Source organism: Anolis carolinensis, chromosome 2, assembly GCF_035594765.1.
Source record: "Anolis carolinensis isolate JA03-04 chromosome 2, rAnoCar3.1.pri, whole genome shotgun sequence".
Classification (NCBI taxonomy): Eukaryota; Metazoa; Chordata; class Lepidosauria; order Squamata; family Dactyloidae; genus Anolis; species Anolis carolinensis.
The window spans coordinates 198,048,689-198,297,682 of record NC_085842.1 but is presented as its reverse complement, the minus strand read 5'-3'; the positions used below and the strand labels follow the sequence as shown (position 1 = coordinate 198,297,682).

Genomic DNA, 248,994 nt, shown 5'->3' with positions numbered 1-248,994 from the left:
CCCCAGATTCAAACCATCAACCTTTCGGTCAGCAAGTTCAGCAGCTCATCAGTTTAACCCACTGCATCACCTGGGGCTGAATCTACACTGACAAATAATGCAGGTTGAACTGCATATTGCATAATATGGTCAGTACAGACCCCTATAATGCAGTTTGAACTGCATTGAGCTACATTATATGGATCTACACTGACCATATAAGGCAGTTCAGATTGCATTATATGACAGTGTAGATCCAACCTAACCTAAATTGCTTTTTTCTGTCAGGAGCGACTTGAGAAACTGCAAGTCACTTGTGGTGTGAGAGAATTGGCCGTCTGCCCCAGGGACTCCCGGATGTTTGATGTTTTATCATCCCAGTGGGACGCTTCTCTCATGTCCCTGCATGGGGAGCTGGAGCTAACAGAGGGAGCTCACCGGATTCAAACTGTTGACTGTTGGTCAGCAGTTCTGCTGGCACAAGGGTACAAATCTACATAATGAGGCTGGATCTCCGCTGCCTAATATTCCATAATCTGATCCCAGATTATCTGAGTCACCGCTGCCATATAATCCAGTTCAAAGTAGATAATCTGGATTTTATATGGCAGTGTAGAAGGACCCAGTGTTCACTCCCAATTTAAACCAGAATCAATCATTGAGCTTTGCTTGGACTGCCCTGCCACCTCGAGGTCAAGTTTGGGACTGCCACATGCAGTGATTTCTCAATTTATGGTTTCATCATCCGGAATTATTTGCTCAGAGAAACTCACTTGGCTGTTTGCTCCCTGTGTATTTACTTTCAGAGGCAAGTTGCCTTTTTATTGTTTGTTTTGGGCCTTTCATTTTATTTTCAGACTCCTGGTCTCCCACTCCTCCTCCCATTTCTGCAATTTAACCGTGGTGCAAAAAAATATGTTTTGCTGAAGATGAACAAAACTACAAGTCAAACTCCTGTCAATCACCTTCAAATCACCCAGAGATGAGCCAGTGGTTCTCTTGTCTACATTCTAGCCATTTTGATTTTGAGAAAGACATGTAGGAATGGGATTCTGTACAACTGACCTGTCTATATTGGGTGTGTTTCAGAGTTAAAATACATGTAATACATACCCATCAGTATTTCACAAATGAAAACCAGAGCACATGTGGTCAAAAAACATCAGAATATTGTTAATGAAGAAAAACATACAAGTTAGGAGTGACTGCAGCCGTTGACTTTTGCCAAATCCTACTGGGGTGGGATTTCTGTTCTCCCTCTGGCTTTTTTTTTTCATGTTAGGAGCGACTTGAGAAACTGCAAGTTCACCCTTATCCAGAGAACCCTGAACCCAGCCGACAATGGATCGGGACCAAACTTGGTACACAATCCTAACCTGGCCAATTGTGAATACTGCCAGTGTTTGGGGGTGATTGCCCTGGGAATCTCGAAGTTTTAGTTCCCCCGTATCCAGAGAGCTGTGAACTCAGCTAACGATGGATCTGGACCACACTTAAGTGATATTACGTAACATCCCAAAACAAAAAATGTCTTCTTCTAATAACCCGGGCACTGCTGGGTCCCCAAACCAGTATATATATAATATACAATAATATATAATAATATAATATATTGTACACACATATAAAATTGATAATAATATTATTATAATGTAATACAATATAATATCAATAATAATACAGTAGAGTCTCACTTATCCAACATAAACGGGCCGGCAGAATGTTGGATAAGCAAATATGTTGGATAATAAGGAGGGATTAAGGAAAAGCCTATTAAAAATCAAATTAGGTTATGATTTTACAAATTAAGCACCAAAACATCATGTTAGACAACAAATTTGACAGAAAAAGTAGTTCAATACGCAGTAATGCTATGTAGTAATTACTGTATTTACGAATTTAGCACCAAAATATCATGATGTATTGAAAACATTGTCTACAAAAATGCGTTGGATAATCCAGAACATTGGATAAGCGTTTGTTGGATAAGTGAGACTCTACTGTACAATACAATAATATTAATTATATATTATATATTACATGTGACTTGCAGTTTCCCTCTTGCTGAATTAATTGAATGCAATTTTTTTCACTTTCAGATCAGGCCCTTTCTACACTGCCATATAATCCAGATTATCAAAGCAGACAATCTAGATTATCTGCTTTGAACTGGATTAAATGAGTCTGCACTGCCATATAATCCAGTTCAAAGCAGATAATCTGGATTTTAAATGAGAGTGTAGCAGTGGCCTCAGTTTTCAGCAGTCACTAGTTAGTAGGCTTGGGCCCGAATCAATCTGAACGAAAATGATTTGTAATATTTGGTAGTGCTTTTCATATAATCTCCGAAAACAGAACAGGTAGGAGGGAACTGAAAAGCTCAGCAAAACAGATTAAGGGAGATGAATTTTATTGGCTACTGGAGAGAATAGAGTTAAATCTGCAATATACCTAAGGCAGGGGTCTGCTGTGGGGCTTCTGGAGAAGATGGGATTATTGCAGTGCCTTTTTCTCCCTCGCTGGCAGCAGCAGCAGCAGCATCCGTCTATTTCTTTTTCGAAAGTTTCCTAGCTTCCTCCGCCGGAGAGGGTTTATATTACATGCCAAAATTGATTCCACAGAATGTGAATCACTTTGTGGATAAGCACACTTGGGTGGCGGGTGTATAGATTTTTTAAAAAATAAAAATAAAATCCTGAGTCGGACATGATTGGACTTAACGTCAGGTGAAACCTTTACCTTTACCTTTATGGTTTATATTACAGCACACAGATGCACATTAAGAGCTTTATTTCAGAACTATTCCTTGATTTGAAGCCCTTAAAGCATGCTGCAGCTCATTTCTGCAGTGTGTGTTATATAGCTGCTACACTCTCAAGCTGCATTCAAACTACATTAAACTCTCAGTGTAGACACATCTTACAATATTTTAGAATAGGGGTTCTCAAACTTTTTCAGCTGCTGAGACCTTTTTGAAGCAATAGTTTCCCCCAAGGGCTCTATGGAGCACACTTTGAGAACCACTGTTTTAGTAGATGCTGAAAAGTGGGGTGATAGATTCACTGTGCCCCTGGTGGCACAGTGCGTTAAAGCGCTGAGCTGCTGAACTTGCAGACCAAAAGGTGCCAGGTTCAAATCCTGGGAGCGGAATGAGCGCCCGCTGTTAGCCCCAGCTCCTGCCAACCTAGCAGTTCGAAAACATGCAAATGTGAGTAGATCAATAGGTACCGCTCTGGCAGGAAGGTAACGGTGCTCCATGCAGTCATGCCGGCCACATGACCTTGGAGGTGTCTACGGACAATGCTGGCTCTTCGGCTTAGAAATGGAGATGAGCACCAACCTCCAGAGTCGGTCACGACTGGACTTAACGTCAGGGGAAAACCTTTACCTTTTAGATTCAGGACTGTCCTTGAGAAATCACACAGTTGGAAGGTATGGTAATACCTCTGGCAATGTCACTAACCACAGAACAAGTAGAAATCTCTCCCCTCCCTATGGCTGCATATGATTTGCAGCCATTTGTGTGTATAACTAGTACTTACCCTATTTAACAGTAGGAATAACAGTTGAATATTGAGTCACAGACTTGGTAAGAAATAGAGATGCTTCCGAAAGATAAGTACTGTATGTGTGTGGTCGGGAAGTATGCAGGCCCACCTAAAACATGTCCTAGGGCAGCAAAAAAGTTGTTCTGCAATTCTACTGATGCATACTTAGGAATGCATTCTATTGAACATAGAATCATAGAATCATAGAATTGTAGAGTTGGAAGAGACCTCATGGGCCATCCAGTCCAACCCCCTGCCAAGAAGCAGGAAATCGCATTCAAAGCACCCCCGACGGATGGCCATCCAGCCTCTATTTAAAAGCCTCCAAAGAAGGAGCCTCCACCACAGTCCGGGGCAGAGAGTTCCACTGCCGAACAGCTCTCACAGTGAGGAAATTCTTCCTAATGTTCAGGTGGAATCTCCTCTCCTGTAGTTTGAAGCCATTGCTCCTCGTCCTAGTCTGCAGGGCAGCAGAAAACAAGCTTGCTCCCTCCTCCCTATGACTTCCCCTCACATATTTGTACATGGCTATCATGTCTCATCTTAGCCTTCTCTTCTGCAGGCTAAACATGCCCAGTTCTTTAAGCCGCTCCTCATAGGGCTTGTTCTCCAAAACTTTGATCATTGCCCTCCTCTGTACGCATTCCAGCTTGTCAACATCTCCCTTCAACTGTGGTGCCCAGAATTGGACGCAGTATTCCAGGTGTGGTCTGACCAAGGCCGAATAGAGGGGGAGCATGACTTCCCTGGATCTAGACACTATACTCCTATTGATGCAGGCCAAAATCCCGTTGGCTTTTTAAGCAGCCGCATCACATTGCTGGCTCATGTTTAACTTGTTGTCCACGAGGACTCCAAGATCTTTTTCACATGTACTACTGTCTAGCCAGGTGTCCCCCATTCTGTATCTTTGCATTTCATTTTTTCTGCCAAAGTGAAGTATCTTGCATTTGTCCCTGTTGAACTTCATTTTGTTAGTTTCAGCCCATCTCTCTAGTCTGTTAAGATCGTTTTTAATTCTGCTCCTTTCTTCTGGAGTGTTGGCTATCCCTCCCAGTTTGGTGTCATCTGCAAACTTGATGATCATGCCTTCTAACCCTTCGTCTAAATCGTTAATAAAGATGTTAAACAGAACCGGGCCCAGGACAGAACCCTGCGGCACTCCACTCGTGACTTCTTTCCAAGATGAAGACGACACATTGGTGAGCACCCTTTGGGTTCGTTTGCTTAGCCAATTATAGATCCACCTAACTGTAGGTGGAGATCTTTCTCAATTAATGCATACAGAATTGCAGCATTCAAATCCAGTTCTCCTAAGGTGTATGCAAAGGTATGGGAAAGCAAAGAGGTCCAGGTAATGGATGTTCCTTAACATTTTATCTTTTTAAGGTGTGTGGAGAGAATTATAATGCAGTGCCATCCACCCACCCAGGGCAGGAAGAGGGGAAAGTTAATGTCATGTCTCAGGCCAATATCCAAACATTCCTCTGGGCTCTGGATTTTATATTGGGTTCCTTCTGGCAAACAGAGGTACCCTGAGCTTGGACACTACTGCTATAAATATTCAGGTGTTAACTATGTCTGAATTTCATGTGTATTGTGTAAGCAGGAACCTGGAGCAAGTTTTGCCAGTCTTATTCCCATATCTCAATGCTAACTAGCACATTGCTTCAGTAAAATGATGCAAGTAGAATCATGTGTTATCTAATAATGGATTGGAAAACAAACTGAAGCTGAATTCAAACAAACCAGAGGTGCTTACTGTCAAGGATCCAAAGTTGAACCGCAGGGGCGGTTCAACTGTTAGGCAAACTATGCAGTTTCTGAAGGCGCCATCCACTAGTGGGTGCAGTTGAGGCGCATCCAGATGCCCTAAATGAGCAGCTTCTTTTTTGTTTTGTTTTGTTTTGTTTTTTCCCCCCACCCTCCGGGCGCGCCTCACCTTCCCCCTCCCACGTGCATGCATGCATGCACGCATGCACGCACACACACACCCCAGCCTGGCCTGCCTCCGCGGCCATGGCCTGGCCTGCCTCATAGAGGGTCCAAGTTTGCCCGTGCTTGCTCTAACCTGGAAGTAGTTGTGGAAGTTGAAGTCCAAGAACCCCAGAGAGCCCAAGGTTGCTCATGCCTGCACTATGCCTATATTATGGCAGATTAAAATAGTGTTCTTTATATAGAAAAGCACAAACAGTTTGCAGCTTTGTGGGGTAGGATACTATTTTAAAGCTATGAATGGTGGAATCTGTGGTTGCAATTGAATAAAGCTTGAACATGAGTCAACAGTGTGGTGTTGTGGCTAAAAAAGCCTTTGTCTATACTAGATGATGGGATTTTCCTTCTTTTATAAAAACCAAAGACCAGGAGAAAGGGAAGTCAAAATATATTTGGTTAGGCCTTTGCAGGGAGCCCACGGTGGTGCAGTGGATTAAACCGCTGAGCTGGCGAACTTGCGGACTGAAAGGTCAGCAGTTCAAATCCGTGGAGCGGGGTGAGCTCTCGCTGTTAGCCCCAGCTTCTGCCAATCTAGCAGTTCAACAACATGTAAATGTGAGTAGATCAATAGGTACGGCTCCGGTGGGAAGGTAACAGCGCTCCTTGGAGGTGTCTATGGGCAACGTCGGCTCTTTGGCTTAGAAATGGAGATGATCACTAACTCCCAGAGTTAGACACGACTAGACTTAGTGTCAGAGGAAAAGCATTACTTTTATCCAGGCCTTTACAAGATGCCTCAGACCTCCTCAGCCTTGTTTAGTTGGTGAAATAATTCAGTGATAATCTATGGAACTGTACATTGCACCAAATAATTATTTTTTAGTGAATCAGTACCCCTTTCCACAAAATCCTGTATTCCTCAGAAAGCAGGAACTTCCCTTAACATGTAGAAGAAGTCAACCTGCTTCTGTGTCACATCTTCTATTTGGCAATAAAGGTTTCCTTTTGCATGGAGAATGGAGAAATCTGTCACAGCCTAGCATTGAGAAACAAAAAGAAAAGAGGTATGGCTTTTTAAAAAATGAGTAGCGGATGTTAACCACTAGAGGGTGCAGTTTTTCTAAATAGTGGCTGAGGATATCCATTGTTTGATCCATTTGACAGGAACTCTACGAAAAGTAGGTTGTCTTATAAACATAACATGGGCATCGAAACAAATAAAATGCGGAAAGAAAACGTAGGTTCACCATAGAAAAAAAAAGGATATCAAATTCTGAGAGTAAAAACAATTTCAGTTCAGGAAAAAGGGAATATAACAAATGGAAAAAACAAGAATAACATTAAATATGCATATACAATACTTTTAACACCCCATGGACCCAAAAAGATACAGATTACATAGTACCTTTTAAATCTGCATTTCTTTTACTTGTTTTCTTCTGTGACACATTCCTTGTTACTTTTTAATTAACTATATTATGTTATTAAATGTCATCGTATTTTGTATATTTCTTGCCACTTGTCATCCTTCTGAATATTAAGGTAAAGGTAAAGGTTTCCCCTGACGTTAAGTCCAGTCATGTCTGACTCTGGGGGTTGGTGCTCATCTCCATTTCTAAGCCGAAGAGCCGGTGTTGTCCGTAGATACCTCCAAGGTCATGTGGCCAGCATGACTGGCCTTCCGCTGGAGCAGTACCTATTGATCTACTCACATTGGCATGTTTTCGAACTGCTAGGTTGGCAGAAGCTGGAGCTAACATGCCGCTCCCGGGGTTTGAACCTGGGACCTTTTGGTCTGCAAGTTCAGCAGCTCAGTGCTTTAACACACTTCGCCACCGGGGCTGGTTATTGCTTTTTGTTAGTTATGAATTTTATGCCTTGACTTTTTCTAAAATGCTGCGATCCCGGAGAAAGCCAAAACAGGACTGCATGTTGTCTGCAGACTACACTATGGGTGCTTCCAAATAGGGGTAAAGCCCACACCGAAGTGGGTTTTGAAAACCTGTTTTGGTGTCGGTTTTTGTTCCCATAAGAGCTCCCAAACCTGGGCTTTCACAGGGAGGGTGATACCCAGAAGCTCCCCAAAATAAGCCCTTAAAATGTAACACAACTTACCCAGCCTACATTAGAGTACTCCTGGAGTCCTCCTGGCGCATAGAAAGGCGGGGGGGGGGGATCTCACCTCCCCCCCCCCATCTCCTGGCCAGGAAGACTCCAGGAGTATCTTAATGGCAGCCAGGTAAGTTGTATTTCTCAGTTTTCTGGGCTCCTGAATGGCTGTGTGAATTGGGCCCGGGGATTGCCTGACGTGGTCTTCGGGCCCAATCCACACAGGGCCCACACCTGGTAAATCCCAGATCTCACCTGAGTCTTATCGGGTATCTAAGGAAATCCTGCTTTGTTCCAAATTAATTTGCTTTTACCAGAGGCATCGTTTGGACACCTCCAGTAAAAATGTGGCAGGTGTCACATTTTTGGGCATGTCTGGAAGAGCCCTCTGTTTCCCCTGGTTTAATGTGTGTTATTAAACTGGGGAGCACAGAGGTTTGGGGAGACTTGTTGTCTATTTTTTCATCTACAGGACCATCCTATACACATTTGGAAATGTGTTGTTGTGTGCTTTAAAGTAATTTCTAACTTCTAGTGTCCCTATCACAGTTATCTGGAGCTGAGAGTCTAACCGCCCAAGGTCACGCAGGGTGTTTGAATGAGTAAGAAATCAAACCCTGATCTCCAGTTGTAGTCTAATTCTGAAAGCATTACACTGGCTCCTTGTAAAGTGGCCCCATAAAAGTGTGTGTGTGTGTATGTGTGTATTTATAGAGAGAGAATTAACATTTAATATATAGGGCTTGCCACCACCTCTGCTACTGCCACTCTGTACCATTTTAATAGGGACTTGCAAGCCTCATCTCATATTTGCAGTTTCTCAGCCTTGCAAGGCTTGCAGAGAGACTGCAAAAATAGTTCATAAGTCCCTATTAAAATGATGTAGTGGAGGTGGTGACAAGTAATCAGATCTTTGACACAGTTATCCAACCTTCACTTATCCAACATTCTGTATTATCCAACATAGTCTGCCTTTTAGTAGTCAGTCATGTGTTTCAATACACTGAGATGTTTTGGTGCTAAATTCGTAAATACAGTAGAGTCTCTCTTATCCAATATAAACGGGCCGGCAGAATGTTGGATAAGCGAATATGTTGGATAATAAGGAGGGATTAAGGAAAAGCCTATTAAACATCAAATTACGTCATGATTTTACAAATTAAGCACCAAAACATCATGTTATACAACAAATTTGACAGAAAAGTAGTTCAATACGCAGTAATGCTATGTAGTAATTACTGTATTTATGAATTTAGCACCAAAATATCATGATGTATTGAAAACATTCACTACAAAAATGCATTGGATAATCTAGAATGTTGGATAAGCGAGTGTTGGATAACTGAGACTCTACTGTACAGTAATTACTACATAACGTTACCGTGTCTTGAACTGCCTTTTCTGTTGATTTGTTGTAAAACATGATGTTTTGGTGCTTAATTTGTACAATCATAACATAATTTGGCATTTAATAGGCTTTTCTTTAATCCCTCCTTATTATCCAACATTTTCGCTTATCCAACGTTCTCTCAGCCCGTTTATATTGCATAAGTGAGACGCTACTGTAATTTAACTCATGAAAGTGGAGTGGCAAGTGTATATGTATACTTCATTCCTTTCCCTTCATTCCTTTGGTTTCTAGTTAAAGTATGTTGGTTTATAATCATTTGTTTAATGAAGTTGTGATTATCCACATTTATCTCATACATTTGATGCTTGGCCTTTCTGTCTTGGCGCAACAAATTATCTGTTCTGAAGATTTAAAAAAAAATCATATCCCAGGCAGAACACCTAAGTCTTCAGATTCTCCATCCGTACCAGCTTTCATATCAAGAACTGATATGAACAACAAGCTTCCTCATTCTTTTTCTATGTCAGAACACATAAGAATCCAGAGGAGATATTTCAGGTATTGGATGCTTTCCAAGAGAGTCAAACATTTCCTAATCCCATGAAGAATGAGACCTTTGTGTTCAGCTATTTGGCTGTATATAATACCACTTTTGTGAGAGAATGCTAACCAGATGATATAATTGTATTTCACCTATTGCTCAAGATGTATAGATTTTGTGCCAAGTTTGACCCAAATCCATCATAGTTTGAGTCCAAAGTGCTCTCTGGATGTAGGTGAACTACAACTCCAAAACTCAATGTCAATGCCCACCAAACCCAAACAGTATTTCCTGTTGGTCATGGGAGTTCTATGTGCCAAGTTTGGTTCAATTCCATCATTGGTGGAGTTCAGAATGCTCTATGATTGTAGGTTAACTATAAATCCCAGCAACTACAACTCCCAAATGACAAAATCAATCCCCCCACAATCCTACCAGCATTCAAATTTGAGCATATCAGGTATTTCCGCCAATTTTCGTCCAGTGAATATCTGATTATTTACATTACGATTTATAGCAAAAGTACAGTTGTGAAGTAGCAACAAAAATAAATTTATGGTTGGGGATCACCACAACATGAGGAACTGTATTAAGGGGTTGCAAATGCTTGCAAGGAAGTTTTTTTGGGACAGGAAAGGTGTGCTTCTTGCAAAACCTTAGAAGAGCGCCTTCCTTGCAAGCGTTTGCAAAACAAAAGAGCGATCCAGGGAGATCGTGGGGAAAGCTGAGTTCAGCACATGCGCAGCTGAGGAAAGGAAAGCTACCCTGGTTCAGGACGCAAGCCAGGCGGGAATGTTGGGGGGGGGGGAGGGCTTACCAAACACTTTTATCGATATGATAACTGCCTAGATTTCAATGGGGACTATGGTGAGAACTGGTATTTGGGTCTGGCTTTCAACTGAATATGGTAAATGTTTTCTCCTATACTTTGTTTATTTTTAATTCCAAAACGTAATGAACTTTCTGGATAGCCCTCGTATATAAGGTGCATCTGAAATATAAACAAATGTCATGTTTAGACTTGAGTCTCATCTTCATCAGCTCTCATTTTATTCATGTATACAAATACATGTTTTCCCAGATTCAAAATAATTCTGGTCCTAGGCATTTCAGATAAAGAGCACTTGACCTGTGTTATGTTACCACCTGAAAGTGGTATGTGGTAGAGGTGGTGTGTGAAATTCACTCTGTTTTCTTACTATCACCTGTTTAAAAAATTGTCCCTTCAGCAATCCTATAATTTCATTTTTAAAAAATCTGACTTGTCTTCATAGCAAACAGCTTATCTTGATGTTTATTCTTTTCTGAGCTGTCCTCTACATACGAACTTTTGTGTTGCAAGGAGGTCAACATTTACTTGTGTGCATGTTTTCTTTGATTTTCTGTCAACAAGATGGGGAGGGAATTGGATAGCGATCATTCAGTATACCCCATCCTGTTAATATTTTTCATGAGCAATCGTGGGGATGGAAATTATGAAAGTTTATTTATTTATTTTAAAATAAGCTCACAATGTGAATTGCAATAAGAAAAACAAAACTGAACACTAGAGGTGTCAGAGGGTAGTACTGGGAAAACATACTATAAGGAAATATTAACTAATTGTTATTTGTAGTACACACTTATTGTATCCTATGTCCAGTTTCAAGCTATGCTTCTATAGTTACAATTGGATCTCTAAATTGAATATAGTGAATCACACTACTCTCTAGATCAGTGGTTCTCAACCTGTGGGCCGTGGCCCAGCAGTGGACTGTGAGAACAAAAAACTTTTCTGTGAACCTCCTTCCTCTTTATTTATTATATTTTATTTATTTTATTATGCTCCTTTCTGCCAAGCTGATCATTGCATTGGATAGAGCACATCAGCTTTCTGTGGGAAAGCAGATGGCAACTACTGGATGGTTTATGTTCTGTATCGGAAACTAGAGCTGATGTGGTCTATTTTCTGAATCAGCACCCCAAATAATCAAATTGAATCTAAAGTTGACCAAAAACTGATTCGTAACCCTTTTGGTACTAATGTTGGAGAGTGGTTCCTGAACAAAGTGGTCCCCAGTCAAGTGGGCCCTGGTAAAAAAAAAAGGTTGGGAACCACTGCTCTAGATGGTTTTGGCCTACAAATCCCAGCACTCTTCAAGAGTCAGACCTGCTATGACTTGCAGCATAGGTTGAGTTTCCATTATCCAAAATCCTTGGATCATAATGTTTCTTTTTTTTCTGGATTTTGGAATATCTGTTGTTGCATCTACATAATGCAATGGTTCTCAACCTGTGGGTCCCCAGGTGTTTTGGCCTACAACTCCCAGAAATCCCAGTCAGTTTATCAGCTGTCAGGATTTCTGGGAGTTGATGGCTAAAACATCTGGGGACCCACAGGTTGAGAACCACTGACATAATGAATGAAGTTGGGGGACAGGGCTGGTCACAGCTCTTTTTCTCGAGGGCTGTCAGCATACTTTCCACATAGAAAAGTAGCTATAAATGAAAGGAATATTTCCACCTCCAAAGTATTTCAGATTTCCAAATAAATAAAGCACAAAAAACACCCAAGCTTCAATTTAAAATGACCTAAAATATTAAAAAGTTTATCCAACTAATCCTAAAAGTGCCAGATAGTGCACTTTAATGATAACTTTGAAGAGCTCTGTTATAATAACTTCATTCTTATATCCCACCCCATCTCCCCAAGCAGACTCAGGGCAGCTCACATGGGGACCAAGCCCAGCAATACACAATAAAATATAATCACATAAATACATTTAAAACATAAATATACAATCATAAAACATATCATACATTAAAACATACTCAAAACCAATAGCTATTAGTCGGGCACAGTGAACATATTTCACTGGGGCCAAGGAAAATGTTGTCTGTGTGCAATATCTTAAAAAGCTCTACTGAATGGACCAGAAGAAGTGCAGTAACTGGGTCTAAGTGGAGATAAGGGACAGTCATCAATTTATGCCAGTTTAATCAAATGCACATTTAAATGGTGATGTTTTCAGTTGTTCCTCCATATCCACAGATTCTGCCTCCATGAATTCAACTGGTCATTGCCTGCAAATGTTTATTTTTGAACTCCAAAAGGCAAACCTTGATTTTATTTTTATGTGCATAGGATGCCTATTTACTACAACAATGTATATAATAAGATTTTAGCATCTCCAGATGTTGGTATCCACAGAGGGTTCTGGTGGCTTAGCTGTTAATAAAGAAGTTTAACACATGCACATACTCAAAGCCTCTGTTTCTGCGGGCAGCAATCTCTCAGCTTCAAGTGAACCATGAAGCTAAACATACAGGTTTGGGTTTATCTAGGCTGACAAGGAAGTCACCCATCTCTGCATATCCACGAACAATGGATTGTGATGATTGACTGGGAAACAACCAAAAGGGTTGCCCAATATTCTTGTTTTCAGAAAATTCCTCAGCAGGGTTAAGAAGAGGTGACTGTCTCAGTGCTTATTTGGTTATATTTTGGTAAAGAATATATATACACAAACACACACACACAAACACTGTATGGGTGGCACTGGCATTTCATTTCTAAAGCATTTCTAAAGTATTGTTCATTAAAATTTTGTTACTATAACAAATGTAACAAATTTTGTTACTTTTTTGTTATAGTAATTGCACAAGTAGGGAAACTCCAGGGGCCCCTTTATCCTCATATTTACAACTACAGTATTAGGGTGAAACTTGCTACAACACATTTACCACTGTTAGCACACCAAATTTCAGAATGTTTCAGTTATTCACATATTTTGTGGTATTTTAAAAGTTTTTAATAAATATCATTGAAAAAACTACAAGAGCTATCTCAGTGATTTTTCTATACAATGACACACGATAACAGGGGATCACCTCCTCCCAGCTTTCAGAAATATTCATACTTATTGATATTAGGGATTTTTAAAAAAAGTTTTGACATTTTTTTAAAAAGCCACAACAGCTATCTCATTGAATGACTCTCATATTAACCAATAGAAACCAATATTAACCAATTCTACATTTTCATAGAATCATAGAGTTGGAGGGAACCCCAAAGGGCCATCTAGTCCAACCCCATTCATCCAGGCAGAAGGGCGCCATCAAAACTCTCCTGAGAGATGGCCACCCTGCCTCTAAACTAATTAATATGTTTCCCCTATTGAGTTGGAAGATAACCCCAGGGGACAGCCATTTAGGGATTTCTTCCCAGCCCAGCATAGAGATTTACTTACTAGAAGTATCAGTCAACCCTCCTCTTTGCAGATTCAATCATTTATTGGAACGCTGGCTGGCTGGCTACTACATCTCTCCCCGATCCTGGTTGGGACATTCCGATGCAAGCAGAATTCTGGGAAATGTAGTTTAGGGCAGGGCTTTTTGAATTCTCTGATATAGGGCTTCTTGTCTTCCCAAACTACATTTCCCAGGGTTCTGTGCTTTCTCAGTCTTTTCCCTAGCAAACCCTGCCCCCTGTTTTCCCTTTCCTAATGGTGAGAGGCCTTTAATTTAAAGAGGAATGGGAGCGTTTTTGGCTGCTTACCATGAAAATGAAACTGACTTTGAGAGGTTTCAGAGCATTACAAAATTAAAGTGGAAAAATATTGGGTAAGTTTTTATTCTTAAATTTTAGACACAGGCGACACCCACTTCGGAAGTACAGATTTAATTAATTTTAATACAACTTACAGAACTTCCAAAAATTTTGCACAAGTAATATATTATATATGAAATAGATACAGTATACAGAATTATATAGAAAGTCATGAAGAATAGATACAATTTATTTAAAAGTTAGATGGTTTAGGCCTTTAGGGGTTTATAGCTGCTGGTGGTTTGGTATGGGTCATCTGATGCTTTGAACTTGCACAAGTCCAGAAATGGTCTTTCAAAATGGGAAAAATCATATATTTATTTCTGAGCCCATGGTGAACTATACATTTGTGTGTGTGTGGTTGGGGAGGGGTTGTACCATGGCTTGATAACACTGGAACCAAACCCCAGTGGCTCAAAGTAGCTAGAAAACATGACTCATTACAATGAGAAGACAAGCTCTGTGCCATTTGAAAGTTTCTATCTCTAACATGTTATGGCGTTTTTATTTTGGTCCCCAAATATTGCTGTTTTGGAAGATTGTTTACTCATTATTTTTTATTTTGTAAAGAAACATAATACATTGAAAGTGGTGGAACAATATATTGATAGGAAACTGAGGGAGGTGAAAGGGTTCTGAAAGTATGTGAAGAGAGAAAAACGGAGGGGGGGGAAGAAAGAAAGAAAGAAAAGAATAGAAAGAAGAAAAAAAAAGAAAGAAAAAAAGAATTTTAAAAAATTGGTTGACTTCCCATCTTGACCTCGGAGTTTTCTCTTTCGTTGATTACATATTGGTATTTTCCCTTAGTCTCTTTTCGCTTAAACCGTTTTATATTGTAGATAAGTCTATCGTGAAGTCCATTCTTCTTTTTATCAAGAATTTTATGAAGTTTGTCCAGTCTGTTTTATTTTTACCCTCTCTTATTTTTTGTGTTAGCTTATCCATTTGTATCATGTCCAAGATTCTGATTAACCATTCCTCGGGAGTAGGAATTTTTTCGCTATTGTTAGTCTGGCCACTGTGCTTATGTAGAAAAATATTCTGTCCTCATTTTTTTAAAATTTTGAATTTGTAAAGCTTAGTAAATACATTTCAGGTTCTAATTTAAATTTGATTCCTATGATTTCCTGTGTTATTTGATCTATTGTCTTCCAAAATTATTTTAATTTCTCACAGGTCCACCACTGATGATAAAATGTCCCAATTTTTCCGCATGTCTTTTGCCCATTTTATCATACATTCTTTTATGTATTCCTCTTCTGTTGCCCTTTCTAGTAGTTGTTGGTATAATATTTTTATTAACTTTTGGTCTTTTTTCATTTTGGAAGATTGTGGATAGATTTTTTTTTAAATGTGATAAACTTCAGAAAAAACTAGTGAGCGAAAAATTATGCAAACAGGCTAACGGAATTCCAGGAACAGAGGAAAGTCCACCTTTTGTCCCAGAGTAAAATGCTGTGAGAGACTACGTGCCCTGCCAACTTTGAGCTGAGTCTAAAAAGAGCTTCAGAACACTGGTAATTTGAGAAGGAAGAAATTTAAGGTTAGCGCAGATTTGAAGATCAGCTCAGGGAAAATCCCAGCTGTTTACAACCTTTCCCATCCCCTCCCTCCATAGACTTTCTATGGGTCTACTGATTAGACCTTGTTTTCTGAAATATTTGAACCTTGGCTGTACAAATAAGCTCTTATATTGGTATCTGAGAAAATGGGCATGCAAATGACCAGACTTGTGTACAATGGAGGTTAGATTGTACACAAGTTTTGTCCTTTCCTTGTGAACAGCATAGTTGAGCACAAGGAAATGTTTATGCAAATTATTAACCTGTGCGGGGCATCAGCTCAGTAAAGTGGTGAATGTGTCAAGCATAGGCAATGACCAGTAAATAGTAATAACCTGGAGTGTTCCTGCCACTCCACATCTATTAGTTTTTTTCCCCTTAGTCTAATGTTCTTTTACTTTTATTTGTGGCAGGTATGTCACAAATTTCAAAAGCTTGCTGTATCAGAGTACAGATGAAGTGACTCACCAGAATGCCAGCAAATTTGGCCATGGAAAGTCCAAACAATATTTTCCCCGTCAATATCTGGAAAAGACAGAGAGGTTAATGCTCCCAGTTCATGATCTAGTTCCAGAAAAGCTGGAGAAAGGCTACCTAGTGCCAACTTGTGCAAGCTACTCAAACAAGGACAAAATCTGCCAAATTCTACAAAGCTTCAAGTGTATGTATGTACCACATCTATAGGGTGCTAATAAAGTAATCTATTTTTTATTTTTTTTTATTTTATCATAATTCAATACATTGGTTATAAATCGTTTGTTTAACAGCAGGCACATAATATTCAATACAATCTACCATTCATTAACTTTTGGCATCTACTGTTATTTTTATGCATATATATATATTTTCTATCCCCTCTGTGTTCCCTTCGCCCCGAGCCACTATTTTTATATATCATCTGTCCAATTTATTTTATTTATTTATTTACAGTATTTATATTCAGCCTTTCTTACCCCAAAGGGGACTCAGGGCGGATTACAATGAACATATTTATATGGCAAACATTCAATGCCATCAGATAAACAACATGCAGTATAGACACACAGAGGCATTTTAACATTTCCAGCTTCACGATTCCGGCCACAAGGGAAGCTGTTGCTTCACTGTCCACTAGTGACTGTACTGCCTCATTCCTTCCAGCATGTTGCTGGCAGTTTTATGGTGTTGTAAATTAGTTAAATTAGCCTCACGCATAAAGCGTACCTAAATTTCCTACTTGACAAATGCAACTGTCTTTCGGGCTGCATAGGTAAACAGCAAGCCGGGCTATTTAATGGTCGGGGACTTAACCCAACCCAGGCTTCGAACTCATGGTCAGTAGTGATTTATTGCAGCTGATTACTAGCCAGCTGCGCCACAGCCCGGTCCAAAATGTCATTTCCTCTTGTGCAGGTCTTAAAAAAATCCTTTTCAAAAAATTTTCTCCATACATCATCAAAATAACTTTGATTCCATATCCCTCTTTTAACTTTCAATTTACACCTCAGTTTATCATTTATTGTCAATTTCCATACTTCCTTATACCACTCCTCTGTTTGAATATCTATTTCTCTTTTCCAATTCCTTACCATAAGCAGCCTTGCTATTGTTAATAAGTTTGTTATCGCACTTCAAGTGCCTCTGGTTCCACTATGAGAAAATCCTCCATTGTGCCTGTGGCGGGGCTTAGACTGCATTGCAGTAAGTGGTCTGTTGCTTGCTCTTCTCCACATTTGCATGTTGTGGACTCTGATTTGTAGCCCCATTTTTTAAAGTTAGCTCTCTATATCGTGGTGCCAGAGTGCAGTCTTTTCAGCGTCTTCCAAGTTGCTCAGTCTTCTTTGTGCCCAGGAGGGAGTTTCTCATCTGGTATCAGCCACTGATTGAGGTTCTGGGTTTTAGCCTGCCACTTTTGGACTCTGACTTGCTGAGGTGTTACTGCACGTATCTCTGTCGATCTTAGGATTCTATTTCTTTATTTAAGGCATTGGCTTGCTGGCTGATATCTGAACAGAGGATGACCTGGATATGTCAGTGCCTTGGTCCTTTTGTTAAAGGCTGCTACTTCCCAACGGATGTCTGGTGGTGTGATACTGGTTAAACAGTATACTTTCTCCAGTGTGTAGGGCATAGGCATCCTATGATAATGCAACAAGTCTCATTAAGAGCCACAGTCAATGTTTTAACATGGTGAGATGTATTCCACACTGGGCATATGTATTCAGCAGCAGAGAAGCAAAGTGCGAGGGCGTAGAATCATAGAATCATAGAATACCGTGTTTCCCCGAAAATAAGACAGTGTCTTATATTAATTTTTGCTCCCAAAGATGCTCTAGGTCTTATTTTCAGGGGATGTCTTATTTTTCCATGAAGAAGAATTCACATTTATTGTTGAACAAAAAAACCAAACATTTATTATATACTGCACAGTAGTTGTCATCACAAACCAGCATAACCAGACAAACTGTGAATCCTATCAAGAAATTCTAGTTACTACCATTATTTCCATGTATATGGTACATACATTTACCAATCCTACATGCTCTGGTGTTTTGTTTGGCGGGCATGCTTCCAAACAAAAACTTTGCTAGGTCTTACTTTCGGGGGAGGCCTTATATTTAGCAATTCAGCAAAACCTCTACTAGGTCTTATTTTCTGGGGATGTCTTATTTTAGGGGAAACAGGGTAGTAGATTTGGAAGAGACCTCATGGGCCATCCAGTCCAACCCCCTGCCAAGAAGCAGGAAATCGCATTCAAAGCACCCCTGACAGATGGCCATCCAGCCTCTGCTTAAAAGTCTCCAAAGAAGGAGACTTCTTTGGAGACTTTCCAAAGGCAGATACCTTCGCTGTGTCTGATTGTGATCCCCAGGTTGTGCCAGTCAGCTTTCGTATGATACTATTTCTAGCACCCACATTTTGCTTGATATTCAAGCCGTGCTTCTTGTAAGTCGGAACACAGTCCAGAGTAACTCCCAGGTATTTTGGTGTGCTGCAATGCTCCAGTGGGATTCTTTCCCAGGTAATCCTCAAGGCTCGCGATGCTTGTCTGTTCTTAATATGAAAAGTACACGTCTACATTTTAGATGGATTAGGAATCAACTGGTTTTCCCTGTAATAGGCAGTAAAAGCACCTAAAGCTTCAGAGAGCTTCTGTTCAACCATTTCAAAGCTTCCTGCTTGGACGGTGATAGCACGATTGTCAGTATAGATGAAACTTTCTGTCCCTTCTGGCAGTGGCTGACATTGATGGAGCAAGCACACTCCCCTGAGTCAGGCCATTCTTCTGTTTTTGCCATCTGCTTCTCTGACCCCGAAACTCAACAAAAAAGCTCCTGTTTTGTAGCAGATTTTCTATGAAGCGGGTGACGTGGTAATCCTTTGTGATATTATACTTTTTTTTTCAAGAGGAGGCAATGATTTACAGTGTCATAAGCTGCAGAAGGTCTATGAAGACAGTTACTGTTATCTGCTCTCTTTCCAAACTATCTTCTATGTGCTAAGTCAGGTTCAGCCACGGTGGTGGGTTAGTGTGCTCCTTTTATTACTGGTGGGGGTGGGGAGAAGCAAACCTTTTGCAGCAGTCATCCAGGCAGCAGCAAAATCATGGAAGTGCAATGTGCCTTATTTTCATTCCCAGACAATTATTTCAGAGAGATACTGGAGCTGATGGAATCAGAAGCTGCTGAAAGATCCAGGAGAATTAGTAGAACTATTCCATAGCGGTCATAGATTTATTTATTTTTAGATTTTTGAAGCTCTTTTTGTCATCTTAGGCAGAAAGACTAAGAATGGGAATTGTGTGTCTCTACAGATATTGTTGATCTGTAGCACCCATCATCCCTAGACCACATAGCACTGAAAATTCAGGTAGGAGACACCATCATGTGAGCATAGGTTAAAGAATTGGCCTTTCTTAACCTTTCCAATTACAGAGTTTTTAACTCTGTGATAAAAACTAGGGAGTTATATTGCTCCACTAGAACAAAATTTGTGCAGGAGTTTACATTATGGGAAAGAATAGATATCTTTGTTTTAGCTCATATCTTGGGGAACAGTTTTAAAATTCTAAAGGTAACGGTTTTCGCCTGACATTAAGTCTAGTGGTGTCTGACTCTGGGGGTTGGTGCTCACCTCCATTTCTAAGCCAAAGAGCCGGCGTTGTCCATAAACATCTCCAAGATCATGTGGCTGGCATGACTGCATGGAGTGCCGTTACCTTCCCACTAGAGTGGTATCTATTGATCTACTCACATTTGCATGTTTCCGAACTGCTAGGTTGACAGAAGCTGGGGCTAACAGCAGGAACTCACCCCACTCCCCGAATTCGAACCTGCGACCTTTTGGTCAGCAAGTTCAACAGCTCAGCAGTTAAACCACTGCACCACTGGGGGTTCTTACCAAATTAATAAATCCAACCACATTAATAAATCAGTGAGTTCTAACTTCTAATAACACTATTATATTATTGTTCTTCAAAACACAAACAAGAAAATGCTGATGGCATGCTGATGGTGAACACCCCAAAGACTCAAAACTGAACCATAATCTTCCTAAAGGAGATATCTTCACTGAGTTTTTTCTAGCCTTCCTTTAATGTCCCAAATAACCTTTTAAATCTTGCCTCTCCCAAACCTGGTTGCCATGGATCACTTCTTGCTTCCAGATTTATGACATTGGCTCTGTTGAATCTTTCCCCAAGTAAATATGTAGACATGTTGCAATTGATTATCTTTCGAGATTGTTCAAGCTCCCTTTCTTTCCAAGTTTGTGCCAGGAAAACAAACTTGTTACTGGAAACCAGCTGATATCCAGAATTTCCTGATTAACTCTTTATTGATGTTCTATTTTGCATATATATCTGTGCCTTTTATTTGGTAAGAATAATCGTAATACACACTACAGTGGGCCCTTGGTATCAGGTGAGGTTTGGTTCCTGGGCATCCCCCCCCCCCCCAAACACACACTCTGCACTAATACCAGTATTTGTGGATGTTCAAGTACTAGTATATACAGTGACATAGTAAAATTGTGTTTCTTGTATTAAATGACAAGATCAAGCTCTTGGGAATTTATTTTTTTTAATTCCATTGATACAAAATCTGTAGATATGGAGGGCTTAATAAACGTACTATTCTTGGACCTGTCCAGACAGTACCTTTATCCCAGGAGCTCCTGCAACCATCAGGAGGGTGGCTAGATGCTGTTCCCTGTAAACCCAGAAGCCATCGCTACAAAAGGCAAAAAATGTGAGATTTCCAGGTGCAGGAATATCATGGTTTTTAGCCAAATATCCAGATCTTCGCATGTCTGCAATCGGAAATCACTAGATGTTTGTTCCTCATTGGTCAGTTCCGAAAAAAGGTGACACTTGAGTAGAAGGCAAAAACTTTGTCCTTACCTGTTTAATGAAATTTGTGGCAGAAAAATGAAGTTCCTGGGATGCAATAAGTACTTTCATAGTAAGTTGTACACAATGAAACAGGAACAGACACTTTCAAACCAGGAACAGAATGCCATCATTACTGTAATTAGTCAGACCTTGTTGTATGGCCATCTGAGCAGACAGGTTTCATGGTGTACTTGCGCCAGGCAACAACAGGATGATGTTGTTGGGTTATACATGTTGGTTCCTCATTGGGTGTATGCTGACAACATGGCTACAGTTTAGTAAATGGCAAAAACTTACTAATGGCTGTTGGGACATGGATGTGCTGGAGAGGAATGTAAATATGAGAGCCAAAGTCATGTAGGTGGCTAATAGGAAAAGCCATGTATAACCCAGGAACAGCACCCTGTTGTTTGATGTCACAAGTGGACAACCAAATCTGTCTGAACAGATGGCCATGCAGCCAGGCTCTAAAAAGTGTCAATAATGGCAAAGTTCTGTTCCCGGCTTGAAAGTGTGTGTTCCTATTATGTGTGTTCCTTGAAAGTGTGTGCTCCGGCTATTACCCCCAGCTTCTGCCAACCTAGTAATTCGAAAACATGCAAATGTGAGTAGATAGGTACCACTTCTGCTAGAAAGTGATGGCACTCCATGCAGTCATGCCAACCACATGATCTACGAAGAACGCCAGCTCTTCATCTTAGAAATGGAAAACAGCACCAACTCCCAGAGTTGGGCAGGACTGGACTTAATGCCAGGGGAAACCTTTACCTTTACTTACACTGCCATATAATTCAGATTATCAAAGCAGAACCTGGAAGCTTCTTGGAATTAAGACATGCTCACAATGAAGTTCATTGGAAACAAAGTCTTCATTTCCTTCTTGCCAGAATTCAAGAAAATAAATTCTAACTTTCCCAGGGTGGTTGTATGTTTTCCGGGCTGTATGGCCATGTTCTAGAAGTATTCTGTCCTGACGTTTCGCCCGCATCTATGGCAGGCATCCTCAGAGGTAAAAACTTTCCCCTCCCCTTCCTGGTATAAATCAAGAAATTAATCCCTCCCCCATCCCCAGTCAGAATGTGCTCTCACAGTTTCTACTTTCAATTCCCAAAACACAAGCTACACTTTTGATTCCCAAAAGGCTGCCAGATGCCCTTATCTATGTAACATTCCCCATCTTCTTCCCAAACTCCGCCTTTTGCCAACATGGGGCTCTTCCACACAACCCTTTATCCCAGAATATCAAGGCAGAAAATCCCACAATATCTGCTTTTAACTGGATTACCTAAGTACACACTTTTCTGCCTTGATATTCTGGGATAAAGGGCTGTGTGGAAGGGTTCATAGTCTTCGTGTCAGGATGAATCGAGCAGTCACTTCCTATGGCTGGTTTGGACATCCTGACGTCTACATTATCTGCTTTGAACTGAATTATGTGAGTCTATACTGTCAGATTATCTGCTTTGAACTGGATTATGTGGCAGTGTAGACTCATATAATTCAGTTCAAAGCAGATAATGTGGATTATCCACTTTGATAATCTGGATTGTATGGCAGTGTAGAAGGGGCCTAAGTCTCTTCTCTCTCTTTGAAGTCAGGGAAGTTGCATTTGTGCTGGAGATTGCAGTCTTTTTCCATCTGCTGGGCTTAAGCGTGATGGAGCTGGGCATACTCTTCTTCTCACTCTCCTTATCTAGTAATAAATGAGTAAGCTGGCAATGTGTGTACTCAGGTGATTGAGTAGGAAATAAAAACTATGCAATGTCTTCATTATTACTCTTGTTTCTCAAACACAGATAACAAGTTGCTCAGTTCCAGAAATGTGCCTACATACAATGAGTTATTACAGGTAGAGAAAACCAGAGTGAGATAAGGCCAGCTACCTTCAAACACACTTTTAAAGGATTGCTTAGAACAACTTGTGATAAATTTGCCTAAGGTTCATCATAAGTGGGAAATGACTCAAAGGTACAAAACAACAAAGAACTTTTACTTTCAAACTCTGACATCTCTGGCTGGTCAAAGTTGAAAACAAAATGTTGCAAAATATCATATGCATTTGGTGCATAAAATTCAACTTGGTGTAGTGGTTGTGTGTTTGGTTCCTCACTCAGCCATAGAAATCCACAAAATGACTTCGGACAAGTGATACTCTCTTGGCCTCAGAGGAGAGTAATGGCAACCCCGCTCTGAACAAATCTTGCCAAGAAAACCCTTGTAATAGGTTTGCTGTCTTGTTACAGAACTGCAATTTTGCACAACTGAACATGCTATGAATGACCATGCAATCAATGCATGATGACACACAATGTGCAAAAATGTATAACAAACTACATAAACAATTTTGGTTTTGCAAGCTTCAGCTGAATACCGACAGCCAAAACATTCAACTGTATATGGAAGTAAACTTTTGCAGGATTGGGATTTCTGGGAGTTGTAAATGAAGAAGTGAAATTGTCCAAGCTCTGCACAAAAGTTGCTGCTTCTGTCTTTGCGATTCCCCATATCAAACACAACATCAATCACAAAGCTTCCATGCATCAGGCGTTCAAGTGGGCAGTCTTATGTTTTCCTCATGCACAACCTCAGAGTCTGAGGTTCCAGATAGAACCATGCTTGTTGTTTTGCAAGTAAATGTGTTTTCCCAGCAGATTTCTGTTGGTCACTCTATAAAAAAAAAAAACCCTGACCATACTGACAGGAATTCATAGTACAAAAGTTGAGGATCATGGTTCAAAAAGAGGTTGTCTGTTTAAGGATGAGATGCCTCCTGAATGACCTATGAATCATGCCTCCTATAGAAAGGTTTTGAGAGTTTGAACTAGTCTAAGATGGTGTCATCTTGGGTGCATATTGTAAGGATTTGAAAAAAGACACCATGATGGAATGAGTTGACTGGAAAGGCATGTGGCAACAGCTGATTGGCTGAGCCAGCCAGGAGCCACAATTCCGATTGGCTGCTGTCTCTAGCTTGGTGCTGAGACAAATGGTTTTAACTTTGACAACACATTGCTTTTAACTGCCACATTCATCTTGGAGAGGGAGGAGAGCAGCTGACTGGAAATTGGTCAGGAAGGAAATGGCTGCCATACTCTCCGAAGCTTGATTATTTACAAGGCAATTGAGGCATGTTTAAAGACTGTTTAAAGGAACTGTTTACTCCCTATGTTCTCTGTGTGAATTCAGAAAAAAACTGTTGTATATATTGTTGCCCTGTTTGAACTTTTGAACTGAAGTAAAGATACTGTTACTTGTTACACAAGTCTGAGTGACATTTTATTATATTGCAGGGTTTATCGTGATTCAAAAACTGTGGTAAAGCTTCTATTTATTTATTTCTACAACCCCCAACACATGTGGCCTTCAATACCATAAACCACGGTATCCTTCTGAAATGCCTTGGGGGAATGAGGCTTGGAGGCGCTGTTTTGCAGTGGCTCCAGTCCTTCCTGAAAGGTCATTCTCACAAGGTGTTGTTGGGGGACTCCTGCACTACTCACAAAAATTGTCTTGCGGGGTCCCGCAGGGTTCAGTATTGTCCCCCATGTTGTTTAACATCTACATGAAGCTGCTGGGGGAGATCATCCAGAGTTTTGGAGTTCGATGCCATCTGTATGCCGATGATGTCCAACTCTATCACTCTTTTCCACTTGCTAATAAGGAGGCTGTTCAGGTGCTGAACCGGTGCTTGGCAGCTGTGACAGTCTGGATGATGGTGTACAAATTGAAATTGAATCCAGACAAGATGGAGGTACTCCTGGTCAGTCAAAAGGCTGAACAGGGTATAGAGTTGCAGCCTCTGCTGGACGGGGTTACACTTCCTCTGAGGACACAGGTTCACAGCTTGGGTGTTCTCCTGGATTCGTTTTTGAGCCTGGAATCACAGGTCTCAGCAGTGGTCAGGGGAGTATACGCACATTTAAAATTTGTGTGCCAGCTGTGCCCATACCTTGAGAAACCAGATTTGGCCATGGTGGTCCACGCTCTTGTCACATCTCGAATAAACTACTGCAATGTGCTCTACATGGGGTTGCCTTTGAAGACTGTTCGGAAGCTTCAAATTGTCCCAACAGGTGGCAGCCAGGTTGCTCACTGGAGCAATGTACAGGGAATACTGTGTCCAATTCTGGGCACCGCAGTTGAAGGGAGATGTTGACAAGCTGGAATGTGTCCAGAGGAGGGCGACTAAAATGATCAAGAGTCTGGAAGACAAGTCCTATGAGGAGCGGCTTAAAGAGCTGGGCATGTTTTGCCTGCAGAAGAGAAGGCTGAGAAGAGACATGATAACCATGTATAAATATGTGAGCGGAAGTCATACGAAGGAGGGAGCAAGCTGCCCTGGAGACTAGGACATGGAACAATGGCTTCAAACTACAGGAAAGGAGATTCCACCTGAACATCAGGAAGAACTTCCTCACTGTGAGAGCTGTTCGGCAGTGGAACTCTCTCCCCCAGACTGTGGTGGAGGCTCCTTCTTTGGAGGCTTTAAAGCAGAGGCTGGATGGCCATCTGTCAGGGATGCTTTGAATGCGATTTCCTGCTTCTTGGCAGGGGGTTGGACTGGATGACTCACAAAGTCTCTTTCAACTCTATTATTCTATGATTTTATGATTCTATGAATATGCAACCCCCCTGTTGTGTCAGTTCCACTGGCTGCCAGTCTTCTACCAAGCACAGTTTAAAGTGCTGGCTTTGGCCTATAATGCCCTAAACAGTTCTGGCCCAACTTATCTGTATGTATTTCCCCCTATGAACTGGGTTAAGTGTTAAGTGTTAAGATCTGCCAGGGAGGCCCTGCTCTTGATCCCTTCCCCTTTGCAGGTGGGGACAAGAGACAGGACCTTCTCAGTGGTGGCCCCTCATCTATTAAATTCCCTTCCCAATGATATTAGACTACCCCCTTCCTCTTCATATTCAAGAAAAAGCTGAAGACCTGCTGCGGCACCAGGTCTTTGGGAAATAGGGCTATATGGAATGTACCACTAATGACGACAATGGGTTGAGTCATTATGTTTTTAATCTATTTTAATCTAATCTATTTGAAGTGTTTTATATTTTGACCTGTTTTTATCATTTTATTGGAGCCCCTGATGGCACAGCAGATTAAACCGCTGAACTACTGAACTTGCTGACTGAAAGGTCAGCAGTTCGAATCCAGGGAGTGGGATGAGCTCCTGTTGTTAACCCCAGCTTCTGCCAAGCTAGCAGTTCGAAAACATGCAAGTGTGAGTAGATCAATAGGTACTGCCTCGGCGGGAAGGTAGCAACACTCCACGCAATCATGCTGGCCACATGACCTTGGAGGTGTCTGTGGACAATACCGGCTCTTCAGTTCAGAAATGGAAATGAGCACTAAACCCCAGAGAAGAACACAACTAGATTTAATGTCACGGGAAAACCTTTACCTTTAACCTTTATCATTTTATATGTCTAGTTGTTTATATTATAATGCGGCATTGAAATGCCATATTTGTAAGCTGCTCTGAGTCCCCTTTGGGGTGAGAAGAGCAGAGTCATATAGTAAATAAATGAATAAATAAATGTGTAATCAAGATGCTGACTTCTGTAGAAAGGATGAGATTCTGAGTTGATCCCCAAACAGATAATCTCTCATTGAACCAGAAATTGCCACTGTTTAGTGAGGTATCTGGCAACCATTGACAGAAAAGGCTAATTACCTTGTGAAACTACAACTTCCTTGATTCTATAGCATTGAACCTTGGCTGCTTTCCCTGTAATTTCTTAATAGCCCCACTGTTTAATCATGATGCTTGCTATGCATTTTCTGAATGTTATTTTACTGTTACTGTTTTAATTATATATGTTGTCATATTGTTTTATCTGTTGATCGGGCTTGGTCCCGATGTGAACTGCTCCAAGTCCCCTCTGGGAGATGGAAGCGTGTTATAAATAATAATAATAATAATAATAATAATAATAATAATAATAATAATTATTATTATTATTATTATTATTATTATTATTATTATTGGCAATTAGAGTGGTGTCAAACTGCATTAATTCTACAGTATAGATGCACCCATTGTATTACATTGGATTCCAAGATTCAGTCTAAAAAGGGCTGATTTCAATGGTGGCCTGCGGTTTGGCAATTGAGTGGCGGGAGAGGGCACAAAATGCCATGTTTTGTGATGGTTTTGGCCTTTTTCCATCCAGAAAAAAAAGGGGGGGGGGGAATCTAAAACTATTTCTTGATGGTCTAGGCAGCTTCAGGATTGGTGGATAGGTTTTTTTCTTTTTTTGTGTCAGGAGCGACTTGAGAAACTGCAAGTCGCTTCTGGTGTGAGAGAATTGGCCGTCTGCAAGGACGTTGCCCAGAGGATGCCCGGATGTTTTGATGTTTTTATCATCCTTGTGGGAGGCTTCTCTCATGTCCCCGCATGAAGCTGGAGCTGATAGAGGGAGCTCATCCGCGCTCTCTCCGGGTGGGATTTGAACCTGGGAGCTTTTAGATCAGCAGCCCAACCTTCAAGTCACAAGGCTTTAATCCACTACACCACTGGGGGCTCCGGTGGATGGGTTAAGGGAGCAGAAAATGGTGTGTTTTGGGGTGGGGGGCTATTTGCCAGCCTTCCACAATTCTTGTTTTATGCATTGCATGTGTGTATGAGAGAGACCGAGAACGAGAGCTTTCATTTTTCAGTCTGCATTTTATCAAGCTCATGGAATGTTTGCTGATTGCTCCATCTCTTTGTACACTTCTAAAGAATTGTAAAAAAAGGACAAAGTATTCTTTATGTGTTTTGACAGAGCTGATGTTTCCTTCTGAAATTCCCAAGTTGCTCAAACCCCTCCCCATATGCTGATTAAACATTAAGCTCTTGCAAAAGGGGTTGGTTCTGTAACAGACTTATAATAAATACTGGGGTTTGCAGTTGCCTCTGGTGCCTAACCCTTCAGTTCATGATGGAGGGGTCCGTTCTCTACCTGGTGACTGCCCTCCTGGTCTGTTTCCCGACTTCTTCTTACAGCCAACTGTAAGTAATTATAAGATTCAGTATGAAATAAAAGAATGTCGTTGCTCAAAACAGCTCTCGCCTCTGTTGCTCTCTCTAAGGTTGTACATTGTGGAGATTCATCAAGTTTAATAGTGGTTTGGGGCAGCTTCAAATGTTGTGGATTAAAATCCAAAACACATCCCTTCTCCCAGGGCTATTTCAGAATGGTGATTAAATTATAGGGGGAAAAGCTGAAATGATTTGAATGTAACATCTATGGGTCTTTTTATACTATCTGTCACTTGAAATTGGTCATTTCAGTGCTGAATAGTAGGCTCTGAATTTCTGATGGTGCATCTAGACCAGTGGTTCTCAACCTTCCTAATGTTTCGACCCCTTAATATAGCTCCTCATGTTGTGGTGACCCCCAACCATAAAATTATTTTCGTTGCTACTTCATAGCTGTCATGTTGTTACTGTTATATCCAATATCCAATACATCCAAATTTGAATACTAATCGGGTTGGGGGGTGGTTAGTTTTGTCATTTGGGAGTTGTAGTTGCTGGGATTTATAGTTTATCTACAACCAAAGATCATTCGGAAATCCACCAATGATGGAATTGAACCAAACTTGGCATGCAAAACTACCATGACCAATAGGAAATCCTGGAAAGTTTTGGTGGGCATTGACCTTGCGTTTTGGAGTTGTAGTCCACCTACATCCAGAGAACATTGTGGATTCTAACAATGATGGATCTGGACCAAATTTGGCAAGAATATTTTTTTTAAAGGTAAAGGTTTCCCCTGATGTTAAATCCAGTCATGTCTGACTCTGGGGGCTGGTGCTCATCTTCATTTCTAAGCCGAAGAGCCGGTGTTGTCCGTAGACACCTCCAAGGTCATGTGGCCGACATGACTGCATGGAGCGCCCTTATCTTCCCGCCGGAGCGGTACCTATTGATCTACTCACATGTTTTTGAACTGCTAGGTTGGCAGAAACTGGAGCTAACAGCGGTCGCTCACGCCGCTCACAGGGTTTGAATCTGGGACCTTTCAGTCTGCAAGTTCAGCAGCTCAGTGCTTTAACACACTGAGCCACCGGGGTTCCACGAATATTAAATATGCCCAAATTTAAACACTGGGGGAGTTTGGAGAAAATAAACCTTGAGATTTGGGAGTTGTAGTTGCTGGGATTTATAGTTCACCTACAATCAAAGAACCTCTTGAACCACACTGATAGAATTGGGCCAAACTTTCGACACAGAACACCCATGACCAATAGAAAATACTGGTCTTTGGTGACCACTCTAAACTTCCCTTGTGACCCCCAAGGGGTCCCAACCCCCAGATTGAGAAACACTGATCTATACTGTCAAATGAATGTTATTTGACACCACTGCCATGGTTTCATGCTATGAAATCTTGGGAAATGTCATTTTCAAGGTCTTTAGCCTTATCCTCCGAAACCTTTGTTGTCTCACCAAAGTAAAAATCCCAAGATTCCACAGCATTAAGCCATGGCAGCTACAGTGTCAAATGGCACCAACTCTACAGATATACTCTTGACACAGAGAATGTGATTTTTACATAACAAAAGCATGTGGAAACCATGGAAAAAATATATGAACTCATCCGTATTTGACTATAGCTCATGCTCCATCTAACCTTTTATCCTGTCTTCTGAGATTGGCCACTTTTTAGAGGGTTTTAGAAGGTCTAAAGGAAAGTCATGAAAGGATGCAATATCCCATGATGTTGGTCCCCAGCATGTGATTGCCTTTTAAAACGGGGTTCCTGCACAGCTAATGATACTGTCATTGTGAAAACTGGCAGATTTATTTTGGTATGTGTGCAAGTGCAGTCCGTTATTGTGATTTCCCCATATGTATATGTGCAACTAAATCTATCCGTGAGTGATCTAACATACAGTTAGATGGTTTAACTGTAATCCTTAAGGACCACCAAATGTTGGATCACATAGAAGAAGTGGAAATTAAATGCCAAGGCACGTTCTGACTGCCCCTGCATTTCATTTAGGAGTAACTGGGTCCTATTTCTATAAATGCAAATGGATAGTACTTGTTTCAAGCAATTTTTTTCTACAGGATAAATCAAATATACCTTCTCCAAAAATAGAACGTTACCATTAAGTAGAGTGGAAGTAAAACTGAGCTGTAATCCAAGGGCTGCTTTAGAGGAAGTATTAGAGGGAACTCAAACTGAATCCAAATTTAAAACCTTGTTGTTGTCTGCAACCAGAATAACTCTGGCTGATGGACTGCAGGAGAGAGAGAAGCAGGCAAAAAGTAGCACAGGGCAGTCTAGTTGCTGTTGTTAATTCTGTCGCTAAAGGGTGGTCCTATGTTGAAGTCAGATGAATTTCAATCTGTTATTGTGTGGATAGGTATGGGTTCTTGGAATTGAGTAGTAGATTCTTGGAGGGTAATCTGAAACTTGACAGTGAAAAAGAGATAGGCTTGAGGATGATCTATGTTTTGAGGGGAAAATAGCATTGCCAGAATTAAAACTGCAGACAGCTCCTGCACATTTAGAAGTAGATGTTGCTTGCAATGTAACAAGTAACAAGCACCATTTGCTGAAATTTGTCTTCTACACAAGTATTAAAGGAATGGGTGTTGGAAACAATACATTTCATGGATTAGGATTAAGATTTGATAATATTTCAGTCTTATATTAGTGTAACAGTTTTCATTTTTATTTAAAGTGCATTTTTTCAGTCACTTTTAGATTTTGAAGCTTACAAATTGATTTGTGTTTGCACTAAGTAGGAAAATCTGTTGCCTGTGCAGGGAGTATTATGAGGGAGTGATAAGGAGAAAATGTATAGAATGGGAGTCCGTCTATACTTCATCATACTAGGGAAAAAAATCCAGTTTCTGCCTCCTGCAGAATTCTGGGGTTTATAGTTTAGTGAGGTTGTTAAAGGCTCCTCCCTAAACCACAAACCCCAGAATTCTGCAGGAAGCAGAAACCGGATTTTAAGTGGATTTTTTCTCTAGTGTGATGAGGCCCCATTAGTTATCAGGAAGAAAATGCATGAAAGGAAGACATTATGTCAAAATATGTGTTTGACAAAAGTGTGTTTTTTGACCAGATTAAAACAATAAAACAAAAACTGTTATTCTGCCAGTTGGCACTAAATTCTAGTACAGTCAGTCCCCAAGTTATGAATAAGGTAATTTCTGTAGGCTTGTTCTTAAGCTGAATTTCTATGTAAGTTGAAACAGTACATTTTAGGGACCTCTTCACGTAGGTCATTTTTGTCCTGTTTTGCCGCTTTTAATCATGGCAAAAATGGTGCCTGCCGTGTGCCCCAGCTACATTCCTCCCAAAGTGGAGGAAAGTATAGCTTGGGTAGCTCCAATAGAGCTACCCACACTTTCCCTTCAATTTCCCCATGTGATGGCAGAAAGGGCGGCAGGATAACATGCACTGCCACGTGTTGCCACCCTTTCTGCCATCTGATGAGGGGAAGGAAAGGGTGCCAAAGCACCCTCTCCTGTCCTCTCCATGTAATGAGATGAGGAGGGAGGGTGCGTGGGGTGCCACAAGGACCCTGCATACCTTCCCTTTCACCAGCAATTGCCAGCACAATGGGCCATGTGAAAAGGTCGTAACTATATCTCCAGCTATATATAAGCTTTGGATAGCTTGGGGAAGGCTAACACCCCTGTGATGTTTGTTTAGCTATCTGTGCCCCCGTTCAGAAGATTTCACTTCACTTTCTGCCCCTGTGAAAATTGGATTTTGAAAAAATCGGCTTGTTATGGAAACAAGGATCGATGATAAAGCTTCAGTTGAGGCATTTTTTTGCCATAATAACTCTTTCAGGATTGAATTTCCCTTCCAAGGGCAGATTTCTCTCACTTCCTGTTGTCTTATCCCCGTTCTTAACTATGAGTCATTTATAAGTTGGATGTTTGTAACTTGGGGACTGCCTGTACTGGGTTCAACTGTGGAGTTAGAAGACCAATATTTTTGTTGTAGGTGTGTGAACCACAGAAAGAGCAAAAGCTGAGACAGAAGTGCATAATTGTTATCTATTTATTTGCTGATCATTGTGAATCAATTTAAACTTGGTTGCCATACATGAAGAAAGTGCAAAAGCTGGATTGCAGTTAAACGTCAAGAAAACCAAGATCATGGCAACTACACCTATTGATAATTGGCAAATAGAGGGAGAAAACGTGGAGGCAGTGACAGACTTTATATTTCTAGGCGCGAAGATTACTGTAGATGCAGACTGCAGCCAGGAAATCAGAAGACGTTTACTTCTTGGGAGGAGAGCAATGGCCAACCTTGACAAAACAGTGAAGAGCAGAGACATCACACTGGCAACGAAGGTCCACATAGTCAAAGCAATGCTATTCCCCATCGTAACCTATGGATGCGAGAGCTGAACCATAAGGAAGGCTGAGCGAAGGAAGATAGATGCTTTTGAACTCTGGTGCTGGAGGAAAATCCTGAGAGTGCCTTGGACCACAAGTAGATCCAACCAGTCCATCCTCCAGGAAATAATGCCCGGCTGCTCACTGGAGGGAAGGATATTAGAGGCAAAGCTGAAGTATTTTGGCCACATCATGAGGAGACAGGAAAGCTTGGGAAAGATCACGATGCTGGGGAAAATGGAAGGAAAAAGGAAGAGAGGCCGACCAAGGGCAAGATGGATGGACGGTATCCTTGAAGTGACTGGGTTGACCTTGAAGAAGCTGGGAGTGGTGACGGCCGACAGGGAGCTCTGGCGTGGACTGGTCCATGAGGTCACGAAGAGTCGGAGACGACTAAACGACTGAGCAGCAGCAGCAGCCATACATTTAGATCCTTTGAGGTTGAGAAAATCCTTGAGAAGCTTGTGAAAGCAACAATTCACTTCCTCTCTTTAGAAACCCTCACTTAAATAACTGGAGGAAGAGTAAACCTAAGTAACAATGTTCTCTTTTGTAAAATAAATATCCTTTCAGTGAATACATTGTAGTTAATACAATCACATCTCCCAGCTGTGTTCAGTCTGATGCCTCTGTGTGTCTTCATGTAATGTTACCTAGTGATTTATGGAGACCCCAGGAATTTCATAGAGTTTTCTTAGGTAAAGAACATTCAGAGTGGTCTTGCCAGTTCTTTCCTCTGAAATATACCTACATCATCTACAACCTTGTCACATGTGCTGCTGAAGGAGTCCTGAATCGTTTTGTCCCACTGGTGGTCCATAAGGAAAGATGGGTTGAGCTGCCAAAAAAGGGCTTCCCCTCATGTGATGAGGAAGCGGAGGAGCTGCAATCGAACGGAGCATGGGGAGGCGGGTCCGCATGTCCCTGTGCAACCACCAGTGGGACAAAAGGATTCAGGACTCCTTTGGCAGCACGTGTGACAAGGTTGTAGGTATTTCAGAGGAAAGAATTAGCAAGACCCCTCTGCAAAAAGGAAAAAGCCTATCTAAAGATCACTCCTGATCATGGAAGCTAAGTAGGCTCAATCCTGGTTAGTACTTGGATAAGAGATCACCAATGAACTCCTTATTTTGCCTTATTTTACATAGCTTTATGGCATTTTTGGACTTTGAAGACAAGTATCCACTATTACAGTAATACAGAAATCATTAAACCTAAAATTAGTTCAATACATCAATATGAAAACAGATGCAAAAGGCGTTGTTAAACAATCAAACAAAGGAATGTTACATTCACAGTAGAAACAATATTTTTCTCTTGAAGGATGAATTTACTCCTCTTCTCATAAACAATAAATGTTCTTTAGTTCTTTGATTGTTCCACATACACAAATTGAGTCCTCTTCTTACATATAATGATTGTTCTTGTTTCTTTATTATGGACTAGCTTTGCCCGGCCACACGTTGCTGTGGCTTATGGGAATCCTTTGTTGGCCAGGTGGAATAGCAGTGAATAGCCTTGCAGTCTCAAAGCCTGGCCGTTTTCTGGAGTAGCTGGAGCATTTTGTTGTATGAATGTAGAGGCATGGATGAGGGGTTGTGCCGCCAAGTTTAGTGTTGCTGGGATGTGTAGTTTTGTTGTTTTGCCCTAGACCGAAATTTCATTACCCTTTTATATAGAGAGAGAGTAGACTGCAAAACCACAACTGGTTTCAACTCAAAAGAGTCTTCATCAGGTGGATTGTAGTCCTTTTTTTAGTTGTTTTTTTGAATTTTTTAAATGTGGATCCTATAGGGAACATACATAGTGGCTACCAGTTATTTACAATACATATAGTTACATGAGACATACACGATACACAACAAAGATAATGTAAAAGTCATACTCACAGAAAGATCTAAGTTTTAAACATGCATATTCTGCAAACCGTTTGATTCCAATGCGAGTATGAAGCTGAGTAACTAATTTAACTCTTAAATGGCAAGCACAATGGTCAAGTGGTTGTAAAGTAATGTAATTGCTGTTACTCCAGAGTCACATTTAAAGGAAGACTATCAATCTTTACAAGAAACAATCATAAGAGTTGGTATTGTTTAACCCCTTCGGATGTTCCGTTTGGAGTGTGAAAATCCAAAAAGATTCATGTTGTAGGAGCTTCGTCTGGAAATCTATGCCTTTGGAGGGTGTGACAACTTTTAGAACCTGGACCTGAAGTGATTCAGGATTGCGATTTAGATATTCAAAATGTTTATAAAAAATCGAATCAGTAGAATGTTTCCTGATCTTACTTTTGTGTTCTATAATACGGACTTTGGCCACTGAGCTTGATGGCTCACATCACACTACAGCCAACTACTTCCAGGGCAGCTCCATGGCTGGAGTCCTGCTGTCACCAAAAAAAATATGGTGATGACGGACAACGGTAGGCTCCCCATCTTTCTATAAGGGAGCCCTTGCAAAAGTCCAACAATGCCATAAAGCCATGTAAAATAAGGTATAATGAGGAGTCCATTGGTGATCTCCTATCCAAGTACTAACCAGGATTGAGCCTACTTAGCTTCCATGATCAGGAGTGATTTTAAGATAGTTTTTTTTTTTACAATCTCATGCCTAGATGCAAAGTATCAGGCTACCAGAAAGCATTAAAAATAATGATGACAGTTAAAAGAAGTCAAGGTATATTAAACTCAGAGACACTGTTGAAAGGTTGCAAGACACATATTTATTATTATTATGAAGATAGATAGATATTTCCCCATATAAATGTCTTTAATTATCTAACTAGCTGTGCCCGGCCACGCATTGCTGTGGCGAAGTATGGTGATATGGGAAATAAAGTATTAAATTGGTGGTACTTAAGGTAAAGGTTTCCTCCTGACATTAAATCCAGTTGTGTCCGACTGCACAATGAAGTGAATTATATGGCAGTGTGGAGTCAAGATAATCCAGTTCAAAGCTGATAATATAAGATTATAAATGGGTTATATAGCTGTGTGGAAGGGCCTTGAGTCTACACTGCCATATAATCCAGTTCAAATCTGATAATCTGTATTTTATAGGCCTAAGTGAGGTCTAACTCTGCCTGTCCCCTGGACTGAGTGGGTTGCTAGGAGACCAAGTGGGCGGAGCTTCGCCTTTTAACTGGCATCAATTGGATAAAAACAATTATTCCTCTCACTGTAATTAGGACTTTATTTTTCTTTTTGTTGTGTGAACGTAGAGGCATGGATGAGGGGTTGTGCTGCCAAGTTTAGTGTTTTTGGGATGTGTAGTTTTATTGTTTTGTCCTAGGCCGAAATTTCATTACCCTTTTATATATATAGAAAGAATGAGATTCCTTATTTTTTTCTCAAACTGGGATTTTAGTGTGTAGATAGTGTCAAAATCATTGTTGTCCTTTGGCTTGGGCACATATCTCACAATTAGTCAATAAGATAGATAGCTTTCTTTCAGCAGCTATTTATTCATCATATTTACCATATACTCGAAGATAAGCTGAGTTTTTCAGCCCTTATTTATGAGCTGAAAAAGCCTCCCTCGGCTTATAATCGGGTCAAGGCCAGCAAGGAGCCTGCAGGCTATTGCTTGCAATATGTGATCTATTTCTCTCTTTTCCTCCCTTATTAGTGTGTTTACTTTTCCAAAGCATCTGGCTCTTAATCAAGGGAATGTTTTGAAAAGAGAAACACTCTTGCAAGTCAGGAAGAAGAAAAATATATATTAATTAATCTTATGAAAGCATTTCCCCCGAAATATTTGTTAAACTCTCCTACAGATATATAGGCATTAACCCCTTGCAAGCTTTTGCTATCTCTATGTACTTTTATATGTGTATCTATCTATATACATTAATTTTATATATGAATTTCCCCTCATATGTTTGCAAGTCTCTGCAAATATCTATATAAAGAGAGATGTCTGGATAGATATGAATATATTCTTACCTACCTATATTACAGGAGGGAACACACACAGAGGGGAGATTTGCAAATGTTACAGGGGGAAATGCATATGTGAAACTAGTATCTATAATTATAGATCTATATCTAGCTCTGCATTGTTTATATAAGCATTGAATGTTTGCCTGTTACTATGTTGGAAGCCGGCCTGAGTCCCCATGGGGAGATAGGGTGGAATCCAAATGAAGTTGTTGTTGTTGTTGTTAGGTTATTGTTGATACCATATTGTTTTTGTTGCCCCTACTTTTCCACTTATAGAGCTAGTTTATTGTTTTTCTTTGAAATACGGCAAATCTTCAAAAACATTTAACCTACTGATGCCTCGATTAATGAAATTTTATTGGTATCTATTTTTATTTTGAAATTTACCCATAGCTGCTGCATTTCCCACCCTTGGCTTATACTCGAGTCAATAAGTTATCCTGGTTTTTTGTGGTAAAATTAGGTGCCTCGGCTTATATTTGAGTCGGCTTATACTCGAGTATATACGGTATGTCATTTTTAATGGAATTGTCATTCCAATGAGTCTCCATCAAGACATTAAAATGTAAATACACCCCAAAATCAATAAAATATCACACAAATAATAAAAGCTCACAATGCTTCATGTAATAATCAAAATGATCCACATTCCTGCAAATATCAAAATCAGCTAATCATGATTGTCAAAGCCCTTCATATGACTTATATCAAAACAGTCTACAACAGAACTGAGATCTTAGTCGCTAAAGGCAAAACAGCACCTTCCATGAAAGGTGCATCTCTACGCTGTATCATTAATACAGTTTGATACCCCCTTTACTGCCATGGCTAAATGGAGTTGCAGTTTGAAGAGGCATCACTCCTCCTGGCAGAAAAGGCAAAAGGCTTTGCAAAACTGCAACTCCCAGGATTCCATAGCCTTGAGCTATGGAATGGTGTTGGACTTCATCAAGTCTACAATGTAGATGCACTTTAACTCAGTGTGTGTAAAAGCCACTTGAGTTATTTGGTACCTGACACATGGCTCTGCTTCTTAGACTAATGAACTTGGCAGAAATTTAAGAACGATGAATTTCCCTGTGGACTTACATTTCAGTCTGTATTGTTTCGTTGCCATTGCCATTCGTTGCCATTCGTATGCCATTGTAATCCCTTGAGGGCATAGCTCCCCAGTTGTTTTTCAGAGAAAACAATTGAAAGCTTCTCTTGATAATCTGAGTCTACAAACAGGAATGCAATCTATCCAGTTCTGGTGTATGTATAAGTATATACCAGGTCATGTTAGGATCATCAAACAGTAGGGCTGTGTCTACCCTGTTTCCCCTAAAATAAAACATCCCCAAAAAATAAGACCTAATAGAAGTTTTGCTGAATTGCTAAATATAAGGCCTCCCCCGAAAGTAAGACCTAGCAAAGTTTTTGTTTGGAAGTATGCCCGGTGCCCACCAAACAAAACACCATAGCATGCAGGATTGGTAAATGTACATACCAGTTGTATATGGAAATAATGGTAGTAACAAGAAATTCTTGACAGAAGTCACAGTATGTCTGGTTTGATTATATTGGTTTGTGATGACAACTACTGTACAGTATAGAATAAATGTTCATTTTTTTTTTTGTTCAACAATAAATGTGAATTCTTCTTCATGGAAAAATAAGACATCCCCTGAAAATAGGACCTAGTGCATCTTTGGGAGTAAAAAATAATATAAGACACTGTCTTATTTTCGGGGAAACACGGTAGAACCAAAAATCCAACCCACTCACCTTAGTTACAGCCTTCCACATGCAGAAATATATTCAACATCTAAAGATTCACAGAGGAAAACAGATGTGGACAATAGACATATCCAAAAATCGTTTTGAATCATATATCGGATTTATTTTGGATTGTTCTCGCTTTTTGATACGCATTCTGAGACATCGTCTCACAGCGCAACCAGCAATGTAATTCGAACCATTGTTGGCCCATTCTCTAATTGTCTCTTAATGCTTCATTAATTCCCCCCCCCCAATTTTTAAATATATTTTTTTAAATATTTTTTTTTTAAAAAAATTGTTTCTACAACCTACCTTGAATGGGAGCTTAGCGCAGCCTAACATGGCTGCCGCTCCCCGGCCAATCAGAAGCTTCCACGATGGATGCAAAGGTGGGGGCTAGGGTCCTCTGCGTCCATGTGGAAGATTGCCATAAAAGCCCATTGTGTAGCCTGGGTGAGCCATTCTGGGCTGGGCTTTGCATGGAGAGGGTGGTGGTCTGCAAATGGAAAGCAAGCAAGCCTCTTGAGGGAGAGAGAGGGTGAAGGGGCCCGGTCTGGCTGTTCCCACAGAGGGGTTTGGAGAAAAGGCTAGGGTTTTGTTGCTGGTTCTTTCTCTTAGCAAGGGAATTTCTAGTTTTCAAAGTATCTTTGCACTCCTTGCCAGGGCATTGCTTGGCGTGGTGGTCACTGGTCCATTTCTAATTGAAGGCATTGGGTCGAGGCCTGTGGGATTACATAGCCAGAGACACCATTGATTTCCAGTGTCCTTCTTGCTTACAAATATAGCAAGGGAATTTCTAGTTTTCAAAGTATCTTTGCACAACTTGCAAGGGCATTGCAAATTTGATGAGGATAGCTCAAGAAATGAGGGCGGGAGAGCCTTGTAAAAGTCCCCCCCCCCCCCCCGTCGGGTTCCTTTTCTTTGGCGATTGCGCATGCGCGTCCGCCATTTTAGAAACATTTAGAATCATTACGAATTTTCGGAAATATCCGAAATTTTTGGGTGAAAAATTCGGAAATACTTTCTATATCGAAGCGCCAGTGCCCCCTACTTTAGATATAAGAATTGAAACATTTTTTTCATCGATCGGACATGCCTAGTGGACAAGATAGCAAAATGTATTAATAGGAACAAACACACAAGCTAGGAAAGGCTGAAGTAGTTTGCTTTTGCCAAAGCCAACTGGGAAGGGTAAGATTCTGCGCCTCCTTTCCTCCCTTCCCCAATTTAAGTGCAAACTACTTTTGCAATCTGAACTCAATTTATAGGAAATTGCAATATGATGAGGAGGATGAGGGGAAGTGAGAGAAGGAGAGAGAAAAGGGGATATTTTAAAAGTTGCTGAAAATGCTGTGACAGAATTAATTGGTACTGTCCCTGCTAAATCAGGACAGCTGGAGAGTATGATTGATTTACATTATGGGGAACCATTAACTGTTCCTCTGACTAACAAGACAGCTGTCCTATGGCATATGCTGTTGTTCTTAATCTTAATAGACATGCACTGATCTGCAACCACTGTGTGCGCACACAGTTGATAGACCTATGGTCTTCAAACAGTGTTCCGCATAATGTGTGACGGGGGATAGTGGTCAGTTAGTGTGCTGAGGTTAAACATTTAGATAAGCCTTGTGGAAAGAGGTGTGTTAGTGTAGTGGATAAGCTAGGACAGAGGATAAGAGGATCCCTATCTGGCAAGTATATGCTAAAATAAATTGGCCAGGACAGAAAAAAACTCACCAGGCTGAAGACGAGCCATAGAGGTTTCATTCAATTTGGCCAAAAGGGATGTACAAGCAGATGCTTCAAAACATACAGGCATAAACATACAGAGAAAGCACAACATCTTAAACAGTTTGACAGTTATTCAAAAACCCCGCTCTCTCTTCTGATTGGTTAAAAAGAGACTAGGGTGTGTGTGTTATTGTGGCTCGGCAACATTTCAAAGGTGAAAGCTAGGAAAGCTGGCTTTGAGGTGGACACTAAAACCAAGACATAGTAGCCTTCTAGGTGTTCTGAGACTGTAGCTCATAGCATACTTCACATTGAATGAATTTTATTATTACATTCACAGACCAGGAGTGCAAAACTTCAAAACTGTAAAACATTAAAAACAGAGTTTTTTAAGCATTAAAATTAAGACCACAAATTCCCAATATCAAAAGCAGAATGTCCATAATTCGAAGTCGATCTACATGGCTTCATATATGACGCTTATAAAATATGTGTTGTTGAAGGCTTTCATGGCTGGGATCACAGGGTTGTTGTATGTCTTTCGGGCTGTGTGGCCATGTTCCAGAAGTATTCTCTCCTGACATTTCGCCCACATCTATGGCAGGCATCTTCAGAAGTTGTGAGTTATAAGGATGCCTGCCATAGATGTGGGCGAAACATCAGGAGATAATATTTCTGGAATATGGCCATACAGCCTAGAAAACATACAGTGTTACTTCACTACTTCGCGGTTCACTTTTTGCGGATTCGCTGTTTCGCGGTTTTTCAATAAACTCTAAAAGACTATTATAAATCATAAAATATTGCAATTTACAGCCTAAGGAAGGGAGGAAGGAGAAGCCAAAGGGAGAGAAAAGGAGCCCAAGTGGTAACGGGAGGAGACGGAGGCGATTTATCAACACATGATTGGTTGATAAAGACTTAAAATAGTGTATAACTACTAAAATAATTTATAAATATTAAAATAAATACAGCGTCCCTACTTCGCGGATTTTCACTTATTGCGGGTGGTCCTGGAACCTGACCCCAGCAATAAGTGAGGGAACACTGTACAACAATCCTGCTTATAAAATATGTAGGTATGGATTATAAGATGGGTATGTTAAAACTTTATCTGCTAAAATCATCCACATGCTGCTTCCTTATTTTTATAGCTGCCACACAAAACTTAGCCACTCTATAAATGATTCATGGTTGTACCACTTGGGGCTCTTGAAGGTTTTACTTCAACATTGGGAAACCTGCTTAGAAGAGAGAGAGACAGGAGACAAGGAAAGCAGCAGAATAACTAGGAATTTAAGGGAAGGCAGATGGAAGTGACAAGCAGTTCAGTTTGAATTTCTTTATGTAGATTTAAAACTACAGTAGAGTATCCAAGCCTTGCTTATCCAAGTTTCTGGATTATCCAAGCCATTTTTGTAGTCAATGTTTTCAATATATCGTGATATTTTGGTGATAAATTCGTAAATATAGTAATTACAACATAGCATTACTGCGTATTGAACTACTTTTCCTGTCAAATTTGTTGTATAACATGATGTTTTGGTGCTTAATTTGTAAAATCATAACCTAATTTGATGTTTATTAGGTTTTTCCTTAATCCCTCCTTATTATCCAAGATATTCGCTTATCCAAGCTTCTGCCAGCCCGTTTAGCTTGGATAAGTGAGACTCTACTGTATATTTGAATTATTTGTTCCATGACTTTTCTAACAGTGCAGCATTGAGATGTACTATCAATGAATTACTGCAATGTTTTCCTCCTTTGTAGCTGCTCCATGGTTGTCCCCAGTGTCCTGTGGGTCGAAAGTGAAGAGCAGATTGTGGTGGAGGCTCATGGGCTCAATGTTGCCACAGACGTGACCATTTCTGTCCATGATTTCCCACAGAAGAGGAACACCTTGTATCAGGTCAGAGCTGTCCTGAACCAAGACAATGGCATGATGGTGACGCCTCTCATAAAGGTAGGTATGCGGTGATGGTTATAGGCAGTGCCAATCTGTGCATGCAGAAAACCAGGCTGCACTCTAGTATATAGTACCCTTATCTGGGGGCAGATCTATATGGGCATTAAAAATCAACCTCATCCTGAGCTGGCTGCCTTCACAATATGAATATCACAAGTTATCCTGGCTTTGGGTACACTTATGCTGTGCAATGCATTTTGACAACATTTTAACTGCCAGGGCTTAATGCTGTGGGATCATGAGAGCGGTAATTTTACAAGGTCTCTGGCCTTTCCTGCCAAATGGTGCTGGTGCCTCTCCAGACTACAACTTCCAGGATTCCATAATATTGAGTCATGATAGTTAAGCAGTGTCAGGCTGCATTAATAATTATAGATGCTTTAAGCAAAGTCAGCGCATGCTCTGGAGTTTGCTTGAAGTTTTGAAGTATGCCAAAAGCATCTGTGATAGGCTGATCAGATGAAGTTTAAGACTTCATCACATGCAATAAAGTCAGCGTTTCTAGCCACTTAAAAATGGCAGCCCATAGAGCCCATCACATGATAGAATCATAGAATCATAGAATCGTAGAGTTGAAAGAGACCTCACGGGCCATTCAGTCCAACCCCCTGAAAGAAGCAGGAAAATCTCATTCAAAGCACCCCCGACAGATGGCCATCCAGCCTCTGCTTGAAAGCCTGTGGTGGAGAAGGAGACTCCACCACAGTCTGGGGCAGAGAGTTCCACTGCTGAACAGCTCTCACAGTGAGGAAATTCTTCCTTATGTTCAGGTGGAATCTCCTTTCCTGTAGTTTGAAGCCATTTTCTAGTCTGCAGGGCAGCAGAAAACAAGCTCGCTCCCTCCTCCCTATGACTTTCCCTCACATATTTGTATATGGCTATCATGTCTCCTCTTAGCCTTCTCTTCTGCAGGTTAAACATACCCAGCTCTTTAAGCCGCTCCTCATAGGGTTTGTTCTCCAGACCCTTGATCATTTTAGTCGCCCTCCTCTGGACGCTTTCCAGCTTGTCAACATCTCCCTTCAACTGCGGTGCCCAGAATTGGACACAGTATTCCAGGTGTGGCCTGACCAAGGCAGAATAGAGGGGGAGCATGACCTCCCTGGAGCTAGACACTAGACCTCTATTTATGCAGGCCAGAATCCCATTGGCTTTTTTCGCTGCCGCATCACATTGTAGGCTCATGTTTAATTTGTTGTCCACAAGGACTCCAAGATCTTTTTCACACGTACTGCTGTCGAGCCAGGAATCGTCCCCCATTCTGTATCTCTGCATTTCATTTTTTCTGCCGGAGTGAAGTATCTTGCATTTGTCCATGTTGTACTTCATTTTGTTAGTTTTGGACCATCTCTCTGATGATGCAAGCTTCAACTGTGAGTTCCAGGTATTTCACCATTACTAAAGTGTGGGGTTTTCCCCACAATTCCTGAGTCAATTGGCAATCAACTTCATTTTCAATTTGCCACGTAGACACATGTAAAAATGGCCAATTTAACATGTGATGGGAATCCCCCCTTGTCCATTTGTCAATAAAACGATGATATTGTCATGGAGGGAGGGGTTGAGATGGGCAGTATTGTTTCCTTTTTCTTGCCATTACCATTTTGGGACCGAGGAGGAAGGAACAGTAATAGATCTCTTTTCAAATATAAAATGGATTTTGCTTTTTAATTGAGAGATGTCTGTGCTTATATAGTAAATGAATATGTCTTATACTTCAGGGGATTATTATGTCATCTTCATCTGTCTCCCGTGTGGTAACAAATCAAACAGACAAATCTTAAAGAAAGCAAAGAAAAGGATTAGGTTTGATGGGGTAGGAAAAGCTCCTGTTTAATTTCAAAATGGGGCGTGGTGAAGTTTAAGGGTAAATCAACTATCTCAAATGTTTTCCTTATCCCATGGAATTAAGTCCTAAGACACAAGATACTTCCGCCAATGTTCTTTCCCATGTTCCTCTCACCACTGTCGCTGCTTCCAGTCAACCACAGAGCTCTGTGCAAGCTCCTGGCTGTTGAGGGCAGCCCATTCTGATATCAGCAGATGAGGCTGTGTGACGAGAAAAGTTCAGGGAAGGTATGGACCTCTGCTTACGTTCATGCAATGACCAGAAGTTTGTGCAGATTTTGTGTGTGATTGGGAGTGGCACCGGTGACACAGAAGATGAGGGGACAGTTATGGAGCCAATGAGGTCTCAGCCCAATTAGGCCATGTGGCTGCCACAGCGGGTGTGTGTGGCTACCTCCAGATCCAGTTTATTTGTTTATTTACTATATTTATACCAAGTCACCTTGTCTGTCTCCTGAGAAATCTGTATAAAGACCAAGTAGCCACAGTAAGAACAGACCAGGGAACAATAGACTGATTCAGGATTGAGAAAGAAGTACGGCAGGGCTCTACTACCTATTCAACTTGTATACAGAACACATCATGCGACGTGCGGGATTTGACGAATCCAAGGCTGGAGTTAAAATTGCCCAGAAGAAACATTAACACCTTAGATATGCAGATGATACCACTCTGATCGCTGAAAGTGAGGAGGAGCTGAGGAGCCTTATCACCAAGGTGAAAGAAGAAAGTGCAAAAGCCAGGCTGCAGTTAAACATCAAGAAAACCAAGATTATGGCAACCAGACTGATTGATAACTGGCAAATGGAGGGAGAAAATGTGGAGGCAGTGACAGACTTTATATTTCTAGGTGCAAAGATCACTGCAGATGCAGACTGCAGCCAGGAAATCAGAAGATGTTTACTTCTTGGGAGAAGAGCAATGGCCAACCTCGATAAAATAGTGAAGAGCAGAGACATCACACTGGCAACGAAGGTCCGCATAGTGAAAGCAATGGTATTCCCCATAATAACCTATGATTGCGAGAGCTGGACTATAAGAAAGGCTGAGCAAAAGAAGATAGACACTTTTGAACTTTGGTGCTGGCGGAACATCCTGAGAGTGCCTTGGACCGCAAGAAGATCCAACCAGTCCATCCTCCAAGAAATAATGCCCGGCTGCTCACTGGAGGGAAGGATATTAGAGGCAAAGCTGAAGTATTTTGGCCACATCATGAGAAGACAGGAAAGCTTGGAAAAGATCATGATGCTGGGGAAAATGGAAGGAAAAAGGAAGACAGACCAACCAAGGGCGATATGGATGGATGGCATCCTTGAAGTGACTGGCTTGACCTTGAAGAAGCTGGTGGTGGCAATGGCCGACAGGGAGCTCTGGTGTGAATTGGTCCATGAGGTCATGAAGAGTCAGAAACGACTGTGTGAATGAAGAAGAAGAAGATGTTTATATCCTGCCTTTCTCAACCCCAGAGTTGACTCAAGGCGGCTTACAAATGGCAGTACATAGTGCCTATGGCATAAAACATGAGAAAGTTACATTAAAATTAAAATAAGCATACATAAAAGCATATTTAAATACAATCCAATGTTACAACAGTGCATCCAAAAAGCAAGGTCTAAGGCCGATCCAGAGTCAACTGCATGATTTCAAGTAAACTTATTGTGCAACTACCTCTCAAAGGCTTGCTCCCAAAGCCAGGTTTTAACTCTCTTTCTGAAGGCCAGGAGGGAGGGGGCTGACCTGACACAGAGCCGACCCCAGGTATTTTTCAAGTGTAGTCAAACAGAATTTTGGCGCCCCCCCCCCAAACCCATCACTGAAAAATAAAAGCGTTGGATAAGCGAAAATGTTGGATAATAAGGAGGGATTAAGGAAAAGCCTATTAAGCCTCAAATTACATTAAGATTTTACAAATTAAGCACCAAAACATCATGTTTTACAACAAATCAACAGAAAAAGCCGTCTCGAATGTGCCCCCGTATGTTTTGTGCCCAAAGCGACCGCTTAATTCGCCTCATTGTTGGACCGGCTCTGCCCTGACATCACTTGGGAGGGAGTTCCACAACCAAGGGGCCACCACTGAGAACAACCATGCTTGTGAAGGAGGTGGGACCAAGAGCAGCGTCTCCCCAGACGATCTCAAGTGGGAGCATTTTGGGTTTGGACTGGGCACAGATTTACTGGACAGTGTGGATTCATTCTGAGAATCTATCTCTTCATTAAACTGTACAGTAGAACATGCATAGCACTATTTATTTGAGAATTATTGGGATATAGTTTGGTGAGGAAGGAAAGAGGAAACCACCTGCGCAGCCAAACTCAATGATAGAAAAGGAAAATATAATTACAGTGTGATCCACTCCTCTTTATCTATGGATTTGATATTTATGGTTTCATTTTTTATGCTCCATAAAGCATTCCTCCCTGGAAGTGTTATATTATATATAATATAATATTATTCATCTAGTTCGAAATGATCCTTCAAATTTTTGGTCAAATTTTTCTCCATACTGACACACAACAAGATTCCTGCTCTCCAAGAGCCTCAGGACTAGTATAACTGCCCTAGCTGTGTCACTTTCTATCAACTCTTTGCTGAATACCTCAAACTGAAACCATTTAATATGGGCTTTTATGGAAGTTGCCATACATAGTACATGTAGGTGTATTGCAATAAATTTGAATAAGGGACGAGAAGCTCAATAACTAGACATCTCATTATTCTTCTACAAATGTAACTCATGGCCGAAAGACTGGACTGCGTTTGGATTGAAACAGAGAAACAACAGTGGCCGGGGGAGATGCGGGGTGGAGTGAGGACACCACATCCTGCATTTTTGCCATTGAATTTTTGCCTATTTATTGTAAGCCGCCTTAAGTCCCCCCCGGGTGAGAAAGGCGGGGTAAAAGTGCTGTAAATAAAATAAATAAATAAATTGTCTAACTGTAGAGATAGGGTTAGTTGTAGAGTATGGTAGTTTTCACCATTCAAATGATGAGTACATAACTTATGTGGCAATGTTTATACTGATAAAAAAGCTAGAAAGAATTCGTATTCTATTTCCTATTTTTTCCAAACAGGTTCCTGCAAAAGACCTAAACAAGGACCCCAAGAAAAATACATTCGTCATTGTCCAGGCTACATTTCCTCAATTCACTCTTGAGAAGGTGGTTTTGGTCTCCTTCCAAAGTGGCTATATCTTCACCCAGACAGACAAAACCATCTACACACCTGGAGCCTCAGGTAAAATCTGCTGGTTCCATCTGAAAACTTAGGTGGGATGCCAGTGGGGATGTGGAAATGATAACTTCACTGGGACTTGCCCTTGCTTTAATATGAAGCTCTTGCTTCATATGGTCATTACAAGCCAATGGCCATATGAAGCCCCTGGATAAGAACATAAATTAAAAAAATCCAGAATAAGTGGAAATCAATTAATAGTTTAATGTTTGGACTGAGTTTGTGATTCATTTAAGCTCAAAACAATTAATTCTTGATATTGTTCCTCATTTTTTGGTTGTGTGGGACCCTGAGGTATGAGGGGCCAGTGTCTGCAACAGATGACCATACAGCTGGATAGGTCAAGCTTTTCCATTGGCACATGATGGTCGGGGAATTCTTGGAGTTGTATTTCAACAAAGTTAAATATCCAAGGAAACAGGAGATATTAATTTATTCTCTTGGATGTCAACATGTGGCTTGGTCACAAATAAATAATAACCCCTTCACCTCTTTTTTTGTTTTATAGTGCGCTATCGTGTTTTCTCTATGGGTCATGGCCTGGAACGTTTGGACAAAAATGTGATTGTTGAATTTGAGGTGAGAATCTTATGTACAAGTATGTGATATGGCCAATGGTTTTCCTTAGAAATTCACTTAAAATATCACAAGGATAAAAGGAACAGTTTAATTTTTATGAACTGGGAGTGAGGTGAAGTGGAAGGGAGTAGGAATGAATCCTCCAGCTTTCCAGGCTTCCTGGCATCACCAGATATAAGTTCCAGTTCTAAGAATCATCCAAAATACAGGAAGTTCTGCACAGTTTAGACCAGTGGTTCTCAACCTGATGTTTTTGGCCTACAACTCAGAGAAATCCCAACCAGCTTACCAACATCTGGGGACCCCAGGTTGAGAACAACTAGTCTAGACTTTCCCCCAGTCTTACTTTTCTTTCTGTTTATTTTTCATTTTGGTATCTGTACCAAACCTTCATAGAAAAGTGGAATCATAGAAATGCTGGCTGATCTCATTAGCAACTCAGAATTAAAAGTATCTCGTTAAAAATCTGAACAAAGAAAATCTATTTCTTAAATTTATATCATGCTCTTCCTTCATCGAGCCCAGAGTGGCATATCTTTTTTTAATCCTTAAGACAATTCAGCTTGTGTATTTAGCATAGGTCAATCCAGTGAGCTTTGTGGCTAACCTAGGATTTGAAAATAGCTGTTACTGGTTTGCAGTCAATGTTCTGACCTGCTATACCATTTTTGATCTCCATACCCTGATGGTGCACAGACTACATCCAACAGACAACTTTACGATATGAAATACAGTTTCTCTTATCTGAAATGCCTGGGACCAGAGGTTTTTCAGATTTTTTTATTGTTTCTGATTTTAAATTTCCTGTATTTGCATATAACTGGTGAATCAGGGATGGGGGGAAAGGGAGCTAGCTACACATCCAGCACCCTCTGAGTTTTGCTCATAGAGCTGCCGTTCCATCACTGTCTGAAATTTGACAAGAAGTGGAGTCTCCGATGGCCTGGGGGATAACAGCCTTGTGACTTGAAGGTTGGGTTGCTGACCTGAAGGCTGCCAGGTTCGAATCCCACCCGGTGAGGGCGCGGATGAGCTCCCTCTATCAGCTCCAGCTCCATGCGGGGACATGAAAGAAGCCTCTCACAAGGATGGTAAAACATCAAAACATCTGGGCTTCCCCTGGGCAACGTCCTTGCAGACAGCCAATTCTCCCACTCCAGAAGCAACTCAGGTTGCTCCTGACACGGAAAAAAAATTGACAAGAAAGTCGGAGAAAAGCTGTAGTTTGACTTACACAAATCCCCTATAAAAAGTAGTCATTACCAGATGGGAAAGTCCAAATGCATCTGGTTGCCATGGGCTTGGAAACTTTCAGATTTCTGGCTAACCCACATGCCTCATTTCTAGGTCACCATTCCACCATTGACCAAGCAAAAGGATAGCAAGACCTTCACATCTCTGACAGTGATGTGGAGTGGGAATTCTTTGAGTAAAAACTCAGCAAACACTGGATGTGTAGTTCACCCCCCTTTCCTCAAAGGCAGGAGTGGTGGTGGTAGCAAAAACATTTCAGTTGTTGGAATCTTTCAGAGCTCAGATTTCCGAACGAGAGAGAGAGACCCATCCTATATGCATATGCATATTTGTGTGTGTGTGTGTTCAGGGATTTTATATCCTATGAACATCCTCATAAACATGTTTTCTCCTCCTAGACACCAGAAGGCATTATTGTCAGCCAGAATACCTTCAATCCCTCATCACCGGGCACACAGTCCTTCAATCTACCTGAGACTGTCAGGTAATTGTCCTTGGCCGAGCATGCACAAAAACAGAGTTGGAAAATCAGTTAATGAAAAAAGCTTATTAGTATATAACTTTATTCCTGGGATACAGTTTTTTTTAAAATTTCAAATTGAATTATGAATTCTCTGAGCAATCTCCCAAGTACTTTATTGTGTATTTCACCATTGCATTGTGTTCATACTTTTCTCTAAAGAACTTAGGGTGCTACATAGGAAGTGTTATTTCATTTTGTCTTTTTCTTCTTCTTTTGTTTATTTATTATTATTTTATTTATTTCCATAACCATAGTTACTATACTTTTTCCTTTTCCATTCCCTTGTCCCTGCCCACACCCATCCCTCCCCTTCCCTGTTGAGAACTTAATTCTTTTTTCCCCCTCATTACATGAGCCTTTTTCCCATTCTATCTATTTTTCTTCTTCCAGCTTTCATCATCTGGTTTAACAGTCTGCAGCCATCTGCTAAATTAAGTCCATTTTTCTTTAGTTTTCTTCTGTTTGACCATGTTTTTTTTTTGCTTCTTATAATGTCCATACTATCCAGTTGTATTTGATCGCACATATATTCATACCATTTTTCAAGTGTCCATTTATTTTTATCTTTCCATCCCCAGGCTATTACTGTATGTGCTGCTCTAAACATCATCATCATCATTAATTCTTGGTCTTGGTCCTTAATTCTTCTATCACTATATATCCCTATTAACAAAATTTGCATATCTATATCAAATTTTGTTTTAGTATGTAATTCAACTTGGTTTAGGATTTGGTTCTAGAATTTTTGTATCTCTTCACATTCCCACCATAGATGTGAGTACCATGCCTCCTGATGCCCATACTGCCAACATTTGGGATTTAATCCCTGAACCATGTGTGCCAGCTGAATTGGTGTTCTATACCATTTCATAATATTTTCAGTTCTAATTCTTTATATTTTTCTATTTTTATTTTATTTAAATCATTGATGATCTTTTCTATCTTTTCTTTTCCTAGGCCCCCTTCTTTTTCCCACTTGTTTTCCATTATTCTATACATAAATTCCTTATTTCTATCATTCTTCCATATATTTTATTTACTCCTTTTTTTGCCAGCAAGTCTCTCTTTTAATATCGTGTTTATTATATTTTATCCCTTATTGATTCCTCCTTTTGTGAATTTGTTCCCAAATTCTTTTTAATGTTAACAATTTGTCTTTAACAAAAACTGTGAGGGAAGGTAAGTAAACAGTGAAATTGATGGAATTTCCACAAAACCACCCATGAGTACTACAAGCAAATGGGTAGGAGAGAGAAACTTTGAAGTCAGCCATTCTGTTTTAAAATTGAGTGTATTTTTCTTTTGCACATGAGGTCCAAAGATAATAAAATATGAGCATGTTCATTGTGACCCAATACATGCTAAGAAGGTGACACGTGTTTGCCATTTCACATTTGTTGTCATGGATTGATAAAGCGGAAGCAGTGACAAATTCTTCCATTTCCCTTCTCTAGTTTGGGAACCTGGAATGCTGTAACTAAATATCAAGATTCCCCTCAAGAGTCCTTCAGAACACCATTTGATGTCAAAGAATATGGTAGGAAAAACAACTTTCCTTATTCAGAGCCTTCCTGTCTGAGCCATGGCTTGATCTCTTCTTCAGTCCTCTGACTTATTCAAGACCCATTTTTGTTCTGTTTCATTACTATTGCTCTTTCAGCTTATTTAAAATGTTTAAAAGCCACAATCCCCTCAAGGTGGATTATGTAATAGTCCCATGTGCTCAAGGAGGCAAACTGGCATTGAAGCAGGACACCATATACATCCCATTGCTTGTCTGCTTCCTTTCTGTGATAAACCCATCTTCTGATATTGAAATTTAAAAACCATCTAAAGACCTGTCTCTTCCAGCAGGCCTACCCAGACAGTTTTTAAGCATGAATTTTAAATATGTGTCCTTTGTCTAATCTCGGTTTTGTTATTTTAATATGCATTTTATGAAAATACGATTTAATGTTTATTCCTGTGATATTTTCACAATGTTGTTGTCTTTTAATTATTCTGTAACCCACCTTGCACCACAAAGAGAGGTGGGTAAGAAATAAAATTATTATTATTAATAATAAATTATTATTTTATTATGACACAGCAAACAAGATAGGTATGCTGGATTTCGTATCACAAAATCACAAGTCGAACACTTCCCAAGTGTCTAGGACTGTGTGATGTATTATTATTATTATTATTATTATTATTATTATTATTGAAAGGAAAATAGCTGCTGAATATGCCACTTCCTCATCACCTGCCAGGTATAATGAAGCCATTCCACTTTTTTGTGGGCATCCTGGCAGCAGAGTGATGTCAAGGGGTGACATTTCCTCCTCTCCCTCTCTCCCCCATTTCTCTCACTATTCTTGAAGCAATACATTTTTGAATTTCACTTATATTCGATTTTTTTATTTTTTAAAAAATAATTTTTAGTTTAAGGGTAAGTGCTTGCAAAACATACAAAGTATTAAAAATGGGTTTACAGATATTCGATTTTTTTAATAGTGCCTACATTTGCAGAATTGCTTTATACATTATTTTTTAAATGATGGAGTTGCAGAAGTGTGGGAGAACAGGGTTATGAGGTTACACAGAAAAAGATGTACTGGGCAATGGATCAACGATTCAACTGAGTTAAGCTCATGCCATTATGCGGCTAGTATCAGTGATGGCGCTTCTGCTTTGTCCAATAAAGTCCAAAATCTTATATAGCAAAATCTCATTTCTTTTCATGACTGTTTGCCTTCTCTTAATCTCTCTGGATTTTTTTTTCAGTATTGCCAAGTTTTGAAGTAGACATTGAACCATCAGAAAAATTTTATTATGTTGATACCGACAGAAATTTCAACGTGGCCATCACTGCAAGGTAGGTGTATGTGCGGCTATAGGAATTATTATTATTATATTTATTAGGGTTGTGCACAGATTTCATCTTTTTCAGTACCTTCAGTACTTTAGGAGCCCATAATGATAAGGGCCCGCTTGACATAAAAATCCGCCCAACACGAAAGCAAGCGGGAGCCGATTTTAACTCCTCCTCTATTTGGCATCACAGTTTAATCTTTTTGATTTTCCTTGATTTTCCTGATTCTTTTTATTTACTGTCATTGACTGAGAGTTGGGGACCTGAGGGATAGTGGGTGGGGTGCGTGTGTGTGCATTTGGGGGCTTGGAAATTGAGAGTCACCCATTTACTTTATTTTTCTCCTTCCCTTCATCTCCATCAGAAAATACTTCTAAAAGATAATAATAATTATTAGTAATAGTCATCCCAGTGCACAAAAAGATAAGCCTACCTCTCCTCTAGAGTATAAGTAGAAAAAGCTTTAAGGAAGCAAAACCGGCAAGCAGAAAGGAGATTGCAGACACTGAAAACAGGGGATTTTTAAGGTAGTCCAAGGAGGATAGCTCTACTGAGCTACATAGCTCTTTCTTCCCTGGGTCTCCTTAAAATGACTCTTGGAAAGCTTGGTGTGCTGGTACTTTTGAGACTGAGAAAGCACACACGCCTGTCTCTCCTGCAGCCGAACACCTCTCTTCTAGAGTAAAAATACAGCTTTAAACAAGATGCCTCCTTAAAGTGTGCACCTGCCTATAGCTGAGCACCTGTCCTCTACAATAGAAACAGATAGGAAGCCTCCTTAAAGCACATGTGCCTGCCTGCAGCTGAGAGTCTCTCCTCTAGAGTAGAAACAAACAGCTTAAATGCTTAAAATGACAGGAAGGGGAGCCTGAAAAGCCCCCCCTCCCAATAATGGGCTGATAGAAAATGAATCTTTCGGTACCTCAGAGCTAAAATAGATATCTGCCTTCCCATATTTGTAAGGCTCCCAAAAAACAGATCAGAGCCCTCACTGAAAGCCGGGATATGAAATGGCTTGTGGTTTACCCGGCTTCAACAATTCCAAAATTTATTTATACCCACTTTATCTCCCATGAAGGGGACTCAAAACATCCTAACACAAAAGCATCAGAATAACCATGTAAAATATACAAATATACGGACATTAAAAAAGGATTAAATATAAATAGTATTTTTAAAATCCAAGTTAAAAATCATTAAAACAAATTCAAAGTTAAAAAACACAAGAGGAAAGTATATTTTCTCATAGGAAAGAATGAGAAAACTACTTTGACACCTGCTTATCTACAGAAAACACTTATTGCCTCATACTGTTCAGAAGAATATGATTTGCATCCTATTTAGTATTTTCAGGGTAAATTATCCTCATGTAATAGTCTCATCTCCTCACATAATTTTATCAGCAGATAGGTAGGTCAGGGAGAAAACCACATCCTCAATGTATATAGGGAGAACAATTGTAATAATTAATAGGTACTAATGAAGAAAATACTGGAATCAAATATGTTTTGTTTAATAATGTGTTTAATGTAATGCAGGTGTAGTGTGTGTGTACGTGTATGTATATATTGTTCAAAAATATTTAGTGTTTGTATGTACCTGTAAAGCCACAACAAAATGATCTTTAAAAGACATAACAATAAAAGTAAATTATAGATGATAAACTATAAACACATGAAAAATGTAACAATGAAGTAAAAGTATAAAGTTCAATATATTTTCCTGACAATAAAATATTGCACTTCATCTTATTCTGAATTACCTTGACCTAATGCATAACAAATCACTATAGTCCTGTAGTATTTGAATCTGCATTTTCTCAGTTGATTTTAGCTTGTATTATAACTCTGTGTATCTTGTTGTATGTCTTTTAATAGTGTTTTATTTCTTGTTTTAATTATGTTGTTTCCCACCTCGAGCTTCAGGGCGAGGTGGCTAATAAATTTATTATTATTATCATCATCATCATCATCATCATCATCATCATTACCATGTAGTGAAGTCCTATGACTAAGGGCAAAGCTTTTTTCTCCTTCTGCAAGATTTCAAGAAATATAAGGGTACAATTGATACAAGATATAATGCAGAATGTAACCCCAGTAATCTGAAGGAACATCTTTGGAAAGACAATATGACTGGAGTTATGTTTAGCTACACTCACCTCTGCAGCCTCAAATGATGTCAAATGCAAACTACGTGTTTCTACATTCCATGTCAAAGTAATAGATGTGAGCCAGCATGTCTTATTTCATTGTGTTCTTCCAGGTACCTTTATGGGAAGAAAGTAGAAGGTGTAGCCTTTGTCGTCTTTGGAGTGAAAATTGATAATGAGAAAAAGAGTATTCCAGACTCACTCAGGAGAATTCCAGTAAGATGACCCATATATTTGGGAGCGATGGGGAGAGAATGAGAGGGGTTTAAAAAGGATATACATCTTTGATTTCTTTTCTTTATCTTCTTTCTAGATTCAAGAAGGGGAGGGAGAAGCAGTGCTAACAAAAGCAATGATTCTGTCCCGATTTCGCAACCCGAATGAGCTTGTTGGGCACTCTCTCTACATCTCCGTAACAGTGATGACAGAATCGGGTGAGTTGTGTGACTTCCAAAGCCACATGGATTAGCAGGTGGCTCATAAAGTTAACCCTGGAATTTGGCATACTGGGCATTTCACATAGTGTTGTGTAAAAATAGTTCAACTTCTGATCTTATTTCTTTTGTCAAGTATAGTTAGCTCTCCAGAGCTGGGGATAGGGGTGCCACATCCCTATGAAGGTGGAAAAATCTGAATCAAAAAGCTTTGTTTACATTCTGAGAGAGCATTTCTCTAGGAATCTCTAAGGACCTCATCACGATGAGATCACTAAGCTGAATGATAGTGGGGGTATTTGCTATGGGTCATGATGAATTTGGCATGGGATGTATGGAACCCGTCGCCCTGCATCACCCTCATTGCCCCTTACCTCATCCCACAGGAGAAATGTTACCACCCAGCTTTCCTCAGTTGTTCTCTATGCAATACGGGGAGCATCCTGTGTTGTCGGCACTGCCTCTTCCATATATGTGTGTGTGTGTGTGTGTATGTGTGTGTGTGTTGTCGAAAGCTTTCATGGCCAGGATCACAGGGTTGTTGCATGTATTCCGGGCTGTGTGGCCATGTTCCAGAAGTATTCTCTCCTGACGTTTCGCCTACATCTATGGCAGGCATCCTCAGAGGTTGTGAGGCATGGAGCAACTAAGCAAGGAAGGTAAATATATATCTGTGGAGAGTCCAGGGTGTGAGAAGAGTTTTTTGTCAGTTGGAAGCCAGCGTGAATGTTGCAGTTAATCACCTTCATTGGCATTGGAAAGGTTCATCTCCTGCATGGGGGCATCCTTTGTTCAGAGTCATTAGCAAACTAGAATTTCAGAGTCATAGGCAAACTGATGAAGAAGCACAATCTACAAACCATCTACAGACCCACAAAGAAAATCCAACAAATGCTACAGTCAGCGAAAGACAAGAGGGATCCTCTCTCCTCTGCAGGAGTCTACTGTATCCCATGCAGCTGTGGACAAGTTTACATAGGGACCACCAAACGCAGCGCCCAAACACGAATCAAAGAACATGAAAGGCACTGCAGACTCACTCAACCAGAGAAATCAGCCATAGCAGAGCACTTGATGAACCAACCTGGACACAGTATTTTATTTGAGAATACAGAAATGCTTGACCACTCCAACAACTATCATGCCAGACTACAGAGAAGCCATTGAAATTCACAACTTCAACAGAAAGGAGGAAACCATGAAAATGAAAAATCAGAACAGTAAATAAGAAACAAAACTCTGAAAACAGAGGAGTTCCAGACAGGGGCAGCTAATGACTCTGTACAAAGGATGCCCCCAAGCAGGAGATGAACCTTTCCAATGCTAATTAAGGTGATTAATTGCAACATTCACGCTGGCTTCCAACTGACAAAGAGTTCTTCTCACACCCTGGACTCTCCACGGATATATAGTAACCTTCCTTACTTAGTTGCTCCATGCCTCACAACCTCCAAGGCCTGCCATAGATGTAGGCGAAACATCAGGAGAGAATACTTCTGGAACATGGCCATATAGCCCGGAATACATACAACAACCCTATATATATATAGGGGTGTTTTTTTGTTTTTTTGCTGTGAGTTTTTTTAATAATTATTTTTTATTTATATACATTAACAACTTTCAGTAAAACAAAACACAAAAGCAATGAACATTTTACAAACACATAACCCCCCCCCCCCACCAAGGCCCAAACAAGTATCATTTCCTTTACCATAAGATTTATAAGCCAACCATTAAACAAATGTCATATCCAAAATTCCTGTCCAACATGATTGTATTGTTTTCCTTTTTCACTTTCTAGAACATATTTAATAAAAACTGACCAGTATAAATCAAAATCAGATCTATTAGTTTCCCCCCTGAGCACCCTCATTTCCATTGATAATTTATCATTTAAGGCTACATTCCATACCTCCCCATGCCATGCTTCTAGTGTAAGATTGGTTACAATCTTCCAATTCCTTGCAATTATAAGTCTCACCACTGTGAGTAAGATAATCACCAATTCTTTCTTTTCCATTTCTAAATTCAACTTTGTGGCATCCATTAATAATGCTAACCTAGCATCCAGAGTGATGTTTGTTCCTATAATGTTACTGATTTCTATAAATATGTTGTTCCAAAATCTCTTCAACTGGGGGCATTCCCGCCATAGATGAAAATACGTCCCCTTGTGCATGCCACATCTTCAACAGAGGTTACTTTGCTTCCTATCCATCTGGTGTAGTTTAACCGGTGTGGTATACCATCTCCATATGACTTTATATACATTTTTCTTTAATCTTATTGACAAATTCTTAACCACTCTCCACTTTAAAACCCTTTTCCAATTGAAGTCCATCAGAGGCCCCAGGTCTCCTTCCCAGACCTTTTCTAACAGCTTCAACCCTATTTCTTCCCCTATTAATCAATTGTATACTTTCCCAATTAATCTTTCCCCTGATATTTCTTGCTTTTTAAGTTTACTTATCCATTCTTCATATTTATTTAGCTCTCCACGTCTGGGATTTTTACCTAACCAGTCCTTTTTCCAATTATATAGTTGTTGCTTCTCAAACCAATTCAGGGCACCTTCATGCTCTAGCTTGTTAAACTCACCCCTCGAATTTTGTATCCATTCCTTCCAAGAAAGAGCCGTTTCCACCTCCACTAATTTTTTATTCTTAAGTTTAATTCTCAGGTCTTCTGGGAAATTTTCCAGTAAGACTATTGGGGTTAGGGGAGAAACTCCTGGAAATATCTTGTTTTTTATCTTAGCCCATGTTTCCATAGCATCTTTAGCCAGATTATTTTTACACCCCATACATATTTTGCCAGTTTTTGATATGAAAAACATTTCCCTATAATCTCTTTGCCAACATTTTCCTTCCAATTCCCACCAGATTAATTTGGATTCTGAAAGCAGCCTAAACACTCCCTTTATTATATGTGTCTCATAATAGGTTTTTAGTTCTGGTATTCTTAATCCCCCTAATTTCTGTGGAATATACCATAAACCTCTGGGTAGCCTAGATCTTCTTCTTCCATTACAAAATTCATTCAGTAATTTCTGCAATTTTTTAAGATCAACATCTGTTAATTTAATAGGTAACATATTACAAAGGAAGTTAAATTTGGATAATATTTTCATTTTTAAAATGGCAATTCTGCCGAACCATGAGAGATTAAATTTTTTCATATTTGAGTAGTAGTTCTTGGATTTCCCTAAATAGTCTATTCAAAATTTAATGTTTTTAACTCTGAATAATTAGTGGGTATTGTTACTCCTAAATACTTAATTTTGCTTCTAATCTTAACCTTAAATTGATCCATTATTTTCTCTTTGACCTTTCCCTCCAGGTTTATTGTCATTACTTCCGTTTTCTTCCAATTAATTGTTAGACCTGTTATTTTTCCAAACTCTTTTAATTGTAGGGTTATCCGGTCTAGTGCCCTATCTGGATTCCTAACTGTGAAAAGTGTATCATCCGCAAATAAGCCAATTTTAATTTTGTTGTTCACTCCCATTCCCTCTATTTCCTTATTTTTCCTGATCGCAGAGGCTAGTAATTCCATAACTCTGTTTAACTCAGAGTGCTTGACAAAAACATTTTCAGCTCATAAAAACAGTTGCCAAATTTTCCAGTGTGCATCTATAAACTGCAGACATGATTAGAGATGTGACATTTCTGAAAAAAAATGATGCCACTTTAAGGGCTGTGTCTCAATACTATGGAATCATGGGAATTGTATTTTTACAAAATCTTTAGCCTTCTCTATCAAAGAGTTGGCACCTCACCAACAAGAAATCTGTATTTAAAGAAATGTCAAGCTGCATTAATTCTACAGTGTAGATGTACCCTAGGTTACTTGAAGTTTCAATTCTGCATTTTTAATAATAATAACATAACAACAACAACAACAACAACAACAACAACACTTTATTTATATTTCGCCCTTCTCCCCTTGGGGACTCAGAGCAGAATACAATGTAAACAGATACAGGCAAACATTCATTGCCTTGTCACAATACAATGAGACACACATACACAGATAAAGGCAAAGGCTTCTCTTTTCATTTCCGGCTTTGGAGGCAGTGTTCATCTCTGGCTCTGGGGGAAGTACTCTTCTTCATTTTCAAGCCGAGGAGACTGCGTTGTCACCTCCTAATCATTTGACCAGCATGACTGCTTGGAGCATTTTTATGCCTCTCCCATTGAAGCAGTACCTATCTATCTACTCACATTAGCATATTTTTGAACTGCTAGTTTGGTAGGAGCTAGGGCTAACAGTGGGAGTTTGCCCCGTCAGCAGTTTAGCAACACAAGGGTTTAACCCATTGCAGCACCGCAAAGTATGGCATTGTCTTTTCTGTCTATATTCCTTATTATTGTGATTTGATATGTCAATTCTCTCTGACCTTTTCTTGGTTGGTTTAATCCACAGGCCTTTTTTGATGGACTAGCACATGCAGAAATGTTCCCTGAGGACAGGTGGTTTGAAAATGGCATGCACTGTGGTTGTATATACTGCATGCACTCTCTCAACATTTCTCCCCCTTCTAACAACCTGGATTTTATTTTGTGCCCCCCCCCCCTTTCTCCAGGGAGCGACATGGTGGTGGCTGAGAGAAGCGGCATTAACATAGTGACATCTCCCTATCAGATCCTCTTCACTAAAACCCCAAAGTTTTACAAGCCAGGGATGCCTTATGAACTGATGGTAATTTTGTTTGAATTCCCCTTTCATCTCATGGCCCAGTTGCAAACATTTAGGTGGTGTCTTCAGATTGAGACATACAAGTAGAATTCTCCCAAAGTCTCTGGTGTTGGCAACATCCTGGGGACAGAGATTTAACATTGGGAGGAACACTGTGCTCCAAATTCAGTCATTTTTTTTGGAATTACTTCACAGGTGTTTGTCACCAGTCCTGATGGTTCCCCAGCTGCCCGTGTCCCTGTGGTATCAGATCCCATTCGGGCTGAAGCAACTACTCAGAACGATGGGACAGCCAAGCTGATCCTGAACACACCTATAGACAGACAAGAGCTAAGAATCACTGTAAGTCACTCTGAGATTATGTTACAAAGCACAGTGGATTTGGGGGTGGGGTGTCTTATCTTCTCAGCACAGAACCAAAACTGTTGGCACACTTTTAGAGTAAAGCCTATGTCTCAGAAGCAGAGTTCTAGGGCTGTATTTTCATGTGCCTTGATTTCATGCAGCCCTTGCTCTAACCCTCACGCCAAAACTGTCTGTGAAAAGGTCATTAATTTGGAAAAAAGTGTTATAGATGATAGGAGAGATAACACAAAGAGCGATCCTTTGAGAGGCCAAAAAGTCTGGTTTATTATATTCAGCTGAAGACTCTGGAAGTGGAATCTTTTCCAAAGGCAAACCAGAGCCCCGATCAAGGTGTTGACATTGCCTTTTATACATTTTCAGACAAAGAACATGCTTCTGCTTACATCTCGTCATTAGTACGTCACTTCACATGCTTACATACATGGGCAAAAATATACATGTATCAGCATTTTTCTATCTAAGCACTCTAAAAGCCTGTAGCAAGTTACAGACACCAAGAGAGATCCATCAAGAGGCCACTCTTGACCTGTCAAATGTCTGCTCTCTCTCTAATGGAATGTACATATAGATAACAGCCCCCCCCTTTCTCCCTGTCCTGCCAGCTTGTACATTTACACAGAATCTAACACAGAGAGAGTCTGATTTTTCTACATTTCACTGCTTCTAATGTGCATACAATATATGTCTAAAAATCTACATATTCCAGTTCCTCATCAAAAGGAAGATGATGCCTTTGTGAGAAGGAGATGGCAGAAAGGGTGGGGAGGAAGGAGGAAGGGATGATAAAAAGAGCAAGAGTATTATATTATAATGTAATATAATATAATACTACTAATAATACAATATAATAATATTAATTATATATTATATATTACATGTAATACTACTAATAATATTATAGTATGATGGTATAGTATAATAAAGTAATAAATAATGCTAATCTTGTGCTATTCTAATAATATAATATACTAGCTGTGCCTGGCCACGCGTTGCTGTGGCTCATGGGAATCATTTGTTGGTCAGGTGGAATAGCAGTGAATAGCCTTGCAGCCTTAAAGCCAGTCTGTTTTCTTCTTATGGGAATCCTTGTTTGGTGAGCTGGAATACAATCGAATAGGCTTGCTAAAAAACTCTTTGTATAGATGTGCTCAAAACATAGGCCAAGAGATACAAATGTCCCAAAGGGAAAAGACATGGAAGAGAAGAATGAAGTACACGGCATGTCAAAACCTAAAACAAAATGTCCACAAAATGCACCCATGATAGTATCTCTCTCCAAAGAGATTAGCGAAGATGTACAAGTGCACTGACAAATGTTGGAAGTATGGGAAAGAAAAAGGCACATTTTACCACATATGGTGGTCATGCAACAAATTAAACAACTACTGGAAACAGATTCATGTATATCTCGAAAAGATGTTAAACACAAATTTCAAAATGACACCACAAATGTAGCTTTTGAACATGCCCAATGAAGAACTAGAAAGGAAATTAGGAAAAAAATTGTTTTACATGACAGTTGCAGTTTGAATAGTATATGCCAGATATTGGAAAACCTCAGAGATACTTCCCTTAGAAGAATGGGAAAAATGCATTACAGATTTGCTGAGAATTGATAAAATAACTGTACTGTTAAGAGGAGAACCTTTAGAGAACTTTGTTAATGAATGGCAACCAATGATTCAACATCTCAATATAAAATCAATCTAAAAATGTACATAGGGGAACCTGTGAGACTGTAGGCAAGGAGAAAATGGATATTAATTTGGAGCCTATGATACCTTTATATGTACTATTTAAATAGAAGATTGTGACCCCTTAAAGAAAATACATTATCTGAGAAATGTGTTGTCGAAGGCTTTCATGGCTGGGATCACAGGGTTGTTGTATGTCTTTCGGGCTGTGTGGCCATGTTCCAGAAGTATTCCCTCCTGACGTTTTGTCCACATCTATGGCAGGCATCCTCAGAGGTTGTGAGGCAAGGAAGGTAAATATATATATCTGTGGAGAGTCCAGGGTGTGACAAGAGTCCTTTGTCAGTTGGAAGTCAGCATTAATGTTGCAGTTAATCACCCTAATTAGCATTGGAAAGGTTTGTCTCTTGCCTGGGGGGCATCTTTTGTTCAGAGGAGCCCCAGGGACGGCTAATGACTCTGAACAAAGGATACCCCCCAAGCAAGAGACAAAGCTTTCCAATGCTAATTAGGGTGATTAACTGCAACATTAATGCTGACTTCCAACTGACAAAGGACTCTCATCACACCCTGGACTCTCCACAGATATATATTTACCTTCCTTGTCTAGTCTCGCCATGCCTCACAACCTCTGAGGATGTCTGCCATAGATGTGGGCGAAACGTCAGGAGAGAATACTTCTGGAACATGGCTACACAGCCCGAAAGACATACAACAACCCTGAGAAATATTTATGGAAGATTAATAACTGGAAAGTATTGCACTGAATGCAGCAAACACTCACAAATGTATGTCTATTTGAATAAATTAAAAAATGAAGGGAAAAAAAAGAAAAAATATATTCCCAGCCCTGATGTAGAATATTCCAAATTCACTTCTTGGCATTTCCATTTACAAAGAGCTCTTCAGGTCTAGAAATTTTTCTTTATCCTCTGATGCTGTTGACTTATCTCTTGCATTTCCTGACAACTATCACATCCTACCAAAGTTGTATTTAACTGCTGTTCGCATAACAGAACACAGTTCTTTTATTTTGATGATGCAGTTTACCCCTTGGAGGTACTTTACAGATCTTAATATCCTTCCTAAGACATCATCCCCCTCCCCCAACTCATTTCCTTCTCACCTACTCTAGGTAAAAACCAATGACGCAAGACTCCCAAATGAACGCCAGGCAACCAAGACCATGGTGGCTGCAGCCTACCAAACCCAGGGTGGATCTGGAAACTTCCTTCATTTAGCAGTTTCAGCTGTAGAGCTCAAGGCTGGGGACAACTTACCTGTCAACTTCAACATTAGAAGCAAAAATCAAAATGTGCTGGATCAAGTCCGATATTTCACCGTCATAGTAAGTGATATAGACCTGGGCAGGATGGAAGGCAATGGTCCACATTCTTATTTGTTTATTGACTTTCATTTGTTTTTGAAGGAAGAAGGGAAAACTTCTCGTCATGTATCTGGTCCACATGGGAAAGCTGCAGTGGTGCAGTGGGTTAAACCAGGGGTCCCCAAACTAAGGCCCGGGGGCCGGATGCGGCCCATCGAAGCCATTTATCCGGCCCCCACGACACAAGGGCAGAAGGGGGTTGGGCTAAATGACCCAAGGGGTCACTTCTTCTCTTACAACCATTATTATTATTACTGTATTATTATTATTATTATTATTATTATTATTATTATTATTATTATTATTATTATTATTAACATTGAGGCTGGATGGCCATATGTCAGGGATGCTTTGCTTGTGCTTTTGGTGCACAGAGGCAGAGGGGGTTGGACTAAATGTCCCAAGGGGTCTCTTCCAACCCTCTTTATTATTATTTTATTATGACACAGCAAGCAAGATAGATATGCTGGATTTCATATCACAAAATCACAAGTCAAACACTTCCCAAGTGTCTAGGACTGTGTGATGTATTTTCGGATGATGCGCGCAAATCCCAGTAGGGTGGCCTTTTGCAGTGGGCAAATCGTAATTTTGTCAATGTCTATGGTTTCCAAATGCCGGCTGAGATCTTTTGGCACGGCACCCAGTGTGCCGATCACCACCGGGAACACCTGCACTGGTTTCTTCCAGAGTCTTTGAAGTTCAATCTTATTATTATTATTATTATTATTATTATTATTATTATTATTATTATTATTATTATTATTACTATGAACATTGAGGTTGGGTGGTCATCCATCAGGGGTGCTTTGCTTGTGCTTTCGGTGCACAAAGGCAGAAGGGGATTCGACTCAATGGCCCAAAGGGTCTTTTCCAACCCTCTTTTTATTATTATTGTTGTTATTATTATTATTATTATTATTATTATTATTATTATTATTATTATTTATTGCTCAGTGGCCAACTATAGTCCGGCCCTCCAATGGTCCGAAGGATCGTGAACTGGCCCCCTGTTTAAAAAGTTTGGGGACCCCTGGGTTAAACCCTTGGCCGGCTGGACCTGAAGGTTGGGTTGCTGACCCGAAGGTTGGTGGTTCAAATCCACAAGACTGAGTGAGCTCCCGTCTGTCAGTTTTAGTTTGTGGGGATATGAGAGAAGCCTCCTAGCAGGATGGTAACATCCGAGTGTCCCCTGGGCAACGTCTCTGAAGACAGCCAATTCTCTCACACGAGAAGCAACTTGCAGTATGTTATCAAGTCCATTCTGACATGATTAAAAAATGGGAAAGCTGGGTCCAAAAATCTTTCTTAGTCTTCTTTAAAAATCAGTTGAGATCAGCTTCTCAGTAGGAGCCCCCAGTGGCGCAATGGGTTAAACCCTTGTGCCAGCAGGACTACTGACAAACAGGTCGCCGGTTCAAATCCGGGGAGAGTGGGTGAACTCCCTCTGTCAGCTCCAGCTCCCAAGCCGGGACATGAGAAAAGCCTCCCACAAGGATGGTAAAATATCAAACATCCGGGCATCCCCTGGGCAACGTCCTTGCTGACGGCCAATTCTCTCACACCAGAAGTAACTTCCATTTTTTAAAGTCGCTCCTGACATGAAAGAAAAATGCTTCTCAGTCTGGCCCTTTTGAGGATCAAACAAAAATAATAAAATTCTTGAAGGTCACAATGCTTCATGAGAAAGTGAATAACATGTTTATTTCATTTAAGGTGTATGTGTGATGGCAATGTCTTTATCTTAGCTTTGTAAGGCTCTTAATCAATGCGTCTTTTTATCATCAGATCTCGAGTAAAGGGAGGATACTCAAGGTTTTGAGGCAACCCAGAGCTGCTGGGCAGAATCTAGTGACCATGTCTCTGCCCATCACCCCAAATTTCATCCCTTCCTTCCGAATTGTGGCTTACTACCAAGTGGCAAACAATGAGCTTGTGGCTGACTCTGTCTGGGTGGATGTAAAGGACACCTGCATGGGAACGGTAGGTCACCCTTTCTGCTGATATTATTTCTCAATGTGAACACAAGGCCTTCTTTTAGAGCAGTGGTTCACAACCTGTGGATCCCCAGTGTTTTAGCCTGCAAATACTAGAAATCTAAACCAATTTACCAGCCGTTAGGATTTCTGGAAGACCGAAATATCTGGAGACCCACAAGTTGAGAACCACTGTCTTAGAGGCACCCAAGCAAACGTGGGCAAACTCTGATCTTTCCTAGGAAAGTTCTTCTGCACCCCATTGTGGATTGTAAATTGATCTGTCTGTGCTATTTTGTTGCCTTGTATAACTTTGACAGAAGGAAGTGAGCAGGGGACTTCTAGACCATTTAGAAACTTATTGACAAGCTGATCACAGGAAAAGAGCACTTCTGTCAACAAAGCAATTTCCATGTTTTTGTTTCTTTTCCCAAACAGCTGGTTGTGAAAGGAGCAACTGCAGCTGACAATCGAATTCATCAGCCAGGAAGTGCAATGAAAATCAAAGTGGAAGGGGATGCGAATGCTCGGGTTGGCCTTGTGGCTGTGGACAAAGCTGTCTATGTTCTGAACAAAAAGCATAAAATAAGTCAGAGTAAGGTAAGGAAAATAATTCCATGGGGTTTGACACACAAGACGTTAAGGGTTTTTCTGATTTAAAATTTGCTGAGTCCTGTTTCATTGGGTTCTACTCCGTTCCAGATCTGGGATACAGTAGAAAAGAGTGACATTGGCTGTACCGCGGGCAGTGGTAGGAACAACGTAGGTGTGTTTGAAGATGCTGGGTTGGCTCTGGAGACCAGCAACAAGCTTTCCACAAAACAAAGATCAGGTAGGATTGGGACATGTCCAGAGCATGGAATGCTAGCTTTGAAAATCAATTTGACAATATTAAATGCTAGAAATTAGGAAAATTAATGCATTGCCACTAATAGTAATAACTCAAATCAGGCATCACCTGGAGTACTGGGTTCTGTTCTGAGTGCCTCATTTTTGAAAAGTATCTTATATAGGCAGTTAGAGCAGATTCAAAAAGGGGCAGCAAGAATGGTAAGAGATACAGAAAACGAAACATATAAGTTAAAACTGAAAGAGCCGGGCATGTTCAGCTTAATGAAGACAAAACTGAAGGGGTAATATGATCATTTTCTTTAAATACCTGTGTCACAGTAAGAAGTTAGGAAATCTGTTTTCGAAGGCTTTCATGATTCCCCCAGGCAGGAAGAAGCCAGGACATGAAGCTGGCAAGACCATTAATGCTAATCAAGGTGATTAATTGCAACATTCACACTGGCCTCCAACAGACAAGAGTTCTTTCTGCCACCCTGGACCTTCCACTGATATAAAAACCTTCCTTGCTTAGTTTTTCCAATATGCCTCACAACCTCTGAGGATGCCTGCCATAGATGTGGGCGAAATGTCAGGAGAGAATGCCTCTGGAACATAGCCATACAGCCTGGAAGACATACAAGAACCCGGTGGCATATCTGTTTCCTTCTTCTGCAGATGATGGTACCAGGTCTAATGGTATTAAAGTGAAGAAGAATAGATTTCAGTTGAACATTAGAAGGAACTTCTTGATAGGAAGAATAGGCAGCAAAGGAACCAACTGACATCTTTAGAAACACACTGTGCAGATTTGCTGGGGATGCTTTAGCTGGAGACACTGTATTGAACAGGGGATTGGAGTCAATAGCCCATGAGGCCCCTTCCAACTCCATCATTCTATAATTATTTAATGTTTTGGTTATTTAAATGGATGGACAACTGTGGTGGCTTCAGGCACCATTTTTTGTCCTGTGATCCTAAAAAAACATTATTATGGGACTACACACATCCCCACATTGGTTCCTTCACAAAGTAACTCATTTCCAAATTCTGAATGTGTGATATGGCAAAGATGTCTGGTTTGAGAAACAACACATTTTACCTATAGGCCATGGCTACATGGTCTATAACATTCAGGCTGAGCATCTTATGGTCTTATGAAAGGATTAGCATCTTATGAAAAACAAGTTCTAGAATGCCTGTCAGAAACTGTTAGAGTGCATGATCTTGGAGTTGGCAATTAGGTTAATTTATTTATTTGCAGCATTTATATTGCGCCCTTCTCACCCCAAAGGGGACTTTGGGCAAATCATAGTGCACATTTGCATAGCAAACATTCAATGCCATTAGACATATGACCTATCTAGGCAGACACAGAGGCAATTTAACATTTTCCAGCTTCTGGCTTCATGAGGGTATGCTCAATTCCGGCCACAGGGGGAGCTGTGCTTCACTGTTCACTTGTGACATTGAGTCCTTGATGGAGTACTTCCTCATTCTTCTGCATGCTGCTGGAAGGTTTTATGGTGTTGTAAATTAGTTAAATTAGACTCCCCGCATAAAGTGGTACTTAAATTTCCTACTTGGTAGATGCAACTGTCTTTTGGGCTTCGTAGGTCAACAGCAAGCTAGACTATAAATGGTTGGGAGCTTACTCCAACCCAGGCTGGCTTCAAACTCATGACCTCTCGGTCAGTAGTGATTTATTGTAGCTGGCTATTAACCAGCTGTGCCACAGCCCAGTTTCCCAGCATTTTCCAATGCATGACATACCAATAAGTCTTGCAAATCAGTCAAGGCTAAGAAAAAAATCAATTTCTAAAAGTTCATCTAGACTGTAGAATCAATGCAGTTGGACATAATTTTTAGTACTGTGGCCCAATAGCATGGTATTCTAGGAGTTGTAGTTTTATCATTGACTTGTGGTAGCTTTGAGGACCACTTTTTTGTCCTGGGACTCTCTGGACTGCTGAAAAAGAAAAATCAGCATTCTTTGGCAGCCTTCTCTGCTTCACCAACCTATGACTCCCGTGTTTCCATAGCATTGAGCCATGACAGTTAACGCAGAGTCAAATTGCATTAATTCTAACGTGTATATGCACCTTAAAAACTGGCTTTGGTTGTTTGGACCAGATGAATTTTGGGTTTACACTAGTTGCCAAGTCCCTGTCCCAAAGAAGATCCAGTGTGAATGTTTTCGGATTGAAATGGGGGCCATCAAGTGCTCATGAGGTAGATGGACATGTAAGAGAAAAAGCTTTAAGATTGCAATCCTTTTCTCTCAGGCATGAGAGTAAGCCCCGATCACCTCTTCAACAAGCCTGAATAGGATCAATAGAAATATGCATGAGAACATAGAATTCAACACCGTTTTCTTTTTCCATGTCAAGGCAACAATGTCTTCTTTTAACCTTCCCCAGATCTGAAGTGCCCTCAGGTTGCCAAACGGAGACGCCGTCGCTCCATACAGTTACTGGAGTCTAAAACTGGTAAAGGTATGTGTTAAGACCCCAGGGAACGAGAATATTTGAGCTTGAATGAATTTTGTTGAAAAATATGCACTAGACTGGAAGACTATTCAAGCCTATTCAAACCCTCTTTGGAGGGTTATTGCCCAACACTGTAGGTGATACTGCACTAGAGGGACCAGTTTTCGTCTTAGCATGTGAGAACATTGCTCAGCAAAACTCCTGGCGGTCTCGTAAAGATGTCAGTTTGCTGTGCTGATCAGATTGAGTGCCATAGACAAGTGGCCTAGATCCAGTCCCCAGAAGTATCTTAAGTTGCAAAGCTGGGAAAAATCTGTGTCTCAAGTCTTAGGAAGCACCTGCCAGCCAGAGAGGACAATACCAGGCGCAGATTATATATACACTGGCGTATAATGCAGATTGACGTTGCATTGTATGGTCTGTGTAGGCCCATATAATGCAGTTTAATGACATTGAACTACATTATAAGCATCTACCCAGGAGGGAGTCTCTCATCTGACGTCAGCCCCTGATTGAGATTCCTGGTTTTAGCCTGCCACTTTTGGACTCTCACTTGCTGAAGTGTTCCTGTGAGAATCTCTGTAGATCTTAAAAAACTATTTCTTAATTCAAGGCATTGGTGTGCTGGCTGATACTAGAACAGGGGGTGGATCAGAGATGTCAATACCTTGGTCCTTTCATTGCTGGCTGCTACTTTCCGGCGGATATCAGGTGGTGCAATGCTGGCTAAACAGTACTATATACTATAATATCTATACTGATCGATAAAATGATGGATTATCAAATGGATAACATGGACATCAGTCAGGGATGCAGCATCTGAAAGTTAAACAACTTGCAGTATATAATATTTAGTAAAATCATGTTCATATATTTCTGGAAGCTGGCTAGAAAAAGGATATTCAAACTTTGGTTGGATATCATTGATCTATATTTCTGCAATGTTTTCTCTCCTGTTTAGCAAGAGTAGTTTAGAGGAAACATTTTGGATGCTTCATAAACGTTATATATATTCCAGCGTCCCAGTATGCTGACAAGAAGATCAGAAAGTGTTGTGAAGATGGCATGTTTGAAAATCCCATGGGATACAGCTGTGAAAAGCGTGCAGAATACATTGATGATCAAAATGAGTGCAAGACTGTTTTCCTTGAATGCTGCAATTATATCAAAGGCATACGAGATCAGAATCAACGAGAGGAAGAACTGCAACTCGCAAGAAGCAAGTAGAACTTCCTTTTTTTCATTGCAAAGCTCTATGCAAGTCAATATCACATCTGTGTGTATGTATGTGTGCATGTGTGTGTATAAAATATGAATGAATTAAAAGGTGATTGTTTTTTTAAAAAATAATGAAATTGGGGATTTGTTTTCCATGATGTATATGGAGTCAGCCAAGGGATTGAAAGGTGAAGAATTTAAATTGAGCATGATCTTGATTAAGGTCTTGTCTAGACATGCAGAAGAATGATTTTGTAGACATTCTGAAGAGGGTAAAATGGGAAAATATTGATGTATACTGCGTGTACATTAATTCTCTAAGAACATTGTCTAAGGATGAGGCTGCCCTTGAGAAAAGGTGAGACCACTGTATTGGTTTCTCTGTGGTGGCAAGGTTTGTCCATTAGTCACACTCATCAGTGTAGAAATGCATTTTATGAACTTCAGTACTTCTGTTACAGTCTTTCCATATCAGACATATAATGGCAGAAAATATGGAAACCACAGAGACCATAAGCAGTAGCTAGCTACTGGTAATGTATATACAGTAGAGTCTCGCTTATCCAATGTAAACGGGCCGGCAGAACGTTGGATAAGCGAATATGCTGGATAATAAGGAGAGATTAAGGAAAAGCCTATTAAACATCAAATTAGGTTATGGTTTTACAAATTAAGCCCCAAAACATCATGTTATACAACAAATTTTGCAGAAAAAGTAGTTCAGTACACAGTAATGCTATGTAGTAATTACTGTATTTACGAATTTAGCACCAAAATATCATGATGTATTTAAAACATTGACTACAAAAATGCGTTGGATAATCCAGAACGTTGTATAAGTGAGTGTTGTATAAGTGAGACTCTACTGTACTTAAATAGGTGAAAGGAAAGAGGAAAGAGGTAATTGACGTGTTTCCAGTCGCCTTTGGAGGAGTCTTTCTTCGATTTGTCGTTTTCATTGTTTCCTCTCCTCTATTCATCCACCATCCCTCTTCTGCCTTTAGTTTTGTCTTTGTTCTATTGCTTTTTTTCTATTTGTCATATATTCCATTACTGCTGTCCAGTCCGTTTCTCTGATTGTTTTCCCTTGGTGTTTCTTTAGTAGATAGGTTAGTCTGTCCATATTTCTTATTTCCCATATCTTTAGTGCCTACTGGTCTGTTGTTGGAATCTCCTTTGTTCTCCAAATCTTTGCGAAGGCAATTCTTGCAGCAATTACCAGATAGTTTACTATAATTTCTTCATTCTTTTCTAAATTCACGTCTGTTATGCCTAGCAGGTAAAATTCTGGTTTCATTTAAAACTTTATTTTCATTATTTTCTGACACTTTTCGTGTTTTCCTTTCCAATATTTTTTAGTTCTGTTGCATACCCACCACATATGGTAGAATGATCCCTTGTGCTCTTGACATTTCCAGCATTTTGTTTGCATTGTCTTATTATAATGTTTCGGTGTTATGTACTATCTGTAAATCACCTTGTATTAGTTCTCTTTCGTCTGTGGCGTATGTACATTTTATCTTCCTGTTCCAGATTGTTTCCCATTCTTCATAATTAATTGATCTACCTATATTTCGGGCCCAATTAATCATACAATCTTTGATTTGTTCAGTCTCTGTGGTCCACTCTAGCAGTTTCTTATAAATCCCCCCCCCCCCGCTTCTAGTGTTTTTTCCCAATAAGAATCTTTTTCCATGAATCCTTTGTGTTTGTCCTTAATGTATTTCTCTTTTATTTGCCTATATTGAGGTTCTTAACTGTTTCATTAATTTCTTCCTAAGATTTTAAATTGTAGTCTTTTCCCTGTCTGTTTAATATTTCTTCATTTGTATGCCATTTCATATTCCCTATTGTCCTTCTCTGTAATGCTTCAAGTGGGGAGACCCACAATGGTGTTTTGGGGAACATTCGTACCTTATACTTCTCCCAAATCTTAATTAGAGAGGATCTAATAAAATGATTCTTGAAATTCTTTTCTGTTTAGATTTTTTCATATCATACGTACAAATGCCAACCCATTGTTAGGTCAAATCCCTCTAAGTTCAAGTTTTTTTCCTTGTTCAGAAGTACCCAGTCTGTTATCCAGGTTAAGGCACATGCTTCGTAATATAGTCAGAAATCAGGAAGATTCATTCCTACTCTGCTTCTGTTGTCTGTCAGATTTTAAAAGTTAATTCTCAATTTTTACCCTGCAAATAAATTTTGATATATCTTTTTGCCACTCTGTAAAAGGTTTCTGTGTATGTAAATTGGTAAATTTTGGAAAAGATAGAGTAGTTTAGGTAGGACATCCATTTTTAAGGACACAATTCTTCCTGAAAGTGATAACTTGAGGGTAGTCCAATTTGTTAGGTCCTTTTTGATCTCCTTCCAACTCTTTTCATAGTTATTTTTTTAATAAGTGGGAATTCATAGTTGAAATATAGATACCGAGGTACTTTATTTTTGTACAGTAGAGTCTCACATATCCAAGACTCGCTTATCCAAGGTTCTGGATTATCCAATGCATTTTTGTAGTCAATGATTTCAATATATCGTGATATTTTGGTGCTAAATTCATAAATACATAACATTACTGTGTATTGAACTGCTTTTTCTGTCAAATTTGTTGTATAACATGATGTTTTGGTGCTTAATTTGTAAAATCATAACCTAATTTGATGTTTAATAGGCTTTTTCTTAATCCCTCCTTATTATCCAAGATATTTGTTTATCCAAGCTTCTGCCAGCCCGTTTAGCTTGGATAAGTGAGACTTTACTGTACTTAATTTCAGTCTGCATTTGCTGTGAGACAGGCTTGCCTTTCCTTTGAAATGTTTTTCATTATGGCTTGTGTCTTTTCTAGATTGATCTTTAGATGTGTTTTTTCTTTTTTCTGTTTCTCTTAATTTTTTTCTTTTCTCTTTTTCTCTCTTTATCCATCTCATATCTCAAAGTCTCTTCCCCCTTTTTTTCTTCTCCTTTTCTTTCCTTCCTTCCCCTTTTCCCGATTTCCCCTTCTTTCCTGTTCTTGATTTTAATTTCACCCCAATTGTATGAAAATCAATACAGTATCAATAAAAATATTTAAATAGCTAGCTACTAGGGGTGTGCACGACTCAAAACAAAAATTACAAGACCCCGATTAGATTCTTAAGTGTTTTGAAAAAATGCAAGGGGTCCATGTCAGAATTATTATAGAGTTCTGAAAACGTTTTTCATTATGTTATTCACCCATTCACGCCAATGAGGATACTGATGGAGCTCCTCCCTCGGCTTTAGGACTATCACAATGAAACTTGCTACACATTTACTACTCTAAGACCCCCTGCCCCAAAGTTTCAGAACATTTCGCTCATCCACTGATTTTTAGGATATTTTTACAATTTTCTCTCTCTTTTACTAAGAGGAGGAGAGGAAACACAGCTTGCAAGAAGAAGAAAAACAGATGCAGCTGCTGTTCCCAATTAGAGCAGGGAATCCTGGGATTTGGAGTCCAAACTGTAATTGGCTGAGAAAGAGCATGTGATGCAGTTCCCTTGCCTTTCCCTTTTATCCCACTTAGTCTCAGTCTACTCTGAAAAAAATGAATGAAATATTAACGAAATTTAGGGATTTTTTTTCCTGGAATCCCAAGGGAACTGTTTTCTTTTGTTTCAATTCGGAGGGGCTCAATTTTAAATTGTAAGGACAGTTCGTTCGTTAGTATGAATTTATAAAAACTTATACGACTTACTAATTGCCCCCTGAAATTTTGCATACTCCTAGTAGCTATCAAAGTAAATCCTTACATTTCCTTAATATTTCATTAATTTTTTTAAAAGTAGACGGAGACTCAGTGGGATTTTTTTTTTCGTGTCAGAAGCAACCTGAGTTGCTTCTGGAGTGAGCGAATTGGCCGTCTGCAAGGACGTTGCCCAGGGGGCGCCCGGATGTTTTGATGTTTTACCATCCTTATGGGAGGCTTCTCTCATGTCCCCACATGGAGCTGGAGCTGATAGAGGGAGCTCATCCACGCTCTTCCCAGGTGGATTCAAACCTGGCAACCTTCAGGTCAGCAACCCAACCTTCAAGTCACAAGGCTTTTATCCCCTAGGCCACCGGAGGCTCCATACTCAGTGGGATAAAAGGGAAAGGCAAGGGTGCTGCATCACATGTTCATTATTCACCCCAGGCCATATCTTCATTCTTGCTTTGAACAAGGAAGTTTAAAAAACATTTGAATCTGTATCATCCCTTTTCAGCAGAAATCACAGTACCAAGATAATCACAATCTGTCTTCTGTTTTCCTAGGTGACAATGAGGAGTTTATTATAGAAGAGGATGATATTGTCTCCAGGACTGAATTTCCAGAGAGTTGGTTGTGGGAAACGAAAGTGCTGACTGATCCTCCAAATGATCAAGGGTAAGCATCTTCTGTGTTCTCTATACATCAGCCTACTGAATGCAAATAGATTTGTCCCATAGAATTAATCCATCCAAAATCAGTTTTGACATTAGATCAGTGAGTGTTGCTCCAGAATTCTCCAATCATTCTTATTATTATCACAACCTCTGAGGATGCCTGCCATAGATGTGGGTGAAACGTTAGGAGAGAATACTTCTGGAACATGGCCATACAGCCTGAAAAACACACAACCACCCTGTGGACACTTTCCTTCTTTGAGATTCCTGGGAAAGCTTTCCTATGTCCTAATCTGTTTCCTATTGCCACTCTATTTCACTGGTGGTCACCGGCAGGGACAAATGGAAAGTTGTCAAATAAAGAAATGGAGAAGTTGTCTAGATGTTAGTAAGAAGTACCGTGTTTCCCCGAAAATAAAACAGTGTCTTATATTAATTTTTGCTCCCAAAGATGTGCTAGGTCTTATTTTCAGGGGTTGTCTTATTTTTCTATGAAGAAGAATTCACATTTATTGTTGAACAAAAAATGAACATTTATCATATACTGTACAGTAGTTGTCATCACAAACCAACATAACCAGACAAACTCTGAATCCTATCAATAATTTCTTGTTACCACCATTATTTCTATGTTCAACTGGTATGTACACTTACCAATCCTGAATGCTCTGGTGTTCTGTTTGGCAGGCGCTAGGCATGCTTCCAAACAAAAACTTTGCTAGGTCTTACTTTCGGGGGAGGCCTTATATTTAGCAATTCAGCAAAACTTCTACTAGGTCTTATTTTTCGGGGATGTCTTATTTCGGGGAAACAGGGTATATGCCCCGTAATAGCCATATATACATTAGCATATCTATTTTCCACCTTAGCCTACATATTGTAATTCCTGCTTCCAGATATGACAAGGCACCTTTCTTCTTGTACTTAGGATCTCATCCAAGGTAGTGTCTTTTTACCTGAAGGACTCCATCACAACCTGGGAGGTGTTGGCTGTGAGTGTTTCAGAAACAAAAGGTAAAGCATCCTTGGTAGTCCGGAGCGGAAACTACCATGGAGATGATGCTAGGCTGCATCCAGCCTATCTTGTGAACCTTTATGAAAGAGATTTGAGACTTTATCAAACTGGCAAAAAAAAGTTGTGTGATATCTGTTGTTGGGAGCTGCTGATTGCCAAAATCTATCAGTAGTTCCAGATTGTGCCATAGTGCCACAACCTACCTGATGCAGTGATCCTGGACAATTCTGTGGCAGCATGCTGTTGACATAAGGGAGTGGGATTGTCCTCTTCTCTCATTGTTTAAAAATGATTTCCCCCCCATTTGTATCTACACTTTGTGTAATTACGAAGTACAGTAGAGTCTCACTTATCCAAGCCTCGCTTATCCAAGCTTCTGGATAATCCAAGCAATTTTTGTAGTCAATGTTTTCAATATATCCTGATATTTTGGGTCTAAATTTGTAAATACAGTAATTGCAACATAACATTACTGCGTATTGAACTACCTTTTCTGTAGTTATAACCTAATTTGATGTTTAATAGGCTTTTCCTTAATGCCTCCTTATTATCCAAGATATTCGCTTATCCAAGCTTCTGCCGGCCCGTTTAGCTTGGATAAGTGAGACTCTACTGTATCTTTTAAAAATTAAAAAAGTAGGGGAAGTGGTACAGAGAGAGGGTGGAATTACGGCACCCACCCAGAAGTGCAACCATGGGATTTTGCACTTACAAGATATCACATTGTACAATGTCAACTATGGTGCACTGAACAGGGTGACTATACTATGTTGCTATTGGTAAGTTGCCAGTATCTATGGTTGTGGGAATGCTGCAAGATAACAGCTTCAAGGGACAAATCCTTTGCGCATGACTCCTTTTGATTCTCAAACTACTTCTTTCTTTGTTTATCTTCCGTACAGGCATCTGTGTGGCTGATCCTTATGAAATAACTGTCATGAAAGACTTCTTTATGGACCTAAGGTGCCCTTACTCAGTAGTCAGGAATGAGCAGGTGGAGATTCGAGCTGTTCTCTACAACTATGCACCAGATCCAATCAAGGTATGTTTTGGGCTTTTAAAGGGCTTTGTAGCTTCTAACAGTGAGGAGCAAGCCATGGGGCGGTAGGTGAGCAGGGAGAAATAAAGAGATGATATAAACACTGTTGATAAGAAACGGCCTTTAACTTTATTGATTTATTGCAATATTTTGGCTTTGCATAGGGACTGGAACCCATGAATGGATTCATCTATTGCTCTGGCTCATGGCGGAGTACAAGATAGTTAACATATTTATTTATTTATTGAATTTCTATACCACTCTTCTCATCCCTGGGGGACTCAGATGAATACGTAGATGAAACAAAGTACCATTAAACGCATATATTAAAAACACATAACAAGGATTAAAACACCAATACTAATAAAATATAAATTTAAAATTCATAGTTCAGAATTGACTGGTTAGGCCTGCTGGAAGAGATGGATATTTCTTTAACTGTTTAGCCCATTTAGATCTCATCCAGCAAGTCATTCCCTAGTCATCACCTCTGCGGAAAAGATCTTGGCAACAGTTGCCAGTCGTCCTGGCTAGTTGAAGTAAATGCTTCCCAAAGGACCTAAGTGTCCTAAGTGACAGATTATGATAAAAAATAACTATAATAAAAGTTTTAAAATCATCTGTATTGGTATTTGTACTGTATTCCACATATAGTAATAATAATGATAATAAAAAACAAGAACAGATAAAAATAATGAAAAAGATAAAGAAGAAAAAAAAGAAAAAAAAGAAAAAATAATAGAAATATTTAAAATTTGACTTCCTGTCATCTTTCCAGAGGTTTTTTCCTTTCCTTCTTCTACTGCTTTCTATTTCAATCTCTCCCCGATGTCTTTTCCGGTCTATTTAACATTTTTCTAATCTTCTTCATATCTTTATCTTTTTATAATCTTGTTTGAGATATTCTGTAACTTGTCTCCAATGTGTCTCTTCTATTGGGTTCCCATTATTTTTAGTAATTAGGAAAGTAAGTCTATCCATGTTTCTCATTTCTAAATTTTTTTCTATCTATTTCTTTATTCTATAAAAATGAAGTTTATTTTTAACCCGCCCTATCTCTCCAGAGGGAATCAGTGCAGCTTCCTGACATAAAACATAAAAAATGGCAAACATTCAGTGCCATTTTAACAACATAATACATATTTATACATATAAAGTTATGTATACATATAAGTTAAAGTAGAGTAAAAATAATGGCTGATAATCTGTTAATCAGATATCATGGAACATACAGTCGAATAATGAAGTTGTATGAAATATAAAAATATATAATAGGAGAGAAGGCACTTCTGTAGGTAACCTGGTCCCAAATCCATGTAAGTCAAAACCTACTCTTTGTACCTTGCTCGAAAACTAATTGGCAATCAGTGGAGTGACTTTAGTATAAGGGAGATATGCTCACTCCTAGGTCTTCCTGTAACCAATGTGGCTGCCATGTTTGAACTAATTGGAGTTTCCAAACTTGGTACAGGAGTAGCCCAATGTAAAGCATATTGCAGAAGTCCAACGTTGAGTTTATGAGCATGTACACCACCAACTTTAGGCCCTTGGATTCTAGGAAGGTGTGCAGCTGGTGTACCAGTCAAAGCTGATAATAAGCACTCTATTATCAACTGGTTCAGCCTGACTCTTTCCAGGCCTCCTCAATTACCTTTCTGCTCTCTGGTTGGCACATCTGTTTTTTAAAAAATCTCATCCTGCCACTCATGCCACCATTATTTTACCTCATTTCTAAGTTACTTTTCCTTAGTTTCATCATAATTTTTTCATTTATCTTACTGGTTGGCTCTGACTTGATGGTCTGGATAGAAATAAAGCTAAATGTGGAGGCTGAAACATACCGTATATACTCAAGCATAAGCCGACCCGAATATAAGCCGAGGCACCTAATTTTATCACAAAATTGGGAAAACCTATTGACTTGAGTATAAGACGAGGGTGGGAAATGCAGCAGCTACTGGCAAATTTCAAAAATAAAAATAGATACAGTAGAGTCTCACTTATCCAACACTCTCTTATCCAACATTCTGGATTATCCAACGCATTTTTGTAATCAATGTTTTAAATACATCATGATATTTTGGTGCTAAATTCGTAAATACAGTAATTACTACATAGCATTACTGCGTATTGAACTACTTTTTCTGTCAAATTTGTTGTCTAACATGATGTTTTGGTGCTTAATTTGTAAAATCATAATCTAATTTGATGTTTAATAGGCTTTTCCTTAATCTCTCCTTATTATCCAACATATTCGCTTATCCAACGTTCTGCGGCCCGTTTACTTTGGATAAGCGAGACTCTACTGTACTAATAAAATTACATTATTTGAGGCATCAATAGGTTAAATGTTTTTGAATGTTTACATAAAATTGTAATTTATGATAATAATAATAAGACTTTAATAAGATAAGAATGTCTGATTACCTATATACTTGAGTATAAGCCGACCCGAACATAAGCCAGCCAAGATCCTCACTCGAGTATAAGCCGAGGGGAGCTTTTTCAGCCCTAAAAAAAGGGCTGAAAAACTAGGCTTATACTCGAGTATATACAGTAATAGATATTAGGTAGCTGCTCAAACGAAAGAGCCAATATACGAGGAAAGGAACTGTCTTCTCCCTTGGTCTGTTTTACTTAGTTGTTTGTTTGCACTGCTTTGAAAGACCCCTTCATTCTCTCTTTTGTCCCCAGGTGCGAGTGGAGCTGATTCACAACCCGGCCTTCTGCAGTGCTTCCACTGCCAAGCAGCGCTACAGGCATGATATCACTATCAGGGGTCAGTCCTCCACGGCAGTGCCATTTGTGTTGGTCCCTCTTGAGTTGGGATTTCATGACATTGAGGTTAAAGCGGCTGTCTGGAACGTCATGGTGTCCGACGGTGTGAAGAAGAAGCTCCGGGTTGTGGTAAGTATAATATCTGGCCCTCCTATGAAATCAGCAGAAAGAGGGACTGTGGCCAAGAACGGTCTTGTCACTCTGCTCATCTTCTCTGTCCCTGTTGTTGTTTTTTGTTGATTTTTGAAAGGGGCATATCAAGGATATAAAATGTTCATAGCTCTTTATATTTATTTACGTGTCGCTCTCCAAGGCAGAAATCCCTTTGACTATAAGCAACACACCGATAAAATAGCAAGCAGTTTATTGTAGATTATATAAAAGTAAGGCAGTTAAAAATAGTAAAAAATACAATCCAAAAAGTATTCAGTAAAAATGTCTTTAAAGTTTCGGTTTAAATCCAAACAATCAAACTGTAGAAATTCCACGGAGCAAGGCAGGTGAAAACAGGAAACATAGCAAAACAAAACCATAGGCAAAGCTTGGGTAAAGTAATTCAAAAAGCAAACATTAAATCCCAAAAGCCAACTGGAACTAGAAAATATCCTTGGAAACACGGAGCACTAGGAAACAGGAACCTTAGAGGTAAAGCAAAGTTGCCTCAACTGGAAAACAAAACTGCATCAATCAATAAAAATCTTCCCCAAAATCCCAGACTGTGAGAAAGGCATTCTTTTTTCCCTTCAAGGCAGCTGACTGATTATTATCTTTTTTTCTGTTGTAAACGAGCAGATCGTCTGAGTTTTTGAGAGACTTTCTTATCTTTGTTGTAAAACTGCCTTCGGTTCAAGGTTATCTTCTCACTGCCACCTGGAGAAACAGCCTCTAAGTCACTACCAGACTATAACTTTGCAGAATTTGGTGAAAGGTCTTCCCCCAACACTTCCCCTTGCTCAGGCCTCTCATCTGAACCTTGCTCATTTACACTTAATTCTGGTTGCTCAGGCCTCTTGTTAACTCTTAATTCCAGCCCAAGCCCCTCAATTGAAGTCTCATTCCCTTCCTGAACTTCAGACTCAAGCTGTACAGTGGGAACAGACACAGCTTGAACAGGCCGACACTGCCCTTTATGTTCTATCAAGAGGACTGAGATGAGAAAAATAAAAATATTATTCCAATACACAGTCAAATTAAACCAGCAGTGAAAGAAAAACAAAGAGATGGTGCCAGAGTTAGATAAAATTAACTTAAGTATCATAAGTCAGAAGTATGAAACCAGCCATTTAAAAAGAGAAGAAATAAAGCCCATTAATTTGCCCATTGCTGGGCAATGATCAAGGATTTTTAAAAGCTCTGATTTCAACTATGGTTTTTAAAGGTGTTTAGGCAAGTCCATGCAGAGCAAAATTGTGTTTTAACCAGTAACTATGCAATGCTTTTGACACAAAATAAATAAAACCAGTAACTAGGTGGGGGTAAGTGATTCCATGTTGCCATTGTAGTTCCTTTTTGCTGCTGTGATTGCCTAATTTTATTTTTGGTGAGATCTTCATCATGAACATTGTACTTTCTTCTTTGCCAGCCTGAAGGGATGCGAAGAACACTTGTGAATGTCATTGAATTGGAACCCTCTGCAAAAGGAAAAAGTGAGTGAAGCCATTCTTATAAGTGTTTCCTTTTAAAAACTCTTTCTTGAGTCCTGTGAAGAACTTTTTGTTACTTAAGCTTTTCACCCATCTTCTTTAAATGTTTTCCAACAAAGCAGATCTCAGTGGATAAATATAAAATGACAATTACAGATTGAGTCTTTGGCTGCTCCAGTTAAAATAATTGCATAGCAAGCAATGAGGGGAGACCTTTGCCTGACACTCTAGGCCAGTGGTTCTCAACCTTTGGGCCTGTGTTTTGGACTTCAGCTTCCACAGTTCCTAACAGCTGGTAAGCTGGCTGGGATTTCTGGGAGTTGCAGGCCAAAACACCTGGGGACCCACAGGTTAAGAACCACTGAAAATCCATGGAGAAGTCCTGTGTGTAAGGAGACTTTAGGACTTTACAAGCCCTATAGTAATGTGTTGGTTGGAAACTTTTAAACTTCCTTGCCCAGTGCAATGCTGTGGGAATGAAACTCCACTGATTCGCTACATATCCAAAACTCCTGGAGTTCCAAAAGTTGGGAACCACTGCTCTAGGCAAAGGTGTCCTGTGCCTCTAAGGACGATCGCATTTCAGGCTAAACTGGCATAAAAGTAGAAACCAAAGAATGTCAAAAGTTAAAAGGATAGTGCCATACTTCTATAAAATTAATTCAGTGGAATAGGGGAGAAATATGAAACCATCGCTAAAGGGAATTACAGTGGAGTCCTGCTTATCCAACCTTCGCTCATCCAGCGTTCTGTATTATCCAACACAGTCTGCCTCCCGCCCGGATCCACATCTGTTTGTCTAGGCAGCAATGCACAGTGGGCCAACACGCCCAACAACACAAGTGCAGCCACGCTCCCAAACAAGTGGCAGATGTTTTGTTACTTGATTTGTAAAATAATAACATACCAGTAATTTGATGTTTAATAGTCTTTTACTTAATCCCTCCTTATTATCCATCATTTTCACTTATCCAACGTTCTGCCTGTCCATTTATGTTGGATAAGTGAGACTCTACTGCAGTGCTGATTTCCATGACTCTTTTTAAGAGTAGATGTTTTTGTCCATGCAGAGAAAAGCTGAATTTTACCAGAAACTAGATTTCTGTTAGTGTTTCCATGCTGACATTTTGAGTCCCTCTTTGCTACTATGATTGACTTATTTTCTTTCTGGTGAGTCTTTCATGCTGTGTGCATCCTGTTGCCAGGCTGTCTCCTGCTGTGATTCTTCTGCCCTAGTTTTTAAAGGGTAAAACCCAACTATAGCCCCAATCCCTCAGTATTCCCATCTTTTACCTTGGTGCAATGGGTTCCTTCCACTTCTAATAATGGCATTGCAGCAGCAAAGTGACATTAGGGATCGCAATTCTCCTCCACTGTCCCCCACGCTATTTCCAAATAGGCTGTTTTGGTTCAATTTTATATTTTATGATTCATATTTGCACTTTTTGAAAAAATGCTGGCATGCACAAGTGCAACAAAATAAAATAAAATAAAGAAGAAATAGCAGTGTAAGAAGGCAAGATTACATGGGTATGCAGAAGTATAATTACGGAACCAAGGACTGATGAATCAGCAAGAAGAGCGGGGAGATAACCCACCTGTAGCGGTATAGCAGGTTTAGGCACTAAAGTTGCTAGTCCACTGAACTCTACACCAATGAAATAATAATGATAATAGTGATCATTATAATGATAATAATACTTTATTTATATTCCGCCTTTCTCTCTGGGGGTCTCAGAGCGGATTACAGCATATGAAGCAAACATTCAATGCCTTGTTACAATGAAATACAATGAAACACAAATACCCAGACAAAAGCAAAGGCTTCTTTTTTCATTTCCTGCAATGGAGACGGTGCTCATTTCCAGGTCAAGGAGGCTGCGTTGTCCTTATACACCTCCGGGTCATATAGCCGGCATGATTGCATGGGGCATCTTTTTGCCTTCCTGCTAAGGTGGTACCTATTGATCTACTCACATTTTCTTTTTTTCGAACTGCTTGTTTGGCAGGACCTAGGGCTAACAGCAGGAGCTCTCCCCATCCTGTAGATTACAACTGTCAACCTTCAGGTCAGCGGTTCAGCAGCACAAGGGATTAACCCATTGTGCCACTGCAGCCCCAATCACCAAATTTTAAACCTCAGGAAGCCATATTCTGTAGGACTTTTTTTTACTTTGTCCATTTTGTAATTGTGCTGCTTCTCCATGATTTCCCCTTTTGCTACAATGGAAAAGAAAATAGCATTAGTGCTTGCAAAGAAGTAAGAGCTCCAACAGTAAATATTGATGGCTGGTGCTGCCTGAGCATACACAAGCAAGCTCTAAAAGAGAGCTAGAATTGACAGTGATGTTCACTGGCCAATCATCATCCAAATTTCATAACACTATAGGCAAATGGCCAGTCATCCAATCTCTTTGGTGCATTTGCTCACCATTGGCTTTGGACACCTGAGTACTTCCATAAGCTGCTAGTTGGTAGTTCCTAGGTCAGTGGGATAGTAAATCCACTCCAACTCTAAGTCCAAATTTTAAAACACTGAACATAATTTGCAGACAAGCTTCATCGCCCTAGATTGTTTATTAAAGTTCAGACTAAAACCTGGAGTAGATTCAATGCTCCGCCAACAAGAGACCTACATGTATTTAAAACAGTCAAGATAAAAGGAGTAACTCTTCCTTTTTAGCAGTGGCAGGAATCCTATATGCTCAATGATGGAAAATGATAGACAGTGCAAACTATAGAAGATTGGACAGTGAAGATATAGAAACTAATAAAACTGGAAGGAAAGTCTGAAATTATAGAGAAACCAAAAGGGAAGCAGAAAATACTGAATAGGGCAGTGCAATGACAGATCTGGAAAATATGGAATTGACTATGGAAATGCCTGGACTATGACTATGGATGACATGATTTTTAATGTAATATAATGTTTTTAAGCCCCCGGTGGTGCAGCGAGTTAAACTGCTGAGCTGCTACACTGGCTGACTGAAAGGCTGGCAATTTGAATCCGGGGAGTGGGGTGAGCTCCCAATGTTAGCCCCAGCTTCTGCCAACCTAGCAGTTCAAAAACATGCAAATGTGAGTAGATCAATACGTACTGCTCTGGTGGGAATGTAATGGTGCTCCAAATAGTCATGCTGGCCACATGACCTTGGAGGTATCTATGGACAATGCCAGCTCTTCAGCTTAGAAATGGGGATGTGCACCAACCCCCAGAGTCAGACACGACTGGACTTAAAACTGGGGGAAACCTTTTACCTAATGTTTTAAATGTTTAATATGTCTGGTTTTAATCTATTTTAATTTTAATGTCTGTATTATCTGTTTTACGGCATTGAATAATTGCCTCTATGTAAGCCACCTTGAGTCCCCTTCAGGGTAGAGAAAGGCGGGGTAGAAATAGAGCGAATAAGTACATTAAATAATTTCTAAACTAATGTATATATGTTTCTATTTTAGATTTACATGTAATTAGAATAGGTTGATTGTTTGTGAGAGAAATTGTGTAGTTAGTCCTGTTGTTTAAGTATGTTTATGTATATATACACACTGTTCTTTTCTTTATTTGTTTTTTATGTTAAAATTAAAAATGGCGGTGAGAAAGAAAAAGCAAAACGTGTAAGTAACACACACATATATATTTCTTTGTAATTTTCCTCTTTTTCTTGCTCCCTCCCCCTTCCAAAGATGGAGTCCAAGAAGAGCTGGTGAAAGCTAAGCCCATAGAAGACATTGTTCCTGGCACTGAAACTGAGACCAAAATCACCGTCCAAGGCAAGAGCTTGATTTATACAGAATGATTGAAGTATAGAAATGAACAGGATTTACCCCACTTCCAACCCAACCTCTTCTGGAACACACCAGCACCAGGAATATACCCAGTGCACTTTTTCCCATATAGCAGGGCTTGATCTGCTGAGTGGTCAAAGCAATTCCCATCAACTTTCCAGGGCTGAGGGGTGATAATTCTGTTTGGAGTGATCCAAGGTACTAACTAAGCCTATTCTCAGTACTTAGATGGCTCATTTGAAGTTCAGACTGAAACCCAAAGCAGTTTCACTATCCTTCTCACACAGAAGTCACAGGTCCCCATTGATTTGTACAGAAATAATTGTTGTATCTTGTATAACATGGGAAATTACACTTGCGCTAGAGCTGAAAGCTGAAGTTATACCAACTTTTGATACCCAGTGAGTGATTTTGTTCTGGGACATTGGGGAAGCAGTCCTGCAAGATATAATCCACAGACAGTGGGGAAGCAGTCCTGCAAGATATAATCCAAGGGCTTTTCTGTGCTCGGGAATTAACATGAGGTTTATGTGCATGCTTAGGGGACCCAGTGGCTCAAATTGTTGAACAATCCATTGATGGAAGCAACCTGAAACATCTCATCATAACACCTTCTGGCTGTGGAGAGCAGAACATGATCACAATGACACCATCGGTTATTGCCACCCACTATCTTGACACCATGGAGCAATGGGAGAAGGTTGGGGTGAATCGCAGGGCTGAGGCCATCAAGCAGATTATGCAAGGTAAAACAAAGACGCATCTTTGTTCTTCTCCTTCTTCTCCTTCCACCAGCTAATGCAGTGGTCTTCTAGACCAGGGTTTCTTAAGCTTTTTGAACTTGCAACCTCTTTTTACCTGATGAATTTGTATGTGAAGAACCGAGGGAGGCGCAAGGAGAGAAAAACACATCTCCATTTGAGAGAGAAGGGAAGGCACAGAGAGATGTGTGTGCAGGTAAGAGAAGGAAAGGCAGAAATATGTGTGCAAGCAAGAGAGGAGAAGGCAGAGAGATATGCACACATTTGGGACCCCGGTCCATATTTTAAGAAGTTCTATTCTAGACTGATTCATCCAGAGCCTCACTGAATTTCAGACCATTTCAGATTTTTGGGCATGTGTGTGTAGCATGTTGTTCCTCTTCCATGGAGAGCGGAATAGAATTCATGGAAACAGCATTTTCTGTGCTGAAAGTTTTGTTTGTGTGATTATTTGTAAAGAGGCACCATGATATAATGAGTTGACTGGAAAGGTATGTGTCGACAGTTGATTGGCTGAACCAGCCAGGAGCCAGAATTCCAATTGGCTTGTCTCTAGCTTGGTGATAAGACAAACAGTTTTAACTGCCACTTTCACCTTGTAAAGTGAAGAGAGCACTGACTTGAAATGGTCAGGAAGGAAATGGCTGCCAACTCTCCAAAGCCTGATTATTTATAAGGGAAATGAGGCATATTTAAAGACTGTTTGAAGAGACTATTTATTCCTCTGTTCTCTGTGTGAATTCAGAGAGACTGCTGTATATATAGTTGCCCTGTTTGATCTTTTGAACTGAAGTAAATATACTGTTTCACTTATCCAACATAAATGGGCCGGCAGAATGTTGGATAAGCGAATATGTTGGATAATAAGGAGAGATTAAGAAAAAGCCTATTAAACATCAAAATAGGTTATGATTTTACAAATTAAACACCAAAACATCATGTTATACAACAAATTTGACAGAAAAAGTAGTTCATTACACATTAATGCTATGTAGTAATTACTGTATTTACGAATTTAGCACCAAAATATCACAATGCATTGAAAACATTGACTACAAAAATGTGTTGGATAATCCAGAATGTTGGATAAGTGAGTGTTGGATAAGTGAGACTCTACTGTACTTGTTACACAAGCCTGAGTGACACTTTATTATACTGCAAGGTTTATCTTGCTTGGCTCAGAAACCGTGGTAAAGCTTCTATTTATTTATATCTACAACCCTCAACACATTATATGAGAATTTTGAGCAAAATAACATCCAAATTGCAAAAATGGTTTTGAAAACAATGTAGTTTACTAAACCTTTTTTCACAACAAATAGAAAATTGCTAAAATTACATGGTGCTTTCCTTGAGAATGAAATTAATGAAGAATTGTATGCCTGATCTTTACTTTTTGAAGAACTGGATTCTAGAAAATATTGTGATATTAAGATGTAAACTGACAATTTTTTTAAAAAATGGAAAAAATAAAGAAATGGAAAAAACCAATAAGAGGCTAGAGAAGGGAGAATGCACCAGCTCCCTGGGGTGCCTTCTCTCCTCTCTAGCCTTTTCTTAATGAAATCTTCTGGATTGCCTAGTGATTATGTCAGCTTTGGACAGGAGTGCAAGTTGTATGACCGAGACAAAGGGGACATAAACAGAAGCCAAGTGAATGAGTAAAAGAAAATCAGCAGACATGAGGAAGTACAGCGTAAGAAAAGGGGGAAGCACGGGACTTTTTCAAGCTGGATTTGTGCCACTAATGACTCTGTCCAAATGCACATGCTGGACTAACACTCCACTTACCTCTCTTTTTAATTCTTTTCCTCTTGTATTTTCAGGTTACGCTCAGCAGATGGCATACAAGAAACCAGACCACTCCTATGCTGCGTGGATAAATCGTCCATCTAGCACTTGGTAGGAGCAATACAGTTGCAGGACTGCATTTAAATCTGTGATGGGCTTGCCAGCATCTTTTCTCTCCCATCACATTGACTTTTGAATGTTTTCATTCTCTTGCTATAACTTAAATAGCAGATTGGCTTTCTGTTCCATTTCTATGAGCTATTCTTTTTCTTGGGGTGTGAAATATGGTGTTGGAGAAGAGTTATACAAATGTCACAGATTGCTAAACAAACAAATGAGTACTTGAAGAAATCTAGCCTGAACTCTCCCTGGAAACAAAAATGACTAATGTGAAAGTGTCATACCTTGGGAATTTCAAGCAGAATTATATATTTGTGAAGTATGGAGGTGTGCCTGATATCCTGATATCTCTGGTTTTCTTTTGTAGCTGCTTTTTCATTGGCGGCGGGGTGTGTGTGTGTGTGTGTGTGTCCTTAGCTTATGCAGTCTCTATAAAATCCCAAAGCAGAAATGTTGCCCTTGAACAAGCTGCAATTGCTCTCCCCTTCCCTGGTCTTTGCTGGATTTCCCTTCAGGCTTCTATTATGTTAATGGCATTTTTTTCGTGTCAGGAGCAACCGGAGTTGCTTCTGGAGTGAGAGAATTGGCCGTCTGCAAGGACGTTGCCCAGGGGATGCCCGGATGTTTTGATGTTTTTATCATCCTTGTGGGAGGCTTCTCTCATGTCCCCGCATGGAGCTGGAGCTGATAGAGGGAGCTCATCCGCGCTCTCCCCGGGTGCGATTTGAACCTGGCAGCCTTCAGGTCAGCAATCCAACCTTCAAGTCACAAGACTTTTATCCCCTAGGCCACCAGAGGCTCCTGTTAATGGCAATGAATTTTCATTGCCTTTTTTTCATCATTGATGGCAATGAAAAAGCATCTGTGGATAGAGATTTATGTGATCAAATCTCTTCCTTGCATTACCCTTTCCAGTAAAGGCTCATTCCCCTTATGGATCCCAGTTTTTAGGAAACTAGCAAGCATTGCTGTATAGCTGTAATATATTCTAAGGCAATTTTCAGCCAACAGCAAAAACACAGTAATCCTGCTTGTAAAATATGAACTGAATATATTATTTGAGAAGCTCAACACATTTTAAACTGTACACAAATAGATTAGTTAAAACACACTGGGATTTTAAAATACTAGATCAAGCTACTGGTTGATTGCTCGATGATTGTTTTATGTTGTGTTATGCTGCTGTTGTTTTATATTGTTTTATAATGTTGGTTTATGAACTATATTGTGCTATTTTAAACTATATTGATTGGGCATGTTCCTATGTAAGCTGCCCCGAGTCCCTTCGGGGAGATGGAGGTGGGATACAAAAATAAAGTTATTATTATAATATTATAATAATAGATCATTCCCTCTAACAAGTATGCAGATATCATTCTCTATTCTCACTGAAGTGTGAAGTGGCTACCTTTGGGTTAGCCTCAACTGATGCATTCTGTTTTTCTTGCAGGCTAACAGCATATGTAGTGAAGGTCTTTGCCTTGGCTTCCAAAATTGTATCTACTATTAGCGACCAAATTGTCTGCGGAGGTGTGAAGTGGCTGATTCTGGAGAAACAAAAGCCAGATGGGATTTTCAATGAAGATGCCCCTGTGATTCATGGAGAGATGGTGGTATGCTTTCTTTCTGTTTTGTCTGCAGTCCAGATTTTTTTCATTTTACCCAGAAGACTATAAAACAGAAATGAAGTAACTGACTGTTTGAGCCCAATAGACATAATCGATGAACAAAAGACAGACAATCTGTGGGTTGCGGCCCAGAAGTGCACTGTGAGAATGAAAATTTTATCCGCGAACCTCTTTCGTCTTTATTTATTTATTTTATTTATTTTATTTCCTCTCCTTTCCACAGAGCTGACCATTGCATTGGCTAGACCACATCAGCTCGAGAATATTAAATATGGTTTTTTGTGGGCGACCAGATGGCGACTACTGGATGACATATGTTCTGTACCAGAAACTAGAGTTAATGTGGCCCATCCAATGCAGTTTTCTTAATCAGGACTCCAAATAACTAAAACAAATCTAAAGTTGACCAAAAAACTGATTTGCAACCATTTTGATACTAATGTTGGAGAGTGGTCTCTGGACAAGTGGGCCTAGGTCAAAGTGGTCCCCGGTCAAGTGGGCCTGTCAAAAAAAAGTTTGGGAACCACTGTTGCAAGGTCAAGATGGGGTAGATTTCAAAGGACTGAAAAAAGAAATTCCAATCACCAGAAAGTAGAAGGCTTCTTAAAGTAGAAAAGAGCAGAACTGAGAAGAAGCAGAGGAGAATTAAAACATAATCCTGTTCTAAGAGGAGAAGGAAGAGTATTCAAGAGTATTTAAGCATGCAGAGAGAGAGGAGATCGAGGGTAATCCAATTTGGGAGAAATTGGGAACTTTAGCAATAGGGCATAGGAATGCTAAGTTCCTTTAACCTGGTGCAAACCTTCATTCAAGAGGTTTTGCAGGTGAGCCAGACAAATTAACTTTCTGTGTTGTCGAAGGCTTTCATGGCCGGGATCACAGGGTTGTTGTATGTCTTTCGGGCTGTGTGGCCATGTTCCAGAAGTATTCTCTCCTGACGTTTTGCCCACATCTATGGCAGGCATCCTCAGAGGTTGTGAGGTACCTCACAACTTCTGAGGATGCCTGCCATAGATGTGGGCGAAACGTCAGGAGAGAATACTTCTGGAACATAAATTAACTTTCTGTTTGTAATCTTACTGTGTTTTGTACTGTTTCTTCCAAATTATTTATCTCATGGAAAATCTGTTACTGAAGCGATGGCTAAGTAACTGCACAATATCTTTTGAATGACAGTTCTAGAAGCATCTTGCTGGAGACGCCACAATTAATGCTTACTTGGGGGGGGGGAGGGAAGAATTGCAATAACCTCGAGTCATTTAAATTATACTGTTAAAATTTAAAGCATTTTTATTGTCTGATGTACCCAGGTTTTCTTGTTTCCAATGCCAATGATTGTGGATAGAGGCTGTTGGTGGCTTCTGTGTCAAGGAAATGTTCTGTTCTGGGTCTTAGGGCCCTTCCAGACAGGCCCTCTATCCCAGGATCTGATCCCATGTTTTCTGTTTATCCCAGATTATCTGGCAGTGGGGACTCACATAATCTACTTTAAAGCAGAAAACCTGGGATCAGATCCTGGGATATAGGGCCTGTCTGGAAGAACCCTAAGTCTCAACTCTAAAGAAACATTCAAGAGTAGTGAACCTATTTAGGGGACAAGATTCTGGACCTTGAACAGCTCCTTAAAAGTCAGACTCCTGCATTCAATTTTTTTCTTTTTTCTGTTTCCTTTTAGGGAGGCTATAAGGGTGCTGAACCAGATGTGTCATTAACAGCTTTTGTCCTGATTGCATTGCTGGAATCCAAAAGTCTCTGTGATAAACATGTCAATGTAAGTACATCTGTAGTAAGAAAGATTACAAGGGCCATGCAGTCCAACCCCATTCTGCCATGTAGGAACACACAATGAAAGCACTCCCCATGACAGATGACCTCCAGAGAAGGTGACTCCATTACACTCTGTAGTAAAGGTAAAGGTTTTCCTCTGATGTTAAGTCCAGTCGTGACTGACTCTGGGGGTTGGTGCTCATCTCCATTTCTAAGCTGAAGAGCCAGTGTTGTCCATAGACACCTCCAAGGTCATGACTGCATGGAGCACTGTTACCTTCCCGCCGGAGCGGTACCTATTCATCTACTCACATTTGCATGTTTTCGAACTGCTAGGTTGGCAGGAGCTGGGTTAACAGCGGGCGCTCATTACGCTCCCGGGATTTGAATCTGGGACCTTTCGCTCTGCAAGTTCAGCAGCTCAGTGCTTTGACATACTGCGCCACCACCAGGGGAAGTAGCATATCCCACTGATGAACAGCTCTTACTGTCAGGAACTTCTTCCTAACGTTTAAGTGGAATCTTTTTTTCTTACAATTTGAATCCATTGCTCTGTGTCCTAGTGTCCAGAGCAGCAGAAAACAAATTTTACTCCCTCCTCAATGTGACATCCTTTCAAATATTTAAACATAGCTGTCATGTCTCCCATCAACCTTTTTTTCTCCAAGCTAAACGTATGTAGTGAATCATGCAGCCCTCATGTAGTCCTCCAGATGTTGTTGAATAATAACTCCCAGCATTCTTCACCTTTGGCTATGCTAGCAAGAACTGCTGGGGTTGCAATCCAACCACACTTGAAAGGTCACATGTTTCCCTCTCCACAAGGAAGTGTATATTTATACCATTCTCCATGAATTATTTACCCTCAATCTGGGTTGGTCAAAAGAAGACAAGAGTGATGGCCAGAGTGGATTAGAGTTGAAAAAATATTATTGAGTTTTGTTGAAAAATATTTGAGAAGTCTTATGATTAGGCTGCTTTGTTTTCTGTTTTGATGATGGTGCTGATATTTTTCCCTCCCTTCCCTCTAAATACCCTGTATGTAGTCCTATATGAGACATTTAGAAGGGAAATTAAAAACCACTAGCTGGCAACCATAGGGAGAAATATAATGTGGCCAGGAGTAAACCCATTTTCTGTTGTTGTATGCCTTCAAGTCGTTTCCGAGTAATGACAACCCTAAGGCAAGCCTATCATGAGGTTTCCTAACTAAATTTGTTCAGAGGGAGTTTGCCTTTGTCTTCCTCTGAGGCCGAGAGAGCGTGAATTTCCCATGGTCACCCAGTGGGTTTCCATATCTGAGCACTGATTGAAACATTGGCTTCCAGAGTTATCCAAAGTTCAAACCACTGCATAGCAACATTTTTCACAGGTTCACCTTCATGCACTCAAAACAGCCAAGATACCCTTTTCCTATTTCAGTTTTGACAAATGTGTTTGCCAAATGGGGAAGCACATTTTAGCACATTTTAACTTGATATTTCTTTATTTCTTGGTGACTGACTTCTAAAGTAAAGGACTGACCTGCTATCTATTTCGTTTTACTGCACTTTATTCCTTAGCCGCCCATAGGTTCCCTTGTTTACGCCCTCCCTAGCACTTTAATGCAGACAATAGTTTAGGTATTGTCCTCCCCCCAATTGTATCTGACACTATTGACACTTTCTTTGGCCCAGTTCCTTTTAGGAGCAATCCCAGGATTTTATCAAGTATGTCTATTTTATGCGACTTTATTAGTTTTATGATTTATTTTATTGTTAATTGATTTGTTTTACTGTTGTGTTTTTACATTGTCTGTTTAGCCTGGGCTTGGCCCCATGTAAGCCGCCCCGAGTCCCTTTGGGGAGATGGGGCGGGGTATAAAAATAAAATTATTATTTACTATTATTATTTAGTGCATTAAATTGGTTTAGAGAAGTGGTTCTCAACCTGGGGTTCCCAGATGTTCTTGGCCTTCAACTCCCTGAAATCCTAACAGCTGGTAAACTGGCTGGGATTTCTGGGAGTTGTAGGCCAAAAACATCGGGGGACCCCCGGTTGAGAACCACTGGTTTAGAGCCATCTAACCCCTAGCCTTCTCTATAAATCTGTCCACTTTCTACCGATATAGAAAACCTTTTTACACTACACAGTTACAGTTCTAGGATTTCCCTTTGACTGTTCCATCCCATAAAATCCTGGAGTTTACAGTTCATGGAAAGGCACTGAGAAATTCTCAGCTAAAGAATGCCTCTCATCCCTCTGATCAAACTTTCAATCTCATGATTCTATTGCATCTTAATCTAACTATACTTTAAATCTCCAAGTTGTTCACATCCAACTTTCACATTCCAGTGAGCCCAGTAGAGCAGCCTCCAAACTTCCAGAAGTGAAGGCCTTACGATCCCATACTGGCTAAACATAACATTGGGCTACCATAGTTTTGTAGAATTGGTCAGAGAAGGAAGAACTCAGCATCCGGATAGTGCAGCAGATACTGTTGGCATCTAGTGATGACCCATGTGTATAAGAGAGAAAAAGAGAAGGAGAGGAAGAAGGAACTATACACAGGCATCCAAGAAGTGTCCCACGAGCACATGCTTTGGCCCCATGGTGCCCTGGTCTTTGCAAAATAGTGGAGAACATCTTGTGCCAGTAGGTCTACTCTCTTTCACTGTGTAAGTTAGATGAACACATAACTGCTCTTACAAGCAGGAGCCACATGGGGGTTTGACCCGAATATGATCCAGGTTCGTTGTTTGGCATCAAATGCTACCTGTTTGAAAACTGCTTCCCGAATGCTCCTAACACATGCATACTTTGTTTCTCTTCTCCACATCTCAACTTTCCAATGTAGGTTCTCGATAGCAGTATCAACAAAGCTGCTGACTACTTGCAGAAGAAATATGATACATTGCAAAGGCCTTATACCACAGCACTCACAGCCTACGCTTTGGCCCTGGCAGGGAGACTGAATGATGACAGGGTCCTCATGGCAGCATCAACAGGTACCTTTGAAGCAAGACACTGAACAGAATCAAAAAGATAAGCAGTTTCTGTTAGGATCTGAATAAAAGTCTAGCAACACTAGCATTAGCTATTGTGTGGTCACCCATCAAGCTAAAGGTTGCCCCATCTCAAGTGAGAAATTTGTACTTCAGAATTGTTTTGAGATAATGTGTACAGACTCTCTAAGGCATGTTCTTATTCATTTGGCCATCTGGCTAGCTTGGAAGCAAAAGTGGAGTTTATTTGTTTGCTTGAATTCTGCTCAGGGGATTAATAATAATAATAATAATAATAATAATAATAATAATAATAATAATAATAAAAAATATTTATTTATATCCCATGTTTATCTGTCACAGTACCCAAAATAAGCCTTAGTTAGTTACAGTTCATATTTGAACATCCCCTGAAAATAAGCCCTAACACATCTTTAGGAGCACAAATTAATATAAGACCCTATCTTATTTTCAGGGAAATGGGATATTCCAAATTGCATTGACACCTTTGACTCAGGGGATCTTTCTGTCTTGAATTTGTTATTCAAATGTATGTTATTCCTGCTATTAGGCAGATTGATTGAAAGTTAGGTGACATATATACATATGTCCAATTAATGCATGGTTTTCTTAGGCAGTGGCCAAGTTAGTAGTAGTAGAGAAGACAACAGTTAACTAAAGGATTTCTCTCCCTCCCCCCTTAATTACTATGAAATGTAATTTGCGGGCTCATTCAGGTATTATCAATTCTCTAATGGATGTGCATGCGTATTTATAATGTTGATATCTAACTACACTGGTATTATAGAAGGCTTTTCAGTGATTATGTAGACGGTGGGAGCGAAGCACTTTAAAAAGAAGAGAAAGATTATAGTATCTTTCTTATGAAGACTGATATTTTAAGAGAAATGGAAGTGTATTAGGAATTTAGGACAATGAAGTCATATGCCCTCAAGAGCTGTATAACCAAGATCTCTTTTTATTTAGACAGGAACCGTTGGGAAGAATATAATGCCCGTACCTACAACATTGAAGGTAGCTCCTATGCCTTGCTGGCCCTGCTGAAAATGAAGAAGTTTGAGGGCACTGGCCTTATTGTTAAATGGCTGACAGAACAGAGATATTATGGGGGAACATATGGACAAACCCAGGTAAGCATTTCACTTTTGTTGTTCTGAGTGCCTATTTTTTTATTTCAGGCTGCTTGAAAATGAACCGGCTCTGCCAGATCCTCTCACTTCATTCTGAAGGTGGAGCCTCCATACAGAATAATTTCCTGCCGATATTGAAGTAGTGTGTTATGGATGCAGGATTTATGACAGCTTTCTCCCTGACATGCTATATGTATGGACTTTTTTGTATAGAGGTGCATTTATACGCACATGAAATGCCTCCACCTGGCGTTACCAGTGGTACAGGGATTATTAAACCCAGCTGAAAGACAAACAAAGGGCTGTTTCAACCACCCACAGAATGAGTTTTCTTGCTCCAAGAAGGGAGTACTATACATGAAAAAGGATGGGAGAAAATTCTTCCTACCTGCTGACATAGAAATACTTGTATATTTAGACCTGCAACATGATTAAGTAGCAGGTTTCAAGAAGAAATGTGTTTGTCAAAAATAGGAATGGTTCAAGCCTTCCTTCAGTGCTAAAGTCTAGCAACCTTATCAGATGAGCCAAAATTCGGAGGCATCCTCTTAAGTTTTGCTACAGAGCCTGCCAGCTTCCATCCCACTATGCACAGCTACTTCTAGTGGGGCTCTGTAGCAAAACTAAAGAGGAATTGGCAACATGGGATGGGGTTAGGAGTAAGTCAGGCTATGAGGGGCATGGGGCAATGGGCACCACCAGATTTGCCATGATCCATGGTGATTCCGGCAGCAAATGTGATGGGGACCTAAATCTGAACCACGACCTGCTGTTAACATCTTCAGATATCTGATCCTGCAGACATAACTACATTAAAGAAAGATTGCCTTAAAGTGTGAGACTGCTCTGCTTATCCTCCAATCCCCTGGGAAGCTTTAGCACCAGATTTTGGCTGCCCATTCGCTTCAAGATGAACTGATTCCACTTTCCTTCTCCCATTTTAGGCAACTATCATGGTGTTCCAAGCTCTTGCCCAATATGAGATGGACATACCAACTCATAAGGACTTGAACCTGAATGTTGCCATCAAATTGCCAGAACGCCAAGATCCAATTCGTTACAGAATTGACTATGCGGGTGCCCTTTTGGCCAGGACAGCAGAGGTATGGTACTTCTTTGCGCACGTTTAATTTATTGTTTTACCTATTATTTATTTGAACATGTTTTACACATTAGTTCTACTCTGAAAAGAGTTGTTCATGTTTTGTTTAGATTGAAAGGGCTGAAGATAGCTAACTACATAAAGCTCAGTGAAACCGGGAATCAAAAGTACAAATGAATTCTTACAATTCTTTCGATAGTTTCATTTGCAAGTTACTTGCCTATCTCTACAAAACTGCAATTGGTTTAATGCTACTATTTAGAAATAAACCCCATGAAAAATGTAGTTCTTTCATTTCCAAGAAATATTCTTCTTTTGGTGAATTATCCTGAGGGAGTATAGAATAAAGCTGTAAATTGCCCTCAGTATTAGAGGGACATAGGGTTGTTGTGTGTTTTCCGGGCAGTATGGCCATGTTCCAGAAGTATTCTCTCCTGACGTTTCACCCACATCTATGGCAGGCATCCTCAGAGGTTGTGAGGATGCCTGCCATAGATGTGGGCAAAACATCAGGAGAGAATACTTCAGGAACATGGCCATACAGCCCAGAAAACATACAACAACCCTGTAGTCCCAGCCATGAAAGCCTTTGACAACACTTAGAGGGACATAGCTCAAATTTCTGTTTTCAGGACACATGGAAGGTAGCTTCAAGAAGGCAGTCTTGTAGCTAGTTCTTAGTTATTGGATGGTGTTTGGGAATGAGGATCAGCTAGATGCAGGATTGGTAGATGAGTGCATTTAAAAATGAATCTGCTACAATTGTGTATTGAGAGCAAGGCATGTGTGTGTTTGATGAAAAGGTGGGAGGATAGAGATGCAAGGCACATTTCCTCATCTTTGATGAACAAAAATGATATATTAGCAGGAGATGTACTTATTTAAATTATTCATTTCTACAAGGGAGAAAAATAATTAAACAAATTTTCTTCCTGCAGTGTGAATGTTTTTGAAATTTGTACTTCTGTGTATTTCAACAGTATTTGTACAGAGAAGAATGTATTTAATGCATCCTCAGAAAGAAGTGGAAAAGAAGATTGCTGTTGTCCCTTGCATGTTTTCATATGGATTCACTTACAACATATTGCTGGTTCACATTGCAAAAGCTAAAAAAAATTGTTTCATTGTCAAAAGCCTACTTTTGTTTCAAAGCAGATCACTAGAACAATATCATCTCAGTAATCATAACAGTATTGAATAGAATCAATCACATCAAGAGAATCCATTACCAAGGCATGCTAACTCTGGTTGCTTTTCAGACCAAACTCAATGAAGATTTCACTGTGCAAGCCTCAGGCCAAGGAAAAGCAATAATGACTGTTATGACAGTGTACAATGCACAGACCAAAGCAGATGCAACTCAGTGCAGGAAATTCAGCCTTGATGTTACAGTTAGAGCCCTCCAGCTGAGTAAGTCTGAGTGGTAACTCAGTTTTGATAGAAATTGTAAGTTCTGTCAGCTAGATTTTGTCCTCTCGTTTCACTGAAGTACAGTTCATACATATTAGCAACAGTGCTTTAACCATTTTGAACTGCAAGGCGTATCCATGTGCTGAACAAGATGTATATATATGCTTCACTTACCCATACTCCTGATTGCTTTCAATGTTAGAATTGTTCTTCGGGAACTTGTGATTCCTATATTTACAGAATTGCAGACTGGGATTGAAAAATCCACTTGACTGATGAAGGGGATTCCCATAATGAAGTGGTGTTGCTTATTGTCTATTTAATATAGCAATATGGGTGTAGTTGTCATTTAAAAAAATTCAGCTAGGAGAAGCAAGAGGGCAAAGGAGATGCATAAGGCAGAAAGTAAAAGACAGGGAAAGAGGAAAAGAGAAAGACAAAATTGTTAAAAAAATAAAGAGGTAACATAATAGCCACAAAGGGCAGAACAGGCCTTCATGCATGTATCCTCTTTTCCTGATATAGAACACAAATTGGGCTGTTAACAGATCTTGAGGTACCTTGTGACATTCTACCAATTTGGATAGAAGGGATCTGTTATTGGGTTCTCATAAATGGAGGGACTAAGTGACAAATGAATACAGTAGAGTCTCACTTATCTAAGCCTCGCTTATCCAAGGCTCTGGATAATCCAAGCAATTTTTGTCGTCAATGTTTTCAATATATTGTGATATTTTGGTGCTAAATTCGTAAATACAGTAATTACAACATAACATTACTGCGTATCGAACTACTTTTTCTGTCAAATTTGTTGTATAACATGAAGTTTTGGTGCTTAATTTGTAAAATCATAACCTAATTTGATGTTTAATAGGCTTTTCCTTAATCCCTCCTTATTATCCAAGATATTCGCTTATCCAAGCTTCTGCTGGCCCATTTAGCTTGGATAAGTGAGACTCTACTGTATTCATTCCATAGAGATTTCAGTGCTGCTTGGCAATCAAGGCTATTCCTAAAAATACGTAAATGGATTTGGAGTTTATATGAATAATAACTCTTTCCCTGTTTGTCTTCTCAATTTCTAGGTCAGAAGGAGCTAAAGGGATCCCTGCAGGTTGTCGAGATCAAAATATGTACCAGGTGAGAGTGCTAGTCTGCTCATAAACAGAGATTTATATTTCCAAAATGTTCCCTGTTTTAACAAGGTTGAGATATGTTGAGTCTTATTTGCAAAGCAATTGAATATATCCTTCTCTCAAGGATTGAAATGGAAGACCCCATAAACCAAAACGTGACACTTGGAGAGCTCAATTTTTTCCACTGAAGTTTTTTTTTCACTGAAGCCCTTGCCTTGTATGTGCATTATGCATAGGATTGCACCATTTTGCCTTGAATAGAGAAAAGATATCTATATATACCTCCGAGTGTTGACAGACTGTAGCCCCAATCATCTCCTATCATTTGGACTTTATGCTTAAGTTTAAGGCAAACTGCAGCCCACTCCAGCTAGAAGGGCATGGGCTCTTCAGCTTGGCCTAAAGCAGTGGTTCTCAACCTGTGGGTCCCCAGGTGTTTTGGCCTATTATTCCCAGAAATCCCAGACACCTTGCCTGCTGCTATGATTTCTAGGTGTTGAAGGCCAAAACATCTGGGGACCCACAAGTTGAGAACCACTGGCCTAAAGGATTCTAGTCTACCGTGTATAGAGAATATCAGCACATAGTGAATTTTAAGGTGCTGCAGGTTTTCAGTTTTAATGCGATTCACAATTTGTAATTGACATAAACGACATAAAAGCCAGCCAATGTTAAATCCCCTTCTTCTTCTCCTCCACTTGTGCATTTCAGCAAGTTGTTCAGCTTAGAATAATAATAACACACATGCACAGCTTTAGGCATTTTATAAGTTTTCACCAGAACTATTTTGGTAATCAAGGACAGATGTCATGGTGATTCCATAGACATTAGTCAATACACATGCTCACTTTTCACCTTTCAAAATGTGAAGATCTTATAGACCTGAAACCAAATCAATTTCTAAACTCTTTCTGGACCATTTTTCTCTGCTTTTGATTCTAGATATCTTGGTAATGTTGATGCCACAATGTCCATCATTGATGTCTCCATGCTCACGGGTTTTGCACCTGACATTAATGACCTTAAAAGGGTATGTAACAATTGTCATATGCAGGAAATGGCTGCTTAACTTATCTTTCGAATGTATTGGACTAGAAAATGAAAAAAAAATCCCTGCCATCAATAAAAGCTTTTGGCCATAGAATTTACTTCTTCAGAAAGAGATAGGGTTAGGATCCACGATTTCCCCAGGTTAGTTCTTTCAAGAGCTAATTCCTTGCAGTTTTATTGTACATTCTTTACTCTTTTATTCAGTCTACCTTGAATTTTGCTGTTTGTGAAGCAAAAAGTGTGTTCTGTTCTTGTGGGGTGGGATGTAAAATTTATCAATAACCTCTTTTGTACTTTTTCTAATGTTTAGCTGTCTGAAGGAGTTGACAGATTTATCGCCAAGTATGAACTGAACAAAGGCTACACTGAAAGAGGGAGTCTTGTCATTTACTTGGACAAGGTAAAGCTGAAATTGATAAATTATAAAAACAGCTAAGCAGACCCTGGTATGTGTTGCAGCAAAGGTTATGAATTAAGCCAATGGGATGAATCAGAGCTGAGAAAAGTTACTTTTTTTGTTTTGGACCGTAGCTCCCAGAGTCTGCCATAGAGCATGTCCACCATCCTTTCCAGCTGTGAGATTTTGGGAGTTGTTAACTTCAGATGGGATCAGATGGAATCTGGTACTACCATAACTAATTATTATTGGTTACCTGAACTAATATCTGAGGGCCCTTCCAGACAGGCCCTATATCCCAGGATCTAATCCCAGATTTTAAATTGGATTATATGAGTCCACACTGCCAGATAATCTGGGATAAACAGAAAACCTGTGATCAGATCCTGGGATATAGGGCCTTTCTAGAAGGAGCCTGGACCTTCCTTATCAGAGTGACTTTGTTGTTAAAGAATTTTTTTAAAGCGCTGCCAATCAAGCAATTGTGGGTAATCTAGTGCTTAGTAATTTTATTTATTTATTTATTTATTTATTTGAAGGTATATCCCTCTTTCCCTCAAAGTGAGATACAGCCCCTATGTTCATGATGAAGCCTGCTTGGAACTGGGAAAGTTTTCTGATACTTATCAAAAAAAACATTGGGTGGGACTTAATGTATGCCTAAAATGCCAGGCTCAGTGCTGCTCTCCATGATTGACAGATTCCAGGTTGTAAGGTCATTCTACTCTGCTAGTCTTTCTCACACATGGGCTATTCTTGTTATGTCCTTGAATCCCATAAACTTTGGATCCCATTTTTTAAAAAAGGGATCCTTGAATTGAGTTGTCAACCATGACCTCCTCCCCATACTTTGAACAAAATGTTGGATAGCTTAGGAAATCTTGGGGTGGGCAGGGGATTTTTTATTGGCAGGCTGATACCCAAATACTTGTTTTCTCTTTTCTTTCCCCCCTCAGGTTTCTCACTCAAAGGATGAATGTGTGCAGTTTAAAGCTCACCAGTTTTATGAAGTTGGTCTCATCCAACCAGCATCTGTGAAGGTGTACAGCTATTATAATCTAGGTAATGACTACCACACTTCTCCCAGTGAACTCAACAAAGGGAGATGGGCAGTCAAATGTCTTGGAGGCTAGTTATGACTTGGCAAACAGTTACTTGAGATTTTTCTCTTCTCCCATTCCCAGCTTTGATTTATGACCCCAGAAAGGACAGGTGATTATTGAAAGAGAACTGAGATCCACTCTAGTTAAGAATTCTGCTTACTCTTCAAACAGCTGTCTTAACAAGAGCCTTGTTGTCTTATCACAGCAGACATTATCCTCTATCCAAAGGCAGGAAATAAAACCATGGCAACCTGCCTTCAGAATTCCTATACTTTAGGAAAGGTTTTGCATACATGAGGAGGTCAGAAGAAAGCAGTTGAAGTGTAGTTGGAAGGTGGATTTTACCTTGGCTTTTGGAGGCAGGATGGGCAAGTCTAATTTATTTGCCCTGGCCCTCTGCTGTCTAATTCCCTTTGGCAAAATCATTTTGGGGCAGGAAGCGCCAGCCAGTGGGCTCCAGAGGTTTTAGTCTGGTCTTCAAAATCATTTAACCTGGCCCTATAAAGTTCAGACAAGGCATGATGAAAACCTTGCTACCTGTTTTCTTAATACAGTAGAGTCTCACTTACCCAACACTCGCTTATCCAACGTTCTGGATTATCCAACGCATTTTTGTAGTCAATGTTTTCAATACATCATGATATTTTGGTGCTAAATTCGTAAATACAGTAATTACAACATAACATTACTGCGTATTGAACTGCTTTTTCTGTCAAATTAGTTGTAAAACATGATGTTTTGGTGCTTCATTTGTAAAATCATAACCTAATTTGATGTGTAATAGGCTTTTCCTTAATCTCTCCTTATTATCCAACATATTCGCTTATCCAACGTTCTGCCGGCCCGTTTATGTTGGATAAGTGAGACTCTACTGTACTGAAACCCAAGCCCATAGCCAAGGAGGCGATTTAGGCGTTCAAACTACCCCTGAAATTTTCCAGGTTAAAAAAAAAACTCATGAATTTTAACTGGTTAACCAAATCCCCATGCCAAGCATATGAGAAGCAAAAATTAGAGTCCCTCCAGAATTGCAAGCACTATCTCAGCCAAATTTTGATTATTCGCACTATCATTACCTACCTTTCTACCAATTTACATTGCAACAGCAGCAGTAGTTGGCATAGTGGAGGCAACCAAGTTGTGCTACCTGCAGCCGACAGGCAAAGCCTAAGGGGAAGGGGGGGGGGGGTAGGGTTTTGACTTGGATTGCAAGTGAGACTGTGGAAATTGTGGTGTCTCCCACTAGTTCACCTAATCCAAGCCCTGCCAAAGAAACCATGGAACAGGAGCAAAGACAATAAACTGTGTCATTGTTAGATCTTGGACTTTATAGGAACAAGACTGTTTCTGATGACCAAGTGAAAACTCAATTAGTGCAAAATCCAGGCTCCATTGCCAGGATATGTATTTCCTGTGGATAAGAAGAGGTTTCTAATATTTCAACCCAAAATGGTTCAGCAGATTTCACTGGTTAGCCCACTCATTTCATCTACAAGGTGCTCATCAGAAGCTTGGTGCATTAGTTGCTAAACCATTTGTGCAATGTAAAAATGCAACAGAAGTCTTCAATAGACACCAAAAAACAAAGTACCATCAGAACAACTTGTGCTTGGCTGAAAACTTCTTGCTAAATCACAGTAGAAAACATCTTGATGTAACTCATCACCATGATAAAGAAGAAAACAGAAAGAAACTTTTGCCAGTTGTGGAAACTATTGTCCTTTGTGGCTGGCAAGAACTGGCTTAAAGAGGGAGCAATGATTCAGGACCTATTACCTGTGAAGAAACTTTGCATAATGATGTTAATTTCAGGGCCTTGTTGAGATCTTTTGCCTGATCAGGAGAAACTGACCTGAAAAGTCATCTTGAGAAAAAATATTACAACCCTTCCTGAATTTTCTTTCTGGCTACGGGCCTCCTGAAACCTAATGTCAGTGCACCCAGTGACATTGAGCCAACCAGTTGTCATTGCAAAATACACTTCCAGGCCCCAGACAACAATACGGAGAACAGAGAACAGAGGGTGGTACCTCCATTGAAGGAGGTACTGCCTGGGCTACTAATGTTAGCTTAAATAATCTTGTTCAACCTGCCTGATCTCTTATTGAATCATAGAGTTGGAAGAGACCACAAAGACCATCCACTCCAACTGCCATGTAGAAGCACACATTTCAGAAGTTGGATTCCCATTTCATAAATTCAGAATTATGTATTACCAATATTCCCATTGGGAGCAATAGATGTTAAGTTTCACATTGCCCTAAGGGCACTGGAATTTCAATGTGAAGTAAAGGGCATCTCTTCTCATTCTTCCTTTTCAGATGAGCAGTGCATCAAGTTCTACCATCTTCCCAAAGAAAGTGGCCTCCTTAGTAAAATTTGCCATGGTGATGTTTGCCGATGTGCAGAAGGTAAGATGAGGGGGAAGATCGTACTTCTGGTCATAGAGAAGCAAGTTTTATTTTTGAAGGGTGAATGAATGGAATTTGGAATATTATATACTGTATTTGTATTTTCTCATTTAAAGACTAGATTCAAGGTGTAACTATGGCAGCATTCCCCAAATTGAACCCATCTAGATATTTCAACTACATTACAATCATCCTGTACATTTGACTGTGATTAGTTGGTAAATGTGTAGAGGGGTTGAGGCTGGGGAAGGACATTCTCTTGCCAAGTACATAATGACAAAACTCAGCAAAATAATAATGATCCTGCTCCTTCCTCTCTGCGACAGCCCTTGAGGTATTTAAAGAGTTCATGTCACCTACCAGGATGAACAAGTCCAGCTCCTTCAACCTCTATAACTGTTATCATCCTTGTTGCCTTAATTTGAATTGACACAAACATGTCTATATTAGTGTTAAACTGAGTCACACAGAACTTAAAGCATATGAGGTTTGAGGAAGAACATTATTACAAGAAAACTACACACCTCTTTTCTACCATAGAGTCTATCATGCCTGAACTATTGTATACACTAAGGGAAAAGACAGAGAAGAGGAAGGGGAAAGTAAAGGAGGAGAAGAGAGGGAGAAAATACTTTGTGTGAGTGTGTTGCAAGTGTAAGCAGGAATTTGGATACATGCTTCTGTGTAAGAAGAGCAAAGAGTAAGAGCATGGTGAGGCAATTACTGTCTATAGCAGTGGTTCTCAACCTGTGAGTCCCCAGATGTTTTGGCCTTCAACTCCCAGAAATCCTAACAGCTGGTAAACTGGCTGGGATTTTTGGAAGTTGGAGGCCAAAACATCTGAGGACCCACAGGTTGAGAACCACTGGTCTATACTCATGTTTAGGTCATCTTTATGTACATATTGAAGGAAAGTTTGGTGCCAACATCATCAATTTTATTATGGCCTGTGGATAAGTAGGGTCATTCCATAGAGAAAAGAGAGCACCAATGATTACTCAAGGGGCCAGCTGCCCCTGACCATTACTGCCATTTCTCCAACCAGGCATTCAAAAAAGAGGAAAGCTGTTTCTTGATGGAGAGAGTAGAGGTGGCTGGTGTTTCTTTTAGATTCTCTTGGGATGGTCTAAGTCAGGGGTCCCCAAACTAAGGCCCATGGGCCAGATGCAGCCCTCCAAGGTCAATTACCTGGCCCCTGTCCTAAACTTTAGACTTAGGGTTGATCTAAGTCTGAAACAACTTGAAGGCAAACAACAACAACAAACCTAATTTTGGACTATTTCATCATAGTCCGGCCCCCCAACAGTCTGAGGGACCATGAACCGGCCCTCCACTTAAAAAGTTTGAGGACCCCTGAGTTCTCACCTTTTGCAACTCTACTCAGAAAAGGGGATGGTTCATCCTTTTTTTTTCATAAGAATTAAGATACAGTACTCAGTTGACCCATGTCAACCAAAGTCTTTTGGGTTGATTTTTTGACCAAAATACCTAGACATATAGAGTAGATTATAGAGGGTACTTGGTATCTGCTGGGTTTTGGTTCCAGGACCCCCCATGGATGTCTAAATCAATGGATTCTCAAATCTCATTATGTACAACAGTGCAGTAAAATGCATTTCCTTATATAAAATAATACAATCAAGGATTGGTTCTTAGAATTTGTGGGGTGGCTGCAGAATATTTTCAACCTATGGATAGTTGAAATGTGAATAAAGAATCAGATGACTAACTGCAATGGCTGGAAAGAGCTAGGATGGAGTATGTGAATGTAGGTTTGGATATAACAAAAGGAGAGAAGAAAGTATTATCCTTAAAACCAGAAAGCGCAAGAGGGTGAATGGCAGAGCTAGAGGACACCTTTCAGATAATTGCAGATGCCTTGCTTACTCCTCACCCTAAAAGTATTTTTGAAGCCATAACCTGCCTGATTTGGCACATGTGACTAGAGATATCTGCAAACACAAAGAGGGGCCTCCAAGGATCTTGTTCATGTGTTTTCTTTCTGTTTTCTTCATTACTTTGTGCTCTTCTCCCAAAGAAAGCTGCTCCTTGCTCAACAATATAAAGGAAGAGGTGGACGCACAGCTACGCATTCAACTAGCCTGCAAACCACGAGTGGATTATGGTGAGTGCATCTTGGATGGTTGAACTCTGTGAATAAGACTGTGGCTCAGCTAGAGCACAAATAGTCAACAAACACCAGTCCAAATTCTCCTTCTGCAGCAAGTGCTTCGCATTTCTTCGTGGAAAGTCTACATTGGTAATTTTTGGTATATTTTGGGCCTCCTGTGAATAGAAACAGAGCAAATCATGTAAATTTGAGAGTTAGATTCACGTGCAATGAGATTGTTCATCTTTATACAATAACATCACCAGAACCAAGAATTATGTCTCACCAATCGCTAAAGGAGTTATGGCCTTTGTGATGAAAAGCATTTAAATGTCTTAAATTTTGTCCTTTTTTAAGTGTACAAAGCCAAGCTGGTTCGAATAGAAGAGGAAAATGGCTATGACAACTACTTCATGGAAGTTCTGGAAAAGATTAAAGAAGGTAAAAAAAAAAAAGGCCACCTTGTAGGAAGTGGCATACTGGATATAAAAGCAGGAATGTTCTATGTAAACAGCTACTGTGTTGTAATCTTGTGAAGCCTTCCCGGAAGAGGGGGTGGGGTGAGAGCTCATGTACAAAAAACAAGTGCCACCGTGGCCTAGTCCTCCATGAGTTGCTTTATGTTGTTTAATTGGTTAGTTTGATAGATAGATACCACTTTTGATTGGCTAGCATTAAGGTCCAAGGCATTCTGAGAGTGCCTTGGACCGCAAAAAAACCCCGCAAAAAAGCAAGGGAGTGAAAAGTGAACCACGAATAGCAAGGGAACACTGTATGTTAGGTTCTCCAGATGATGTTTTGCTTTTTATTTATTTATTTATTTATTTATTTGCGACATTTATATACCGCCCTTCTCACCCCGAAGGGGACTCAGGGCGGTTTACAAGTATATATACATACAATATATTATATTATACAACTATATCGCAATATTATACAACTATATCGCAATATTATTAGTAATATTGCATGTAATATAAATATACAATTATAATATGGAGTTATTGTTTGTTGCTATGAGCTTCCAACATATTGTGGCCTATAGCAACTCTAAGGGGGGTTTCTTGGCAAGATTTGGCAAACATTTTCTTTGTCCTGTCTGATTCCTACAGGGAGTGATCAAAATGCAGAAAACAGTCCTCGCAGGTTTATCAGCCAGATGAAATGCAGGGAAACTCTGAATCTGAAGGAGAACAATGACTATCTGATCTGGGGTGTCAGCAATGACCTATGGCCTGCAAATAATGAGTATGCATTTCATTTCATTGATTTAGTAGATGTATAAATTGCTTTGTTTTTGTTTTATTCTTATTACTGTTATTCCACGATTGGTACTCAAAGCAATTGTGATGTGTATCCAAAACACTATAAAAAGTTTGAGCACCACACTCTTTGTAACCTTTGACATTTTCTTTGACCATAAAGTTGCAACTGCAGTGTCGAATCAATGCAGTTTGACACCACTACAACAGCCGTGGTTTGAGACTATGAAAATTGTAGTTTGGTAAGGTACCAGGCCACTTTGGAAGAAAAGGTTAAAGAGCATGTAAAACTGCAATTTCATAGCACTACACCATACAGGTAAAGTAGAGTCAAAGTGCATTAATTCTACAGTGTAGTTCAGGCATGAGCAAACTTCAGCCCTCCAAGTGTTTTGGACTTCAACTCACAGAAATCTAAGCCAGCTCACCAGCTGTTTGGAATTGTAGGAATTGTGAGAGTTGAAGTCCAAAACAACGAAAGGGTTGAAGTTTGCCCATGCCTGGTGTAGAAGCACTCATAGTTGGGATTGTAAAGTAGCCTTAGCTTTGATTCGTGGACTCCTCCATTCACAACAAGAATAGCATGAAGGCACAGTGCATATTTAAAAACTTCAGGTCACTTTGAAACCAGAAATGCAACCTACAGGCACTGGGTTGGATGGAAAATGGAGTGGATCCCAGGATTTAATCCCAGATTATCTGCTTTGAACTGAATTATATGAGTTTCCAGTGGGATAAGCAATAATCTGGGATAGGGCAGTGTAGAAAGTGACCAGGATAAAAACAGAGTTCTCAATTGCCTCATAAAATACAAAGTATTCTGGAACTCCAGGCACTGTTTTCTCTTTCCTGCAGCTGGATCTACACTGCCCTATATCCCAGGATCTGATCCCAGATTATCTGCTTTGAAGTGAATTATATCAGTCTCCACTGCCATATGATTTGAGATGAGTAGATAATCTGGAATCAGATCCTGGGATATAGCAAAGTGTAGAAGGGGCCTGAGATGCCCAAAATACAACCAAAACAAAACCTGGTCATTTCAAGGTGTGTAAAATGGCTAAGGAATGGAGCTTATTCATTTCAGTCCAGCCTTGGTAGATTCTTCCATGGCTCTCCCATTAACCAATTTCACTTTGTGCAAAGATTCAAACCTCTATTCTTTTGATCTTTTCCAGTGTCTATTACCTCATAACCAAAGATACCTGGATTGAGAGGTGGCCAAGTGAGGATGAATGCCAAGATGAAGAATGGCAAGACCTATGCAATCACATTGATCGGTTTTCCAATACATTGATGTTTACGGGGTGCGACATCTAACTGGAATTGCCCTCTGTGTATTATTCATAGAACACTGTTTTACTGTTTTTGAGGTAATGCTCAGAAGTCATATTCCCTCCTGTATTTTAAAATTTTATCTCCTTTTTTTTGCTTTCCTTTCCCTTGCTTCAATTGTTTATATAAAAAATAAAGGCCCAATTTCTCAATATGCTGTTGTGTTCATTGTTAGCAAGCAATCTCCCATTATAATACAGTTAATATTGCATTCAGTGTTTTTTGATTGATTGATTGATGGGGCATCATCAGAGTGTATAATGCTTTACAGAGAATACGGGACCCTGTGCCAAGGTGTGCACAATGTAAAACTGAGCACAGAAAGGGAAGTGGGAAAAACAAAAAAAGGGAGTGAAGAAAAGGCAGGCCTGTAGAGTGAAATAATTTGAAAGTACAGTAGAGTCTCACTTAACCAAGCTAAACGGGCTGGCAGAAGCTTGGATAAGCGAATATCTTGGATAATAAGGAGGGATTAAGGAAAAGCCTATTAAACATCAAATTAGGTTATGATTTTACAAATTAAGCACCAAAACATCATGTTATACAACAAATTTGACAGAAAAAGTAGTTCAATAAGCAGTAATGTTATGTTGTAATTGTTGTATTTACGAATTTAGCACCAAAATATCATGATGTATTGAAAACATTGACTACAAAAATGGCTTGGATAATCCAGAGGGTTGGATAAGCGAGGCTTGGATAAGTGAGACTCTACTGTATTTCAGTTTAGACTCAGTTTACTGAAAAACATTACATTGAAGCCTCAAAAAGCACGACACAGAAGTATGAGCTCTGTAAGAGACTGATCTTACTAAATACTGGTTAGGGATGGACAAGAAGATCACTGGATCTCATATTAATGCAGATTTATTAAATTCATATGGTCCCCTTTCCCCCTTACTGTTTATCATGACCTTGGAGATCCTACTGGAAGCGACAAGAAAAAATACAGACCTTAAAGGACTCAGGACTAAAAAATATAGCTACAAAGTCCACACGTTTGCGGATGATCTGGTGGGCATCATTGAAGATCCACTAAATCAATTTGACAAATGGTGGAAGGAAACTGAAAAAATCCAGAGAAGTAGCAGGATTAAAAATCAATAGAGAAAAAACAAAAATATTAAGTAAAACATGTCAAATAAGAAAAAGGAAGAACTACAAAAAAGAACTGGCATAGAAATAGTGAAAAAAATAAAATACCTAGGGATAGTAATTACGGCGAGTAATGCACAACTCCTCAAAAATAACTATGACAAAAATAGAGAGAAATCAAAGAAACAAATATTTATTTCATGTCAAAAGCATTGCATAATAAATAAGTTTAAAAGTGATGACATAAAGGAATCACTAGCAGCTAAATAATTTTAGACTGAAAGTGGCAAAAATGAAAAGATGGGAGACGCTTCACCTTTCATTATGGGGTAAAATTGCAGTAGTTAAAATGAATATTCTGCCAGAAGCACTTTTTTATTCCAGAACTTGCCAATATTAAGTTCCAAGGTAGCAATAGCAAATTGGCATAAAGACATAACGAGGTTTATATGGCAGAACAAAAAGGCAAGAATAAGTTTCAAATATTTGAAGGATGACATTAGAATAGGAGGTCTAGGACTCCCGGATTTGTTCCTTTTCTGATCCTTTCCTATCCGAGATAATTGTTCCCCCACTTTTAATGTAATCTCAAAATCATAATTTTTAAAAAAAAATCATATTGCTCCACTTTGCACACAGATTGGAATGCAATGTTGTAACCCAATCTGCGAATCCAGAAAGGCACATAAAGATATGCGTGTTGACATAAAATGCATTGTTTCAAAATACTGTATTTATTCAAAAATGTGTACGCTAGGCTTGGGTATGGATTCATTTTGGTTGGTCCCTTCAGCCAATCCGGCTTCTTCGGCTTGTTCAGCAAGGGCTAAGCCACCATATTTTTTCGCCTGAAATGGCTCTCATTGTTGTCGGGTGAAGCTTCTTCCCATCTATTAGGAAATATGTGGTGCATGCTTCCTCAAACCCAGGCCTTGCAGGCAAGAAAGAAAAGGGTCCCAGGAAGGCTGCTTTCTTAGCCCCGTTGCTCAAACCCAGACTCCCTTGAAAGGAAGAAAGGAATGGATCCCAGGAACAGAAAGGGAAGCCTAGTAAGTTCCCCATTATTGCCAATTGGATGAATCTTCCCGGATCTTCCTGAAAACAGATATTTCCATTAGCCGATTTTCGGGAAGCTCCCGAAAACAGATCTGGGTGCCCAACAAAATTTGGATACCAAAAAGAATACCTCCAACCGAATTGCTTCCTTAACCCCACTCCTTGAACCCAGGCTCCCCTGTTCCTCAAACCCAGACTCTCTTGAAGGCAAGAAAGGAATTACACAAGCCTAGTGTATGCAAATATGCTTAGAGTTAGGAACTGCAACATGAAGATACAAATGTCTTGAGAAAGACACACACAAAGCAAATACACTTTAATAATCACAGCTGTCCTAGAAATTCTAATAGTGAGATATTGGTACAGCTCATATCTATAGTCATATAAATGGATTTGTGCTCAAACAGTGGGACATCTTCCCACCCTTTCATGCCTCTCAGTGCATTCTCCAAAACCCCCAGAGAAGATCTGCAGGGGCTTCAAGGAGCAGTAGCCAGAGTCCATTCTGTCCAAAATGCCGTTCTGCTTCAGGAAGCAAATGAAGACACTTAAATGAAATCTTAGCTAGATCTCTAACACCATATTTTATGTACTGGGAAAGCTTTTAACTTAGTCATACTTGTGGGTTTATAGAAGAATCTTCCATATTGATGCGCCTTACCTTGACACTGAAAATGTTACACCAAAGCCTCAAAAACCACAAAGCAAAAGTACAAGATCTACAGAAGTCTGAGCTGAAACGATTCACCCTGGTTTTGTGTTTGTCCAAAAGTCTCTGTCAATATCAGATCTTTTTACAGTCCTTCTAGATGTCCATGTTGTTTCAAAGCTCTTCAGTACTACGTGCCTGTTCTGCTTTTTGTTTCTGCTTCATACAATTTGTCCTCGCCATGGTGGTTAGTGCCCACCAGGACCTCTGCTTATTACGAGCTTGTGATTTTTGCTTCCTTTTCCTCATGACGAGAGTTTTCAGATTGCTAACATCAAGTTAGTTTTTCTTCCTTGGGAGAGCAGTCTGTGTTTCTTACTCTCTGCTTTACATATCCAAGCTGAGTCCAACAATACGGGAATTATAACTGTGGCCACTCTGCCACCTTATCTTTTGAAACAACTCAGTTTTAGTTCAATAGTGGCATGCTGAAACTGAAGATTGGGAACTGGTCATCCTGCCAAGGTGGGTGTAAAGAAGGACCTCTGTATAGTTCAGTGGATATGTAGTGAATCTGTGGAGTTTTATTCCCACTGCGTTGCACTGGACAAGGAAATTTAAAGGTTTCCAACCAACACATCACAACAGAGGTTGTAAAATCTTACACACAGAAGTTCTCCATGGATTTTGAGTGGTTTTCAACCTGTGGGTCCCCAACTATTTTTGCCTACAACTTCCAGAAATTCCAGCCAGTTTACCAGCTGTTAGGGTTTTTGGGAGTTGTAGGCCAAAGGATCTGGGGACCCACAGGTTGAGAACCATTGTAATGATTAGATGAAAAAGGAGAACATGCAAGTGTGTTGATCTATGGGTGCATTAAACTGGGATGTAAGACAGTCAGAGAAAGAATTTTGGCTGAGATTCTGCAATTATAACTGGATATCTTCCCCTCTGCTTCAATATTCAGTTAACGTTTTGTTTTGACTGGGTGTCCCTGCCATGAACATTCAGTAGACAGAATAAGTGGCTTTCAGATAATCCATTGAACTGTTTCCTGCAACTGGTAGCATGCATAGGATGTCATCTTCTTGGAGTACACCAAAGTGATCTAAGAAGATGCAGGTGGCTGAAGAAAAGGAGCCAGATGACTGGTGCCCCTCATTCTTTCTCCATCATATGTTGGCCACTGAATAGTTCTGGGAAAGGTCATTCAGCCAGAAAACAAGTGGCTCAAAGGAAGATTTATAGTGGGTGTAGGTGCTAAATTCCTCTATCTTCTACAATAAAAATCCCCTGCAGATGTCATTAACAGGATGCCTGTAACAACATATGTTTTTGACAGTGAGAGGGGAGAGTGGATGTAAAAATTGTGGAAAACACATTATCAGTGGCTCTACCCATTGCTATCTAATCTATCTTTCTTCCTATCTATCCATCCATCCATCCATCCATCCATCCATCCATCCATCCATCCATCCATCCATCCATCATCTATATTCTAATAGCTCCTGTTGGCACTATTGATGATGGCCAGGTTTGGATGCTGTTTGGACTACAGCGGCAGCCTCAGCATTGCTGGCATCATTGTCATATCCATCCTCCTTTTTTTACATCTTCCTCTTCCTGGATCAGTGAGTCTAGAAGACTACAAAGGAACATTAGGGACTACTTTCATTCCTTTTTTTCAAAACTGTAGTGAAATAATCTGGAGCGATATAAAGGAAAATAGTGGTGAGGGTAGATAAGGGGGGGAAAAGCAAGACTCCTATATTGACTTGGAATTACAAATAATTTAATCACCAATTTTTGTCCAATATGGTTAACACTGACTGTGTGAAAAATTGTAATTATGTACAATTTAATATTAACAAAATAAGTGCCAAGTACTTGTCAGCCAAACCCTTTGCTTTCATTTGTTAGAATGGCCAAAAATGGAGAGTATGGGGTAGAATGCTGCCTGTGTATTTTTTTTCCTATGGAAAAAGGAGATAAGCTTCTTGTCTCCCTCCCCTTTATTTTCAGGAAAGTGGTCTGGAATATTCCCCTAAATGTCAGGTGCTGCCTCCCCCACGCATCACACACTTGGCCCCCCAATAATTCCACTTGAAGAAGCCTCCACATTGTGGTTCACATGTGTGAACCAAATCTAAGCATAGCATCCCTTGAGACTTCAGCTGACAGCTGTGGTTTGTTAACCAGAGGAAATATCTCAAAAATGCTAGGTATAAAATTTAAAAAATGTTCCAGCTAGGAAATTACAATTAATAACCCTAGCACACTTCAGAATGTAACTCCCTCTATTCACCACTTTTTCAAAATGCATGCATTGCATCTATCTTGTTCTTACTGTGCAATAGTACAGGTCAGCCTTCGGTAACCATGGATTTAGGCATCAACCATTTGAAAAAAAAATTAAATCCCCAAATCAAACCTTGATTGTGCTGCTTTATATAAGGGACGCCATTTTGCTGTTCCATAGTCTCTAGTGAGACTTGAGCATCCACAGATTTTGGTATCCACAGGGGGTCTGGGAACCGAATCCCAGGGGGTACCAATGGTCCACTTACATATTGGCTGGCATCCTGTTTGTAATAAATGAATGCACAAATCACTCTGCACGTGTGGTGCTATTTTTCTATCCTAGCCTAACAGATGTATCCTGCAGATAGCACCAGAAGCACCTTTTTGCGTAATTCAGCACTTGGCTTTGCAGTTGTGACCATGATTGTGCACTGTGCAGAAGCAACCAGTTATTGATATACTGTGCAATGTTGGTATTCTGCACAGGGATCACATAATAATGGAGCAGTATATTTCTACATTCAGATATTTATGCTATACTAAGAACATAATAATAATAATAATAATAATAATAATAATAATAATAATAATAATAATAATAATAAAAAACACAACACACCAGACATCACAGTTGTGGAAAAGAAAAAAGGTTTGGATCATTGATGTTGCCACCCCAGGTGACAGTCGCATTGACGAAAAACAACAGGAAAAACTCAGCCGCTATCAGGACCTCAAGATTGAACTTCAAAGACTCTGGCAGAAACCAGTGCAGGTGGTCCCGGTGGTGATCGGCACACTGGGTGCCGTGCCAAAAGATCTCAGCCGGCATTTGGAAACCATAGACATTGACAAAATTACGATCTGCCAACTGCAAAAGGCCACCCTGCTGGGATCTGCGCGCATCATCCAAAAATACATCACACAGTCCTAGACACTTGGGAAGTGTTCGACTTGTGATTTTGTGATATGAAATCCAGCATATGTTTGCTGTGTCATAATAAAATAATAATAATAATAATAATAATAATAATAATAATAATAATAATAATAATAATGAACTTTATTTTTATATCCTGCCCCATCTCCCTGAAGGGACTCAGGGTGGCTCACAACAGGGACAAGCCCGAAACAACAACACAACATATTTGACAAAAACTTAAAACATTCCAATGATGCACAAAATAAAATAAAGGACAATACATTAAAATCCAAGCAGATAAAATCAGAGTAATTAAAAGCAAACCAGCAGGGACAGGTTTCATAAAGTGCTGTATCATGGAAATAAGTAACAGTGATAAAGTGCCATACACTTTTAAAACAGAAATAAGTATTCTAATGACAGCTCTATTGGGCCTATTCATTCAAACGCGCTCTGGAACAACCATGTTTTCAATTCCAGGTAGAAAATGGGCGGGGAAGGAGCTAACCTGATCTCCTTAGATTGCAGCCCCTAAATCTTTGTGCAAGATCCATTCCTAAGGTTGGATCTACATTGCCACAGAATGATGTTTGAATGGGTCTACACTGGCCATATTATGCAATTCAAATTGCATTATATGGCAGTGTAAATCCAGCCTAAAGGTTAACAGTAACGAAGGACAGGAGACCAGGGGAGAAACCTGCAGACCATGTTTTGCCTGACTTTCAGTACCATTGATCATGGTGTCTTTGGACAACATATATCTGATTTGGGATTTTGCAAACACATTGGTATGTTTTCGAACTGCTAGGTTGGCAGAAGATGGAGCTAACAGCGGCCACTCATGCTGCTCCTGGGATTTGAACCTGGGACCTTTCAGTCTGCAAGTTCAGCAGCTCAGCGCTTTAACACACTTCACCACCGGGGGTCTTTAATAATAAATAATAAATAAGGGTCAATTTTATTTACTTGCAGTTTATTTTGCCATTTTTTCCAAATTAGCAACATTGATAAGCAGGAGCCAACCTTTAAGTTCTTTAAGGCTTCTTTGTCTATTCTCGCTCCTATAGGAGATGCGGGGTGTGGGATGATGGGTTCCCCCTGCTTCCCACCAGGCACTGCCAAATTCACCATTATCCATGTCGATTCCAGCAGCCAATGTGATAAGGTCATGACTAGTTTATAGGCATGTGTATTTAAGGAACAGAAATGTCAAATGTAGGGTCACAGTTCTGCTTTTGGTACATCAGTTATTCTTTGTAACCCATCGGTCTAAGCCTGGAGAAAGACACCGGGAAAGCCCTGACCTTTTTCATGAAACAAAGAGCAAATCCACTCACTCTTCTCTGGAGAACAAAAAAAAAAAGCAGAGTAGAAGGAATTTCCCTGACCACACTGGACCTTTCACCCTGGAAGAACCCACAAATCCCCCTGCCTTCCCTGATTTTTCCAGTTGCCAAGATTAGACATTTTTGAAGAAGTGGCAAACTGCTTATTGACAAGTAAATGCCATAGTAGGGTCACCGTAAGTCTGAATGAGTTGAAGGCACCCAATAACAAACTCTGCTTTTTTATTTACTTATCGTGTCAGAAGCAAATTGAGAATACAGTTATAATGTATAGAAGAACCACAAAGTTAAAAACTTGTCATTATACTAAATTTCCTTTGACCAGGAACTGGCCACTTGGAGTGCCTCTGGTGTCGCTGTGAGAAGGTCCTCCACTGTGCATGTGGCAGGGCTCTGATTGCATTGTAGTAAGTGATTTGTGGTTTGTTCTCCTCCATACTCGCATGTTGTGGACTCCACTTTGTAGCCCCATTTCTTAAGGTTAGCTCTGCACCTCATGGATTTGTAAGGCGAATGTTGTCTATTTTCTACATCACTTCTGTTCCCAAGAATGGTCGATACCTGGAAAAGGTTGTTTTTTCACAATAACATAAAGGTAAAGGTTTTCCCCTGACATTAAGTCTAGTCGTGTCCAACTCTGGGGGTTGGTGCTCATCTCCATTTCTAGGCCGAAGAGCTGACATTGTCCATAGACACCTCCAAAGTCACAATACAGCTCCTCAAATCCCTCAATCAGCATGAGCTACAGAATTTTGGAAATTATAATCTGAAAAAGTAGTATTTTCATTCTTTGCTGATAACACACAGATACACCTCTTCCATTTATCTGCTTCCAAAAATGCTTCTGTTTTCAACCATCATAGGTTCAGACCCCATTGTGAACAAACTGTGAAGACATCTAAGAAAATGGAGCACTAGAATGAAGAGTGAAGGCAGACTCTGGTGTCCCATTTCTCCCTCCCTACACACTTTTTTTTTTTTTTTGCTTCATGGCAATATGTGTGGGAGTACAAATAGAAAAAGATAAGCACCCACCCAGGAAAGGACCCAAGAGGAGTGGCTTCCCTGGAGGAAGTCTCAGCCCACCAAAGCAAGCACAGAGACTAGGCATGTCGAGGACAGTTGGGTAATGTTGTGGTTTCCTCCCAAGGGATGTGGGCGTTGCACTCTCTCGCCTACATAACTCAGATCTCAGACACAGAGCCAGCCTATTTGCTTCCCAGCACATGCCATTCAAGGCACTTGACTCAGACGCCGCAAGGATATGGAAACCGGAGTTGGATACCCATCTGTTTTTGTCGTGGATGCCCCTCAGAGGAATGTCCCCTTCGTGCCACCTGTACCAAAAGGCCGAAAGAAATGGCAGCATGCCCAGCTGCTCCTGTGGGTCTTCATGCTGCTGATGCTGATAGGCTTGATGGTTCAAGGCTATTTCCTGCTCTCCTTCCGAAAAGAATTGACCAAAGCTACAACACAGGTCAGGCACAGGGCAATGAGGACAAGGGCTTGGTGGAAGGAATGGGGCACGAGCTGAGAAGTTTTCTTTTGTATGGATATGAAATAGAAAGGGAGGATAACTAGAACCATGTCATGGGGTTGGAGTAGATGGTGAATGTGGTCTCTTCCAACTCTATGATTCCATGATTCTATGCAACAGGATGCAGGAATGAGAACTTCCCAGCTTTTCTGGAAATCTGTATGTTGAGACAAGGGGCCCCTGGTGGCTCAGTGTGTTAAAGCGCCGAGCTGCTGAACTTGCAGACCAAAAGGTCCCAGGTTCAAATCCGGGGAGTGGAATGAGCGCCCACTGTTAGCCCCAGCTCCTGCCAACCTAGCAGTTCGAAAACATGCAAATGTGAGTAGATCAATAGGTACCGCTCCGGCGGGATGGTAACGGCGCTCCATGTAGTCCACATGACCTTGGAGGTGTCTATGGACAACGGCGGCTCTTCGGCTTAGAAATGGAGATGAGCACCAACCCCCAGAGTGGGTCACAACTAGACTTAACGTCAGGGGAAATCTTTACCTTTACCTTTATGTTGAGATGGGCATTAATAGACAATTTTTTCCAGATATTCAGGGATATTTTTGAACAACAGTTCCCAGACTCCTGGGCCAACTAGCAATTCTGCAAACTGTTTATCTGAGAAGTACTTTAACCAACTTCTTGTATTGTGGCAGAACATGTGTGTGTGTGTGTGTGTGTGTGTGTGTGAATGCTCGGTTTCAATTTATTTCAGACTATGGAGCTAATCTTAAAAATGGAATTGGTTTTATTTCATTTAATGTGATATAGAGCTAACATCTTTTAAAAATAAACTCCTCTTACTTTTAGCCTGACATATATGTGTGTGTGCATTCACACACATAGGAGCCCTGGTGGTGAAGTGTGTTAAAGCACTGAGCTGCTGAACTTGCAGACCGAAAGGTCCCAGGTTCAAATCCCGGGAGCGGAGTGAGCGCCCGCTGTTAGCTCCAGCCTCTGCCAACCTAGCAGTTCGAAAACATGCAAATGTGAGTAGATCAATAGGTACCGCTCCAGCGAGAAGGTAACAGCGCTCCATGCAGTCATGCCGGCCACATGACCTTGGAGGTGTCTGCGGACAATGTGGGCTCTTCGGCTTAGAAATGGAGATAAGCACCAACCCCCAGAGTCAGACATGAATGGACTTAATGTCAGGGGAAACCTTTAGCTTTTACTTATTCACACACATACACTCACAAGAATTTCCAGGTGAATAATGCCTCACCTGCAAAAAAAACAACCTTCAGGATTTCTTAAAAGGTGGCTGTCTGACTCACCATGTGTTCAGGAACTCAAGGAAGGCACTGGAGTGGCTGGGCACACATACACCTTTGTTCTATCAATTTCTTCTGCAAGTAGCTGGAAAAAAGGAAAGATGGGATGTAAGTAAGTGGAATGAGCAAAGCATTCTCTCATGCTGTCTGCCATCCTGATGGGTGACCTACCCAGGAAGACTGGCAGGGTTGTTGAGGACATGTGTTTGTTTGCGCGAATCCCTGATATTTGTTGTTAGTTGTTCTGTGCCTTCAAGTGATTTCTAACTTATAGTGACTGTATAGCACAATTTTCTTGGCAAAATTTGTTCAAAGAGGGGTTCTTTTTATCTTTCTCTAAGGCTGAGAGAGTTTGATTTGCCCAAAGTCACCCAGTGAGCAGCCATGGCACCACACCACACTGGGTCTCATTAAAAGTATTTGCCTGGAAGTTGATAGGTGTGGGAGATGTTTATGGCTGACACAGAGCTCATGAATTTGGATCATGACTTTGAGATGGAAAGTACAGATGTTCAGAAGTTCAGATGTTGCTGAATTATGCTGGCAAGGGCCTATGGTTGTTGCAGTCCAGAAACATCTGGAGGGACAAATGACCCCACATTTGGGATGATTAATGAATTGAATCCCTGAAAGAAGACTGCATTGTTTTGTACAATTGCTGATTGGATGTGTCCCACTCTGCTGGATGCAGACATATGTTTCATAGTTGTCCTTTTAAAAGATCTTACTGCAATTGTTTTGAGGCAATAAATTCTTTTGGGGCAGAGCGACTGCAAATATCTATAGGGAACGGTCAGAAAAGATGATATAATAATAATAATAATAATAATAATAATAATAATAATAATAATCCCAGGTGACGGCAGGATTGAGGAGAAACCACTGGAAAAGTTGACACGATATGAGGATTTAAAGATCGAACTACAAAGACTCTGGCACAAGCCAGTCAAGGTAGTCCCAGTGGTGATCGGCACACTGGGTGCAGTGCCTAAAGGCCTTGGCCTGCACTTAAACACAATCGGCGCTGACAAAATTACCATCTGCCAGCTGCAGAAGGCCACCTTACTGGGATCTGCTCGCATTATTTGCCAATACATCACACAGTCCTAGACACTTGGGAAGTGTCCGACATGTGATCCAATTCAACAGCCAGCAGAGTGTCTGCTGTGGACTCATCTTGTTGTGTTTCAAATAATAATGATGGTGATGATGATGATAATAATAATAATAATAATAATAATAATAACTATAATAATAATAATAATAATAATAATAATAATAATAATAATAATAATAACAACTACTACTACTACTACTTTATTCTTATAACCCACCTCCATCTCCCCAAAGAGACTTGGGGCAGCTTACATGGGGTCAGAATAAACAGAGAATTCAAGGTACACAATTAAAATACATAGCAAAAACAATATAATTAAAACAAATAAAACCAAGGAAGTAACAGCAACAACATCACAAAACGGAAAAGTGGGCATAATCTGATTTGCGAGGGAAGCAAAACACAGGATAATAGGACCAGAGTTGGGAATAAAGTGATGGAGAACCGGAATAATAAATAAATTAAGGCTGGGAAGGGATGGTTGCAAGCTAAACTGTTATTCGAAGGAACATTGGAAAATCCAAAAAGATCTCTACTAGAAAGCATTCAATGGCCGAGGTCCTATACTGTGGATCATAGCATAAAGGTTCCACACGTTTCTCCTCTCAATTCTCTGGACTTATTTTTTAGTTGTTATATTCCACCTTGAAGGCCATTTAGTGGCTCATGGATAGTAGCAGGGCAGGATCTCAAGACCATTTGACTATACTCCTATAATCATCATCATCACTGAAAATCCCTTATGTCCAAATATAATTGTCTTCCAATTGTAGGGTCTTAGCGGTGGGAGACTGTAGAGACCATAGGAGACTGTAGAGACCTATTCTTGACCTGCATGTTATTTTGCAGTAAGGACATTGGTTTCCAGATGGAGGCAGTCCTGGTCAGCATTGGCTTGAATTGTTTCTCCCTTTCGCCCTCCATTTGTGCTTCTTCAAATTCCACAGCACTATTAGTAACAGCTGACCTCCAGTTAGAGTGCTCAAGGGCCAGGGCTTCCAAATCCTCTGTGTCTACGCTACAGTTTTTAAGGTTGATTCTAATCCCATTTTTAAATGAGACACAAACTGATGACTTCATCTACCCGGATCTGCTAGGGTTTTCCAGAGGTCTCGGTTGATGATGAAATTGTTCTGCTTTTGGTAACTAGATACTTCTTAGATCCCCTACTTTCTACTAGGCACTGAATAACCACAGAGGAGCACGCTACTCTATTGAAACAGTGAGTCATAAAAAGGCTTTTCATTGTGAAGGATGGAAGATAATACCAGTTTCTCCAATACTTAAAAAATGCATACACTGATATAATAGATTTGTGTTTGTCAAGGATGCTGGTCATTGTATGTATAAATACATGTATGCTGATCCAGTAGTGATAAGCCCTTTCATTCATAACCAGGCTACATATCTAAAGCACAGGCTGTATCCACACTGGAAAATTATGCATTTCAAGCCACATTGACTGTTTTGGCTCAACGCCATAGTATTTTTAGGCTTGTGAGATATTTACTCTCCTCTGCCAGAGAACTCTGGTGCCACAACAAACTACAAATTCCAGGATTCCATAGGATACAGTATTTAAAGTGATATCAAACTTCTATAACTCAACAGTCCAGATGGTCTCTCAGTCTCATAGGAGGATTGTTAAAATACAGTAGAGTCTCACTTATCCAACATAAACGGGCCGGCAGAATGTTGGATAAACGAATATGTTGGATAATAAGGAGGGATTAAGGAAAAGCCTATTGAACATCAAATTAGGTTATGATTTTATAAATTAAGCACCAAAACATCATGTTATACAAAAAAATTGACAAAAAAGTAGTTCAATACGCAATAATGCTATGTAGTAATTACTGTATTTACAAATTTAGCACCAAAATATCACGATGTATTGAAAACATTGACTACAAAAATGCATTGGATAATCCAGAACGTTGGATAAGCGAGTGTTGGATAAGTGAGACTCTACTGTATACTGAAATGAATGGAAATTGGTAGAGGCTATATACACACATATATCCCCTTCCCACCCCCATCCTTAATGTTAAATGGAGACAGAATCTCACATGTATTCTGCATATTATTTAGTGTCCACTAGACACTAGAGTAGTGGTTCTCTACCTGGGGTCCCCAGATGTTTTTGGCCTAGAAGTCCCCGAAATCTCAGCCAGTTTACCAGCTGTTAGGATTTCTGAGAGTTGAAGGCCAAAAACATCTGGGGACCCCAGGTTGAGAATCATGCACTATAGAAAATGATTGATCTGCTGTGATAGAATTGTGTTTGATTTTTATGAAATGCTGATTTTCTGGAAATCATTTCAGGAACAGAAGAAAATCCAAAATAATTGAGTTTCTAATTATCCTATTCTATTTGATTTGTCATCGATCCACTCCTTTGGGCTTCACTCAAACTTACAATTTGCCAAAATATACAATCCTGTGCTTTTCTTTTCCATTTCTGGCCAAATAGCTTAACCATTGGTTTGTCCTATCAAGTACAAGGTCTGCCCAAGGGCCGCTTTTGGGCTCTTGGTATCCAGTTTGTTAGTCGATATGTCCATCGGTTGATTTTTGATCATGCTATATGCCCTTCCCATTACTAGTAATAAATCAACTTTGGTTTCCCTCCTAAATCTGAAGGCCATCTAAATCATTCTGAATTTTTAACACACAAAATGTATACAAGAATGAAAGTCAAAGATAATTGCATCTTTCCATTATGTCTGTTCTGTTTCTGGAAAGCTTCAAATTGCATAGAAACTACGTGTCCATGAAACAAATTAAGTCTACAAATAACAGCCATTTTTCATATATTTTTCTGCCCAATAGCTTTCAGGGAAGGTTTTTACTGATACTCATATTGGTCCATAATGTATATTTTTTTTTATAGTTCCTTTTCTTGAAGCTACTTGATTTATCATCTATCTGAACAGCATCATATTCTCTGTTAATGAGGCAGAAGAAGACACTAGCTGCAGAAATGGAATTCAACTTGTGGTTCTCAACTGAGTGGTTGGCTACATCGATTTAGCATTTCTTCTAGTCTACATTGATGGAAATAGTGTGATTCTACAGAAGTCTCATAAAATAAATATTTCAGCTCATGTCTGTGGCAGGAATAAAATTGTTTGAATATGATTTGAGATGTTCTTTCTGGAAACTGACTTCTGGGTTTTCTTTACTTAGGGAGGAGCTGAAGCACCAACCTATGAGAAAATTGTTCAAGGTAAGCTGGCATTGATCTTTCTATTAACTATTATGAATGTTTTATACATTATAGACCCTCATAACTTCTGAGGTGTTTCCCACTCATTGTTTACCAATGGGGTCTTGGTAGACATTTGGATTTTGTTCCAGGATTCCCTCATAGATATCAAAATCTGTGGAAGCTCACACCCCATTATATACGATGGCAAAGTAAATGTTGCTTTTGGGGATTTGGGGTTGAAGCCAAGGATACAGAGTGCTGACTAAGAGAGTTCTCACACAGTATTTCTATTCTTACGTCATTCAGAATAACACTTTCCCATGGCAAACAAATAATAATAAATTTCATTGAGAAAAGTTCTTTCCAAGAATAATTATGAAATTCCAGCTTTGCTAGTTCAGCCCATTTTATTGCTGCCCTGTTCTGTAATGCTGGAGAATTTATGTTTAATTTCCCCTTAGATAGCACTGTCCCATCACATGTCTCTGTGTTTGTGCTTATGCAATGAATCTATGGGTGCATCTACACCAGTGGTTCTCAACCTGTGGGTCCCTAGGTGTTTTGGCCTACAATTCCCAGAAATCCCAGCTAGTTTACCAGCTGATAGGATTTCTGAGAGTTGAAGACCAAAACATCTGGGATCCACAGGTTAAGAACCACTGATCTACACTGTTGAATGTTTGCAGTCTGACACTACTTTAACTGCCATGGCTCAATGCTGTGAAATCCTGGAACTTGTAGTTTGGCAGATCAACCCTCTTTAGAAAAGTCTAAAGACCTTGAAGAACTGTATCTTCCATTATTCCATATCATTGAGCCATGGCAGTTAAAGTGGTGACAAACTGCATCTATTCTACAGTGTAGAAGGACCCTGCTCCAGATTTTTGTTTGAACTATAACATGGGTGTTATGTTCAAATTTTACTTTATCTCTAAAGCAATGGTTCTCAACCTGTGGGTCCCTAGGTGTTTTGGCCTACAATTCCCAGAAATCCCAGCTGGTTTACCAGCTTGTAGGATTTCTGGGAGTTGAAGGCCAAAAACATCTGGGGACCCCACGTTGAGAACCACTGCTCTAAAGGAGCCAACACAGGTGTTGTGTTTGAAGGACAGAGATTAACTACTTGAATATAGTTTGTTCAAAACTTAAAAGTAAATCTCAAATTAGATACATTGACAAAGAACCTACCAGTTGCTACTGCTTCTGACCAGGTGACCAAAGAGAGACCAAGTGGACATGTAGCCCACACAAACATGACATCTCAACACATACAACACTGCATTGCTATAGCCTGCAGGATTTCTTTTAGGTGGGTATCAAGGAAAACTCAGCCGGCAAAGCAGTGACCATATGTCAAGACGCCTATTTATACAACATGTTTCTAAAACTAAGATTGCCCTTCAGCTACTGTGGCTAAAACCTGTATATAATTGGTAGTTTGCAGAGCCGGCCCTAGGAATTTTTCAAGTGTAGGCGAACAGAATTTTGGCGCCCCCCCCCCCCAAACCAATCACTGAAAAATAAAAGTGTTGGATAAGCAAAAATGTTGGATTATAAGGAGGGATTAAGAAAAAGCCTATTAAACATCAAATTACATTAAGATTTTACAAATTAAGCACCAAAACATCATGTTTTACAAGAAATCAACAGAAAAAGCAGTCTCGACTGCACCCCGTATGTTTTGCGCCCAAAGCGACCGCTTAATTCCCCTCATTGTTGGACCGGCCCTGGTAGTTTGCGCAGAGACATCAGAGAAATTCCCTGGCTGAGAATCTTAAATGCCCTTCCTGAAACTGAAAAGCCCAAGATTCCACTGGAAAGAACCATGGCAGTCGCAGTAGAATAATAGTACTGTAATTCTGAAGTGTGAATCACCCAGTGAGATGTTGGAGGTAATCCTCTGCATTTGATGAACCTGGCCTTTTATTTATGTCAGAAGTGACTTGAGAAACTGCAAGTTGCTTCTGGTGTGAGAGAATTGGCTATGGCTATCTGCAAGGATGTTGCCCAGGGGATGCCCAGATGTTTTGATGTTTTTACCATCCTTATGGGAGGTTTCATGGGCATATGAAGCAATGAACAGGTCCAACTCCTCCTTTCCTTCCCCTTGTGACCCAAAGGGTAGTTGTTGCAGGATTGCAGTGGTGGTGCCCCATTCCCTTGGAACCATGGCAGATAGTGTGGGGCTGTATCTTTTATGCCCCATGTACAGTTTTTCTACTTTAATGAGGGGAGGGTGCACCTATAAACCTCACAAAAGTGGAGCGATGACTGTAACATCTTATGGAAGTCACCTATAAGAAAGCAATGTTAAGCAACAAGAAATGTAATTAATTAAATAAAATGTCATGATTCGAATACTGGCAAATAAAATAACACTTTGTAAAAGATAAAGAGAACAAGATAATGCAATATGAAAGGAAGACAATAACCAAAATTTACAAGAAATTACTGGATTGGGCCACAGAAATGAAAGGAGAGAAGGAATACGTGAATAGATGGAAAGAAAATATTGGAAGAACTATTAGGAAAGAGGAATGGGAGGAAATATGGACAAAATAGTTAAAATATACATACGCAAATGATTTAAAGGAAAATTGGATAAAAATGGCACACAGATGGTACATAACACCACATAAATTGGGAAGATGCTATAGAAATATCAACACAAAAGGTTGGAAGTGTGGTGAAAAAGAAGGAACTTATTTCCACATGTGGTGGTCGTGATAGGGAAGCCAAGACTTTTCCTGGATTTTTTTTTCAATATGTCTTGGCTCAGAAGATATTAGAAATAAAAATACCAATGAGACCAGAAATGTTCCTATTAGGAATACACGAACAAAAAATAGAGAAAAAGACAAGCTCCTATTCCTGCTAACCACAGCAGCAAGAATCTGCTATGCAAGAGTATGAAAAAAGAAAAAAATACCAGAAGACAACGACTGGCTGACAAAAATTTTGGAAATAAGAAATATGGACAGACTCATTTTCCTGATCTCAAAAAGCAAGGGGAACCTGATGAAAGAGACAGACTGGAACCAAATTACTGAATATTTAAAACAAAATAAAAAAGAAGCTATTGGTATGAAGAGAAACAAAACATCTACCCGAACAGAATATGAAAGAAGAGAGGGAGAAGAGTTTAAGAGGAAGATAGTAAGAAGGAAAAGGATGAAACCTCAATGAAGATACCCTGGAGCCAAAAAGACGCTATTTTATTTTTTCGGGTTTTTTCTTTTTTTCTTTCTTTTTGTTGTTCATCATTTCTTTTTCTTTTATTATTATCTTTCTTTTTCATTTATATTTTCTTTATGGATTTTAACGTATGATTTTTAATGAATAAAACTTAATAAAGGTTTTAAAAAATGTAGTGTTAAGAAGGAGCTCTGTTATAGACAGTTTCAGCATGGCAGGCTGGTCAGTCTTCTTTAAAAGCAAATTGCCAAGCTCTGCTGAATCATGAGAGATGCTGCTGCTCAGTCATGAGCACTGAAGTGACGTTCATGCACCAGAACATGTGATGTCCAGACATGGAATTACGGTGGTAGCATTACCGGGAATCCTGCTTTCTTATGCAACAAAAGGGTTTGTGCCGACATCTGCACAAATCTTTCCTAAGAGTGGAAAGGAAACAAAGGGAAACCTCTCTAATATGCAATGCCAACCCAGCTGCTGCAAACTAGACAGCTTCCAGATTGCTAAAATTGCCTCATCTCTCAGCCATGGGAACTTCGGTGCCTTCACTGTAAGAAAGAACCATCAGCAGAAACATGGCCTAGTTTAATGCCTCTTCAAGTACTGGTATGTGTGTTATTGCCTGTTTAGCAGTTGTAGAAGGAAAGAGTACAGACGTGATATTTTAAAATTAAAATGTCAACATATTCTGTAAACCCTTTTCTTTGTTAAATGTCTGCCAGATTATAAGGACTTTATTGCATGAAGCAGGTATTCTACTGCAACTACACTATGAAAGATCATGGGTAGTATGAAAACATTTACCAAATCTAGGCATTTACCATAGCGATGAATGTCAAATCCTTCTCCACTAAATCCTGCCGCTTATGACTTCAACCACTTGTTTCCAACAATGGGGGCGTGGCTGTAAATGCAGCGTTTTGGCGATGCTGCGCAGCTGTGGGAAAGGGAGACCGGCTGGTTGAGGATGCAAGCGGCAGAATTTAGTAGGGAAGGATTTGCAAAGCTAATTCATCGCTATGATAAGTGCCTAGATTTGAATGGCGACTATATGAGATATGGCATTTGGGTGTGGCATTCAACTGCATATGGTAAATGTTTTCTCCTATATTTTGTTCATTTTTAATTCCAAAATGTAATCTACTTTGTGGATAGCCCTTGTATATACTGGGATGAGTACCTTCAATATTACACCTCTCTTCAGACCTTATTGCATTAACTACTGGTTTCGCCATGGATCGTGGTGAATCCAACAGGGCTGAGGGAGGGGGGAACCCATCACCCCACGCCCCGCATTGTTTGCCTTGCCCCTCATCCCATCCCATGTGGGAAGCATATGCCAACTTGCTTCTCTCATTTGTTCCTTATGCAACACCGGAATCCTCCCAAGTTGCCCCCACTGGTGCCAATGCCGAATTCACTCCTCTTCAGTCACATAGCCCCGCTGGAAGTAAATCAACATTGTGGGATGGGAGCCGGTGGGCTCCATGCCTGAAGAGGGGTGAAAACAACATAGGACATGCAATTTTGCCTGTCTGATGAGGTCATTCATATGAGCAATTGTGTCAGTTTGACAGTCCGTGGTCCCGCAATTGTACTTCTGCATACTTTTGCAATCCCATCTTCCCAAATTTCCAATGTGGAGCCCCCAATGCCGTAGTGGGTTAAAGCCTTGTGACTTGAAGATTGGGTTGCTGACCTGAAGGCTGCCAGGTTCAAATCCAACCCAGGGAGAGTGTGGATGAGCTCCCTCTATCAGCTCCAGCTCCATGCGGGGACATGAGAGAAGCCTCCCACAAGGATGGTAAAAACATCAAAACATCCGGGCGTCCCCTGGGCAACGTCCTTGCAGACGGCCAATTCTCTCACTCCAGAAGCAACTTGCAGTTTCTCAAGTCGCTCCTGACACACAAAAAAATGTTCTGTAATTTTTGAGCAATTTTGCAGTTTCAACAATGAATAACAAAAAGGCAACTATAATAGCAATATTTAAAGTTAACCTAAAACTGATAGTTCAAGAACAGTGAAGAGAGCAATCAAAGTGGGATAAGAATAGAATCCCACCCCATGACATCACTTTTTCATTGGCGTACTGGCACAGAAGTGGAACAGACCCATCACACAAGATTGGTGAAAGGAACATTGCAAAATTGAGAGCTATTGATGAGTCTTTCCAGTCAATTGTAGGGGACAAGTTAGTTGCAGGGAGAAAGAAAACTGACAGTCCAGCTGTAATGCCAGTTCACCACCTCATGCAATAAAGTCCTTAGACACAAGGAATTAGCAAATATTTTAATTAACCATACTTGCAATGTGTGGTGTATTATCTATCTATTAGGCTTGATCGATCCATGAAAAATTTGATTCTAAACTCGTTTCAAAACTAGAGGGGGGCAGCTTTTCGTTTCTGATGGTATTTCCGAATTTGGCCCCCCAAAAAATTCGAAATTAACGAAAATTCGTTATTTTCTAAATTAATTCGTTAATGGCGGACGCGCATGCGCAATTCCCAAAAACAGCACAGAGGGAGAGGACTTTACAGGACTCTCCCACCCTCATTTTTTGAGTGATCTTCTTCCAACTTGGTACAGTGGTAGAACACATTTAACACTGATAGCTCACCAAAATTTGGAACGTTTCCCTTATCCTCTGATTTTTGGCGAATTTTCATAGCTTTTATAATAAACCATTTTTTAATAATTGCAGAAATCTGTTCCTGGTTTGAAAGTTTTATTTCCTGTTAAATTGGGTTGTCTTTACTGTGAAAGTCATTGTTCTACTTCAGAAACTTTGTTTTTGTGGCTGAAACTTTGTTAAATTGGTGTGTGTGTGATATATACTGTGTCTATAGTCCCTGCATAATGTGTGTGTGTGTGTCTGTGTGTGTGTGTGTATATAGGTAAAGGTAAAGGTATCCCTTGACGTTAAGTTCAGTCATGTCTGACTCTGGGGGTTGGTGCTCATCTCCATTTCTAAGCCCAAGAGCCAGTGTTGTCCATAGACACCTCCAAGGTCATGTGGCCGGCATGACTACATGGAGTGCCATTACCTTCCCGCCAGAGCGGTACCTATTGATCTACTCACATTGGCATGTTTTCAAGCTGCTAGGTTGGCAGAAGCTGGAGCTAACAGCGGGCACTCACTCTGCTCCCGGGATTTGAACCTGGGACCTTTCGGTCTGCAAGTTCAGCAGCTCAGTGCTTTAACACACTTCGCCATCGGGGCTCATGTATATATAATATACATACACATACACACAATGTGGAGAATATGTGGAAAGGTAGATAGATAGATAAGTTGGGAGCCACAGCGAAGGCACCTTCCTGGGAGCAAGGTCTAATAATAATAATAATAATAATAATAATAATAATAATAATAATAATAATAAAAAATCCCTTACAATATCCAAGATGGTTCACTGCTACAGAATCTTGGGAGGTTTAGTTTGATATGGTACCATTATTGGCAGAGAAAGCTAAGCTGTAGGAGTTGAAATCCAATCATTTATCCTCCCTATAGAATCAATTTTATATGCATTTTTAGCTACAGAAAAGCTAAAATCAGGACAGTAAAAGAACAACACCCAGAAAATGGGAATTCCAGACAGGAAACAATTAGGGCCAGCTAATACCTCCCAAAAAAGGATTCCCCCAGGTAGGAAGCAGCCAGGCTTTGAAGCTGCAAGGCTATTCAATGCTAATCAAGGTGACCAATTGCAACATTCACACTTGCCTCCCACAGACAAGAGTTCTTTCTCCCACCCTGGACCTTCCACAGATATATAAACCCCACTTGCCTAGCTTCGCACAGACGTCAAAACCTCACCGCCGGGCCCCTCTCTGTCTCTCTCGGTCTCTCCATTCCCGGCTCCATCCGCCGCCTTCCCGCCTCACAGAGAGACACCAGGTCTGAGCTGAGGCGAGGCGGCGGCGGCGGCCATTTCCCCCCTCCGTCTTCCTCCTCCTCCTCGGCCTCCTTCCCCCTCACCCCCTCCCATTGGCTGAGCCCGTGACGCCCCTTTTGCTGAGGGGCAAAAGGAAAGGGCCTGAATGGTGGGAGTTTGGGTGATTTGCAAAAGCTTTTTTTTCCTAACGAAAAAAACGACGACATAACGAAAAACGGCCTCTCGCGATTCGAAACCGCAATATCCAGACGTGTGGACAACCAATGCTTCAAAATTGCTTCAAAACAAACGAAAATAACGAATTAATAACGGTTAACGGGGAAAACGAATTATTTGAGCAAGCCTACTATCTATCTATCTACCATCTACCTATGTCAGTGACCATACTAATGACGCCTACACCCAACTCTTTCCACTCACCCTCTCAGTCTCCATTTCCTTTGGTTACATGCAACATCAATCCTTCCGCAGTGTAAAGGAACATTATATAGTCTGTTCATGGAACTAATCATGGAACTAATTTCAGTGGCCTATTGAGGGGATGATGTGCTAAGGTGTTCTTAAGCACAAGTCGCCATTGGTCAGGGGTATCTTCCTGCCAATTTTTTTAATTTATATTTTTTAAGGTGGACTTTGCTTATGTGGTGCAATTCTAAATTTGAAGCCATTCTGTTTCAAAGTGATTCCAGAAATAATGATAGAGCTAATAGTCAATGGGAGTGTGCCACAAAGCAGGCAGTGTAGGGCTACCAGGACTACCTTCTTTATGGTCCAAGAAAGGGCCCCCAGAACTTAACTAGCACATGGCCTCATTTGTCCTAAATCCGGCACTAGATGTGGCTTTGTCAGTTTCTGTAGGTTGTGTATATGTGTGCTATAGGTCTATACATCAAGATGCACATACAAGCAGAAGTCAAATAGAAACACAGACGCCAGGAAATGCCTATTACAACACAAAGCCACAATAGCTAATACTTGAAGCCACAATAGACAATTAACCCCAGCTACAGCATGGGCCTGTAAAATGATCCATTCTCTCAGGTTTTTCTTTGACACAATGCTAAGTGAGGTGGCCTCTCTGCAGAGTTTCTGTACATCTCCAGGTGCCGGAGATGTAAAAAGAGGGAAGCCTTGCCTCTGTTTATGTACTGTCTGTCTTTGTCAATTGTATAACGGCATTGAATGTTTGCCATATATGTACCTGTAATCTGCTCTGGGGAGATAGAGCGGAATATAAATAAAATATATTATATTATTAAAAGACAGGAGAATAGATTTGAATGAGAGGCAACACAAGGCATTGGGAAACTCTCTTGAGCAAATCTCAAAGAGTTGAAAATGAAGAAGGCAAAGCTGGGACGTTTTTGTTCAGTTCTTCTTTGCTTCAGCATTTTACCTATGTTAGTTGTCGAGAAGTGCAAGTGTCTTGGAATTTCCACCCAAACTGCTTAGATCAGTGGTTCATACACACTACATAATGATAGTGCTCTACTGGCACTTTAACAGATATTGTTCCATCCTATGGAACCCTGGGATTCAAAGTTTGTTGGGGAGGAACTTTTTAAACAAGCATCAATTACTGACACAGTAAAGCAGGTTTACTAACAGACCAGAGATTAAACCAAACCCTTATAAGATACCGAAATTTATATCTCATGAAAACCTTTCATTTATTTTTGTTAAAATATATGATTTGTAAGATAACATACATTTCAAAGATTTTTTTTTGTTAGTGAGTAACAAAATGTTACTAATACTAATATGAATAATGTTACTAATACTAACTGGCATCTTTGATGCATAAAAATGCATACAAGGTACTGTATTGCTTATTTCACATAGATTCATAGGATTTGCATTACATTTATGCAACACGCACACTGCAAGGAACACACTATTGTGGCATTGCACACAGTGTGGAAAGCAGCAGAAAGGTTGATTGTTTAATGCTTTGTACCAGGGGTCCCCAAACTACGGGCCATGGACCACATGTGGCCCATCAAACCCTTTTGCCTTTCCTGCCTTCTCTCTCACCCGCACGCACCTTTCCCGCCTCCTCCCTTGCTGGGTGCACACCTTCCAAAGCTTTGCTTATGTTTATAACGGTATTTTAATTATTATTTAATTAATAATTAATTTTTAAGGGGTGCTTTGCTAGTGCTTTTGGTGCACAAAGGGATAAGGGGGTTGGACTAAATGGCCCAAGGGGTCTCTTCCAACCCTCTTTATTTATTTATTTATTTATTTATTATTAACATTGAGGCTGGGTGACCATCTGTCAGGGGTGCTTTGCTTGTGCCTTTGGTGTACAAAGGCATAAGGGGGCTGGACTAAATGGCTCAAGGGGTCTCTTCCAACCCTAATTATTATTATTAGTATATTATTATTATTATTATTATTATTATTATTATTATTATTATTATTATTATTATGACACAGCAAACAAGATAGATATGTTGGATTTATTATTATTATTATTATTATTATTATTATTATTATTATTATTATTAAGACTGGGTGGCCATCTGTCAGGGGTGCTTTGCTTGTGCTTTTGGTGCACAAAGGCAGAAGGGGGTTGGAATAAATGGCCCAAGGGGTCTCTTCCAAACCTCTTTATTAATTTGATTTTGATTTTGATTATGATTATCATTGAGGCTGTATTTGTTCCCATTTTGTTTTTCTACTTCAAAATAAGATACCGTAAGTGCAATGTGCATAGGAATTTGTTTATAGGGTTTTTTTTAAAAAAAAAACTATAGTCCCTCCCTCCAACGGTCTAAGCCCCCGATAGTGCAATGGGTTAAACTGCTGAGCTGCTGAAGTTGCTCACCAAAGGTCGGTAGTTTGAATCTGGGGAGCGGAGTGAGCTCCCACTGTTAGCCCCAGCTTCTGCCAACCTAGCAGTTCAAAAACATGCAAATGTGAATAGATCAATGAGTACCGCTTCGGCAGGAAGGTAAATGCGCTGCATGCAGTCATGCCAGCCACATGACCTTGGAGGTGTCTATGGACAACGCTGGCTCGTTGGCTTAGAACCCCCAGAGTCGGACACAGCTAACTTAATGTCGGGGAAAACTTTTACCTTTATCTTACCATATGTTGTTTTAGCTATTCTGAGTTAAACTCACACTGCAAGCTGCTTTGGGTCCTATTTTGTGAGAAATGTAATAAGTGTAATAAATAAATAAGCAACAAACTAAAGCAAAGAATTCCAAGGGCCTTGCCAAATTACAGATTTCATGATTCCATAGGATGGAGCCATGACACTTAAAATGGAATCAAACTCAAATAAATAGGGAGTATGGAAGATACATTAGGCATTAGAATCAAATCAAGTGATAAATCATAAACCAGCAGTACTATCATGAGCTGGAATTCTTCAGAAAAACTTACCAAAGCAAAGTGAGGAAGATGAATCATAATGGGAGGCAAAAAGAGAAAAGAGAGATTCAGCCCAGACTTGAATTAACTAGTAGCATTTGTTGTGTAGTTAAGTCTGGACATGTTCTTTGTTTGGAGATGTTTCTAGAAATGCCATTTTAGTTCCAATTAACTGTTACCTGCTGCATCTGACTTGTGGGGATAAATTTTCAATGTTCTCATTTTCATTCTATGTATTTTATTCATACTGTCTAAACTAGGGATTCTCAAAGATTTTCAGCCATAGAGCGCTTTTGAAGCAAAAGTTTCTAATGGAGCCCCAAGAGATGTGTATATATTATATTATATATAATGTCTATATATCAGGCATGGCCAGTGGCAGATGGATGGAGAGCGTTCATGTGAACTAATTCACACAGTACAAAAAATACAATATTTAAAATGAAGAACATTTTTAACCAACATAAACATAAACTGAACAGTATTTCAGTGGAAAACCCTCGGCGCCATCTGGTCCAACCCCCTTCTGCCATGCAGGAAAAACACAATCAAAGCACCCCAACAGATGGCCATTCAGTCTTTGTAATAATAATAATAATAATAATAATAATAATAATAATAATAAAAGGGTCAGAAAAATTCTCAAAAGCAAGCTCGATGGAGGCAACACCATCAAGGCCATAAACACCTGGGCCATACCTGTCATAAGATATACTGCTGGCATCATAAATTGGACACAGATGGAACTGGACAATTTGAACAGAAAAACAAGAAAACTCATGACCATTCATCATGCACTGCATCCCCGCAGTGATGTTGACCGGATATATCTGCCTAGAAGATCAGGGGGCAGAGGACTCTTACAAGTAAAACAAGCAGTCAAAGAAGAAGAACATGCCCTGGCAGAATATGTAAAGCCAAGTAAAGAACCTGCTTTGGTTGAAGTCAAAAATCAGAAACTCCTCAAAGCACAGCAGACAAAGAATCAGTACAAGAAAACCGCACTACAAACTAAAGCTGACAGCTGGCACAACAAAACATTGCATGGAAAGTTCCTTGACAAAATTGAAGGAAAAGTTGATAAGGAGAAGACCTGGCTCTAGCTCACAAATGGGACCCTAAACAAGGAGACAGAAGGCCTGATCCTTGCAGCCCAGAAGCAAGCCATCAGAACAAATGCAATTAAGGCCAAGATCGAAAAATCAGCTGATGACCCAAAATGCAGACTGTGCAAGGAAACCGATGAAACCATTGATCATATCCTCAGCTGCTGTAAGAAAATCGCACAGACAGACTACAAACAGAGGGACAACTATGTGGCCCAAATGATTCATTGGAACTTATGCCTCAAGTACCACTTCCTAGCAATAAAGAATTGGTGGGATCACAAACCTGCAAAAGTATTGGAAAATGAGCACGCAAAGATACTGTGGGACTTCCAAATCCAGACTGACAAAGTTCTGGAACACAACAAACCAGACATCACAGTTGTGGAAAAGAAAATGTTTGGATTATTGATGTCACCATCCCAGGTGACAGTCACATCGACGAAAAACAACAGGAAAAACTCAGCCGCTATCAGGACTTCATGATTTAACTTCAAAGACTCTGGCAGAAACCAGTGCAGGTGGTCCCGGTGGTGATCGGCACATTGGGTGCTGTGCCAAAAGATCTCAGCCGGCATTTGGAAACAATAGACATTGACAAAATTACGATCTGCCAATTGCAAAAGGCCACCCTACTGGGATCTGCACGCATCATCCGAAAATACATCACACAGTCCTAGACACTTGGGAAGTGTTCGACTTGTGATTTTGTGATACGAAATCCAGCATATCTATCTTGTTTGCTGTGTCATAAATAATAATAATAATAATAATAATAATAATAATAATAATAATAATAATAATAATAATAATAATAATAATAATAGAAATCCCAGAGGAGGTGGAGCACACACGGAGCCCCTGAGCAGATCTCACAATGCCTCATGGGCTCTCGGAAACACAGTTTGAGAACCATTGATCTAAACTAATCTGCAGCACAACCATACTTAAACATTCACCATTTTCTAAATATCTTAAGGCTATTTTTCAGTCAAAAGGAATGTGCAAAAATAAGAGCCAAGTATTCACTGAATTACGTGATACAAAATGGATTCTATAAAGAGAGATGCTCCCTCTTCATTTGCCCTTATTTTTATTGATATTGTTTTAACTGGTTATTATTGTTTCTCATGTGATTTGTATGGCTGTTGAATGTGTTGTGGTCAAGAGAGTAACAATTTCTGTTGTGGAAGAACACAAAAGCTAGGATACAACAGCGGTTTGCTATCTTTTTTAAACATCTTCTTATTTGCTGTTACAGGTGAGAGACCTCCCAAAGAAAAGCCAGCTGCTCATCTGACATTAGGTAAGAAAACTTCTAACTGAGCCAAATTTTCTCCCTTTTCTCAAGCCTCTCTCATAGGCTAGGTGCAGTAGGACTGGAGTATAAATGCGTGGGAAGAAATGAGCACAGGGTCCTATGGTTTAGAGCAGGTATGGGCCCTTCAGTATTTTGGACTTCAACTTCCACAATTCTTAACAGACGGTAAGCTGGCTGGATTTCTAGGAATTGAAGTCCAAAACACCTAGAGGGATGAAGTTTTCCCGTGCCTGGTTTAGAGAAACAACTTCATATTCTCAACTCGGATTTTTCTGTAGTCTTACTTGGGTTTTTGACACATGCAAGAACTAAAAAATATGAATGTAAAGGGCTGAAATAAACAGCTATGGTCATAATTGGAGCCAGTGCCAGGGTGGAGGGACCCTGAGCATGGCATCACCAATGAGCCACCAGCATCAATTTGCCCCTCACCTCCACCTTGCAATGTCTTGGGTCTCTAGTTACTTACCTAGCAACAAGTAAGTATCTTCCTTCGACAAAAAGATAGCTACCTTATTTTTCCCAAAATGCAATGCCCAGGCATTGCTACTATAGGAAAATAAACTGGCAGTCAGTATGGATTTGAGTTGAGCTTAACTTCAGAAGCTTTGCCACTGAAAATGAAGATGGCTTAAAGGGGGAGCAGTCATTGCTTGGGTCTAGAGCAGCGTTTCTCAACCTGGGGGTCGGGACCCCTGTGGGATCACGAGGGAGTGTCAGAGGGGTCACCAAGGACCATCAGAAAACATATTAATTCACAGTGCTCTCCAGAGGTAGGTGAACTACATCTCCCCCAAATCACTGTCAATTCCTCCCAAATCCCTCCCGTATTGGTAATGGGGGTTCTGTGTGGGAAATTTGGCCCAATTCTGTCATTGGTGGGTTCAAGGGGCTCTTTGATTGTAGGTGACCTATAAATCCCAGCAACTACAACTCCCAAATGTCAAGGTCTATTTTCCCCAAACTCCACCAGTGTTCACATTTGGGCATATTGAGTATTCGTGCTAAGTTTGGTCCAGGTCCATCATTGTTTGAGTCCACACAGTGCTCTCTGGATGTAGGTGAACTACAACTCCAAACTCAAGGTCAATGCCCACCAAACCTTTCCAGTATTTTCTGCTGGTCACGGTTCAGTGTACAGATAACAAGTTCTCTGGAACAGTCCTCCTTACCAAAAATGCAAAATAGAAGGCATTTCAATGTGTTATTGAAGGCTTTCATGGCCAGAATCACAGGGTTATTGTATGTTTTCCAGGCTGTATGGCCATGTTCCAGAAGTATTCTCTCCTGACGTTTCACCCACATCTATGGCAGGCATCCTCAGATATACCTCACAACCTCTGAGGATGCCTGCCATAGATGTGGGCGAAACGTCAGGAGAGAGTACTTCTGAAACATGGCCATACAGCCTGGAAAGCACACAACAACCCAGAAGGCATTTCAATCACTTTGCACCCAATCACTTTATCCCCCTTACCTTCAGTGTGTAATTATTTTATTTGCTAGAACCTGTGAAATTGTTGACCTAAAGTTGCATTTTGTGGCACTTTTATGTCTCCCTTTGAGACTGCTGAAAGTAATAGCCATCTAAAGGGGACTCAGCCTACAGCAGAGTACCTCAAACTCTGCTTCTCCAGTTGTTTTGGACTTCAGCTTCCACAATTTCTAACAGCTAGTAAGCTGACTGGGATTTCTGGGAGCTGAAGTCCAAAACAACTGTTCGACAATACACCAAAACAACTGTACTTTATTAAATTTTCTTTACAATTTTAAACAAAAATAGATTCGAAGGGACAGAAAGGAGAGAGAAGGAAAATAACTAGGGGAGAGGAAAAGGGGGGGGTAAAGCAAAAGAGAAAAATAAACAAGTAAAAGAATATTTTATAGAAGAAAAAAATAGAAAAATATTATAAATTTTATTAGCTTTTTTTAAAAGAGAGAGAGAAAGAGAGGACAATAGGATATGAAATAAGGAGAAGAAAGTCAATGATAAAAAGTAGAGATTTTGGCCAAATCTTTTAAATACAATCCCATTTCCAATTCATTGGGGAGGGACATAATTATTTGTTCACCTTTCAATTCCTACAAGTAAAATTTGTGAAGACACAGGTTATCATATTTTTCAGGTGCCTTAATCAATACAGCTGAAAATGGAGCCCTGCTGTGGGAGGACAAGAAAGGACTTGCCTTTCTCCAGGACATGGGCTACAAGGATGGTGTCCTTATCTTTAACCAATCTGGACACTACTACATCTACTCAAAGCTCCTCCTGGGGGATTCAAGATGCCCAAGTGCTTCCCAAATGGTCATTCACGAGATTTGTAAGAGGACTTCTCGGTATCCGAGGGAGATAGTGCTGCTGACCAACAAAATACTGACTTGCAACTTGCAGAACACCCCAGGCTGGAGACACAACAGCTTCCTTGCTGGAATGGTTCATCTCGAGGAGAACGAGGAAGTATTTGTCAAGGTGTCTCATAAACAGATGGTACGGGTTGGGGATGACACAAGGTCATATTTTGGCACTTTCATGATCTGAAGGAGATCAGAACTGAGGGTGGACTGTGAATTCTGTGGAGCAACAAGAACTGCATCTTCCTTATACTGCTATGATGGCCCATAGCCTCAATCCTGTACTGTTAGATTGATCCTTTCCCAAATACAGTAAAGGAGAGGGGGTTTCTGCCTCCAGAACGAGAGTGCGGGACTTCTTTGCAGACGGGGGAGAAACCTGTTTACAAGAGCAGAGATACATTTGCATTTATTGTTGGATAGGGGTGTACTAACCAAAGTAAAGTATATATTTAAGATTATAAAAATGGCAAGGAACTGCTCTAGAGGCATGGGCAGGTAGCTTCAAAAGCTTTCTGAGACCATATGTGAATATATTTTCTTGATTTCACATGCTGTAAAATAGAAATAGAGATTCATTCACCATTGGCCCTGTGCAAAGAGGACCAAGCACCACCAAATCAATTGTAAGCTAATTTGTTGTAGAGTAGACTGAGACTACTCTTGTTGTTCTGTAGCTAGTTTTAGCTTTTCCACATTACCCTAAACAAGTACAGTGGGCTCTCTATTTCTGCTGGGGTTTAATTCCAGGACTCCCCATGGATATTAAAATCCATAGGTGCTCTTCCCACAATAGCATAGTGTCCCTTATGTAAAATTGCAATATCAAGGCAAATACAAATTTTTAATGTATGGAACAACCTCAGAGTCTCTGAGGAGCTGTCTTTAGTGTAGAGCATCAGAGATAATGTCAGAAAAGGAGGCTTCTGTCATTATCTCTAAATTGAGTACTAGTGGAAATATAATCTGAGGGCATCCTAAAGGCCAAAGTAGCCAAACTGAGGCTATCATACTTTGGACATATCATAACATGGCATGGCTGATTAGGAAAGACAATAATCATTGGTCAAGTAGAAGACAATAGGGAAAGAAGAAGGGCTACAGAAAAGTAGACTCAATCAAGGAAGCCAAAGCTTTTCAAAAGCCACGCATCACTTTTGATGGCAGGTTGTCCTGTCTGTCATTGCCATAAGTCAATGTCAACTTGATGTCAGTTAATAACTAAGTGATTTACCGTAAATGTTAGTTTTGAAGTCTATGAGATCAGGGTTTGAATCTCTACTTGGCCATAGAGTTGTGGACTCCACTGTGGTGGAGACCTTTGTCTATCATTGCCATCAAAAGTATGGGAGAAGCAAATGCTGTGCATTCTTCTCCTTGAGTTCTTCAGTCAACCCTATAAATCAATGTGTTATGGTCAAACATGAAGCCTCCAAACAATCCAACTTGTCAGTGTCTATACAGGCATGTCTACCATATGTCCTTATGCTTTATTTATTTTAAGAATAATCTCTAACACTTCAAGTATTCTACAAAGAACTGTGTACAGTATATTTAGTTAGCCATCATTTCAGAAGCCCACCGGCATGCACAAGTAGCTGCTTTTTCTATCCCTATCTTACAATACAAATATTACTGAAGAAGTTTTCTGTGTCACTGAGGTCAAGTGAGGGTGACTGAGAGTGAGAACAGTACTTCCTGAATCAGTTGCCTCAGGGATCCCAGCAAGTCAGTGATCACAAAGTGAGTAGAGCTTCCTCACAAATATAATACAATCTAGCCAGGGAAATATATAGTATAGCTTCCATATCTGGAAAGCATATATTCCTGAACTTACTGTGGAAACTGGAAACCATGGACCATAGCAAACCCTACTGAAATGAATGACTTGTACTGGACATTACCATAGAATCGCCATGGAGGCCTCGGAAAAGTCCTGGAGATTTATCTTTTCTATGAATTTGTCTTCCAATGTGACCCTATGATACCTTCCAACAGAGGCATGCCGTAGAATCACTTGGAGGGTCTAAGATGACATATTTTGTCAGGGTAGGTGAAATCACAGGTACCGGGGTCATACTGCAAATGAGATATAACACAAGATCATTAAAAAAAGAAACTTGTCTTGCGTCCTTGCTGTTAATGTATTGCCAAAAGCACAGTGCTGTAATAATAAAGTTATGGAATAAAGTATCTGTACTCCAAATTGTATGTATGCTACTTCAACACCCAACCTGGATGGGATATTACATTGAGCCTTCTGAAACTTGTGAGCAAAACCAGCAGAGGTGTGGGACAATTTAATAAGCATTTTAATGGCACTGGTTTGGATTATATATTTAAGGTAAGTCCCACTGTCTTCAGTGGAGCTTGGTCCAATGTAATGACACATCACACCATCAGCCACCTAATACTATGGCAATATGATCTACCAACAGGGATGAAAAAAAATGCTCTGAAATCTCAGGGTTTTTTTATTATTATGTCAGAAGCGACTTCATGTCACTTCTGGTGTGAGAGAATTGGTAGTCTACAGCAGTGATTCCCAACCTGTGGGTCTCCAGATGTTTTGGTCTTCAACTCCCAGAAAACAGCTGGTAAACTGGCTGGGTTTTCTGGGAGTTGTTGGCTAAAACACCTGGGGACCCACAGGCTGAGAAACACTGGTCTACAGAGACATTGTCCAAGGACTCCCAGATGTGTTACCATTCTGCTGGGAAACTTCTCTCATGTCCCTACATGAGAAGCTATGGCTGACAGACGGGAACTCACCCCAAGCTGCGGATTCAAGCCAGCAACCTTCAGGTCAGCAGTCCAGACAGCACAAGGGTTTAACCCATTGTGCCACCACAGCTCCATGAAAGTTCAGTTAATGCAAATGCAGTGACCAAGACTTTGGAAAGGACTAGTTTTATGATGTCCATAACACCACCATTGTGAGCTTCATGAGTTCCCCAATCATTTCTAAGTATCATTCAAGGGGCAGATAACTAGTTGAAAATGCAGGAAATTATCAGAATTATGCTCTGATTATATTGTGCAACTTTGTAGTAAATGACAATATTGCACACATAGATTTGCAACTGACCGTGCATTAATATGCACATCAGAAGTCATAGGCACAATGATAAAATGCAACTCAAATTCAGTGATCTTGAATACAATGTGGATTTTATAGAATTGCTTTCATGGTTTAACTTAAGACCCTTCTACAGTGCCATATAAAATCTAGATTATCTGCTTTGAACTGAATTATATGGCAGTGTAGTCTCATACAATCCAGTTCAAAGCAGATGATATGGATTATCTGTTTTGATAATCTGGATTATATGGCAGTGTAGAAGGGGCCTTACACATGCATAAGACATCAATCAACTCATTTGAAATGTAGCATTCTGCAGATACTACAGGCTGAAAACCCTCCCACAAATAAATGGGTCCTAGAACAAATTCCTAGAAGCCCAGAAGATTGAATTGAGATTTTGGTTGTATCATGAGAAGAGATGACTTACTAGACAAGACAATAATACTTACTCCCTCAACATGTGGGATGATAATAATAATAATAATAATAATAATAATAATAATAATAATAATAATAATAATAATAATAATTTTATTCTTGTATCCCGCCCCATCTCCCCATAGGGACTCGGGGCCGCTCACATGGGGCCTTGCCCAACATCACAATATAAAAACAAATCAAAACACATAAATTTACAACAATAAATCAACAATATCAGTAAAACCATCATAAAAACAATATTGCAGGAAAAAGCGTTAAAAACAGATATAAAACACAAGTCTAGGCCAAAGGGCGAATGTGTCAAATCGGGGGGAGGTAGTTACGTAATTGACATAGTCATTAAAGTACTAAAAATGACAATAATGACAATAAGAAGGCGAATCAGTGGGTCTATTATTATGTAGGCAGACAACTTGAACCAATAGAATTCATTCATCAAAGGCTTTCTGGAAAAGCCAGGTTTTCAGGTTCTTCCGGAAGGAGAGGAGGGTGGGGGCCAGCCTAATCTCCCTAGAGAGCAAGTTCCAAAGCTGGGGGGCCACGACAGAGAAGGCCCTCTCTCTCGTCCCCACCAACCGCGCCTGCGAGGGTGGTGGAAGCGAGAGAAGGGCCTCCCCCGACGAACGAAGAGATCGTGCGGGTTCGCAGGGGGAAATGCGGTCTCTAAGGTAGGCGGGTCCCAAACCGTTTAGGGCTTTGTAGGTAAGAACCTGCACCTTGAATTGTGCTCGGAAGGTAAATGGCAGCCAGTGGAGCTCCTTAAACAGAGGTGTTGAACGTGCCCTGTAATTTGCTCCAGTTAGAAACCTGGCTGCCGAGCGTTGTACTAGTTGCAATTTCCGAGCCGTCTTCAAAGTCAGCCCCACGTAGAGCGCATTGCAATAGTCCAGTCTAGAGGTAACTAAGGCACGATTTGCCTGTCGCATGCCCCTTACTCTCCACTTTCAGCATGGAGCCCATTAGACAATTCACAGGGATTTCCCTTGCTGCTGCTACCGCAGAAACACGGGAGCCTTCCCATGTTGCCTTACCAGCAATGGGGGGAAGCTGGGTGGCGACGCTTTCCTACCATGGGATGAGAGGTAAGGCAAGTTTCACGATGGAGGCTGTGGAGTGATGGCTTCTCCACACACACCCCGCTGGGAGCCCATTGATTCACCACAATGCGTGGCAAATCCACTGGACTTTGTGATGATGTCCTGAGTAAAGTGGAGAGCAGTAGGAAAAGAGGAAGGTCCCATTTGAAATGGAGAGACTTGATCAGGGAAGCCACAGCCCGGAGTCTGCTAGACCTGAGCAGAAATGTTGATTACAATGTGACTTGGGAGCCTTCCATTCATGGAGTCACACCATAAATCGAAGTGGACTTGAAGACAATTAACAACAAGAAAAGTCATCAACACATATGAGTCATGCCTATTTGTAGTGATTACTTTAGAACAGAGTTTCTCAACCTTGGGGGTCGGGACCCCTAGAGGGGTTGCGAGGGGGGTTCAGAGTGATCGCCAAAGACCAGTATTTTCTGTTGGTCATAGGGGTTCTGTGTGAGAAGTTTGGCTCAATTCTATCATTGGTGGGGTTCAAGGAGCTCTTTGATTGTAGATGAACTATAAATCCCAGCAACTACAATTCCCAAATGTCAAGGTCTGTTTTCCCCAAACTCCACCAGTGTTCACATTTGGGCATATTGAGTATTTGTGCCAAGTTTGGTCCAGATCCATCATTGTTTGGAGTCCACAGTGCTCTCTGGATGTAGGTGAACTACAACTTCAAAACCCAAGGTCAATGCCCACCAAGCCCTTCCAGTATTTCCTCTTGGTAATGGGATTTCTGTGTGCCAAGTTTGGTTCAATTCCATCATTGGTGGAGTTCAGAATGCTCTTTGATTGTAGGTGAACTATAAATCCTAGCAACTACAACTCCAAAATGATGATAATAATGTTATGGTTGGGGATCACCACAACATGAGGAGCTGTATTAAGGGGTCACAGCATTAGGAAGGTTGAGAACCACAGCTTTAGTAGATAATTCATAAAGTAACATTTCACAGAGGAAAACTAAGGAATTCTTAACATGGGGTACTTTTGCGCCGTTTTGCCACTTTTATGCGTGGCAACGATGGGGTCTGCTGTGCGCCATCACATGATGCACGCCAGGCCCAACTGACATTCCTCCCAAAGTGGAGGAGAAGTGTCGAAAGGTGTTTTCTCCTTCACTACAGAGAGGAAAGCATAGTTTGGGTAGCTCCAATGGAGCTACCAGCACTTTCCTTGCCTTTTTGCTATGTCATGGCAGAAAGAGCAGCAATGCCAAAGCACTCTCTCCCATCCCCTCCATGTGATGAGGAGAGGAGGAAGGGCGTGCAGGGTGCCATGAGCCGCCCCGCACGATTTCCCTTTCACTGGAGATTGCCGGCACAAAGGCACAGCCCGAAATGGCCATGTGAAGATGTTGTAGGATACATGTGATCAAGCAACATCAGATTGTGGTTGAGATGAAAAAAGTTCTAAATGAGGAAGAAAACAGAATCTAGGAAATGCTACATAAGCTTGCTTTTGCCTGAGCCAATTAAGGACAAAACCTCACTCCCTTTTGTTCCTTGAGTGCAACCTATTTTTGCACTTTAAACTCAGTTTACAGCAATCAGAGTAAACCAAGAACAAAGGGGAAACTAGGAGGAGAGAAACAGAGATATTTTAAAAGCAACTGAAAAGTAGGTTGCTGTGAGTTTTTCATGCTGTATGACCATATTCCAGTAGCATTCTCTCCTGACAATTCACCTGCATCTATGGCTGGCATACTCAGAGGTAGTGAGGTTTGCTGGAAATCACAACCTCTGAAGATGCCTGCCATAGATGCAGGTGAAATGTCAGGAGAGAATACTACTGGAACATGGCCTTACAGCCCGAAAACCTCACAGCAACCCATGAAAGTCTTTGACAACACAGCTGAAAAGTAGTCTGGACTGTTGGAGAATATGAGAGACTGCTATATGGGTGTTGTGTGATTTGGGGCTGTATGGCTGTGTTCTAGCAACAATTTCTCAAAAGGATGCCTTTTGACAGAAAACAATTCAAAGGGGAAAAGGCCAGTCTACTTCCATGCAGATACTCTACTGCTAACAGGTGGATTCCACTTAACACATACAAATCTAGCTTGTGAATCACACTCCTTTACACTTGAATAACAGACCATGATTCCTTCCATCCACCCTAGACATTCTACAGGTATATGTACTCCACTTGCTTGACTACCATCAGATCCACTGAAGATGCCAGTCACAGATGCAGGCAAAACAACAAGGAAAAAATGCTGCTAGAACACAGTTATACAACCTGGAAACCACACAACACCCCAGTGATTTCAGCCAGAGAAAGCCTTCGACAATAGACTACATTTTGTTTAAATACTAAATAAACCAAAATAAAAGGAAGCAAGGACACAACAATTAGTCACAATAACTGTTCTTAGTTGTTGTTTTCTGCCTTCCACATTACTTTCTCATCAAAATCTAGTCACATATTAGTTGCTCTAAGATGTCTAGATATCTATGGATGAAGTATAACCCGGTGCTGGGGTCCTTGGAAAGAAGCATGAAACTTGGGTGTAGTGAAAGCGATAAATGCCAGGAAAACCATTACGCTAACTCACCTCGCTTCTGCTGTGCCTCAAACACACTTCCTTTTAGTCAAACCGCATCAGAGGGGGTTTGCTAGCATGACAGAGAGCATTTCCTGTGGTCTGCAACACTTGGCTGATACACTCATTAAATGTAAGTATGTGTGTATGTGCATATGTATGTGTTGAGGAAGGGAGCACAAGCTGCTAGAAAGCTGCACTTGTTTTTGTAAATCAAGGTGAAGTGATCTAAACGGATGCATTCATCTCTGGGTTTTTTAATCAAAGCAGTGCTGTTTATAAGGCAAATTCCAAACCAAAGTGGCACAAAAATCCATCAAAGATCTCCAGGTCTTTGTAAGGCAGAGTATTACTAATCAGGGAAAGGTATAGGTTGGTTTTAAAATGCATGTCAAGGGTACTATGTTAAGATGAAATGGTGACAAAGTCATATGGAGATGGTATATCACACTGGTTAAATTACACCAGATGAATAGGAAGCAAAGTAACCTCTGCTGGAGATGTGGCATGCATAAAGGGACATATTTTCATTTATGGTGGGAATACCCCCAGCTGAAGAATTTCTGGAATAATATATTTATGGAAATAGATAACATTATGGGACTAAACATCACCCCAGATACTACCGTGTTTCCCCAAAAATAAGACAGTGGCTTATATTAATTTTTGCTCCCAAAGATGCACTAGGTCTTATTTTCAGGGGATGTCTTATTTTTCCATGAAGAAGAATTCACATTTATTGTTGAACCAAAAAATGAACATTTATTTTATACTGTACAGTAGTTGTCATCACAAACCAGCATGACCAGACAAACTGTGAATCCTATCTAGAATTTCTTGTTACTACCAATATTTCCATGTACAACACTTTATGGTGCGTACATTTACCGATCCTGCATGCTCTGGTGTTCTGTTTGGCGGGCATGCTTCCAAACAAAAACTTTGCTAGGTCTTATTTTCGGGGGAGGCCTTATATTTAGCAATTCAGCAAAACCTCTACTAGGTCTTATTTTCTGGGGATGTCTTATTTTAGGGGAAACAGGGTAGGTTAGTATTACTAATGGATGCCACTAAGTTGAATTTAGACATGGAAAAGAAAGAATTGGTGATTATTTTACTCACAGTGGGGAGACTTATAATTGCAAGGAATTGGAAAATAGTAAACAATCTCACACTGGAAGCATGGTATGGGGAGGTATGGAATGTCACCTTAAATGATAAACTATCAATGGAAATGAGAGTGTACAGGGGGGAAATTAATAGATCAGATTTTGATTCATATTGGTCGGTTTTTATTAAATATGTTTTAGAGAGTGAAAAGGTAAAACAATACAACTTTGTTGGTCAGGAATTTTGGATATGACATTTGTTTAATAGTTGACTTATACATTTTATGGTAAAGGAAATGATAGTTGTTCAGGCCTTGGTGGTGGGGTTATGTGTTCATTGTTTTGTGTTCTGTTTCACTGTAAGTTGTTAATGTATGTAAATAAAAATAAATTTTTAAAAAAGATGAAATGGTGACAAAGGATCCCTAGACTCTCAAACTGAGTTCATGAACTTGGATGCATCCTCTCCCCCTTTGACAACTTTCTGCCAATAGGGAAAGCAATACAAAGCAACACGCTTTGATTCTCAGTTTGGAAAGCAGAAGCAAGCCCCTCGAAAACTCAAAACTGTATTAGGCATGAAGTTCAGAGGTTCGGGTGAATCCCTGCCAATGAGTCAAGGCTGTAGGTGATTTTATGTGCTGGTTTAGGAAAAAGTAGTTGACCCAAGCGGAAATGGGTAGCTAGACAAGACGAAACATAAGAAAAATAAAATTCCCAGTTTCAAATGATACAAACGTTCCTGTCATCCAGTGTAGAGTCTCACTTCTAAATAACTACATTAGGTATTGTCCAAGCCAAACAAGGAACAGGGATTGCTAAATTGGCCACCAGACTACAAAGCTGGAAGTAATCACCATAGATTTGGGCTGAGAGACCTAGAAATTCCTAGAGAGATGATCTGTCTAAGAATCTCTAAGCTCTCCAGCACAGCTCTGTGGTCAACCTCCTATTGATGATGGAGGGAGTAGATGTTTATGCTCTTTTTATTTGGGCACTATGCAATATATAAAACTGTGTAATTTAAGATGAATTAAAGAAAAAGAGAAAGTAAAATATTTATTTATTTAAAACCTTTATATTCTGCCCTTCTCACGCTGAAGGGGACTCAGGGCGGAGCACAACATATATACAGCAAGCACTCCCTGCCAGGACATAAAATAATTATAAGTTTTGAAAACATCCCCATCAAAAGCATTTGGATTGTAGACAGCATTGGTACACATTTCACCTGGTCATCACAGGGCCCTTCTACACAGCAGAGGGGAAGTGGCTACATGACATGGTAAATCCGCACTGATTCACTACAACGCACAAAAACTCGAGTTCAAAAGGGCCCCTTTTATCCCAATTCTGGCTGGAAAAGGCACATATTTCCATCACTGTATATTCCTGCACTCAAGGAAAACATGTGATTTCCTTCCTACCCCCCTGTGGAAACTGCTCCAGCACATGTCCACTTTTTAAAAGTCTGAAACATCTGATTGGGCTATGAAATGGACACACAACTGTTTTTTAAAAAGCACAATCAAAAAGCAATTCAAAATCTCTGAAACTCTTTATTTTAAACTTTATAATATTAAACAGATCTTGAATAAATAAATGGGGGAAGAGATAAATCCAGCAGAAGATTTTTTTTTTAAAAAAAAAATCACGCTGCTGAACCTCATATGCAGACATGCACATCTGCTTGTACGAGGGTTATCCAGAAAGTTCATTACGTTTTGGAATTAAAAATAAACAAAGTATAGGAGAAAATATTTACCATATTCAGTTGAAAGCCAGACCCAAATACCAGTTCTCACCATAGTCCCCATTGAAATCTAGGCAGTTATCATAACGATAAAAGTGTTTGGAAAGCCCTCCCCCCCCCCCCAACATTCCCGCCTGGCTTGCGTCCTGAACCAGGCTGGCTTCCCTTCCCTCAGCTGCGCATGTGCTGCACTCAGCTTTCCCCATGATCTTCCTGGATTGCTTGCAAGGAAGGCACTCTTCTAAGGTTTTGCAAGAAGCACACCTTTCCTGTCCCAAAAAACCTTCCTTATTTATTACACTGTGTCTTTGTGCAATGGGCATCGTCCTATAGCACATTTTGCTTTGTTGAGTCTCCATCAATTTAACAAAGTTTCTGCCACAAAAACAAAGTTTCTGGAGTAGAACAACTACTTTCAAAGTAAAGACTACACAATTCAATAGGCAATAACACTTTCAAAGTAGGAGGAGATTTTCTTCATTATTAAAATGTTTTTTAAGTTTGAAAATTCACCAGAAATCCATGGATAAGTGAAACGTTCTGAAATTTGGTGGGTTAAACAGTGGTAAATGTGTTCTACCATTGTAGCAAGTTTCACCCCAATCACTTTAAAATGAGGGAGATAGGAGCCCCTTAAGTTTCCCCAATTATAGTGATTTAATTACAGAAGAGTCTCACTTATCCAAGCCTCGCTTATCCAAGTTTCTGGATTATCCAAGCCATTTTTGTAGTCAATGTTTGCAATATATCATGATATTTTGGTGCAGTAATTACAAGATAACATTACTGCGTATTGAACTGCTTTTTCTGTCAAATTTGTTGTAAAACATGATGTTTTGGTGCTTAATTTGTAAAATCATAACCTAATTTGATGTTTAATAGGCTTTTCCTTAATCCCTCCTTATTATCCAAGATATTCGCTTATCCAAGTTTCTGCCGGCCTGTTTAGCTTGGATAAGTGAGACTCTACTGTATGTGCAATTACTGTAACAACATGGGTAAAGGTTTTCTCCTGACATTAAGTCTAGTTGTGTCTGACTCTGTAGGATGGTGCTCATTTCCATTTCTAAGCCAAAGAGCTGGCATAGAGCATTGCTACCTTCCCACCGGAGCGATACCGAGTGATCTACTCATGTTTGCATGTTTTCAGACTGCTAGGTTAGCAGAAGCTGAAGCTAACAGCAGGCGCTCGTTCCGCTCTCCGGATTCGAACCACAGACCTTTCAGTCAGAAAGTTTAGCCACTCAGTGGTTTAACCTGCTGTGCCATAGTAACAAAATTTTGTTAATCTTGTTAAAGTAACAAAATGTTCACTAAGTATACTTTAGAAACATTTTAGAAACAAAGTGCCAGCAACCCTTGGTTCTGTAATGGCTTTTGAATCATTTTTTAATGGATTGCACATCCCTAGTAGCCATAGTCATGAAGGGCAAACACAAGTGAACTCAGGAGGCACTGTCCTCACTAGCCCTTTTAAGATAATAAATAGGGGGGAAACATGTAAAAGAGGTTATTTTCAATGCAGAATGAACATGCTGATTAAAATACCTCTTCTTTGAGTTTCCTAATTGTTTCGCCTAGGTAATTGCGGCATGAGGCTCATAACACTTTGTGGCTTGTCCCTGCTGTGTATGGTGCAGAGCATAGTTCATGCAAAAAACCATGACCTAAATCTGGGTTACCCAGCAGCAGGCTCAGCAATGGGCAATTTGAAAACTCCCTCTTCTTTGAAATACACAGGTTCCCGGACTTTAAGTAAAGGGTCCACATCTTGCATAAATGATTTTTTAAAAAACTTCATTTCTTTCCGGCAAAGGTAAGAGCGACAATGTCACTTTTTCTGTCACTTTGGTCATGGCATCTTTCATAGCATCTGCATCAAGGATGGGAAAGTGCAGCCACACAGGTTTCTAAGACCCATTTTTTCAGCTCCCAAAACCCTTCAGAACACCCCAAAATCCATGCCCCTTCAAAACATACCACAAATCATCCCAAATGGCATGAATCTCTGTGAAAATGCAGCAAGTTTGCTTACTTCCTCCCACCCTATCATTCTCAAAAGCTACTAAAGACCCCAAGGATAAAAACACACCCACACCGAAAATATGCTGAGCAAAAACTGTTGCTTATACTCTTTTTGATATGTCTCATATAAGACACATTCGCATGTCTAACAAATAGCCTTGGGCAAACAGAATTGCACGTCTTGGGCCAATCTTGCTGCTTTCTGAGGTCTCATCTATTTTATCTTCCACATAATCCAGTTTCTGAATCCAGATTATCTGCTTTGAACTGAATTATATAGCAGTGTAGATCCAGCCTGAGCCACATAGCAATTGCTATTACAGATTACTACAGATTATCATCTATAAGATCCCATATTACACCAATTCTGAAACAACTGCAATAGAACATCGGATCTCTTACAAGATACTGATCCTGATATTTAAAGCTCGAAATGTCGAAGGACCATTATATCTTAGGGACCGCCTCATTCCTTTTTTCCATCAGTGGTCACCTCGATCCTCCCAGGAAAATCTCCTATACGTACTGGGCCCTAGGGAGATACGCCTGGAAACTATAAGGCGTAGAGCCTTTTCGACCTATGCTCCAATTCTTTGGAACTCATTGCCTCCATATGTTAGAGCAATGTCAGAGTTGTAACCTTTTGTAAAAGCGCTGAAGACTTGGCTGTTTGGTTGTGCATTTAAGTAAATCAGATCAAATTTGCCAAATAGTCACTGTTGAATGTTTTTATGTTGAATGTTTTTATATTGTGGAATGATATTTTAAATTGTAAGTTGCTCGGAGCACTCTGGTGGAGAGCGACTAATTAAGAAAAAAAGTCAAGTGAAGTGAAGTGAAGATTACTACAGATTGAAGCCCCATCTACACTGCCATATAATGCAGTTTCAAAATGCAGATTAACTGCATTGAACCAGATTATATGGCAGTGTAGACTTATATAACCCAGGGCCCTTCCAGACAGGCCCCATATCCCAGGATCTGATCCCAGGTTTTCTGCTTTAAACTGAATTATATGATTCCAAAATGCCAGATAATCTGGGATAAACAGAAAACCTGGGATCAGATCTTGAGATACTGGGCCTGTCTGGAAGGGCCCCCAGTTCAATGCAGTTTAATCTGCATTATATGAGTCTGCCCTGACCATTATAATACAGTTCAAACTGCATTATATGGCAGCATAGATGGGACCTAAGTATCCCTGATCAAAATGCTTGGGATCAGAAGCTATAAAATTATGCTTCTCTCACACACAGTAGAGAACTCACTGATAAGTCACTGAAAATGAAAATGAATAGGTAAGCAGAATAATTTCTTCACATAGTACATTGCTACATAGAATTCACTGCTTTGGGATGTAATCAAAAAAGTCAACATTAGCAGCTTTAAAATGAGTTTAAATTAATTAATATCTATGTATCACCTCCAGAGGGAGTAGTACACCTCTGTGTATTAGTTGCAATGAGAATGCAAGACAAATTGTGCCTCTCTCCCAGAGATGAACAAAATATTGCAATGTGAGAAAAAAGTTCTTGTGTTCTTAAATTAGGGCAAAAGTTGAAGATTCCAAAATAAGTTGAAAACTAAAAAAAAAATAGTTTGGGGGGAAATCAAATTATAAAATCATTATAACATAGCTTTAATAAGAGTCCCCACTTTGTCTTGGGCTGGCTCTACATTATAGAATTAATGCAGTTTGATACCACTTTGACTTCATGGCTTACTGTTATAGAATCCTGGGAGTTGTAGTTTTACAAGGTCTTTACCCTTATCTCCCAAAGAGTGCTGGTGCCTCACCTACCTGCTTTAAAAACCCAAGGATTTCATAGTACTGAGCCATGATAGTTAAAGTAGCGCCAAATTGAATTCATCCTACAATGTAGTTGCACCCAAAGTGAAGAAGAGGAAAAGATGGGCTTCCCTTTCTTTTCAGAGAGAAGTTCTGTACATCTTAACTAAAAAAAAGAGAAAATTTATAAGTAAATTGGAAAAGGAAAGGAGGAAAAGGCACATTCGTCTTTGGGTTGCTTCTTACCCTGTTTCCCCTAAAATAAGACATCCCCAGAAAATAAGACCTAGTAGAGGTTTTGCTGAATTGCTAAATATAAGGCCTCCCCCAAAAATAAGACCTAGCAAAGTTTTTGTTTGGAAGCATGCCCGCCGAACAGAACACCAGAGCATGCAGGATTGGTAAATGTACGTACCATAGAGTGTTGTACATGGAAATATTGGTAGTACAGTAGAGTCTCACTAATCCAAGCCTCGCTTATCCAAGCTTCTGGATAATCCAAGCTATTTTTGTAGTCAATGTTTTCAATATATCGTGATATTTTGGTGCTAAATTTGTAAATACAGTAATTACAACATAACATTACTATGTATTGAACTACTTTTTCTGTCAAATTTGTTGTATAACATGATGTTTGGATGCTTAATGTGTAAAATCATAACCTAATTTGATGTTTAATAGGCTTTTCCTTAATCCCTCCTTATTATCCAAGATATTCGCTTATCCAAGCTTCTGCCGGCCCGTTTAGCTTGGATAAGTGAGACTCTACTGTAACAAGAAATTCTTGATAGGATTCACAGTTTGTCTGGTTATGCTGATTTATGATGACAACTACTGTACAGTATATAATAAATGCTCATTTTTTTGTTCAACAATAAATGTGAATTTATTCTCCATGGAAAAATAAGACATCCCCTGAAAATACGACCTAGAGCATCCTTGAGAGCAAAAATTAATATAAGACCCTGTCTTATTTTCGGGGAAACACGATAATATTAAACCTGTATGTCGTGCAAACTTTGCCTGCAGTCTCTTTTGTTTTCTATTACTGATGTTATGAAGCATTGACCTCAACCAAACAGCTCATGTGTTGATGACATTGCCATTGTGACTACAGAGCAAAATAGATATTTTTTATTTTATAGATTCTAAGAACTTGCACTTGACATATACAAGTACAGTAGAGTCTCACTTATCCAACGTTCTGGATTATCCAACGCGTTTTTGTAGTCAATGATTTCAATTCATTGTGATATTTTGGTGCTAAATTCGTTAATACAGTGATTACTACATAGCATTACTGCATATTGAACTACTTTTTCTGTCAAATTTGTTGTATAACATGATGTTTTGGTGCTTAATTTGTAAAATCATAACCTAATTTGATGTTTAATAGACTTTTCCTTAATCCCTCCTTATTATCCAACATATTCACTTATCCAACGTTCTGCCGGCCCATTTATGTTGGATAAGTGAGACTCTACTGTATATTATCTACACTGATAGCAAAACAACCAACACAAGGGTATTATCTCTTCCCTATGCTATCAATATGTGTGTGTGTGTGTGTGTGTGTGTGTGTGTGTGTGTGTGTATATATATATATATATATATATATATATATATATATATATATATATATGGCTGTGCAATTTTTGTTAGTTGTTATAACTTATATCAAATTTGTTAAATTTGTTCTTACAAAACAATATCCAATGCTTGCATGGCCTGCACCAAAAACTCAAAAATCAAAACTTACCCAATACTTTTTCATTTGAATTTTATAAATCTTAGAGGCCTCCCAAAGTCAGTTCAATGCAAGGAAGCAAAGCAAAGCCAAAAGACTGCCTTTTCTCTTTAAATTAATGGCCTCTTGCCATTAGAAGTGGGAAGCAGCAGAGAAAAAGCAGTGTTTGCTGGGAAAGAAAGCACAGAATCCTGGGAAATGTAGTTTGGGAAGGCAAGGAGCCTTATGCCAGAGAATTCAAAAAGCCCTGCCCTAAACTACATTTCTCAGAATTCTCCTCAGCATCAGAAATCCCAATTAGGATAGGGGAGAGATTTGTCCCTCTGTAGTGGCAGCCAGCCAAAGTTCCAATAAACAGTTGAATCAGCAAAGAGGAGGACTGACTGATACTTTTAGTAAGTAAATCTCTGTGCTGGGCTGGGAAGAAATCCCTAAATGGAAATTCGATTGATTAATATGAGAGACATTCAATGAAATAGCTGTTTTGAGATTTTTTTTAAAAAAATGTTTTTGTCAAAACTTTTTTTAAATCCCTAAAATCAGTAGATGTATTAATATTTCTGAAAGTTGGGGAAATGATCCCCTATTATCTTGTGTCATTGTGTAGACAATTCAAGAAGATGGGTCTTGTAAGTTTTTTTAAAAAATGTTGTTTATAAAACTTTGAAAAATCCGCAAAAATCTGTGGATAAGTGATTTTTTTTTCTGAAACATTTACAGTGGTAAATGTATTCTAACATTGAAGTAATTTTACTCTAATAGCTGTAGAAATGAAGGAGAAAGGAACCACTGGAGTTTCCCCACTTGTGCAATTACTAAAATGAAAAGGTAACGAAACTTCTCCAAACCGGGTGCTTGCCGAAGGGAAAAGTCTCGTCCCTCCGACATGCACGTCAGATAATACGGTAGGTTGGATAACCGGAAGTCAGATAACCAGAACTCTAGTGTATATATATCTTTCAATTTCTATGCAATTAAATGCCAAAATTAGCCCGGGGCTGTGGCGCAGACGGGAGAGCAAACCAGCTGCAATTAACTGCAATGAATCATTCTGACCAGGAGATCATGAGTTCGAGGCCCGCTCGGAGCTATGTTGTTTGTCTTTGTCCTATGTTAGAGGCATTGAATGTTTGCCTATATGTGTAATGTGATCCACCCTGAGTCCCCTTCGGGGTGAGAAGGGCGGAATATAAATGCTGTAAATAAATAAATAAATAAATAAATAAAATGGCCTTGCAATGGAATAAGTCATAAAAATTTTTCCCAGGGCTATCAATGTTGTTATTCCTTCCTCATCCCCCTTTATAGCCACCATAATCAGACTATTATTTGTTAATTTATTTATTATCCCGCTTTTCTCCCATGGGATTTAAAGCAGCATACAATGGTTAAAAAACAGAAATTAGGTAACATACAAATTCAAACAAAAACATCATAAACCAAATAAACAAATTTAGCCCCTCTGGCCCTTTCTACACTGCCATATAAAATCCAGATGATCTGCTCTGAACTAGATTATATGGCAGTGTAGAAGGTGCCTTTGTCTACACGAATGGAAGCTAAACTTTCCTTTGCGGTGCTTTCTTCCTCCTCCTGACTTGCTGAAGGCACGGTATCTGCAATGCAATAATACATAATAATTTTAACCACACTGCATGTTGAAAAATAAAAACCTTATTTTTTTTTCTTTTCCTGAATTTAGTGGGCGTTGCATTGGTAAGAGGAGATTTTTTGAAAGTCACTGGCCTCCCCACATCCTCTTGTTTGTCTTCACTTTTGGCCAGAGTCTAAAAATATAGCTTACTAGTGGAAACGAGAATATTAGAAATAAGGAGTCGAGTCCAGCTGGTGTTCAAGAAACCATTCAGATGAGCACAGTTGCAAGGTTGGGAAATTCTGTTCTGGATGCCGATACATCAGAGAATAGGATTAGCCTGACACTTTTTGCTGCCTGAGGCAAAACTTCATATTAAAAAAGTTTATGATCCTGCCTGCCACAGCCATAAATTAAATCATGACAATGGGATAGAATTTTCCATGGCTCTCATCCTCCAACACCTTGCTGCCATCTCCTTGCATCTACCATCGAGGTAGCTATCTCCCGCCGCCAAATATCTAAACTTTTGATTCCGAGTAGAAATTGGCTGGGCCCTCTATTGCCTTGCTTATACCCCAAAATGTACATGGCAGGAGTTAAAAGCTCAGTTGATACCCTTTCAGTATATCGGGCCTATGTAGGCTATGTTGCTGATCTTGCGTGCCTTCAAGTCATTTCCAACCTACGATGAATCTATTACAGTTTTCTTGGCAATTTTTTTTTCAGAAAAGGTTCATAGTCCAATGCTCAAATCACTACACCATACTGGCTGTTACATACAGCCTATATAAACCATGAGGCAAAAGTTCCCAAATATGTATTTCACACCAGTAATGAAAGGATCAAAGCATTGACATCTCCAGCCCATCCTCTGTTCAGATATCTGCCAGCAAGCCAACACTTTAAATCAAGAAATGGCTTCCTAAGATCTACAGAGATACTCATAGGAACACCTCAGCAAATGAGAGTCCAAAAGTGGCAGCTTAAAACCTGGAACTTCAACCAGTGGCTGATACCAGATGAGAAACTTCCCCCTGGGCACACAGAAGACTGGGGGACTTGGAAGGTGCTGAACAGACTGTGCTCTGGGACCACAAGATGCAGAGTCAATCTTCAGAAATGGGGCTGCAAAGTGTAGTCCACAACATGCAAGTGTGAAGAAGAGCAAATCACAGACCACTTACTACAATGCAGTCTGAGCCCTGCCACATGCACAATGGAGGACCTCCTTGCAGTAACATCAGAGGCACTTGAAGTGTCCAGCTTCTGGTCAAAGGAAATTTAGTATAATGCCAAGTTTTTTACTTTGTTTGTTTTTTTATACATTATAACTGTATTCTCAATTTGCTTCTGACATGATAAATAGAGCCTACATAATGATAGAACACTACATACTCAAAGTAAGGTTTAATTGATTAAATGTCTAAATTGTATTTGTCGTTGTGTTGTACCTTCAAGCCAATTCCAACCTGTGATAACCCTATAATGAGGTTTTCTTGGTAACCAGAGGGACAGATTTGCTCATATATACTGATATATATCAGAAATTGCTGATAGAAGATTGCGATCTTCACTGATACAAATAGTTTTTCAGCAGTTCTCCCTGTTTTTTTTTAAAGATGAGGTTTTGATAGGGAAAGCAATGAATCAGAAAAACGAATAGATCACACAGTTCAGCGAATCATCACATTATAATTTTTAAAGAGGATGCTGTCAAAGTGGCACACATTTTGTTTCTTAATTTTTTAAATTATTTGTAGAAATTCATCTTTAAATTTTCACTGAAACATTTTCTGGATTTTTAGTGATGTTTAAGTATTATTTCACTGTTCCATTAAATGTGGGGAAGTAAAAGGGAAAGGGAAAGGTTTTCCCCTGACATTCTAGTTGTATCCGACTCTGGTGGCTGGTGCTCATCTCCATTTCTAAGCTGAAGAGCTGGCGTTGTCCGTAGACACCTCCTAGATCATGTGGCCGGCATGACTGCATGAAGTGCTGTTACCTTCCCGCTGTACCTATTGATCTACTCACATTTGCAGTTTTTGAACTGCTAGGTTGGCAGAAGCTGGGGCTAACAGCGGGAGCTCACTCTGCTCCCCGGATTCAAACCGGTGACCTTTCAGTCAGCAAGTTCAGCAGCTCAGTGGTTTAACCCACTGTGCCATTGGGAGCTCCAAAAGGGGCCTTAGAGGACATGAATTTCACGGTGCTGAATGCATGGCTATGTTAGCAAAGGTTAAGGGCAAGACCCCAAGTCTCGTAAAAAGCTGTAATGTTTAAAATTATAATGACACTATTGAAAGGAAAATATAGCAAGGAAAAAAGGAGAATGGGGGTTAGGAGTTTAAAAAAAGGAAGCATGTCATCAAATTTATAACCTAATAATATTCAGTGACAAACAAGGGAGGTGGGGGGAGACAGCAAGGCCACCCTTGAATCATGAGATGCAAAATGTACAATGTAAAGATGCAAGCCCACCTTTTAGCTTCAGATTTTCATTTTAGCTGTCCTACCTAACCTCTGCTGTATAAAAGCAGAAACTTCCACCTTGGTTGGAAATCAAAGGGGAAACGAGACATTTTACTTTCCAAATAGACAAATGGATGGTTGTGGTGAAAGAACCAGATGAACGGGCTGAGCGAATGTGTTCCAGCTCATCACTTTCTGCAGCAACGTAGAGGAAAACATCACCGGTTTTCGAACATGGGAAAACTGCTGAATGATAGACAAGCTGTTTTCTCAAAATGCTCCTCGACGGGGATGTGGTTTTCTTAGTCTGAATGTGTTTCTCTTGCTGTTGTTTCTTAGTAGGGAGGTAGCAGTGATGCAAATAGAAACATCTGAAATGGAAGGATCGGTTAAGTAATTCCACTCCCTTCTCAACTGCCCAGCCTTGGGGTTACCCCTTGTTTCTCATCATGTCTGCCTGAAGCAGCATAGTTGTTTTTTAAAACAAGTTTTGATCACGCAAAACACAAAACAAAACACACAAACAGGCACTGTAGATATATAAAGCTACCAAAACTACACGACAACATACTGTACGCTATGACAAAGCTGCAACAAAATGAACAAAATTACAACCTTCCCACTCTCAATCTAATGGTTATGATACCTTATTAATCTATTCGGCAAAGGTTTCTGCTTAACATTACGTCTAGTCGAATCCGACTCTGGGAGGGTGGTGCTCATCTCTATTTCTAAGCCGAAGAGCCAGCATTGTCCATAGACGTCTCCTAGGTCATGTAGCTGGCATGACTGGATAGAGCGCCGTTACCTTCCCACCAAAGTGATACCTATTGATCTACTCACATTAATAATAATAATAATAATAATAATAATAATAATAATAATAATAACTTTATTTTTATACCCCGCCCCATCTCCCCGAAGGGACTCGGGGCGGCTTACATGGTGCCTTGCCCAATAAAACAATCAAATATCAAAACACAGCAATAAAACAGTTATCCAATAAAAACATCAATTACAGTAAAAACAATTGTTAAAATCAACATAAAACATACAATATTAACACTGGAGACTAATTCATAGAACCCAGGCAAAGTGCAACATGTGCTGAAATAGGCCGAAATGGGGAAGGTAATTTCACATTTGAAATGGACAAATTGCAATATAGCATTGGCAACACCTCGAGAATGGGGCTATTATAAAATAGGCAGATAGATCATTTGCATGTTTACGAACTTTTTTCTTTCATGTCAGGAGCAACCGGAGATGCTTCTGGAGTGAGAGAATTGGCCGTCTGCAAGGACGTTGCCCAGGGGATGCCCAGATATTTTGATGTTTTACCATCCTTGTGGGAGGCTTCTCTCATGTCCCCGCATGGAGCTGGAGCTGAAAGAGGGAGCTCATCCGTGCTCCCCCCGGGTGGGATTCGAACCTGGCAGCCTTCAGGTCAGCAACCCAACCTTCAAGTCACAAGGCTTTTATCCCCTAGGCCACAGGAGGCTCCAGTTTACGAACTGCTAGGTTGGCAGAAGCTGGAACTAACAACAGGAGCTCATCCTGTCCTGCAGATTCGAACCACCGATCTTCCAGTCAGCAAGTTTTGCAGCTTAGCGGTTTAACCAGCTGCGCCATCATGGCCCATTCCATTTAAATAATAATGGAATTACAGTTCTACTTTAGGCAACATCTGATTAATTCATGAATCAAACAGTCAATACATGCCTCCTCACTGTTGTGAAAAAGAAATTAATAGTTCTCAAAATTTATTAAAGTTAGGAGCAGATTTTCCCTTAACCAGCATAGTCGATTTGTCCATGGCTATGAGGAATTCCTTTTGCATTGGGATACCTGGTTCCTATCATCTCTGAGCATATATAATTATTGCCGCAGCTATCATATATAGTAATATTCTCCCAATTTTTCTGTCTAGATAACTATCCAGCATCCCTAACAAATAAAGCTCTTATTTCATCTGAAATGTACTTTACAATATTTTCCAGCTTTAAATGTATTGAGTCTGATATTTCTGGTCCATGACTCAGATTTCCAAAACTCTTTAGAGCTGCCTCTCTGCTATCAAATATGATCTGTACATCATCTTATAAAAAATCGTTCAGTTTCTAAAAGTGAATGGTTGCAGTGCCTGATCCATTTGCAGAGGCCACTGAGACCCCCATGAATGATGGGCTTGGATCAAACTTTGAACACAGACCCCTTCCCCCAATGACCAACTGAACATACTTGAGGGGATTGGGGGAAATTGACCTTGATTTCAGAGAGTTGTAGTTCACCCACATCCAGAGGAACTGTGATGCACACAATGACAATGGATTGGGACCAAACTTGGCACACAGACACAACATGGCTAATTTTGAATACTGGAGGGGTTTGTGGTGATTGATCCATGGTTTTGGGAATTGTAGTTCACCCACATCCTTATGAATTTTCTAATGGCAGCATTCATAAAAAAAACAAAGGAAAACTGTCTTTTTTCTAATAAATAGCATTACAAATTACTCAAGTGATATTACCTAATATCCAAAAATAAACAATGCCATTTTCAAATAACCCGGACATAACTAGGTACCATGGATGATGGGATTTGCAGTACCTTCACTCACGTCCTGAGACTACTGTGACTACTACCAAGAATGACACAATTGGACCAAACTTTGCACACATATCCCAAATAACACACTTTACATGCTGGACCACTTTGGGGGAGAATGGACCAAGGATTATGGGATTTGTAGTACTTTCAAACACTGTGTCTCTGACTGACCACTGTTACTCTAACTAATGACGGATCAGGACCAAACTTGGCACACATACCCCCCATGACCCAAATTACGTCCTGGTACAGTTTGAGGGAGGACATACCAAGGATTATGGGACTTGCAGTCCCTTCACTCACTTTCTGAGACCATTACAACTGCCACAAATGACTCATCAAGACCAAACTTGGAACACAGAGCACCCTTGACCCACTTTATACCCTGCAAAAGTTTGGAGTACGGTGGACCATGGACGATGGGAATTGCAATACCTTCACTCACTTCCTGAGAACATTGTGACCCCCACCAATGCCTGAACAATACCAAACTTGGCACATAGAGGCCCCATGTCCTACTCTACACCTGGGTGATGTTTGGACAGGGATGGACCATGGACGATGGGACTTGCAATACATTCACTGGCTTCCTGAGAGCACTGTGACTCTCACCAATGACAAATCAGTACCAAACTTGGTACACAGAGGCCCCATTACCCACTCTACATCCTGGTGTGGTTTGGAAGAATTTGGACCATGGAAGATGGGACTTGCAGTAGCTTCACTCACTTCCATAGACCACTGCAATTCCCACCAATGTCTGATCAAGACCAAACGTGACACATACAGTCCCCATGACCTACTATAAATCCTGGCGCTGTTTGGAGTAGGATGGACCATGGATGATGGGACTTGAATTGGGAGTTGTAGTTCACCTGCACCCACTGAACCCAGCTGACATTGGATCTAGACTAAACTTGGAACATAGACAAACAATGCCTTTCTCAAATGAGCTAGTATGTAATAAAAGTGAATGTTTGTATGTTTGCGCATTGCAGTGTGGTGGTGTTTCTCCCAGCTTTCCTATTGGCTCCCACTTCCACAGACCACTGCAACCCCCCATGAATGGCAGACCTGGACTAAACTTGGCAGACATACCCCCATGAGCCACTTTATGTCCTGGTGCGGTTTGGGGGAGGATGAACCATGGATGATAGGATTTACAGTACCTTCACCTGCTTGAGCTCCCTCTTCCACAAACCACTGTGACCCATGAATGACAGACAAACCCCCATGACCCACTTTACATTATGGTAAGGTTGGGGGGGGTGACCTTGAATTATTATTATTATTATTATTATTATTATTATTATTATTATTATTAAACTTTATTTGTACCCCGCTAGCATCTCCCGAAGGACTCGATGCGGCTTACAAAGGCCAAGGCCTCAACACACAATATAACAATACAAAACAAAAGGCAAATTAAAACAATTAAAACAGTATAAACAACAAGCAGTAAACAATACGCTAAAACACAATAAAACTGGGCTGGGCCAGAGTAATGGGTACAAGATTAAAAGTGCTGGGAGTTGTAGTTCACCCACATTCAGGGAGCATTTAACTCAGCCAACAATAAGCCGCCTCGAGTCCCTTTGGGGAGATGGAGGTGGGGTACAAAACGAAATTTTATTATTATTATTTCTGACTAACACAGCAATGTCTGATTGTGCACAATTGGAAAGACTGACTATTTTTTCTTGTTCTTTTACTTGAAAAGCACCATATACAAGCAGTCCCCAAGTAAACTAAAAACAAAATAGGTTTGTAGGTTTGTTCTTAAGTTGAATTTGTATGTAAGTCATAACAGGTACATTTTTAAATGTAACTCTAGCCATTTTCCTATCCATATCCATATCCATGTATATACAGTATTTATTTATTTATTTATTACAGTATTTATATTCCACCCTTCTCACCCCGAAGGGGACTCAGGGGAAATCACATTACACATATAAGGCAAACATTCAATGCCTTAACATAGAACAAAGACAGAAGACAAACGCAGGCTCCGAGCTGGCCTCGAACTCATAACCTCTTGGTCAGAGTGATTTGTTGCAGCCAGCTGCAGCTGGCTGCTCAACAGCCTGCGCCACAGCCCAGGCCAGTATGTATATATATGTATATACATGTGTGTGTGTGTGTGTGTGTGTGTGTGTGTGTGTGTGTATGTACAATGTTCCCTCACTACTTCACGGTTCACTTTTCACAAATTCGCTGTTTCATGGTTTTTCAATAAACTCTAAAAGACTATTATAAGTCATAAAAAATTACAATTTACAGCCTAAGGAAGGGAGGAAGGAGAAGCCAAAGTCAGAGAAAAGGAGCCCAAGCAGCAACGGGAGGAGAAGTAAGCAATTTATTAACATACAATTGTTTGATAAAGACTTAAAATTGTGTATAACTACTAAAATAATGTATAAATATTAAAATAAATATAGGGTCCCTACTTCACGGATTTTCACTTATTGCAGGTGATCCTGGAACCTGGAATGCTTTGGATTGCATAAGGAAGGATTAACACCCCTGTGGTGCTTGTTTTGCTGTCTGTGCCACTATTCAGAATATTTCACCTCACTTTTTGTGCCTGTGATAATTGGATTTTGAAACATTTGGCTTGTGGAAACAGAGATTTTGTGAGAAAGTTCAGTGGAAACAATTTTTTCCCATGATAATAACTCTTCCAGGAGTGGATGCCGCTTCCAAGGAATAGATTTCTCTCACCCACATTCTTAACTATGAGTCATTTGTAAGCTGGATGTTTGTAACTAGAGGACTGCCTATATCTTGGTGGTGGCCCCTCGACTCTGGAACTCTCTCCTCAGAGAGATCAGACTGGCACCTTCATTGCCCACCTTCCGTAAGGACCTAAAAACATGGATGTTCTGGTGCGCTTTTGAGTGAATAGTCCCACCAGATACTCAGCTTGTTTACAATTTCTTACTGCATTTTATCACTGCTCCTCATCTTCATAGGCTCTCAGTGTTTTAATGGGACCGTTCCTCCACCCTATGCCCGATTGCCCCTATACTATCCATGAACCCTACTCAGAGTTCTGCACAAGTTCACCCTCTGCACATACAGTACTTTATGTCCAGGTTTTTAAAGTATTTGTTGTATTTTATGTCGTTTTCTATTTATACTGTTATATTGTTTTAATTGTGTTTTTAACCTATGTTGATGCTGGGTTCGTCCCCATGTAAACCACCCCAAGTCCCTTCGGGGAGATGGACGTGGGGTATAAAAATAAAGTTGTTCTTGTTGTTGTTAACAGAAGATGTTGAGGGTAGTTTCAGACACAACAGTAGTCCACAGGAGCCTCCAAATGTCTTTTGTTGTGACTGTTGAACTGAAGGAGTGTTCCCAAGCATGTCTGGATACCTTTCACCACTGTTCTTGAACATCTCCATTCTTTTCATACCAACAGAAGAGTTGTTGAGTCCAATCCCTTTGGGGGCTCCTAGGTTTCATGTAACTGGAAGAGACCAAAAAAGCTACCACGTGGCTGAAGAGACCCTTTTTGTTTTGAGTTCACACGTATTGTTACATAAAGCTTGTCATTCTCTGCAAGTCGATGAAGTACAGCTTTGAAGTCAGGAAGCGTTTGGCTTGAATCGTAAACCCGATGTAAGGGCAGGTTTAGCAGAATGCAGGAGGAACTGGAACTGCTGTCTGTCTGATGATAGATGGTGAGATTCGCATTCAGTGTCTCTCTTTTGTCAAGATGATGGGTAAGATTAATCTGGGCATAGATACAGTAAAGACCACTAATCTTAACCACGAGCATCTGAGAGGTGATGTTGTATGCAAATGCCTTGCCAAGAAAGGCTCCTTTAACAGAATGGGTATGCCAGTCCAGCCTCCTCGGTACTATGGATGCTACAAAGAGAAAGAATAAAATAAGAACATCAATGGCTGTCTAAGATGACAGAAACAAATAATGGAACAACACAAGCAGGACTTCCTTTTTAGTGCTACTATCTGAACCCCTGCATTCCTGTAGTGTCACAAAAGCCTTTAGTCGTACACAAACTCTGTCATTACGATGCACACTATTGACAACAGCGATGGAAAGAATACATTCAAATGTTCAGAAAACGGTAAAAACTATTTTTGTTGAGTGTTAGGAAACTCTGATGAAGAAAATGAATCTTCGCAGTTCAGGACTGATTCTGCACAAAATTATCGTGTGGGTTTTTTGTACTTAAAACAGCATTTTCTATACAGAAAAAAAAACCTTCTGTGCAGGAAACAGCAGCAAATATATATGTAAATTTATGGAGAGTGCTGAACTGTGAATAATCTTGCCCACAGCAGGAGAAAAATGGTTAAAATTACCCACTGCTTTCTTCAAACAGAACATTAATGCAGCATAATGTAATCCAAATAGCGCTTCCATATGATGTCTACATGGCAAGTGGTCATTTCTTTCTGGTGTGGTTCACATAAGATTGGGGGCTGTCCAAGTGTTTTTGCCTCAAGTTTCTCCTTCCTTCTTTAAAAACTTAAACAGAGGCAGATGACACCAAACTGGGAGGGATAGCTCACACTCCGGAAGACAGGAGCAGAATTCAAAATGATCTTAACAGACTAGAGAGAGGGGCCGAAACTAACAAAATAAAGTTCAACAGGGACAAATGCAAGATACTTCACTTCGGCAGAAAAAAATGGAATGCAAAGATACAGAATGGGGGACGCCTGGCTCGACAGCAGTACGTGTGAAAAAGATCTTGGAGTCCTTGTGGACAACAAGTTAAACATGAGCCAGCAATGTGATGCGGCTGCTAAGAAAGCCAACGGGATTCTGGCCTGAATCAATAGGGGAATAGCGTCTAGATCCAGGGAAGTCATGCTCCCCCTCTATTCTGCCTTGGTCAGACCACACCTGGAATACTGTGTCCAATTCTGGGCACCGCAGTTGAAGGGAGATGTTGACAAGCTGGAAAGTGTCCAGAGGAGGGCAACTAAAATGATCAAAGGTCTGGAGAACAAGCCCTATGAGGAGCGGCTTACCTGTCTGAACATCCAAGCCTTCAATTCTCTCCGGAAGGAGAACAGGATGGGGGCCTGCCTAATCTCCCTGAGGATAGACTCCATCAAGGAAGTGACCCTGCGTTTATAAGATCTGAACAGGATTGCCATGAAAAGGTGGCTTGGAGGTCTCTCCTTGATAGGAAGCTTGAAGTCAAAGCCAACCTGATTGCAGCTAACTTCAACAAGGAAAGGGTTTTGTGAGTCATTGAGCCCAAACCTCTGCTCAACACAGTATTCCCAGCAGGGAGCTGTCCAGCCTCTTTTTGAAGCCATTAGGAGATGAAAATCCCCACCACCTTTCTATAGGGATGGTCATGATATTGGATCGCTGCTCGAGATTTGGCGTATTTGGCTTTGGCAGCCAAATCCCTGGAAATGAGGCAGCTGGGTGGGGGCAGCCAGAGAAATAATAAAAAAAACCTTTATTATTATTTTTCCTGTTTTTCTGGTTTGTGTGTGCTTGCAAAAGTGCTGCAGTGCATGCACACACTCACTTACACATTTTAAATATAGGAATATTATAGATATAAGAGGCTTTTAAAAAAGGCATTAAACTTTTAAAAATTCCTAAAAATCAGTGGATGACTCAAATGTTCTTAAACTTAGGGGACTAGAAATGGTAAATGTGTCCTCCAAGTATGGCCATTTTTGCCCCAACTAAACAAAAGAGGAGCCTTGCCCATTTCCCACATTGATACCTGTTAGGTTTTACAATGTACTGAGTCATGTACTGCTAATGGGCTTCTATGGGGAATCATTTGGGGAATGTGTTTGGGCCTACTCCAGGTGATTGTCAATAATGCAATCCTGAGTTTGGGTTGGGTCAATTAGTTGGTAACCAATCAATGATTACTATGTGTGATTGTATTGTATATAAGGAACCATGTTCAGTGTATTTTCCCTCTCCCTTTCCTTTTGATGTTGTGACGTCTATATGCAATTAAACCTGTCTACAAGGACAAGATCCTGTGAACTGTGGTAAGTCTGTAATATCATCTAGACTAGGGGAAAGACAGTAGTAAAAACTGACAATGGCCGGGCATGTGCTCAAGTGTCTACTATGACTGGAAGACTGAAAGTACTGAGCAGGTGTAAGCTACTGGAAGGCGCTGAGACTCTGCAAGTATAAAGTTAAGTCTTAACAATACCAATAGGCCGGATCTTCTCAAAATGAAAACAGAGCTTCTGGCCCTCAGATTCGAGAAACTGCATTTCCTCCCTTCCAATTTTGGGAACTTCCCAAAAAAACAGAATTAGAAAAACAGCCAAAAATGGGACGGGTTTTCCCCAAATTGCACACCCCTACTTTCTAGGCAACTGGTTCCATTGCCAAACTTTTCCTTCTGTCATTAATTTCTACAACTAAAAAACACAATGAAAGCTTCTTCAGGAAGCACCCGAAGTAGGAGAAAGATAAACAGGTACTGGAGTTAGCAACTGGTAGAGACAAAAGCAAGTAGAAGGATAAGGCAAAAGAAGAGTCAGAGGGGAAAATCGAAAGCTAGATACCTCAGAATATTACAGATTTTCCAAGGATGATAAGATAAGGCAGAAGCTGATAGGCAGGCAAGAACATAATTTAATATCAAAGGAGGGGGGACAAAGTTCTAATAAAGAGAAATCTGCAGAGGGAAATTTTAAGAATGCTCTCCTTGGTTCACCTCTGGTAATACCTTCTGTTTATACTTTCCATTGGGACATGAGAGAAGCCTCCCACAGTATGGTAAAATATCCAGGTGTCCCCTGGCCAATGTCCTTGCATTCTATTTAAATGAAATGTTTTGTCTTATTGTGCTCAAAGCCATTGATTTAGCGCCCCTTGAAATGCTGATGATTCTTCTCTCTGCCATAGGAATCACTACATGTTAGCCAAAATCCAACAGTCACAAGACAGAGATCCTCCTGGTCAGTCGTAAGGCCGAACAGGGAATAGGGCTACAGCCTGTGTTGGACAGGGTCGCACTCCCCCTGAAGACACAGGTTCACAGTCTGGGTGTTCTCCTGGACTCATAGCTGAGCCTGGAGCCCCAGGTCTTGGCGGTGGCCAGCGGAGCATTTGCACAACTAAGACTTGTGCGCCCGCTGTGCCCGTTCCTTGGGAGGTCTGACTTGGCCACGGTGGTCCACACTCTGGTTACATCCCGTTTGGACTACTGCAACATGCTCTATGTAGGGCTGCCTTTGAAGATGGCCTGGAAGCTCCAACTAGTACAACGGGCAGCAGCCCGGTTAATAACTGGGGTGGCTTACAGGGAGCGTACTACTCCCCTGTTAAGCCAGCTCCACTGGCTGCTGATATGCTACTGAGCCCAATTCAAAGTGCTGGTTTTGGCCTACAAAGCCCTAAACTTTTCTGGTCCAACTTACCAGTCTGAACGTATCTCCCCCTACAAGCCCACGAGAACTTTAAGATCATCTGGGGATGCCCTGTTCTCAATCCCACTCGCCTCACAGGCACGGCTGGTGGGGACGAGAGACAGGGCCTTCTCAGTGGTGGCTCCTCAGCTGTGGAACTCCCTCCCCAGTGACATCAGGCAGGCTCCATCCCTTCTGGGGTTCAGAAAGAAACTGAGGACCTGGCTATGCGCGCAAGCATTTAAAGAATAAGTCTTACTGGCTTCGACTTGGTCTGGAATATGGTTTTTGTACAAGGTCTGGTAGGAGCCCCGGTGTGTTAAAGCACTGAGCTGTTGAACTTGCAGACTGAAAGGTCCCAGGTTCAAATCCTGGGAGCGGCTTGAGCGCCCGCTGTTAGCTCCAGCTTCTGCCAACCTAGCAGTTCGAAAACATGCCAATGTGAGTAGATCAATAGGTACCGCTCAGGCGGGAAGGTAACGACGCTCCATGCAGTCATGCCGGCAACATGACCTTGGAGATGTCTATGGACAACGCCGGCTCTTCAGCTTAGAAATGGAGATGAGCACCAACCCCCAGAGTCTGTCACAACTGGACTTAACGTCAGGGGAAACCTTTACCTTTACCTACAAGGTCTGGTGAATGAATGGCATAAGCACTTTGCACTATTTAAAATTTTGTATATTGTATATTATAATTGTTTTAACTGTTTTAATGTTTATTTTATTGTACTATGGTGTATCGGCATAAATTGCCAGTCTGTAAGCTGCCCTGAGTCCCCTCGGGTGAGAAGGGCGGGGTAGAAATGATAGAAATAAATAAAAAATAAATAAACCTCTACCAATGCAGGTCATGTCCACCCACTGAAAAAATCTATATTAAAACATGGCACAAGGGACTGTTCGATAGCCCTCTGCGCCTCTCCAAATTCTCCCAGTCATCAGGCCCTAGAAGTGGCCCCTGATACTCTGTTGACTGTTTGAGAAAGTAGGAATGGGGATATAATTCAGAAGTTGAGCGATTCAGCTGAGAGGGTGAATCAAATAGGAGTGCTCTCAAGGCCAGAATGCACCCTCCTATCTTTTCTCATCAGAGCTGTGTCCACTGAACTGCTGTCCCATTACCTCCCTTCCCCATCAGTCATGGTGGTACTACAGATCTCAACGGCTGGAGGGGATTGCTTTGGACATTGTGCAAAGGGCTGCAGCACAAATAGCACCTTGTTCTCCATCCCAAGTCAAAGCCATATGGACGTAAGCAACAGGATTCTAACCATTTACTTTCTACTCTTCCCTAATAAACTACTTTTCATTTTTACACATATAGCAAGAAAATGGGTTGAGTAGGAAGTGGCGCAGTGGTGGTGGTGGTGCAGTGTGTTAAAGCGCTGAGCTGCTGAACTTTCAGACCGAAAGGTCCCAGGTTCAAATCCCGGGAGCGAAATGAGCTCCCACTGTTAGCCCCAGCTCCTGCCAACCTAGTAGTTCGAAAACATGCGGGAAGGTAACGGCGCTCCATGCAGTCATGCCGGCCACATGACTTTGGAGGTGTCTACGGACAAGGCTGGCTCTTCAGCTTAGAAATGGAGATGAGCACCAACCCCCAGAATCGGTTACAACTAGACTTAACGTCAGGGGAAAACCTTTACCTTTACCTAGGAAGTCTGGAGTGGTTAAGAAGAGCACCAAACAGCTATGAAGGCCTATAACTGTCTCCAAGACTGAACTTCACCCCAACTACTCTTTCTGGAAAGCATTCTGTGTGCAGATCTTGCCAAAGTTGCTTTTTTGAGGAGGGGGTGGATCCAGATAATCAAGCTATATAGGTTTATATTTGGAAGCTGACGTTGGTACAGTTCAACGAATAATGGCCCCATATATATAGTTACTTGAATTCAATTCAGCACTGACTTCAAACTCCAAAAGTCAGACAACAAACTCCCACAAAAGAAAGGAAAGAAAGCCCTTAACACACATCAATGCTCTGTGGTTTGTGTCATCACCATCCCGGCCTCAAGCTGGTGTCAGGATTTCTTATCTAATCATTGGCATAGAGAACCTGCTTTTCAATCCTGGTGCAGCATTGCATTTAGCAGTCAGAGTAGAGGTGCCCTATTCCAGATGTCTAAGTGTTTCAAAGAGGCCAAATATGTTTGGGAGAAAGGAGAGATACTTACAGTTCCTATGCAGCTTGAGGACCAGTTGTGCATAATTCTGGAAAAGAAGAAGGAGGTAGTGGAAGTTAGTCCAAGTGAACAGAGAGAGGGCTCTGAAAAAACATACACACACACACATACTGCATCTACACTGTTGATTTAATACAGTCTGACACTACTTTAACTCCCTGGGCAACGTCCTTGCAGACGGCCAATTCTCTTACTCCAGAAGCAACTCCGGTTGCTCCTGACACGAAAAAAAAAACTCATAGCAATGCTATGGAAAGGTGGGAGCAGTAGTATAACAAAGTATTAAGCCTTCTCTAGCAAAGGAGCCAAGCAATACCTCCCAGGGTCCCATAGCATGAAGCCATGGCAGTCAAAGTGGTGTCAAACTGCATTCATTCATAGAATAATATAGTTGGAAGAGACCTCAAGGGCCTTCCTGTCCAACACATTACAGCAAAGTCCTCCTAACAGATGGCCACCCATCTCTGCTGAAAAACCTCTAGAGAAAGAAACTCTACCTCCCTGCAATGGCACATATTCCGCCAATGAACAGCTCTTTCCAAAAGGAAGATGATGAGGAGGAGGATGATGTCATAGATTTAGCAATCTATGAGTTTATAATTATGTTTATTTTTCACCAATTTTGATTTATGTGTTTTTTTTGTCACCAAAGCATTGAATGTTTGCCTTTTGGTTTGGAAGCTGCCCTGAGTCCTCCTGGGGAGATAAGTAGGCCTATAAATAAAGTATATTATTAATTATTATTATTATTATTATTATTATTATTATTATTATTATTATTATTATACATTTATTACCCAACTCTCCTTGCAGCTCGAGGTGGGATACAACAGGGTTTAAAAAAGAGAAGACACAAGACTATTAAAAGACTTATATCAGGATACATACAGTTAAAATGCACCAATAAAATGCAAGTTTAAATTCACTAGTTAAAATTGATTGGGTAGGCTTGTTGGAAGAGATAGGTCTTCGGTTGTATTTTAAATTCCCACCTCTCATTCAACTGTTGGGGCTCTTCTGGCAGGTCATTCCACAGTCGTGGGGCAGCCAATGAATAATAATAATAATAATAATAATAATAATAATAATAATAATAATAATAGATTTATTACCCACCTCTCCCTGCGACTTGAGGCAGAATACAACCTCATGAAAACATGAGATAATACACTATTAAAACACACAGAGCAAGGTACACAGAATTTAAATACAAGTTAAAATTCACTGATGAAATGCAGATTGAAATTCACAAGTTAAAATTGACTGAGTGGGCCTGCCCAAAGAGATAGGTCTTCAATTCTGTTTTCAATTCTAACAGCTCATTTAGCTGTCAAATTTCTTCCAGCAGGTCACTCCATAGTCTTGGGATAGCAGGTGAAAAGGTCCTCTGGGTGACTGTCACCTGTTGGGTTCTGGCTATTTGGAGTAGTAAAACCAACACTTTTACACTTTGCTCGGAAGCAAATTAGCACCCAGTGGAGTGACTTCAATACAGGGTGATTTTTTTGTGTCAGGAGCTACTTGAGAAACTGCAAATCGCTTCTGGTGTGAGAGAATTGGCCATCTGCAAGGACATTACCCAGGGGACAGCCAGATGTTTGATGTTTTACCATCTTTGTAGGAGGCTTCTCTCATGTCCCTGCATGGGGAGCTGGTGCTGACAGAGGGAGCTCACCTGCTCTCCCCGGATTCTAACCGCCGACCTGTTGATCAGCAGTCCTGCCAGCACAAATGTCTAACCCATTGCGCCAACGGGGCCAGCACAGGGATAATATATTCCCTCCTGTTCTACTGCGTTTTGAACTAATTGGATTTAGTATTGAATCTAGTTTTTAATTCTAAATGAGTATGTTTGTTTTAATAGTAGTTATGTTGTGTTTTATTACGGTTGTGTTGTATGGTTTTGTGTTGACAATTTAATGCTTTACCTAAGTTGAAACCACCCTGAGTCCCTTTGGGGAGATAGAGCGATATACAAATAAAGTTCATTATTATTATTATTATTATTATTATTATTATTATTATTATTATTATTATTATTATCCTAACTTGATATAGAGGTACAGGGGTAACCCAATATACAGTGCATTCCAGAAGTCCAACTTGAGGTTACCAGTGCATGCACTATCATCTTTAGGTCTTCAAATTTTAAAAAGGGTGGATTGTAAGGATGGATTGCAAAATAGGTTCAGACTGGAGCAAGAAAGAGGCTTGGCTGCTTCCTGCCTGGGGGAATCCTTTGTTGGGAGGAGAGAAGCCACTGAAAACCACAAGGTAAAGGTAAAGGTTTCCCCTGACATTAAGTCCAGTGGTGTCTGACTCTAGGGGTTGGTGCTCATCTCCATTTCTAAGCCGAAGAGCCGGCATTGTCCGTAGACACCTCCAAGGTCATGTGGCCAGTATGACTGCATGGAACGCCAATACCTTCCCGCCGGAGCGGTACCTATTGATCTACTCACATTTTGCATGTTTTCGAACTGCTAGGTTGGCAGAAGCTGGAGCTAACAGCGGCCGCTCACTCTGCTCCCCGGATTTGAACCTGGGACCTTTTGGTCTGCAAGTTCAGCAGCTCAGCTTTAACACACTGAGCCACCGAAGGCTCCTGAAAACCACAAGCATGTGGATAATTTCTTAAATTTGTGTAATTTTAAATGATGCTTTTAAAACTGATGTTTTTAATTATCTCTTTTAACTGTAACTGTTTCATATCTGTGTTTGGCATCTAATGGTTGCTGGTTGCGAAACTACTCTGAGTCCTGTTCCCCTGTCCCCCGAGAGTGAGAAGGATGGGATATAAATGCATGAAATAATAAATAATATGCTCAACAGAAAGAAGGAAACCACGAAAATGAACAAAATCTGGCTACCAATATTTTTAAAACTCTAAAACCAGGACAGTAAATAAAGAACAACACTAAGAAAACAGGGGAATTCCAGACAAGAAACAATCAGGGCCAGTTAATCACCTCCCAACAAAGGATTCCCCCAGGCAGGAAGCGGCCAAGCTTTGAAGCTGCAAGCCTATTCGATAGTAATCAAGGCGATCAATTGCAACATTCACACTTGCCTCAAAGAGACAAGAGTTCTTTCTCCTACCCTGGACCTTCCACAGATACAGTAGAGTCTCACTTATCCAACATAAACGGACCGGCAGAACGTTGGATAAGCGAATATGTTGGATAATAAAGAGAGATTAAGAAAAAGCCTATTAAACATCAAAATAGGTTATGATTTTACAAATTAAGCACCAAAACATCATGTTATACAACAAATTTGAAAGAAAAAGTAGTTCATTACACATTATTGGAATATATTATATTTTACATGTAATATTACTAATAATATTACAATATATTGATACAGTACAATATACAGTAGTAATTTATTACCAGTATTGTACTATGCTAATATAATATTGTATGTAAATTTAATTTGTAAGCCGCTCTGAGTCCCCTTCGGGGTGAGAAGAGCGGCATATAAATGTAGCAAATAAATAAATAAATAAATAATGCTATGTAGTAATTACTGTATTTACGAATTTAGCACCAAAATACAGTAGAGGCTCACTTATCCAAGCTAAATGGGCCGGCAGAAGCTTGGATAAGCGAATATCTTGGATAATAAGGAGAGATTAAGGAAAAGCCTATTAAACATCAAATTAGGTTATGATTTTACAAATTAAGCACCAAAACTTCATGTTATACAACAAATTTGACAGAAAAAGTAGTTCAATAAGCAGTAATGTTATGTTGTAATTACTGTATTTATGAATTTATCACCAAAATATCAAGATATATTGAAAACATTGACAACAAAAATGGCTTGGGTTATCGAGAGGCTTGCATAAGCGAGGCTTGGATAAGTGAGACTCTACTGTATCTCAATGCATTGAAAACACTGACTACAAAAATGTGTTGGATAATCCAGAATGTTGGATAAGTGAGACTCTATTGTATGTGTTAAAATGAAAAGTACAGTAGAGTCTCACTTATCCAACATAAATGGGCCAGCAGAATGTTGGATAACCGAATATGTTGGATAATAAGGAGGCATTAAGGAAAAGCCTATTAAACATCAAATTAGGTTATGATTTTACAAATTAAGCACCAAAACATCATGTTATACAACAAATTGGACAGAAAAAGTAGTTCAATATACAGTAATGCTATGTAGTAATTACTGTATTTACGAATTTAGCACCAAAATATCACGATGTATTGAAAACATTGACTACAAAAATGTGTTGGATAATCCAGAACGTTGGATAAGCGAGTGTTGGATAAGTGAGACTCTACTGTATGTGTAAAAATGAAAAGCAGTTTATTAGGGAAGAGTAGAAAGAAAATGGTTAGAATCCTGTTGCTTGGATAAGGGAGACTCTACTGTATGTGTAAAAATGAAAAGAATTTATAAGGGAAGAGTAGAAAGAAAATGGTTAGAATCCTGTTGCTTGGATAAGGGAGACTCTACTGTATGTGTAAAAATGAAAAGCAGTTTATTAGGGAAGAGTAGAAAGAAAATGGTTAGAATCCTGTTGCTTGGATAAGGGAGACTCTACTGTATGTGTAAAAATGAAAAGCAGTTTATTAGGGAAGAGTAGAAAGAAAATGGTTAGAATCCTGTTGCTTGGATAAGTGAGACCCTACTGTATGTGTAAAAATGAAAAGCAGTTTATTAGGGAAGAGTAGAAAGAAAATGGTTAGAATCCTGTTGCTTGGATAAGTGAGACCCTACTGTATGTGTAAAAATGAAAAGCAGTTTATTAGGGAAGAGTAGAAAGAAAATGGTTAGAATCCTGTTGCTTGGATAAGTGAGACCCTACTGTATGTGTAAAAATGAAAAGCAGTTTATTAGGGAAGAGTAGAAAGAAAATGGTTAGAATCCTGTTGCTTGGATAAGTGAGACCCTACTGTATGTGTAAAAATGAATAGCAGTTTATTAGGGAAGAGTAGAAAGAAAATGGTTAGAATCCTGTTGCTTGGATAAGTGAGACCCTACTGTATGTGTAAAAATGAAAAGCAGTTTATTAGGGAAGAGTAGAAAGAAAATGGTTAGAATCCTGTTGCTTGGATAAGTGAGACTCTACTGTATGTGTAAAAATGAAAAGCAGTTTATTAGGGAAGAGTAGAAAGAAAATGGTTAGAATCCTGTTGCTTGGATAAGTGAGACCCTACTGTATGTGTAAAAATGAAAAGCAGTTTATTAGGGAAGAGTAGAAAGAAAATGGTTAGAATCCTGTTGCTTGGATAAGGGAGACTCTACTGTATGTGTAAAAATGAAAAGCAGTTTATTAGGGAAGAGTAGAAAGAAAATGGTTAGAATCCTGTTGCTTGGATAAGTGAGACCCTACTGTATGTGTAAAAATGAAAAGCAGTTTATTAGGGAAGAGTAGAAAGAAAATGGTTAGAATCCTGTTGCTTGGATAAGGGAGACCCTACTGTATGTGTAAAAATGAAAAGCAGTTTATTAGGGAAGAGTAGAAAGAAAATGGTTAGAATCCTGTTGCTTGGATAAGGGAGACTCTACTGTATGTGTAAAAATGAAAAGCAGTTTATTAGGGAAGAGTAGAAAGAAAATGGTTAGAATCCTGTTGCTTGGATAAGTGAGACTCTACTGTATGTGTAAAAATGAAAAGCAGTTTATTAGGGAAGAGTAGAAAGAAAATGGTTAGAATCCTGTTGCTTGGATAAGTGAGACTCTACTGTATGTGTAAAAATGAAAAGCAGTTTATTAGGGAAGAGTAGAAAGAAAATGGTTAGAATCCTGTTGCTTGGATAAGGGAGACTCTACTGTATGTGTAAAAATGAAAAGCAGTTTATTAGGGAAGAGTAGAAAGAAAATGGTTAGAATCCTGTTGCTTGGATAAGGGAGACTCTACTGTATGTGTAAAAATGAAAAGCAGTTTATTAGGGAAGAGTAGAAAGAAAATGGTTAGAATCCTGTTGCTTGGATAAGGGAGACTCTACTGTATGTGTAAAAATGAAAAGCAGTTTATTAGGGAAGAGTAGAAAGAAAATGGTTAGAATCCTGTTGCTTGGATAAGTGAGACTCTACTGTATGTGTAAAAATGAAAAGCAGTTTATTAGGGAAGAGTAGAAAGAAAATGGTTAGAATCCTGTTGCTTGGATAAGTGAGACTCTACTGTATGTGTAAAAATGAAAAGCAGTTTATTAGGGAAGAGTAGAAAGAAAATGGTTAGAATCCTGTTGCTTGGATAAGGGAGACTCTACTGTATGTGTAAAAATGAAAAGCAGTTTATTAGGGAAGAGTAGAAACAAAATGGTTAGAATCCTGTTGCTTGGATAAGGGAGACTCTACTGTATATAAATGCCACTTGCCTTGTTTCCAACACACCTCACAACCTCTGAGGATGCCTGACATAGACGTGGATGAACCATCAGGAGAGAATGTTTCTGGAACTTGGACCCAGAAAACTCACAGCAACCCAGTGACTCCGGCCATGAAAGCCTTCCACAACATATAGATCCAGATTCCTTTCCTGGAAGTCAGCCCCATCACTGTCGGTGTGATGCTCGACTATTGGCTTTAGGATTGTCTCCTGCCTTTGAATGGTCAGGCAGCATCAATCACTCCCCTGATCCAGGCCTCGCTGCTGCATTCGGAGTGGGACAATGAGAACAAAGTTTGAGTTACCTGCTGGCTGAGCGTCTCCAGCGCCGCCGGAAAGGATGGCACCTCTGTCGGAGGCTGCTGCTGCTGCGCCGGAGGCCGCTTGACCAAAGCTAGGGCTAGGGTTGTCAGCGCCACCGCTAAGGCGCAGAGGGCCATCACCAGGGCGCAACGAGCGACGGGGGAAGAGCGGAGGAGCTCCATGGGCGGCTGCGGCTCGGAATCTGAGCAAGCCGCCCTCCTCGGCACCTCCGTTTGAACCTGGAGCGCCCGCCTTCGCCCCGCCTCCCGGGGAGAGCCCGAGAGGCGGCTTCTGGGCTTCCCATTCCGCGTCATGGATGATGGGAAACCTTCCACCCCTCCCCACACCGAGAGCTTGGACGCAGATACAGTAGAGTTTCACTCATCCAACACTCGCTTATCCAACATTCTGGATTATCCAACGCATTTTTGGAGTCAATGTTTTCAATATATCGTGACATTTTGGTGCTGAATTCATAAATACAGTAATTACTACATAGCATTACTGCGTATAGAACTACTTTTTCTGCCAAATTTGTTGTCTAACATGATGTTTTGGTGCTTCATTTGTAAAACCATAACCTAATTTGATGTTTAATAGGCTTTTCCTTAATGCCTCCTTATTATCCAACATATTCGCTTATCCAACATTCTGCCGGCCCGTTTATGTTGGATAAGTGAGACTCTACTGTACCTGCTTGAGCTCTTCCAATCTTCCGTCTCTTTGCACCTAGTTCCTCTGCCTCCCTCTCTCTTGTGAGTTTTGCTGTGAGTTTTCCGGGCTGTATGGCCATGTTCCAGAAACATTCTTTCCTGACGTTTCGCCAACATCGATGACAAGTGGTTGTGAGCAGGCCTGTAGCGGGGGGGGGGGGGGGGGGTGTTAGGGGTTCAACTCCCCCTCCCGAAATTATTCAGGTTAAAAAAAACCTGGTTTACTCATGAATTTTAACTGGATAACCAAATCCCCATGCTAAGTCTATGAGACGCAAAAAATTAAGAGTCCCTCCAGGCAGGCCTGTAGCAAGGGGGTGGTTTTAGGGGTTCAACCCCCCCCCCCCCAAAAAAATTTTCAGGTTATAAAAAAAACCTGGTTTACTCATGAATTTTAACTGGTTAACCAAATCCCCATGCGAAGTCTATGAGACACAAAACATTAAGAGCCTCTCCAGGCACTATTTCAAGCAGATATTGACAGGTTTGTAGCGGGGAGGGGTGTGTGCTAGGGGTTAAACCCCCCCCCCACGAAATTTTCAAAAAAAACCCCCCCGAATTTTTTTTCTGACTACGGCCCTGCCTCCAGGCGCTATCTCAAGCAGAAATTGACAGGTCTGAACCCGGGGTGGGTGGGTGGATGGGTCAGGGGTTCAACCCCCCCCCCCCCCCAAATTTTCAAAACCCCTCCTAAAAAATTTTTCTGGCTACGGCCCTGGTTGTGAGGTCTGTTGGAAGCTAGGCAAGTGGGGTTTATATATCTGTGGAATGCCCAGGGCGGGAGAAAGAACCCTTGTCTGTTGGAGATAAGTGTAAATGTTGCAATTAATCACCTTAACATTGAAAAGCCTTGCAGCTTTCAAGCCTGGCTGATTCCTGACTAGGGGAATCCTTTCGTTGGGAGATAAACTGGGCAGCCAATATAGGGTGACCAATTAGGATGGAAGAATGGGAAAATATATGGAAATGAAAACTGAGGCAAATGTAAAAGGTAAAGGTAAAGGTTTCCCTGATGTTAAGTCCAGTCATATCTGACTCTGGGGGTTGGTGCTCATCTCCAGGCCTGTAGCCGGGGAGGGGGGGTAGGGGTTCAAACCTCTCCCCCCGACATTTTTCAGTTTGTTTTTTAAAAAAAAAAAACCTGGGTTACTCATGAATTTTAACTAGTTAACCAAATCCCCATGCTAAGTCTATGAGATGCAAAAAATTAAGAGTCCCCCCAGGCACCATCTCAAGCAGATATTAACAGGTCTGTAGCTTGGGGGGGGGGGTAGGAGGTCAACACCCCCCCCCCTGAAATTTTCAAAACCCTCCCCGAAATTTTTTTCTGGCTATAGCCCTGCTCATCTCCATTTCTAAGCTGAAGAGCCAGTGTTGTCCATAGACACCTCCAAGGTCATGTGGCCGGCATGACTGCATGGAGCGCCGTTACCTTCCCGCCGGAGTGGTACCTATTGATCTACTCACATTTGCATGTTTTCGAACTGCTAGGTTCGCAGGAGCTGGAGCTAACAGCGGGGAGCTCACTCCGCTCCCGGGGTTTGAACCTGGGACCTTTCGGTCTGCAAGTTCAGCAGCTCAGCGCTTTAACGCACTTCGCCACCGGGGCTCCTGCAGTTAAAGTAGAGGCAAATTGCATTAATTCACCAGTGTCAACAGCCCAGATGAGTTAACTATTTAATAGGCTTTTCAAAATAATAAATCAACTGCAGCCTTCGACAACACAATTCAACTACAGTTACTTTGAGGGGGAATTTTTAAATGATTTTTAATTTAAAAAATACTAAAATTAAAATTTAAAGCCTTCCCAAAATGAAGATGACAAAACACATCCATGATTTTGCTTCCCTTGTCCCTCATGTAACTGTTTTGAACTTTAGAGAGAAAGAACCCTTTGCCTTAATTTTTAAAAATCCAATTTCCTGTCTATCCCATCAAAAGTGTTTCTTGGTGGAGATTTCATTGACGGAAGAGTGGACTTTGAAACTGTTTGAACTGATGGAAAAGGACAAGTTAACAGCTTTAATAGAAGAAACATCCATATGGAAAATTTTAAGAGAGAAGCCTTTTTGCAATTTGTGCAAGGGACTGGTGTGGAGATTACATTTACAAGATTTGCAAATTAGGTTTTTTATAACTAGCATATGTCAGCTCACTCCAGCTGCCTCCGAATGAACACAAGAGACTCTCTCTGTTGTCACCGAAAGCTTTACTGAAGAATACCGTACACATATATAAAGCCAAGACTGCTGGTCAACCCCGGAAGATTCCTTTATATACCCTTCCCCCATATTCAAAGTAACAATTCCCGCCCAGAGAAAACCCCGCGCAATTCTTCCCGCTCGCACACGGCCGTTTTCCTTCAGAGCTGAGAGCTGCAGGTACCTTATCAGTATTATGATGTCAGCGTCCTTGATTACTGGCGCCAGAGTGCAGGCCCAGAAATTATGGTCCTGACAAGCATAGATATATACCAAGGCGGGATCACCGCCTGCCTACTTTCTCCCTTCTCCAGCTGTGAGAAGGCCCACCTCACAATGTCTACATGACAACACTCTGGCATCCATGGGTAGGCTCTCTTTGTGGTCTTTCTTCCTCCCACTCTTCCTCACATCCACATGTCATCTTTCCTTCCCAGTGACATCCTAGCAAGAGCCTTTATGGTACAGACAAACAAATATACATACCTTCATACTTTGACTTTTATATCTATAAATAGATAGATAAATACTAGGCTTGAGCGCGATCCATTTTTAGCAATTTCCTTTGGCCAATGCGGCTTCTTTGGTTTGTTCAGGTGCCCATAATGGCAAAGGCCCAGCCCTCACAGATTCCCATCTGAAACGGGACCACATGGCGGCCGATCTCAGCTCCACCTCTCCTATTCGGCATCATAGTTTAATCTTTTTGATTTTCCTTGATTTTCCTTTATTTTCTTGATTCTTTTTATTTAGTGGAATGACTGGGAGTTGGGGACATGCAGTGACGGGTTGGTAGGGGCTTAAGGAGAGTCACCCTTTTAGCTTTTTTTCTCCTTTTCTTCCTCTCCTTCAAATACTTCTAAAAGATAATAATAATAATAATAATAATAATAATAATAATAATAATAATAATAATAATAAATCCCAACAAACAAAAAGAAAATCCTCATTCTCTGAAAACTACTACCACCTAGTTTCCTCTCCTCTAGAGTAGAAAGTAGAAAAAGCTTTAAGGAAGCATTAAACCCGAAGCAGAGCAGGATGGAGATTTAAGCGTACACAATCCAGGCTGGGCCTGCAGAAGAGAAAAAAGAGGGTTTTTTAAAGGAAGCCCAAGGAGGATAGCACCCGATTATTTCTCTTCTTTCCCTGGGCCTCCTTAAAATGCTTTGGAAAGCTATGCGGCATGCTACAGGGAGAGAAAGCATGTGCCTGCCTGCAGCACCTCTCCTGTAGAGTAGAAAAAAGGAAAGGCTTCCAGGAAGGGTGCTTTCTTAACCCTGTTGCTGACATCCAGGCTCCCTAATAGGAAAAAAAAAAAAGGAAAGGCTCCCAGGAATGGAAGGGGGGGGCTTGTAAGTTCCCCATTGCCGTCAATGGGCCGGATCTAGCTGCTTTTTTCGGCTACAGACCGAAAACAGCTATCCGGCCACCCACCCAATTTTGGGAGGCATGTGAAAATGGATACAGGGGTCTACCGCTATCTGGCCAGTACAAACATATTGAGGTTCAGCCAAAATGCACATCCCTAATAAATACATATCCAGGTGAGTATATTAAATAACTATAGCTTTATAGTTTTATAGCTATACTTTCTCTGTGCTTGCCTTTTTCACACACACACATACATGAAATTTAGTCTGGACAAAAAGAAAAATGGCCAGAGAGATAAAGAAATACAGTAGAGTCTCACTCATCCAACCTTCGGTTATCCGCCGTTTTGTATTATCCAACGCAATCTGCCTTTTAGTAGTCAATGTTTTTGTAGTCAATGTTTTCAATACATTGCTATGTTTTGGTGCTAAATTCGTAAATACAGTAATTACTACATAATGTTACCGTGTATTGAACTGCTTTTTCTGTCAATCTGTTGTAAAACATGATGTTTTGGTGCTTAATTTGTAAAATCATAATGTAATTTGATGTTTAATAGTCTCTTCCTTAATCCTCCCTTAATATCCAACATTTTTCCTTATCCAACATTCTGCTGGCCCATTTATGTTGGATAAGTGAGACTCTACTGTATCAGCACCTGCTGCCTGAGATACTTGCCTTATTCTCTCCCATAGTAGGGGCGAGTCTCTTGGAGATTTCAAAAAAGCCGCCAATGCATCTATCAAGTGATCATTGTGTAGGTGGGGAAAAAATTAATAGTCCCCTGGTGTTTCCCTCCTTCTGTTCCCAAACTCCCACCCCATTCTATGTATTTTGTGCTTTTGGTTCTTTCTACCTGTTGAAGTTCCTTCCTTCTACTGAAAAGAAAGTTATCTTTTTGCTCCCTGTATCGGGGGGGGGGGGGGGGGAATGGTGGCACACCAGGTTAGACTGCTGAGCTGCTGAACTTGCTGGCTGAAAGGTCGGCGGTTCAAATCTGCAGAGCGGGCTGAGCTCCCATCGTAAGCCCCAGCTTCTGACAACCTAGCAGTTCAAAAACATGCAAATGTGAGTAGATCGATAGGTACCACTCCAGCGGGAATGTAACAGCAGTCCATGCAGTCATGCTAGCCACATAACCTATGGACAACGCGGGCTCTTCGGCTTAGAAATGGAGATGAGCACCAACTCCTAATTTCGAATGCAACTAGACTTAATGTCATGGGGAAAACTTTACCTGAACCTGTCAGAGAAGGAGACAGCCATGTGGACTCTCATCCTCATGAATGGTGGGATACGATGGGCATGAATTAATTAATATCTGTCCATCTATACTTTACACCACACACACACACACACACACACACACACACCTTTTTTTTAGTCTCAGTAAAGAACAGTGCTACCCAGTTTTCCAAATTGATAACCCTGTTGGGTTGGGAGAGCTTATGTAAACCCTGGCATCATCATCACCATTTGTATTTCACTTTTTCTCTACAAGGCCCCTTCCACACAGCTATATAAAATTCACATTGAACTGCATATTATATGGCATTTTGCACTCAGATAATCCAGTTCAAAGAAGATAAGGTAAAGGTAAAGGTTTCTCCTGACGTTAAGTCCAGTTATGTCTGATATTGTGGATTATCTGTCTTGATATTCTGGGTTATATAGCTGTGTGGAAGGGCCCTGAAAAAGAGACTCAAAGTGGTTCACAATAAAACCAACACAATATATTTTAAAACCTAAACGTAGACAAACATTAAAATGGAATTAAACATTAACGGTATTAAAAATAAACAAACCCCTTAGAACAAATTAAAAACCTATTCATATAGCTAAACCCAAGGCACTCTTGATCTTTAAAACTTCCTTCTTTGACTCATTGGGTAGAGAAAGTATAAGGAAAGTGCTGTTCTTGTCAGTTCATTTTGGAGCAAGAACTGGAAAAGGAAAGAACTATGCCTAAAAAAGGAAAAAAAATGAGTCATTGCCACCTTGTGTGAGGGCTTTGAGGTTACCTACAATAACTGCTGAGCAACAAGATTTGTGCAGCTTGACTGTATATTTCAGGTTTCGGTATGCACTATGCAATGTCACATGGTCCCCATGAAAGATATTGCTTTGTGTAGGAGGTTTCGTTGAAATGGCTAGTTTCAGTTTAGGATATTGTTGCGGTTAAATGCAATTGCTTATTTAAATATGCAAACTGTTGAAAATTTGGGATTGCAGTTGTCAGAGTATGCATGGGTGCCTTCAAGTTGCCTGTTGACTTATGGCAACTCTGCAGATTTAATACAATTTTCTTAGGTTCGGAATATTCTGGCTGAATCCACAACTCCAACATAGTTTTTCTGTCTAATTCCCAGTGTTGTTGAAAGACATTATGTTCTTCCAAGAGCAAAATGAATGCACATTTTTAGACAGTTACAATACTAGAATTAGATTAATCAAACTCTCTAAAGTATCACTTCTTTTACTTAAAGTAGTTAAAACCTATTCCTCTGCTCCTTTCTAACTGTTACTTCAATGGATCTCTGTGAGTTCAGCTGGGATCGGTTCCCAAAGTCTGAAACTTGGACTATCCAGTGACTTCAAACCACAGTCACCCCTGTGATATACTATCACAGATTGTCTGTGCCTTTCCAAGACACAGACTACATTAAATAAGTCACCAAATTTATTTGAAACCAACTCAAAATGAACAATTGAGTCTCCTTGATCCCATCAACCTAGAATCAATCTTCCCTGTGTCTCATCAGAGCACAGACTGAGATTGAACTTCCCTGATTTCCCTAAACCTGGAACCAGTCTATTTCCTGTGACTCTCCCGATCACAGACTGAACTCTCTTCAAAACATTCCTTCCTTTTTCATCCAGCTAGCTCCGCCCCTTTCTTGCTAGCTTCGAAATAGTTACATTTCTACAGAAGCAGCTACGTTTCTATGGCAACCTGCCTCAGAATGCTGAGCTGGCTACCATCCCCCAGGCACTGGTAACTCTAATACTTACCCATTCCAAACATATACATAGGTAATTAAACATAACATCTGTAAACCAAAATTCATACTTCATTACACCCCCTCCTTCTGGTCCCCTGTCCCCTCCAATTCCCCTTTCCCTTCCCTCCCTTCCCCCCTCCCCCTATCCACTTTTAATGTAAAATATACTTTGAAAACCTCAATAATATATCTATCTATATATATAAGCACATTTTATTCAATACTCTTGCTGAAAAAACAGCTTTTTAGACATGTGTCTTGTTCTCCAGATCAGGATTAGGGTTGGATTCGGGGATGGTGTAATTGGAGGATAGTACAGATTAATGAGTATTTAAGGCTACTTCCCTTGTTGGCTTCTACATCCAAAAAGTGTGATGTCACTAATTTTTTTAAAGGTGTATGTAAGTGTAATGTTTCTTCCCAAACCACTATTTAACCTTGCTATATGGCTTCACTTCATATAATGGCAGGCGTCTCTTTGAATCAAGGAAAAAGAGGGAGAAGTGTCTTGTAGGACATGGAAGAAACTGACAATCTAATGATCCTTTGGATGAAAAAAAGGTACAGGAGCAACTGGCGGAAAGCCATAGAAATGTCAATATATTTAACAATATTGCTTATGAGATGCAGAAAAAGACCATAAGAGGACTGTGGAAAAGCACTGGGCGATAAGCAAGGTCCTCTGCAAGTGCTACAACAGAATGTGTGTTCTCAGTTTGCAAAGTAGCAGTTGCACAGCCACTATGCCCTTCTATGAAGAGTTGAAGAACTTTCTCCATGGAGATACCATGATATACTCAAAGTGTGTATCTCACAGCACAACTATTATCCAGGTTCTGATACAACAGACTCCTTGAGTCCAGAAAGTATATGAACACTCTCCCCCCAGCAGAGGGCTCCAAGGGACTCTTCTCTAGCACTCTAGAGAATAATAATTGAAAATATGTTCCATTTTTATGTTTATTCGTTCAGTTGGATAAGCGAGTATGTTGGATAATAAGGAGGCATTAAGGAAAAGCCTATTAAACATCAAATTAGGTTATGATTTTACAGGTAATGGGACAGCAATTCAGTGGACACAGCTCTGATGAGAAAAGATAGGAGAGTGCATTCTGGCCTTGAGAGCACTCCTATTTGATTCACCCTCTCAGCTGAATCGCTCAACTTCTGAATTATATCCCCATTCCTACTTTCTCAAACAGTCAACAGAGTATCAGGGGCCACTCCTAGGGCCTGATGACTGGGAGAATTTGGAGAGGCGCAGAGGGCTATCGAACAGTCCCTTGTGCCATGTTTTAATATAGATTTTTTCAGTGGGTGGACATGACCTGCATTGGTAGAGGTTTATTTATTTTTTATTTATTTCTATCATTTCTACCCTGCCCTTCTCACCCGAGGGGACTCAGGGCAGCTTACAGACTGGCAATTTAGGCCGATACACCATAGTACAATTAAAAAAAACATTAAAACAGTTAAAACAATTATAATATACAATATACAAAATTTAAAATAGTGCAAAGTGCTTATGCCATTCGTCCACCAGACCTTGTAGGTAAAGGTAAAGGTTTCCCCTGACGTTAAGTCCAGTTATGTCTGACTCTGGGGGTTGGTGCTCATCTCCATTTCTAAGCCAAAGAGCCGGCGTTGTCCATAGACACCTCCAATGTCATGTGGCTGGCATGACTGCATGTAGCGCCGTTACCTTCCCGCCTGAGCGGTACCTATTGATCTACTCACATTGGCATGTTTTCGAACTGCTAGGTTGGCAGAAGCTGGAGCTAACAGCGGGCGCTCAAGCCGCTCCCAGGATTTGAACCTGGGACCTTTCAGTCTGCAAGTTCAACAGCTCAGTGCTTTAACACACCGGGGCTCCTACCAGACCTTGTACAAAAACCATATTCCAGACCAAGTCGAAGCCAGTAAGACTTATTCTTTAAATGCTTGTGTGCATAGCCAGGTCCTCAGTTTCTTTCTGAACCCCAGAAGGGATGGAGCCTGCCTGATGTCACTGGGGAGGGAGTTCCACAGCTGAGGAGCCACCACTGAGAAGGCCCTGTCTCTCGTCCCCACCAGCCGTGCCTGTGAGGCGAGTGGGATTGAGAACAGGGCATCCCCAGATGATCTTAAAGTTCTCGTGGGCTTGTAGGGGGAGATACGTTCAGACTGGTAAGTTGGACCAGAAAAGTTTAGGGCTTTGTAGGCCAAAACCAGCACTTTGAATTGGGCTCGGTAGCATATCAGCAGCCAGTGGAGCTGGCTTAACAGGGGAGTAGTACACTCCCTGTAAGCCACCCCAGTTATTAACCGGGCTGCTGCCCGTTGTACTAGTTGGAGCTTCCAGGCCATCTTCAAAGGCAGCCCCACATAGAGCGTGTTGCAGTAGTCCAAACGGGATGTAACCAGAGTGTGGACCTCCGTGGCCAAGTCAGACCTCCCAAGGAACGGGCACAGCGGGCGCACAAGTCTTAGTTGTGCAAATGCTCCGCTGGCCACCGCCAAGACCTGGGGCTCCAGGCTCAGCTATGAGTCCAGGAGAACACCCAGACTGTGAACCTGTGTCTTCAGGGGGAGTGCGACCCTGTCCAACACAGGCTGTAGCCCTATTCCCTGTTCGGCCTTACGACTGACCAGGAGGATCTCTGTCTTGTGACTGTTGGATTTTGGCTAACATGTAGTGATTCCTATGGCAGAGAGAAGAATCATCAGCATTTCAAGGGGCGCTAAATCAATGGCTTTGAGCACAATAAGCCAAAACATTTCATTTAAATAGAATGCAAGGACATTGGCCAGGGGACACCTGGATATTTTACCATACTGTGGGAGGCTTCTCTCATGTCCCAATGGAATGTATAAACAGAAGGTATTACCAGAGGTGAACCAAGGAGAGCATTCTTAAAATTTCCCTCTGCAGATTTCTCTTTATTAGAACTTTGTCCCCCCTCCTTTGATATTAAATTATGTTCTTGCCTGCCTATCAGCTTCTGCCTTATCTTATCATCCTTGGAAAATCTGTAATATTCTGAGGTATCTAGCTTTCGATTTTCCCCTCTGACTCTTCTTTTGCCTTATCCTTCTACTTGCTTTTGTCTCTACCAGTTGCTAACTCCAGTACCTGTTTATCTTTCTCCTACTTCGGGTGCTTCCTGAAGAAGCTTTCATTGTGTTTTTTAGTTACAGAAATTAATGACAGAAGGAAAAGTTTGGCAATGGAACCAGTTGCCTAGGAAGTAGGGGTGTGCAATTTGGGGAAAGCCCGTCCCATTTTTGGCTGTTTTTCTAATTCTGTTTTTTTGGGAAGTTCCCAAAATTGGAAGGGAGGAAATGCAGTTTCTCGAATCTGAGGGCCAGAAGCTCTGTTTTCATTTTGAGAAGATCCAGCCTATTGGTATTGTTAAGACTTAACTTTATACTTGCAGAGTCTCAGCGCCTTCCAGTAGCTTACACCTGCTCAGTACTTTCAGTCTTCCAGTCATAGTAGACACTTGAGCACATGCCCGGCCATTGTCAGTTTTTACTACTGTCTTTCCCCTAGTCTAGATGATATTACAGACTTACCACAGTTCGCAGGATCTTGTCCTTGTAGACAGGTTTAATTGCATATAGATGTCACAACATCAAAAGGAAAGGGAGAGGGAAAATACACTGAACATGGTTCCTTATATACAATACAATCACACATAGTAATCATTGATTGGTTACCAACTAATTGACCCAACCCAAACTCAGGATTGCATTATTGACAATCACCTGGAGTAGGCCCAAACACATTCCCCAAATGATTCCCCATAGAAGCCCATTAGCAGTGCATGACTCAGTACATTGTAAAACCTAACAGGTATCAATGTGGGAAATGGGCAAGGCTCCTCTTTTGTTTAGTTGGGGCAAAAATGGCCATACTTGGAGGACACATTTACCATTTCTAGTCCCCTAAGTTTAAGAACATTTGAGTCATCCACTGATTTTTAGGAATTTTTAAAAGTTTAATGCCTTTTTTAAAAGCCTCTTATATCTATAATATTCCTATATTTAAAATGTGTAAGTGAGTGTGTGCATGCACTGCAGCACTTTTGCAAGCACACACAAACCAGAAAAACAGGAAAAATAATAATAAAGGGTTTTTTTTATTATTTCTCTGGCTGCCCCCACCCAGCTGCCTCATTTCCAGGGATTTGGCTGCCAAAGCCAAATACGCCAAATCTCAAGCAGCGATCCAATATCATGACCATCCCTATAGAAAGGTGGTGGGGATTTTCATCTCCTAATGGCTTCAAAAAGAGGCTGGACAGCTCCCTGCTGGGAATACTGTGTTGAGCAGAGGTTTGGGCTCAATGACTCACAAAACCCTTTCCTTGTTGAAGTTAGCTGCAATCAGGTTGGCTTTGACTTCAAGCTTCCTATCAAGGAGAGACCTCCAAGCCACCTTTTCATGGCAATCCTGTTCAGATCTTATAAACGCAGGGTCACTTCCTTGATGGAGTCTATCCTCAGGGAGATTAGGCAGGCCCCCATCCTGTTCTCCTTCCGGAGAGAATTGAAGGCTTGGATGTTCAGACAGGTAAGCCGCTCCTCATAGGGCTTGTTCTCCAGACCTTTGATCATTTTAGTTGCCCTCCTCTGGACACTTTCCAGCTTGTCAACATCTCCCTTCAACTGCGGTGCCCAGAATTGGACACAGTATTCCAGGTGTGGTCTGACCAAGGCAGAATAGAGGGGGAGCAGGACTTCCCTGGATCTAGACGCTATTCCCCTATTGATGCAGGCCAGAATCCCATTGGCTTTCTTAGCAGCCGCATCACATTGCTGGCTCATGTTTAACTTGTTGTCCACGAGGACTCCAAGATCTTTTTCACACGTACTGCTGTCGAGCCAGGCGTCCCCCATTCTGTATCTTTGCATTCCATTTTTTCTGCCGAAGTGAAGTATCTTGCATTTGTCCCTGTTGAACTTTATTTTGTTAGTTTCGGCCCCTCTCTCTAGTCTGTTAAGATCATTTTGAATTCTGCTCCTGTCTTCCGGAGTGTGAGCTATCCCTCCCAGTTTGGTGTCATCTGCCTCTGTTTAAGTTTTTAAAGAAGGAAGGAGAAACTTGAGGCAAAAACACTTGGACAGCCCCCAATCTTATGTGAACCAATATCCATCTTTTAAAATGTATTTTAAAAAAAGTATAAATAGAAAGAAAGGAGGAAGAGAAAAAAGAGAGAAAAAGGGAAAAGGCAGGGAATACATAAAATCACAGAATTGGAAGAGACCATGAGGGCCATCCAGTCCAGTTCCTTTCCATGCAAGAGTACACAATCAAAGCCTAGGAATGTAGTCTAAGGCTATACACTCATCCCTCCATATTTGTGGGTTTGACTTCTGCAGAGGTGATTAAAATCACACCAGAAAGAAATGACCACTGGCCATGTAGACATCATATGGTAGCGCTATTTGGATTACATTATGCTGCATTAATGTTCTGTTTGAAGAAAGCAGTGGGTAATTTTAACCATTTTTCTCCTGCTGTGGGCAAGATTATTCACAGTTCAGCACTCTCCATAAATTTACATATATGTTTGCTGCTGTTTCCTGCACAGAAGGTTTTTTTTCTGTATAGAAAATGCTGTTTTAAGTACAAAAAAACCACACGATAATTTTGTGCAGAATCAGTCCTGAACTGCGAAGATTCATTTTCTTCATCAGAGTTTCCTAACACTCAACAAAAATAGTTTTTACCGTTTTCTGAACATTTGAATGTATTCTTTCCATCGCTGTTGTCAATAGTGTGCATCGTAATGACAGAGTTTGTGTACGACTAAAGGCTTTTGTGACACTACAGGAATGCAGGGGTTCAGATAGTGGTACAAAGTCTAGCACTAAAAAGGAAGTCCTGCTTGTGTTGTTCCATTATTTGTTTCTGTCATCTTAGACAGCCATTGATGTTCTTATTTTATTCTTTCTCTTTGTAGCATCCATAGTACCGAGGAGGCTGGACTGGCATACCCATTCTGTTAAAGGAGCCTTTCTTGGAAAGGCATTTGCATACAACATCACCTCTCAGATGCTCGTGGTTAGGATTAGTGGTCTTTACTGTATCTATGCCCAGATTAATCTTACCCATCATCTTGACAAAAGAGAGACACTGAATGCGAATCTCACCATCTATCATCAGACAGACAGCAGTTCCAGTTCCTCCCGCATTCTGCTAAACCTGCCCTTACATCGGGTTTACGATTCAAGCCAAACGCTTCCTGACTTCAAAGCTGTACTTCATCGACTTGCAGAGAATGACAAGCTTTATGTAACAATACGTGTGAACTCAAAACAAAAAGGGTCTCTTCAGCCACGTGGTAGCTTTTTTGGTCTCTTCCAGTTACATGAAACCTAGGAGCCCCCAAAGGGATTGGACTCAACAACTCTTCTGTTGGTATGAAAAGAATGGAGATGTTCAAGAACAGTGGTGAAAGGTATCCAGACATGCTTGGGAACACTCCTCCAGTTCAACAGTCACAACGAAAAACATTTGGAGGCTCCTGTGGACTACTGTTGTGTCTGAAACTACCTTCAACATCTTCTGTTAACAACAACAAGAACAACTTTATTTTTATACCCCACCTCCATCTCCCCGAAGTTCAATATGCAGTAATGCTATGTTGTAATTTCTGTATTTATGAATTTAGCACCAAAAATCACGATATATTGAAAACATTGACTACAAAAATGTGTTGGATAATCCAGAACGTTGGATAAGCGAGTGTTGGATAAGTGAGACTCTACTGTATTCATATACTGTGGCATATCACTGGTAAACTCCTTTTAATGCTAATGAAATATGTAGAAAATTGCATTTTTATGAACTATTGGAACCCCTATTGTATAAGACATTATCTTTGGTTCAAATACTTCTGTTTGCTTTGCTCCTAGATCCATCACACATATCCTTCATAGGAAATAGCAAAGCATCTTAGCCCTTTCATTCCCTAGCCTTCAGTTTTGGAGGGGAGGCCCACATATGTTTATGTTTGTGCATATCATCTGAAAATCCAGTCTCAAAAGTTGGAGACCCTGAAAATAGGGCTCAGCTGCATGATCTCCCCACTTGTCATGAGAAGTTAAAAAACAAAACAAAACACTAAGAAGCCTCATCTGGTTTTCTCCTTTACAAACACCACAAGGATCACAAGATGGGCACAGGAATCTCCTTATCAATCTACAAAAAAGGAGACTCCACCTGAACATCAGAAAGAACTTCCTCACTGTGAGAGCTGTTTAGCAGTGGGACTCTCTGCCCCAGATTGTGGTGGAGGCTCCTTCTTTGGAGGCTTTTAAACAGAGGCTGGATAGCCATCGGTCAAGGGTCCTTTGAATGCGATTTTCTAGTTTCTGGATTTTTTATGGCAGTGTAGAAGGGGCCTCGGTACTTGGTTTGGTCTCAAGATCTCACATGGATACAAAACTCAGTCGATGCTCAAATTCCATTATAAACCAATGGTGTACTAAAATTGTGTCTCTTACAAAAATGACAAAATCAAGGCTTGATTTTGAGATTGTTTAAAAAAAATAAGGCATGGATTATTAAATCCATGGAAACTGAACATGTACATACAAAGGGCAAAATTATATTATTATTATTATTATTATTATTATTATTATTATTATTATTATTATTATTATTACCCCACTTTATCTGTCCCGAAGGGGACTCAAAGTGGCTTAACATAAAAGCATTAGTACACAATTTAAAATATATTAAATTATAACAGAATTAAGTATAAACAGTATTAAAATTCACAGTTAAAAACTGTTCAACATATTCAATGCATATTCACGTTAAAACCACAGTACCTCCTGACTTGATCTTAAAAGCCACATCTTTAAACTTAGGCTCTATTATTGATATTTCTGCCTTCCGTTTCCCCAAAGGCATTTGTGCTACTGAGATGCAGAGTTTTGGAAAAGTTACTTTTTTAGACTCCAGCTCTTGAAATCCCTCAGATGGCATGGTTCTGAGAACTGCGGTAAAACATACTGCACCATCAAAATTAAATTTTCTGGAAGATATGAGGAGACATTGTGCAACGGGTGATGCAACACTGATGCAGCACTTGCACATCTTAATGCAAATCACTTCCGGTTGTCCTCTCATGCAAAAAGGAGAAAACAAGGAAACATGATCATTTGGCTCAACCTTAGCGACAGCACGAATTTTTTAAAAACACCACTCCGTGATAACGTATGAATGATTCAGTACACCAAATTCTAGAGAAGAAGGTGGGGACATCCCTTCAAGTAGCCCATGGAAAAGGGGAATTCAAGATCAGACCAGTGTCTGTGTTGCATCACTCACGCGTCCCTTATTGGCTGAAAAAATGTGCATATGTGTATATACAAGCTTGTCTAATAATTCCTGGAACCTGGACATCCATCTGGAGCTGTGACTGCATAGCTCTGCACTCCCTGGTACGCTACTTGGTAAGTCCCATTGGTACCCATGAGAATAGAAGAAACCCCCTTATTTCGAAGTTGCTAACACTTCTTATTGTCACATGAAAAAGAAAGAGCAGGTTTCTCATATGCACTGATTCCATTTAGAGATAATGGGATCAACTTTGTGAGAAGGTTTTAAAAGTGTCGCAAAGGTCACCCCATATGGCATTATTCATGACACAAGGGTTATGTTGATGTCTTTATATTTAAAGCTAGCCAACTTGGTTCTTGCTTACTTTGTATTGCCAGTCCGGAACTGTCTACTCTACATGTGTTTCTAAAAAGTCCGCGATGGAGGCCGCTCTGATTTCAGTGGGTTGGGAATCCCAATTGCTCTATGCCTCAGTTCAATTATAAAAGCGGTGTTCCAGTTGCTGAAGCTATTTATGGGGTAGGATTCAGAACAGTGGTCCATCAGGATTAAAATCTGGGTCCTTTAGTTTACACAGAGTGCTTGTAACATGCGTCCAAACCCCTTGATTTACCCCAAATGAATCACTGTCTGCCTCCATGGTGCACAGGCACAGCAGCTTCTGTTGATTATCACATTTTTCCAGTTTAAACTGATTTTCCCCAACTTCAGGAAAGTTTAAGAATATCTAGAGTTTCCTGAAAAATCTAAAAGGCAATCTGGACAGCTTGACTGAGTCCAATTCAGACAGATCCATTGTCCAGATAGTGTACCAGTGTCATTACTCTTTCCCTGCATTTATCAGCGCAAGGAAAGGGGATGGATTATGGCAATGTCACTACTGCTGCTCATGCCTAGTCACAGGACACCATCTGAGAAACAGGCCTTTTCAGGCACCTCTTCTGTTGTTGGATCATGGTGCTCACAAGATCAGTAAGAAAGAGGGAATGATCTTCCCTCCTTCTTACTGGTTATGCAGGCACCCATTCTGTCCTCAACAAGGCACTCACAACAGCCAGGAGCTCAGATAGAGCTCTGTAGCTGGCTCGGAAGGGAGGCAACACAGAGGAAGTGAAATAGGAGCACCTTAAGAAGAGTGTGTACAGTATGGGGCAATCTTGACAACAGCCCCAGATTCAGCACAAACTTGCCCAGACCCTTTAAAGTTTGGAGTAAAACACAAAGCAAATTCACTTCTTGTCTGACATGGAAGCCATCAGTTGCTATAGATGCTCTGATATGTGTAAATTTTATTTGACGATATTTGTATTTTTTTAAATTAATTTTATTGTAAGTTATCTTTTTATTTATTATATTTTATTATTTTATTGTATTAATTTTTAATGTTTTAAATGATTTTTAGTGTTTTTTATTATTTTTTATTGGGTTGCTAGGAGACCAAGTTGGAGGAGCTTAGCCTTCTTACTGGCAGCAATTGGATAAAAGCAATTATTCCTCTCTCTCTAATTAGGACTTTATTTTTCTTTTCTTTTTGTTGTATCAACCTAGAGGCGTGGATGATGGGTTGTGTTGTCAAATTTCGAGGTTGGGGGGCCTGTAGTTTTGTTGTTTTGTGGGTCGCCGTGATGCCATCACTCTTTTATATATATAGATTGTTATGGACAATATGCTGGGTTTGAAACACAATGGCAGAGTTGCCAGACCCGCTCGGTCGGGGCTCATTAAAACAATCACCAAGACAATAACCTACATGGGACCTTTTGGCCCTGTTTTGTTCGTCCTGGAGTTGGGACAATTTAATCCAATCATAAAACTATGTCTCTAAGTTCCATCCTGCCCCCTGTCAGCTATTGGAGAGCAGAAATATGCATAGGAAGCGGGGAATGCTCCTTTGTATTCCTACTTTCTATACAATCAAAATGTTCTCACTCTTTTGTTGTAAACTTATTTTCTTTTATAAGATTAAAAGTCCAATAAAATATATTTAAAAAAATAATAGAAAACAACACAATGTAGTACATATACACATCACATGGTATCAACTACTATTATTATACTACTACTTCAGTGGAATCCTTATATTAAAACTACATTTTTATTGGCCGGCCAGAATGCTAAAATAACATACAAAACAGTCCTTTTTCTATTTAAAGCAACTCAGCTGAGAACTGCATGCATATTTGGAGTCAATTGGTATAAATTGTAGGGGTGATGCAGATATTTGATCTGGATCAGAATCCTGACCCCTTGCTAACATCTTGTTTATTTTAACTTTGGTTGTAATTTGGGTTGTATACTGTATGTGTATGTGTTAAATGTGTTTGTCAAATGTTTTGATACAGCTGGCGGGCTAATCAATAAAACATATTGAATTACAGTAGAGTCTCACTTATCCAAGCCTCACTTATCCAAGGTTCTGGATTATCCGAGCCATTTTTGTAGTCAATGTTTTCAATATATCGTGATATTTTGGTGCTAAATTCGTAAATACAGTAATTACAACATAACATTTTTTCTGTCAAATTTGTTGTATAACATGATGTTTTGGTGCTTAATTTGTAAAAATCATAACCTAATTTGATGTTTAATAGGCTTTTCCTTAATCCCTCCTTATTATCCAAGATATTTGCTTATCCAAGCTTCTGCTGGCCCGTTTAGCTTGGATAAGTGAGACTCTACTGTATATTGTATACTACTACTAACTACTAAAGTCACCACAACTTGGGAAAACTTCCTGGAGAAATATTCATGTCCAGAGACAAAGCTGCATCCTTGCCCCTATCTTGTTTAACATATTCATTAATGATTTGGAAGAAACTATATTCAGACCTTAATAGACATTTGACTAAATTCGGAATAAGGAGAATTCCCTTATTCTTCTGTGGTGCTGCTGCCATCATCTTACATTCCAGGGCAGGATTCCTACTAAGGAAATTCCCGAATTATTGCTCACAGAACACCCTGAAAATAAATTACAGGAAATCTAAAGTTCTGGTTTTTATGGGTGGGAAATCATCACGCCGATTGCCCCCCGATGGGCATGACACTATTAATAAGAACTTGGAATCATTTGGATTTGCCACATATGCAGTAATCCATCTTGATCTGGATTTAGCAAAATAATTCCCTGGTTTCTATTGATGTATTAATAAATGAATAATTGTCAACAATTCTTTTTGTTTTGAAGGGTGTGGAATTTCTTGGTTATGAGAAACATATGGATTCCAGCAAGGATGACACCAGCAAAACATCTTTCTCGCAATACCCTGACAAGCCATGTCTATTTAGTAGGAATCAGGTTTCTGTAAAATAGAGGCCACGTTTTGGTATCAAAACCCAATAATGTACATGGAAATTTAACCATGCAGACGTTGACCATAAACATTTCTACAGTTACAACCTCAAGGAAATTTCATGAGCGGTACTGTGTTGATCTATATGGTCAAACCAGTTTGAACATCTTCCTTTAAGTGAAGTAGTTTGAGGACCCATCCAGAAAGGCCCATATCCCTGGACCTGTCTGGGTTTTTACTGGAGGTGTTATGTATTAATTTGGAATAACCTATGTTATTTCAGGAGCCTGCAATAGTACAGCGGGTTAAACCTCTGAACTGCTGAACTTGCTGACCAAAAGGTTCGAATCTGGGGAACGGCATGAGCTCCTGCTGTTAGCCCTAGCTTCTGCCAACCTAGCAATTCGAAAACATGCAAATGTGAGTAGATCACATTGGCGGGAAGGTAATGGCGCTCCATGCAATCATGCCAGCCACATGACCTTGGAGGTGTCTAAGGACATCACTGGCTCTTCGTCTAAGAAATGGAGATGAGCACCAACCCCAGAGTTGGAGACGACTGGACTTAATGTCAGGGGAAAACCATTACCTTTACCTATGTTATTTCAAATTAGTTAGATGTCCCATTAGATCCGGGTCTTCCTGAAAAACCCAAATCTAATGGGGGCTTGGTCTTGTGAGGACTCACTTCCAGGTAGAGCTGGGACTATCCAGGGGGTGTCACCAGTGCCATCTTGCACCTTTTGGGCACCTGGAGCCTAAAGGTGTGGGATGGTGCCCACTCTCTCCCCCCAAGTCCCAAAATTACTGCTAAAAATAAAGTTACATTTATCTCGCTGCCATAACTTTTCTCCTTGTATTCTCCTAGCATGAGGAAATTATGTGCCAGAAAGCGGGGGGTGCGGGAGGAAAGTCATGAAAGCCAGGTAAGTTTTACTTTATTTTTAGGGGTAAATTGGGATTGCTTGTGGACACCCCCTGGAAAAGCCTGTTTTTTAATGGGGGGGGGAATCTGTGACAAAGCTGGTTTTAAAATTTTGGTTTTTGGCATAGATTTTGGGGCTGTCTGGAAGCATCCTTAGTTAGACATATTGTAAGAAGTCACACTTCTTTAGACCAACCTGGAAGAGCCCATTGTATCGCTGTTTTTTTCCTGCTTTTTTTAATTCCTCCTTCCCAAGTCCATTGGCTCCATGGTGTTCTGCTCTGACTTTGCAAGATCTGCAAAATAGATTTCATCTAGACTTCCTTCCAAAAGCAAGACTTTGACCTAAAGAAATTAATGTTAGAATTGAGACTGGCTTAGTCACAAGTGTCAGTCATACAGTAAGTGTTTTGCTTTGACACACCAGGACATGAACAAGTTTATCATTCACAAACAAATTGGCCAAATTGGTTGCTGGGTGCAGTTTCTAATTTTCTTGTGGATTGCTTGCAAGGGTGGTTAGGAATAATAATAATAATAATAATAATAATAATAATAATAATAATAATAATAATAATAATAACAACTTTATTTTTATACCCCGCCCCATCTCCCCGAAGGGACTCGGGGCGGCTTACATGGGGCCTTGCCCGATAAAACAATCAAATATCAAAACACAGCAATAAAACAGTTATCCAATAAAAACATCAATTACAGTAAAAACAATCGTTAAAATCAACATAAAACATACAATATTAACACTGGAGACTAATTCATAGAACCCAGGCAACGTGCAACATGTGCCGAAATGGGCCAAAATGGGGAAGGTAATTTCACAGTTGAAATGGACAAAGTGCAATAGATACTAACTTTTTCTGACAGCATTGTGGAGTAGTCATTTGACTATTTTTTTTCTGTTGACACTATCACCACGTGTGACTAGCACACATTATGTAGTTTGCCATGTTATAGCTGTCATTACATAGTGCCATAACATCTGCTGACGCACATGTGTAGTTTGGCTCTCTGCAGCATCATTCTTTGTGCTCTCTGAAATTCTTTCACATTGTCACATTCAATATGAACAAATGATATATACCACGAGGTCACAACCAAGCACACATGTAAGCTTTTTTTTAAAGTAGTAAATGCTTAATCATCATGACCAGCAAAACACAAAGGTCACTAAGTGAATGCCAAACAACAGTTATCTCAAGAAATTACTCAGATACAGGTCAATGGATTCAATATGTATTTCTCATTTTGCCTGTCTTTTATTCTCCTGTTAACAGTAATTTTTCGGAATCATATAATAATAGAGTTGGAAGAGACCTCATGGGCCATCCAGTCCAACTCCCTGCCAAGAAGCAGGAAATCGCATTCAAAGCACCCCTGACAGATGGCCATCCAGCCTCTGCTTAAAAGTCTCCAGTGACGGAGCCTCCACCACAGTCTAGGGCAGAGAGTTCCACTGCCGAACAGCCCTCACAATGAGGAAGTTCTTCCTGATGTTCAGGTGGAATCTCCTTTCCTGTAGTTTGAAGCCATTGTTCCGTGTCCCAGTCTGCAGGGCAGCAGAAAACAAGTTCCCTCCCTCCTCCCTATGACTTCCCCTCACAAAAGATAACATTTGGTTATGGGTGGATCATCAGGAGTAGTCAGTCATTATGGAACTTCTTTTTTTTATTATTTAATGATCTTTATTGAAGTTTTACATATACAATAGCTAAAACAACTGTGGTGGGTATCAAGGGGGATTGGGGGGAGGGGTGAATTGTGGGAATAAGGGGAAGAAGGAAGGGGGGTGCTAGAAGTTGGAAGTGGGAGAGGGGGTAGGGAAAGGGACATGGGGTAAGGAGAGAAGGGGGTAGGGATATTGGTCTTCCTTTATCTTCCATATTGGATATTAAAGTCATCTATTTATCATTTTTCTTTCTGTCTTTATTGTGAACTATAGTTTCTAAGCTTTTCCCAGTTTGTTTGCTTGATTCCTTTTCCTCTGGACTCTTTTAATAAGAATGTTAGATTGTCCATTTCTTGTATTTCCATCAGTTTCTGAAGCCAAATTTCCTTCGGTGGAATTTCAGCCATTTTCCAATATTTGGCGAAAACTATTCTTGCAGCTGTGGAGCTATACATAAATAAAATGTCATCATTTTTATCGAGTTGTAAGTCTGTGTCTGTTATTCCCAATAGGTAATATTCTGGTTTGATTGGGAATTTTTTCTTTAAAATAATTTGTGTCTCTTCGTGGATCATCTTCCAATATCTTTTGGTCATCTCGCAAGACCACCAGATATGGTAGAATGAGCCTTCTTGTGTTTTACATTTCCAGCAGGTATTATTATAGGATTTATACATCTGTCCGAGTTTTTTGGGGGTCATGTACCATCGGTGGAAGATTTTGAGCCAATTCTCTTTTAGTTCCGTTGCGTAGGTGTATTTCAGTTTTTTATTCCATATCCGTTCCCAATCATCTAGCATGATTGGATGTCCGATATTCCTGGCCCAGTTAACCATACAACTTTTAATTGCTATCGTTTCTGTTGACCATTCTAGTAATATGTCGTAGATTTTGGAGATAGCCTTCTTTTTAGTTAGCATAATTCTGTCCCACACGGAGTTGGGGTCACTGAAGCCAATTTGAGCATCCTTAATGTATTGTTCCTTGATGACGGCATATTGGAACCAGGACATATTTTTGAATTTTTCCTTTAGCCTTTCTTGTGGTTTCAAGTCATAAGTCCCGTTGTTTTTCACCAATAATTCTTTATAGCGTGGCCAGACTGACCATTGCAAGATGTGACTTTGAGATGATTCAAGAGAAGAGATCCATAGAGGGGTTTTGTTATACAACCTCTTTTTGTATTTCTCCCACACTTTTATTAAAGCAGCTCTAATGAAATGGTTGCCGAAGTTATTTTCGACCTTTCTTTTGTCGTAGCCCACATACGCGTGCCATCCTCATCGGAGATCAAAACCTTCTAAAGTCAATATGTTGTTATCCTCTAAGGTTGTCCAATCTCTCACCCAATTTAGTACACAGGCCTCGTAGTAGAGTTTTATATTTGGTAAGCCGAAACCCCCTCTTTTTGTTGCATCAGTCATGATACTATATTTTATTCTCGGCCTTTTACCTTTCCACACAAACTTTGTAATGTCTTTATTCCATTCCTGAAATAATTTTTGTGTCCTTAAGATGGGTAAATTTTGGAATAGATACATTAGTTTCGGGAGCACATTCATTTTAATGACCGCTATTCTTCCTAAGAGGGAGATGTTTAAATTTTGCCAATTCTGTAAATCGGTTTTGATTTCCTTCCATTTGTTTTGATAGTTGTTTTTTAATAACTGGGCATTTTTTGCAGTGATCCAGATTCCGAGGTATTTAACTTTCGCAACCGTCTTGAATCCTGTGGAATCTTCCAGTTTCCATTGGTTTTCCCGTGTTATATTTTTGGTCAGAATTTTTGTTTTTTCCTTGTTTATGAGAAAACCCGCTACTTTGCCGAATTTTTCCATATTGTTAATCCATTTTGTTATTTGTCTGCGGGGGTCTTCAATAAAACAAACAATGTCATCAGCAAATGCGCGGATTTTGTATTCTTGGTTTCTAATTTTAGTGCCTTTTAATTGGTCATCCTTCCGTATGTTCCTAATCAAGATTTCTAAAGCAAATATAAAAATGAGGGGGGAGAGGGGGCAGCCCTGTCTTGTTCCTTTTTCAATTTGGATAGGTTTGGAGTGCTGTCCATTAATTAACAGTTTTGCTTCCTGGTTAGTATAAATCGCCTCAATTGCATTTATAAAGTAATAGCCCATATCTAATTCTCTTAGTAGCAATTTAAAAAATTCCCAATTTAAATTATCAAAGGCTTTTTCAGCGTCAATAGTTATTAAGGCCAGTTCTTTTTGATGAAATGTTTCATAATATTCAATGATATCCAGTACGCACCTGACATTATCTTTCATGTGTCTGTTTGGCAAGAAGCCTTTTTGTTCAATCCCTATCCAATTGTTCAGAAATACTTTGAATCTATTTGCAAGAATTGTTGAAAAATTTTTATAGTCCGTGTTCAGTAATGATATCGGTCTAAAATTTCTTACATTTGTGATATTTGTATTGCTTTTTGGTATTACTATAATGTCCGCTTGCCTCCAAGAGTTTGGGATTATTTTATCTTTTAGTGCCGTATTCATTATTTGATTTAAGTAAGGCATGATCTCATCTGCCAAAGTTTTATAAAAATTCAGTGTGAACCCATCTGGACCTGGCGCAGAACTGGGTCTCATCTGTTTTAGGGCCTTTTTAATTTCCTCATTAGATATAGCTTTATTTAGCTGCTCCCTTTGATTTTCTTTTATCTTTTGTAAACCTTGATTACTCAAGTATTGTGAAATTTCATCCGGGTCTTTTGATAGAGTTTTTTAAAGGACTCCTGGAATTCTAGCATTATATCCTCATCTGTTGTTAACGTCTTCCCTTCTTTTCTAATCACTGTTATCTGTTGTTTCTGCGATTTTTGCCTAATTTTCCGTGCTAACCAAGCACCTGGCTTGTTAGCATTTTCAAAGTGATGTTGCTTAATAAATTTTAGTTGCTTCGCTATTTGTTCCATTTCCAGATTCCTTTTGTTATTTTTCAGTCCCATCAGTTGCTTTGCAAGTGCTGTTTCTTGGGTTTTCTCTTTTAATTTTTTTTCTAATTGGGTTATTTCTCTATTTATTCCATCTATTTTTAAATTTTTTAATTTGTTTCTTATCGCCTTTTGCTGGATGAAATGGCCCCTTAAAACTGCCTTGAATGTGTCCCATACAATGTGATCTTTTGTTTCTGGTATCCAATTGAATTTGAAATATTCTTGTGTTAATTTTTTGCATTTGTCTATGTCCTCTTCCTTTTTAAGAAGGTTTTCGTCTAGTCTCCATTTATTCCCTGTTTTCCTTTGATTTAGATGCATTTCTAATGGGCAGTGATCCGATTTGTCTCTGGGTAGAATTTTGATGTGGTCTATCTTAGTACAGAGGGAATTTGATAACCAAATCATATCTAATCTTGACCACGACTTATGTCTGTGGGAATAAAAGGTGTAGTCTTTTGTTTCCGAATTGTGTAATCTCCAAATGTCCTGAAGTTGAAATTCTTCCTTTAGTTTTCTAAAGTTTTGTGGAACCAGTCTTGCATTGGCATATTTCTTATTTAGTATTTTTTTACTTGTATCTAATTTTGTATCCATTATACTGTTAAAGTCTCCTAATATGATCAGATGATCAAAGTCCGAATTATTTATTTGTTTTCTTAATTCTCTAATAAAGTGACCTTGGGGGCCATTAGGGGCGTATATATTGCAAATGAGAATTTTTTGCCTATCTAAATTTATAAGGACTGCCACGTATCTTCCTTCATTATCTTTGAACTGTAATGTGGCTGATAAATTTTCATTAACATAAAGTACGACTCCCCTTTTTTTTTTTATCTGATGAACAGAATTCTTTTCCAATTTTCCTGTTGATTAATAGGGCCTCATGTTTAGAAGTAATGTGTGTCTCTTGCAGGGCAACGAAATCATACTTTCCTTTAATTAATTGGTTAAATAGAATTCTCCTTTTATTTGATATGTTAATTCCGTTAATATTATTAGAGTAAAACTTCAGTTGACGTTTCAGGTTACATACATTCTTGGACATGTTCAACAATTGCTTCTTTCTTCTTGTTATTTTCCCTGGTGGTTATGTCTTCTTCCTCTGTTATTAGTTCTTCTTCTGTTATATTAGTTTCGTCTTCCTCATCTTCTCTGCCTACGTCCGATGTTTCTGAGGCCTGTGAAGGTTTACTTGGTTTACTTGGTTTGGAACCTAAGTCTTGTGGCGAGTGGTGTCTCGCTCTTTTTGGTTTTTTTCTCTTTGATGAAGGGGGAGTTGTATCTGCAGGGTGTTTTCCTTTACCTTGTATGTGTTTTCTGTAAAAGTCCTTTGCTTTGTCCTCACTTGTAAGCCAGTGACGTTCTCCTTTCAACGTGACCATAATGCCTTCATTCCTTTCCCACCGAAATCTGATCTTTTGTTTTTTGAGTTCCTCAGTTAGAAAGAAGTACTTTTTTCTTCTGGTTAGAGTTAGTTGTGGGAATTCTTTCAGTATTATGATCTTTTTCTCTTTATATGTTAGCGGGTTGTGATTGTTTTTCATCAATACCTCATCACGTATTTTCTTTCTCACAAAATGAACGATCACGTCCCTTGAGACCTTGTTTCTCCTTGAAAAGTTAGTTTGAATCCTATAGACTCTATCTAATTCATATTCTATAAATTCTTCAGATTGAGTTAGTAAATTGGCAAGTAGTTTGATGATGATTTGTCTGATGTCTTCATTGCTGTCCTCCAGGATGTTACGAAATCTCAACTGGAACTCTTTTTCGTGTTGTTCGGTTCTTTCCTGTAGTCTCTCCAATTTTTCATTTTTGGCTTCTAATCTTTCTATTTTACATTGTTGATTCTTTTGAATCTTAGCTAACTTCTGATTTTCCATTTTCAGGTCATTAATGTCTTTGTGGGATTTAATCATTTCCTCTTTCAAATACCCAATGTCCTCTTTAATTTCTTTTTTCATGTCCATCATTTCTTGATAAAATTCTTTTTGTTGAAGGCTATGTTGGTTGAATTTCATTTGTGATTGTTTCTGATGTTCTTCTTGTCGTTCCGCTAGTTTCTGTATCTCATGGAGAATGTCTTTTAGGTTGATCTCCTCCGACTGTGAGGGTCTTCTTCCCAGCCCCTTATTCTCCTTAAGATCTTTGTCGAACTTGGTCTTAGGAATTGCCATTGTGTCTCGCGCAGTGCAAGAAAAGGAAGAGAGAGCAGGAGAGAACATGAAGAAGGGGGGCAGAGAAAAAGAGAGGGAGAAATGAAAGATAACGAGAGAGAGGGGGGAGAGAGAGGAAGAGAGAAAGAAAAGGAAAAAGAGAGAGACAGGGAAAGTGGTAAAGAATTTCTTAGAGAAGGGATTAAGAGGTAGAGATGATTAAATTTTAGTCTTTGAGTCCTTTAGGTCCTTTGAGTGTCCATTACTCCGTTCCACTTGTAAATGTTCCTGATAAGTCAGCTTTTTGTTCGTTCTCCACCTTCCTTGTTGGTTTTAATTTTCCCTTGGTGCGGCTAAGAGTGCCACGGATCGAAGTTATTTCCTATGCTGGTTTGATTGTTCCTTGATTGTTCCTTCCCAGGGGCGAAGTATAGAATGCCCCTCCCCCATTTCTAATGAGGAGTCTTTCGCTCGCCGCTCGTCGCTCCTTCTTTCGGACACACACACCAGCTCTTTAATCTCTTATTGCCTGCCTGGTGTGGAGGGGGGGCGGTTAGTCATAACATCAACGGTGTCCAAGGTCATTGATTTATGGCGGCGCCTTGCTAAGTCCTCTGCTATCCTCCCGCCTGCTGTTCCAGGAGAAACAAACCTCAATGTCCTCCCAATCAGACCTGCTGTCTCGTGCGGGTTTGGTAAATTAATTGATTGCTTTATGAGCACTTAGGAATAAGACAAGTCCGGCAACTTGCTCCAAGCCTTTCCGTGCAAGTCGCACTCCGTACAGTGTTCTATCAGTCTAGTTAGGCATATCCAGTCCGATCTGCCATATTGGAGCGGGTCCACAGCGCACAAGATGGTAATTGCTACCCGGATCCGTTCACCCCGCGGCGCTCCAGAGTCAGCCCGACGGGGGTCGGCTCAACGGGATACTGGGATCTCGCGTACGGCCACGAAGGGTTTCACCGGATTTAGGTTAGTTCAGATGGTTCAGTTAGTTAGATTAGATTAAGTCCAGTTGTTGTGTTGGGAGGCTGTTTGTCATACGACTAAGCCGCTCAGCTATCCACTTCTCTCTGCTGGAAACTTCCTGCAGATTAAATGTCTTAATTGCCCCACTTTCTATGTGGAGAGATTTAAGATAGGTGTCTGATAGGAAGAAAATTTTTTGAACGCTTACGTTCCCTCGGCTTTCTGCCTCTTCGTCGTCTTCTTGTCTTCTTTGCAGATAAAAATGGGCTTGGCTGGCAGTTTGTGCGGGTTTTTACCCGCTGCCGTCGCCGCAGTTCGCGCTCCCCTGCAGAAGCCCGGATCTGCTCCCCCCGACACAATTCGGGGGTCGGCTCAACGGGGTGCAGGGGCCTTGCGTCCCTCCTCGTCTCAGTCCACAAGGAGAGGGGAGCAGAGGCTCTACCCAACCGCTGCAAACGTTGGTCCATTGAGAGCTCTCAAAGGACCCGTCCTGCCGCCATATCAGCCCACCGGAAGTCCCCATTATGGAACTTCTTCTGGTGGAACTTCTTCTGGTGGGTTTAAAATAGCTTAAGTAAATACAGTAGAGTCTCACTTATCCAACATAAACGGGCCGGCAGAACGTTGGATAAGCGAATATGTTGGATAATAAGGAGGGATTAAGGAAAAGCCTATTAAACATCAAATTAGGTTATGATTTTACAAATTAAGCACCAAAACATCATGTTATACAACAAATTTGTCAGAAAAAGTAGTTCAATGTGCAGGAATGCTATGTAGTAATTACTGTATTTATGAATTTAGCACCAAAATATCACGATGTATTGAAAACATTGACTACAAAAATGTGTTGCATAGTCCAGAACGTTGGATAAGCGAATGTTGGATAAGTGAGACTCTACTGTATATAGTGTTTCTGGGAAATGAATGGCACCAAAGCACACAATGGCAGAAGGGTCTTTAATGAGTTGTATTTTTCTTGTTTTGTATTTCTACATTTTATTATCACTATTTTACTCCATATTCTACATTTTAATATGCCAGTAGTTATTTATTTATTCATTTAAATGCTCCATTCCTTATCTGTAATTCCAAAATATACTGAAATCAATAATAATTGTCAGCTCACCACAGCCGCTCCTGAATGAACACACAAGACTCTCTGTGATATCACCAGAAACTTTTACTGTAGGAAACATGAACATCAGAAAAGCCAAGAATGGGAGGCTCCGGCCAACCCTCCTTTATATACCCTCCCCCTCATTTGAACAGTCTCTTCCCGCTCAGTAAAACCCCGCGCAAATTCCCCGCCAAGTCCATCAGCCGTTTCTCCTCCGAGTCCTGGGACGCAGGTGTCTTATCAATGTCAGTGACCCTGAAACTCAGAGCCACATCCAGGCTCTAGTAGCAGGGTTCTGACATGGCGTCCTCCTCCCCTTCGTCCTGGAAGGAAAAGATTAAACACAACTATTGTTCTCCGCTGTCCAGAGTTCCTTTATACTTTTTTAACAGGCTGCAATGGAATACCGGGTGTACCTTTCCTAGGTCCTTTGGTAGCCTCAGCTCATAGGTCACTTCGTTTATTCTTTTTGCTACCCTGAATGGCCCTATATAGCGTGGAGCCAATTTCTTGGATGGGAACCCCAATTTCAGGTTTTTTGTGCTCAGCCAAACCAGATCTCCTTCGCCCAATTTGTCCCCCTCTCGGCGCCTACGATCCGCAAAGAGCTTGTACTTCTTTTGTGTTTCCCGCAATGCCTCTACCACGGTTCGCCACCCTTGCTTGATTTTGGCCGGCCATTCCTCGTCGGTCTGGCCCTCCCCTTCCTTCCACTCGGGTAGCCTGGGGAAAGGTGCCACCTCCTGTCCGTATACTATTTCGAATGGGGCACGACCTGTGGCCGAATGTACGGCCCCGTTAAAAGCCATCTCAGCAAACGGAAGAAGGTCCGCCCAATCATCCTGTCTATAATTGGTGTACATCCTTAAGAATTGGCACAGTGTCTGTTGGGTACGTTCGACCCCCCCGTTGGTCGCGGGATGAAAGGCCGAGCTCAGGTTCCTTTCTGCTCCTAACAGCTGTAAGAATTTTCCCCAAAATTTTGCAGTAAATTGGACTCCCCGGTCACTAATTATCTTGTCGGGACACCCATGTAGGCGATATACGTGCTTCACATACAAATCAGCAAGTTTTTCAGCTGAAGGAAGTTTTGGCAGAGCCACAAAGTGTGCCTGTTTTGAGAATAAGTCCAATATTGTCCAAATGTATCTGTGGCCTCTGCTGGGGGGTAGTTCGCCTACAAAATCCATGGCTACGCATTCCCATGGCCTCATGGGCTCTACCACCTTCTGCAATAGCCCCTGGGGCTTCCCCGGTGGTGTTTTTCCCTCTGCGCATAATTCACACTGCGTGACGTACCCCCTGGCGTCTTTCCTCATTCCGGGCCACCAGCATTGTTTGGCCAATAGTTTAATAGTCCTGGTGGGGCCTAGATGACCCGCACCCTTGTTATCATGGTACTTCCTTAACATTTCTCGTCTTAAACATTCAGGAATATACAATTTCTTATTTACAAACACCAAATCCCCACACAATTCTCCCTTTTCTTTGTTTGTTTGTAACCATTTGTCCATTCCATACGCTCGCTTCAACTCTTCCTCCCATATTTCTCCTCCCCCCGTGGAAATGGCAGTACGTTTGTTTTCTTTGGCCGCTTGTGCTCGAGTTAGTACTGCCAGGCCCCATTGCTTATCAAGAAAAATACTCCCTTCAGATTCCTGAATTCCTCCCCCGTGCTGAGGCATCCGAGAGAGAGCGTCAGCGAGTATATTATGTTTCCCCTGGAAGAATCTGAGTCTGAAATCAAAACGGCTGAAATATTGGGCCCATCTAATTTGCTTCGCTGATAGTTTACGAGGGGATCTTAGATACTGTAAATTTCTATGGTCAGTCCACACCTCAAACGGTGTTCCACTTCCTTCCAGGAAGTGTCTCCAGCACTCTAGTGCTTTTAGAATCGCTAAGGCTTCTCTCTCCCAAATCGGCCAGTTTTTTTCGGTATCACTAAACTTTTTTGACAGATAGCCACATGGCTTCAGGTTCCCCCCCTCGTCTTTCTGTAGCAGAACTGCCCCATATGCCCGGTCTGACGCATCGCAATGTAATACAAAGGCTTTAGACATATCAGGGTGCTGTAGGACAGGCTCCTCCGTAAAACGCTTTTTAAGGGCTTCGAAAGCTTCCTGGCATTCTATTGTCCAGGTCAGTTTGGCCCCTGGGGCCTTCACTTTGGCTGTTTCTCCCCTACCTTTAGTCTTTAACAAATCCGTTAGTGGCAAAGTGAGGCGCGCAAAGTCCTTGATAAATGTTCTATAGAAGTTTGCGAACCCTAGGAAGGATTGCAGCTGCTTCCGTGTTTTGGGGGCTTCCCACCCCCTCACGTCTTCTACCTTCGCAGGGTCCATCGCCACTCCCTGGGAGGAAATCCTATACCCCAGAAAGTCTATCTGGTCTTTATTGAACTCGCACTTGGCAAGCTTCGCATACAGTTTTGCTTCTCTCAACTTTTGCAGGACTTCCCTGACTAGTTCTACGTGTTGCTCCTTAGTCCGAGATACTAACAATATGTCATCTAAAAAAACAAAGACTCCCTTGTACAACAATGGATGCAACACTTCGTTGATTAATTGCATGAACGCGGCGCCTCCGCCGCACAAACCGAAAGGGAGCACACGATAATTGAATAATCCGAATGCACAGGAGAAGGCCGTCTTCCACCTGTCCTCTGGTTTAATCTGCAATTTATGGTATGCTTCAATTAAGTCCAATTTAGTGAATATCTGTCCCTCCGATAATTGGGCGATCAAGTCCTTCACTAGAGGTAGGGGGTATTTATTTCCAGAACTGATTGCATTCAGGCCCCTGTAGTCAATGCAGAGCCTCAGCGTTTGGTCCTTTTTGCGCCTGAACAACACAGGCGCCCCTAGAGGGGAATTTGAAGGCTCTATGAAACCCCTCGCTAGGTTTTTATCAATGTATTTTCTCAGTTCCTCCTTTTCCCTAGCCGACATTGGGTATATTTTTGCCTTAGGAAGCTCTGCTCCTGGGACTAGCTCTATCTTCACTTCAACTCTCCGCTTCGGTGGGAAACTGTCTGCTTCCTTCTCATCAAATACGTCCACAAAATCCCGATACTCTGGGGGTAATTTATCTGCCAGTTCTGCTATCCTGATAGAGTCTTCCTCCCCCCTTTTCCCCGGCTCTCTCTCCACTTCCTGGCTCCCTTCTTCCAACTTCATCCTGAAGATCATGCTCTTATCCTCCCAGTTGATTTGCGGGTTGGCCTGCCCCAGCCATGGCATGCCTAGTATAACATTATAGCTGGCTATTTGTGATATCACAAATGACACCTTTCCTTCCCAGCTCCCTATCTTACACTTTACATCTTCGGCACTGTACTTAGCTAATGATCCCGATGCTGTGGATCCGTCCAACTGCGAAAACGCTATTGGGGATTCTAGGTTCGTTCTTTCGCATCCCAATCCCTCGGCTAATTCAGGGGAGATGATGTTCCTGGAACATCCACAATCCACAAATGCTTTGCAGGTTGCTTGTTTGCTGCCACTTTCCAGCTGAATGGGGACCACTATCATGGCTTTGTCCTGACTTACCAACCCCCCCGAGTGGTGCCTCATCGGTGGTTCTTCCTCGGCGCGTTTCCCTGCCACGGCTCTTGGTTTGGGCGGGCCTCCGCCTTCCCCTTTTCTCTGCCAGCACTCGGCAGCCCTGTGGCCCAAACGGCCGCACACGAAGCAGCCCCTCCTGCTGGTGCTCACGTTCCCTGGCGGCTCCGTTCTCCTCCCGGCTGGGGTTGATCCCTCCTTCCGGCTCCCCTCTTTCATCTGCGGCCGCTGCTGTAGCCCTCCTCGGTGCCTCCTCGCCTGGGCCAGCGATGTCTCGACGCGCCCCGCCAGCTGAATCCATCCGCGCAGTGTGTCAGGCTCATCACGATGCACCGCCCAGGAGAGGATCTCCCGCCTGAGCCCCTCTTTGAAGAGTTCTATCTTTGTCACTGCAGACCATTCCGGCACCTTTTCAGCGAGGCATTGGAACTCCTCCGCATACTCAGATACCGACCTCTGCCCCTGGGAGACGGTCTTCAACTCCTTCCTCGCCCGGATCTGCTCCAGTGGATCTCGGAAACGGGTCTCCAGGGCCCCCATAAAGCGTCGGAGTGACCCCAGACATGGGTCGCGCCGCGCGTGTAGTTGAACGTACCAGCTGGCCGCTCCCCTCTTCAACACTGCACCAATGGCCCGTACCCGGCTGGATTCCGTTCTGAAAGTGTGGGCATTGTCCTCCATATAGCCCCTCACCGTGGTCAGGAAAAAATCCAGTTCAGAGGACTCTCCCCCAAACTCGATCCTTAGTTCCTCTCGTCTCGGTAGGGGTCCCTGTGGTGGCAATCCCCAATCCTCCGCCCGTCGCAAGCCCCCTTGCGGGCCAGTGGGCCCCGCTGCTGCTTCCCTTTGTCCTGTGCCACGCCCGGCATTCGCCAGGGGCACCAGGGTCTCAGTTGGGAGCGTAGCCGGGATTCTCGGAGGCTTTTCCCCTTCGTCGTCACTCTCCTCCACCCGCGTCAGGCTCGTTTGGATCTTGGGCCGGGCACCGGGCTCCTTTCGCATTTCCCTTCCCTTCGGTGCTGGGAGGTCTGCAAAGCCCTGGCTGCTTCCCATGCTCACGTCCCACATTGAGCTAGCCCGGAGTTCCCTTCCTCGCTCCGGCTCCGCCAAAACCGCCAGGCGCTCCATCGCCCTCGACATCACTGCCAGGGTGGTCTCCATCGCCGACATCCTCTCCTCCAGAAACACCATCTTTTGCGGGCCTGGGGAAGGTGAACCTTCCTCTCCTCCGGTGCTATCTCCCCGCACCACTCCGCGCCTCTGGGTTACCCCATTTGGCTGGGCATAAGCGGTGGATGACGCCAGGGCCGCCAGCTGGTGGAACTCAGCGTCCGTCTCGGGAGTGGCCCTTTCCGACCTTCCTCCTCCGGCGCCCAAGAGCTCTTCATCCTCCACTTGCATGTTACACCTCACCGCTACAGCGGGATGGTGTCCGTATTCTTGGCTTAGTGTCAGCTCACCACAGCCGCTCCTGAATGAACACACAAGACTCTCTGTGATATCACCAGAAACTTTTACTGTAGGAAACATGAACATCAGAAAAGCCAAGAATGGGAGGCTCCGGCCAACCCTCCTTTATATACCCTCCCCCTCATTTGAACAGTCTCTTCCCGCTCAGTAAAACCCCGCGCAAATTCCCCGCCAAGTCCATCAGCCGTTTCTCCTCCGAGTCCTGGGACGCAGGTGTCTTATCAATGTCAGTGACCCTGAAACTCAGAGCCACATCCAGGCTCTAGTAGCAGGGTTCTGACAAATAATAATAATAATAATAATAATAATACTTACCTGCCCCTCCTCGTGGTTTGAGGTAGCTTAAAACATAGCTGAAAACACATAATCATCATAAACATTATATAAAATACACATATTATAATGTATTTCTACAAAATACATATATCAAAATGCAGAGAAGAAAGACTAAAATATTGTGAACACAAGACACAAGTTTAGAATTCATGATTCATGCTGGCTGGGTAAGCTTGCTGGAAGAGATAAGTCTTCAGATATAAGGTCTTCCAGCAGGTCGTTCCACAGTCACCTTCTACCTAAGATTCTGCTAGAATTGAAATGAGAAAATAGGTTGCATTTAGGGTGTTATCATACCATTGCATTATAGCAACATTTTTGCCCAATGCCATTGCTCTTCAGACATTTTTGTATTTCAAAGTACTCAAAACCTTTTTTTTTCATACTGAAAATAATCCCTTAATGAACCCATTTTTTTCCACAACAATTCTGCAACCATTTTTGGGTGTGGATTTCTTATAGCCATGCTAATACAAATGATCCATTAGTTGCTGTGATGAGGTTGGGCCAGGTGATGATAGTGTCACCTCATTCCATGATTATAGCTATAACTTTGTTTCACTTGAATAAACCCATTATGAAGAAAGAGTCTGTTATAGGAGTCGGTAATTATGCCATGAAGGCAATGGGAAAAATGATGTGGATGATTATATCAAAACATAAATACAGCAAAGGCACAATAGAGTGTGTCAACATCCTACTCTGAGAAGAAAGGCTGGAATAGATTTCAGATCGAATAGTGCAGAATAAAGGGAAAGTGTGATATAACTTCTCAAATTCGTTCTGCAGCCTTAATATAGAATATTTTCACCAAAATATCAGGCAAGTAGGTTCTGAAAGATAAGACAGGATTGATCAATTTGTTGTGATGTTCAATAGCTCTAAAGAGATAATGCTTAAAGAGCTAGGTATGTATTGGGTTGTTATGAGTTTGCCGGGCTGTATGGCCATGTTCCAGAAGCATTCTCCCCTGACGTTTCGTCCACATTTATGGCAGGCATCCCCAGAGGTTGTGAGATATGTATTGTTTAGCCTGCAGAAGAGAAAGCTGAGAAGAGACATGATAGCCATACATAAATATTTGAAAGGATATCTTTGCTCTGGAGACTAGGACTCAGAGCAATGGGTTCAGATGATAGGAAAGGGGATTCCACCTGAATATTAGGAAGAACCTCCTGACCGTAAGCTGTTCAACAGTGGAAGTCTCTGCCTTAGTGAGTGGTTGAGGCCTCTTCTTTGGAGGCTTTTAAACAAAAGCTGGATGGCCATCTGTCAAGGATACTTTGTGCTTTTCCTGCATGGCAGGGGTTTGGATGATCCATGCGTTCTCTTCCAACTCTATGATTCTATGATTCTGTGAATATGGTATGTGGTTTCCAATATAGCCTCTTGTCAAAATGTATCTACCCATCACCTATAACACCATGATCATTTATTATAACACCATAACACCATCAACTATAATTATAAATCTTGTGATACAAAAACTGCCTTTCCTTCCAATCTGCTTCTGAGCAAAACTCAAGCTACTATTTTTGTCCTATACAGCTTGCGTCTAGGACTGAGACCAATTGCCTTAACTGAAGATCTCAGTCCTGACAGACACAGGCGTTCTTACCAACTACTCATTTTAATTTTTTGCCCCATCTGATTATCCATGATAAATTGATATTTAAACCTATACTTTAATTTTTATTATTCCCAGGCATAAACCTCTAAAAGAATTTTTAAAATGTCCTTTTAAAGAGACCAGTAATAAAATGTGCAACAGCCACAACTTTCATGCCATTCTTTGCAAATCTCACAATGAGATCCAACACTCAGTCAACAAAATAGGCAACCTCGCCTTAATCCAATAAACAAGTTCAGTGGCTGTGTCTGTGAATTCATTTCCCAATTTCTAACATTTCACATTATCAAAAAATGTTGATTTTAGTCTTCTAAACAGTGGTTGACTCTGCACCAAAAGATCACAACATAGTGATACAATGTCTGCCCCTTTTCCTGTAGTATGGACAATATGTTAACACAATATGTAAGCCACGTAGAACAAAAATCTTGTGGGTTCTATTGTACTTATTTCTGCTTGGAAAGAGAAAGCACTGGTCATATACAGCCAGTAGTAAAAGTATCTCAAAAAACATACTTGATTCTGTTACAAGATTGTACTGTAATGTCTGAGATGCTTCCTGCCAGCTTCCCGTCTTGAGCTCTGGAATGTGCTATAGCAGTGGTTCTCAACCTGTGGGTCTCCAGATGTTTTTGACCTACAACTTCCAAAAATCCCAGCCAGTTTACCAGCTGTTAGGATTTCTGTGAGTTGAAGGCCAAAACATCTGGGGACTCACAGGTTGAGAACCACTGCGCTATAGGAACAAAAAGAGCTGTAATGGGTAACTGTAAAAAAGTAGAGATAAAGAGGGTGGGGAGTTGCATGAAAAAAATCTTTCTTTTCAGTTTTGTTTTTCTACCCAGTTAGCCTCTAGTTCATAGCTTTTTGGTCTCCAAGCACATGTCTATCCTGTTTCCCCAAAAATAAGACAGTGTCTTATATTAATTTTTGCTCCCAAAGATGTACTAGGTCTTATTTTCAGGGGATGTCTTATTCTTTGTGCCGCACGCGCCTTCCTCGGCAGCAGCGGCTCCCTCCTCCTAGGTCTTACTTTCGGGTGATCTCTTATATTTGCCAATTCAGCAAAAACTCTACTAGGTCTTCTTTTCAGGAGATGTCTTATTTTCAGGGAAACACGGTAGGATGGATGCCATGTTGTTTTGTTCAGGTTTTTTCTGATATTGCGCCAAGACAAGGAGACAGGGCATTATGTTATGGGTTAAATATATTGGCCACAGCTTTCATATACATGCTTCAATAATAAATATTATACATTCAAAATAATTCAAATCAAAAAAGAAAGCAATTACAAAGATATATAAGACACTATTGAAATGGTCAACAGAAACCGAAGAAGTGAAGGATTGTATGATAAAATGAGCCTCTAACATAGGACACTCAATTAAAATGGAAGAATGGGAAAGAAGCTGGAATAAAAAAAATGAAATATACTTATGCATATGACATAAATGAGAATTGGTATAAAATGATGTACTAGTGGTATATCACCCCTCAAAAACTGGCAAGATGTTATAAAAACATACAAACCAAATGTTGGAAATGTGAAATACATGTGGGCTCCTTTTACCACATGTGGTGGTCATGTAAAATAGCAAACAACTACTGGAAGAATATTCACGAAAAAATCCAGAAAACACTGAAAATAAGAATTCAAATGAAATCCAAATATTTCCTTCTAGGAATAATAGACTTTGAACTAGATAGAAAGAAAGACAATTTATTTAACTATTTTGTAACAGCAGCAATAATATCCTATGCGAGAAACTGGAAGAAATTCCATCAGTAGACGAATGGCTACTAAAATTATTAGACATTATGAGCATGGACAATTTAACTCAGCAACTTAAAAGCAACCAGGAAGCCCCCCCCCCCAAAAAAACCCAACAGATTGGACACTATTCAAAGATTATATGAAACAAGAAAAAACTAAAATGATTATTTAAATCTAAGGAAGATAGGTGAGAAACATCCACATGGAAAGAAAAGACGAACGGTAGGTACAAAGATAAAGACGAGCAAAACATAAGACTTTTAAACCTCATCCATGCTCTTCTCAGTTTGGATTCAAACCGGCTACCTTCAGGTCAACAACCAACCTTCAAGTCATCGGTCTTGCCAGCACAAGGATTTTATCCACTGCGCCAATGGGGGCTCCTGAATACGTTTACTGAATAGTTGTTTAGTGTGTTGTCGAAGGCTTTCATGGCCGGGATCACAGGGTTGTTGTATGTCTTTCGGGCTGTATGACCATGTTCCAGAAGTATTCTCTCTTGACGTTTCACCCACATCTATGGCAGGCATCCTCAGAGGTTGTGAGGTATGGATAAACTAAGTAAGGAAAGGAAAGAATAGATATCTGTGTAGAGTCCAAGGTGTGACAAGAGTCCTTTGTCAGTTGGAAGCCAGTGTTAATGTTGCAATTAATCACCCTAATTAGCATTGGAAAGGTTTGTCTCTTGCCTGGGGGGCATCCTTTGTTCAGAGTCATTAGCCATCCCTGGGGCTCCTCTGCCCTCAGAGTGTTGCTTCCCATCTACTGTTCTGATTTTTGAGTTTTTTAATACTGGTAGCCAGATTTTGTTCATTTTTATGGTTTCCTCCTTTCTGTTGAAGTTGTCCACATGCTTGTGGATTTCAATGGCTTCTCTGTGTAGTCTGACATGATAGTTGTTGGAGTGGTCAAGCATTTCTGTGTTCTCAAATAATATACTGTGTCCAGGTTGGGTCATCAAGTGCTCTGCTATGGCTGATTTCTCTGGTTGAATTAGTCTGCAGTGCCTTTCATGTTCTTTGACTCGTGTTTGGGCGCTACGTTTAGTGGTCCCTATGTAGACTTGTCCACAGCTGCATGGTATCTGGTAGACTCCTGCAGAGGAGAGAGGATCCCTCTTGTCTTTCGCTGACTGTAGCATTTGTTGGATTTTCTTTGTGGGTCTGTAGATAGTTTATAGGTTGTGTTTCTTCATCAGTTTGCCTATGTGGTCAGTGGTTCCTTTGATTATGGTAAGAACACCTTTCCTCTGGGTGGATCTTTGTCTTTACTCTCCTGGCTTGCTCTTGGCCTTATAGCTCTTCTGATGTCCATGGTGGAGTATCCATTGGCCTGTAGAGCCCAGTTTAGGTGGTTGAGTTCACCTTGGAGGAGGTGAGGTTCACAGATTCTTTGTGCACGGTCTGTCAGGGCTTTGATTGTGCTTCTTTTTTGACTTGGGTGATTGTTGGAGTTTTTGTGAAGGTATCTATCTGTGTATGTAGGTTTTCTGTAAACTGTGTGGCCCAATTGTTGATTGGGTTTGCGGATGACCAGAACATCTAGAAATGGCAGTTTTCCTTCCTTTTCTTTTCCATGTTGAATTGGATGTTTGGGTGGATGCTGTTGAGGTGGTCCAGGAACTTGCTGAGTTCTTCCTCTCCATGGCTCCAAATGGCGAAGGTGTCATCTAAATATCTGAACCATACAGTTGGCTTTTTTGGTGCTGTTTCTAGGGCTTGTTTTTCAAAGTGTTCCATATAGAAATTTGCTACTACTGGGCTGAGAGGGCTCCCCATGGCCACTCCATCCTTCTGTTCATAGAATCCATTGTCCCACTGAAAGTAGCTAGTGGTGAGGCAATGGTGAAACAGGGCTGTGATGTCTTCTGGGAAGTTTTGTTTGATTAGTGTGAGGGTGTCAGCTACCGGGACCTTGGTAAATGGGGACACCTATTAAGAAGACAGATTCCCAACAGGAAGAAAAGAGAGGTAAGGCAGAAGTAAAAGAAAAAAGAGTATTGCAATATCTTTCCCCAATTTTGATAGGGTAGTGAACAAAGAACAGAAAAAGACAAGTATGGGAGGGGGGCACACAGACTTTCCAGAGATAGCTGCATGATGAAAAAAATGTTCCCACCGTCCATTTGCTTCATGATAGATCCACAACTCTCCAGGAGGTCTAATCATGCATCTTGCCCTGGGCCAAATATCAGCTGTCAATGGCCCTGCAAACCCATTTGTCTAATGAATGATTAATTCATTTCAGTTCATCTGGAGGACATCTAATGGGAAGATGACTTTACAGCAGAAATGAAATATGTGGACACAACAGAACATATAAAAATCAACAGCATTACGAAAAATCTAGTCACACACACACACTATTCAAATAAAATAGTAAAATCCATAATAAATCTCAGTACAGCAAAACCAAGGTGTTGGTTCTTGTTGCTATTATTATTATTATTATTATTATTATTATTATTATTTTCAGCTCAGAAAATGTGTCTTTTTTCTTTGTATATAATTACTAATGAATAATGGGACTTTCATAATTTTTCATATGAGCTGTTTTCTCCAAGTTCTTGTCTCAACTGCTAAATTAAAAGAAATATGTTTTGCTGGCTTCTTTATGGCATGAATCAGGGTGTTAGGAGGGATTTAAGAAGCTGTAAGTCACTTCTGGAGTAAGAGAATTGGCCGTCCTTGCAGACATTGCCGAGGGGACGCTTGGATGTTTTTGATGTTTTACCTTCCTTGTGGGAGTTTTCTCTCATGCCCCCGCATGGAGCTGGAGCTGATAGAGGGAGCTTATCTGCGCTCTCCTCGGGTTGAATTCGAACTGGGAACCTTCAGGTCAGCAACCCGACCTTCAAGTCATCAGTCCTGCCAGCACAAGAGTTTCAACCCACTGCACCATCAGGGGCACTGGTTTACTCTTATTGATTGATTGATACATATTTTAGACTTTGTGAGAGAAGTCTCACCCGTAAATTGATGGTTTTTAAGTGATGTTCAGTATGTGGAATCCAATAGCACTCTAGCACTGAAAACACCTTTTCACCCAGCATCACACCAGAGCCCAGTAGTTCTATCTAAAATGTTTATTGAAGAAAGAGGGGGGGGGGGAGGAAAAGGGGCAGTTCCAAAAGTGATCAGCAGAAAAGGGAACACAAAATAGCAGAATTCTAAAAAGGCCAAGGTACTAAGACCAAGAGAACCAGAATTCACAGCAGTACTTCAAATATAGACCCATAAACAAGAAAGCAAGAACTTTTTCAAGGTAATCCTTTCAAGGAAACAAAGGCATGAACCAGAACAGGAAACTTGAGTATACTTGAATTTTATTCTCAGCTGCATATTGCATTGTAACTACTTTCCAAACCCTTGGTTCCATAGCCAAGTTTTGACTTTCTTTCTAAAGGACAGGAGGGAAGAAGCCAATCTAATGTCACTGGGACGGGAGTTCCACAGCTGAGAGGCCACCATTGAGAAGGCCCTGTCCCTTGTCCCCACCGCCGCGCCTGTGAAGGGGGTGAAACCAAGAGCAGGGCCTCCCCAGAACATCTTAACATCGGGGTTGGTTCATAGGGGGAGACACGTTTGGACAGGTAGGCTGAGCTAGAACCATTTAGGGCTTTACAGGCTAAAGTCAGCACTTTGAATTGTGCTCAGTAGTGTCTCACCTCAGCACTGGTTCACTTTGCTCCAACACACAAACTCCACCACCACAGGCTTGAGTCTTTTCAGTTTATTGAAGAAAGCAAAACTTATTAAAAAGCAGAAAAATAAGTAAAAACCAATCGCAAGTGCAATCCTTAAACACAGTTCAAAGATTTCGTAGAAATTAGTCCAAAATCCCAAAAATAGCACAGTAAATCCAAGATAACATGAATACATGAGCTTCAAAAGTAATCCAGACACAGATTCTAGGCATGAGACAAGGTTTGAACAAGGCAAGAGTTGATTCTCCAAAAGCGAGATTGCTCTGACTGGAATCTTTCCCAAATTACATCTCTTTTAACCCTCCTTGCAATACATAAACACACTTTTGTGCACTCTTGTTTCTCCACATCTGCCTGAAATTCTCACACTGCGATGGAGGCCTGATTTCAACTTTAATCTGGAATCTCTGTCTAACAAGCAATCATCCCCCAACTGTATGGTTCAGATATGTTGATGACACCTTTACCATTTGGAGCCATGGGGAAGAGGAACTCAGCAAGTTCCTGGACCACCTCAACAGCATCCACCCAAACATCCAATTCACCATGGAAAAGGAAAAGGAAAACTGCCATTTCTAGATGTTCTGGTCATCCGCAAACCCAATCAACAATTGGGCCACACAGTTTACAGAAAACCTACACACACATATAGATACCTTCATAAAAACTCCAACAATCACCCAAGTCAAAAAAAGAAGCACAATCAAAGCCCTGACAGATCGTGCACAAAGAATCTGTGAACCTCACCTCCTCCAAGGTGAACTAAACCACCTAAACTGGGCTCTACAGGCCAATGGATACTCCACCACAGACATCAGAAGAGCTGTAAGGCCAAGAGCAAGCCATGAGAGTAAAAACAAAGATCCACCCAGAGGAAAGGTGTTTTTACCATACACCAAGGGAACCACTGACCATAATGGGCACACTGATGAAGAAACACAACCTACAAACTATCTACAGACCCACAAAGAAAATCCAACAAATGCTATGGTCAGCGAAGTACAAGAGGGATCCTCTCACTTCTGCAGGAGTCTACCAGATACCATGCAGCTGTGGACAAGTCTACGTAGGGAACACCACATGCAGCATTGCCCAAACACAAATCAAAGAACATGAAAGGCACTGCAGACTCACTCAACCAGAGAAATCAGCCATAGCAGAGCACCTGATGAACCAACCTGGACACAGTATATTATCTGAGAAAACAGAAATGCTTGACCACTCCAACAACTATCATGTCAGACTACACAGAGAAGCCATTGAAATTCACAAGCATGTGGACAACTTCAACAGAAAGGAGGAAACCATGAAAATGAACAAAATCTGGATACCAGTATTAAAAAACTCAAAAATCAGAACAGTAAATAAGAAGCAACACTCTGAGACATGGGAACTATGGGTAGCTAACAAAGGATGCCCCCAGGCAGAAAGTAGCCAGTAGATGAAGCCATTCAATGCAAATTAGGGTGATTAACTGCAACATTCACACTGGCCTCCAACTGACAAGAGTTCTTCCCCCACCCTGGACTTTACACAGATATATATAAACCTTCCTTGCTTAGTTTCTCCATACCTCACAGCCTCTGAGGATGCCTGCCATAGATGTGGGCGAAACATCAGGAGAGAATACTTCTAGAACATGGTCATACGGCCCCGAAAACATACAACAACCCAATCATCCCCCTCACTATCATCTGAGTTCTGTTGACAATTCTCAGACTCCTGTAGAAGGTCATCCTTATCTTTGCTCAACTGAGAACTTTTCACATTCCCTTCCGTCTGTTTTCCCAAGCCATCCTCAACTCCCGAATCCACCAGCCTTTCTGAGTCAACAACATTCCCTGGAACAAACTGTGGCTCCACATTTCCTGGAACAAACTGCTGTTCCCCAAATCCCCTTTCATCATCATCAGACTGAACCACAACAAGTAGCAAATAGGCATCCAGTAGAGCTGATGCAGCAAGGGAGTTTATGTTCCCTGTACGTCGCTCTGGTGAGCAATCTGGCTGCTGCCCGTTGTACTACTTGGAGCATCCGAACAGTCTTCAAAGGCAACACCATGTAGAGCACATTGCAGTAGTCTATTCGAAATGTAACAAGAGTGTGGACTATCGTGGCCAAGTCTGGCTTCTCAAGGTACGGGTGCAACTGATGCACAAGTTTTAATTGTGCAAAAGCCTTCCTGGCCACCACCGAGATCTGGGGTTCCAGACTCTGTGATGAATCCAGAACTCCCAAGATGTCAACCTGTGATTTCAGGGGGTGTTTAACCCCATCCAGCACAGGATGTAATCCTATACCCTGTGGGGCCTTTTGACTGACCAGGAGTATCTCTGTCTTGTTTGGATTAAGCTTCAATTTGTTTGCCCTCATTCAGATCATCACAGCTGCCAGGCACCGGTTCAGGACCTGGACAGCCTCCTTAGCAGTAGGTGGGAAAGAGTGATAGAGTTGGGCCTCATCTGCGGTCTGTGTTTCTTTTCACACAGAAGGAGTGACCAGTCTAAGAACAAGTGTTTAGAGATGAAGAAGACATACAATGATACTTGATGGAGTTTACACTCAACCTGTAGTGTTATCCAACCTGGGACCCCAAAAAGTGGAGATTCACTTAAGTTATCACTCGTAGTTACTCTGCTCAGTTTGGAAGCAGGAAGACACCCTCTACCAAGGGGCACTGCTAACTTCTCCTTTTCCCCCACATTTACATAAGGGGCTCAAGATGCCACAGTTTCCACTTCAGCCTCTCCCCGGGCTTAAAACTGAGATCGAAATGCAGATTCACTCAGGAAGAATATTGCTCTCACAGAGACACAATGGATTCTCCCCAAAAGAAATACCATATACATCATCATGGGATTGCTATAAATTACGTACTATCCATTTTTAATCCTTTGCCAGCCCTGATATTCATTTGCAAACATTGTTTCCCCTGAAACAATCACTTCCAGTATTGATGAGCTCCCATAGACAGAAAAAAGTCGTGCAGATACAAAAGGCAGACTCAAGAATTCTTTCATAAAAGGCTTTAGTAGGTTTCCTGCAACACACTTTACACTAAGAAGACTGCAGGTGATAATTTGTACCAATCAGAATAATGTCTATTACACTAGGTAACAAAATTTGAAAACAATTCTGTTCCTAATTTTAAAGTGTTATTTCCTATTTAATTTTATAGTCCAAAAACTTCATTTTTGTGGCTGCCACAAACTATGTTGAATTGGTTGAGACACTATGAGATATTCATTGAAAAGCTATAGCAAAATCTACTGTGGGATGTAATAAACTTTTCCCATGTTTTTTCTAATAGATCCAATTAGGAAATGATATTCATAACCCAGGAACAAAAATCATGTCAAGTAAAAGTAAAGGTTTTCCCCCTAACATTAAGTCTAGTCATGTCCAACTCTAGGGGTTAGCACTCATCTCCATTACTAAGCCGAAGAGCCGGCATTGTCTGTAGACACCTCCAAGGTCATGTGGCCGGCATGACTTCTTGGAGTGCCATTACTTTCCTGCCAGAGCAGTACCTATTGATCTACTCACATTTGCATGTTTTCAAATTGCTAGGTTGGAAGAAGCTGGGCTAACAGCGGGAGCTCACCCTGCTCCCTGGATTAAAACTGCTAACTTTTCGGTCAGCAAGTTCAGCACTCAGCAGTTTAATCCGCTGCACCATCATGGTCTCGGTGTTATTATGAAAATAACCATAATATCATTGATTTATAGCCATGAGGATTATAACCTTTTTTTAAAAAAAAATGAGAACAGCCTGCTTTCCACATTTGCACATTTGACTTTTACAGATTTGAGTCACATTGGAGGAACTAGAGATTCCTAGAGGTAAATCCTCTCAGGTAAAAAAAAAAAGTTGTTTTTTTTATTGCAGCTTTTCCACCCTTGCAAGTGCCCTGAGTCCCTAACCACAGTGAATATGGAGGGTTAACTATAATGAGGTTTGGAGAGGATGAATGCAAGTCGCAGTACATCAGTATTAGTCTTTCTGCATTTCTGTGGTCTTGTAGGATATACAGTATGAGCTCTATCTCCACAGTTTCATTCATCCCTGCCAACAAAATATGTCCTCTCATTTCAAAAAGGTTTGCTATTATCTGTGGTTTGCGTGCCTTTGTGAGGTCTGGGAACGTGTCCCCCACAGATCTGGAGATAGTAATGTAAACTGTCCATTGCATACACATACCTTTCCTATCTTTATTTTATAATATCTCTTTTGTCAGTTGAAAGCTGATATGCAAGACTTCCAAGACTTTCATCACTTATTGACATGGGGGCGGCAGGAATGGAATACAATAGCTTTCTGAACAATCATTACCTTTTGGTTATGGGAAAGGACTATCTGTCCAAGTCTCAAGATGCGATTGTACTATCTCCTCCAAGCAAATGCATTTTCACATACAATGTGCAGCCTGTGGATAATCGATTACTTAATTAATGACTAACTCAGTCAGTCAAAAAGGTAACAAGTGTATGTAAGGAAGAGGTGGATTTTATCATGGCCACAGGTTGTGTTCCCCTTTACATTGACAGTGGTTGAGATGCTGCTCATTGATGACTCTGTGGTATTCTTGAACTAAGAATGCCTAATTTCAATAAAGTTCATTATTATCCACCATTTTGTGTATCCATGTGAAGTCCGGGAACGTGCATTAGACTGAAGAGAAGGAAGGAAAACCATTAATATAGTAGTGATAGTAGAGGTGGTTGTAATAGAAACAACAGTAAAAAGAGAGAAAACATAACAGAACATTTTTATTTTGGTTAATGTTTGATTTGAGAGTATTCCAAATTTCAGAATTCAACATAAGAGATGCTGAACTATCTCATCCCAGCACTAACTAGGTTTGATTGAGTCCAAGATCAGACAAGATCTGACATATTTACTTACAATATAATCTAATCTAAATCTATCTAATCAATTTAAATCTAATCTAAATCTAACTAATCTAATCTAATCTAATCTATCTAATCTAAATCTAAATCTAATTCTAATTCTAAATTCTATTCTAATTCTAAATTCTAATTCTAAATCCATAATAAAAGTGAAAACCCGTATGCGTGTATGTGGCACAGATGTCTGCTCACACAGACAGCCTCCAGCCCCCACAAACAGGCTATAGTTCCCAGGGTTAAGAATCCAGCAAGTCACCCCTTTGCACTGACATTGCGGTTACAGCGAGCTCCATGAACATGCAGCCCAGCCCCTGCCAATGTCCTTCCCAAACACTACAGCCCACCACCCAAGGAATGCTTTCGTTTGGGGACCATTTCATCCTAGATTTTGCTTTTTCTTCCACCACAGGCAGGCATCCCAGGGTTCTCCATTGGTGTGGAATTTGCATGGCCCCGCCCACTGCCCTTTCCTTTCCAATCTCTCTGCATAACAAACAGAGCAGAACTGAGCTGCAACTAAACTTACTGGAGGAGTTTAGGGATTGACTCCACATGGTGGAAGTTGTAGTTCACCCTGCATCAAGTCAGAGCACTGTCACTCCTACTGGGGAATACAGAAGAGTTGTAGTTGACCTACACCCAGAACACTATGAACCCAAACAATGATGGCTCTCGGCCAAACTTGCCATGCAGACCCGATATGCCCAGATTTGACTACTGGTGGGTTTGGAGGGGAACTGGACTGGAAGTTGAGGAGTAGTAGGTACTGGGATTTATAGTTCACCTGCAATGAATGAGCATCACACTTGGCACACACAGCCCCCATAACCAATACAACATATTGGACAAGTTTGGGGGAAAGGGAGTTATAGTTCACCTGCAGCCACATAAACACTGACCCCCACCGACAATGCACTAGGACCACACTTCACACAGAGAAGCCTCATGACCTACTAAACATACGGCAGGTATTTCTAGGAAGGAGCCTTGATTTTGGGAGTTGTAGTTCACCTCCATCCAAAGACCAATGAACCCAGCCAATGACAAATCTGGACCAAACTTGGCACACAGACTGAATATTGCCTGCTGTGGATACTGATAGATATTTCGGGGCAATTGCCCCGGGAATCTGGAAGTTGCAGTAGTTCACCCCCATCCAGAGAGTACTGCAGCACACCTGGTACACACACCCAAAATGGCCAACTTATAATACTGGCAGGGTTTGGGGAGGATTCAGCCATGATTCTGGGAATTGTAGTTCACCCGCTCCAAACAGAATCCATAACATTAAAAGACAAATGCAGTAGAGTCTCACTTATCCAACGTTCTGGATTATCCAACGCATTTTTGTAGTCAATGTTTTCAATACATTGTGATATTTTGGTACTAAATTCATAAATACAGTAATTACTACATAGTATTACTGCGTATTGAACTACTTTTTCTGTCAAATTTGTTGTATAACATGATGTTTTGGTGCTTAATTTGTAAAAACATAACCTAATTTGATGTTTAATAGGCTTTTCCTTAATCCCTCCTTATTATCCAACATATTCGCTTATCCAACATTCTACCGGCCCGTTTATGTTGGATAAGTGAGACTCTACTGTAATACTATTCTCAAATGACCCAGGCATCGCTGGGTCCCCAAGCTAGTAATACAACAAAAATTCATGATCTTAAAATCTATATAACATTGCACTCATGCTGCCCTCTAGTGCGTTAGAAACTGTATTTTCCATGTTACTGTAAAGGACAATCATTATCACATTTTCTGGTTGCTTTCAGGATCATCAGAAAAACTATTTTCCTACTGTAAAGTCACTTATGACACAGTCTGAAAAATCTTAAAGTATTAAGTGATTGAGAAGGGTTATACCTATGAAAAGCGTAGTCCCAGTTACTCAAAGATTTCAGTTTGCCTTATTTTTGTTTTCCCATAACAGAGGTATGCATGCTGTAAAAAGGTCTTACTTTCAGGGGAAGCCTTATATTTAGTAGTTCAGCAAAACCTCTACTAGGTCTTATTTTCTAGGGATGTCTTATTTTAGGGGAAACAGGGTATGTGTGTGTGTGTGTGTGTGTGAGGGAGACACAACCGATAAGAGGAGAGAGAGATTCTCACAAACTCTGTGACTTACAATTCACACCTGAAATACGCTTTTTCTCTCTATCTATGACACCTTTAATTTTATATGTTTGTTATGGGATTCAGTTTTTAAATATCTGTATGTGTGTGTGTGTGTATGTGTGTGTGTGTGTATATCTATCTATCTATCTATCTATCTATCTATCTATCTATCTATCTATCTTTGATGTGTAACTTAATCCTGGAGTCAATATGCAGCTTCCAACTTCTCCTTACAGGTTACATCAATATAATCTCTGGCCAATTTTCAGATATGTAACTTCAGTCCTGTAACTTCACACGAGACTTTAATATATAAGTTGAAATAAAGAAATGTTTATTTATGAAATCTTTTGCACATAAAGCGTATTTGTTACAAAGTAGTTCATTTCAGTTCCACTCGGATATTACTGCTATTGTCTTTCACTCTTTTGAATACATAAAACTGTTGTTATATAACTTCGAGAACAATTTAACTTATTTCAACTTGGTTATGCAACTTTCTTCTCTTTCTAATGTATACTTCTTCTCAGTATTCCGGCTGGATAACTTATATCTTATAGTCACTCTTTTCCATCAATAATCTGACTGAAAACTTAGTCACATAAGACACTCTGTCCCTCAGTTTCACCTGACTGAAGACTCAAATTTGTCTCTTTTTCCTTCAGCGCTACAACAGAAGCCACGATCTTAAACAAAGATCCTCTCTACTCTAGCTCCCCTGGCTAGAGACTATCTAATTTCAAATTGTTCCCTCTTTTTCCTCCCCTTTTTCTTGCTAGCCACTCTAAAAAGGATATATTTCTACTGCAAAGGCTGTGTAACCATTGTGATGCATTGACCAATCAGATATAACCAACTCCTGACTGCCCTTGCCATATTATCAACATTACTAAACCTAGACAAAATCCTGATTATAATTAGCTTTTCTGTTACACATGCCAGCCAATCCTTAAGTCGTGTCCTTCTATAGTTAGCAAATTTTCTCTATTCAACGTAATCCAATCTTTTACAAACAAAAATAGAAAAAAAATCAGAAATCATTTTATAAGGTCAGCAATAATTAAAATATGGGATAGATATGACATTATACCCCAGAATCCCTTTCTGGATTTTGCCTCTGGAAACAGGGCAGAGAAGACTATTTGGATGGGAGAAATGGCCCATTTATAAAGATACTAGCTGTGCCCGGCCATGCGTTGCTGTGGCAAAGTATGGTGGTATGGGAAATCAGATAATCTGTATTTTATAGGTAGTGTGGAAGAGGCCTAAGTGAGGCCTAACTCTGCCTGTCTCCTGGGCTGAGTGGGTTGCTAGGAGACCAAGTGGGCGGAGCTTAGCCTTCTAACTGGCAGCAATTGGATAAAAACAATTCTTCCTCTCCCTCTAATTAGGACTTTATTTTTGTTTTTGTTGTATGAACGTAGAGGCATGGATGAGGGGTTGTGCTGCCAAGTTTAGTGTTTCTGGGATGAGTAGTTTTGTTGTTTTGTCCTAGGCCGAAATTTCATTACCCTTTTATATATATAGATCCCGAAGAAGATGGATGGAAAATTATAGATGAGATCACAGGAAGAAATAAAGATAAAATAAAGGGATTCATGGATAAATAAACATTCTGGAAAGGATAATACCATTGGGGAAAAAGATAACAAAAATATATAAGAAACTATTGAAATGGACAACGGAAACAGAAATAGTTAAAGACTGCATGATAAAGTGGGCGGCCAATATAGGGTGACCAATTAGGATGAAAGAATGGGAAAATATATGGAAATGAAAACTGAGGCAAATGTAAAAGGTAAAGGTAAAGGCTTCCCCTGACATTAAGCCCAGTCATGTCTGACTCTGGGGTGTGGTGCTCATCTCCATTTCTAAGCCGAAAAGCCGATGTTGTCCGTAGACACCTCCAAGGTCATGTGGCCGGCATGACTGCATGGAGCACCGTTACCTTCCTGCCGGAGCGGTCCCTATTGATCTACTCACATTGGCATGTTTTCGAACTGCTAGGTTGGCAGAAGCTGGAGCTAACAGTGGCCGCTCATGCCGCAAATGTAGTCATATGATTTAAAAGAGAATTGGTACAAAATGATGCATAGGTGGTATATAACCTCACAAAAATTAAGAAATTACTATAAAATATGCAGAATAATTGTTGGGTCTTTCTTTCATATGTGGTAAACATGTGAAAAGGTGAAAAATGTTGGAAGGAAATTCATGAAATAACCCAGAAAATCTTAAATATCAAATTGCAAATGAACCCAGAGCACTTCCTAACTTGGGATAACTGATATGAAATAAGATTCAGACAATGAACTGATTTTCAATTATCTGGCGATGGCGGTAAGAATGGTATATGTGAAAAATTGGAGACAAGAAGAAGTAGATCAGGTAGGCCCCTACCCTACTCTCCTTCCAGAGGAGCCTAAAAATCTGGCTCTTCCAAAAAGCCTACGAGGATTAATTATTGTAGGGCTGATCTATCTGCCCATCTAACAATAGGATGCCTGGCCATGATTACTTTCCACTTTATTGACTATTTTAACTGTGAAACTACCTCTCCCATGTTGAAGTTTTCTGCACTTTGGCCCAGATCCGTGTTTTTAGCCTCCCGTTTTTAATCATTTTATGCTGTATGCCAACTTTTATGACTGTTTACTGATGTTGATGTTTTATTGATGCGACATTTGTTTTATTGTCGATATTTGTTTTATTGTTTTATTGCTGCTATTGTATTGTTGTCGGGCATGGCCCCATGTAAGCCGCTCTGAGTCCCTCCGAGGAGATGGGGCGGGGTATAAAAATAAAGTTATATTATTATTATTATTATTATTATTATTATTATTATTATTATTATTAAGTAACCAATATAGACCATTGGTTAATTAAAGTAATGGAAATAAGGAACATGGACAGACTGACATACCTATTAGCAAAATAACAAGGATTACCGAAGAAAATGACAGATTGGCAACCTTTTTCAGATTATATGAAAAAGATAAGAGAGCTCTAACAATAAAATCATATACAAGAGACATATTACCCACGGAAGTACAAAACAATACAGGGAAGCTGAACAACAGTCAAAAATTTATTCCTCCTTTTTCTTTTTCTTTTTTCCTTCTTTTCTTTTTCTTTCTCCCTCTTTTTTATATATTACTTTCACTTTTACCGGTTTTCACATTTACCTTCCCCTACCTTGATTTTAATTTTCACTATACAGTAGAGTCTCACTTATCCAACACTCAATTATCCAACGTTCTGGATTATCCAACGCATTTTTGTAGTCAATGTTTTCAATATATCATGATATTTTGGTGCTAAATTCGTAAATACAGTAATTACTACATAGCATTAATGTGTAATGAACTACCTTTTCTGTCAAATTTGTTGTATAACATGATGTTTTGGTGCTTAATTTGTAAAATCATAACCTATTTTGATATTTAATAGGCTTTTTCTTAATCTCTCCTTATTATCCAACATATTCGCTTATCCAACGTTCTGCCAGCCCGTTTACGTTGGATAAGTGAGACTACTGTATGTAGAAAACTTCATAAAACTGGTTAAAAAGGAAAGATTTCTATTTGCCCTGACTCACGCCAACACACAAGGTGAAAGATGGGAATGTTCATCTCTGGGCAACTAGCTGCTGTGGCAACAAGAATTCTATGGAACTCGTTTCAACTGTACACAGTTACTGGTTGAGTTATCTTCCAGTGCTGAGTATCTGAGACTTTGGTTATGTGGACGAACTTCCCAAAAGGTAGGCTTGACTTGAAGCTTGGGTAGTAATGTCTTTATGGAGATTGTTCTAAAATGACTGAGTTACAAAAGGATTAAGGATTACACTTTCCAAAGTGCAGAAAGTCATTATAATGCATTGAGACAGAAGGAAAACAGAAACGGTGGAAGCCATGTTTTCTAATGCTGTTTATGATGTGACTGAAATCAAACAGTCCATAAATGCTTGTTCACATTCAGACATTTTTGTTACCAACTGAGAAAATGAAAGCAACAAATCTCCCTCTCCCAATATATTCCTCACAATGAAATATGATGTGCTCACAGTTTAGTGGTAATACAAAGGCTGGTGCTAAACTGCTTTCCTTCAGCCATCTTTCTTGAGGTCTCCAAAGGAAAAAGTATAAATGACAATGGTGTTACTGAGAGTCACAGCATTGTTTGAAATTTTTGGATGTGGCTGAGCATAAATATAAGTTCTGGCAAATCATTGCATTGGTGTGTGTGGACTCCAGAAGTGAATTGCGAATATTCTAGTACAATGGTTCCTAAACTTTGGTCCTCCTGGTGTTTTGGATCTCAACTTCTTGAAGTCATAGCCAGCTTAGCCAACAGTCAGGAATCCTGGGAGCAAACATTCAAAACATCTGGAGGACTAAATTTGGAGATCAAGGTGAGGACGCCTTGTTGGACCAATGTATCTCATTCCCTTATCTCTGAGGCCCCTTCCACACGGCTGAATAAAATCCCACATAATCTACTTTGAACTGGAATATATGGCAGTGTGATAGCCCAGTTCAAAGAAGATATTGTGGGTTTTTTGGCCTTGATATTCTGAGTTATATGGCTGTGTGGAAGGGCCCTGAAACAGACAAGCACAGACGGTTGGGTCTACATTAATGTTCTCAAGCAAGACAAAGCAGTGTCACAGAGGAGGTAGGCAAGTAGTATTTAGACCCATCTTGCCCTTTCCCTCTTGTTGTGACAAATGGAACTATCTGTGAAATGTTATTTATTTATTTATTTATCTATCATATCAGAAGTGAACCGAGGGTACAATTCAAATGTATTTAAAAACACAAAGTTAAAAACTTAGCATTAAACTAAATGTCCTTTGACCAGTAACTGGCCACTTGGAGTGCCTCTGGTGTTGCTACCATGTTTCCCCGAAAATAAGACAGTGTCTTATATTAATTTTTGCTACCAAAGATGCTCTAGGTCTTATTTTCAGGGGATGCCTTATTTTTCCATGAAGAAGAATTCACATTTATTGTTGAACAAAAAAATGAGCATTTATTATATACTGTACAGTAGTTGTCATCACAAACCAGCATAACCAGATAAATTGTGAATCCTATCAAGAATTTCTTGTTACTACCATTATTTCCATGTACAACAATCTGTGGTACATACATTTACCAATCCTGCATGCTCTGGTGTTCTGTTCAGCAGGCATGCTTCCAAACAAAAACTTTGCTAGGTCTTACTTTCAGGGATGCCTTATATTTAGCAATTCAGCAAAACCTCTACTAGGTCTTATTTTCTGGAGATGTCTTATTTTAAGGAAAACAGGGTATAAGAATCCTGCTCCCCAGATTCGAACTGCCAACCTTTTGATCAGCAAGGTCAGCATCTCAGTGGTTTAATCCGCTGAGCCACCTGGGAGCTCCAAAATCTGCATATTTCATACCAAAAGCACCGTTTTATGATGAAAACTTTCCAGTCATTTGACATACTGTGTCTAAGAAACTAAAGCTGATATGGTCTATCCAATGCAATTTTCTGAATCGGGGCTCCAAATAACCCCAGGGTTGGTGCTAATCTCCATTTTTAAGCTGAAGAGCCAGCATTGTCCGTAGACACCTCCAAGGTCATGTGGGCGGCATGACTGCATGGAGCGCTGTTACCTTCCTGCTGTAGCAGTACATATTGATCTACTCACATTGGAATGCTTTCGAATTGCTAGCTTGGCAGAAGCTGGAGCTAACAGGGGCGCTCACCCTACTCCCTGGATTCGAAGCACCAACCTTTCAGTCAGCAAGTTCAACAGCCAGCACTTTAAACCCAGGAAGAGGCCTAAAAATCAAGACACAAAGAAAAAATGTTGTTGTTGGGCTATTATCAATGCATGCAGTTTTTAAAGTTCTATCTTTAAAAGAACAGCAGATGGCACTGCATAACCACTGATCTTCAGAGAAGATGGCCAGTAAGGGCGCAATTCAATGAACACAAGAAAGATAGTAACATTTTGTGGGCATGAATTATAATTAAGCCTCTTTAAATGCACTGGGATAATTATCCCTTTATTCTACTTAATGCACTTACTGGAGTGGTTATTAAGCCCTGTGGTGAATCTCTTAAGCATTAAAGGAATATATCTTGTGCCAAGGTAACTGAATTCTGTATCAAGAAATGCAGAATTTTACCATCAATCCAGATTTACATATTTCTGATTTGCATATCTCCCCGATTTCCATTATTTGGTCTTCATTTTTTTCTACCTGCATGTTCCCATCAACTTCTTTCTGCTTAGTACAGGAAAGGTTGAGGAGCTGCTGTGAATCCGCTCTTGGCTTTCCAACTGATGGAAACGCTTTCCTGAATTTTGCGATTACTTAGTCATAGGCTCTAGCATTCAAGATATTTTCACTAGCATAAAGGCTAGAAGTTTGAAACAAAAAATGGCTATGATTCTTATCAACCTGCCTCTATGTTCACTTTTTCTACACTTGTATGAAAACATGATACACATCTATCCTCATTTCCATCTCTGGAATGATGAGATCTAGTCCCTCAATTTTGCATCTCTTTTCTTATTATTCTTATGAAATAATCAAATTCTCTAATATTTTCTGTCATTAAACTTTAGTTCCTTTTCTTGGACTGCTTCTATATTGTAGAATTAATACAGTTTTTTGCCAGTTTAACTGCCATGGCTCAATGCTACGGAATGCTGGGAGTTGTAGTTTGGTAAGGCAACAGCACTCTGGCACTCTAGGATTCCATAGCATGGACCTATAGCAATTGAATTGACATACACCTGCATTAATTCCACAGTGTCTATGCATCCTGAACATTTTAGTAGTAGTGTTATCATGAAAGAGAATTAAAAAAGAACCCATTTCCAAAAATGTTAACAGCTTTTTCCCTTAGTGTTTTTATTTGCTCTTGCTGCTAGTGCATTTTTGCAGAGGACTTTTCATTTGCTTGAAAAGGTAAACAGTCAGTGCAGAAGTCACAACAAATCATGCAGTTAGCATCCCATGACTTTGAGCTTCTAAATATGAAACAAGCCACAGTGTGGAGCTGCTTGTCTGCTAGCTGCTGTTTCTCACCAACAATCAGTATGATAAAATGAATTCACTGATATTTTTATGATGCAGCAGCCCCATGAAGCAAAGAATCACAACCACAGCATGCAAATACAGTGCCAAACATCAGAACCAGCTTTGAACCAGCTTCAAATAGTGGCTTGATATCTTGGTTTGGCAGCTTCTTACAAACCACAGGGTATAATATGACAATGTTTCAGAAATAACAAGACACCTGGTGTTGTAAATCAGAGGTTGACATTTTGTCTAGATGTAATCAAAACAATGCCAAATTTAACATTCCAAAATTGGAACAGGAATTAAACGGTGCTTATAAAAGTAAGTGGCAGCCCTTTACTTGAATCCCATGATAGCAGAAAGGTGGGACATAAATTAAAATTTAAAAAAAAACTGCCTAGTAGCATTTCTCCACAATCTTGGCCAATTCTACTCAAATGATATATGTTTGAACTGACTGTCCATAAGTTGTGCTGATGCATTTAGATATGCATGTTTGCACACAGAAAAATGTCCAGTACATTGGAATTATCATCATCATCATCATCATCATCATCATCATCATCATCATACTCTGTAGAGCAGTGGTTCTCAACTTGTGGGTCTCCAGATGTTTTTGGCCTACCACTCCCAGAAATTCCAGCCAGTTTAACAGCTGTGTTGTTGAAGGCTTTCATGACCGGAATCACGGGGTTGTTGTGTGTTTTCTGGGCTGTATGGCCATGTTCCAGAAGTATTCTCTCCTGCCATTTCACCCACATCTATGGCAGGCATCCTCAGAGGCTGTGAGGTATATGGGAAAACTAAGAAAGAAAGGTTTATATATCTGTGGAAAGTCCAGGGTGGGAGAAGAACTTTTGTCAGTTGGAGGCCAGTGTGAATGTTGTAATTAATCACCTTAATTAGTATTTAATAGCTTCATCTCCTGGCTTCCTCCTGCTTGGGGGAATCCTTTGTTGATTCATGTCTGGAATTCCTCTGTTTTTAGAGTGTTGTTCCTGTTTTACTTACTGTTCTGATTTTATAGTTTTTTAATACTGGTAACCAGATTGAGTTCATTTTCATGGTTTCCTCCTTTCTGTTGAAATTGTCCACATGCTTGTGGATTTCAATGGCTTCTCTGTGTAGTCTGACATGATAGCTGTTAGAGTGTTCCAGCATTTCTGTGTTCTCAAATCATATGCTGTGTCCAGGTTGGTTCATCAAGTGTTCTGCTATGGCTGATTTCTCTGGTTGAGTTAGTCTGCAGTGCCTCTTAAGGCAATGCCCATGTGGTCTCTTTCAAATTATTATTCTATGATTCTATCATTCTTGGATGATTAAGTGGGAAAATTGGGGTTTTTTGTATCCATAGAACGACTCAAGACTAATCCACAGGTCATACAAAAATGCATTATTTTGGACCCCAAACCTACCTATATAATAATAATAATAATGATGATGATGGAGCCCCCGATGGCATAGTGGACTAAAGCCTCGTGACTTGAAGGTTGGGTTGCTGACCTGAAAGCTGCCAGATTTGAATCCCACCCAGGGAGAGTGTGGATGAGCTCCCTCTATCAGCTCCAGCTCCATGCGAGGACAAGAGAGAAGCCTCCCACAAGAATGGTAAAAACATCAAAACATCCGGGCGTCCCCTGGGGAACATCCTTGCAGATGGCCAATTCTTTCACTCCAGAAGCGACTCACGTTGCTCCTGACACGAAAAATAATAATAATAATAATAATAATAATAATAAAAATAATCGAAGAAGAAGAAGAAGAAAAAGAAGAAGAGGATGATGATGATTATTATTATTATTATTATATTTCTAGACCACCCTCTCTCCTCAGAAGGACTCAGGATGGCTTACACACAAAAAAGAGCAAACATTCAATGCCCTAAATAAGTACAAACACATCAAAAAATACAGAATAATACGCAAAAAAAACTTATAACAAAGGCATTGAGCATCAAAATGAAAACAGAATAAAAATAATCCAGTAAAACATAATAACACGAATAGCATGAGTTAACATTAAGGCATATACCCTAAAAAAAAAAACCAGTTAAAATACATTAGAAATGGCTATCACAGGTGTTCACTTAAAATGTATCACAACAGCCATGAGGTAGAAGTAAGCTAGCCAGCGTTCTGGTGACATTCATGTAAGTGTCCTAGTCCTCCTCCTCTCCATACGCTGAAGTGCATAAGTGCGTTTTCGAGAGTTTTATAAAGGAGAGGAGGGTGGGGGAAAATTTTATTTCTTTAGGGAGAGAGTTCCAGAGACAGGGAGTGATCACGTTCCCACCAGCCGCACTTGAGACAGCATGGGACCGAGAGCAGAACCTCCTCCGCTGACTGCAGTGCATGAGATGGCCTATATGGGAAGATGTGTTCATATAAATAGCCTGGACCCGAACTGTTTAGGGCTTTAGAGGTAACATCCAGCACTTTGTATTTAGCCCGGAAGCGGACCAGCAATCAGTGGAGCTGCCGCAGCATGGGAGTAGTTCTCTCCCTGTACTCATAAACATGGAATTTGATCTCATTTAGACTAAAAAGCAAAAAGAAAGCCAAGCCAAAGTTCGCCCCAGTTAGTACCTTCAACTTATACATGGGGTCAATGTATACCCAAGTATATATGGTAAGACTAAGGACAGTATCACATTAGTGTTTTAAAGCAGGAGCCCCTGCTTTCTTATCGTGTGGCTGCCTCCTGCAGAATTCTGGGGAATGTAGTTTCGGGAAGCTGAGGACAACATGCTACGTGATCCTATCATAGGCTTTACTGAGGCTGAGTGTATGTAAATTTCCCAAAATGTCCCAGTGGGCTTCCAAGACTAAGCCTGGATGAAATTCCTTGTCTCCAGAGCTGTAGTTCATAGAATCATAGAATCATAGAATAGTAGAGTTGGAAGAGACCTCAAGGGCCATCTAGTCCAACCCCCCGCTAAGAAGCAGGAAATCGCATTCAAAGCACCCCCGACAGATGGCCATCCAGCCTCTGCTTAAAAGCCTCCAAAGAAGGAGCCTCCACCACGGCCCGGGGGAGAGAGTTCCACTGCCGAACAGCCCTCACAGTGAGGAAGTTCTTCCTGATGTTCAGGTGGAATCTCCTTTCCTGTAGTTTGAAGCCATTGTTCCGTGTCCTAGTCTGCAGGGCAGCAGAAAACAAGCTCCCTCCCTCCTCCCTATGACTTCCCCTCACATATTTGTACATGGCTATCATGTCTCCTCTCAGCCTTCTCTTCTGCAGGCTAAACATGCCCAGCTCTTTAAGCCTCTCCTCATAGGGCTTGTTCTCCAGACCCTTAATCATTTTAGTTGCCCTCCTCTGGACGCTTTCCAGCTTGTCAGCATCTCCCTTCATCTGCGGTGCCCAAAACTGGACACAGTATTCCAGGTGTGGTCTGACCAAGGCAGAATAGAGGGGGAGCATGACTTCCCTGGATCTAGACGTTATTCCCCTATTGATGCAGGCCAAAATCCCATTGGCTTTTTTAGCTGCCGCATCACATTGTAGGCTCATGTTTAACTTGTTGTCCACGAGGACTCCAAGATCTTTTTCGCACACACTGCTGTCAAGCCAGGCGTCCCCCATTCTGTATCTTTGATTTCCATTTTTTCTGCCGAAGTGAAGTATCTTGCATTTGTCCCTGTTGAACTTCATTTTGTTAGTTTCGGCCCATCTCTCTAGTCTGTCAAGATCGTTTTGAATTCTGCTCCTGTCTTCTGGAGTGTTAGCTATCCCTCCGAGTTTGGTGTCATCTGCAAACTTGATGATCGTGCCTTCTAACCCTTCGTCTAAGTCGTTAATAAAGATGTTGAACAGAACCGGGCCCAGGACGGAGCCCTGCGGCACTCCACTTGTCACTTCTTTCCATGATGAAGACGACGCATTGGTGAGCACCCTTTGGGTTCGTTCACTTAGCCAATTACAGATCCACCTAACCGTAGTTTTGTCTAGCCCACATTTTACTAGTTTGTTTGCCAGAAGGTCGTGGGGGACTTTGTCGAAGGCCTTACTGAAATCTAGATATGCTACATCCACGGCATTCCCTGTATCGACCCAACTCGTAACTCTATCGAAAAAAGAGATCAGATTAGTCTGGCATGACTTGTTTTTGGTAAATCCGTGTTGACTATTAGCAATGACCGCATTTGTTTCTAAGTGTTTGCAGACCACTTCCTTAATGATCTTTTCCAGAATCTTGCCTGGTATTGATGTGAGGCTGACCGGACGGTAATTGTTTGGGTCGTTCTTTTTTCCCTTCTTGAAGATAGGGACCACATTCGCCCTCCTCCAATCTGCTGGGACTTCTCCTGTTCTCCAAGAACTCTCGAAGATGATTGCCAGTGGTTCTGAAATAACTTCCGCTAGTTCCTTCAATACTCTTGGATGTAGCTGATCTGGCCCTGGGGACTTGAATTCGTTTAGAGTGGCCAGGTGTTCCTGGACAACTTGTTTCCCTATTTGGGGTTGGATTTCCCCCAATCCTTCGTCCATTCCATGTTGCTGAGGTTGAAGATGGCTTTCTTTTTGTGAGAAGACCGAGGCAAAGAAGGCATTAAGCAGTTCTGCCTTTTCCCTATCCCCTGTCACCATCACCCCATCTACTCCTTGCAGTGGCCCTATCGCCTCCTTTTTCTTCCTTTTTCTACCAACATAAGCAAAAAAACCTTTTTTGTTGTTTTTTATGTCCCTGGCAAGCCTGAGCTCATTTTGCGCTTTAGCCTTGCGAACCTTTTCCCTACAGGAGTTGGCTATACGTTTGAATTCTTCTTTGGTGATTTCTCCCCTTTTCCACTTCTTGTGCATGTCACTTTTGAGCTTTAGCTCAGTTAGAAGTTCTTTGGACATCCATTCTGGCTTCTTTGCACTTGTCTTATTTTTCTTCTTTGTTGGCACTGTTTGCATTTGCGCCTTGAGTATTTCACTTTTGAAAAACTCCCATCCATCCTTAACTCCCTTGTTTTTTAATATCGGCGTCCATGGAATGCCGCTCAGTAATTCCTTCATTTTTTGGAAGTCAGCTCTCTTAAAGTCCAGAATGCGTGTTTGACTTGTCTTAGTTTCAGCATTCCTTTGTATTGCAAACTGCAGGAGCACATGGTCACTTGCCCCTAAGGATCCAACCACTTCAACTGTATTGATCAGGTCTTCCACATTTGTTAAGATTAGATCAAGAGTTGCTGATCCCCTTGTTGACTCTTCTACCTTCTGGACCATAAAATTATCTGCAAGGCAAGTGAGGAATTTGTTGGACTTTGTACTCTTGGCTGAGTTTGTTTTCCAGCAGATATCGGGATAATTGAAATCGCCCATGACTACTATATCTCTTCTTTGTGCCTGTTTGGTCAGCTGTTGACAGAAGGCTTCATCAAGTCCTTCATCCTGACTCGGAGGTCTGTAGTAGACACCCACGACAAGATCTTTTTGAGTCCCGGTTCCCTTGATTCTTATCCAGATGCTTTCAAGCTGGTTTCCCGGATTACAGTCTTGCATTTCTTCTGCAACGTAACTGTTTTTGACATATTCAATGTTCAATGCTCAAAGTACTGCACCACACTAGACAAAAACTATTGACACTTGACCTTGTGTCCTAGTGGTACATATTACTGTACACCATTAATAATATCAAATTTTGATGTAGCGACTATTTCTACTCAAAGGCTCCAGACTTCAAATACTGCACATGAATAATACTTTGAAGCAGTATAGGTAGGTTAGGCATCCTTCCCATGTTTATGGGTTCATGCGTTTCCCATGACGTTAGTAAATGTACGGGTTTTACCCAGCCCGTGTTGATTTCATCCTGAGCAAACCTGGCTTTGTATTTTCAAAAACAGGGGCTAAAATTCAACTATAGCTAAACTAGGAAGCAAAAAAGAAAGTCAAGCCAAATCACAGCAGAATGAAGGTAAACTGACATAACTGGAAGCCTGGATGGATTGATTTGAAAAATGCAGCTGTTACAGGCTGAACCAGTTGTGTCAATTGGGTAAATCATTACAGCACAAAGAGCTGACTTTGAGTTGTTGTGCTGACTAAACAAAGACTGAACTATGCCACATTGCAAAGATATTGGCCCATTGTTCCAGGGCAGACTGAGAAAATACATATTGTTATGTGGGAAGAGTTAGGAATTCAAGAGCAGACAATGAAATACAAAGAACATTCGCATGCTTAATGCTTCACACCAATTACAGAAGATAATTTATGTTTTCCACAGAATTTGGGTTGCTACTCCAGTTTCTCCAGTTAACTTATTAACTTCATACCCGAGACAAACAGTGTTGGGCTTTGTGTGAAAGAAGCAATGGCTAGGGATAAAGTGCAGGATGCCTTTTCTCTCTTCAGACACTAACATGTCTTGGATTGGTTCTATCCCTGTTACCGAAAAATCAGACCTCCTCCCAAAAGGCTTGGCATGAATTCTGAAGTCAAATATGAAATTTATTTTATTTTACATTTTATAGAGTTACGCAATTCCATAAGAGTGGATCTGTCGCCCTGCTTTTTGCCTCATTTCCAGTAACCTTGCAAGGAGGAGCAGGAAAACTATACATTCCAAAAGAGATTAAATCACCTTTCATAAACAGATCTCCGCAGGGGAGCTAGACAGGAAATGCACATTCACTAATCCTAGGCTGAAACCTTTCCTATGTGTATACTTAGAGCCCTTTAACAAAAGGAGCTTGTCCACAGTTTCAAAGCTACAATATCTATTATCCTCAATAATCACTTATGAAACTCACACAGTCCCTTTCATAAATCTTTGTGGTCTCAACATATATGATCTATACACATAATAAAAGTGAAAATATGTATGTGTGTGTGTGGCTAAGTTGTCCACTTACACAGACAGGCACCCACTTCCACAAATAGCTATAGCTTCCACTACCCTGGAGACACCAATGGCCCTCCCTTCAATTACATTGAACATCATACTGCCCATCATCCAAGTGAAGGCTTTTGGACGGGGACAATTTCATCCTAAATTTTCTATTTTTCCTCCACCACAGACATCCCAGTGTTCTTTACTCTCTCCATTGGTGTGGAATTTGCATGACCCTGCCCCACTACCTCTCCCATAACCCTTTCCCATTCTTTTCTATCACACACAGCAAACAGAGGAATTGATCAGCAACTGAACATACTAGAGAGGTTTGGGGAGAATTCATCATGATTTATATGAGTTGTAGGACTGGGATGTATAGTTCACCTAAAATCTAAGAGCAGTCTGAACTCTACCAATGATGGACTTGGAACTAACTTGACACACAGAACCCTCCATGACCAACAAAATATACTGGAGGTCTTTGAAGGGATTTAGAGGAATTGTAGTTCACCTACATCCAGAGTGCACTATAAACCCAAACAATAATGGATCTGGACCAAACTTGGCATGCATACCCAGTATGCCCAAATGTGAATACTGATGGGTTTTGAGGGGAAATGGCCAAGACATTTTGGAGTTGTAGGTAATGGGATGTATAGTTCACCTGCAATCCATGAGCACTCTGAACTCCACCAAAGATGGAACTGGACCAAATCTGGCACACAGAGCTCCCATGACTAGTAAAAATTACTGAAGGTCTTTGGGGAAAATTCACTTTGATTTGGGGAAGTTGTAGTTCACCTACATCCTGAAAACACTGTGAACCCAAACGCCAATGGATCTGGACCAAACTTAGCACACATACCTGATATGCCAAAATTGGATTACTGGAGGGGTTTAGGGAGAACTGATCTTCCTTTCTGGGAGTTGTAGTTCACCCACAACAAGTCACCTCCACCGACGATGGACCTGGACCAAACTTGTCACATAGAACCTCCATGACTAACTTAACCTACTAAAAGGGTTTGAGGGCACTGACTCACCATAGTGGGAGTTGTAGTTTGCCCTACAGCCAGAGAGCACACTGAACCCCACCAATGATACATCTAGAGCAAACTTGCCCAACATAACTTTAAGTACTGATGGAGTTTCTCGGGGTTAACCTGGCATGATGTCAGTTGTAGTTAATCCACAACCTTATGCCTTTTGTACAATTACAAACTTGACTTTTTCAAATGCCAAGTACCTACTGTATTTCCCCGAAAATAAGACAGTGTCTTATATTAATTTTTGCTCCCAAAGATGCTCTAGGTCTTATTTTCAGGGGATGTCTTATTTTTCCATGAAGAAGAATTCACATTTATTGTTGAACAAATAAAATGAACATTTATTATATACTGTACAGTAGTTTTCATCACAAACCAGCATAACCAGACAAACTGTGAATCCTATCAAGAATTTCTTGTTACTACCATTATTTCCATGTACAACACTCTATGGTACGTACATTTACCGATCCTGCATGCTCTGGTGTTCTGTTCGGCGGGTATGCTTCCAAACAAAACTTTTGCTAGGTCTTACTTTCGGGGGAGGCCTTATATTTAGCAATTCAGCAAAACTTCTACTAGGTCTAATTTTCTGTGGATGTCTTATTTTAGGGGAAACAGGGTAAGCTAGTTATTAATAAAGATGACTGGATGCACTCATACGATCCAGCGATTATCTCTTGGGAAACAAAAACAATATGATGTGCCTAAGTGTGTACCTAAGGAGTTTCTTCCCTGGCTTCCCACCTACTGTGAGGCTAGAGGAAGGGAAAATGCGAGCAGGTGAAAGTAATGCCTTCATGTAAAATAATTTTCCAGCTTGCTGAGGGGGTCTGGAGAGGATTTGCTGCCAGACGCTAGCGCATAGATTAACTCTGCATACAGTTCATTAAACTTTTTTTTATTATTTATTTCTATCCCACTTTGCTCCCAATCAGGACTTTTTTTGTGTGTCAGGAGCAACCGGAGTTGCTTCTGGAGTGAGAGAATTGGCGGTCTGCAAGGACGTTGCCCAGGGGACGCCTGGATGTTTTTTGATGTTTTTACCATCCTTGTGGGAGGCTTCTCTCATGTCCCCGCATGGAGCTGGAACTAATAGAGGGAGCTCATCCGCGCTCTTCCCGGGTGGGATTCGAACCCGGCAGCCTTCAGGTCAGCAACCCAACCTTCAGGTTACAAGGCGTTTATCCCCTAGGCCACCAGAGGCTCCTAATCAGGACTCAAAGTGGCAAACAAACATGTAACGAAAAACATTACAGAGCATCAAAATAAGCACAATCATCACACCACAAACACATCTAATAAGAAATTATAAAACTGGCGACGACATATATTTCCATAAAAAAATCTATTGTGTTCCCTGGAGTTCACCCTTTGTGTAAACTAGACTAGGCAATTAATCTCAACACAAACTACTTTACATATTGCCCCACTGCATTCCAAAGGTCCACACCTTTCTCAGGGCAGACCTCCCAACTAACACAGACTTCAGATCCATGAATGACAGCTGTTTATTTTTCCTGCCATGGAAGAAACCCCAACCACTGGAGGAAGTTGGCCAAAGAGTACATTGGCTGACCTAGAGATTACTGGAGAGAAGAGTTTTACTCAAACCTGTGAGTAATCAAGTTTACAAAAGTCAAAACCGCAAATGTGTATGGACAGCTGTAAAAACTTTTACTATCTTGATCATACTCTTGATTGGCCACATAGGATCCTGTTTTGACCTGTGAAATGTTGGATGGTATGCTTGAAAGAAGGGCCCCAGCACCCTAAAGACAACAGATTGCATCACATCTTGAAAGCTAAGCAGAGTCAGCCCTGGTTAGTACTTGCCTGGGAGACCGCCAATGAAAACCAGGTGCTATAGGCTATATTTCATAGGAAGGAACTGGAAAACCCACCTCTGAGTATTCCTTGTCCAAGAAAACCTTTTGACATCCACGGGGTCAGCATAAGTCAACTGGAAACTTGAAGACACTGACAAACATATGCCTTAAAGATACAGTGAAACCTCTACTTAAGACCACTCCAACTTAAGAGCATTTTGAGTTAAGAGCTGTTGCTTAGCCTTGTTTTGCTTTGACATAAGAGCCGAGCTTTGAGTTAAGCGTTAGTGCCAGAGGGCGCACTAGCACAAAAGTACAGACCTTTAGGGCTTTAAGGCCCGGGCTTCGGTGCAGGCTGGTGAGCAGCCAGCTGCAGCCAGCTGCAATAAATCACTCTGACCAAGAGGTCATGAGTTCGAGGCCAGCTCAGACCCTGCGTTTGTCTCTGTCTTTGTTCTATGTTAAGGCATTGAATGTTTGCCTTATATGTGTAATGTGATCCGCCATGAGTCCCCTTCAGGGTGAGAAGGGTGGAATATAAATACTATAAATAAAATAATAAATAAGGGAGCAGCTCCGTGCTTCGTGCTCTTGTCCACTTTGGAAGATTGTTGCCTACTTTGCTCTTGTCTGCTTTGAGGAACTTTGAGTTAGTTGATTTTGTGTGTTTTTATTCCTGGTATGTTTGGCTTCATGAAGAGAAAGAGAGAGTGAGAGAGATCAAGGGAGGGAGGAAGGCTGGAATGAGTACAGTATGAAGAAAATGATGCTTCTGCCTCATCACTTTGTGCTTCCTTGCCATAGCTTTCTGATTCTACCATTTAAAATTTGATCTTTCTTTTTCATTGTTCCTTGTAAATATGCAGGTTTTGCCTTGCTGTTACACTGGCCAACTCACATTTTGTTGCCTTAAATATGCTTGCCACAACTTTGTGCTTCTACCATTTTAAAGTTGATCTTTCCTTTTTATTATTCCATGTGAATGTGCATTTATACATTATTTGTTATTTATAAAGTACGCTTTCTTATTTTCAAAACACTTAACAAAATTGGGATGATTTGCGGGGGGGGGGGGGGGGGGCAGAACAAGTTAATAGCATTTCAATGAGAAATTGCTTTGAGTTCAACCATGGAACAAATTAAACTCTTAGGTCAAGGTATCATTGTACATAGTTTTGGGGTGCTGTTGTAAACAGTACTTATGGAAAGTGGTGTTTTGATGGTTCCTGGTTGCCTTCTGTCAGATTAAAGTAGTATATCAAGTGCAATCCTGTTTGGCTGCAAATTTTTCTGGTAATTTCCCAGTTAGATTACCACAATGTTTGCATGTGATGTAATCTTTCAAAACAGACAATAGATTGGATTGTCCATGCTATCGTATTCTTGATTTCTATGTATGGTTGTGAATGCTAGACAGTGAAGAAAGCTGATATAGACTACCGAGGCCCCTTCCACACAGCTGAATCAAATCCCACATTACCTGCTTTGAACTGGAATATATGGCAATGTAGACTCAGATACATTGCGGTGGCGAAGTGAGTTAAAGCACTGAGCTGGAGACCGAAAGGTCCCAGGTTCAAACCCCGGGAGCGGCTTGAGCAGCTGCTGTTAGCTCCAGCTCCTGCCAACCTAGCAGTTCGAAAACATGCCAATGTGAGTAGATCAATAGGTACCGCTCCGGCAGGAAGGTAACGGCACTCCATGCAGTCATGCCGGCCACATGACCTTGGAGGGGTCTACGGACAACGCTGGCTCTTCGGCTTAGAAATGGAGATGAGCACCAACCCCCAGAGTCAGTCACGACTGGACTTAACGTCAGGGGAAACCTTTACCTTTACCTAGACTCAGATAACACAGTTCAAAGCAGATATTGTGGGATTTTCTGCCTTGATATTATGGGTTATATGGTTGAGTGGAAGGGCCCTGAAATAGAGCAGTAAATAGGTCCTGGAGGAAAGACAATATGACTAACTGAGGCCCCTTCTACACTGCCATATAATCCAGATTATCAAAGCAAATAATCCACATTATCTGCTTTGAACTGGATTAAATGAGTCTACACTGCCATATAATCCAGTTCAAAGCAGATAATCTGGATTTTATATGGCAGTGTAGAGGGGCCTTAGTTCCCTGGCCAGTGACAGATGCAAAGCCATGCTACCCTTTAGCTCTATCAACCCAGAGAAGAGGTTGAGTCTACCTTTCTCCTTCAGCCTAGGGTGCATCTACACTATAGTATTAATACGGTTTGGCACCACTTTAACTGCCATGGTTTAATGCTCTGGATTCTTAAGAGTTGGAGTTTGATGAAGCACCCATAATCTTTGGCTGAGAAGGCTAAAGATCTTGTGAAAATACAGCTCCCAGGATTCCATAGCATTCAAAGTTTCGTCCAACTGTATTAATTCCACAATGTCGATGCACTCTCTAGCTCATTCATTCAGAGAATTCCTTGGGAGCCCTATGTTTATTTTCAATCTGTTTTGCTTCTGTGTAATAACAGACTGTGGTTTGGAAGCACCAGTGAAACTCGGCTCACTTGTATATAAAACCTTCCACTGCATTGCCCACACACAGCAGATTGTTACGATGTGGGCTGCCCACAAATTGTCTGGAAACCTTGTATCTGGATTGGGCAACCTAAGTACAATGATACATATTTGAGATGATCGACCAGTCGGTGGCATCCTCATTTTTTATCAGTCAAAAAAACTCCTGTAAAAAGGCCTTGCTATTGTCTTCCTCCACAAATTGGCAAAGTTGTGTATCTGAGTATTGAGTCAGATACTCTTCATTCTCTAGCTCTGTGGTTCCCAACCTTTTTTTGACCAGGGACCACTTTGACCAGGGACCACTCTCCAACATTAGTACCAAAAGGGTTACAAATCAGCTTTTGGTCAACTTTAGATTGGTTTGGTTATTTGGGGTGCTGATTCAAAAAATTGCATTGGATAGACCACATCAGGTCTAGTTTCTGATACAGAACATAGTAGTCACCATCTGCTCACCCACAGAAAACCATATTTAATTGGTTCTCAAATTGTAAAACTCGTATTTCTACCTACCATTCACACAGCACAGACCTCATTGATCATCCCTTTGAACTAATCTTTGGCCCCTTCCACACAGGTGAATAAAATCCCACATTATCTGCTTTGAACTGGAATATATGGCAATGTGGACTCAGATAACCTAGTTCAAAGCAGATATTGTGGGGTTTTCTGCCTTGATATTCTGTTGTATAGGACTGTGTGGAAGGGCCCTTCCTTTCAGGAGAGTTTGGAGCATTCAGTTTTCAAGTTAAAGGTGTAGATACAGTGTTTTTGCACAAGTGTAGGAAGCAGACAGAAATCAATTAGTCGTCATTGTTGTCCTCTCCAGTCTTGTTTCTAAAGACATTCTGTATGTTTACGTGCAAATTTCATGTGGTTTTCTTAGGCAAGACAAACTCAGGGCCCTTCCACACAGAATATCAAGGCAGAAAATCCCACAACATCTGCTTTGAACTGGGTTAAATAGCAGTGTGGACTCAGATAACCCAGTTCAAGGCAGATATTGTGGAATTTTCTCTCTTAATATTCTGGGTTATATGGCTGTGTGGAAGGGCCCTCAGAAGTGATTTTGCCAAATCCTTCCTCTGAAATGTAAGATGGATTTACACTGCCATATAAACCATGACTGGTCCATGAGGTCACAAAGAGTCGGAATCGACTGGGCAATTGAGCAGCAGCATAAACCAGATTATCAAAGCAGTGTAGAATGGGTCCTAGAGTTGTAACTGCAAGGGAGGGCATAAAATGACAATATTGATGATAAAAAAAACTTGCCTACATTTCTAGCATTGCTGTAACTTTTAAAATTTCAGTTGAGTATTTAGAAATTAAGTTCAAGCACCCAGATAAGGCAAGGTGATACACTAAATGCAAATATGACAAATCTAAAAGATGTAGGTGGAAATCATTTTCAATATCCCATTCTTTGCAATGCCAGAAATAGTGTGTGTTGTTATGTTCCTTCAAGTCTTTGTCGAGTTCAGATGACCTCATGAATTTCATAGGGTTTTCTTAGGCAAAGGAAAAAACTGCTTTCTCCATTTCTTGGGTGCTTGCACCACTTTGTCAACATATGTGTATGTCCACCTTCAAGATGCCTGTTGATCTTTGGTGCCTACTCAAGAGGTGCACAATATTCTTGAGAGAGTGGAAGCTCCTTTCTTGGAAGCTTTTAAACAGAGGCTGGGTGGCCAATGCCATGGGTGATCATCTGTCAGGGGTACTTTGTGGTTTTTCTGCATGGCAGGGGTTTGGACTAGATGGCCCACATGGTCTCTTCCAACTCTATTATTCTATGATTCTATTATTCTCTTTGTCCCATCACCCTCACAACTGCATTTGGTGGAAACAAGAGAGAGAGCCTGTTAAGCGGCTGCTGCCAGGCCCCTTCCAAACAGCTGAATAAAATCCCACATTATCTTCTTTGAGCTGGAATATATGGCAATGTCAAGGCAGTGTAGACTCAGATAATCCAGTTCAAAACAGATTTTGTGGGATTTTCTGCCTTGATATTCTCGGTTATATGACTGTGTAGAAGGGCCCCCAGACTCTGGAACTTCTTCCCAAGAGAAACCAGGAGGGTCCTGTCCCTGCGTGCCTTTGGCAGCCAGGTGAAAACCTACTTCTCCCATCAGACATTTAGGGAATGATGAGAAGCAAGATACTGGTATTGGGATGAAAGGGATTTGGTGGGGATGGTAGTTTTTAAGTATCGTTTTTAATGGTATCATGATTTTTATGTTCCATTACACAAAAGATGCAATTGTTTTTCATTTTTGTATTCATACTAGCTTAGGTACCAAGTGTTGCCCAGGTTTGCATTTTGTAATGGGATTTATTAGCAAATATAATTGTTATTTATAATTGTTGATGATATATAATTGTAGGCAATTGTTCTATCACCAGACTGAAACACAAAGCAGTACTTTCTCTGTCCCTCAGTTAGTGAGCACACCTGGCTGATTTAGGTCTCCATGGGGCCTTCCACATGGCCATATATCCCAGTTCAAAGCAGATAATGTGGGATTTTATTCAGCTGTGTGGAAGGGGCCCAGGGCAACCCTTTAGTGAACTCTTGGGGTAACAGCTGGCTCTACCCTATGACCCTCTAGTAACCTCTTGGAGTGGAGCCTCCGGTGGCCTAGGGGATAAAAGCCTTGTGACTTGAAGGTTGGGTTGCTGACCTGAAAGCTGCCAGGTTCGATTCCCACCCGGGGAGAGTGTGGACGAGCTCCCTCTATCAGCTCCAGCTCCATGCGGGGACATGAGAGAAGCCTCCAACAAGGATGGTAAAAATATCAAAACATCTGGGCGTCCCCTGGGCAACGTCCTTGCAGACGGCCAATTCTCTCACTCCAGAAGCCACTCCGGTTGCTCCTGACATGGAAAAAAAAAACCTCTTGGGGTAACCGCTGGCTCTTTACATGAAACCTTCTAGTGGCCTCTTAGGGTAATAGCTAGCATCTTGCGGTAATCTCTGAAACTTTATGCCCACTCTTTCAAGTGGTAAGCGGTTCATTTGTGGGCCATTGGTGGTTGCAGAGATACTGCGATTTCAATTTGGGACAGTCTTATTTGAAACACCCTGTGTTTTAACTGCCGTGGCTGGATGCTGTGGAATCATGGGATCTGTACTTTAGTGAGACACCAGCATGTTTGAGCAGAAAAGGCTAAGGATCTTGGAAAGCGACAGCTCCCAGGATTCCATAGCATTGTGTCATGACCACTGAAGTGGCGTCAAGCCCCTTCTATACTGCCATATAATCCTGATGATCAAAGCAGACAATCCACATCACCTGCTTTGGTACTGTTCCATTACCCAAGCAGACTCCAATTGGGGCCTACACAGAGAAGGATGGTCTATTTTATGGGGGAGAAATAGAAGGATAACCATTTCCCCAATTTTTGCGGATTATTTCCCACCCACCTCTTTCCCATATAATAAACGATGATTGTTTAGACAATGGTGACATTTGGGGAGGGGGGATTACAGAAACGCAGGGTAACGTGGTTTAACTCCTTCAAACCTGTTTCCCCCATAAAATGAACTATTCTTCTTGATCTACCACCCCCTTGTGGTCTACACCTGGATAATGGAACACTATCTCAGCAATGAACTAGATTATATCAGTCTATATCCTGCTCTAACCTGGCTCTCGAATAGAGTCCTTCCTTCCTTTCTTGGCTCTAACCTGGCTCTTAAATAGAGTCCTTCCTTCCTTCCTTGGCTCTAACCTAACTTCCTTCCTTCCCTTCCTTCCATTCCCTTCCTTCCTTCCTTGGCACTAACCTGGCTCTCAAATAGAGTCCTTCCTTCCTTTCCTCCATCCTTCCTTGGTTCCTTCCTTGGCACTAACCTGGCTCTCAAATAGAGTCCTTCCTTCCTTCCTTTCCTCCTTCATTCCTTCCTTCCTTCCTTCCTTGGCTCTAACTTGGCTCTCAAATAGAGTCCTTCCTTCCTTCTTTCCTTTTTTTTCCTCCTTCCTTCCTTGGCTCTAACCTTCCTTCCCTTCCTTCCTTCCTTCCTTCCCTGGCACTAACCTGGCTCTCAAATAGAGTCATTCCTTGCTACCTTTCCTCCTTCCTTCCTTGGCTCTAACCTAACTTCCTTTCCTTCCCTTCCCTTCCCTCCCTTCCTCCCTCCCTCCCTCCCTTCCTTCCTTCCTTCCTTCCTTCCTTCCTTCCTTCCTTCCTTCCTTCCTTCCTTGGCTGTAACTTGGCTGTCATTCCTTCCTTTCCTTCCTTTCCTTCCTTCCTTGGCTCTAACTTGGCTCTGAAATAGTCCTTCCTTCCTTTCCTCCTTTCTTCCTTGGCTCTAACTTGGCTCTCAAATAGAGTCCTCCCTTCCTTTCCTCCTTCCTTCCTTCCTTCCTTGATTCTAACTTTCCTTCCTTCCTTCTTCCTTGGCACTAACTTGGCTCTCAAATAAAGTCCTTCCTTCCTTCCTTTCCTCCTTCCTTCCTTGGCTCTAATCTAACTTCCTTCCTTTCCTTACTTCCTTCCTTGGCTCTAACTTGGCTCTCAAATAGAGTCATTCCTTCCTTCCTTTCCTCCTTCCTTCCTTGGCTCTAACCTAACTTCCTTCCCCTTCCCTCCTTCCTTCCTTCCTTCCTTCCTTCTTTCCTTCCTTCCTTCCTTGGCTGTAACTTGGCTGTCATTCCTTCCTTTCCTTCCTTTCCTTCCTTCCTTGGCTCTAACTTGGCTCTCAAATAGAGTCCTCCCTTCCTTTCCTCCTTCCTTCCTTGGTTCTAACTTTCCTTCCTTCCTTCTTCCTTGGCACTAACTTGGCTCTCAAATAAAGTCCTTCCTTCCTTCCTTTCCTCCTTCCTTCCTTAGCTCTAATCTAACTTCCTTCCTTTCCTTACTTCCTTCCTTGGCTCTAACTTGGCTCTCAAATAGAGTCATTCCTTCCTTCCTTTCCTCCTTCCTTCCTTGGCTCTAACCTAACTCCCTTCCCTTCCCTTTCCTTCCTTCCTTCCTTCCTTCCTTGGCTGTAACTTGGCTGTCATTCCTTCCTTTCCTTCCTTTCCTTCCTTCCTTGGCTCTAACTTGGCTCTGAAATAGTCCTCCCTTCCTTTCCTCCTTTCTTCCTTGGCTCTAACTTGGCTCTCAAATAGAGTCCTCCCTTCCTTTCCTCCTTCCTTCCTTGGTTCTAACTTTCCTTCCTTCCTTCTTCCTTGGCACTAACTTGGCTCTCAAATAAAGTCCTTCCTTCCTTCCTTTCCTCCTTCCTTCCTTGGCTCTAATCTAACTTCCTTCCTTTCCTTACTTCCTTCCTTGGCTCTAACTTGGCTCTCAAATAGAGTCATTCCTTCCTTCCTTTCCTCCTTCCTTCCTTGGCTCTAACCTAACTCCCTTCCCTTCCCTTTCCTTCCTTCCTTCCTTCCTTCCTTGGCTGTAACTTGGCTGTCATTCCTTCCTTTCCTTCCTTTCCTTCCTTCCTTGGCTCTAACTTGGCTCTGAAATAGTCCTCCCTTCCTTTCCTCCTTTCTTCCTTGGCTCTAACTTGGCTCTCAAATAGAGTCCTCCCTTCCTTTCCTCCTTCCTTCCTTGGTTCTAACTTTCCTTCCTTCCTTCTTCCTTGGCACTAACTTGACTCTCAAATAAAGTCCTTCCTTCTTTCCTTTCCTCCTTCCTTCCTTGGCTCTAATCTAACTTCCTTCCTTTCCTTACTTCCTTCCTTGGCTCTAACTTGGCTCTCAAATAGA

The 248,994-nt window shown here is 40.6% G+C and overlaps 4 protein-coding genes across 4 annotated transcripts; 2 read left to right on the top strand and 2 right to left on the bottom strand.

Annotated features, from left to right (window-relative positions):
• The first annotated feature begins 27,827 nt into the window (after positions 1-27,827).
• On the top strand, positions 27,828-107,610 carry c3 (complement C3). The gene is made up of 40 exons (XM_003216747.4): positions 27,828-27,982; positions 41,560-41,752; positions 46,682-46,844; positions 47,350-47,420; positions 49,073-49,158; positions 50,652-50,734; positions 51,964-52,054; positions 54,317-54,419; positions 54,517-54,637; positions 59,223-59,338; positions 59,531-59,677; positions 62,531-62,743; positions 64,571-64,765; positions 65,197-65,358; positions 65,461-65,590; positions 68,007-68,081; positions 69,094-69,294; positions 73,566-73,677; positions 74,605-74,690; positions 75,594-75,733; positions 78,425-78,637; positions 80,091-80,154; positions 83,839-83,925; positions 84,483-84,686; positions 86,528-86,603; positions 88,063-88,225; positions 89,916-90,011; positions 92,844-92,994; positions 93,979-94,142; positions 95,087-95,245; positions 96,504-96,654; positions 97,740-97,794; positions 98,733-98,820; positions 99,151-99,240; positions 100,194-100,299; positions 102,662-102,751; positions 104,790-104,876; positions 105,219-105,302; positions 105,974-106,109; positions 107,302-107,610. Exons 1-40 carry the CDS (start codon positions 27,909-27,911, stop codon positions 107,441-107,443), a joined length of 4,968 nt encoding a protein of 1,655 aa, XP_003216795.1. The 5' UTR covers positions 27,828-27,908; the 3' UTR covers positions 107,444-107,610.
• Positions 107,611-115,991: 8,381 nt separating this feature from the next.
• Positions 115,992-139,419, top strand: tnfsf14 (TNF superfamily member 14). The gene is made up of 4 exons (XM_008103701.3): positions 115,992-116,304; positions 121,933-121,972; positions 134,802-134,846; positions 136,988-139,419. The coding sequence occupies exons 1-4, from the start codon at positions 116,092-116,094 to the stop codon at positions 137,398-137,400; spliced, it is 711 nt and encodes a 236-aa protein (XP_008101908.1). The 5' UTR covers positions 115,992-116,091; the 3' UTR covers positions 137,401-139,419.
• Positions 139,420-161,818: 22,399 nt separating this feature from the next.
• LOC103277725 (uncharacterized) lies at positions 161,819-176,074 on the bottom strand. Its single transcript, XM_008103702.2, has 3 exons — positions 175,707-176,074; positions 169,044-169,080; positions 161,819-163,357 (listed from the first exon to the last, which is right to left on the bottom strand). The coding sequence occupies exons 1-3, from the start codon at positions 176,016-176,018 to the stop codon at positions 162,939-162,941; spliced, it is 768 nt and encodes a 255-aa protein (XP_008101909.2). The 5' UTR covers positions 176,019-176,074; the 3' UTR covers positions 161,819-162,938.
• Positions 176,075-204,436: 28,362 nt separating this feature from the next.
• Positions 204,437-212,108, bottom strand: LOC134296461 (uncharacterized). The gene is made up of 2 exons (XM_062971509.1): positions 207,993-212,108; positions 204,437-204,764 (listed from the first exon to the last, which is right to left on the bottom strand). Exons 1-2 carry the CDS (start codon positions 209,538-209,540, stop codon positions 204,723-204,725), a joined length of 1,590 nt encoding a protein of 529 aa, XP_062827579.1. The 5' UTR covers positions 209,541-212,108; the 3' UTR covers positions 204,437-204,722.
• Between the last annotated feature and the right edge of the window lie 36,886 nt (positions 212,109-248,994).

Coding starts and splice junctions, on each gene's coding strand:
- LOC134296461 (XM_062971509.1), bottom strand. CDS start 209,540: ATGTTCATGTTTCCTACAGTAAAAGTTTCTGGTGATATCACAGAGAGT. Junction 204,765..207,992: donor GGCACCACTCGGGGGGGTTG/GTAAGTCAGGAC, acceptor TTTTCCTTCCAG/GACGAAGGGGAGGAGGACGC.
- LOC103277725 (XM_008103702.2), bottom strand. CDS start 176,018: ATGACGCGGAATGGGAAGCCCAGAAGCCGCCTCTCGGGCTCTCCCCGG. Junction 169,081..175,706: donor TGGAGACGCTCAGCCAGCAG/GTAACTCAAACT, acceptor CTTCTTTTCCAG/AATTATGCACAACTGGTCCT. Junction 163,358..169,043: donor CCTCAAGCTGCATAGGAACT/GTAAGTATCTCT, acceptor TTCTCTTTGTAG/CATCCATAGTACCGAGGAGG.
- c3 (XM_003216747.4), top strand. CDS start 27,909: ATGATGGAGGGGTCCGTTCTCTACCTGGTGACTGCCCTCCTGGTCTGT. Junction 46,845..47,349: donor CTACACACCTGGAGCCTCAG/GTAAAATCTGCT, acceptor TTTGTTTTATAG/TGCGCTATCGTGTTTTCTCT. Junction 75,734..78,424: donor ATGCACCAGATCCAATCAAG/GTATGTTTTGGG, acceptor TTTTGTCCCCAG/GTGCGAGTGGAGCTGATTCA.
- tnfsf14 (XM_008103701.3), top strand. CDS start 116,092: ATGGAAACCGGAGTTGGATACCCATCTGTTTTTGTCGTGGATGCCCCT. Junction 116,305..121,932: donor TGACCAAAGCTACAACACAG/GTCAGGCACAGG, acceptor TTCTTTACTTAG/GGAGGAGCTGAAGCACCAAC. Junction 134,847..136,987: donor AGCTGCTCATCTGACATTAG/GTAAGAAAACTT, acceptor CATATTTTTCAG/GTGCCTTAATCAATACAGCT.